Source organism: Acomys russatus, chromosome 9 (assembly GCF_903995435.1).
Source record: "Acomys russatus chromosome 9, mAcoRus1.1, whole genome shotgun sequence".
In the NCBI taxonomy this organism is placed as follows: Eukaryota; Metazoa; Chordata; class Mammalia; order Rodentia; family Muridae; genus Acomys; species Acomys russatus.
Genome location: NC_067145.1, coordinates 35519551 through 35807908, shown reverse-complemented (window position 1 = coordinate 35807908; position 288358 = coordinate 35519551). Strand labels below are relative to the sequence as shown.

The window sequence follows — 288358 nt, the reverse complement described above, 5'->3', positions numbered from 1 at the left end:
CAGTAGAGGGACGTGAGAAACTCGAAAATGAACAACAAATGCAAGGAGAGAAAGGCCAGACCTGCCGCACTGGTGCGTCTCATGACTGTGGAGAGGGGCTCACTCCTGTTCTCAAACCATATGGCATCCTGAATATGAGCTGGGGACAGGCTGGGAGGTTCTTGGCGTCTGACCATGGAAACATAAACGCAAGGCATTTTGTTTCCTTGTGTGTGCTTTTTTCCTTTTAAATATTTACTTTTTGCATTTTGCCAGGACAGAGTTTCCGTCCCATATGCAGAACAGGCTGTTTTTGCAAATGGGGGTGTGGGGGGGGGGAGAGGCGGGGCAGGGGCGGGAAAGAGGCAGCTTGATTCCAAGGGCTTGTCTTGTAATAGGTTTCTACCACAGCCACATTCCAGGGACCTGCTGCATCCCTAGTGTGTGGGCCTGGTGGGTTCTGGGATAAAGGGTGAGTGTCATTGCTCCCCACTTATGTTCTTCCTCCCCTTTGCTCACTCCATACCCAGAGAGCATCCAGGGGAAAAGCTGACAAGATGGTAGAAAATGCATAGGCATCTAGTGGGGAGTCCCCTACCCTCCAAAGTCCTCACAAGGACTGAGGCCATGGACTGTGCAAACTACACCCGAGAGAGGAGAGAGGAGAGAGACAGAGACAGAGACAGAGAGAGAGGAGAGAGAGAGACAGAGAGAAAGGAGAGAGGAGAGAGAGAGACACAGAGAGAGAGGAGACAGAGAGACAGAGAGAGAGGAGAGAGAGAGACAGAGAGAGAGGAGAGAGGAGAGAGAGAGACACAGAGAGAGAGGAGACAGAGAGAGAGACAGAGAGAGAGACAGAGAGACAGAGAGAGAACATGTCTCTGGTTTGGAGGTTGCAAATAGGTCAATGTTCACAAAATCTCCATGCTACTGAACAGGCAGGTATGCGGAGAAGGGTGGCCCGGAGGTTGGGTGGCAGAGGGCTAACAACTAAAAGAGAGAGTAGGGTGCTGGCCAATTCCCAAGTGAAATAGAAATGTACTGTATAAAAATAAATAAGTCGGTCCTGGGCCATGAGCCATGTTTGAACCAAGATAATATAAGCCATCAAGCGCCCACTGTCTCTGGTTCTCCCAGGCTTCTCAGTGCATCACTCAGCAGAAGGTAGAAGTTCTGCCAGGCAGATGGACACTGGGTGCGCAATGCTGAGCACCTGGTTGGCAGGCAGGTTCAGAGCTGGCAAAAACAGATGTCCTGAACTAAAGATATTCAATGCTGGCATTTCCCCTTCTATTGGTTGTGAAGTGTGAGGGCTGGAAAAAGCATCCTAATATTCTCAGGTCATCTGTGAGCCCTTCCTTTTGTTCAATATGCAGCCAAAAGATAAATAAACTCTAGACAGAAAGGTATGTATGAATATCTAGACAGACATGTGGCCTCAACCTGAGGCTGACTCTCCAGATCTGAGTCAAACCAGGGGACATCCCTGACAAGCTTTTAGGAGATGTTGATGCTGCTCTGTGGATCACACCCGAGTCATGTTCTCATGTGCCTATCTGGCATTCTTGTGTGTGTGCATGTGTGGAGGTGTGCACATACATAGCATATATATGCACATGTGCATGTGTGGAGGTGTGTGCATACATAGTTCATGTATGTGTGTACATGTGTGGAAGTATGCACACGCATAGTTCATGTATGTGTGTGCCTATGGAGGTGTGCACATACATAGTAAATGTACATTTGGTGCTTTTTCTTATTACTCCTTACTTTAGTGTTTGGGTCATAGTCTCTCACTGAAGCATTAGGACTAAAAAAAAGCAACTTGGGGTAAAAGGGTTTATATGTCTGTGCCCTTCCCCATGACTCACTAATTAAGTAAGATCAAGCTCGCCTCCAGCCTGATCTAATGGAGATATTTTCTCAATTGGGGCTCCCTCCTCTCTGATGACTCTAGTTTGTGTCAAGTTGAGGAAAAGCCAGCTAGTACTCCCACTTAGCCGTTCCCCAGTTTCTGGCATGGCTGGATTCTGAGGCCAGTTTCCCACCAAATCTCATTGCTTTCCCTGCCAGACATGGTATCACATTGGCTGAGATCTGTCTTGACCTCAGAATCCTTCTTGGCCCCGTGCTCTTGGCAGCCACCATCACCAGCTAGAGCTGGCCCATGATGAACCTTGTCATCTTTGAGTTGTTAGGACCAAAACACTTAGACTTGGTCGCAGATGGGCTGTTAACCTAGGCATGGGGACCTACCTGGCAGTGGATGTTTTCTGAGTTTTTCCCCTGTAATGAGAGGGCTAGATGAGGTTAGTAATTCTTAGTGGAACAAGTGTCAGAAACATCATATTAGTCTGCTTGGCATGCCATAACAAAATGCCATGGGCTGGATGGCTTAAACAAAAAGAATTTCTTTTCCATAGTTCCAGAAGTTGGGAGGTCCAAGGCCAAGGTGCTGCCCAGCGCTCTTCCTGCTCTTAAAGATGTCCGGCTCAGGCCGGGAGGTGGTGGCACACACCTTTGATCCCAGCACTCCAGAGGCAGAGTTAGGTGGATCACTGTGACTTCAAGGCCAGTCTGGTCTACAAAGCGAGTCCAGGACAGCCAAGGCTACATAGAGAAACCCTGTCTCCAAAAACCAAAAAACCAAAACAAAGATGTCAGGCTCCTCACGGTGCTGATCTGAGACTGGAGGGTTAAGTCGACCTGACCATAAGTCTAGCTTCTCAGAGTGCTGGTGACTACTTCCCACCATGTGGTTGCCTGCTATGCCTAGTGTCTTCACATGGAGGGCACTAATCCCATCACAGGGCCTCCTCCTTGGGACCTACTTCTGAGTTTTGTTTTGTTTTGTTTTTTGCTTGTTTGTTTGTTTGTTTTGGCTTTCCAAGACAAGGTTTCTTAGTTTCTTTGTGTAGTCCTGGCTGTCCTGGAACTGGCTAGGTAGACCGAGTTGACCTCAAACGCAGAGATTGACCTGTGTCTGCCTCCTGAGAGCTGAGATTAAAGGTGTGCAAATCATACGCAACTTGGCTTTTGAAGCACAAACTTCTAGGTTCTTCCTTCAGAGATCCTGACTGGATCTTCATAGGATCAAGATGTTCTGTGGTTTTTTGTTGTTTTTGTTTTTTTGTGAGTACTTGATTGATCTTCATTATCACTGGGTGAGAGGACCTAAGTTCACTGATGGCTGGTCAGAGCTCAGTCAAGTGAGGGAGCCGCTTGGGCCTGCAGACTGGGGTCTCTGCCCATCTCTGTGGGACCCCTCAGCCCATCTCTCTTGGTAACAACTTGTTCTGAACAGAGAGCCCAGGGAGGGGCCTGGGGTTTGTTAGCACATCACAGGGAGCCAGGCGCACAGTAGGCACATAATTAATGCTTATTGAGTGTCTTGCCTGGGGCCCCTTCTAATTTTCAAAAGTCTTTAAAACATTTAAGTCATCTTCAGGGAGGTCAGAAAGGAGTTGAGTGACTTGATTTAGGGGAGAGCAGCCCAACTGCTTTGTTTTCACTGTCCAGCAGGCTTCAACAACAGTAGGGACATTTACATCTCCCTCATCTCTCTCAGCAGCAGGAAGCAAAATAACTTGCACTGTGACCAGAGAATGAATATGAATAAGCACAAAAAGCAGAGGTGTCCTTCAAGCCCTCTGGCCAGCAATGGAGCCAGTCAGGGTGCTGATGAGCTCTTTAGGACCTGACAGCCCAGAGGGAGCCAGGAAAGGGAGGGCGGTACATGAGAGTTGGGTTAAGTGTGGGGCTACAAAAGATGACACACACAAAAATTAGGGATGGTGTGGAACAAGGAGGAAAATTCCTAGACAAGTCATGAAATGTTGCCGCTCACCTGTGAAAGCAGCTGAAAACAAAAAACGGAGACAGACTCAAACTCTGGTGAAGATGAGGAGAAGCTTTTCTTCTCACAGCTTTCTGATGGCTATGACATGGCACAAGGGCCCCCAGACTTGGAGACAGCTCAGTTTATGATTCTCTGACTTTATAATTGCACAAGATGGAGCTGTACTTGGTAGAACCATGACTTGAATTTTTCATATTTTTACTTTTAAAAGATAAGGTCTTCTGTAGCCAAGGCTAAGCTTGCTATTTCAAGGATAACATTGAACTTCTGATCCTCTTGTCTTCACCTTCTAAGTTTGGAGTCGTCATATAAACTTTAAGTGGTTCCGTGGGTCAAACGCAGAGCTTCTCCCATGCTAGGGAAGCACTATACCAACATGAGCTACTCTTCCAACCTTGGCTTTATTTATTTAGAGATAGTGTTCGTTTTATAGCCCTGGATGGCCTTTAACTCGCTATGTAGACCGAGCTGGAGTCAAACTCACTGAGATCCTCCAGCCTCTGCCTTCTGAGTGCTGGAATTAAAAGTAAGTGCTACTACACTTGGCTCAAGCCTGGCTTTTGACTTTTCCATGAGCTAATAGCAGGTGAACTAGCAAGTTGCAAGCTTCCAGCCAGCTACTGGAACAAAGAGGGAAATATCCTGTGCTGTACTGTGCTGCTACTCTGATGCTCACTTACATGAGGACTGTTGCATTTTGCATCCCCACAGTGGTGCCTGCTGCCTCTGTGTCCTCAGCAATGCTTGGTATCTGGGAGGAGATGGTTGTTTCTTGTCTTCTCTTTTCTTAGTAGCTAAAAAGGGTGCCAAGTGGTTTCTCAAGAGTCCTGCGGTTTGGACTTGTGTTTCCAGAAGGATCTTGTATTGAGCATCCTCTCTTGTGTTTGTCAGCCATTTGTGCACATTAACCTTGAAGGGCTATCTATTCAAACCCTTTCAGTATAACGTTTCCTCAGAAAGCTGAGCCTAGAACTACCACACGATCCAGGAATGTGAGAACACCTTTACTGAGTCCCTAGAAGCAACCCAAAAAGAATAGGTATGGTGACATTGCGTGTGGAATCTCAGACCTAGGGAGGGAGAGACAGTCAGATCACTCGAGGCACTTGGGCCACCTGCTTGGCCTAAGACCAGTGAGAGACTTTGTCTCAACATAAGTTCCTGAGGAATCACACTCAAGGTTGTTCTCTGGTCTCCATATACACATATATGGATATACTGCACATACCCACATACATACCTATACACACACACACACAAACATGCTAATTATTTAATTGGTAGATAGACTAAAAATGACTTATTGAACAAAGTTTCTGAAAAATGGAGACACTAAAAATTCACATTCTTGACAGCTTGAACTCTGGAGTGGTGTACAACAGGGTGAAATTGGAGATTCATGCTTCATGACTTCATAGAGGTTAGTGAAAATGTCCATCAGTGGGACATAACCAGAAGAAATGTTAGTCCTTATGCACTAAAATTTGCATCTTTCATAGCAGCAAAATCGCACCCAGGAGTCAGACACTGATTTAAGAACATATAGACAACTGGAGACTAGGATGAGAACCTACACCCTCTTCTGTGTTCTCTTAATGCAGCTGTGATGGAATGACTTCATTGTGGGACATAGCACACATAGAAGTGATAGATGCCAGCCATGTCTTTCCACCTGTGGTCAAAGCACATGAATTAATGGTAAAAATAAAACAACTTTGAACCTTCAAATTAGCAGGTCTGCGCATGTAAATATTTTCTCGCCTGCCCAACAGAGACGTTGATGACTGTGGTATGGAATAAACAGAGACCACCCAAGGAGAGCAAGCAAAGGCTGTTTATTCAAAGCTTGCTCCTGTGAGGGAGTAAGCCACCAGGGCTCACATTTGGCAGCTACTCAAAGGCCAGCAGAGGAGTGGAGAAAGTTTACAGTGGAAATGGGGAAGCTTCCAGGTGCTCTATGAGTGCAGGCTGTGGGTGTTGGGTTGGAACCTCCCTGGTTTCTCTAGTTGCCCCTAAGCTGGAAATGGGAACAAAAAAAACAAAAATCAAAAAAATTGTCATGGGCTGGAGAGATGGCTCAGAGGTTAAGAGCTCTTCCAAAGGTTCAATTCCCAGCAACCACATGGTGGCTTACAACCACCTGTAATGAGATCTGGTGCCTTCTTGTGGTGGGCAGGCACACATGTGGGCAGAATACTGTATAAATTATAAATAACTCTTTTTTAAAAACTTGTCGGTTAATAACTCAAATCCAGCTGCTTGGAGGCCGATTGTTACAGAGACTGTTGCTGGAGACTTCTTGCAAGTCTGACTTGAAGAAGGCTGACTGGCTTCCTAGGATAGCTTCTGTAGGCCACGGGCTGGCATCCTGGATCAGCTGTTGCAGACTGGATTCAGACCCTGTGCTCATACCTAAGGAAACTGTGTCTACTTGTCTGTTACAATTGCTCCCTACAAGTCCCAAGGCCCAGACAGGAATGTCCCCATTTTCTGAGACAGACACCTGCCCCAGGCAACATCTCTACAGCCTTCCTTGAGCCCCTCTCTCCCTGCTCCTCCCTTAATTTCCTGTTTTTTTTTTTTTTTTTTTTTTTTTTTAAGTGCTCATGGGAGGCCCTTCCATCATCTAGTGTCTTCCTCAATTTATTTCCTAAAGTGTTTGCTTGTGGAGGTCTTTCATTTTTGTTGATTGGGTTTATTCTCAGGCATTTTATTTGATTTACTTTTGTGGCTATTGTGAATGACATTTCACCCTGGTGTCTTTTTCACTGTGTTTGACATTGGTATATAGAAGGCTATACTGATATGGGTGTTAATTGTGTCCTCCCACTTTGCTGAAAGTGTTTATCGGCTGAAAGTTTGCGATGTAGTCATCACAGCCTTATTACGGGCTCTGCCATCTGCAAACAGGAACATTTGACTTCTTTCTTGTTTGTATGGATTTTGTCTGCTTCTCCAGTTTCGTTGCTCTAGCTAAGGCTTCAATCACTGTGCTGAACAGCAGTGGGGAGAGGACTTACTCCTGTCCTCTTCCCGATCTTAGTGGAAATGCTTTGGGATCTTCTCCATTTAGCATGATGTTGGCGATAGACTTCTTATATAAGCCTTTACTGTGCTGAAGTGTTCTCATTCCAACCCTTGCCTCCCTGTGGCTTTTATAATGAAGAGATGCACCTGGTTTGGGCCTCTTAGGTGCCCTTCAAGCTTTTACGGACCATGCCTGCCATGCTGGTGTCCCCATTTCCCCAGACTTGGCTTGAGTTCCCTGTTCTTCCCAGCATGCCCCATTTTATTCTTTAAGTCCTACTCAGGGTTACATATTTCAGGGCAGAACCTGTCTCATGTAGGATGCTTTCCCTCACAGGTCTGCATGTGAGGCCAGAGGACAATGTTGGATGTTTTTCTCAACTGATCACCTTAATTTTTGAGAAAGGGTCTCTCATTAACCCGGAGCTTGCCAGTTTGGCTAAGACAGTTAGGCTATCTCCAATGAGAGCATAAGAGAGTAACTGGTCAGGGAGTTTTAGGGTAGAAGACCGTGGACATGAACATGGTTTTCTGGGCTGAAAGCCAGAAATGTTTTGGCCCTGTTGGCAGTTCTGTCCTAACCAAAGGTCAGAGTTGCCAGAAGTGTTTAAGCAAAATGCCTTGGGTTCTGCTCTGGCCAGAGGCCAGTGACACCAGAAGGGATCTTGATTTCCTGCTATGGAGCTTTTAAATGAACACCTCTTCTTGGAATACATGAGGACAGGCCTGGAACTGAGTGGAGACACCTGGACACCCTGTGGTTGGGCCAGATGGACCAATCAGGTTACTATTTTCCTCAGGCCTCACCTGAGTTTCTGCCATCAGCCTTTAAAAGGCCCCAGACCAGCAGCTGGATGGCCCCTGCTAGAGAGGAATTTTGCCTTCTTCTTCCAGGCTCTCAGTAATCTTGCTGTCCGTGAGTTTCATTTTTTAATTCATGAAACGAAAACCTGGAGGGCCACACACTCAGTGAAGCTTTGTGCAATACTGAGGGTCTACACCCCAACACATGTATGTTTGAGTGCACAAGCCTCCAGAGGTTAGGGGTCAACCTCAGGTGTTGTTCCTTAGGCACAGTCCATCTTGATTTTTGAGACAGACTCTTCCTTGTCAGTGAGCCCTAGAGATGCTGCACCCTTTACTTTCCCCATGCTCGGATTGCAGGTGCATGCTAATATACGGGGCTATTAAAACTCAGGGCTGCAGGATCAAACTTGGGTTCTCATGATAGTATGACAAGCACTTATGAAATAAACCATCTTCCGGGGCCTGAGATACCCGATTCTTCAAAAGGAAAGAACTTACAAGCTCGGGCTTATTTTTCCAAGCTTGCTTGACTTCCTACCCAATGTACCACACGGCAAAGGGGTCTTGGAAATGGCCCCAAGGGCTAAAACAACAAGCCCCTTTCCTACAGGGCAAAGAATGATTTCCTATGTTTAGAAGGGTTTATAATCATGCTATTTTTTTCTTCCTTCTTCCAGCTTCCTCTTTATGCAATAAAGGAGACCAGCTCAACTGCTTTCCGATGGATGGAAGTCCAGCTCCAGAAAGGGACTCTGCTTCTAGGAACACATAAAACTAAGCAGTAAAAAAGCAGAACAGAATACAACGCATGCCACCCACAGTCACCTCCGGCTGGCAGGACCCCTTTCAGGCTTGGTTCATCTGCACTGTGATAAGAGCAAAGTGATGTCAGCCTAATTAGCCAGGCTAATGTCTGGCTTCCTGGAGAGAGCTTTTGTAAAATAATTGGCTGCCTTGGGGTTAAAATGCAGTAATTACAGGTTATTTTTTTTAAGCTGAATGATATAAACAGCTATTGAATTCTTCAAGCTCACCAGCCAATCATGGGACAGACTTCTCTTTGTGTCCCAGAACTGCACTGGGTATTTTGACAGGTGATTTCAATACCATGGAGCTATTTATTTATTCTGGTTTGGGGACATAAACACAAACTTCTTGGGCTACAATTTTACACATTCTCCAACAGAGTGAGTGCCAGGGAGAAGAGTTGCTTCAAACAGCAAGAAGGTCAGCGGATATTTTGGGGCTAAGACAGAAATTCCATCAAGTTTTAAAACCCACAGAACTGAATGATCCATGTAGGCTGACTTCCTTTTTTTCCCTGACTTGTTTGTTTATCTTCTCGGTAAAAATCAACAACTGACGAGTCTGGAAAGGCCACCGGAAGTGCCTAGCATTTGGAAACATTAGTTTGTTCTTGCCCAGAGGCAGTGTCAAGGCTGCTTGCCACATTAGCAGATTTCTATCCACTCTGGTTGTGGTGGGAGGTAGTTGATCCCACAGAGGACAGAGCAGCTGGTGTAGGAACCGCAGGTAGAAATCAGAGAATATTCTAGAAATGACTAAAAGACGGTTAGAAGATTTTTGTGCCTCCCTTATCACTCCATTCCCTAGCATGCTGACGAGCTTTGGCACCTCCAAGGAGGAGTGCCCCTTCATAGCCCAGCACTACTAGGAGCAGCCTGAGGACTGTCAGGAGCTGTTGCCACCTCTTAGCCATACCCAGTACTTACCTCAACCCCCAGGAGGTTTCTATGCATATCCCAGCGCATTTAAACTACCTGCTGTTGGGCTTGCTCCAGACTGAAGTGGCTCACATTGAGCAAAGACTCCAAGAAGACCTCAGTATAAGGTAAACAAGCCAGGGCAAGACCTGCTGCGTTTTAGCATTTTGTAGTTGGGCTCTGTGGGTAACTACATAAAAACCATTGATAGTCTTGATGTGAAAACACCATTGGACTACCCTGGAAATCTGAACACACTCTTCACCCAGCAGCAGAACAAGGGGCCAGGCTCGTTCTTTCTCTGTCCACACTGCGCAGGTGAACTGCCAAGAAAAGTGGCAACAGCTGTGTGCCGAAGCTCAAGTTTTTCTAGTTGCACAACCCCTGGCCATCACAGTTCTATTTTCTTTCAAGTCCATGACCAGACTCACCCAGGCTCCTTTGTTAGACATGCATATTGCCTGCCAGGCTTCACCCGAGCCGTGCTGGTACAGTAAGATGGGGTCACTTTGGCAAAGACTGACCTATGCTGGCAGGTGGTGGAGAGTGTTACAAGCCAGCGTTGCTACTTTATTGCTGGACCCTAGGACAGCCATTACGTTCAGTACTCCAGCACTTTTAATTTGTCTTCTTTCTTCTGCTTCCCCCCCCCCCCCCCACCGGCCTCTGTTAAGTTTTTATTTATACAACTTATCACCACCTGATATTTTATTGTTTAATTTATTTTATTTTATTTATTACTTATGTGGAGGTGTGTACATACAGAAGTGTGTACAGGTGCCCGTGGAGGCCAGAAGAGGGCTCCAGATCTGGAGTTACAGGTGGTTGTGAGTGAGTCACCACGCAAATGCTAGAAATCAAACTTTTGTCCTTTGTAAGAGAAGCACGTGCTCTTAATGCCTGGGCCATCTCTTCAGTTCCCTGACATGTCATTTCTTTATGATTGATCTGACATCCTCTGGCCCGGCTTAGTTCAGCCCCCATTGGAGGACCACAACCGCATTGCTAAGGGCTCCTGCTGCTGTTCGCCTATCCCTCCTCCAGCCTCCAACTAAACCGGAGAGCTTTTTCCTAAATGAAGATCCTTTCCTCATAGTCTTTCCGGCAAGAATGGCTGGCTGGCCCCGCTGGCACATCCTTCCTGCCTGCCTTTAGCTTCCAGGCACAGATTGTCACATTTGTTAGTCACTCCAAATGTCCAACAGTTCCCAGGACACACTGCCTTGGGGCATCAGTGCTGTTTGCCTGGGGGTGAGGTAGAGGCCACACTCTGGTGACTGCCTCCCTGCCTCCTCCCTTTCCTGAACTTCCCTGGGGTCCTTTGAGATGTATTCGCTTGTTAGCCTAGAGAAAGACGGGTGGTGGGAAGGTCTTTTGTGGTCGCAGTGCCTTGACCTGGGGTAGAAAGCTGAAGAAATTTCCTGGGCAGGAAGGTGGGAGCCTGCTCTGCCTCCTTGGTGGGGAGCAGCTGTGGGCTGGTCAGGGGGAGTGGAGAGGACTGGGGGGTCCCTGCTGGAGGGTTTGGGCTGCTCCCTGGGTGGGCCCAACCAGCAGAGCCTCACTGTATTCTGTGCAGTTGAAAGAAAGCTGCTGGGCGGAGGGAACCTTGTGGCTCAGGGCCTCAACCGCGGGTTATGCCACACATGGCTAAAGTACACAACTATTAGCAATCAAGGCAGGACCTCCCTGCGAGGGAAAATGACACAGGGGTTACTTCTCTGTAAACATGTCCGTTTCTTTTAGGGGTTGTCTTTCCTCCTTTTGAGAAGTTGCAAATGTGCCCATTGAGAGCTTCAGCTCACACGTGGGGGAGGAGGGTCACACATAAACACTGTCCCGAACAGAGGAAAACCCCCAAACACACCATGGGGACTGCCAGCCTCTTGTGTCCCAAAGTTGAATCTGCTGGACACAGAGCACCAGAAGTACTTGAATAAGAAATGGGTTGCTGGGAGAGTAGTGGTGTCCGGCAGCTGCAGTGGATGAAATCTTTTCAGGGGCATTGTCTGGGCACCTTTGTCTCAAGTGTTACTTTCAATAGAATACGGCATTTGCACACTGCTTGCAGGGGAAGAAATTGAAATCGCCAGGGTAGCTTGGCAGCATCTTTGGAGGACAGAGACTGTGGGGGATCTCAGGAGCCTTCATCCTCCCCGTTTTTGTTTTTGTTTTTTGGTTTGTTTGTTTGTTGTTGTTGTTGTTGTTGTTGGTGGTGGTGGTGGTGGTGTGTGTGTGTGTGTGTGTGTGTGTGTGTGTGTATGTAGCCAGAGCATTCCCCAGTCTTCAGAGCTTCCACACTTGCAAGTTGTCCCTCTACCTGGCCCTGTGCTAGCAGCAGCTTTTAGAACCACTGTGCCTGCTGTGCAAATGGTCAGCGAGCTTGTAAGCTTCAGAGCCCCTCCCCCCAGCCTAAGTACTTACTAAGGCAGGTTCTGGGCCTTTCTAAGGAAAGTGTCTGCAGGGACAAGCCAGGACTCCCGCTCACAGGAGCTCACGTCTAACCCTCAAGCCCATGATGTCCCGGGTTCTATTGGGGACATTAGGGCGCCCTTTCGAGGTCTTTTGTCTTGTTAACAAACTATTTTAAAAATGGATTCAGAAGAAAGCTTGAGGATCGCTTTATTAGAGTGTGAACGTGTTGATCTCTTCAGCTGTTAGAAGGAGGGAGACCGAGAGAAGGAAGAGGGAAAACCACACCTTGTTGACTTAGGCTGGCATGGTGAGCAGTGAAGGTAGCAATGCTGCTGCATGGTAGAAGGAGAGAGGGCAGGACTTCAGAAAAAAAAAAGTGAGAAAGCCCACAAGTGTCAGGGAAAGCATGATTAGGCTTTTGGCCAATGTCTGAAAGAAAAAGGTAGAAAGAAGAAAAAGCAGGAAGTTACGCTTTTGTTAAGGATAGGCTCTGAAGTGCTGCCAAGAGGGGGCGTCTGTACACTGGCTCTAGGAGAGAGAGAGGCCTCTGGGAAGCATAACTTCATTATCTCATTAAGGGCACAATTATTCCTCCCACCTCAAAACCAATAGCTGGAAGCCAGAAGTGCCCAGCCCTGAACAGTGCTTGGGCTTTAAGTTTTTGTTGTTGTTGTGTTTTGTTTTGTTTTTCGAGACAGGGTTTCTCTGTGTTAGCCTCGGCTGTCCTGGACTCATTTTGTAGACCAGGCTGGCCTCGAACTCACAGTGATCCGCCTGCCTCTGTCTCCCGAGTGCTGGGATTAAAGGCGTGCGCCACCACACCCAGCATTGGTCTTAACTCTGATACCTTTTGGCGTGTTATTGTTCCCGGGATCAGCCACTGTTCCGAACCTGTGTCTTTCCTCCCTGCAGAAAGGTAGTTGTTAGGAGACAGTTGCCTGAGTCCAGCCATCCCAGGACAGGGCAATGCTTCTTTGTCTTCCATGTTTGACTGTTAGCCAGTAAAGGATGTAAACAGGGAAGTTGCCTTTGTCCCCTTATCTGAACTAAGGCACACAAGTCATAATGTGTTGCCTATCTTGACTTAAAGCTGGCCCACTGTTTTGTTCCCCTGTCACTCAAAATTCCAAATATCTTGAGGTAACTGACTATGTGGGGCTTGTCCACTCCTTTGTTCCTCGATCATTCTAAATTCCAGACCCGAGTCCAACAGAGTTCTCCACTGCAAAAAGCTGAGGAGGGTCCCAAAATCAGGTGACCTGGAAAGGCGCAGTCACCCACACTTACTTCTTTGTACAACCCCTTGTGTCAAAACATGATTGGTCAACACGACAGCCCACCCTGCGCCCCCGCACCTTGTGTTCCCATCCTTTTAAAATGTTGTGCAATCTCTCTTCAGGACGCAGTTCAGATCCCAAACTGACCACGCCCCTGTGCGCCAGAAAATAAAACTTGCGTTTTAAGCTTCTATCTCTGAGGTGAGTTATCTTGGCTTCCACCCTCGACCCAACAGTAGTAGCTAAATACCCCCACTGTGTAGGCTTTTTGCTCAGGGACACAAACCTATTAGTGCTACACAATGGGTAGTAGAGCCAAGCAGGAAGGAAGATATGTGCCAGACGTTATGACAAATGGAGGTTCTATAGACTCTTCAGGGTAGTGATCCACTGCCTTTCCTGGCCCTGCTCTCCCTGCCCCGTGTGTGACTACCCACTATCACAACCAGTGGATCCTGGGAGGGGGCGCAAGGCAGAAATGGCTGGGGGATGGAGACCCCAAGTGGCAGTGAGCACATGAGAAACAGACCTCTCAAGAGACAGCTTCAGTGAGACAGCTCCTTTAATTGGTGGGGGTGGGGGATATTTAAACCTTGGCGGGGGTGGGTAGGGGCCTTTGGGGTGAGTCTACATTACTGGACAAGGCCAGGGTGCTGAGGATGTCTTATTCCAGGTGCTGCTGGACATTACCTTATAAGGGGACAGGGAGTTTAACCTGGCTGCCAGGCTGACCTCCTTAGGAGGGCAAGCAGCAGGGCATTTGGCTTTGTGTGCTGGGCTGTGTAGGCCAGGGGTTGGGGAGGAGAGTGTCCTACTCCTGCCAATGTCAGGATGAGATATCTAGGGTTTGGACATGCCTCAATCCCACGCTCCAAGCTGCCTCCCCACATCCCACGTTCCACGGACATTGTGTCCAGATAGCTGGGCAAAGCATCGTAAGCTGACTGGCTGGGATTTAGTGTAGGGAAACTTTAGGGACATTCCAGTTCTCCTTATGCACAGATACTCATAGCTGGGTGTTGTGACTTAACTCTAACAGAACATACATTTATCTCTAACAGAATATGCATTTATCATCTACTGTTTTATTCTAAGCAGCAAGTATTGAATTATAAGTAAAAGGCCATTCTGTGTCAGGCAGGCAGAGCCTTATGATCAAAATGAAGATTAAAAGTAAAATGGCTTCAGTAATGGTAAAGACGAAAGCAAATGTCAACAGAGGAGCTACAGTTATGCTACAAACTAAGGCAGGTCTCAACAGAGGGCCTATAACAATGCAAAAATAAAGCAGGCTTCAATAGGGTAGCATTTAAGATTGATCTCTGGTCTCCTTACATACGTGCATACATGAACACTCCCATATGGAAAATGTTCTCTGACTATAATGGAGAGATTCTTGATGTTTATGTGAAAGGAAGAACCGAGGATCAGGCTGACAAACCCAGCCTAAGCCTAGGTCCCAACTAGGGAGGCCATACCTGTTTCATCCCAGGCCTAAAATGGCCTCATTCCCACGTTGTTCTCTGAGGCTCCCATGAGTGAAGACAACCATCAAGGAAGGACTCATTCTAGAAGCAGCTACTCCTTTGACTCCTGGGGTGGAGTGTGAGTCTCAGAGCTGGGTGCCTGCCAGACCCCACAAGTGATGTGCTGGAAGATTCTGTGCTAAGTGGCAGCCAGAAGTCTGGAAGGACACTGGGTAGAGTACCAGCTGTGGACTGAGCTCACTCCTGGATCCAGAAAGTTTTATTCAGTGGCAACAGCAGTCTGGGGACACTGAAATAAAAATCAAAACACACCAATGCCTTCAGATTCTGCATAGGGGGATATTTGAATTTTTTTCATCTTCCTCAGACTCTAAATGCAATCAAGGTGTTTGGAACTTGGCCCACACTGATCATCTCGTAGGTGACAATAGAATCCAGGCAACCAGAAATCAATGGATCCCTAACGAGGCACAACTGACTGTTGGGACTTGCCTCTAGAATGTGACATTGCCAGCTGGGTAAATACTGTCTACACACATTCAAACTAAAGTATAAAATGCTGTCTTTCCAGTGAGGAGGCTTCTTTGTGAAGCTGTTCTTTCTGTCACACGCAGAGGATAACAAAGCTGGACCCCATCGGTACTGAGAGTCTCGGTGTGGAGAAAAGATAGAAAGTTTGAGTTTCTTTACCACCTCCCAGCACCAGGATCTGGGGTGCAGGCTAAGGGTAACAGTGGGGTGCTGGGTTGTGTGTGGTAGAGGCGTGATGGAGAGGGGATGGGGGGTTGTAGGGTGGAGAAAACTGACCCCTAACACCATATCTCCAAGTCTTAAAACCATGTAACTGGAAATGTGTTCTTATTTGGAAGTAAGAGTTTTGTAACCAAAGTGAAAGTGTTGAAACAAGAGCATCTTGGACTTAGCATCTGTCTAAGGACAACGCAATGACAAGAGGGCATCCCAGCAAGAGAAGAGAGGGGGATTTGAGCCTCAGGCAGACACACACACACAAAGCCATGTGGAGATGGGGACAGAGACTGGAGAGATGGCAGCCCACTAAATGGGACAAGGAAGGGATCCCCCTAACACACACACACACACACACACACACACACACACACAGAGAGAGAGAGAGAGAGAGAGAGAGAGAGAGAGAGAGAGAGAGAGAGAGAGAGAGATCATTAAAATGGGCAGCTAATCCAAAGGGACTGAAGCCCTTATAAGAAAAAGAGCTAGGATGTGGACATGAAGCCAGGCAAGGGCTCATGGGAAGCATGGACACTACAAACAGAGAGAAGTGAACCTGTCATCTCTGACTTTTAACCCCAGACAGTGAGAGCTGAGCCCATCTGTTGTCTGAGTCACCTATTCTCCTATTAGTAAACAAATTCCTATTAGTAAACAAATACACCTTCTCCAAGACCAACTTCAAACAGAGCCCACACTCTACAGTCTTACACCTCGTGCTCGGCCACTCATATTCCAGGACCCCCAACCCATCAGACTCTAGAGGAGGCCTGTCACCAAGACCCAGGTACACATTGAACCCCCCCTTCATTTCTCTTCCCACTGTGGGGTCTTGAGCAAGGCCTTCAACTTCCTCCACTCTCCATCAACTGTAAAACTGCCAAGAATAAACTGGATCAGAAGTCATACAAACTGAATATGTACAATCCCAACTGAGGAAGCTGAGGCAGGCAGATGCCAAACTGGAGGCCAGCCAGCCTGAGGTACATATGAAAAACCAACCAACCACCAACAAAAACAATTTCTTATAGCGGAGGCCAAGCTAGTGGCCCTACCCTTCCAATCTCACCTGTGGCAGGGGACTCTTTAGAGGGAAGACTAACATCTATGGAATTGGGCATCCTTACTGTGCACAGGCTAATCTTTAAGTACTTTTCTTCTGGAAGTGGGAGTTCACAGTGTACCCAGCTCAGCTGGACTCTCAGTCGGTTCTTAAAGGAGTGACACAGAGAACCTGCTGCTATGACTAAAGAGGCACGAGACGTGGCTGTGGCATGCCCTACTGGTGTGAGCCCACTGGAGAGTGCCCCTAGCTATGTGTCAAATACTGTGTGTGTGTGTGTGTGTGTGTGTGTGTGTGTGTGTGTGTGTGTGTGTGTTAGGGAGGGGGCTTCACTGCCTTTTGGTTGGAATCTCTTCTTGGTTTTTCTTCATTCCCAGAACCTGATCCACAAGGATTTCCACTCACTCCAGCTGGTGTCTTCCAATATTATATCTTATATCTTTCCAGCAAATTCCTCTTATAACTTAGGTTAGCTTTGTTTGCCACTGAGTGCTCGGATGGGTTATTGGGTCCCTGTTTAAGTCACCTTGCTTGTACCCCGCTTTTCCCCCTCAGGGCCTGTTCTCAGCTGGCAACCTGATCAGAAAGTTATATCTAACAAATTATTTCACACTAAGGCAGGAGAGATTTGCATCAGCGGCAACTTCTCCCAGATGTACTTGCATTTTGAAAAGGGAAAGGCGACTGATGAGGCTGAGCACGTGGATGAATGGAGTCTCCAGACTACCGCAGTCCTGCAGCTGCTCAGGGTCATGGCCAAGTCGTACGCATCGGAAGGAGCACTTCCATACGCGCTGTCTCTTCAGCTGGCCCAGGCAGCGGCGAGGCTCTCTCGGGAGGTTATAACTTCTTTGGATTTTACTAGTTTAGTCAGACATCTCTGAATGTGTTTATTTTCAATTACTTATTTATTTATTTTAAAATTACATGCATGCGTGGGTGTGTGCACATGAATGCAAGGTACTCAAGAAGACAAGGGGAGAGGGAGGGCGTCAGATGCCCTGAAGCTAGGATTACTAGTGGCTGTGAGGCACCTGACATTGCATGCTGGGAAAACTGAGGTCCTCTCACAGAGTCATGCACGCTCTTAAGTGCTGAGCCACTGCCCCAGCACTACAGATCTGAATTTCCCATGTGAATGCCCCTCAGATGACTAACATTGGCAAATGAAGATGACATTGTAGCAGAATTGGGGTGAAAAATAAGGAAGGACAAAGGGATAGTTCCCCAAATATCTTAACCTTAAAAAAAAATTATAATGGAAATGGCAGGTCAGATGAAGCAGAGTACAGTGGAGGGGTATGGGATAGGTGACCAAGTGAGCTTCCAGCAGCCACACTCTTGTGGGCACTGAGGAAGTTTACTTTTGAGTAGCTATGACATAATGCCTGACATACAGGATTCACGGGAGGAAAGGGTAGGAAAGTACGTCTTGTGCTTTCAGAAGGTTCCACCATTGTTGCTTAGGCTTCTCATCCTGGTAGTGGGAACATGTGGTGGACAAGCAACAGAAAGAGAGGCAGGAATGTGGGTCTGAATGTAACAACCTTCAGGGGCCCACCTCCAGCTAGGTCCTACTGACTAAAATTGCCACAACTTCCCAAAATAGTGCTGTCAAATTGGGAACCAAACACTCAAACATGAGAGTTGGTGGGGAGCATTTCCTATTCAAACCATAATCTCTCTCTTACTGGGTTTCAGTTAACTGTGGTCAAAATATTAAATGGAAAATTCCAGAAACCCCACAAGCCGTAAGCTTTACATTTCATGCTATTTTGAGCAACATGATGAAACCTTGCACCATCCAACTTTGTCCTGCCCAGGGTGTGAATCACTCTTTGTTCAATGTATCCGTATATGCTGCCTGCCTGTCAGTCCCTTAGTAACCATCTTGCTTAATGGACACCTACCCAACTAACCTTCATTTTACTGAATAACAGCTTCCAAACACACAAAGAGAGACCAGACATAAAACACGCCAGAGGACAGACTGGCTCTGGTACTGTTTCAATGCTGTGGGCACACCGGGAAACAGCAGAATGTCCTGGGATCAGTAAGATCCGTGGTTTGAGGCCTCCACAGGGGTTTGAAAACATGTGCCACGGAGAAGGCGCTGCAGCACCACTGCTATTTAAGGTAGCCTGAAGCTATGTAGGATGGCCGTGCAGTCAGTATGGGCACTCCTAAATTGCACGGTTTGGGGATTAGCCTTATTGTAGAAAGACACAAAGATGTGAGAAAGAAATTGAAAAAAGATTTGAGGCGACAGATTTTACACATAAAACAGTAAATTATTAGGTGTTAGGAAAGTATAAATGCTGCAAACAGTGTGTTTTATATACTCCTGCCAAGAATAAAAATATGCCAAACATGGAGGGGGGAAAGGCACTGGCTAAGCAGATTTCTGGCCTCCTCCTTGAAGCCCTAGTAGCTGCTGTGCTGTTTTATGAGGTAGCAGCCAGGTCTCCACAGAGAGAGAATCCAGTAGAGGCCTGAAGACTTGGCCAGCTTGGGAACTAATTATTGCCTTGTTAAACAGTAAGATGGGGTTGTTGCAGATTGTGGGGGCACGGCAGTTAAACTGTACCACGCAAACAAGCTTTTAGAAACTAATCATTTCTTGAATTCAAGAAATAGCCAAGAGAGTAACTTAGAGAAATGCGGAATCTCCGTGGAACCCAGCAACAAAGCAAAATGAGAAGAAGGAAGAGGAGAAGGGGGTGGGGGTGGGGAGGGAGGGGTGAGAGGGGAAGGGGTGGAGACTGTTAAATGAGCAAGGGAATCAGATAAAACCCCCCAGGCCACCTACCCACAGGACACTGCTACCAATGGCATACATCATAAGGTTGCCACATTGTAGTGCCGCCCGCACCAAGCAGTTTACAAGTCTACTCTCTAGGAGTTGGAGAAATGGCTCAGTGCTTTTAAAGCATGTGCTTCTTTGTAGTGTAACTGAGTTCAGTTTCTAGCATAAAATGGCAGAGGACTCACTGTAACTCTAGTTCCAGAGGATCTGATGCCCTCTTATGGCCTCGTTGGACTCCTGTGCACATATGTTACACATGAACTGACGTAAGTGCACACACCTACCTATAAAAGTTAAAAAAAATTTCAAAAGATATAAAAGCTATCTTGTAAAAAAGAACCAAAATGGTATAAAATTGAAAAATATGATAACAGAACGTACAGGGCCCAACAGAGTATTTGGATTGGGAGAAAAGAGAATAAATAAAGTTGAAGCTAAATATGTAGAAGATATATACACTTAAGAAAGAGCGAGAAATAAAAATGAAGAACATGTCTGGGAAGCAGGGTTGTTGTTAAGTACACCACCACACATGCAAGGGGCAGACCAAAAGGAAAGAAGAGAGAGGAGCATGGAGACTATTGGGAGAAATGGTGGCTGAAAACTCCCCGAGCTTATTGAAAGAGAATGGTGTAGCTTTCTTTTTACTTGCAAAGGCATTGTCTGTTCTTGGTACTAGGATAATGCTCACAGAGTGACTGGAGTGACTGGAGTGATCCCTTCACATGCATTTCTGGAAAAGCCAATAGGGAATTGGTATAATTTATTCCTTAGTAGAATTGGTTTTTAAAAAAGATTTATTTATTTATTTTATGTATATGAGTGCTCTACCTGCATGTACACCTGCAAGCCAGAACAGGGCATCAGATCACATTATAGAAAGTTGTGAGCCACCATGTGGCTGCAAGGAATTGAACTCATGACCTCTCAAAGAGCAGATAGTGCTTTTAACCGCTGAGCCATCTCTCCAGCCTTCCTTAGTAGAATTGAAAAAAACCGAAACCAAAAACGAAAAACCCAAGCAGACATGTCATAGCAAAAACACTGAAGGTTAAAGATGAAAGAAAATCTTGAAAGCACCAAGAGGAAACGGAAACTGTAAGAAGATTGACAGCTGATGTCTTGGAAGAAACAATGGAAGCTGCAAAGCAGTGGGTGATGTTAAAAATGCTCATGAACAAAATAGGCTAAACCAAGAATAGGGTTTTTTCCCCAGGTGAGGGAAGTTTGAGAATTTGGTGGTGGCAAACTATCTTTACAAGAAATACTAAATGGAATTCTTGTGGCTGAGAACAAGTGACCCCAATGATAAGTTAAATTCACAAACAACAAACAACAAAGGCACTTAGGCAGTTATGAAAGGTAGATTAAATGCACATTTTCTGCTTTTTGTCTTGTCTGATTTAAACAACTTTACAAACTAATGTGGATATAATGTATTTTGGGATCTACAACCTACAGAGATGTCAGATTCATGTGATGCATTTGGCAGTAACAGCACAAAGATGGCAGAGAGGACAAAGCTTTATTAGACTATAAAGATGCCTGGTGAGACAATCAGGGTTGTGGTGGTTGAAATGAAAATGCTCCCCATAGGTCCACATATTTGAATCCTTATTCACCAGGGCTAGCACTGATTGATAGGATTAGGAGGTGTGGCCTTGTTGGAGGAAATGTGTCCTTAGGGGAGTCTCTTTCTGCCTGCACATCAGGGTGCGGCTCTCAGCTCCTCCTCCAGCACCACGTCTGCCATGATTGTTCTCATGCCTCCTGCCATGATGACAATGGACTAAACCTCTGAAACTGTAAGCCAGCCCCCAATTAAGTGCTATTTTAAAATTAAGCATTGCTTTGGTCATGGTGGCTCTCCACAGATCTGAAATAATCTAATTCTTAAACCAATAACCTAATTTTAAATCAATAGCCTGGTTTTTTTTTTTTTTTTAACCTCAAGACACCAGAAAAAGAACAACAAAAAGGAAATAATACTGAGTAGAGCAGAAATTATTGGAAGATAATAAAGAAAATCACTGAAACTAAAAGCCAATTCTTTAAGAAAATAAAGAAAAGCTGTTGCTAGATTAACCAAGATAAAAAGAGAAAACCTCTAAATATTAAAATAATAAATGAAAGAGGGCACACAACCCTGCAATTTAAGTTAATAAAATGTATTATAAAGAACAGAACAATAGATGAAACGAGTAACTCTTTTAAAAGACAATAATGTAACTGATTAAAAATAGACAATATGACTAAACCTCTAACAAATGAAGAAATTGAATTAGCAATAACAAAGTTGCTCACAAAGAAAAATCTCAGGCCTAGAGGCTTCACCACTGACTCCCAACAACCATTTAAAGAATAATAAATAACAGTTCTCCATAAAATAGAGGAAAAGTTTCCCAACCATTTCGTAAGCCAGTATTACCTAGATGCTAAGACCAAATAAAGACATCCAAAGAAAGGAAAATAATAGATCAATGTCTTTATGAACACAGACACAAACATCCTTTACAAAGTTAGCACACCAAACCCAGTCACATATGAAGTTATAGTCTGTTAAGCAGGATGCATGCCCAGGATGTGAAGTCGGTCTAACATCAGATAATTAATTAATTTAAATTATCACTGAGCAGATGAAAAATAAGCATCAACAGACTCTGACTCTCCCCATTGTGCTGGAAAGGCCCCTTGAGTAGGGAGTAAAAGGGATGTCCTGCAGCAGCAGGAGACATCCGTGAAGAGCCCACCACTGACACCACACTCGACAGCAAAAGGCGAGATTCTTCCCCCTGAGGCCAGCAACAAGAAGAGAATGGCAGCTCCCAGCAGTTTTACTCGGTGTTTCAACAGACGGTCTGTGCAGACTGGCTAACGCCCGAGATGAAAAGTGTTTCCGTTAGACAAGAAGAACTGCACACAGCGCTTGATTTGCGAATGATGTGTGCGAGGTTGGGGCTGGGATATGGTTCAGTCAGAAATGAGCTTGCCACACAAGCAGGAGATGTCTGTTTTTTCCAGCACCCACACAAAAGTGGGGCGCTGCAACTCTTGTCTGGAACCCCAGCTCAGAGGGCAGGCAGAGGCAGGGGGATCTCTGGAAGCACGTTGGCCAGGTAGCCCATCCAAACCGCCAAGGCCCTGTTTTTTAAAATTAAGGTGTAGAGAAATTGAGATGTCTACTAACGGGTACATACACATGACTGTGCTCCTGTACCTATCTCCAGCAAACAGTGCTAAAAATAAAAGTGGAGATAGCCCGTGCTAAAGTACCAAAACAACAAGCTAAAACTATCTCCTGTTTCCATCTTCCATCTCACAGGGAAAGTTAAGTTTGAAATGTCTGATCTGCATTTTGCCTTTTGTTTCTACTTTCTTCAACTAGGCTCTACAAAGCCAATCCCTACACACACACACACACGTGCACACACACACACGTACATGCACAAAAAGTTTAGTAAAGCTGCATTTGAGATCAATAACACTAACAGATTTCAGTCTGTGCATCTGAAATTAAGACAAGGGAACAGTTCAATTTACAGTATCATTAAAAATATCCGGGAGTAATTTTAACAAAGATGTTTGCATTCCTCTGATGAGTGTAAAACATTTCACTCAAGTTAAGAATGGTTAAATAATTAAAGACACTTGTGTAAGTGCTGAGATGATGGCTCACAAACACCATGGATTCTCTCCACTCCCCATCAGAACCCCAGAGGACCTTTTGTAGAAATTGACAAGCTGACTCTAACACTCACATATAATCATTAAGAATGCATGGTGCTGGCACAGGGGAGACACACAGGACAGTAGAACAGATGATTCCAGAAATAAGCCCCAAAATCTGTGATCAACAGAGTTCTGATAGGGGTACCAAGGCCACTGAGTGGGAGAAGAATGGGATTTTCAGCAAACATTCTGGGAATTGAATAGCCACTTTAAAAAACATGAAGGTAGGCCTTATTAAAGTTAACTTAAAATGAATTTTTACAGGTTAAACTGTAGAAGCCTCAGAAGAAAACAGAAGCATTGTCTTGGATTTTTACAAACGATTCTTAGATATGACAACAAGATCAAGAGCAACAGAAGAAAATATGAATAAATCAGACATCATAAAAAAGTGTATCTGCTACAAAGGACTCCACATAGAAAACGTAAATATGCCAAGCAAGACACATATTTCTGTAATCCTTGCACAGAGGAAGCTGAGGCAGAAGGGCCACAACCAAGTCTAATCCGGGCCACAAAAGTGAGAGCCTGTGTCAATAAAGCTTAAACGAAGAAGAAAAGGGAAAGGAGGGAGGGATGCAAGAGGAAGGGGAGATGGAGGAAGGAAAGGAAAAGGAACAGAGACAAGAAGAGAGATGACAACATCCCACTGTTGTTGTTCTTACCAACATGGTCTAATAGTTGCCCCACATTGAGTGCCAATTGTTGTAGTTAAAATAGCAGTAAGACCTAATATGTTTACCATCAGGCCTATAATTATTATGGCAGTATAATCCACTAGCAACCAATCAAGACACAGACACCTGTTATATCTTAAAATAGCCTTAGTTAACCCGGGGCAGGGCAGATATCAATCCCCTAAACTACTTCCCATAGTGGGGCAGGTATTCCATACCTGCCCCAGTCCCATGTTATCTGCTTCTAATAATTTCTATTAAGATACCTTCCATCCATAATCCCATATACTTGCTAATAGTCTTCATCTGGGCCAAATCTCCATCCACGCCAGCCATGTGCTTCTCCTCCGCTTAACCCATCATAGTGACCTCCTTCTCCTCACCTCTCCGCCAGACCCTCTTCTCTCAAGGTTCTTTCTGTCTCCCCTCATCCTGGAGCCTTAGCCACACCTAGCCCCCTTTGCCCTGCCCAGGGGTGATGGCCTTTTATTAATTAGCATCAAAATACATCAGATCAACCTCCAACATCCCACAGACTGGGAGAGAAAACCTTCAAGCCATGTACTTGATAAGGGAAGGAACAAGTGTTGAGAATAAGTAAGGAACACGCACAACACAACAGCAAGATTCCAAACACTTCAAAAATGTGCTGTGAGCAATAGACATCTCTCCAAGGAAGATGCATAATCACTCAAACACAGGAGAATGTACTTGACAACAGTGTTCATCAGGGAAATGCAAATAAGAAACCACAAACGAAAGAATGGCTGCAGTCATAAAATCTCACGCTCGTAATTGTTGGCAAGGGTCTTAGTTTTCCATGGCTGTAATCAGATGTCTGAGAAAATATTTCACAGGAAGGCTTTATTTGAGCTCATGGTTTCAGGGCACAGGAGTTGAGGGGGACCTGAGAGGTGCTGGAGGGGGAGACTGTGAGGTAAATATGACAGAAATACATTGTGTGTATATGTGAAATTATTAAAGATTAAAAATTTAAAATATATGTACATATCTTTGGCTGGTTGTCTCTGGATGTGGAGCTGTTGATGCAGAGGGCTGGCTGTGTATTTTAACCCGGATGTTTAAAAAAACAACAATGACAGGCCATCCTGAGGGAGAGCACTGGAACTCCAGCAATGTAAAACACCCTCCACCAACAGAGGCTACCAGGTGGCCATCTCCAAAGCCCCTGTACCAAGGGGCTGATGCTTTGAGGTACCCCCTTGCTTTCTGCTTCCTGTTTGCCTCCTAGTCTGTTGTTTTCCTTTGACTTAGCTCCACCACCCTAAAGCAGGGAAGACTGAATTAGAGTCAACATGGGGGTGAAGGATGAGAGGTGAACTGGACCCCCTGCTTGGGTTAGCTGGAGAGGCCTCTGAGTGGAGCTGCTAGTGGTCAGGGTGACTGGCTAGGCTGGGTACCATCTTGGACCCTTTCCCACCAGCCTTGGCCTCTCTCAGAATTTATAAGCTCCCTATTTTATTTGTACTTTAAAGATTCTTTATTCTTTTCTCCCCACTCTTTTCATTTGTTTTATATAATGCACATTTATGTGATAATGGGGCCTGATTTTCTACAATAGGCCTTTTTGTGTGCTTTTGAGTCAAATATACAAAAAAACACCCCAGTGAAACAAATACCAAGCCATTATACTGAACAGTCTGCAAACCTCAGAACCCTTGGGCTCCAGGCACTTCCCGAGCTTTCCACTGAAACTTCCTTCCTCCAGGGACCCCTCCCAACCTCCTTAAAAAGTCCAGAAACAAAGCCCTGGACGGGAGTCTGCAGGGCTCTGCTCTGAGAGAATACAGTTGCCATTGGAGAGTCAGCCTGTCCATCTGAGGCCTGGTGAGGCCACGGAATACAGGCCGTTGGGCTCTGGTCTGGATATGCCACTGGCTGACTCTGCTCAGAGTTCTTTGTGTGCGCTGGGCTGGGCAAACTTCCCTACCCTGCTTGCCTCCCCTCAGATCTTGGGGTGTCTGAGGACAGAGCCTGTCACAAAGCTCCTCTCATCCACCTCCCTGAGGCTGCTTCTGCCCTCACTCCCATAGCATGCACAGAGCTCTCATTTTAATCCCCTTGTCTTTTTTTTTCTTTAAAGATTAATATAATTATATCATGCATTCTGCCCTTTCTCCCTCCAAACCTCCCCACATAACTTCTCCCCTTGCTCTCTTTCAAATTTACAGTCTCTCTCTCTCTCTCTCTCTCTCTCTCTCTCTCTCTCTCTCTGTGTGTGTGTGTGTGTGTCTCTGTCTCTTTGTCTCTCTCTATCTCTCTCTATCTCTCTGTCTCTCTCTCTGTGTCTCTCTGTCTCTCTCTCTCTCTCTGTGTTTTTTAAAGAAGTATTTATTTGTTTACTATGTATACAGTGCTCTGTGTGCATGTACACCTGCAGGCCTGAAGAGGGCATCAGATCACACCATACATGGCTGTTGCTGGGAATTGAACTCAGGACCTCTGGAAGAGCAATCAGTGCTCTTAACCTCTGAACCATCTCTTCAGGCCCTCTGCATGTATTCTTAGATACATAAACACAACCTGCTCATTTCAGATTTTACATATGTGTAAAACTTGTATGTCTATTTTCAGGGCTGGCCATTTTGTACTGAATAGCCCATTGGTGTTTTTCCCTGGGGAAACTGTTTGTTTAGGACGGAGGCCTCATCAGCTTCCTCTCTTCCATGTTGGCATGCTTGTCGGCGCCATCCTTGTTCAGCTCATGTTCAGGCAGCCTAGGAGAGAATGTCACAGCAGACTCCCTGCGCCTCTGTCGGTAACAAGCTTCCCTCCCCCACTTCTGCAATTATCTGTGAGTCTTAGGTGCAGGAGTCATAGTGCAGCTATATGAGCTGGGACTGGGCTCCATAACTACGTTGTTTGTTTGTTTGTTTGTTTTTTAGAGACAGGGTTTCTCTGTGTAGCTTTGACTGTCCTGGACTCACTTTGAAGCCCAGGCTGGCCTTGAACTCACAGTGATCTGCCTGCCTCTGCCTCTCGAGTGCTGGGGTTAAAGGCGTGTGCCATGACACCTGGCCATAACTATGTTTTGTTTTGTTTTGTTTTTTATCAGCCATGGTTTTCTGTAATGGCCTCCCCCCCTCCCCCGCTGCGAAAAGAACTTTCCTAGTGAGGGGTAATGACTACACTTACCTGTGGGTATGAGGACAAATGTTTCGAACGTAGTTAGGGATTATGCTTGCTTAATAAAGTGGAGCCTGTAGATTCTTCTCTGAGATTCGTGACGTCACTAGCCTTGGGTAGTTGGCTGGGTTTCCAGTACTAGGCACGACTTGTTTCTTGTTGAGCAAGTCTTAAGTCCAATTAGAAAACTGTGGGTTACCATGAAGGCGTACATGCCACTGCTGTATGCTTAGGGTTACCTTGCCATGCTGGCTGGCTGTATGGCTCATGAGCAGTGTAGTTGATTCGCTCTTTTTAATCTACCTGTGAAAAACTATCTGATCTGCAAGGTTCCAGAGACTCATCCTCTGCACTGGGGCTATCTGGCTTCCGTTCTCAGACAGCAGCTCCTTCCCTGAAGTTCACTGAAGCTCTGGCTGCCTGAGTGAGCTACTAGAAATTCCCCTACAGGGCTGGATGATTCTAATGAGCACAATTACTCCTGTCTACCTCGCCAGGGATTACCTGACAGACAAACTCTAGATCCCTGGGAAGGAGGCTCTGTTGATGCAGATGACATCAAGAGGAGCAAGATAGTGAATTCTGGAGGCCAATATGAGAGACTGTGGCCTGGGAACATAGCTTCAGGCTTCCCCAAATACCATGTTCCACCAAGGACATGATTATATGAGATTTTTGTTAGTTATAGAACATAGGAAGTCATAAATCAAATTGTTTGCAACTACATGGTGGACCCACAGGTAGTCAGGCTACAGCAAAGTAGGACAAGCTTTGCTACAGGTTTTAGACGCTACCTGACAGCTTTTGGACCACTGAGAGCTAGAAGCCTGCTAAGAATACATTGTAAGGTCACAAAGATTAGATCAGACACAGAGGTGGGTGGTGGGTGGCCTTCTAAGATACTAAAAACTAACCCAAGGTAATTTGGATGGCAACACTTTCAACCTTCACAATCCCAATGCCCACCTATCTGGCCTTCTAGAATCTTCAACACATGTGGCCCCTCTCTTTTCTTCCAGGGACTTCAGCTCACAGGCCCAAATGGTAAAAGGCTCTGTTTAGATGCTAGCCATCTTTCTACCCTGGAGACTGAAGTTTTTGGACTAGTTGTATGAATAAGTGGTCCTGTGTGGACCTGGTCACCATGCATTTCTGGGAGTGCCCATGAAGATGGTTCATCAGTATCACGGGATGTCTTTATCCAAGTCTTCACACAACACTTTCTCTTGGGTACCCCTGAAGTTTCTTCCCTACTCCTTCTCCAGTGTCTAGTTTTTAATCACCATTTTGTGGTGAATCTCTGTTATCTTCCATCACCACTGCCCCAAGGCGTGAGACACAACAGTGGTGGAATGACCAGTTCCATCAGCTAGAGTACAGTAGTTATTCATATACAGATATACTTGACAGCAAGGAACAAGTTTGGGCTGTGTAACAAATAGGCCTCTAAAATCAGATAAGAGGTTTCTTCTCTGTCGTGTGGAAGTAGGAATATTAGTCGTGTGGCAATATTGAGGCACCTTCTACCTGTGCTGTGCCTTAGAGCACCGTTTCCTAAGCAATATGAAGCAGTATTATTTAACTTTGCAATCTTCCTTAGGTCACTGCTTAGTTTCGTCATGTTTTTGTGTGGTGCCTAGCTCACACCCAAGCCTAGCACACAACAGTTCATCTCTCTGTGTGGGCTTCACAGTAATGGGTGCTTAAAACGATGAATAGTACCAAACCCCACAGGTAAGTCAAGCTCTATATATCCACGAGTCACACACACATCCACAAAAGCAAGCAACTGTGGATCAAAAATATTTTGGAAAAAGTTGCATGTACATTGAACTTGTAGAGATCGTTTTCCTGTCATCACTTTTTAAAGGACATGGCATAATGAAGATTTACATAGGATTTATGGTATTCAGAACTATAAGTAATCTAGAGATGAGGGAGGACATACAAACACTATATGCAGAAAACACGCAACTATGATACACAAAAACTACAACATCTTATATAAGACATTTGCACATCTTTGGGTTTGGGCATCTTCTGGACTCCCTTGAGCAATGGAGAACCAATGTTCAGAGGTGGTCCACTGATCATAGCTTGGATGCCAAGGCTTTATTAAGTGTTTAGGCTTATCAGAGCTGGCTTAGTCCTGTCCTGCCTTTCCACAGTGGCAACAGAATATGCAGGTGGCGCCAATTACTATAGACACCTTTTCCACGTGGCTGATATTCCTCACCTTCTACAGGCCCTAAAGCTTTTCACATATTAAAATTGTATTGGTCTAGTAAATCCAGGCTCTGGCCTTCTAGAATCTTCAACACAGGCTCTGGGGTCTGCGTTAAGAGCCATGTTGTTTCATTTCTGGAGGCCTGAACTTAAACTTATAAGAAACAATGGCAGCATACACTAGAGCTTTATGTGGCCCTGGTGGAGAGGGTAGTTGGGGCTGAGTAGCTTCTGGCTTAAGCGCACAGACTTCCAGAACTTCAGCAAGATAACTGCTTTGGAACCTGGCTCAGGCCTCCCCAGGGAGCCTCCTTCTGCCTTGTCCTGCTGCTGGGGATGCAGGATCTTCTGGTATTTTAAGTTAAACTTTCAGATAATAACATTTTTTAAGTGAATTTGTGTATTATGTTTGGGAATGTCATATGTGGATGTGGTGTATACACAGAGGCAAAAGGAAGATGTCAGGTGTCCACCTTATTGCCTTGAGTCAGGTTCTGTTACTGAGCCTGGATCTAGGTTGGCAACCAGCAAGTCCCAGTGATCAGCCTACCTCCATCCCCTGGTGCTGGGGTTACAGGTGCATGCATACCCAAGCTAGCTTCTTATGTGGGATCCAAGCCTGGGATCTCATGCTTATATGGCTAGTGCTCTCACCCACAGAGCCACTATCCAGGCCCAGAAAATAACATTTTAAATAACTGTTGATGTAATTCAAGCCCCACTTTCTTCAATGAGTATAACAACTATTATGAATTCTTGGGAGGGCCCAAGGCTCTAATACCATTCATAGCACTGTTAATATGGAAAAATTCATTCTGAATTCCAGGATGCTAAACTCAAATTGAATCTTTGAAGTAATTCACAGAAGGTAGGAGCTAGGACTGATCCAAAAGACTTCACCGACTCAAATGGCCCAACAGAGGTAGCCTTAGAATGGCTCTGCTTCTGATTTTTCAACCTAGGAAGGATAGCAATATGAACTGTGATATTCTTGTGATGCCCAACTGTAAGCCCAACTGAATACATATTTGAAGTAGCTAAGCTATGTCGTTTCTGGGGGGTGGGTGGGCAGGACTTCACACAGGGTCATGATATGGAACTCACTATGTGGGTTAGGGCTGGTCTCGGACTTGTGGTGATTCTCTCTAGAAAGCATCTCTTGTGTACTGTATGGAAGCATCACCCATCAAGAAAAGCTGATGGCCTATTAGCTGACACAGGAAATAGGGATGGGAGTTCTGGCAGAGAGAGATGAACTTGGGGATTGAGTCAGAGAGAGACTCATCCTGGACTCTGAGGAAGAAAGACACATGAAACTGAGGAGAAGTAACCAGGCATGTGACACACATAGAATAGAATAAACAGGTAAAATAAGTTATGAGCTAGTCAGGGCATGAGCCAAAGCTTATAGCCTAGGCATTTATTTATATATAATAAAGTGTCAGAGCCATTATTTTGGAAGCTGGGGCATGGGTGGACCAGTCCATGGTTACAATCCTCCTGCCTCAGCCTCAGCCTCAGAAGTGTGAAGAAGTATATGTCGCATGCCGGGCCCTCTATGCATGTGGCCCTGTTATGTCTTCATTTCATTATGAGTTTATCAGCAACATCTTAAGTTGAGGGGCGATCACATGGCAGGACACCTACGGTGCAGGTGACTGAGTTCTCTTCCCAGAGAGAGAAGTGACGGAGGATTTTACAGCCACTTTCAATTCACAATGCACACCAAGCAACCTGCCTGTTGTAAGAAAACCAGCCGAACAAGAAAATGGCTTTCAGCGTTGGACCCGGGGAGCTGGAAAAAGTGAGGACCAGACACTCATGTCTAGCTAGAACAGTGGTTCCCAACCTTCCCACTGTGATCCTTTGATACAGTTCCTCATGTTGTGGTGACTCTCCAATTATAAAGTTATTTTATTGCTATTCTATAACTGTAATTTTGCTTCTGTTATGATTTATCATATCCAATATGCAGGATATCTGCTATCCAAGCCCCATGAAAGGGTTGTTTGACCTCCGAAGGGCTTGTTGAGAATCCACAGATTGAGAACTGCTGATCTAGAGGGTTATTTCCTGGGACGCTACAAACCCACCACTTCCAAATAACCTTCCAATAACTGCCAGGACACCAAGATATAAATTTCCATGTGAACATATGCTCTTTTAGAAAACGTGTGCTCAACCTTTAAAGTCATTTGGGGGGATAAATTGACCTGAGAGCTCCCCGTTGTCAACATCTGCCTTCCAGTATTCATGGTACTGCTTGTCTTTTATGCAAAACACTTGCCAGCAAGACAGTCCCTGTCACCGGCAACTTGTCTATCAGAGAACACCATTACTTTGTGGTTAGTGGGAGGGAAGAAAAAAGAACAGTTCCTCAGTCAGTTACCTCAAAGCTGGGTAGTAGCTGGGGGGAAAAGAGGCTTATGTCACTTCTTTACTGGTATTTACTCTCAGGAAGATACATCAAAGCTGGAGCTAGCCAGGAGCAGCTGTCTGCCAACAGCTGTGTCAGGCAAGATGCTCTCCCGTGTGAACGGCACCTGGGGAAGGCTGCTTGCCAGTGGCTTCCCTAGTCTGGTTCCAAGATTCCAGGGAAAACATGAGAAGGGACCAGAAGGGAGAAAGAAGAAAGTATAGTGTATACTTGGAGACAGTCCCTGGTGTCTGGACCGGAAGGGAACTGGAAGGCTGAGGAAAGCCCAGCTGGAAAAGCCCCAGGGCCGCATCAGCAGGAGGACTGCGCCTGCAATGTGGGCAAAGGCTGTCCTGCACCTGCTCAGCCCAGGACAAAACCCAGGGCCTTTTCTCACCATAGGAAAGAATATTCAGTTCAGTGATGCAATAAACAAAATCCAAAACTGTTGTATAGTACAGTATCTCTTACTGGAGAGGAATCTATTTCAAGACCCTCAGCAGGTGCCTGGGACCACCAAATCCTGTAAACTCCATAGTTTTTCTTATACACCCACACCTGTGATAACACAATGAAAGTGTGGGTGAAACAATATTATAATAGATAATTATAACAGTGTACTGTAGCACTGAGATGTAGCTCAGCAGTGCACAATACCCTGGCTTCCATCCTTAGCAGCATATAAACAGCTGTGGTGTTACAAGCCTGTAAATCCAGCACTTGAGAGATAGAGGCTGGAGGATGAGAAGTTCAAAATCATCTTTGGCTGTATTGTGTGTGAGTTTAAAGGCAGCCTGGGCTATAAAAAACCCTGTCTCAAAACAGGAAGAGGAAGAGGAGGAGGAGGAGGAGGAGGAAGAAGAAGAAGAAGAAGAAGAAGAAGAAGAAGAAGAAGAAGAGGAGGAAGAAGAAGAAGAAGAAGAGAAGGAAGAGGAGGAGATCGGAAGAAGAGGAGAATGAGGAGGAAGAGGAGGAGAATATACTTCAAGCAAATTTCCAGTGTCGCCATTATTAACTGAAGGAGTTCCTTGAATAACGCAAACTATGAATCGATAATTCATTTATTAATTGCCATGGTTACTAAGTGATCGCTATGTAGGTAGCATACACAGTGTGGATATACTGTTCAAATGGATGATTCCCATGCCAAGTAGGATGAAGTGGGACATTTTGAGTCTTCACCTTACTACTGAGATTTATTTCTAGAATTTTCCATTTAATATTTTCAGATGATGGTTGACAGAGGGAAGCTGAAGCCACAGAGAGTGAAGCTGAGGCTAAGGGGACTATGTATAAATGAAAAAAAAAAAAACATTCTTATTACAGACACTGCCTGGAGCATTGGTGGAGAGAATATTTTAAAATGTGATTTTTTTTTTTTTTTTTTTTGGCACATCTGTCATGATAAAACAATTTCTATTGTTTGAGGCTGCAAATAACTGCTGTTTCCTTATGTACCCATTCAGGAGGCCAGAGCTGCATCAGGACAATGGCCATGAGGGTCTGTCCTACCTATTTTTGGGGTTGTATCTGTGCCTACCCACACCACCATGTCCCCTCGACACACATCTTACGGATGTGTGATAGCCAGGTGTTGCATTTGTTTACTCATTCAACAAACCTGTCCTGCCCGAATCAGCCGGTGCCTTACCAAGTTGCTATAGCAGCTGACCTAGAGCTGTGCAGGAGGTGTGTCAGCACCGAGGTTTGGAGATGGGAGACACAGCTCTTCCCTCTCTGCTGTGTAGGGAAGGGAAAGATTCCTACCTTTAAACCTCAGTCAAACTGAAAAATCTTGTGGGGTTTTTTTTCCCCCTTCAGCTCCAACTTCAGGTAAAAGAAGTAGTTTGGGAGAAGTGTTTGGAAAAGGGTAATTTTATCACTTCATAAATATTTTTGATGGGTCATGGGGGAATGCTGGTCAGGATATCTAAAATTAGGAGTCAATTTCTTCCTATATGAGGTCAAACATATGTGCAAAGAGCCTTAGAAGCCCAGAAGTGAAAGGGAATACTAGTTTTAATTCTGAGCTGGACTTGGTGGCACAAGCCTGTAATCCCAGCTTCTCAAAAAGACTGAGGCAAGAGGATCATGAGACCAGCCTGAATAACTCAGCAAGACCCTTTCTCAAAGTAAAAATATAAAAAGGGCAAGGGCTGTACCTAAGTGTTAGGCCTTGAGGTCACTATCTAGCACCAAAACAAGACAACCCTCCAAACAAAACAAAACAACAACAACAACAAAAAAGCAACAACAAAAGAAAACAAATTCTGGGACAGGGAGGGTGTGCACACTTACAGCAGCAAAGCCAGAGATCCAAGGCTTGGAACACCAAGGCCAGCGCTGTGTTCTTAGGAGGTTTTGGCAAGTGAGGAAGCAACTGGAAGCAGACTCACAGAGAATTCCCAGCCCAATCTGCAATACAGATTAATATCACCGGCCAAGGATGAGCACAGAGGTCTGGGAGCTACCAGGAAAGGCAAAGATGAATGGGAAAACAGGGAAGGCTAGGGAGATGGTCCGCTAGGTAAGGTGCAAACACGAGCGGCTGAGTTGTGTGCTTAGTACCCGCGTAAAAGCTGACTGTGGAAGGGGACATAAGTGAATCCCCAGAGCTCACTGCCGGACACGCTAAAATAGACAGGCTGTAGGTTCAGTGAGAGACTCTGGCCTCCACATCGGAGGCCCCAACCTGTGTACTGTGAATCTTTGGCAACGTGTCCGTTAGCAACAGAGACTTGTCAGTTCCATTCCAAGTTTACCATTTCCTTTGTGTGGCATTATGTTTCAAAAAAGAAAAGGAGCATTTGTATTTGACAAATACACAGGGTGACTTGGGAAGTGCACCTACCTGTGAAGGTTAGAGATGCTGGCCCGACAACCCAACCTGGGATCACCGAGAAGACAGTCTCAACAGGGGTTCGCTTTGGGTTGACTTCTGGGCGTGTTTGTGGGTAATTGTTTTAATTAATTTAGTTGATGTGACAAGATCACTGTGGGCAACTCCATTCCCTAGGCAGTAAGAAGTCAGCTGAATGGAAGCAGGGAAGCAAGCAACTATGTACACATTTCTGTCGGCTCTTGACTGTGGATGTCATGTGACCAGTTTTTTTATTTTTTTCCCCTTCCAGACAGGATCTCTCTGTGCTAGCTAGCCTTGGTTGTCCTAGACTCAAACTGTAGACCAGGCTGGCCTTGAACTCACAGCAATCTGCCTGCCTCTGCCTCCCGAGTGCTGGGATTAAAGGCTGGCGTGACCAGCTTTTTGAAGTTCCTGCCTTAACTTCCCCACAATGATGAAGTGTAACTTAGAACTGAAAGCTGAAATGAACCCCTTTCCCCCTGAGTTGCTTTTCAGGAGGGAGGTGAGAGTGTTTTTTCATAGCAACAGAAATGAGATGAGGACATTATATATGGAGAGCTAGCTTGCTAAATGTTTTTAAGATGGTCTTTCTATGTAGCCACAGCTGGCTTTGAACCTGGAAAATCCACTTGCTTCCACTTCCCAAGTGTGTGCCGCCACATCTGGCTACAAGAGACAACTTCTTGAGGGCTTTCCAATATCTTGGGTAAAGATGGCACTATATAGAAGGCGGAGGTTCCTAAGTACTTACAACTGAGCAGAACGTCCCTTAGTGATACTGTGATCAGGAGTGAACAGTGCCCATTCTGAGAACCCCACAGCCTCATGGATACAGCTATCATCGATAGCACAGTACAGCCATTTTCCTAAATCCTGGCCAGGCTCCTCCTCCTCATGTCAATTAGTCCACGTCAATACAATTTAATTTAATCTCCAGTCAATTCCATTTTAGCACAATGACCCTCAAGGACTTAATGGCCAGCAACTGAGAGTTCTAGTTGAATGCTTCCTCTGCAGGGAAAAGATGGAGATGAAGGTTTTGATTGCCATGGAGAGCCTTCCAGCCTGCAGACAGTGAGCCTCATGGCCATCCCGTCTGGTCTCCTCTGCAAAGCCATCACATCAGAGCCACGGAAACATCCAAACAGGTCACTTTCATTCCCCATGCATGACTCCAAATTTTGATTTCAGATTATTTTAAAAATGTCTACCCACACGGAAGAACCCTGGGTTAGATAAAGAAGCCATCCTCTCCGGCAAGTGACTTCCTTTGGTGACCAGTTATTCTGAGGTAAACCGCTGCTTCAAAGCTGCTGTGTGTCTTTCATGCCTCTTGCCCTATCATTTATAAGCACTGTGCATGGGAGAGGGGTGAGAGAGAGAGAGAGAGAGAGAGAGAGAGAGAGAGAGAGAGAGAGAGACAGAGACAGAGACAGACAGAGACAGAGACAGAGACAGAGACAGAGAGACAGAGACAGAGACAGAGAGAGAGGCAGTAACTTTTATTGGCTGCTGAAATGCATTAGGGTGCATAGACTTTGAACTGGGTGGGGAAAGATAGCTGGGCATATAACCAGAATAACTCGCATCAGTCCCCCATCTCAGCTCCCTTAATAAACCTCCGCATTGTTTCATGGCCAGGATTTATTGATGACCTGCGGTGGCCCTCTCCGGGGCCTGGCCCACTGGGCTGTTTGTGGGGGAAAGGGCAATGAACAAGGCCCACTCCCTGACCCAAGCTGCCCCATAAATCAGGCCCTGCCTTCGGCTCTGATGGGGAGCCAGATGGTAGCTGTTATTGCAGGAGCTCTAAAGGAGTCAAGGCCTGTGATCTTCCCTGTTGCTAACAGGCCTGATTTTTTATGGCTGTCAGCGTCCTTGCAATGTCTGAGGGAGGCATGCAAGGAGGCAGAGAGTACAGGGGCCTCATTACTATAGAGCTGGCCATCTTGCTCCCAGGAGGACAAGCCGCATGGGTGTTTCCTTCTTCCTTGCTGACCAAGGGCCTTGGCCTCAGTCTATGTCTCTGAAGAGGTTCTTAGAGTGTGCAAGTGGCAAAGCTATACATAAACAAACACCTTCTAGAAAGGAAAATGGTGGCATGCTTCCTTAGTTGATGGCCCTGAGAGAGGAGAGCTGGGCCTTCCCATTGAAGAGACAGCTGAAGTTCAGAGGTGGGGGTTGCTGCTTAGCCTCATCCCAAACACTGTGGATACTGAAATAAAAGCAATTACTAGAAAACTACTCAGAGGGCCCAACCTTTGTGCTCCTGCTTTTTCAGAACAAATAGAAGGAAAGTTCAGGAAGGATAAGGAGGAAGAATGAAAGGTGGCAGGATGAAAAGCAGGACTTGCCAGACGCAGAGAGAAAGCCCAGGCAGCTCAGAGGTATCTGATTAGGGGTATTAGCTGCCGAGATCCGGTCATTAAGGTGGGGTAGACCACAGTGGGTGCAGCGGCCTGCACAGCAGCATGGAGGTAAACAGTTTATTAACAGTCCTTGTGTGGTCCAGAGGCCTGCTTCCAACAGGCACAACCTCCCAGCAAGAACAGAGCTGGCCCAGAGCAGGGCTGTGTGGCCAACACCAAACAGCCTACCAACACCCAGAGCAGATACTAACAGACTTCCAGATGCAGCCAAGTGGCTCTGAGGGCAAGAGAGCAAAGCTATTTTATCTATCTATGTAGGGCTTGGAGCATAGGGAGGCTAAGCTTACAGATAAAGCAAACATCCCCAGGAAATCATATCCAGAAAGTTCCAGGGAGGCATCTGAGTTCTTAGAAACCTTTTTAGGCACACTTAGGACCTCCCCTAAACACACACACACACACACACACACACACACACACACACACACACCTGTGCGCATGCAGGATGAACCTGCAGTCACATGTCCAGTTTCAACATTCTGAGCCAGTTGACAGACAAGAAGTGTGTGACGGTTCTATCCCTGGTGTCTTGAGAGCTACACTTCTCATTGTCCCTAGAGGTTTTGTCCACGTGGAAAAGAAAATTACTAAAGTAGGCTCAAGAACAATCTGCCACCCATAGGACATCCCCTCCCCAAGTTCACAGAGAGGCTGGTCACCGGTGTGTGCCAGGCAACTGAGCACTCAAGCCAGGACCAGGCAGACATCATCTCCAAAGACCCACCACTGCTAACTACTGCCCCCAGCCTGGCTCTACACCCTTCAAAACAGCACCACAAAGGCAGGAACCAAGTGCTCGGTATTAGTCTGTAGGGTGCAGGTGCATGCCAGATTCATAGCCTGGGTCATGTGTGGAGTCTTCCTGACAGTCAGAGGTTACAGTGTAAATACAGACAGAGAAGTTGGAGTCTGAAGGAAATTTCTTCTTCTCTTTGCGTTTTCTGATGCTGAGATGGGTCCAGCAGCAAGAGCAGATGAAGGCCAGGGTCTAAGAGGCATATTAATACCATAAGTCAATAGCCGACATCAAAGTTGTCTGTCTTTTACAGCCCAAGAGACCTCTTTCTAAGGAGACTCAGAAAGACGGTGTACCTGTTTGCCTGACTGCTGAGTTAGCCGGGAAGCTTGCCCGTAGCCTGACCCTGCCAGCACACAAAAAGACTTTGGACATGGTAGGGAAAAAAAAAAAAAGAAAAGAAAAGAAAAGGAAAAAGAAAATCTGTGAGATAACGAGCTGCATAAATTCATCTCCTTTAGTGAGATTAAGCTTGTCACTATGAGACAAAAGCGAGGCAACCACATGTTTATGGGGCAGATACCAGTTCTGCTGGTGTCTTCCCACGATACCTAGAATCTAAGCCCTTAAGGAAGCCAGTGCACCCATCTTTAGGAAGTGGAATCTCTCTGTAGCTCTCTCTTCAGGAATGGTGTTGGGGCTCAGTGGGTAAGATAGCTGGCTCTGCAAGTGTGAAGATCTGAGTGCAAATCTACAGCAGCCAGGTAAAAGATCAGCATGGCTGTGTGCCTGCCTGTAGGCTCAGCATTGATGATGGAGGCAGGTAAATACCAGAGCCCTCTGCCCAGCCAGTGTGACCATGACGGCAAGCTTCTTGCTCAGTGAAGACATGGACTTAGAAGAATAAGTTGGGGCAACAGAGGAGGATAGCCTGTAACTTCTTCTGGCCTTCATGTAGGCACGCATGGGCATAATACCCACGTCCCACAAAGAGTAACTGTAAATAAATTACAGCAACAAGCCTGGCACTGGTGGTGCCCTGAATGCCTCGGTGAAAAAATGAAGACTCAGGGCAGAATTAAAGAACAGGTCTGGGAGGTGCTGTAAGCATTCTATCTAAGAGTCTCACCCAAGAGACACAACCATCAGTGTGAAGTCGAAAGGCAAGAGCCACCTTCATGCTGTTGGCACAGGACAGAGGTGGGGGTTGGGGGTGGGGGGTGTTGACTAAGGTCTCTCAATATCTCTGACTCTCTGACATAGGAGCTAGGGAAAGCGATGGATCTGATTTAAGCAAATAAATAAGTTTGTTCCTTGCTGAGTGTCAGTTCATATTCAACATTCTGAGTGTGGGTATACTCAGCGGTGGCACAGGAAAGCAGAGTCTGGGACAAGGAGACAGAGACTGGGCTCATGCAGGGAGCCCCAGGGTCACACCTGCAACACCAGCAACGGGGGTGGGAGGTGGGGGTGGGAGGGAGTAGAGGCAGGAGGAACACGAGTCCAAGGTCATCCATGGTTATATAGATAGTTTGAGGCACCCCACAGCCTGGGGTACACATGAGACCAGGTCTCTAAAAATCAAAACAAAGGGGTGACAAAAATGAAGTGGCTCCGTGGGTAAAAGCACGACAAGCCATCCCTAGGACCGTCATGGTAGAGGGAGAGCACTGTCCCCTACAAGTTATGTTCTGACCTTCACAGACAGGCACACGCACAGACACACAGACACATACAGACACACACACCACACCACACTGCATACACCACAAAGAAAACAAATTTAATACAAAAGAATGGAAGGGTACCTGAGTGACTCTGGGCTGTTCATTACTCTCTCCGACTCTTGACGTCTTTTGTGTAGAAAGAGAATAATCTGCCCACCTATCTCAGAATATTGTTGACAACATTAATTAACATTGACACCCACAGGGCCCCTGCCACAGTGCTTGGAATGGGGCTTATAGGCCCTAGTCTGTAAAAGTGAGCCTGTTGTTTGAATCACTAATATTTGGTTGTACTAATGTGAAGCTTAATTACTATCCCCCAAACTCAGTTTATAGTACGATCCAAGGGGGCATGGAGGCTGCAGTGATAAACACCAGATTAACCACCTGCTGTGGCCTAAACATGAGTTTCTTTGAGTCCAACCTCTGAGTAAGGGAGGCTCAGGGAGAGTAACTTTCTAGTAACCTTGTAGATCAGCGAGCATGAACTTGGACTTGAGCCCAAGAGGTCTGAGCTCAGAGCCAGACTAAGGGTTTGTCTATGCTACTGGCCAGAGCAGACCCTGTCAGAGTCATGTCTGGTGACCTTTAAGGGCATAGAAAGCCAATAAAGTCACATTTCTTGATTTTTCACAGATACTTATCATCAGGGATGCCCGGGTATTCTCCCTAGGGTGTGAAACAGCACTGACTAATATCTTGGTAGTGCTAGCCAAGAGAGGCCTTGGCGTCTGATGGAATCTGGGAGGAGAAATAGAGAAAAGATGCTTCTTTAGCTGGTGAGCCAGGAGCACCCTTGCCGGGCACTCCTCCAGCATCTCAGTGGAGGTAAATCCCAGCATTACTCAGGACATAGTCACATTGACTCTGCCTTCCAGATTCAGGGCATCTAGCAGGGTGACCTTTACCTGGTAATTATTTCCACAGTTAGAAGCAAAAATACCAATGCTGGAGAGTATGGGTGCTGGGCTCAGAGCAGCTGCCACGGGAGGACAGCTAAAGCAGAGGAAAGAAGGTCCTAAAATGTCAGGAGAAGAGCCAGGGAAGAGGACTAATGCCAAATACCCTGCTGTCAAAGAATAAAAGTATCTAAAAGTATTGGGCTGGAGAGACGACTCAGAGGTTAAGAGCACTGCCTGCTCTCCCAGAAGTCTTGAGTTCAATTCCCAGCAACCGCATGGTCTGATGCCCTCTTCTGGCCCGCAGGTGTACATGCACGCAGAGCACCATATACATAATAAATAAATAAATAAATCTTTAAAAGAATAAAATTATCGCAAATACTCAGGAAAGAACTGGCCCCGGAGGAGATTCTCAATCCAGTTCCCAAAGCCAGACAAGCAGTGAGGAAGTGATGGCAAGTTCCACTCCACTGTGAGAGAGGGTGTTAGGGATGAGGTGCCCCATTAGGCTCAGCGTCTGCCAGGGCTTTTCCAACTCAGATTACGGTGTCCATCAATACTGCAGCCAAATCAGCTACACCCACCCCCCCCCCCCCCCCCCGCCACTTCTCAACACAGAGCTGCCTGGTTGACCCAGAAGTAAAAATATTTCTACCTCTATGACTTCACTCTCCCCTCCCCTCCCTCCCTCCCTCCCTCCCTCCCTCCCTCCCTCCCTCCCCTGTCTTCTTCTCTCCCTTCTTTTCTTTCCTCCTCCATTCACTCAGTCATTCAGGGAATCCTCCTCCCTCTCCCTCCTTTTATCCTTTTCAGTTGATGGCGCCTGAAAGGACAAAGGCAACCACAGCGTGGATGTCGTCACGAGTGAGGGAGTCAGGTGAGAAGGCAATGTGAAGCACGCAGCTAGCAGAAAAGCTGGACAGCAGAGTAGCATTTCCCCAGCTCAACGAACTAACTCCAAGTGCCCTGCTTCAGAGTTCCTAGTTCTCCTTGGTGAACGTGTATGGTTTTTAGTGTATATATTTATCACTCACAGTATGATTTATTTGAATCAAATATACAGGGTGGAAGAGCCTAAGTAATTTTAAATATTTTCTTTAAAATGGGATGGATTGAAGCACCTTGGGTTTTGGGGGGCTTTTTGCAGGGGGCAGGGTTTTCATATAATCCCACTGTGGATGAATAGGTAACAGGATGGGTCTCAGATGAGAACTGCAATGGAGAATGGATCTGAAAATGGGAAACCGAGGAAGATGAAGCCATGGAACATGGGGCGGGAGGGCCCCTCAGCTGGGCTCCCACAGCAGCCCAGGCCAGTGGCTGCAGGTAGGTCCAATCCTCTTCCAAAATGCTACACATAGCCTCTGCCTCCTCATTTGTGACTTTCTGCATTAACTACTTCTCTGACAAGGTCTAAGAGCCACACTAGTTCATGGGTGTGAGAGACACACATTTAGAGGGCAGTTTGAGTCTGTGTTCATGTAGCAGGATAATAGCAGTAGGTTCGTCCCTGGGGCCTATGAATTCCCAAACCATGGGTTCTTGCCCAGATTTATAGCAGCAGGTGTATGTTTCTCCCTGTGTAGCAGGCCTTAAATACAAATAGAAAGCTATTGGTTAACCCCATAACATCCAAGGCCACTATTGCACTTGTACCCATTATTGTAGTCCACAGGGTTCACAGATGGATAGGACAGCAGATGACTGTTCCTACCTCACTCCCAGCAGCCTGCCTAGCACCTCCCATACTATGAAAGCTAGCCAGCCAGGAGGAAGCTTTCTGGTAAGTACCAATTTGATTTCTCTTTGTCCCGTGACCAATGTTTGTGGTATCCTCACCAATAGGTTCTTACCATCAAGTTCTGGTGGGTGAGCAAAAGCATTGGCAATAGTTAGCATTGTCCTACGGAGTCTCCAGGATGTCCTGACCAATGACTCAATGGGGGATGTGTCCCACGCCTGGAATTGGGGTTTGTATTTGGCGACATATGGCTTCTTGGAGGATCAGTGTCCCCTGTATAGGGCAACTCCAATTAAACTCACACATACATACATACATACATACATACATACATACATACATACATACATATACACACACACACACACACACACACATATATGGAACTTATAAAGTAGTAGATTTTTCAGGTGCCTTTTCAAATATCCTTAGTATTATTTGTTTTCTACCTTATTCTCCAAGGCATGATCTCTCAGCACATCCAGACTCATTAGGCAGCTTGGAGCTGCACACTCATCTAGCATTTACCTTGGGCCCCAGAAATCCAGACCCTGGTCCTCATGCTCACAACCGTTAGCACTTTAACCACGGAGCCCAGTCTCCATGAAGAATCAGGGAAGAGGAGCTGAAAAAATCCAGGCACGAAGAAGTAATACAAGCCGAGAAAGCTAGCTACCTGACGGGCTTCAATACACTTTACATCGACACACTGAAACACTGTGCCGGCGGCCGGTAAACACACACGCTCATACAGTGGATTACAATCAAAATACAATCAAAAACAGAAAATCTGTCACTTGCGTTAGTTCCCAATGGTCTTGGAGCCTGTGATATAGAGATCCGGGTGTTTGTCAAACTCCCGAGGAAACAGCATTTTTGGCCTCAGAAGGTTCCAAGGCAGTGACCTTGCTATTGTTCCTCGGGCGAGCTATTTTAATATTTCTCAGTATGTCAGCACTGAGCACTCTCTTCTAATCCCACGTGTAAAATCTGTCTGAAAAGGCTGCCTAGAAACCCAAAGAGCACAGTGACAAAAGAACTCAGCAACAAGGGGACATTTACACAGTCCCTTGAATGGCTGGGTTCCAGGGGGCCACAGCAGTGAATGCAACAATTCGTGTGCAGCCAGTCCTGAAATGCTCATCGCAGGAGGTGAGGCCTGAGTCACATGTTAAAGGCGGTGAGAGCCAGTCACTGAACCCTGGCCAGGAAATCAGAGGGAAAAAGATTTAGTCAAAAACATGAACCTGAAAGCAAGACAGGTCCAACTTTTTCCTTCTGCTCTGAGGAAATAAATTCTCTCTGAGATGGATGAGGTGCAGGGAGGAGGGCGTGAGATCAGGTAGGGAGAAGTGGGTGGGGAATTTTGAAGGGAGCAGCCTCTTTTCTGGGCTATGTTCTGAAGCAGGGTTGGTGGGAGGCTTTAGTCCCTGAGCAGCCATGAGGAGCCAGGGCCACAGTCACTGGAGACTAACAGGCAGCAGAGGAGTCTCTTAGATAAGCAGAGACAATGGTTGGGATGGCTGAGGGAGAGAGAGAGTAGAGCAACTGGCAGAGACAATGAAATATATGTGATACACATCAGGAGCCATGCTAAGGGGTCTTCTAGACTTACTAAGGTGATTACAGGGAAACCAGTGTGATGCCAGCAAGACAGCTCAGGGAGTGAAGAAAATGCCAAGTCTGATGATCCCTGGACCCATGTGTCAGCAGGAGACAAGTTGTCCATTGACCACATGTGTGCCTTGGTGCATGACACACACACACACACACACACACACACACATACACACACACACACACACACACACACACATACACACACACGCTTGTGGTATGCCATTATAACAACAAAAATTAAACTATCCCCATTCCCAGTTCATTGGCCAGAGCAAATCAAATAGCTGTGCTCACCTTGAGATGCGCCAAGGGAGAGGAGACCAGAATCTTAGTGAACATATCAAGGCATATTACAGCCAGGGATGCTGCATGCACAGCCCCATGGGTCTTCTGCAGGGCCCTGGTATTTGCAGGCTGTAGACCCCACAGGATGCTCATGTGTATTCACACACATATTTCTGAGACACTTTCTGACCACCTCTTTTTACTTCAGTTTCTTAAAGACACATTTAAAATTCTTGAGCTTAACATGTGATGCCCAGTCAACGTGGCACAACCTAGAACTTTCTAGGAAGGGAGTCTCAGTGAGGGATTATCTGTGTTGGCCAGAGGGTATATCTATGGGAAATTGTCTTAATAGGCTGGATTGGTGTGGCAAGGCTCTGTCCACTGTGAGTGGCGCCATTCCCTAGGCAGGGGAAACTAAACTGTATAGGAATGAAGAAGTAGAACTTAGTGCAAACAAGGGAATGAGGATGAATGCATTCATTTCTCTCCACTCTTGAACTATGGATGTGATGTGACTAGCTGTTTGAGGTCCCTGCCTTGACTTACCCAGAACCATAGAACTGTAAGTCTAAATAAATCCCTCTCTCCTCTTAATTCACTTTTTGTCTGGCTTTGTTTTGTCGTGCAAGAAAAAAAATGACCCTGGAATGAAGCTGCAGATCTTCTTCACCATAAGGTGAGTCGCCATCTGAATAAATGTGACCAGCTGGGTAAAGAAGCACAAATAACTGAAGAGAGCTTGGGTTGTGCTCTGAGGCGTCACCTGTGTGGAATGAAGAGCCTAGTTGCAACAGATTAATCTCTGGGAGACAGAGATGTCAAATTGAGAGGCTGCCAAGGTTGGCTGGTGAAGACCTGCCAAGGGCATTCCCTGAACGGAGGCACTTTTGCTTTGCATTCTGTGTGGGCAGGCCCATAGCCAAGGGCATGGGAGATGCCAGGGAGGGGATGACTTCATGTGCAGGAGGCTTCTTTGTTGACAAATAGCACCCCTGGGTGAGTGGGCTGTGCAGGGCTCTTCTGGCCTCTCTGTGTTTGGTGGTAGGTCATTTGGGGTATCGAATATATGTTTTCTTTCTGATTATGTGCTCCAACATCATTGAGATAACATGTTCTTTGTAGGTTAAACTATAAGATTGCAACTGTGATATGCAATGTAAGAGCTTGCTCATCTTCCTGTCAAGAACATATTAAGCAGGGGCCGGGGAGATGAGTCAGTCCGTAAGGTGCTTGCTGTACAAGCACAGTGCCTGAGTTCAAATCCCTTGAGCCCACTAGTGAAGATCTGTAATTCCAGGGCTCCTACAGAGAAGTGGGAGGTAGAGCTAAGGGAGTTCCTGGCAGCCTTTAGGCCAGCTAGCCTTGGGAATGTGGTGACAAACGGCAAGTGACCATGGCTCAAAACAAAGTAGAAGGCAGTGATAGACACTCAAGGCATCTAGGGCATGTATATGGTGGCATGTATGTGTCCTCATTTACACACAGAAATACTTACATATACATATAAAGATTTAAAAACAAAAACATACACAAGGTGGATGGCTCTGAAGACAAAAGCCAAGGTTGACCTCTGGCCTTCATACAAAGCCACTCCCATCACATGCATACACCCTGCACGAATTGTAGTAGTCTGAATAAGAATGGCCCTATAAGCTCCTTACTGGGGTGCCTGGTCCCCAGTTAGTGGAATTATTTGGGAAGGATCAGGAGGTGTGAACTTGTGGTAGGAGGTGTGCTGCTGGGGGTAGGCTTTGAGATTTCCAAAGCCCACACAAGTCCCAGTGCCCGTCTTTCTCTTAGCCTACAACTTATAGATCTGACGTGAATTCTCAGCTACTTCTCTTGTACTGTGCCTGGCTGCGTTCTGCCACAAAGCTAGGCTCCAGGCAGATGCTTTCTTCTATAAGTTGTCTTGGTTACGGTGTTTTATCACGGTAATAGAACAGTAACTAAGACAGGCACAGACACACATACATCAAGCACCTCTAGGTATCAGGCACTGTTGCAGGCATTTGAGATAGTGTGTTGGACAAGGCAGATGCTGAGATGTGCTACTTGGGCCCCGTGATTAAAAAAAAGTGCCAGGGATGCTACTGGCCGAAGCTTTTCATCTCTCTCCTCTTTGGGCACCATCTGAATTGCTGTATCCTTCAAGATTATGTCCCATCTAGACAGGATCCCACCTCCGCTTGCATGTGGGTGAGGGACACAAAGACAGCCTGTATTCGTGGGTGTGGAACAATTACAGAGAGATCCCATTTTCAGGTGCCCCTCCCCCCAGAACATGAATGCTTCTGATTGATTGCTTGATTGATTGAGTGGTCCCAGGGCTCAAACTCAGGGCCTTGCACATGTCAGGTACCTTTGATAAGGAGACCAAATAGGGATTTCTGAGGTTTAGAGAAAGGAACTGCTTAATCAGGATTTTATATATAAAGCTTAGTGTACTTGGACAGCCAAAATCCACACACAGCTCCTCTGCTGGGAATATAGACTGAGGAGGCTGACTGCTCAGAAAAAGGGAGTGAGCAGGGCAGTAACCAGCAGTAGGCAGCCTCTGCCCCCAACAGTGACTGTAATTCAAACTGCTCTTAAAAATCAGTGCGCACGCATGCGCGCGCACACACACACACACACACACACACACACACACACACACACACCACACGAACCCTATGAGGGATCAGGCAAAACCACTTGAGTGAAAACCACCCGTTGAATTCTCCTGGCCACCCAAACATGCTCTCTCGTCACCTCACCACATGGGTGCTCATACAGGCAGCAGAATGCACCACAGTCCATCCTGGGCCATGTGCATACGTACACACTGAGTTATCCAGCACAGCTGGACAGCTGGATAAGCCTGTGTGTCCCCAGTCAGCTCTGTGGCTCCAATTTGCTCTATGTCTTGTATCAGAGAGAAACTGTATCCAGCTGCCAGCACAGAGACCCAGTAAAAATTACTCAAACAAGATAAAGATTTGTTTATCTCCTGAATAAGGGAAACCAGATGTAAGAACAGAAAGATAGAAGGAGCTTGGATCCAAACAATTACAAATCCACCATAAAAATCCTGGAGTCTTCACATCTGGCGAGGAGGAGGCACGAGAAAGGAAAAAGGGGGGGGGGTGCCCAGAGTATTTCTAACCTTTTAAGGATCTTTCCCATAAAGCTTAGCAACATCTGAGGCTCTGATTTCACTGGCCCTAACTTGGTTAAGTGTCCCCTCTCTGCTCTGCTCCTATGGGCACATCATGATTTGTAGTTAAGTTAATGGCCAATTTTTGTGTTTTTATGACTAAATAATGTTATGGTTTAGATAGAAAATGTCCCCAAAGGCTTACGTGTTAAAGGCTTGGTCCCCAGTTGGTGGCTCCATTAGCAAGTGATTCCATGATGAGAGTGCTCCTGGCTGAAGGCACTGATGCGCTTGTAGCTGACACTGGCCTATTAGGAACTGGAGTCTAGTAGGAGGAAGCAGGTCACTGAGATAATGCCTTTGAAGGGTGTATGTTGTCCACGGCCTATTTTTTTTTTAAAGATTTGTTTGTCTTATTATTAATTATGTGTGTATGTGTGTGTACATGAATACAGACACCCTTGGAGGCCAGATGCCTGGGATCCCCTGTAGCTGGAAATACAAGATTGTGAGTTGTCTATGCGGGTTCTGGTGCCCTGGTTCTCCTGATGTTTCTGCTTTGCCTCGGACCCCAAACAATAGAACAAGTCAGCCACACCCCTAAATCTCTGAAACCACAAGCCAAAAGAAACCCTTTGTCCTTAGGCGATTCTTTCCAGGTAGATTTTTTCCCCCCTCTTCTTAGAGAGTTGTGTTTCCTTACAGTTCTGATCAGCCTTTGTTCTTGTATTAGCTATAATTACTGTAGACAGTTCCTGCTTTTGCCCCCACCTTTCCTTGAACCAGGCACCCTTCCTCTCTTCTCCATTGAGGCCTTTCTTCTAGGGCCTTTAGTGTGAGCCAGCTACACAGCTCTCAGCTTCAGCCTTGGCCTTGTGAGTTGGCAGTGTGGTTTCCTAGGGTCACTGTGTTTCGCCTTTCCTTATTGGAATTTCATTTTACTGAAATTTTCTTACTTGATCACTTCTGAACCGTCAAACAAGGAGACCTGAATTAATAACACACTAGCCCTTCCTGGGGTGTCTCACAGAGTGGTGGGGCAGCTATGGAGGAAGATTTCTACAGCCCTCAGTGAGCTTCGATTCTGTAGAGCTCTTACTGTGCCCTGGAAACATGCAGTGTTTCACCGCAGCAGTGAAATCAGAGCAAAACAAAAGGCTTCCTAGAATGCTAACACCAACTTGAAATAAGACTGCTCGGGGAAGGAGTGGTGGTGGCGACTTCCAGGCAGACGGTATAAACAGGTTTATTGGGGTGGGGAATTCCTCAACCCTTCAACTACATGGGCAGATTGCTGTGACTGGAATTAGCTCCCCTTAGACGGTGAGTGAGGCAGGGCCGGTGGTAACCACTCCTTTGATTGGAACACTTTCAGGGCCAGCATGAGCTCAAAAGTAACCAATCCCAATAAAGATGTCTTGGCTTCCAACCAATTCCCACCGCAAGATTTGTAAAAGATCACTAGGCAGAGGAACACGGAGGTATTCCTCCCTAAAAACCCCTTCTACTCTCCGCGGGTTTTTGGTTTTTGCACTTTTTCTATGTTCACTATGCTCTTTCCTTGACCTCCTTTCCCTATTCTTTTTTGTTTCTTTTGTTGTTGTTGTTGTTGTTGTTTCAAGACCGGGTTTCCTGTGTAGCTTTGGCTGCCCTGAAACACACACTGTAGACCAGGCTGGCATCGAACTCAGAGATCCTCCTGCCTCTGCCTCCTGAGTGTTGGGATGAAAGGCGTGCGCACGCCACCATTAGCTGGCTCCTTTCCTTATTCTTTTGAAGCAACGAACCCAAAAACCACCACCTGTGGGTGGCCATGGATGATCTTGTGCCTAGCTTCCCAAGAAATGAGAAAGGCTAAACGCTGTCAAAAACCTCACCTTTACTGTCTAAGGATAAACGGCGCTGTCTGAGTTTCAGGTATCCATTATGAACGATGGAGAAGCATGGTTCATTGGCAAGTGTGTGGCCTGAGCTGGTCTGTTTTTGTGGCTCTCATGCTTAACCTCGTCCCTCCCGCAAGTTTTGCGTAGGAAGTAGAGTCTCTTCCATTATGGATGTAAGGTTTCGGTCCCAACCCAGAGAAGAGAATGGAAAGCAGACAGGTGCCCACCCCTTAGCAACACAGGTCTCGAGTTTTCTTTTGAAAGAAAAAAACTTCATGAGAATGTGAGACAAACATAATGCAGATTGCAACCCCCTTGATATTCCTATTAGCTACAAAATGTTAGGATTTAAAGCAGTTTAAGGCACACGTTGCAGCACGCCTATAATGCCAGTACTTGAGAGGAAGGCACAGGAGTTCCAGGTCATCCTTGGCTACCGGGAAAGTTTGCGACTCTGTCTTAAACAAAAAACCAAAAGCATGTAAGAGCAATCTCTCTAGCACTTCAAATCTCCCTTTCCTTAAATGCTAAAGTATTTCTCACTCACACGCAGTTTGTGTCCCTTTAAAGTAGCTAAGGGCAAGGCCGTTCCTTCCTTCCAGCTTCTCGGTTATTAGTTTATTTTATATTTGAAACATTGCTGCATGTGACACAGGGGATTGGGGCAGACATCACCTCACCTCATAGACTCTTTCTGGCTCCACATCACAGGGCTCCTGGGTATTTTTACACTATTATTGGTTGAAACATATTTAAAATATCTTTCCTCCATAAATACATGTGTGAATAGCTTCCTACAATGCCTACTTTATAGGTAGGAAGTAGTCATGGGGCAAATATTCTATGGAGAGGCTCATTACCTCAAAAAGAAAAATGTCTCACCCTTAATACTAGGACCCCGATAAAACCCTCTGTGCTGCTTCTCTTCCCAGGTCCGTCTTGCCCCTGTCAATCAAGGTGCATATCTGATTTTATTATAATTGCTTACTAGGAAGAAAGAGTCAGGGGGGAAGATAACAATTAAATTGGTTAGGCAAACCATGGGAAGGGATGTGTGGTGTGCAGGATGGAGTGACTTGGGATACCAAGTCATGTTTGGAACTAGCCATCTAAATGTAAAACCGAATTCATATGTTTTATTAGGAAAAGTTGAAAGCCTGGGGCTCATCCATTGTTTTCCCAATTAATATTGAGCAGGTATCTGGTTCAATGTTGGGCCCACTGGGACAAGAGGACAGGTGGAGGAAGAGGATCTCCACAGAGTCCCTTCTGAGAACTCCCATGGCTGCGCAGAGTGATCAGCACCCAGCAGCCAGCACTTTAACTTTCATCTCACATTTCAGATGGAATTTCCACCCCACAATTATTTCTTCTTCTTCTTCTTCTTCTTCTTCTTCTTCTTCTTCTTCTTCTTCTTCTTCTTCTTCTTCTTCTTCCTCTTTCTTCTTCTTCTTCTTCTTCTTCTTCTTCTTCTTCTTCTTCCTCTTTTTTTCCTCTAGAGACAGAGTTTCTCTGTTTAGCCTTGGTTGTCCTGGACTCCCTTTGTAGTCCAGGCTGTCCTCGAACTCACATCAATCTCCCTGCCTCTGCTGAAATTAAAGGCATACGCCACCACGCCCAGCTGTATCATCTTCAAGAAAGAAACTTCCACTGTCACAAAAGTTACAGTGCAGAAAGGGAAGGAAGACTGAAATCTCCTCCCACTTTGGCCATTGCTAGGGAAGCTAAGGGAACTAGGTGAGTAGTGATTTTAAAAAAAAAAAAAAAAATTTTTTTTTTAAAAGTTTGGCCCTGGCTACCTGGTTCAATTTACCTTTCTACAGTTTTTCTTCACCTGAAAACCTCAATGTAGTCCCTCTAAAGACTTACTGCTTCCCCTGGGGCTGGGATGAAGGCTCAGCCACTAAGATCACTTTCTGTTCTTCCAGAGCATCTATGTTGGGTTATTAGGCCAAACATGGTGCTTTATAAACACCTGTAACTCTAGTTCCAGGGGATCTGACACCCTCCTCTAGCCTCTGTGGGCACTGCATGGATGTGGTGCATATATACACAGGCAAACACGCCATATACACATAAAATAAAAGCAAATGCATCTTTAAAGGGGAGGGCTGGGCAAATAGTGGCACATGCCTTTAACCAACACCCAGGAGGCAGAGGAAGAGGTAAGTGGATCTCCCTGTGAGTCTGAGGCCAGCCCCATTTACATAAACAAAACCCAAATGAACAACAAAGGAAAAAATATGATGCTTCCGGATAGGAGTGTCAACTTCCCCAGCCTCCCATTGCTAATTTCTGCTCAATCTTGTTATTCTGGAGTCATGTATAGGTGTGTGTATGTGTGTGTGTGTGTTCATAATTCACATGCATGAATCTAACTACACAGAATTTGGGTCTACATATACATTTACATACTTACTCGTATAACATATATGTATTATGTTCATGCATGCATATATACGTATGCATATGTTCACATACCAGGAAAGTGCAATCTTGACTAAGAAGTTAAAACAAAGTGCTGAGGCTCTGAGTGACTGCAAAGTGTTCTGTGAGGCCTGTGGTGGGGTGGGGGAGGGAGCCTCCCCACAGCAGTCATGGCTCCGAGGCAAGGAAGGACCATTCTTTGGAAATAAAGTTACATCCCTCTAGCCTCAGGCTCACAGGGCCTGATCCAAATCTCCATGTGGGAGGAGACACCTACCCCAGAATCAGACTGCCAGGGTGTCCTGCAAGGCACATTAGAACTTCCTCCCATGCTACCTGAGAGCCTCTCCGTGGATGGCATGAACGGAAGGGGGTGGGGGTGGTGAGCTCTGTGCTCATCCCAGGTGCAATAAGGCCACTGAGTCACCTCTTAGTATCTGGGAATGGAAGAAGACAATTTGTCTTCCGTCTCCCCTTTTCCGCAGGTAGAGATCTGTGGAGAAAAGCTGGGCAGGAACACTCACTGCACTTAGACGCCCTGCCTGCAGCCCACAGGCTCTGTGACTGTGTGGGCGATGTCATTGCACATCTGGCCTTGAGCCCTGCCCAGTCATAATCATGTCCAATAAAGCTCTAAGGAATGACAGGAGAGCAGCTGAACTTTCTGGGGTCCCTTGCCACAGACTGGTGGCTAGGATGATCTGTGGGTACAAAGACCCAGGGATAAGAGGGCTCTATTTCAGCGGACTGATGTATAAGAGAGAAATCAGAAGCAAAAGGCACACATGAGAATATTGTTATTGGAAAGGGCATTTGGGGAAAGAATTTTTATAAGTGGAAAGAGAGTCGAGTTCAAGCCGTATTTAAAAACAGCAGCATGGGTGGCAGGAAGGAGGGTAACAGCTGTGTTCAGATATTTCCCTGAAGTGAGGAGTACCCAGTCCCACTTAGCTGTCTTCCAAGGGGCCAAAGGAGTTCTGTGCAGCTCCTATTTACTTTTGGATGCACTAGAACAGTCCTACTGAGGTCTCAGTGAGCCAGCAAGCATGATCAAACATGGTAGTCACTGTCCATCTTCAGAGACACTGCTGCCTGGGGTGAGTCAAGGACTAGCGCTCTTGGAAATGGAGATAAACTATAAATGAACTAGAGATGTTTGCTGGAGCACTAGCTAGCGCTTGAATGCAGATTTAAGTCTATGGCATCAGGCTAAAGGCATAGCTCAGGGGTAAAGCATCTGCTTAGCAAGCCCAAGGCCTTGGGTTTGAGCCCTAGCACTGTGCCCATGTGTGTGCGCGTGCACACACACACACACACACACACACACACGAGTAAATCTAGGGTCCTTGACTCAGGAGTCTCATGGGAGACTTTTCTCTCTCTTTTTTTGACCCACAGCATAATAAAATGGATGAATCTGGGGTGTTTGCAAGATGTTTATTGTGGAAGGGAAAGGATTTAGAAGTTGAAAGAAGGGAAGGATGGGTGGATATGATCTGAACACATGGTATTTATGTGTGAAATGACCAAAGAATAAAAAGTCAGATGGAAATTCATTTTCCACAGTTCTAAAGACGGAAGGATCTAGGCAGATGGCTCAGCAGAGCACAGAACTTTCAAGTCTGACAGAGTTTGATACTCAGGACCCATGCAGAGGTGGAGAAGCAGGAGAATTAGCTGGAAGCTCAATCATCAGTAGCAGAAACAAGAGGCACCTTGCCTCAAACAAAGAGAAAGGAGGAAGCCAACCTCTGCAAAGTTGTCCTCTGACCTCCACACACATAATGGTGCATGTACCCTGTCCCTCACAGTAAGTAAATGGATAAATAAATAAATAAATAAATAAATAGATAGATAGATAAATAAAATAAGTGAATGTTTGGAGGTCAAGGCAGAAGCAGGGTTTGTAGCTACACCCTTGCCAGATGATGGGCATGATGACCGCAAATGATAGAGGAGCAGAAGGAAGGAATGCCCCACCCCAAGCTATTTTATAACAGCATTCATCTGCTCCTGAAACCTAAGCATTCACAAAGGTCCCACCTCCCTACACAGTGCAAGGGGATTTTTTTTTTAATACCAAATGGGATGAGGGGTTGGCAAAACATTCAAACAATAGTATTCTGCCTTTGCACCTCTCAAACTCTTGTCTTTTTAGTATACAAACTGCACACATTGCTTCCTAACAGTCCCCAAGTATCTTAGGTTGTTCCAACATCAATTCAAAAGTACCAAACTCAGAGTCTCGTCTGAATCAGATATTCAAGGTACAACTTCATCCTGGGCAGACTCCCTTCTTTCTGTGAGCTGTCAGCACAGGATACATTGAGCTTTCCAGACAGAAGAAACAGGAAAAAGGGAGGACAACAGATCTCAAGATGAAGGAGGTGAAGCCAAGGTCTTTGAGAGTGACAGAGAGCCTCAGGTGGGCAATAGCTTGGGTGGGTGAGGAGTCCTGGAAAGTAAGGAGCCACTAACACCTCCCCAGGGCAGTGGCTTCTGGATCCTTTGTCTCATAATTCAAAGAAACACTGAATTGCACAGACAATAGAGTCAAAGTCAATCTTTGTAACTTATTAAAGGTTCACAGGTGGCTGTTCAAGACTTAGGAAGCAGCCATGCCCTCTGCCTTCTCCGGAAGGTGGCCACCCACCCTAAGACTCTGGACAATCAAGTTGGAGGCACTGTCCTTTTTTTTTTTTTAACTTTCTCTCTCTCTCCCCTTCCCTGTCCCCCTTCACCCCACCCCACCCCCCACGTGCATGAGTGTGTGTGCACATGTGTGTGTGTGTGTGTGTGTGTGTGTACACATGCAGAGATCATAGGACAATCTCAGGTGTCTACTTTTGCCTTCCACCTTTTTTGGGGGGTAGGCCTGGACTCTTTTCTGATTTATACATCTGTCTTTGTGTCAGGGTTAACACTGCTGATCACTGTTGCTCTGACCTTTAGCTCCCACCTTTAGAGAGGAGAGGATTGGGAAGGGTGATGGACAAGCTTTTGTGAAAGGTCATAATATCCCACCCAAGGGCTCTGAGTTACCTAGGCATCTCTGCTGAGACAAAGCCAATCTCATTTGCCTTGCTTTTTATTTTTATTTATTTATTTTGCGTGTGTGTGAGATTCTCAGACCTCAAGCTCTCTGAAGATGACCTTGAACTTCTGAGGCTCCTGTCTCTGTCTCCCAAGTGCTGAGACAGAGTGTGCTATGTCACCCAGCTTATTCAGTAGTGGGCACTCAAAAATGCCTTATTCATTTTAGGTAAGCACTCTACCAGTTGTGCTATACCCCCAATCCTTCCTTGCCCTTAATCGTACATATTTCTGATAAGCATCTGCAAGTCAGAAAACACAGTGTGATTGAAGCCCCTTCAGCTGTGCCCCACAGGCACGTTGGGGTATTGGTGTGTGTCCAGTGCATTTTGAGAAGGGCTTTTCTTCATGTTTTCAGTCTTTTTTCTTTGTGGTAAGAACATGTGAGATTTACAGTGATAATCACACAGGGGCTCACCATAGCCTGCTGTATAAGATAACCATCTATCCAGGTTAACTGAGTCCTTCACATTAATTTTATGACTGTCTAACATGGTATCTCAGGACACTTGTATTAACTACTTTTCTCTTATCTATCTATGGTAGCTCACAGCTAAAAGGAATATGGCAGGGAAGGCACAATTGCAGGGGCACGAGGCAGCTGGTCACACTGTGTCCACAGTCAGGAAGCAGGCAGAAGACAAAAAGAAAACCATACAACTTGAGGCCCAGTGACCCACTCTCTCCAGTGAGACAACACCTCCTGAAGGTTCTACAACCTCCCAGAATAGTGGCATGAACTGATAACCAAACCAAAGCAGTGCACCACCCCTAACTTCCTAACACCACATCCTATTATGCTTACATCAGCATAGGCAGAGCAGTGTGTTGCTGCCTCTCCTCAGGCACCAGGAGGTGGAGTCTAGTGGAAGGGAGCTACGTCACTGGAGGACCTTTAAAGGGGATATCTGGGCCCCAGCTCTTTCCTCTGGACTGTAGCCCACCAGAGACCCCGAGCTAGGTTATCCAGACTCCAATCCTGAGACCTTGGGGAAAAGGATGGAGGGCTGCTTAAGCTGATAAGAGCTGTAGCAATCTCTAGTCAATAATCAATAACTATGTACTGCTCTCCGTATGACCTTGAGGAAGTCACTAAATCAACCGATGTCCAACTTTCCTCACCCCTAAGAGGGAAACTAAGCTAACAACCATACACGCCTACTTTGCAGGTCTGGGTGGGCATAAGGCAAGTTAACTGGAACATGCAGAAAGCCATCCCAGCCAGCAGTAACTTGTCACACATAAATGTTTCCCAGTACTTTCAGAGCACCAGCAGATTCTGTGCCTTTCAGGGACAGCCTTCTCAGATCTGCAGTTATGGCTGGTCCTTCTCTATCTCCTCTGCTGAAAACCCCAAGCTTTCTCTCATTTCAATGATCGGTGGTGAGTCTTACTTGCAGTTAGCGGTTCTCTCAAAGCAGAAAGCATTTTGCTTGGGAGAGTGGCCCAGGTTGGCTCCCCCTCTCCCCTCCCCCCACCCCCCATGCTCCCCCTGTCACACACTCTGTGGCTCTTCTACACAAGGATTCAACACCACAGAAAGACAGGGCTGGTCTGTGGGAAGCCAGGAGCAGAGCGTGGCTGTGGGTGTCTGCTCCACTTACATTTTTTATAATGCATTCCTGTAGGGGCCAGCAGAGCATCAGAGAACTGTGCCATGAGGCAGCTGAGCATCAGAGAACTGTGCCATGAGGCAGCTGAGAGAATGCTTCCTAGCTCTGAAGACGAGAGAGAGAGAGAGAGAGAGAGAGAGAGAGAGAGAGAAGGGAGAGAGAGAGAGAGGGAGAGAGAGAGAGAGATGGGAGGGAAGGAGGGAGGGAGGGAGACCTTTTACTGTTCTGCAACAAGCTCCCAACCTCTCCTCCTTGCATTTGATCAACTCCCACCCTTCCTGTCAGTCTCCTTGAGGCATTCCTTCTTCTGGATAAGCACCTCATCTTCAGAGCCATCTTTTGCCAGGGGGCAGCAGGGGGCTCCATGCTGGCTCCTTTTCCTTCACAGTACCTGACGTGTGTGGCCACTTCTCTTTCCCACCCAGCAAGCCCTTCGGTTTTATGGCAGGAGAATAAGGCAGGAAGAGAAAGGTATGAAGATTAACAAGAAAGCAAGGATAGAGAAAAAAGATATAACAGCCCACCAGGAGACATGCATAAGGGACAGAGCAGGAGAAAAGTTTGAGACCTGTGAGTGAGCAAGAAGGACCCACAAAGAAGCCACTGGGCTTCTAAACCTCTGGTTTCTGGCCTACATTCTACGGAGTGTTTTTGCCTTCCTTAATAAACTGTCTGTTTCTCCCACTATCCATGCATCCTTCATCCAGCACTTCCTTCCTGGACATAAGAATCTGGAAATTCCAGCATGTGCCTTTTGTGGCTCTGACAGTTTCACATTGAGTTTTATCTCCTCTTCCCACCTTCCCTTGATCTGGTGGATGTTTCCCGTCGCCCCCAAAGCCAGCTCTCTGATGAACTTGCAGTCTCCCTGTGCAAAAGTGTCAAGGAAAGCTTCGTTGCCTGGGTGATTTACATTCTGCTCAAGGATGGGTGGCATTCCAGCTGGGCAACTAGCTCAGGGAGAGCGTGCTTGCCTAGCTAGTGAGCTGTGGGTTCCACACCCAACACACACCCAAAAGGATAGTGACCCTCAAGAAGAAAGCAGATGAGATCAAGTTCTGATGCCAGAACTCCTAGTAGACACCATCTTGTTGGCATCCAATCAGCTTTGCAAGAGTGTGTTCCTTCTCCAGTGGCTCACAGGACCAACCCCTCCTAGGAAGAGGCAAGCCCTCCCTCACATCCACGACCACTTTGGACACAGTGAGCGATGGATTCTAACTATAGCTTCTTTCAAAAGGCAGGCAGGGTTAAGAACACAAGATTTTGGGGAGTAGAACACCACACTTCTGCCCCAGCTGTGCAGCCTTTGTGGAAGATGCTCCTTCCAGGGTGCTCTACCCACTTATTGCTGCATCTCTGGGGAAGGCTTCACGGTGGACAAGTTCTGTTTCAGCACAGGAAAGGAAATTATTTTCACTGACTTTGTAATTGTGGGCAAAAGTCTGCACAGATCGAAAGCTTCCTCCGGAGAATGAGACTCACCACGGAAGGAAGGGAGGGAGGGAGGGAAGGAGGGAGGGAGGAAGAGATTTGCTACAGACCCAGTGTTGTTAGCACCAGGAGCATGGGAGTTTGCTTTTATTCACTGTCTTCCTCTCTCCCCTTACCACTCCCCTCCCATTCTCCCTCTCCATTTCTGTCTTGGAGTTGTGTGAGTGGGTGGTCGGACAAGTGGGTGGATAGACAGACGGAAGAGGGAGTTTCCTTCTTGGGATTCCTGTAATTGGTATGTGGTTTACATTCCATCCATCTGGAAGGCTGTGATGTTAATCGGAAACAGCTTGAGCTCCACTTGCCTGTAGTGTCACAAGGATGCTGAACTCAGGCAAAGGTCTCTGGTTCCTTTCCTACAGGTCAGCTCCCTCTTCAGGTGTCTGTCACCTTAAGTAAGCAGCATATGTGGTTTCATCTGGACCAAAAGCATCATTACACAAATATAAGCAGTGTAAAGAAATGTTTCAGTGGGGCTGGAAGATGGCTCAGAAGTTAGGCCTGTTGTCCGCTCTTCCAGAGGACTTGGCTTTGATTCTCAGCACCTACACGGTGGTCACAACTGTGACTCCAGTTCCAAGAGATCCAGCGCCCTCTTCCAGCTTCCACTGACATCAGGCTGTGTGTGGTGCACAGATAGACATGCAGACAAAACACCCATTACAATTAAATTAAATTTAAAAATAAATGTACAATGAAATTTCTGGTGGTTCTCCCCCACCCCAAATATTAATAGTGTATACTTGCAAAAACAAAAATCCATTCTTCAACAGTGAAGATTATGTACATTGTATTTACACAAAAAGATTTTTCTATACCCACAACTTGAGCCCTTTCTGATTTTACTTACTACATATTTAAACTCTAGTTCTTTCTCCTGCTCTGCGTTGTGTTAAGTTCACATACACTGTCACTTTTTCTACTGATGGCTGTAGTGCAAACTCTGTAACAAATACCACAGACTATGTAACTTAAAAACCAAAGTCCAGTTTTGACAGTTCTGTAGGCTGGGATGTATAAAACCAAGGTCCTGGCTGACTGAGTGTCTAGCAAGGACCCACTTCCTGGTTCTTCTGTCTTCCTAATCCCTGGAATGTGTCCTCCTATAAGGCTCGAATCTCGTCATGGCACAATCATCTTCCCCAAATCTGTTCTCCTAAAACTATCACAATGAAGAATGGATTGAGACATGGATTAGGAAACACTCAGTCAACGCTGTAGTATTTGGGAACATTGTCCTCTCAACATGACATAACAGTTGCCATTTTGAACTCAGACTGACTACCCTCTGGCTGGCTCATAGGTTCCTCATGCCCTTCTGTCCCCCAACTTATAAGTAGCTAACAACTGCTGATGGGGGGAAGGGACTCGTCTTTGTAGCATAGCTGCTTGTAAGTTACCCATAGTCCCATAGGAAACCCCTCGCTTATGCTTTTGTATGTTACCCCAATTAAACTCATTGGCTCACCAAGCTGAACTTGGATGAATTACTTGTTTGGTATATTTTTGCCCTCTCTGTATGGAGTAAATAGACATAGACTCCCCAGGAAAAGTCACATAACACTCAGTACCTGGACGTGAACATAACAGAATCCAAGGTGGCTAGGAAGAGCAATTGCGTGGTCCTTGCTATGTGTAGCGAGACATGCAGCTGAGGCCAAGGAGCTGAGGGTGGCCTAGCTGTGGACTGATGCCGCCATGGATCCCCTTCCTCATCTGGCTATCGTGATGTGGTCACAGTTGTGAGGTGCACCCTACTATTAGGTAGTAAGACATGTGACTAAAGCTGAACTGTCTGAAAGTGGAGCGCCCTAGGGGGAACACCAGATGGTTGTCTTCTCCTATACGGTGTGAGGTGACACTCCTCCCTGATAAATGGGGTCCTCTGTGTAAGAACAGTGAATGAATGGTTCTACATGTAGATCAGAAATCTATCAAGAGTAGAGAAGACATTGCACTCTCTGGGAGTAGAACGTATTGGCTGGGATAGGAAGCAGGCTACAGCAGCAGTTTGTGGCCTCTGCTATGCGCACTGTGACATGCCGCTGCCCGTCCAAAGGGAACCTGCCCAGGGAAGGGGAGGAATTCCAGTGATAAAAAGGCACGTGGATGGCATCCTTTGCATTACTCTCTGATTTGGCAAGAAAGATGTAGAGGGCATGGGACAGCAAGGAGATAACGGGGTACACGTACAGAAGAATACCACTAAAGTCAACACAGAGAAAGAGAGAATTCATGATTCAGCACTCAGACAGGACCTCGGTCACAGTCCAGGAAACCGATAATTAGAGAATACTTTACCACTGAACTGCTTGAATTGGAAACAGCTTTTAAACAAGACTTGAAAGAGGCTCTTAGAACCTGGCCTGGGAGGTGCAGATAAAATCAGCCAAAAACCCACGAAAGCAGAGAAACCCAGTCATCTAACTCCTCATCTGTCCTCGAGACAAGGGTGGCCGGTCCCAAAGCACTGTGAGGAAAATCATCCCCAAATGGGCTGGCTCATACAGGCTGAGGTCCCCAAAATATCAGGGGCTGGGGAGACTCACAGAAGACTTTAGCAGGGCATTTGGGGTGACTGTGTAGTTACAGACTCCTAAGTAAGACACTACCTCTTGCCCACACTAATATACCCAATAGTGCATCTTTGAGGAAATAGTCTATATTCATAGTAAAATCTTTTCATGCTGTATTCAACCTTGATAATGCTCGTGTGCTTGTGTTTATACCCTTAGCTGCAGAATATCAAGACCATATGGCACAGCAGTGACCTTCAGACATCCTGCCCATCCTTTATACAAAGATCTTACCATGTAGGTGGTATGCTACTTCTGAGGTTCTTTTACAGATTCAGAAAGGCATCTGAAAGATGTACACATGCAAGGAGGGGAAGTCAGTCCACTCAGGCTGCATAGGCCAGGCACGTCTGGGAAGCTCTTGGGTGTTTTTTGTTGGATCAAGGGTAGATGGTCCCCAACAAGGTAACTGAGAAAAATCCTACAACATCCTGTGCCTCTACATGTAAGACTGTCCATTAAAGGCTTTAAGTTCAGAAGGCATCCTACATGGGTAGGAAAGGCACATATAGATGCCTTAATGTTATTGAGTATGATCCCAGTGCCAGGAGTAGGTTACCTTCCTATGGGTTGCTGGGCTGGGAGCTGAAGGGTAGATGAGATGTTCACAAGGCAGGCTACCGCTATTGCCATCCGTTACCTGTCAGGATGATTGACGAGAGGCTACATACTTTGTTTTCACAGCATGAAGAAGTTGGGCTGGGTCTGAGCGGAAAAGTCCCTTCCTTCTGGCTAGGTTTCATAGCGTTGGGTGGTTGTGGTGGTGCATACCGGTAGGATTTGCTGAAGGAAGCAGAGGCAGGAGGATCACGAGTTCACTGTGTGGGAAGGGGATGTGAGGACTGCTGGTAGAGGATTGCTGCCAATGGTCCTGCTCATCAATGGACTCTGAATGTTAATACTCTCCTCGTGCTAGACCATATATGTCTACTGGTACAACAATGGCACAACTGATATGGGGTGCAACCAACTTTTTCCCATTGGATTTAAGGATCACTCCACAGAAGGAATCCATGTTTGTGCTCCAAACAAGAGAAAAACCCATGGCTGGAGAAGTCATAGGCCCTAGTGAAGAAGCTACGGCGTGCTTGTCAAAATGCCTTCTAAACACTTGGTGATGGCCAGGGAAGCTCTTCTCTCTACTGCAGAGAGCCTCATAACTAGTTACTCTGTTGAAAACAACTGACTGTTGCTGAGGCGTGGTGTTCCAAGGCTTCCGGCCACAAATGAAGGAAAATAACAAGACACCCATATCATCCCTCCACTCTAACGGTCAGGAAACATCATAGGAAAAGGAGGGGAAACAATACAAAAGTTGGAAGAGGGGTAGAGTGTTGTGGCACTGTCCATCAAGCATGGCATGGCGCTTACCGTCTTGAAATCTGAACAGTTTTGATCACTTGCATGAGTCACTCAGACAAGATTGAGCTGGTCGCCGTTCTCTTGTGGAAAGGAACAGCTCACAACGTCCACAACCATCCCTCGTGGATATAAAAGGAGTTCACAGCTGTATGAGGGAAAGAAGACCCCATGGGGGCGTAGCTGTCGATAAGTTGTCCATACTCCTATGAGTAACCTTTCAGTCATGTGTCTACAGCAACCTAATTAAAGCCATTGACTCATCAGGCTGAATATGGGCAGAGTCATTTCTTTGGGCTGTTATTGCTCTCTCCATTTGAGGTGAATAGACATAGTCTCCCCAGGAAAAGTCATATAATGCATGGACTTTTTGTGGTTTGTAGTTCTTTGCTGAGACAAATTTGTTTGGCAACTTTAGGACCAGGGGATTCTCTCTGTCTGTCTGTCTCTGTCTCTCTGTCTCTCTCTCTCTGTCTCTGTCTCTGTCTCTGTCTCTCTTTGTTTTTCGAGATAGGTTTTCTCTGTGTTAGCCGTGGCTGTCCTAGACTTACTTTGTTGACCAGGCTAGCCTCGAACTCACAACGATCCGCCTGCCTCTGCCTCCCGAGTGCTGGGATTACAGGTGTGCGCCACCATACCTGACTCTAGGAGATTCTCTAAACTGGAATTTGGGGCCCACCAGTGGTTGGAAGGAGAAATTGTCTTTGTGTGTTGGTCGTCAGCCAGTGGCTGAGTCCATGGCCCCTGACAAATGGCCCAGCTAGCTTTGAAGCCTTTGAGGCAACAGGGTCCAAAAGACAAAGACAAATGATGTTACCTTTAAGTGAGGATGACAAGGGTACCACCCAAGAAAGTGGGAATAATGGGCTTCTGGGGCCTGAAGATGTGGGCTCCAGACCCTGCCTCTGCAAAGGACAGGGCTTTGCTGCAGCAGCTGGTACTCCACACAGCCCAAGTCTGTTCTCCACATCACAGTGGCCTATTCCTGCACCATCAGAGCAAACCTGACGTGGGCACTCACTGCAGTCACTTCTCACATTAAATCTGAGCTGGAAACTGCTCCTTCAAGTCTCTTTTGCCTTTTCCTCATCTGCACTTTTCTAACTTTTCCTTACCTTCAGAATAAATAAAATGAGGTTTAAAATTTTTTTTTCCCTGAGCACTCACCTTGTTCAAAAAGAAACAAGCTATCTAAAGGATTCTAAGGTCACATACTGGAGAAGCCCACCGTCTCATAGCTTCCCTGGGAGGCCCACAGTCTACATATAGCCATGCAGTCACGAGACCCACTCTCAGGACATATCAACTTACAAGAGGGTCTTCCTACGTCCTGCAAGTTGGTGAGCGCTGGAATTACGCTGAGCCCAAGCGGGCTCCTGTACACTTCAGCTGAGGGTCACAGCCAAAGGTGCTATAAAGAATGAGACCTTAGAGCTGCCGGTGGGTGGGGCCTGAGAGCAATGGGGTGGGGTGGGGGGAGCAGGTGACATGCTTTCCGTCTATTCCCGGAACTATGCAGCACAGCAAGTATTGTACCCAGCACATACATTGTATTTAGATTACAGTTAGTCCAGAGATGATAAGCAAATAGGTTGTCACGTGTGAGCACTGCACTATTTTACATGCGGAGCTTGAACACCCCCTACCCTGCTGCATATTTGGTCTCCTCAAAGGGGTGGGTCATAGAGAACATCTCTATGCTCACTAGGCAATCGATTCCCACAGGAAGCGGTTTCAATTCCAGGACAAGTTGGGGGTGCTGAACGATAGAATATTGTCAAGTGCCTTCTTTTGCCCCTTCCCATACACCCCAGCATCGCGCCGGTGGGAGCTCCCCCTCCTTCTGCTCTCAGCCAGCCCTAGGGCTGTCCGCAAAACTAGAGACCCTGCAAACCGCTTCCAAGTTTACGTCAGGACAATGACAGCCATATGCAAGCAGTCTGCCGACCAGGGACTGACATGGTCCATCACTAATCCCCAGAGCACCCCTTCAGGTCAGATTCACACTTATACCCTGTACAAACAGGAAACCGGAACTTTGCGCCAGGAAACGTATCTCAGAACCCAGAGCAGCTGGGCGAGTTTGAGCCAGAGGAGGAACTTTGGGTGGCGGCCTGGGGTTGGCAAGAGGTGGCTCACTCTGGCTGGGGAATGGGCAGGCATCGCACTAGAAGGGCCCTTTGGGCCTTGTCCTCTGTGAATGGAGCCATTTACTGGTGTATCCGTAATGGTGGGGCCGACTGAGCTCCTTAGCAAAGCCCTTGGCAGGCCTTCCCCAGTGGAATGTCCAGAGAGAAAGAAACGTCCCCTGTCCTCCCCTGTGGCCTGTGTAGCCTCCGGCCTGCTCTGCGCCAGGCTGTGCCCCAGCGCCCCGCCCAGGGGTCTTGTTTGCTCTGGCAGACAGGGAACCCATTCAGCCCCTCGGGTGGCACCGGGGGTGGGGGTGGGGTGTCTGGCCTGGGAGGCCTGGCTAAGCTCCAGCAGGCTCAGTGGCCCGCGGGGTTCCAGAAGCTTCCTTAGACTCCAATGGGGGCGGGGCGCTGACTTTCTTCTGGCCGCTGAGAATTACTGACTTTACAGGTCCGTCTTGCTCCATAAACCAGAAAGCCGCTTCCAGCTGGTGGGATGGAGTCTGGTGGGCGGGTGCCTGGTGCCATCCTGTCCCGGATGGGAGGGGTCCCCAGCGCCGTGGAGGAGCTGTGGTCTGTCACAGCCCCTGGCCAGGCAGGTTTTTATGGCCTCAGTCCGGGAGAAGGAAGCACAGGCCGCAGGCAGGCATCCACAGGGATCATCGAGCCCACAGCCTCGCTCATGTTCCTGCACTGCCACCCCGGTTTCCTTTTTTTCATTGGGGTCCGCTTAGACTTGTAAGTTTAGAAGAGGGAAGCACTGAGTTAGGCTCAAGCCAAATCGCATCATGTAAAGACTGAGTGACTCCCCGTGCAAGCTGCCACCGCCTGTCGGGAGGCACATAGGTCTGAAACAGAAATCCTGGAGGTCCCAGCTGGCCCCTCAAAGGGACAGCAGACCCACCTGAAGGAACACTTGCAGCTCCAATCCCCTCGGCCAGCTTCCTGGCTGCCTGCCACTGTTCCTGCATAGCTGAAGGTTATGATGTTTAAATATTAAAAAATGCTTAGCTAAATACGTTGGCTTGTTTTCTTTTGCCGATAGTAACAGCCTGCCCACAGAGCCCTTTCAAACCTCTTCAGTGTTTAGAAAATGGATAAGGGACTCATTCAGTGACGCTCAAGTTTACCAGAGCCAGGAATGAAGCCCAGGATTTCATGAAGGGAGGACCAGCCTGGGACCACACACAAAGCAGCTCTGCTTCCTCCTCCCTGTGTGCACGCCTCTCTCTCTCTCTCTCTCTCTCTCTCTCTCTCTCTCTCTCTCTCTCTCTCTCTCTCTCTCTCTCCTTCACTCTTCCCTGTCTCTCCCCCTTACTCTTTCTCTCCACCCCTCCCTCTCTGCCCTCACTCTGACAAACTGGCCATGACTGGCAACCAGAAAAATCCATAATAGAAGTCAGAGGGGGATTTCCAGGGCTTAGGGGGCCCTTTGGTAACCAGGAGATGAATAAAAAATGGATTACCAATGTGTGTGCCCCTATAACTAAAGAGAGCACACACACAGAAAGCTGGGGCCACCCCCAAAACAGCTTTTATGAGACACAGGAGCCAAACAGAATTATTGAAATCACCTTTATGTGGGGTGACAGGAAAAAAAAAATACACTCTGGACTAGAATAGGGTTGGCTTGGGCCCCACCTACCAGCAGCCCCTCCCATACTGCCCTGGGACATTAATTATCTCCCAGGCACAGTTGGAGGAGTTTTCCCTGGCCTGGCTAGGTGCAGTATTTGCCTTTATCAACTAAGGAATTGCTGGGCACAGGAGACTGGGGCCGTGGGCAGAAGTGATTAGGTGTGAACTTCTTTTAGGAAAGGTCTGTGAGACTATTTACTTTCTCCTCACTAGTACCCATCCTTGACCACAGACTTCAAACAGGAGTAAGCTGGATCCAACTGGAGCCCTGTGGGAACTTGGAAAGATGCTGAGCGTCTTTTATTTCAGTGTGAGATCCAGTATGTGCAGGAAGAATGAAGCAGTTAAATTCAAGAAGTATTTATGGAGCTGCTGCTGAGATGGAACGAAGCAGGGCTTGGCATGAGAAGCCAGCTCTGGGCAGCAGCGCCTGGAGCACAGCCATGGCAGAGCAGCCCTCGCCCGCCTCTGAGCTGCGGCAGGGCAGCTTCTGATTAAAGAAGAAGTCGACTCACACATTTTTGTTGTGTGAATAATCAGCTTTTCGCCACTGTAGCTCATACTCAGGATGATCAGCTTATAAATGGCAAAGGTTTCCTTTGAGTCTCAGTTTTGAAGGCTCTAGACAATGATGCCCTTCGCTCCGTTCTTTGGGCCTGTGGGGGGCGAGCGTGCATCTCGGTGGGCAGTGTCTGACAGATTCCACTCACGTCACAGCCCAGAAAGCAAAAGAGAGGAAGGAGAAGAGGCAAGGGACCCATCGCTGCCTTCAATAGGCATTCCCTTGGGGACCTAAAAACCTTCCCCAGGTCTCATTGCCCAGTACTCTGCCGCCTTGTGACCCTGTGGTGGGAGAAGGGGCATGCAAGAGCCAAATGACAACACTCTGAAAATCTGAAACCAGGCAGGTTATCAGCAGCAATATTTAGTGTTGTGGTTTGGAACTTTGCCTTTCCAGACAGGCTTTCTCTGTGTAGCCTCCTCGAACTCACAGAGATCTGCCTGCCTCTGCCTCCTGAGAGTAAAGGTGTGCACTGCCGCCTTCTGGCTGGTTAGCACAGTGGATATAGCACAATGGACTTCCAGTGATGAAAAAGAGGTTTGGCACTTAAGCAGCACCACCACTGCCAGGGAGTAGGCAAGCAGACCCCTCTATCATGTGCTCCCCGTTCGATGCACTGCGCGGCTGCAAAGCCTCAGGGCCCCAGTGAGGACGGATGAAATGCCCCTAATAAGCTCATCTAACTGAGCACTTAGACTTTTCTCAGCAAGTGGTTGTCACAGCAACAGGAAGCGGAGACCACCCTTCTTTCCTTTGTCCATCACCCATCCCTTCCTGTGGAGCCGGGATTGAAGTTACTTTCGTTTTCTTTCTTTCTTTTTAAGATTTATTTATTTATTATGTATACAGTGTTTTGCCTGCATGTACACCTGTAAGCCAGAAGAAGGCATCAGATCACATTACAGATGGTTGTGAACAACCATGCGATTGCTGGGAATTGAACTCAGAACCTTTGGAAGAGCAGGCGGCGCTCTTAACCACTGAGCCATCACTCCAGCCCCTGAAGTTACTTTCTAAGGCTTCTAATTGCCTTAACTCATGCTACTGCTAGGAGATCTACCTAGAGAGAAGACATACTGTGCGCTTGCTTTTTCCATTCATATGGCTTGAAATGAGGAGATAATTTTATTGAGAGCAAACAGGAAGTTCGGAACTCAGACGACCAATGCCCACATGATCCCAAGATGTCTCAACATAAAACAATCTAGACATCAAGCCGGGCAGCGCTGAGAGTCTGTGCTCTCTATCCTGAGCTCGTTTGGGTTCTCTGGGAGCCACTTTTTGCTTATTATGGCCGTGCTGTTGAGACCAGAACCTCAACGCCGCTCAGCATGAAGCCCAGGAGGAGCAAAGGCCAGCTCAGGGGTCCCTGCTGTGTGACCACTGCTTACCAGGAAGCTCTCCTTCCACTCCTGCAACCTCTAATGATGGAGTCACCTCCCACAGTAAACAGCCCATCCCCTAACCCGACACCTGTTCTGGATCCCTGTGCCTCTATCCTTATGATTCCTCTTTCCCTTGCAAAATAGGAGTTTGCCCTCCTGCTTCCCTACTCAGTGAGCACCACTCCATCTCAACCCCAGCTGCTCCTGCTGCAGACACGTCAGGGTACCAGATGAGCTTAGAGCTAGGCCTATCACAGCCTTGTGCCTTTGACGGACGGTATCTTCATCAGTAAATCAGATAGGAGGTTGGATCTTGCAGGACTGTGTGAAGGTCTCTGAAAGTCTGTGATGCCCCCCGGCAAGCAGTGTGGACTTGTGGTTTCTGGAATCTGCAGCACATGTACTTGTCCCTCTGGTAGCAGCAGCAGCAGCTCCTTTGGTGGCTTGTTTGACATGGCAGCTTTGGAAATCATGTGTGAAAGCTCCACCTAGGACTGGTTTTCTCTGCCTGCTCATCAGTTCTAGAAGGTTTTTGTTTAAGCCCATCTTACTGAAATCAGGAGGTTCTCTTTCTGCAGCTTAGTCGGCCTGGTCATAGCCTCTCTATCAGATGATGCTGTATTTTGAACATCTATCGTCATACATTGTACTAAGCAAGACAGAGCCATTAAAGAAGTACAGTATGTCTTGCATGCTGCCACATGCAAGTCAATGGAATCCTCAGCAGACTAACAAGGTAACCCTTAGACATGTGCCACACAAAAACATCTTGTCAGGGGCAGACTGTTGGAGGCAGGGGTGGGGGTGGGGGTGGGGGAGATACATGCAGGAAGCTGTAGGTCAATGTCAGGTGTCTTCCTCAGTCACTCTCCACCTTTTTTGAGATGAGGTCTCACTGAACCTGGCATTTTTCTGACTCAGCCAGGCTAACTTGCTAGTGAGGCCCCCAGCGATCCTCCTGTCTTTGCCTCCCCACTGCTGGAATTGCCAGCCTGCACCACGCTGACTGGATTCTTACAGGAGTGCCAGGGATTTTTATTCTTCCTCACCAACTATGCCATCTCCTCAGTTTTAACAAGGTCACGTGCAATATATTATTCTCATGCTTGTGGTCCTGCATGGCATGAACCACACCAAAGCCTGGCACACACTCGCTAAAGGTGCTGAGTGACTACTTATGCATTTACTGTTGTCTATTTAGCATTATTTAGAGTATGCTTTTCCTACTTACCTACCCTGCACCTTGCACATGCTGGGCAAGTGCTCTATCATCAAGATACATTCCCCTCCTCTTCCTCTCAGTTTTATGACAGGGTCTTTCACGTAGTCCAGATTGACCCTGAATTTGAGACTTCCTGCAGGCATCAGGTTCTTGAGCGTTGAATTATAGGTGTGAGCCACCACAAACTTCGCCCCCACCCCCTCCCCCCCACCCCCGGTTGGTGTGTGTGTCAAGAAGCCAAGTTTAGTGATTTTATTGCACCATTTAGTTTTGTGTAAGTACACTCTAGAAAGTTTACTTGTTAATAAAAACTACCCAGTGGTGTGACTTTCAGAAGGCATCCCATTGTTAAGTGAATCACAAATGTTTAAGAATTATTCCTGCTACAGAATAGAAAACGGGGTCACTTGTGGATTAAATTCTTGCCTGAAGCCACTTAGAGACGTCCAAGCCTGTCCCCACACATCCTGGCCCTAGAGTGTGTGCATTCATCAGGTGGATGCAGCATACAGCTCATGCCCGGGCCAATAATGCATTTAAAGGCTTGATTATTTTACACAAAATTAACTCAAACTATCCTAAACTATGTAGTTATGGCTTAGGTTGGGCTTTTTGTTTGTTTGCTTTGGGCTGTGTCTGTTTGGTTGAGAAACAACTTTTTGTACACCTTTCAGACTTGAAAAAAGTTCATCCTGCTATCAGTTTCAAACAGGGACCAGAACTATTTTCCTCCTGGAACTCTCAGCCATCCTTTCCCACTGTACCCTCCTCCACCACCCCTCACCTGGGTAACATTCTGCCAGCAGCCTGTTTAGGTCTTTTTAAGCTAGGAGTTAAAGGGTTCACCTGTAATCCCAGCACTGGGGAGGGTGGAGTGGTAGGATCAAGGAGTTCAAGGTCATCCTTGGCTACACAGAGTTTGGGCTATTTGAGAGCCTGTGCCAAAACTTCAAAATCAAGGAAACAAGCAAACAAACAAAAAGACATCAGTTTCTGAGCACCATACATTAGAAGCTTGGGTTGTTAACAGACATTTACTACTACAGAAGACATTTCAAAACAGGTAAGGTGATGCAATCTCATCACTCAGGAGACAAAGGCAGGCTCTCAAAGCTAGCCTGGTTACCTGGCCACATGCTGCCATACCAACATTCCAGTCTGTTTGGAGAAGAGGTGTGGGCACGAACTTTCTCTGGCAGCCTAGCTACTTCTTACTTTCTTTGCAAGGAAAACAGGTCAGAAAAGAAAGAAATGAGGCTTTTCTCATTTTTCCTCAGAGGTCATTTAGCACTGTGTGAAGACTAGTTAGTGTCTTGTAGCTCCACTGTTGACACAGAGTTGCGAAGATACCCAGACTTCTGCAAATTTTCATTTGTTCCCCAACTGGAATGCAAGGCAGTGTACTGATTCTTTCCACAGAGCTGAGTCATCGCCTCATTAATAATATAATCCTTGGAGCCCACTTTTACCCAGAGCCTGACCCTTAAAGGCATTCATAGTTCAAGTTCAAGATTTGATTTCCTGTGTCTAATAAGTACCCCAACAACCCTTGCCCCATTTCACCCAGCACAAAAAGAGGTCATGATATTTAAGTGGAATTTTAAAATGCCAAAACCACACAAAAGAATGCGGCCCTGGGTGTAGCACCCATATGGTAAGTGTGAGATCTCCCCCCAAGCCTCCCAGAGCTAGTCCTCTATGAACAAGGTCAGCCGGAAAGCTGACACTACCTTAGCTGGGAAAGGCTGATGGCGCCATTAACAGCTCTTGCCAGCGGTTACCTCAGACAATGTAAATACAAAACTGGTGCTTGTGTTTATTTAAAGTTATTGGCATCAGGCTCATTCCTGGTAGACAAAGATTATCTTGTTTACAGCAGTACCCAGATGATGGACAAGACTCTGTTTAGTATAAATCGAGCTATGCAGAGGGGGGACCCGTTAGCATAAACAATTTCCCTCAAGCAAAACAAATCCTGCCAAGACTCAAGCTGGAATTCATTTATTATCCAGCTTCAAGTTGGCTTGTCTCAACATTAAACAACTGAGGGGCAGAGGGCCGGAGCTGAGGGCCGAGGGCTAGACGAACTCCTATCTCACGTGCTTTGCAAAGGTGCTCGCTTCTGGCTTGGTGTCACAGTGTCCACGTCTCTCTGCAAATGCTGTGGCTGTCACTTAGGTCATTTCTCAGGAGATGTGGCTACAACCTTGCAAATATATGTGTGTGTGTGTGTGTGTGTGTGTATACACACATATATATATACATATATATATGAGAGATGGAAAAGGACAAGGGTGACCAGAGAGATGCTATTGTCCTTTCAAAATCATTTGACCCAATGGAACCCCTCAGTGAGTTTTCTGAAGTAGAGATGATCCAATGGCTTCAGGGTGAGTTCCAGTGCTCCAGCAGGCTTGACAATGGTCCTGAACTCTGTCCCATCCTGCTTCAGGCATGTCTGGAGTTGGATTTCAGGCCCCTATGAGAACTGAGTCCATCCAGAAACAGCATAGCCTCCTGGGCTAGACTCAACTAAAGGACAACTCTCTGCCAGGCCCAGAGAGTAGTGACTCCAGAAAACACACAGTGGTTGAGCCTTCAGTAGAAATGGCATGCCTGGGAAATAGAGCAATATACAGAAGGGGGAGTGTGATAAGAATAGTTTTCCTGGCTGAAGACAAAGCCAGGAGGTGCCTGAGAAATAAAGAAATAGTGTGGGGTTGGGGAAGCAGGACAGGAAGATGTCAGGACCCTGCCTCAGAAGAGAGAGAGAGCAAATGCTACTGAAAGGTCCCCACGCTTCCTTCAGCACAGCACAGGTTGTAACAAGAATTGTAGAAGCTGGCAAGGATCCTTGCATCTGTGAGGTTCTATCTCTAAAGGAACAGAAGTGATGGGATGGATTTTTATGATGTTTTAGACTGCCTTGCCACACGCAGCATGGGTAGTCTCACAATGGCTGTCTCACACTCGGGAAGGCCGAGAACCCAGCAGTTGTCCAGTCTATGAGCCTGGATGTCTCAGCACTCACAGTCTTGTATGGGAGGCCTAGAGGATTCCTGGAGAGCTTCTGGTCTTTAGTCTACCTTGAAATCCCAAAGAAGTAGGTTCCAATACGAGCAAAGGAATGCTTCAGTGGTGTGAGAGAGGGCTTGCCAGCGAGAGTGAGAGCAGGTAGACAAAAGCCAAAGACTCCCTCTCCCACATCCATTCAGATGGGCAGCCACCAGAAAGCTTGCTCGGATTTAGGCTGGGTCTTCCTGCTTCAAAATAATCTGATTAAGGAAATCCCTCACAGGAGTGCTAGCAGCTTAGATTTTATTTGAATCCAGATGTAATTTGACAACCAACAGTAGTCATCATGAGTCCTCCCCTGTCAATTTGACTCACAATCATATCTCCTTATGTCATTCTTAATTTTCAAATAACAACAATAACCATGTCATAATTTTGTCTAATATGATATAAATCTACAACTAAAAACGCATTATATATTTTTGGATAGGTGGCAATGCCTCTTAAGGAGGTCTTTCAGTGCCTCATAGTTTTTTTTGTTTTGTTTTGTTTTGTTTTGTTTGACACAGGGTTTCTCTGTGTAGCCTTGGCTGTCCTGGACTCACTTTGTAGACCAGGCTGGCCTTGAACTCATAGCGATCTGCCTGCCTCTGCCTTCCCAGTGCTGGGATTAAAGGCTTGGTGCCTCATAACTTAAATGGGATACTAACTGCTGACACTGTTTCAATCAGTGTTACATTATATGGTAAAGAGTGAAGAAGAAACAAAATATGACAGAAGCAGTAACATCAATTGTAATCCTCATTTCTGCAACTGGTCCCTTGGCCTTAATATTGATAACCACCTTCCTCTGCTATGCATTCTGTCTGTCCTTCACCCTCAGCAAGCACCTCAGCAGGCTCTTTTCCTGGAGGAGTGACTCACACCTTCATTCCTGGGAAGTCTGTGTTCTTTGTTACCTTCTGTGGGTTGGGTTGTTGTGGTTTCCCATTGACTTTATTCACAGGACACAGTAGCACCAAGGGACGCCCTAAGGGACCTCCTGCAACCCAGACACAACCTTCCTTACCTCAGCCCGCGGAGAAGCAACCCAACATCCCCCTGGTAGTCTCAGTCTGAGCCTCCAATTCAAGAGAATGTTTGCTGTCTCCAGGTAGAGGTGCTCCAGCCTCTGAGATCCAGACTTCTGGGCAAGCAGAATTTAAGGTCATGGGGGCAGCAATGAGTAGAACACTCCATTCCCACCCCTTAACTCTTGGATCTGTGTACGCAGGATAGGAGGAGGACAGGACCATATGTTAGATTCGGATTCAAGGCGCACACCACCTTCTGCAGTACCCTGATCCAGCCCTCCAGGGTACTGCTACTCAGAGGAGCATTAATGGCTAAAAGTAGCTGCATCACCGAAAAGCTCACCTCAGCCTGAGTGACAGTTTATGAAAGCTGAGGTGAGCTTTTGGAGCTCTCAGCATGGCTGTACAGGCAGAGAGAGTGGTCAGAAAGTCTCTCCAGCACTCCTTGCTGCTTATGTAAGCTTGGGGAAGGGTTGCTGTTCAGGGCCATCCTGACACACTGGTTGCTTCCTTTCTGACTCTTAACCAGCTGTCCTCCAGGAATGCTTCATTTCAGAGGTAACTGGTACACAACAAAGAAGTACTATAATTGGAGTTTTTAGCAAAGTTTTTAGGACAAGACTCAGCTGAACTCTGACCTTCTCGCCTGGCTTGACTCTGCAACCAGCACCTGGTTCGTTCATCTATTACCACTGCAATGAGCCCACATTTTAACTAGCCTTCCACATCTGCCTTCACACAGCTGCTCTTAACTGCTTGAGCTCTGCTGTGGCCTCCTTAGGCCCCTGTGGCCTTCTGCAACCTAGCGGTTCATCTAGAGATATAACATGCACTGTGTAATGTGTGGCTCAGAGTCAACATCAGTGATGAAGATCAGGATTGAAGAACTTGCTTTTCTTGCAGGCCCTCAGGGGGACTTGTTTGGAACTGTCTGGCAAATTACAACCAGCAAGACCGATACAGCTTGCGAACTCACTGTTACTCAATACAGCATGGCATTTGGGAGAAACACAAATGTGTCCATCTATGTTTCTGACACAGCATGCTATGATACAGCCTCTAAGCACCTGATTCAGTATCTTCAAACCCACATTCACAGCAGCAATTTTTAAAAAAAACTATACCCAAGGCAGAGGCAACGCAAGTGTCAGTCAACAGCATGATGAATAGACAAAGTCAGGAATAGTATTCAGACTTCAAAAGAAGACATTTTCAACACATGCAACAACACCGAAGAAACTTGGGGGTGTTGTGTAGGTGAAACAAGCCAAGTGATAGAGTAGAAAACACACTCTAATTCCAGTCCTACCAGACACCTAGAATCATGCAATCCTCACAGACAGAAAGCAGAAGGGTGGCTGCCCATGGGCCAGAAAGAAAGAGTGAGAAGCACCTAGCAGCTGCTTTTGCAAAAAAAGTGCCAAGTCCTGACTCCTAACAGTGTGGGTGGAAGCAGCATGGACGCCTAGAGCCTCTGCTGTTGTTTTGTCTCTGCAGATAAGCTAAAGGCACAGAGAAATTTCTCTAGAGTCACTTTGACTCTGAGGAAGTGCAAGCCTTACAGCATAGGGTCCTCCCCTCATGAGGGGGAGGCTACCCCTCAGCAAGTGGGAGAGAGCAACCTGACACTGCATTGACTGGAGCACTCTGCAGGATGTCACCCCGCCCCCCACCCCATGCAGGATTGGAGCTGCAGCAGCAATGGGTTGCTAAGTGGGACTGTGGATGGCAGTGCCCCAGGAGACAGCCTAGAGTTGCGCTAATCACACAGGTTGGCCTGGTGGCACTGAGATCACACTCTAACCCCTCTCACCTCCCTGATCTCCACAGAAGGAATCCAGGTAGGACACATAGTATGGTGTAGGAGACCGATGGCGTTTACTATTGAGCACTTTGGAATACCATTAATGAGAGAGTGTGAACACAGAGGGCAAGGGGACCTAGAGCGTTGACCTAGAGTTTATGTAGACTCGCTATACTATCTCTGAAGTCTCTGGAACTCACAGCTCTTTCTCGGGGGCATTCTGCGGTCCAGGTGATGGGCAGGCCAGTGTGTCCTGAGTCTTACAGTTGGAGACAGTGGTATGCTCTTGTTATTCACCAACAAGCCTCTGGCTAGAATCTTAGGACCTTCTTGGAACCTGAGAAGGTCATGCCTCTACCTACTGCAGATACTGAGGTAAGATAAATACAGGATAATTTGGGAGACATTAAAAAGAGAGGAGCCCCCACCCTAAAATTCAGTTGAAGCCCCTCACCAGCAACGAAGCCAGAGACTCAGAAAGTTAACAGATGCTTAAGATCTCCCTGCCCTCCTTGCAATATACCTAGGGTTTTGTTTTGTTTTGTTTTTTTTTTTAGAAATCCCATTAGAAATGCTCTACACATGGAAAGGCCCCTCTGTGGCCCCAGTGGTCCCTGGTTTCAACTTACGAGACTATAACTGCATCCAAGGCAGCTCTGGAGCTGTCTCACCTATCTCACCCACCAAGAGAAGCAAAAGGAGAAAAAAGTTTCTTATCAGCTATTTGTGATAGAACAAGAGTTACCAAAATGGCATACAGAGCTAATGCTGAGGGAGGCACTGGCCCTGGCCTTTGAGGAGTCACTGCTCACATCTGAATATTTCTCACTTTCATGTCTCTCAGAGAAGCCTGTCTCTGTGTGTCAGACCTTCTTTCTCCTAGCCCATGTAGTTAAATCCTAGATTAAAATGTCTTTAGTGAAACCTCCAAGTCTGGTTCTAACCGGCTAGGTCTGAAATTCTTTTCTGCATTGAAGCTACAGATATGTGTTTGTCCTGAGTCCAGACCTTGAACTTCTGAGTCACCAACTTCAGTGCCTTGCTGAGCCATCGATAGAGGTGGGGACAAATACAGAGAGTGACAGACCTTGGACGTTCAGTCATAAACTGGATGTCTCTACCAAATCCCTCCCCTCAGGGCTCAGAGAACTCTTAGAAAGAGGAGGCACAAAGAGTGTAAGAGCCAGAGAGCATGGGGGACCATAGGGAAACGAGGTCCTACTCTAAATCAACAGGACCAACGCCTAGAGAAGCATGCATAGGGCTTGTGAGGGTCTGAATGGGTCTGCACTAGATGGTGTCCTAGAGCTGAAAGGAGAAGTAGATAGAAACATGCCCCATCCTTAACCTAGAAGCTATGTCCAATTGACACCTGCTTGCCAAGGAAAATTCAGCTTTCTCCAAGGATGTGTCACTGGGGAGACAAACTACTCTTAAGGGTAGGCTGCATGCCACGTGGTAGATGGCCAACAGAGTCCAAACTCAACAGCATCTTTGGAAGTTCCTCGTCTCATAATGTCATGACAGGGCTTTTCCTCCCCTCCCCCCTCTTGTTCCTTCTTTCTTTGAATTTTATGTGATTTTTTAGTTTTTATATCTATCATCTGTCTATCTATCTGTCTATCTACTATCTATCATCTAACTATCTATCAATCAATCTTCCACCTATCCATCTTTTTCTCTTTTAACCCTACAGATCCTTTCTGTATATTTTATGGCTTCCAGCTTAGTTTCTTAAAGGAGTGTGTACACAAGTGAGTTTTTGCATCTATATCTACTTCAACACTATTAAAAGACCTTTTTACCTGAAATATGCCGGCATCTGTCTACATCTAACCTTGAAAAGAATTTGTTAATTTAAGACATCCTGGAGCTCCCAGGCCAGACAGTGAACTGCAGGTTCAGTGAGAGAGCTGTCTCAAAAATACAGTAGGGAACTTAAAGGAAGATGCTTGATACTGATCTCTGGCTTCTACACACATACGCACACACATGCACACAGTCACCTGACTGTACATGTACACACACACACACACACACACACACACACACACCACCATAGGACTCCCTTGAGAACTGAAGTTCTGACCTACATGAAGGAATGGGACTGTTTCCAAGCTGTGAATTGAATGGCAGAGCTGGAGGAAGACAATAGCATGTGAGAGATGAGATGAATTATGTTCTGGCCACACAGAGGCTCCCTCTGGCTCTGCCAGCCACAGGCCCCTGGAGAGATGCCTGCTAGTTTTAAGTTGCTGCAAGGGCCAGTCCTATGTTTGGCTAGCTCTGGTGTATGACATTAGTGACAGACAAAAAGACTCCCAGAGGACAACTATCAAAGCAGATGGGCTGGGTTTGTATAAATACGCAAACAAACCTACCAGGGAGATCAGTGGTGGGAGATAAACTCTTAGGATCCCAGGCAAAGATAAACAAGCTCTGCTACAACCAGGTCTTCCCAGAGTTCACAGGAGATGTCTGAAGAGGGGATGTCACTGGCACAGAAGCTGTAAGGAGAGAGGAGGCTGCAGACATGGCCCAGGGCCAAGGCCCAAGCAGCAGCTTCTGTGAGAGCTGCTCAGTCCTCAGGCCCCGTATGCCCTCAGCTCTCAGGGCCCCAAGTGATCTACAGATCTGGGGGCCCTGGCCTTTCCTTGGCAAAAGAGAGCTAGCTATGTGGAATGCTGGCCACCAGGGCATGTGTGTGTGGAGTGTGTGTGTGTGTGTGTGTGTGTGTGTGTGTGTGTGTGTGTGTGTGTGTGTGCACGTTCCCAGTCACCAACAGGTTGGGAACCTGTGATTTTAACTTTTTCTTCAACTTTTCTACTCATATGTATTCTGCTAATTCCCCAAAATAGTAGCAGGATCTAATTTTATAACAGTCAAGTGGGGGGCATGCTAGGGATGTGGCTCAGGTGGTCATGTGCAGTTGGTAGTGTGCTTGACTAATATGGACCCATTCCTGGTTTTATCCACACACAAACCTGGCATGGTGGCACAGGCCTACAATCCCAGCTCAGCACTCAGGAAGTGGAGGCAGGAGAAGTAGAAGTTCAAAGTCATATCAAAGGTCATAGTGAGTTTCAGGCCAGCCTGGGATACATGAGACCCTTTAGAGAAGGAGAGAAGAAAGGGGGAGAGGAGAAAAAGGGGGAGGGAGGGAGGAAGGTAGAGAGGGAGGGAGGGAGGGAGGGAGGGAGGGAGGGAGGGAGGGAGGGAGGGAGAGAAAGCAAGACTTGACTCAAGGTCATCAGCTTTCCTTTCCTGGTATGAGTTTCACACACGGGCTCCTATGTCAAGCCAGTCTGATGCCCCTGTGAAATGGCAGCAGGCAGTTGTTCTCCAGAGAACATGGAAACACAAGGGTCCAGAGAGAGCTTCACAGTGACTTTTTATTTACAAACAAACTGTGAACACGCTAGCAAGCTGGGCCAGGCCTTGGGGTCTGGCTTGAGGCCTGCCCATTCTTGGATCCTTGAGCTTGGGCTCCTCAGCTTTATAGCACTTGGAAAGCCTCTTGATTGGGGCAGGCTGATGTTGATGCTGGGAGATTATTTTCTTCTAGATTCAAGTCCTCTTTTGCTTATTGGGAAAGAGATAGCATTTATCCTGGCTGAGCATCAACAACCAATAAAACATTTTGCTTCGTCTTGAAGTGGACAGGCCCTCGGTACAGACCTCGGGGTGTCTTGCTGCGTGGACAGCAATCCTGTCTGCCTCTGTCTAGTACACACAGACCACTTAACTCTATCTGGACATGCTGTCTCTGTCCTTTTGCTTGCTGATGGCCTCTGGGGGACCTTGCTTGAGTGTGCATGCACATATGTGAACATACACCATGTGGAATCATATGGGAAAGGACCAGAGCAAGCCAGGAGGCACATTGTGTTGGGGTTGGGGAGATAGCTCAGCGGTAAGAGCTGTCTTACCTAGGCAAGCATGAGGACCTGAGTTCGAATCCTCAGCACCCACGTACAAAGCCAGGTGTAGCCTTGTGCCTGTAACTTCAGAGCCTTTGGAGGGCAGAGGCAGAGGGCCCAGCAGGATCATAGTGACTCGTCAGCCGTCAACCCAGTTCCAGGTTCAGTGAAAGACTCTGTCTCAAGGGAACAGAATGATAGAACAAGGGACACTGGGTGATCTCCTTTGGCCTCTGTTTGAGTGTGCATATACACATGTGAACACATACCACTCACACATACTGCACATGCATGCACACAACACATAGACAAATTAGATTTTTTAAAACATAGCTATGATTTCATGGGAAGAAATGGCTCCCACAGCTCAGCAGGCTTCCAGCTGAGTAGTCTGATGATGTGGAGAGCCCTAGGCTACACTGTGGTCCCTAGTTGTTCAGAACCTGATGGTTAGGGCAGGGGATGTGTGAGCACCACATAGTGTTTAAGCGAGTGCTCTGGAGTGAAGAGTCTGCATAAGACACCCTTAGGCAACTGGTTGGCAGTCAGTAAGAACTAGCCAACCCCGAAGAGGGCAGATCCTACAAGGTCTCCAACTCACAGCATTGTAAAATTGGTAAAGCAAACAAACATGATTGATGGTGAACTCTCTCTCAGGGGCAGAAATGGTGGTGCAAGTGTTTCCAAAGTAGAGTTGAAGTGAGCTAAGACAACTGGAGGGGGGTTGTTGGGGTGGGCTGGGGATGGGGTGGGGTCAGGGTGGGGTGTGGCCCATTCCTCTTGATCCTTAAATCAGACTCTTACTTTGGGTAGCTTTTTGAATGGGCTCTGTAGGGCCTAATTGCTTCTGAGAACCTTTCCGGACTCTTTACTGGAAAAACATATATATAGAAAACCACATGTCTTAGAGCAGAAGGTTCCTAAATGCTCCCAAACTGAACGCTCTCAGGAAACACACCCCTGGAACAAGTGGCTGATGACCTCTGAGAGTCTCCCCACTTTTAAGGGCAGAGGTTGGTTTTTCTTACCTCAGTCTCAGACAGCTGAGGTCTGGGAGCAGAACAGAGCTGCAAGGCAGCACAGCGGACTTCGTCTCCACTGATGCCATCAAGATGTTGCTGTGAGTCTGTGTTCTCTTTAAAGCACTGGCTAGAGTGTCCATGGTTCTAATGTTAGGACTAGAGCTGCCTCATCCACCGTCCATACCAGTAAGTGTCTCTGCCTGCTCAATAAAATTACCACTGCAAACACATTATACATACTCACAACACAGACAGGCAAATAAGCAAACCACCAAAAACTCAAACAAGCTGGCAACTGCTGTCTAAAACTCATCAGGCAACAGCTCGGTTCATGTTCTGTTGTACGCAGGGACACATTCTTCCTGGTTTTACTGAATAAGAGGCATATCTTTTAATTTTTCAGTTTTAGCAGTTTGCTGTTTACCAGCAGAAGCTGCAGTCCAGACTAAAAGTGGGTCTTCTCATCTCAAAGATTCAGATTAAAAGTGAGTCTTCCCACTTCCAATGATCTAATTAATAAAAGAATACCTCACAGGTGTGCCCAGTCACTATTTGGGTTTAAGTTAATTCCAGAAGGAGTCAAGTTAACGTCCAAGAACAGCCATCACAATCAGGCGTGGTGGTGCAGGCCTATAATCCCAGCACTCATGGAGGCAGAGGCAGGCAGATGACTGTGAGTTTGAGGCCAGCCTGGTCTACAAAGTGAAGCCATGACAGCCAAGGCTGCACAGAGAAACCCTGCCAAAAACAAAAACAAAAACAAAGCAAAACAAATGAACAAAACAATAGCCATCACAGGTGGTAGGGAAATGGAAAAAGAACAGACACAGATGACACAGGTACAGAAAAGCCAGGGTCGGTGTGTCTTTGTGCTCTGATGGAGCTGCACCAACTGCCACAATCACCCAGATCCTCGGCAACACCCACAGTCAGACCAGGGGAAGTCTTTGCCTATTCCAGCCTGACCTGTATGGGGAAGGTCTGACACACTGGGTGCTCGAGATAGCTGTGCCATTTCAACAATACACACTCTCCAAGGACTTCCCCTGCTCTTTACACACTCACTCAAGGCTCCCTGGGGTCCCTACACTGGTATAGGGTGTGGGTGGTGGCTGTGGTGTGCATACGGTATGGTTAAGGGCATGGAGTATATATGCACCTAGTGTATAGTACGTGTACTAAGTGTATGTCCTTGGTGTGTGGTGTATGTATCTAATATGTGGTGTGTGTATCTGGTGTATGGTATGTGTACCTGGCATGAGGTTTGTACACTTTGTGTATGGTGTATATACCTGGTGTATGATATATATACTTGGTATATGGTACGTGTACCTGATGTGTCGTATGCTCACCCGATGTTTATACCTGCTGCATGATGTGGTACTTGGTATATGTTGTGGTGTGTGTACCTGGTGTATGGCATATATACTTGGTATAAAGTACATGCATCTGTTGTGTGGTGTGTACAGTAGGTATGGTGAAGGCAAGTAGTATGTGTGCACCTGGTGTATGCTATGTACTAACAGCAAATGAAAGCATGGCTTCAGGATGTCGAGGAATTAGCTGAGGCTGAACAGCAGCTACCGGATGGATTGCGGCTGATGGTGGCTGTCCCTCTGCGCAGAGGACGTCCGGAACAGCTGGCCCTTCAACAACTCATTTTCCAACGGTACTCTCTCTTCTCCTCCATGTCTCCTATGCTAGTTAAGGAGGCTTCGCTCTTCACTGTGCAGCAGGCACCCCACCCAGACCTGCTCCTGGGCAAGGGCTCTGCCAACTGGGCCTTGGGCACTGTTGGCTTAGCAGGTGACAGGAAGGAACTTGATCCACACAGTTGTTGTGGTGTCCCCTGGAGCAACCCCTCACTACAGGTGACTTCTAAGCTCCCAAAGCTGTTCCAAGAAACCAGCACAGACCGCCTGGAGGGCTGTGCTCTGTGCCAGGTTCCAGGACCCGCTGCTTTGAGTGGCTGCTCCTTGGCCATGGTGGCTGTTATCTGAGTCTGTATCTGTATCTGAACCTCTTTTCTGAGCTGGGTTTCCATGTGGTCCCTCTGTTGAAGCCTATTTTCTCCATTAGGCTTTTTTTCTTTTGAGACAGAGTCTCACTATGTAGCTCTGGCTAGCCTGGAACTGGTTATATAGATCCTGCTGGCCTCGAACTCACAGCAATCTGCCTATTCCTGTCTCCCAAGTGCTGGGATTAAAGGCGTTTTACCACATCAGACCTCCCCCTTAGGCTCTTAACCATAGGATTGCCACTTCTCAGACGTACTCCTGAAAGCTATCCTCTGACTTTCAACTGTACTAAGAGTTAAAAAAAAAAAAAAAACCCTATTCTTACTGAATTTTACTGATAGAAATACCAATGCAAACAAAACCACAACATAGATAAATTGTACATTTACTGAAAAATCAAACCATCCCAAATAAAATCTCAACTGGCAAAGTTTGTCCTGAGGCATTTTCTGCAGTGGCAGCAGGGGTCAGGTGGGCCAGGGCTGCACTTGGCTTAAAAAGTCGACTTGAAATTCTACAAATGAATGGGCAAAGGTGATGTTCTGTAGCCAAGGAACATGGGTAATCAGTGTGTGTCTCACTCACGTTAAGTATGCTGCGACAATGTGGGTTAGCCCAGAGGATGCTATGCTAAGTGAGATGAGCTCCCTCTCTGAGGTGCAACCTGACAAGTTGATCTCAAGTCGTGAGAATGGTGGTTATAAGGGGAGCACAGAGGCAACAGGTACGAAGTAAAGTTAGGCAGGAGTAGGGCTGGAGAGACGGCTCAACAGTCTAGTGAACTGGCTGCTCTAATTTCCAGCACCCATATGGCAGTTCACAATCATCTGTAACTCCAGTTCAAGGGGATCTGATGTCTTCCCCTCATCTCTGCAGGGACTAGGCACATATGTGGTACACATGCAGACAAGCAGTCATACACACACACACACACACACACACACACACACACACACACACACACACACACACACACACCTCCTTTAGGGAAGGTTAGACAGAAGGAGTTAAGGCAAGAGAGTAGGTTGGAGAGTGAGGTCGGAAGGCTTAATACACAGTAACTGCAAGGCGGAAAAAGAAAAGTCAAGAGATGAAGGCTGGAAGGCCCTTCATTCCCTCAGCCTCTGCCACCAAGACTGAGGCACACACACAAGCTCGACATTCAAGATGCTAGTCAGACATGCCCTGCATAAAGTCTGTATGTAGAACTACATGCTACAAATAGAGTGTGCACAGAAAAGCCTGTGCTGTGCAAATGAGCCAGAAAACCTGATCTGTGATATAAAAGCCCCAGCTGTGCACAGTGGGGCTCCCGAGCTGCTAAACTCTTGCTCTGGCCTTGGAATGCGTCTTTTCCTCAAGTCTCTCGCTTTGCTTGGTAGTGTCTGTCTCTGTCCATCTCTGCTCCAGGAACAAGAACATGGAACTCACTGGTGCCCCATGAGCTCTGCTCCCTACTGATATCTAAGTTCGTTCTTGTGATCAACTGGACACTAGGGTGACAAGGGCTGGGGATGTAGGTCAGTAGGTGTAGTACTTGCAGCGCTTGCATGAAGCCCTGGGTTCCATGGCCAGCACTGTCTGAATTGGGTGTGGTATCAGTTCAAGGCCATCTTCAGCTTCACAGAGTTAGATGCCAGTGTGTGCTTCACCAGACCCGATCTAAACCATATACCTACAAAAGACGACTAAATGTTTCAGCATAGAGAAATGAAGGCAGCCTTTGGGAGGGGGGCAACACTGCCTGAGAGTGCTGCAGACCTCAAGCCTGGTGGTCTCTACTCTACCAAGCCCCACCTCAAGCCAAGTTACATCAGTGACTACCTTGTGATCCTACAACAAACTAGCTCTTTTAGAAATAATAGATCTCTGTTGGAAGGGGGAATAAGAAGCTCCAGGAAGGGTTGAGGGTGGGGTGGAGGTTGTGATCTAAATACATTGTATTCGTGTGTGAAATTACCAAAGAATAGATTTAAAATTTAAAAGGAAAAAAACTTTTCTTTAGGAAGCCAAACTAAAAGAAGATGTGCACTGGACAGTGACAGTGGTCCGACTTGGACAGGCTGGGGTCAGATTTGGTAGTCTAGCCAACAGTAGATTCTGCTGTCACTAAGGATCAAGGAGAGGAAGGAGTGTTGACTTGATGACGAAGGCATCCGCTCCAGACACTGAGTCTGAGGCATCCTGAGATCAGCCAAGGGCTGAGGTCAAACTACTGGGTGGGTCTGAGATTCAAACCATTTGACACAGGGACATGCTGCTGTAAAACATCAAAGAACAGGAAGATGCTTACACCTGTTCAGCCAGAGACCTTGTGGCAACTCTCTTTTCCAGGCACACAGCCTTGCAGGCTCTCTCCCTGGACAGAGCTGTATAAATAGGCACCCTGCAGCCTTGTAGCTTTCAAAGCTGAGCTCTCTCTTTTCCCATCAACACAACAGGTGTCCCCCACCCCCACTTCTCCCACTATTGCTCAGATTCAAGACAGCCTTGAATTACAGCCAGTTCTTACCAGTGCCTTTCTAGTCCCCATGGGGAACTAGCTGTTAGGTAAGTACAAAAGGGTAACAGGGCCAGGGGTAGGGTGAGGCTCAGTGCTCCCCTCTGAAACAGTACCATATTTATGGGGTATGTATCTGAGGTTTAATACAGAAAGCACTGAAAATACAGTGATAGGAAGCAGGCTTATAATCATGTGGCCCATTCCCAAGAGAGCTCTGCTGATTAGCTGGACGTGGTGGCACGGTCCTATATGACCTCTAATAGCAGGAGGACCAAGAGTTCAAGGTCATTCTCACTCACATTGTTTGTGGACAGCTGGGGATACAAGACATCCTCTCAGTGGTGAGGAATGACAGGATGATAGTACTTGGTGGACCAATACAAGAAAAAGAATAAAAAACTCTATATGCTAGTAGGTACATACGCCAGAAGATACAAGGCCAGGCACTAAGTATTACATGTAATAGGTAGGTGCTCAGAGGTAGAAATGCATCCAGTTAGCAAATCAAGGTCTCCTGCTTCAGGCCACAGGAGAAGGGCAGTCAGGCAAGGCATAGAGTCTTTGTTCACTCCTAGGCAGAAAAATAGGGGCAGGGACCCTCATTTTGGGAGGTGGGAGGTGACCTGAAAAAGGCTCACTGTTGATTTAAGATTTCCCAGTCACAAATTAAAGACAGGAATCCCACTGGGTGCAGTGACATAGGCCTTTAATCCCAGGTAGAGGCAGGTGGATCTTCGTGAGTTTGAGGCCAGCCTGCTCTACAGGTATGTCTATGACATCCAAGGCTACACAGAGAAACCCTGTCTCGGGAGGGGGGGAAAGACAGGAATCCCACCCTCCCCCAGGAACAATGGGACTCAGGACTCTTTTCATAAGCAAAGCACATGGCCAAAGATGGGCAGGCAGGGATGCAGGAGCACAGAGGCTCTGAAGAGCCTTTGCTGGAGTGAGGGGCAAAAGAGTGCCTCAGTCTGTCTTGGGAGATCTCCTGGACACAGCTAATCAAGACCAAGGTAATGGCCTGGAAGGTCGGGACACTCCAGGATTCAGAAGGCAAATGTTGGGGGCTGTGCTAGCCTGTCACCCAGACTTCTAACCCATTAAAGGCAGGTGTAAACAATCCAGCCTGAGTTCACCTGCCTGGTCCACTTGGTGACTACAAGTCCGGCAACCATCTGCTCCCAGGGAACAGCTTACTGCTGCGGGCCCTTCCACTCAGAATGGTGGTGCTTCCGGGAGAACCTCAGGTAGAGGAGCAAGAGTGTCCGAGCAGATGTTGCCAATGCAGGACTGTTTGGCTTCTGTGCCTAGTTTCTTCTCCAATAAAACAGATAACACCTGCTCCTGGCCAGGTTGAACCTGGAAACCACTTGAAAATGTTCAACAAACGACACAGTAAATGCTCAATAAATGTGAACTGATGTAGTTATGCCCAGCCCTCTCACCCTCCCTAACAGAGGAAACGAGAGGTTTACAGCCAAGGTCCCTATGTTTCAACAGGCTTTGGGGATGCTGTGTGGAAAATGGATTAGAGAGGGAGGAGGCTGTGGCCTGGGAACCCAGGGAGAAGTCTGCAGGGATCCAGATGGGAGGTGGAAGGGCGGAAACTAGAGGCTCTTGGCAGTGGGATTCAGGAAATATTTCAGAGACAGTCTCTCCAGGACGTGATAACAGGTTGGGAATGGAAGCTTGGCAGAAGGCGCTGGCTTTGAGGGAAGCGTGAAGGTGGGAGGGCAGGGAAGGCAGCCGCAGGGCTTGTCCTAGGGGGTGTGTGGCCTGGGACTGGAAGCCCAGCCAGCAGAGGTGGGGCGTGCACCGGCTTGGGGAGTGCTTCTGGACCTGGGGAGGCTGCTTCCAGGGGCAGCTGGCCTGGGGATCTTAGTGGAGTTCGCCAAGGTGTTAAGTCCGATTTCCTCCCAGGCCAACCTGCCCTGTGTCTGAGGGGCGGGCCTGGACGAGTCCCCAGGGCGCTCTCTAACAATGTGCCAGGAACCGGCTAGGAGTTCCACCCGGCCAGCTTCCCACTTCCTTCCTCGCTCTGCAGCTCTGTCTAGGGGCTTGCTGGAAGGGGGTTGCCTCCGCCTGGCAGCTTCCCAAGACAGCCGGTTGGGGAACAGTTGAAATGATTTAGACAGCAGAAACCAGCCTCGGGCCTCCAGGGGACGGGATCTCTCGGCCTGAGGTCCATTTGCCCAGCCCACTGGACCAAACTGTGCCTCGCGGGGGTCCGCACGTGCTCCAGCCTAGTGACTGTCTATATCCCCACTTGGACCCTCGACCGACCAACCACCCTCCTGCTAGGATACTATAGGGATGCCATAGGACGCAGGCGTGAAGCATCCTCCGCTTTAGGGCTCGGGTTCTTAAAGCTCCCTGCACCCCCCAAAGATGGACCACCCACGGCTTCACGCTGTGAGGGATGCGGGATGCTGCCCAGTTTGCCGCTGGGGGCAGATAACGCGCCCCCAACTGGCGTGAGCTCTGGAGCTTTCCATCGCTGCCGCCAGAGCGTAATTCCATTAGCCTTTCTTCTCGTTTAGAGTAGATTCTCTTCTGCCCTTCTAGGGGAAGGTAGAGCGGCGCTGGGCCCCAGCCCAGGCTTTGTGGCCCCTTCGTGGAAGTTGCCAGGCACTCGAAGTACACAGTTCTCATTTGGGGCTCACAGGGTCTGCAGTTTGCCCGCAGGGTTGGGCCAAACTGAGTTGGCTGTGGTCCATCCTGCTGCAGGCAGAATGAGAAAAGCCCAGGTATTGCCGCCTAACCTCAGATGGTCAGCCATGTCTGAGCTGCAAGCTTTTCCTGGAAGCTTCTGACTTACCCAGCAACGTAGGTGTGGCCCCAAATACCCACAAGGTTAAATTGTCAACAGCTCTTAGTTTGACTAATCCAAAGCCCTCCATGGTAGTAAAAGGCTTCCTTCCTGATCCCTGAGGAGTGGAGTGGAGACCTGAGAAGCCTTTGGGGCTTTCTTCTTTCTGTCAGTGGGAATGCAGCCACCACTGGGGGTTGGTTTGTGCTCATGTAAGCAAAACCCCCTCGACCCCCAAGCCTCCACAGCTAAGTATGGGTGAGAAGGGCCCTGGAAACAGATTCAGTTACTGTTTGTTACAACACGGTAACAGGTTCATAGGGTTCTTACAGCAACAGAACAAATAAAATAATAGATAACTTTAAAAGATTCCAGTGTGCGAGGAATGTGGGGAGCCTGCTGTGTTCTGGATGGATAGCTCCTGCATCAGCACTGCCAGCTAAGCTGAATGTGGGCAGGCACCAGCCTGTCACCTCAGTGTGACTGTCTCAATGCCAGGGGATATAGACAGGACCTATTTGCCTTTACCTATAGCTGTCACCTATCACTCAAGCACCTATACAGATCACAGCAGCTGCAAAAACGCTACTAAGTAAATAAATCCAACTGGGCGATTTCATAGTATGTATAGCACATATATTAAATTCAGTAAGAGCTTTCAATTAAAACTAAGCATCTAACCATTTCCGTCTACTTAAAAAATACAAAGTTAAAATACAAATCTTTATTAAATCATAGCAATATGAAAAGTTAAGGCATTGGTAGGTATCATGGCCAAACATAAAATCCCATTGCTTTAGCACCTCAGCTCACAAACTTAGGCACGACTATGAGTGGTTATAAAATTACCACTTTAACATAATACCATATATTGAATCCTAATTACAACCTAAAAAAATGTTTGGACTTATCTTTATTATTTCCATATCTCATTTTTGCATAAATCAATTTAATTTTCAGAAATGAAAATTAGAAGGCAGACATATCCAAAATGGCTACATGGGGAAATTGTTTCTTGGATGACATGACAAACATCTAAAAAGAGCACAAGGCTCATAATAGTGAAGGAAACACAGATGAGGCCATCATTTTAGACAAATGTGAAAGTGTTAGAAGACAGGAGCAGGGATGGTCAAGAAAGCTTGGTCCTAATTACAACTTTTATCTAAAATAATTTAATAGTATTAGAACATTATTCCAAGGAAGAAGGAAAACAGTTAACTTAACAACGCCAGTGAGCCAGTGCAGTGGCTGCCACTTGATTTGGGGTGTTCTGGAGAAAGTAGAAGGCTATGGGCTGATCTGGCTCACTTCTGTGATCTCTCATATGGACACACACAGGCCACAGAATCACACAGGAGGGATGATGGTCAGGGCTTCATTTAACAATAGGGTTCATGATACAGTTCTATTTGTTCCAAAGATCAAATCAGGGGCAGGAGGATCAAATCAGTAGGCCAGAGTGACTGCTGGTCACATGGAGCCCTGGGTCTGACTCCAGCACTTTGTAGACTGGGTGTCAGTGATTAACACAGAGAGTAAGGGAGACAACCCACACTAACACTTTAGGCTGTAAATATAACACTGAAGTGTCGGCCAACAGCAGCTTGCCATGCTTATGTATAGCACCATATAGCACCATAACCAGGGCCAGCAGCTCACCAACACACTAATGCAACCACACGCCCATGTACTACTCTGTTTCTGTATTGGTTATGCTTTCATCACCAACATTTGAGCTAAATGTCTTCCATAGAAATTTCTCGTTTGCTTTCCAAAGGGAAGCTTGCAGCTCATCTTTGCTCCTGGAGGCTGCGGTGCGGGGTGCTTTTGTACACAGCGTCTCAATCACTGCCAAGTCGGTAAGTTTACTGAGACTGTCATCATTCTGCTCATTCAAGATGTCCCAGAAATCTTTTGGTCTCTGCTTTGCTTTTGCCACAGGTCCTGAAAGAACATTCTTTGGCAGCTGTGTGGGACCTTCCCCGTGGCTTTTAAAGAGGTCATTAAGAATAGACGTGTCACCAAGTAAGCCTTCCACAGCAGTGTCTCCTGACACTGGGTTTTCCACCCTGCTTCTTGAACTGCATGCCCCTGTGCGGTCCTGCCTGTGTTCTGGGGAGTTTCCTAGCTCTGCCTCCAGGGCTTTAGACATGCTGTTTGCACAGAAGAGTGTCACAGTGTTCTTGGGAGTGTCAACCTCCTGAGTAAAACTGACAGAGGACTTCTTAATTTTTACATCACTGGAAAATGTCTCTTCTTTAAGGGAACCATGATTGTGAAATCTGCTTGATTTTCCTTCACATATTTTTGGGTTGTAAACTTGAGAAATTTTGTTGGTGGGATCATTGTCACAGGATAAAGTTTTATCATTTGAGGGACATTCTTTTAAAAGAGATTCTTTTTGTTTAGGCTTGTTCCTGACCCTCTCTTCTTCCTTACGGACAGATCTGATCAACTCTGAAGCAGAATCCATAAAGAAGTCCTTTACCTCTGGGTGTTGAAGACAGTAGAAATTCCTGAGCATTCTCTGTCGCTCTTCAGACGTGGTACCAGCTACTTGTTTAGCAAACTTCTTTACAGACAGCTTGTAGTAAGAGGCCATTTCTTCAAACTGCTTTCTAAAGATTGGACAGATAAAGCCAGTGGTTACTCTCTTTATTACTTTTACATTGTATTTTAAAGAGCTCACCAGGAAGCTGTTGAGATGGCTCAGCAAGTGCCAGTGACGACCTGTGTTCAATCCCTGTAACCTGTTTAAGGGAGAAAAGACGGCCAACTCCAGAAAGCTGTCTTCTGTCCTCTACACATGTTCTGTGGCACGTGTGCTGCACTCACATACTGCAATGGAGTAAAGAACTTGTAACGTGCTCATCAGCAGTGACAGGAAATGTAAAGACAGGCAAAGCAATGTGCCCCGTCTGTTTGGTAGAGCCGGCTTAACGACATCCTAGGAGAATGTGCCTCTTCCCTAAAAGACCTAGAAATGGCCTTTTAGCTCATTAAATCATCAGCTGTTTGGGTAACTCTGACTTGTACTACTGCATATTTCCTGGGAATTACAGAAGCAGACTTATGACTGACATGAGAATCGTCATTTATATGATCTATATTAAATTCAAGTCCTATAGAATAATATTGTTAAAGAATGGCTCTCCCTCTTCCTTTTTTTTTTTTTTTTAAGTTTTTTGAGATAAGGTTTCTCCGTGTTATCTTGGCTGTCTTGGACTTGCTTTGTAGACTAGGCTGGCCTCAAATTCACAGTGATTTGATTGCCTCTACCTCCCCAGTGCTGGGATTAAAGGTGTGCACCACCATACCTGGCAAGAATGGCTCTGATAAATAGAAAAAAAAAAAATTTTTTTAAATTAAAGAACAATTTCCCCTTATTTCACAGTAGAGACTTTCACATGACTTTTTGTTGAGCTTAAAAAAAAAGCTCTTTAAGTGTAGTTCTTTCCCAATGATTAAACTGTAGTGCAGACAACTAATCTTGGAAACCAGATGCTGCCCTCTGAGCATGCCTCAAGAGGCAAGAGGATGGAAAGTTTGAGGTAGGGCTATGGAGGGTAACCCTGTTTCAAAACCAAAGAAAACCAATAAGCAAAGAAAGTAAGATGTCATTGAAAGAAGTGAGTTGTCATCTTAAAATAAGATACTAACAAACACTTCTATATATACACACACAAAATGGAACTCTGGTAAAGTGGAGGTAGAAAAGTTATTTAGGTTCCTTGAGCTACAGACTGATCCTTTCCACAGAGAAGGATGTGAAGTCTCTTTAAACCACACTGATGTGCCAGTATCATCAAAAGGACCTGCAGAACTACCATGTGGCCATGGGTAAAGCATGAGTCCCACAGGGTTAATGCTTCATAAGGGCAGAATAGGGAACTAGCACAATGGTATTTTTAAAAGGTCCCAGTTTTGAGCTGGCTTAGGAGAACATACTTGTGATCCCAATACTCTGGATATGAAGGCAGGAAGATTGAGCTCTTGCTCATCCTCAGCTATATGGGATGTTTGAGGCCAGTCTGGGCATCACCAGACTCTGTCTTATCCCTCTCCCCACTTAAAAAAAAAAAAACAAAACAAAAAACCAAGATATAGTGCTGTTTCTTTGCTGAAGCTGTGTTTGGGCTTTAGCTCAATACTAGTACATTTGTCTTCAGATAAAACCAGGGCTAGTTCTGCAGTACACATTAAAGGCCCCACAGGTTTACAACTACATTTCCCTTGACCCAACAGAGTCCTGTTATGTCCTAGGGCCACGGTACAAACTACACAATAGCAAAAAAGAACCAGTCCCCCACCTCACCAAGTTCATTCTAGTAAGGGAAGCAGAGCAGAGCTCTCCAGGTGGAGTTCCATGATGGAGAAGTAGCCTCAGCTACTTATGCACTTATGCACTTGCTGGTAGGCAAGGAGGGCAGAAAGAGGTTCTGTGCTGTGATCTTTAACTGGCAGGTAAGGATGGGCTAAGGACAGCTTGAGGCCAGTTCTGAGGAGACCTAGAACACAGCAGAACACATGGAAATGCACTATAGCGAGCAATCATGGGTCTGTACTGGCAGGCTTTAAGGATGAATTTTTTCCTACATACAACATTCTTAGGGAAAACAATGCTTTTAACTATGTTTGTAGGAGCACTAACACCCTGCTTTTTATGCTTTTCTGTTCTTTGTTTCTGCCTTCCAGGCCAAGTAACAGTCTTTTGTGACTGTAGCCTAAGAGAGTGCCCACTAAGATGAGCTCTTTTGTGGCTGAGGTGGGTGCCATGGCTCCTGGAGCTCACTAATGTCTTGTCACATGTTCACACCCCACTAACAGGCACATCTACCAACAGCAGTGTATTCCAGTTTACATGGAAACACTTGCCAATTTCTGACTGAGAAACTGCCCATGTTCTTAAGTAGTGTTATTATTAGTGTTTGTACTTACCTATAAAGATTTATTGACCAATAGGATTTTAGGTGATGCCTTAGTGATGTCTCAGCAGATGCCAAAGTAACTTTATCTCTGATGTGCTAAAACAATGGATGACCTCACTTGTTGCCCCACCTGGGAGGAAAGATGCTGTAACACTATTTAACAAAGGAGCCTTTGAGTGAACTACACCCATGGCTGCCCCTTACAGGATGATTATTTTTTGCCTTCCAACTCATTTTCCTAATTCTGGGACTTCAATAGAATTTTCTCTAACAATTCAAGAATGTGCAAGGTATTATTAGAAATATAAGCTATCCACTTTCGTGGGGAAAAAAATTAGTAAAGTAGCTTTAGGAAAAGGGAAAATAAAAACCAAGTTAGGAATCCATTAGCACATCTATCAGAAGCTATGATGACTAAAATTCCAAAGCACTTTTTCTCTTGGGAAGGAGTTGGACCACATCTGACACCATCATGTCACTGCTTTTGCTTTCTCAGGGCTAGAGATGGTGAAAGCCCCAGGAAGTTCATCACTTGACTGCTACAAGGTATAGCCTTGGCTCTGACTGACTATGATGGTGGCATGAAGAGGTGGGTGGCCAGGCAGATCTGGAATTCTAATATTAGTCTTTGCCTTTTTACCTAGCATGAGAAATTTCCTCTCTGGGCTGGGTAGAGAAAACAATGAAAGGAAGCAAGAAGAAATCACTGCTATACTTCTTTCTTTTGAACATACACTGCTACAGGGATCAAGACCTGGGAAATACACTCAGTCTTCGAGAAGAGTAACTGCCCACAATGGAAAAGCATACCCTGTAGAAATTACTGTGGCAAGCCTGTCAGGCAGGATAGGGTGCTGCCCTATGCCGTCTCTATGGGTTACTGCTCCTTTCTTAGGGAGATCAGGAACCAACTCTGAGTGAGAACATGTCTCATTTCCACTGTCTCCAGAAGCCATGAGGACCAGGCTGGCTATGCCACCTTACCATCTCTTGGTGTCATTCCTGGTAATATTAATAGCAGTGTGTGGCGATCCCACTGAACTCCTGGCCTACTCATTTCTTCACCTGACCCTGGAAACCCCTTATTCCCATGTTTGTCCCATGTACCCACATCTCTGCAATTTCAGAACTCAGGAGTTAAGGCAGGAGACTTATAATGCCAGCCTGAGCCACTTAGTGAGAGCCTGTCTCAAAAGCATTTGTTTTTACTTTTTAAATATAAAAATCCAGATTTTCTGAAATTTGGGTGTGAGGTATAGTTATACATTCATATTCTGTCATGAAGCTTTATTTCTGAGAATTGGCCTCAAGTCTAGTGCTGCCACAGACAACATACCTGCGGATTTCTTTTGGTGTTTCTCCAATGATGAAGGTAGTATGATTAATACGGAAGACACCTTTCTTTTTCTGGCTTACAGGGTGAGATACATACAGAGGAGAGGAAATGCATCCATCACTTGGTGGCTCATCTTTCTCTATAGGTGTCACTGTGTCTCCATTCACCTTACTTTTGTATGTCTGAAAAGAAGGAAGTAAAAACCAAGCCTGAAAACAGTGTTGCAGTGATATGACAAAGAATGTCACATTTATTTCCGGATACTCTTTACGTAAAGCAGATCACATTATCCAACTGAAGCAACCGATGGGAAGATGTTAGTCTAGGCCTTTAAGAGGGCAGGATATAAAACATGTTGATTGTCTACTGTCAAGGCTGTGGATGTACCAACACAAAGGCTGATAGCTACTATCCTAAGGATAATAACTGATGATTAAATGAATGAGGCTCAGAACTGGTCTGTCTAGAACAGGTGTGGTTGCCCACACTGGTAATCTCAGCAATTTGGAGGTAGAGGTAGGTGAATCAGGTATTTAAGGTTATTCTGAAGAATGTAGGGGCTACCAGGCTAACCTGAGCTACACAAGACCCAATCACAACAAATAAAACATGACTAAAGAGAGAGCTCAGTAGGAAGACATGCTTGCTCAGGCCTGGTAACTAGATCCTACAAGGAGGCAGGAAAGAATCTACACCTGAGGGCTTTCCACTGACCTACCCATGCATGTTATAGTACATACATGTACCCCATATTTAAAAATACAACCAAAAAGTTCTCCTAATTTTTAAAAGTTGTGTTTTTCTAAAAATTATGAAGCAATTTATGTTTAATTTTACACAAGTATATAAACTACAAAAATGAGCTGTTATGTAACAAAAAGGAAAACCAGTTTTTAAAAAAAAGATTTATTTATTATTTATACAGTATTCTGTATGCATATGCGCCTGCCCCCCACAAGAAGGCACTGGATCTTATTACAGATGGTCATGAGCCACCATGTGGTTGCTGGGAATTAAACGTAGGCTCTTTGGAAGAGCAGACAGATGGTGCTCTTAACCTCTGAGCCATCTCTCCACCTCAAAAACCATTTTCCTAAATCCTACTTTTCAACTACTGTTTTTTTAAATTAATTTATTTATTGTATATGAGTGCTTTATCAGCAGAAGAGGGCATCAGATCACATGGTAGATGGTTATGAGCCACCATGTGTTTGCTGGTAATTGAACTCAGGACCCCTGGAAGAGCAGGCAGTGCTCTTAACCACTATTAAGCTAAAGAATATTCAGTTTTTAAAAAATATTGTCTACAGTTTTTAAGTTAAAATAAAACCAAACTTACTTTACAATAATTTTTGGGCCGTTTGTGAATTGTGGGTCAGGAGAAAACGCTATATGCTTCTAATCTCAGTGAGAAGTGTGGCCAGGTGGAAAATTCTATTCTATTCCAAAAAGAAAAATAATAAAAATTTACAACAACAAGAAAAGATATTTAGGTTTAAAAGTAAGAAAGTCAAACTTTCTTGGTCCAAAAACCAAAGAAATGACATAGCAATGTGTGTGAGCCCAGCAGGCCACAGGTCAGCATTCTAGAACAGAGCCTGCGGATCTGTATGGAGTTGGGGGATGGGAATTACTTAATTCCCTGAAATAAAACAAACAAACAAACAAACAAACAAACACAGCTTCATTGGTAAAATGCTTACTGACAAGAATGGAGACCTGTATTTGGGGCTGGCTAGATAGCTTGGTGAGAAGAGGTGCTTGACCTAAATTTGATACCCAGAAACTACATGTGGATAAGAGAACTAATTTCTAAAAATAATCCTCGTATTACTGTGGCACTAGTACATATGTACATATGTACACTAACTAAACAAAAAGTATTAATATTTATACTACTAATAAAAGATCAAAGTGTGATCTTCAAAACTCACCAAAGCTTGATAAAATGGTACATACTTGTGATCCTGCTGCTGGGAAGGAGGCAGGAAGATCCTAGGGCTTATTGTCCCAATAACAACAAAACACATAGTGTACATACACATACCCCCCATATGAGAAATAATATATGAAACAGCAGCAGCAGCAATGCTGGAGATGTAGCACAGTAGTAAAATGCTTGCCCCAAAGATGCAAAGCCTTAAGTTCCATACTCAGCAATCCTCTTCCCACAAGGATAGGTGATTTAAAAATTAAAACTAGGCAAGCCTAAACTGGTATACAGAACAGAAGCAGGGACAACCATCTTACTCAAGACAGAAGGAACCACTATAGGCAAAACAGAATGGCCAGCTGGTGACAATTGAAAAATTTGATTTTGTACATCCTGAGTGGTAATAAAAGCTATACTGAAAAATCACATTTAAAAAAATCTGGTCAAGAACCATTGAAAGCCAGAGTCCAATGAGGTATAAAGACCAAAACAGAATAGGAAGGCTTCTATAACCCAAAGAAGGCTTGTGAGTCAGGAAGAAATAATTTAGAAAGTCATTACACTCAAAACTGGACACTGTTGAGCTACAGGTACAGGCAATATGAGAACTCCACTGCAGGATGACAGGGGACTAGACTATCTAAGGGGCACGTTCAATGATCTTATCTGTACCAAGACAACCAACAAAAACAAAAAAACCAGCACGGCATTGGTTGTATAAGCACACTTATAAAAGGGCCAACTACAAACCTTAAGAAATAATTTTAAAAGGAAATAGAAACAATATGTGGGTTAGGCAGCAGGCAAACAGATCTGCAATGATAGTTATAAACTAGGAGAATAAAGTAACACTGAATATAGCGTAGGGACTGAAGGGAGAAGAGATAGAAAACATACTTTGAAATACAAGGAAAAAATAAAGAAAATGGGAGATAATGAAACCATAGGGCAAAAAGATTACATAGGGAAAATACCGATCTTTAAAATAAACCCAAAAGATATTATGTATCTCTCTCCATCAAAAACAAGATGAGGGCTGCACATTACCGACAGCTTCTGAGATTATTTTAATAGATAGGAATGTTAACACTGTAAAAAGACTAAGCAGAAAGAATAACTTTGCCAACCAAGAACTTTCCGAAGCTGTGGAGAGATGGTGCCGGGCAATGGCTCTTTTCAATTATTTATGCGATTGCTCTTTCTAATATCACAAGGCTCACATTTTATACAAATCTAAAGAATCGGTTTTATAAATCCTTCAGGAGTCAGCCTTTGCAGTCACAGATGCTGGACGTATGGGTCATTAGGTTTTTCTGACATTTTATTCCACTATTTAAAACAAGATTCTTAAAAGGAGAAAAATCATTTTTCTCCTCACATGAACTCTATATCCTATCTTTTATTATTATTTTTTAAAAAGACACGATTTTAGATATTAATAGATAATTTTACCATTCTATTGAAATTAAGTTGTAAGATATAAATGTGCACTTAGCTCAACTGTATTAAAGTAAGATTTCGGGAATCCATGTGCCATCACATTTATACTGAATTGTAAGTATGGAATGGAGGCAGTGGATTAGGTTCTGATTGCTGTCTAACATGTTATTGTGGTATCACTGGCTTGAAACAACATAAACTTTTGACCTTACATTTCTGTAGGTGTGTCTGACACGGGTCTCACTGGGCTAAAATCAAAGTGCTGGTAGAGTTACGTTATTTTTCTGAGGCTCTAGGGGGCAATTTATTTCCATATTTTCCTAACTCCCAAATGCAGACACAGTGCTTGTCTTCCTCTAACACTTCTCAGGGTCACACCACCCTGTGAGTACAGACTGGGGAGGTTTTGCTTGTGAGAATGAACGTGATTATGCTGAGGCCAGCCAGATGCTCACAGCAAAGGAGTCTTAGTGGTAGCCGTCCAGTTAATCCATTCAACCTCAAGTGCACCTATAATCTTAATTCTCTGTGTTGCTGGGTAAGGCAACATTAACAAGCTCCAGAAATTAGCCATGGCAGGAGCCTTAGGGGCCAGGGGACTTTTTCTTACTCAGGGTTCTTTGCCAGAATCCACTGACCCTAATAAGGTTCTGGCACCAGAGAAAGGTACTTGTGAACTTTCTGAAGCTGCATTTGCGTGGTGTGTGTGAGAGCATCCACATACCTCTCAGACACAAGAACCTAGGACTCTTTTTTTTTTTTTTTTTTAAATCATTGTCTTAAAGTGTATCTGGGCAGAAAGAATTACAAACTGCTGGTTTACATGGCAGCTCCATTTATGTAGTGTTTAAAAATCCATATTGTTTGAAACATGTCCATATTAATATATAAGCATCTTGGTGCTCTTGTTACACAGGCGGTTTCACTGTTTCATCCTAACTAGTATAGGCAACTCTTCAAAGTAGCCGAAATGGACAGTTGATCATGTACAGCCAGGACAGAGCAACTCCAGGTCATGTGAGCTGGAACTATGGAGTCCTGATAATAAGATAAGACTACGTCCCCAGGAAAGTAGATCAGGAATTAAAAAGTAACTTTCACATCAGGACAGAGGGAGAAAGCTGCTTGATCAGCTCAAGAAAGCAAGCTAAAAACACTTTCTTCCTCTGGGAGAAATGAATCGGCAAACAGCCAGACCACTGTGTTAGAGCTAGGTGGGAAACTTGGCAATTATAAGGTGAGGGAAGAAAGCAAACCCTGTTATCCTTCTTTCTTCTGTCAGTGAATTGGCTGAGACACTGTTTCAGGGTTGGGCCCAGGCTGGCCTTGAACTCACTATGTAAGCCCCACACTGGTCATAAGCTCACAACTCTCTAGCCTCTATCTCCTGTGCACTAGAATTACAGATATGGCATCATTAATATTTTCTCTAAAAATTTGTTAGTTTATATATAAAATGCTCCTTCAGGCACATGTGTCTGAACAGGCTGTGGAACCTTTGGAATGCTGGCAGACACAGACCATTAGGGTTAGCCTTAGGGGTTACTGCCTGGCTCTGTTTTTTGACACACTCCCCTCGCCTTCCTGACTTGCCAAGACATTTGGAGCCTTTGCCACATGCTCCTGCTGCCATGAACTCTAACATACCTTCCCTAGCATGACAAACTGAGGCTCTGAGCCCAAACAAGTCTTTTATTAAGTTGCTTCAATCATGTATTTTGTTAAAAATATCAAGATTAGGTGACTAGACAGATGGCTCAGTAGTTAAGAGCACTTGTTGCTCTTGTGGAGAACCTAGGTTTGGTTTCCAGTACCCACAAAGTGGCCTACAACCATCCATTACTTCAGTTCTAGGAAATCTAATACCATCTTCTGATCTCTATGTACTCTAGGCCTGCAGGTAAAACATTCATATACATAAAATAAGTAAATAATAATAATAATAATAATAATAATAATAATAATAAAAATAATAATAATAATAATAATAAAAGATTAGTCTTAAGCTAGGCATGGTGGTGGACATCTGTAGCCCCAGCACTCAGGAGTAGAGGCAAGAGGATTGTGAATTTGAGGCCGGCCTGAGCTATAACAACAAAACCTTGTCTCAAAAGAAAAAGAAAATTAAATCATCCCAAAGGAAAAACTAATAAAAATATTTTCATTATTAAAGTACTGTGTTGAAGTACTGACATACTAATGGTTCAGAAGCTACCATTACACATAAATTCCAAGTTCTAAGTATGGTTGTAGTAAAAATAAGAAAAGATTTATGAAAGTAAGAACCTTGTGTATTGTTCATTGAGTAAGAGTATATCTGCTAAACTCTTACTTTAGAAAACATCCAGGCGTGGTACTGCACACCTTTAATCTCAGCACTCAACACTGGAGGCAGAGGCAGCCAGATCACTGTAAGTTCAAAGCCAGCCTGGTCTACAAAGCAAGTCAAGGACAGCCAAGGCTACACACAGAAACCCAGTCTCGGGAAAAAGAAAGAAAGAAAGAAAGAAAGAAAGAAAGAAAGAAAGAAAGAAAGAAAGAAAGAAAGAAAGAAAGAGAGAGAGAGAGAGAGAAAGAAAAGAAAAGATAAAGATAAGATCAGACTTCCAACAGTCTGTCACTGAGTAATTGCTACATTGAGGACCAGCCCCTTAAGTTATGCATAAAAAAAATCTAACTTTTAAAATCTTTGTTAAAAAAAATAAAACAGTGTACAAGTGTAAGAAATGCAGCAATCATTCCTTAATAATATAAACACAAAGTTAAATAAACCTATCTGATGATAAGATGTACTAAATAAAAACCAGGAGGTTACTCATAAAGGCAAACTTATCAGAGGACTCTAAAGGAATACTTATAATTAATAAGCACTAAACAACATCTCTTCCTTCTTTGGACATGTGGAGCTTACATGGAACAGTCAGTTGAAAATAAAGGAACACTTTGTCCTTTTATGCTTTTAGATTAACACAAAATGTAAACAGTATGCTAAGCTAATGATGTGGAATCTAGTCACACATCACTGAAGCTTTTAAGTAGAGTGTATTGTCTTTACAAAAAATATGCTATTAAAATTAAATTTGAGCATATAAAAGTTAATCTATATAAAACACTTCTACAAAGTACAATTGTTCTGACATAGGTTGGCCAAAACAGTTTTGCCATCTACCAATGATTAAACACTAAATTTGGGAATTGCTTCAAAAACTCCATAAATAATTGCTTTGCATTAGCTTTGATAAAACTATTAAATCACTGTTGATTTTTTTGATTTACCTATAAAATGTGCTCCAAAATATAAAACTGGTATTTAAAGCTGGACAATGCATACATTGATTATGATTATAAAAGACACATGTGAAGATAATAACTAAGAGGGCACTTGTGTAGGAGGATTGCTAGGGACGTGTTCACTGTGTACCCTCCTTTCTCTCACGTTACATGAGAGCATATCCAGCTGGTTCTTACGCACTATGTATACTCTGCAAATCTGAAACTCAAGGTAATACAAATCAACCCTTTTATACTTAGAAAGACAAAAGAGGATTTTAAAAAAAGGTATACAAATAAGATCTTCAAAGCAAAACTTGAGAAAATAACTGAATCCATACTGGGTCATATCACCCACAATTCTGAACAACTCACTTCTTACCACAGGTTTAGGAATACACTGGTTAGAGCATAAAAGTTGCTCACTATCCTGTAACAACATTATATAATTAAACAGCCTTAGCTAATGCTGGGTCTTATCTTCTTAATGTTATTTTTTACTTTATTTACTTTATTTACTTTAACTTATTGTACCCATATGCCAAAGTATGTGTGAAGATGTCAAAGGACAACTTTAAACATTAGTTCTTTTCTTCTATCACAGGGTCCTGGGGCTGCTGGCCCTTACCTGCTCAGCCATCTGACTAGCCTCCATTCATTCCTTTAGTGAAGTACATTTAAGTCAAGACAATAAACCTAAGCCACAGTGCCTTACTATCACTCAGCCAACGGCTTTTTATTCCAGACTCAACTCAAAAAAAAAAAAAAAAAAAAAAAAAAAAAAGCTACAGATTTTTCAATATGAAAAGGTTAAGAAAAGGAAACTGTAGATAACAATTCTTAATGTCAGTATTCTTTCAAAAGGAAGGTTCCTTCTAGCTCATAGTTGTGTGACTACATTTGCATTTTTCTGTTTATTTGGCAACATATGGAATATATATGCTAGGAAACAGCACTGTATAGTTCATAGACTGTTTCTTTAAAAAGCCAAAAACCTCATTTTATTAACATTAATTGAAGTGAAAAATAAATTTAGAAGTAAACTGCAAAGAACCACAGAGGGTACTTACATAGGACTAATAGGGAATGAGAATATAATGGAGAAATGCTCTCATAACCACATCCTGTAACAAATGGGTTAAGAGATTAATATCCAGGAGAGTAAGAAACTTTTTTTAAACACAGGGTCTTTCAGTGTAGTTACAGGGAGCCTTAGAACTAATGATGTAGTCCAAGTTGGCCTTAAACTTCGGTACTTCTGCTTGAGCCTTTAGAATACTGTGGTTATACAAGCTTGCCATAATGCCCACCATGAGATCAACTTTTAAAGACAATCATAAAGAGCCTTGTTGTGGTTTCAAGGAAAATGGCCCCCATAGGCCCATAGGGAGTGGCACTATTAGGAGGTGTGGCCTTATTGAAGGAAGTCTCAGAAGCCCAAGCCTGCCCAGTGTCCCTCTTTCTTCCTGCTGCCTGCTGATTTAGATGTAGAACTCTCAGCTACCTCTCAAGCACCATGTCTGCCTGTGCAATGCCATGTTACCCACTATGACATAATGGATTAAACCTCTGAACTGTAAGCCAACCCCAATTAAATGTCTTCCTTTATAAGAGTTGCTGTGATCATGGTATTTCTTCATAGCAATAAAACCCTAACCAAGACAAGCCTCTAGCTCTTATTTTACAGAAAAGGTATTACAGATAATCTCTCTTGGGGCTAATTCTGGAGCCTCATCCATAACCAGTACACAGTACCTCCCCAGCTCATCTCATCCTGCACATTACAAAGGAAGGCTGATAAGTGCATAGGCAGCATAGCCTGTCTGTGGCAGTCTACTGCAAACTAATGAAATCTTTGACTGGGCAGATATGGAATGGATCTGGCTAAGGAGCTGGTTCCTTTCAGCACACACAGGAAAAGCAGATGTATCAGCCATACTGACATCCCCAAATCCATGTGGTTAGGTTTGATCCATAATGGAAAGTGGAACTAAAGGGAGATTTTCAAAGGCAGTGAAAAGTCATGATGATGCTCAACTCAGAATACTGGTTCTAACATGAACAGAGGACCTGCCTATCCCAGGAAAGTCTGGGACCAACAGCTCGGTCCCAAGGCTAGCAGAGAGGTCTAAACACACTCTGAGGTCACCATCATGTGTGGCCATACCCTTCCATCATCCTGATCACATGCCATGAAAGCTACTAATCAAGTGTTTTTTTCAGTCTCTGTCTTTATCAAGCCTTAAACAGTGAAGTCTGAGGCAGCAATGTTTGTTTACACATCTGTTCAAACAAAAGACTTAAAAAGAGATCTCTTTGGTTAAGGGCCAAACTGTAAGCACATACAAAGCCATAAATTTGCTTATCTTTGCAATGCAAGAAAGGAGGAGTGCTGTCAAAACAGACAGCACAGTGTAAGAAAATCCATTCAAATGCCAGCTGGGTCTAAAGCGACAAAATTGTTTAAGAAAAATTGAACTATATACAATGGTGTTTAACTCTTTGTACACCAAGTTATCATAGTGTGGATCTCTGTATTTAACAAAAACCCAAGGCTACGGCTACTCCTAAAACTTAAGCCATCGTTTGGGAGAAAACCCAACTGCTTAGAGGATCCACCCCAAATATTTATTGAAGTCACACTTTCTGCATATGCTTAAAAATGACAGTCAGGCCTGAAAATACAAGCAGATTAAAAACACAAGTAGGTTGTGGGAAGAAGAGGAGAATAGTGTCGGCAACTCTAGGCCCTTTCCTCCCATAAGGGACAATAGCCGCAGTCTAAAGCAACTATATTTTGTGGTGATTTTGTTGGTTTATGACAGCATCTCTTACTTTGTGTTCTAGGCTGGCCGAAAATTTAACATGCAGCATAGGATGGTATTGAGCTTATGATTCTGCTTCAGACTCTGGAGTGCTGACACTATATAAATGTGTACTTTTATGCCCAGTCTACAGTAAGAAACTTTACAGAACTTGGCTGGTGGGTGGCTTAGCAGGTAGAGGTGCTTGCTACCAATGACATAGGTTCAATCCCCAGACCCCACATAGTGGAAGCAGAACACTGATCCCTACAAGCTCCATACACATATAACTAACATGAGGAAAACACACTCACAAACTAAGCAAATGTAATTAAAAAAAAAAAACTGAAAAACTTTAACAGAACTGTGGAACACAGAGGATGAAGTCACATGCACAGAACAGGGTCATCTTTCTCCACATGCTCCTTTATTAGGTAGACTTCCTTTGTCAGCACTGTGACCAACAAGATCAACACCCAGCATGCACATTGCTCAAACCTGACTAATCCTCCTGTATCACCTGAGCAGCTGAGTTGAGGGAGTTTTATTGTGAAAGTGGTGGCAGGATCTGCTTTATGCTGTATTTTAATGTGGGATTATCAGCAACAACCATTGCAGAATGCCCACTCTCATGCTGTCCTGGTGGCAGTCATGTTTAGAAGCATATGTTATGGTTCTTTCTGTTCTTGTTTTTCTTTTTTGAGACAGGGTTACTCTGTGTAGCCCTGGCTGTCCTGGACTAACTTTGTAGACCAGGCTGGCCTCTAACTCACAGCGATCCGCCACCACGCCTGGTTATGGTTCTTATCCTTAAGTCTTGTAACATACATAAAGAGCACATACATATGAGGTTAAGTTACAATAGGTTCTCATCAATTAGCAATGATGACTGGCACTGAGAAATGTGAGTCAGAAGGTCAGCCAACAGATTAGGTATATTTGAAGGTAGGGATGGGGTTCCACGCAAACCTGGGAGCGTTCCTATATTTGAGGAAAACAAAGTATTTCCCCTCTGCTTTCCCAATTAAATGTCTTCCTTTATAAGAGTTGCTGTGATCATGGTGTCTCTTCATAGCAATAAAACCCTAACCAAGACAAGCCTCTGTTTTCAACAGGTAGAGATTTTCTGCACTAGCAAGGAGTAGTGGTCATGTACTTGGTATCCTCTAATTTAGATCTGGCACCATCTCTCCAAGACTAGCATTTCTGTGGCTCCAGATGCCAATTGCAAACCTTAGCTCAGCACAGCTGTGCCTGTGAGAAAAGCTCACAGGACTTAAGAGAACACTTGCCTTGGCTCGCGAGTTCATTACCCAGGATACTCACACATTAAAGCACTCTGCAGAGGCAAAGTTATGGGGGCGTGGCATGGAATTTCCATGCGCACTCTGGGTGTGCCACACTATCATAACCTCCACATGCTCAGCTCTTCAGAAGAGCAAAACCCATCCTCTTTGGAATGAGGGTCTTAAGTCAGGATATTTCTATAAGGTTGGCCACAAGACAAAAAAGTATTGGTGGAAAAAGATATCTAGGACACACTTTGGAGAGGGCGTTATGATCGAAACAGTGGCCAAAGCCAAATTGTGTGTTAGAATATCACAATTTCTCATCCATATAGAAGACTCTGGTCTAGATACATTCAGAGGTATCTTTGAGTAAGGTGATTTCCAGGAAAATTATGTAGAGTTTTGTTTGTTTTTGTTTTTCAAGACAAGGTTTCTCTGAGCAGCCTTGGATGTCCTGGGCTCATTTTGTAGACCAGGCTGGCCTTGAACTCACAGTGATCCACCTGCCTCTGCCTCCTTGAGTGTTGGGATTAAAAGCATGCACCACCATGCTTGGCTAAAAAAATATAAAGCTATTCATAAAATGATGAATCAAAGCACCTAAAGTGTTCAGAACACAGGCTGAGGTAAAGCCTGTGTGGTAGTATACCTGCTTAGCAAGTACAAAGGCCCTGAGTTCATCCCTATCACTGAAAATCAAATCAAGGGCTGGAGAGATGGCTCAGTGGTTAAGAGTGCCACCTGCTCTTCAAAAGGTCCTGAGTCAATTCCCAGTAACCATATAGTGGCTTACAGCCATCTGTAATGTGAGCTGATGCCCTCTTCTGGTCTGCAGGTGTACATGCAAGCAGAACATTGTGTACATAATAAATAAATAGATAAATATTTTAAAAAGAAAAAAAGAAAACAACAACAATACTATTTTATTTAAAAAAAAAAAAAGGAAAAAAATTCACATCAAGCCAATCCAATCATACCCAACAACAAAGCAAACACTCCAAGACCAAACCAGTATCTGAAGCCATTGGGCCTTGACAAAACTAAACATTTAGATTTTCTGAAAAAGCATTTATTCAGTTACGAATTTTATGTAAGATATGAATTTAGGTTATCAAAAGTGAGTCAAGAGAAACATCCTACTTAGGAAAGTCTAACCTTGGGGGCTTTTTTTTTTTTTTTTCTTACACGCACCTAAAGAATGCTGAGAGCAGGAAAAACTGTGCTCCCCAGGGAGTGAGCCCCCACATGGGCTATATAAAACCAGTAGTAAGCCCTGAAACCATATACTATGATTAACATTAATACTATGAGCAGGTTGTATTTACATCTGTAGGTGTGTGTGTGTGTGTGTGTGTGTGTGTGTGTGTGTGTGTGTAAAACAGTAACAACTAAAGAAAAGGAGGCCATGATTTTAGGAGGGAGCAAGGAAGGAAGAGTATATGGAAGAGACTGGAGGGAGGAAAAAGAAGAGGAAATAATATAATCATAGTTTAATTTTTAAAAAGAAAAGAGAAGTCTTAACACAACTATACTATCATTCTCAAATTATTATTTAGCAAGAACTGGCCACACAACATTCTTCTGGTGAAGAATAAAAAGTCTATGAGGAAGTGTGATTTATTTCCAACTGAGAAACTAGGAGACTAGGGAAGAGATAACACATTTTGATGGTACATATTGGAAGGCAGGGAGATTTGGGAGATATAAATACAAAGTTGAATGTTAATCTAGGTAAGGAAAAGTACAAGTTTAAATCAGGTTCTCTAAAGGAAAAGAAGCCCCCCCCCAAACACACACAGGGATTTGTTACACTGGCAAATTGAACAGAGGTTGAATAATCCTACAATGGCCATCGATAGGTGAGGACACTAGGTGAGAACCCAGTAGCTGCTCAGTCTAATAAGCTAGAAACCTTAGAACAAGAGGGACCAACGAAGCAGCTCCAATTAGGGGCTGAAGGTCTGTAAACCTGTTGGAGTTGATAATAAGAGCTGGCATTCAAAGGTTAAGGAATTGCCTATGTCTGCTGGTCACTGGCAACAGCCGCAGCAATGCACCCCAGGAGTGACCAAGTCAGGACAGGCGGGAACTGGCCAGAGTTTGGATCACATTGAGAGCTGATCTTCCCCCTCAGATTAATCAATCCTTATATTAACTATCTGGAAATGCTATCAAAGACACACACACACACACCCACCCAGAGGCAGACTACCAATTTTCTTGGTATCTCTCAATCCAATTATGTTGATAGCTAAGATCAACCGTCACAATATTTAGAATGCATAAAAAGTATGCCTTTGCCAGCATATCTCTGGTAAATCTGTCATTCCTCATAGCCTTGCATGTGTGTGTTTAGAAGTCAGGATCACTTTGCATGCGGATTATTGCTGTTCACCTTTAAGAACAGTTTCTTTGTTGTCAGCTAATGTGTGTGCTCACGGCTATGTCTATGCCCAGGGTAATTGTCCATGAGCATCCAGAGGCTCTCCTTTCTCCACCTCCCCTCTCTCTATGGGAGCATTGGGAACACAGACAGCTGCTACTTCAGTGGGCTTTCTATGAGTTCTGGGGAATCAAACTCAGGTCTCCTGCTTACACACCAATCAGTACTTTCTCCACTGAACTGATTCTCCAACCATTGCTGTACTTCTTGAGTCCAGACAGAGTTTAACTCCTTGAAATACATATTTTACAAAGGAAGCATGAAGTCAATCTGTTGTTGGCTTTTTTGTAGGTCTAATTGGAATAAAAATTTTCAAAAATTAGGTATATTAGAAAATTAAAAGATTAATATGTCACATATTAGAAAATCAAATCTGAAATCTTCAAGAGATTAAAGGAAGTGAAAGGAAAACATAAGACAAAACTGAGAAAGGCCACAAGGATGGAAGCTGAGAGTCATTCCTGAGGCCAGAAAGGAGGCCTATAGTTTCTCATTTTAAAAGTCAGTAAAATGAAATGTATGGATATACTTCTCCAAAGTTCTTAAAACTGAAATACAATGATTATTTACAAATTTTATGTTTATATGATAACTTAGAATTCCATGTGCAGAGGTAGTGTTCTCAGATGACAAGACAATAGATGTTTCTATTAAGTGGCGGTGTCCGATTGATAACGTGGCTTTCTTAGAGGGACAAAATAAAATTTGACAAGCACTGTGATTGCTTACCATTCCTTTGCTCACTGTTTTGAGTCAATAAGAGTTCAATGAGGCTTTTACTTCTGAACTTCTATCCTGTTACCAGAGGCATTCTCTGAAGAAATGGCATTTTGTAAATTATTAAAATCTTACAACTGTCTAAATCAAGAAGTTGTTCAAAGCCCAATTTCTCTGTACAATCAGAAGGAATACCAGCTAGAAAGACAGCTACAATTATATCACTTCCTAAGAAGAAAATTTGCTTTTGTTAATCCACTGTTAGTTAAGTTTCTTTCTTCTTCTTCTTCTCCTTCTCCTTCTCCTTCTCCTTCTCCTTCTCCTTCTCCTTCTCCTTCTCCTTCTTCTTCTTCTTCTTGGTTTTTTGAGACAAGTTTCTCTGTGTAGCCTTGGTTGTCCTAGACTTGCTTTGTAAACCAGGCTGGCCTCAAGCTCACAGTGATCTGCCTGAGTTTCTAGCCTCTTAAAAAACAACTGGATGCATGCATGTATGTATGTACACATATATGTTTTCTCTATTCCTTTTCATTGGAAACCAGCCATATTTCAGAGCAGGTTCTTAATAAAATTAGAGGACTCACCAAATAGTTTATAAATATTCTAAAAGCCTTATTGGTACAATGAGACAATTAAAGAGTTTACTCCTCACTCAACTTTTAAGCAATTATCACAGTTACAATAATAAAATGTTCTGTTTTAAGTAATTTCAATACCTTTTTTTTTCAAGGAGGTGAATGTGCTTTGGATTCTCTGAGGAAGGATGCCACCCTCAGCTTTTCCTGGACCCTGGCTATAAGAGGGAACTGGCCCATGTGTGCAAGTTTAATACATGTGTTCTTCACTCAGTTGATACACTGCTTTCGTGCAACAGAATGTTACCTACAATCAATCTTCTTCCTAGGGATAAAATACAAAAGCCTCTTTCGTGCCAGCAGTACCATAACCTCATGCATATATCTTAGAAATCTTAATCCCACTTGTGACTTGAAGAAAAACTCAAACTGTCTGGTAAAACTACATAAAGTCAATAATGATTTAGAGAAGAAATATTAACAGACCTAAGAAAAATCCTACTAACAGTTAATTCTGTTAACATGCTAAACCATAAACTTCACATACCAGGCTACCTTATAAATTAGTCAATTATTTTATACCATTGACAATTCACTATCCTGAAAAACAGAATGATAGGATGCTCTCTTTCCCTAACGTCTATTCATTCTAAACAGTCCATCTCTCCTTGCTGACTGTATAAACACACTGCAACCAAATCCACCAAAGCTCATAGAAATCCCTGCTTTAAGTAATCTACAAAATGTCAATCTAACACATACACAAGAGATATTCCTGCTAACACAACATTTTCAGTTTACAGTATTCTCAACAATGCTTAAATCTGCATTGGTTATAAAAAAGACACTCCCACCCCAGTCTGACAACTAGCTTAGTTCTCTCATTTACAGCACACTGCAATAATATAAAGAAGGGTTTACTATTAATCCAGGTTTTACTACAAAGCGACCCATTATTTTTCTGTCAAACACTGGCATGAGTGCCAAGTGTCTGTCATCTAATTCAGAGGATTAAGTCTTCTTTTATAGTCTGATACTTGTACCAATTTATAAAAATACAGATATAGTTTCACAGTCTATATTTTGGCTTAGATTCAGGCAGCAGAGGTTGACTAGGACAGCTGGCAGGAAACTGAGGGAGAGAATCCATCCTCCCCCTTCAGTCGCCATATCTCAGTTGCCATAGTGATTAATCCTTAATTGAATGCTGTCTTTGTACATTCTTTTCAGAAAACTTTAAGTAAACTTAAGTTGAAGACATGCAGTTGATTGAGAAAGGAGGCCCTGTATCACCACAGGTGCAGTTAAATTGTGTGACACACTCACCACTGGCACAAAGAAGTCTGTGACACACAACACCACAGGTACAGTGAAGTCTGTGACACACTTCATCACAGCTGCAGCAGAGTCTGTGACACACTTCATCACAGCTGCAGTAAGTCTGTGATACACTTCATTACAGGTACAATGAGTCTGTGACACACATCACCACAGATGCAGTTAAGTTTGTGACACATTCCCCACAGGTGCAGTGAAGTCTGTGACACATTCACCACAGGTGCAGTGAAGTCTGTGACACATTCCCCACAGGTGCAGTGAAGTCTGTGACACATTCACCACAGGTGCAGTGAAGTCTGTGACATACTCTCACAGGTGCAGTGAAGTCTGTGACACATTCACCACAGGTGCAGGTTAAGTCTGTGACATACATCACCACAGATGCAGTTAAGTCTGTAACACACTCACCACAGGTGCAGTGAAGTCTGTGGCACACTCATCACAGGTACAGTGAAGTCTGTGGCACACTCATCACAGGTGCAGTGGAGTCTGTGGCACACTCACCATAGGTGTGGCAGAGTGTAACACATAGCACCATAGGTATAGTGACATTTGTGACACATTCTACATAATAAAAGAACACATTGGAGCTAATAAAGGTATTATCACTCCTTTAGACATTTAAAACCTTTCTTTCTGGTCTGAACTGAAATACAAGATACATGGGTTTTCTTTCCAGATATCCAATCTTTTAAAAGGAGCTCTTTACAAATATGGTTTTAAAATATCGAAGTGTAAATTTCAGTTTTTGTTATGATTTAATAGTATTCCATAGTGAATATGTACCACATTTGCAGTATCTACTTAGGTCGTTTCCATTTTAGAACAGCAATAAATACCGCTGAGAAGTACTATGGGGTAGGATGTCAAGTCCTTTGGGCATATGCCCAGGAGTGATATAGATGGGTCATGTGACAGATTTTTTTGTTTTTTGTTTTTGAGACAGAGTTTCTCTGTGTACCCTTGGCTGTCCTAGACTCAATTTGTAGACCAGGCTGGCCTTGAACTCACAGAGACCCCCTTCCTCTACTTCCCGAGTGCTGGATTAAAGGCATGCACCACCATGCGCGGCTACTGTTTTTAGTTTTTTGATGATTCTCCATACCGAGTTCCATGTCAGGGAAGCTACGCCCACGATACTTCAACAATATGGCTGCCTAAGCAAGCCCCCAAATAATGACACCATCAATATGAATATTTCCTTCTATTGAAAGGAAATTTCATGGGATCCCCTAGACAAAGAACTATAGGCAACCAATGACTGCTGAGAGAGGGAGAATTCTCTCCCAGGGATGTGGTCCCTGAATTGGTTATCAAATACAAAGTGGTCAGCTCTGGAATCATACATACACAAATAGCAAAAACAAAATCAGCAGGTTGTATTTGTAATTTTTATGCATATATACACACTTAACCAAATATATATGCATCAATAATCAAAGAAAATGAGGTCATCAATTTGACAGGGAGTGGGGTGAGCATGGTAGATGGGGAAAAGTTATACAATTATATTTTAATTTAAAAATAATTTTAAAAAATAAGTATAATTAAAGATAAAACATGTTTGCTGGGTGTGGTGGTGGCACACATCTTTAATCTCAACACTCAGGAGGCAGAGGCAGGCTAATCTCTGTGAATCTGAGGCCAGTCTGCTGTACAGATGGCATTCCAGGACTGCCAGGGCTATACGGAGAAACCCTGTCTGGGATGTGGGGTGTGTGTGGAGGGGTGATAAGTAAAAGATGCTATTTAATATAATTTGTATTATGAAATATCAAAGTTATAATTACAAATTTATTTAGTTTAGGACATCTATAAGATGTTCTATAAATAAAAATGAGTAATTATAAAAAGAAACATGAAAAGGTTAGTGTATTTTAGGTCTTTCCTAATTACATAGGTAGATTTTTAAAGTAGATTTAGTTTTTGTTACTTTGGTTACCAATTATTAATTTAAAAAATACTAAGGAACTCAGAGACCACAGCAGTTATCTACCACTATGGTGTGTCCATTACTTCTCATACAATCCATTTGGTATACATATTTCTTTGTAAGTTAGATAAAGGCTGTAAGTGAGCATCAATTACAATATTCCCCACACAACAAAACACTGGACTATTGTAAGCACCATTGTTCACCTATTAATTTCTTAAAAATATGTTTGTTTGTTTCTGCATCTGGCTGCAGATACAATCACACACAATCATGTGAAATATGTAAAGTTATTTAATAGGACGTTAATGACAGAAGCAAGAAGTTTCCTGGTCTGTCTGTCTTTCTTTTCTCTTTTCTTTCTTTTTTTTAAACAGGGTCTTTTTACATAGCCCTGTCTGCCCTGGAACTCACTACATAGACCAGGCTGGCCTCAAACTCACCCTAAACCTAACCCTAACACTAACCCTAATCTAACCCTAAACCTAACCGTAACCCTAACCCTAGCCCTAGCCCTAGCCCTAACTGTAACCCGAGACCTAACCCTAACCATAACCCTAAACCTAGCCTTAGCCCTAAACCTAACCCTAACCCTATTCCTAACCCTAACCTTAACCCTAACACTAAACCTAACTCTAACCCAAACCATAACCCCAATCCTAACCCTAACCCTAGCCCTAGCACTACCCCTAAACCTAACTATAGACCTAACCCTAACCCTAGCCCTAACGCTAACCTACCCCAGCCCAAATGCTAACCTTAACCCTAACCCTAAACCTAGCCCTAACCTTAAACCTAACCCAACCCTAACACTACCACTAACCCAAGCCCTCGCCCTAGCCTTAACCCTAAACCTAACCCCAACCCTAGCCCTAACCCTACCCCTAACACTAACCCTAGCCCTAGCCCTAGCCCTAGCCCTAACCCTAACCCTAACCCTAGCCCTAACCCTAACCCCAACCCTAACCTTAGCCCTAACCCTAACCCTAACCCTAGCCCTAATCCTTCCTCTAACACTAACCCTAGCCCTAACCCTAACCCTAGCCCTAATCCTTCCCCTAACACTAACCCTAGCCCTAGCCCTAACCCTAACCCTAGCCTTAAACCTAACCCTAGCCTTAAACCTTAACCTAACCCTAACCATAACCCTAACCTAACCTTTACCGTAACCCTAACCATAACCTGAGCCCTAAACCTAACCCTAACTCTAACCCTAAACCTAACCCTAGCCTTAGTCCTAATCCTAACCCGAACCCTAAACCTAACCCTATCCCTAACCCTAACCCTAACCCTAGCCCTAACCCTAACCCTAACCCTAACACTAACACTAACCCTAACCCTAACACTAAACGTAACCCTAACCCAAACCCTAACCCTAACTCTAACACTAACCCTAGCCCTAGCACTAACCCTAACCCTAACCCTAGCCCTAACCCTAACCCTAACCCTAACCCTAACCCTAACCCTAACCCTAACCCTAACCCTAGCCCTAACCCTAACCCTAACCCTAACCCTAGCCCAAACCCTAACCCTAACCCTAGCCCTAACCCTAACCTTAACCTTAATCCTAAACCTATGCCGAGCCCTAACCCTAACCATAACCCTAACCCTGACCCTAACCCTAGCCCTAACCCTAACACTAACCCTAACCCTAACCCTAACCTAACCCTAATCCTAGCCCTAAATCTAACCCTAACCTAAACCCTAACCCAAAACTTAAACCTAAAAATCGGGGGTTCCAAAGATGGCGTTTACCAGTATGCACCGTATCTGATCTACTGCGAGGAGACCTGAGACTTGAACGGAGCCACAGACTGCTGGATCTTGAGAACTGTAGGTGAGTGGGGTCCCAAACTCCACAGACCACCGGTGGGCCTAACCCCGGGACAAGCAACAGGCCGGAGGTGCTAAACACACTCCCCAGACTCTGGAACGGAATCCACATGCGAGCTGCAGCTGGCATATAAAGTACAAACTCACTGTCTCAGGGAGTCTCAGAGAATAGGGTGAAACTGCCCTTGGATCCCTCCACCCACCCCATGCCAAACTGCGGAGGTCACCCGCCCAGGCTGAGTGGAAACACAGGTGGCAGGGCCCACCAAAAACAGCTGGAGAGGGCGTGCAGCTCGTGGGCCGTCCTGGGCCCAATCTAAAGCCAGACACAATGGTCTGAGCCTACAAACAGGGGCAGTTAGAAACCAGCTTGGACTGCTCCCACAGGCCCAGCAGGATCTCCCACGCTATCAGGAGATGTGGGTCATGCCTGCAGTGTCTAATTGCTGATCTAGAGGGATCTCTGAGCATCCCGGCTTACAAGGGCGCGGATAGTGCTGCCACTTTGGATCCTGCCAGAGAGGCCTGAATCCGTTTTGCCTCTGGCCCATGGAGCACTGATCCTGCACTCTACCACAGGCAGAACCTAGCTGGGTCAGCTCTCGCAGGCCCGGCAGGATCTCCCACACTATTGGGAGATATGGGTCGTACCTGCAGTGTCTGATTGCTGACCTAGAGGGATCTCCGAGCGTCCAGGCTTACAAGGGCGCAGAAAGTGCTGCCACTTTGGATCCCACCAGCGGCCTGAATCCATATTGCCTCTGGCCCTGCACTCTATCACAGGCAGAACCTAGCTGGTTCAGCTCCCACAGGCCTGGCAAGATCTCCAATGTCCCTGGGAGAGGCTGGACACTTCTACAGGGTATAGAGGCAGAGCTAAAAAGACAGCTACAGCCCAGAAGATCTGATCCAGCTGGGGTCTTGGCTACAAAGCAACAGGAAGGCAGGCAGCTGGGACCATCCTACCCAACCAGAGTGCTTGTGTGCTGCCCTTGTTCTAGGTCCCAAAACTGCTGATCTGAATTACAGCAGTAAGGGGAAAGGGTCCAAACAGAAGCCTACTTTGGCTGACTTAGTCTGGAGCCTAAGGTGTAGAGAAAAATCTCCAGGAGTAGAAACCAGATCACCTGCCTGTTCCAGGGAAATACTCCCTGATCCCCACAGGCAAGGGCACCCGACCTATAATCAGTCATCACCTTTCTACTCTCAACCAGTGAAGGTCACTAGAAGCTACCTCCCAACATCAGAGACACCAAAATGACTAGAGGACAGTGAAAGAACGCTAACAAAAACCAAAACAATCTAGCATCTCCAGATCCCAGCAATCCCAATGAAAACAACCTGGAGAACCCAAAAAACAATTGAGATACAAGAAGATGACCTCAAGTCTTTAGTAAGGAAGATGATAATGGAAGAAACGAATAAAATCTGTAAACAACTGCAGGAGGAGGCAAACAAGGGGGCTGAAGATTTAAAAGAGTCATATAAAGAGGCACTTGAAGAATTTCAGAAAAATACAAATAACCAGATGAAGGAAATCATTAAAATAGTTCAAGACCTGAAGATAAAAACGGAAGCTATGATAAAGGAACACACAGAAGAAAAATGTGATTAAGAGGCATCAGAGAAGAAAGCAAGCATCTCAGAGGTGGCCTTATCTAACAGATTGCAAGAAATGGAGGAATGAATATCCGGACTTGAAGATACAATCATAGAACTTGAAACAACCATCAAAGAAAATGCTAAATCTGAAAAGTTCCTGACACAGAACATGCAAGAAATCAAGGATACCATGAAAAGATGAAACTTGAGAATAATAGTCATTGAGGAAAGAGAGGACAACTGACTCCACAGCCCAGAAAATATCTTTAACAGAATCATAGAAGAAGATTTCCCAAATTTGAAGAAGGAGATGCATATGAGCATACAAGAGGCCTACAGAACACCAAATAGGATGGACCAGAAAAGAAAATCTCCCACCACATAATAATAAAAACACAAAATATACAGAAGAAGGAAAAAAATCTTAAAAGCGCCAAGAGAAAAAGGCCGAGTAACATACGATGGCAAACCTATCAGAATTACTCCCGACTTCTCAGCCATGAAAGCCAGAAGGGCCTGGACAGAGGTCTTGCAAACCCTAAGAGAACACAAATGTCAGCCAAGATTACTATATCCAGCGAAACGATCAATAACCGTTGACGGAGAAAACAAGATATTCCATGACAAAAACAAATTCAAACAGTACCTAGCCACAAATCTGGCTTTACAGAAGTTACTAGAAGGAAAACTCTACCCCAAAGGGTCACATTACAACCAAAACTACATAGGAAATAGATAACTACACCACCGCAAAATCACAACCTCACAAAACCTCAACTATAACAAATAGCAAAAATGAAGGGCCTTAACTGTCACTGGTCATTAATATCTCTCAACATTAATGGCCTCAATTCTCCAATAAGAAGACACAGACTAACTGAGTGGATGCATAAACATGACCCAACATTCTTCTGCATTCAAGAAACACATCTCAACCACAAGGACAGACATTGCCTCAGAGTAAAAGGCTGGGGAAAAATATTCCAAGCAAATGGTCACAAGAAGCAAGCTGGGGCAGCCATTCTAATATGTAATAAAATAGACTTTCAACCAAAATTAATCAAAAGGGATGAGGAAGGACACGTCATACTCATCAAAGGTAAAGTCAACCAAGAAGACATCACGATTTTGAACATTTATGCTCCTAATACAAGGGGCACCCACATTTGTAAAAGCCCTATTAACAAAGCTTAAACCACTCATCGATCCCCACGCGTTAATAGTGGGAGACTTTAATACCCCACTTTCACTGAAGGGTAAGTCTTTGAATCAAAACCTAAGCCAGGAAATAACTTCATTAACCAATGTCATGAATCAAATGGATCTAACAGATATCTACAGAACTTTTCACCCAAACACTAAGGATTATACCTTCTTCTCAGCACCCCATAGAGCATTCTCTAAAATTGATCACATAGTAGGTCATGAAGCAAGCCTCAACAGACACAAGAAGATTGAAATAATACCTTCTATATTATCAGATCACCATGGTCTAAGGCTGGACTTCAACAACAACAGAAATAACAAAAAGCCTATTCGCACGTGGAAACTAAACAACTTTCTACTTAATGACACATGGGTCATAGAAGAAATAACGTTCAGAGGTACTTTTCCCCCTGCCCCATTTTAAAAGCAACACTACATTTTATCACTGGTATGTGCATCACGTACTTTTAGTTCCCACCCATAAAACAACGAACATTAAGCTTTTAAACGAACACACCAATGAATAAATTTTTTTAAATCTTTGATGAAAATGACCATGTATATACAAGAAAATTCTATCTATGTAAGGCTTTATTTCTGTGCAACAGCAATCTTAAACAGGAAAGATCCATAGGATTTATTACTTCGACATTATGAAAATCCTTCCTAAAAAACCTACATGAGGCTAGATTGTTGTGCTTGTGTCTTCTAGATAAAACAAAACAAAACAAGCAAACCAAAAACAAACAAAAAAAAAAAACCTGAAGAAACCTAATCATATACTTTTCTTCTCCCATAGAAGCAGTAGTTTGGGGTTATGATTTAATCTGTACAATTCTTTCAGACTGTTTTGAATTTGGAGACATAGGTATATTTTTTAAGAAGTAAAACTATTAATCAACTCAGTTTTGTTGTGCATTTACATTTGTCATTTAATTTGTCTTAGTTACATTCTGTTGCTGTGAATAAAATATCATGATGAAGGCAACTTATAAAAGACAAAGAGTTTATTTGGGGCTTAGAGTTTCAGAGGGTCTGTGTCCATGCGCCTCATGGCAGGGACCCTAGAAGGCAAGCGTGTGCTAGAGCTGAGAATGCACACCCTGATCCAAAAACAGGAGGCAAAGAGAGCACTCTGGGGATGGTTAGCATTTTTGAAACCTCACAACCTGCCCACAGTGACACACTTTCTCCAACAGGGCTTCTAATCACACCTCCTAATCCTTCCTCAATAGTTCCACCAACTGGGGACCAGGCATTTAAACATGAGTCTATGGGGGCCATTTTCATCCAAATCCTAAACATCTTCTGTGATTTCAACTATTATAATGCTATATGGCTTTTCGACATTTAGTGTGTGTCTCTTAACAGATTTAACAGCCACTTTTGAGGGCTTAGAGAGGGTCCTATTGAGAAACTTTTTTGAGAAGTGAGATTAAAAACTAAATTTTCTTACCTTAGAACTGCAAACAGCTAAATTAGCAGGGAGCTGGGAAAACTGCTTCAACTCAAATACATCACGTGTTGCCCATCGGCTCATGTGGTTTTCGGCTCTGCTTGATCCAATCACATTCTGATTTGAATGGATATACGCCACTTCCTGAACACCATCTAGGAGGCAAAATGTTTATCACCTGATTCATCACCATGAAGCAATACAGTCCTAATTATCAACAGCACATTAAGAATAGAATATATGTACTTTGCTATTTCCTACTTTTTTGATACAGTCTTGCTATGTAGCCCAGGCTAGTTTCAAACCTGTGATTCTTCCGCCTTGGCCACCTATCTATGTTTGCCTACCTGCCTGGCTGTCTGCCTTTGTTTGCTCCCACCACCCCCTGAGACAGTGCCTTATTTTGTAGCCCTGGCTGGGCTGGCCTCAAACTCACGGAGATCCACCTGCTCTTGACTCCTCAGTGCTGGGATTAAAGGTATGCACCACCACATCTGGCTATGCTTGCTTTGTTTTTAATCTTTGTTACTATCACACTGTTTTCAAAAGTAAACTGGAAAGAAGTTCAAATGTGTTGGTCTAAGCTAACTTGGAAATGAGTTTCTATTTTCATCAATATGAGAGCTGCTAAGATTAGGTAACTATTTTTAAATTTAAATCTGCCATAGAGATTCTGTCTGTGAGAATCATGGTTAATGGTCCTCTATAGATTTTTTTTTTTTCCTCTGTTAATTTAAAAATGTTGTTTGCACATTTAAGTAGGTGCCCTAGGCTTATCTGAACCTTTAAGAAAGTACTTGATGGTATTGACGGAAGGGAGCAGGGGTTTGTGACCAGGGAGTTGTGTTTGGTTGGCAGTGCTGTTTTATTGTTTGTATTTTGTCTTTTTTGTACACAAAAGAATGTCAAGATGAGAGCTTTTTAGGAAATGAAAAAAAAATTAACTCATAGCTTTTATCTGAAATACGTTTTTAAAGCAGCTGTATTTCTTTTTTACTGCTTTGCTTCTAGACTTAATAATTTATTTTGAAATTGTGGTCATAAAAAAGGAGGCTAGTATTGAGGCCTGTAAAATTTCCCTCAAATAGCCCTGGCAATGAACCTCAAGTATGACCTCAACACCCTGAGCTCCCCAGTAATCACCAAGCACAAAACACAGGACTGCTACATCATTAATTAAAAGTAGCAGGAAAATATCTACATGCTACATAAAATATCACTAATTCCAACTGCCAACATCTGCAGTTAAAAAAAAAATCAAATAATTATTTTTAAAAGCATTGTAACCATTCCTTAGGCCTCTAAGTTTACTCTAGTAAACAAACCAATTGATAATCCTGTATTGAGCTAATACTGGTACCAAAATATACATGTATATCATGGGAAATTTTAAAATGAGTTTTAACCATAAAAGAAATCCTAATGTGTAAGTAAATAAAATTTAACAACTAAGGTACCTATAGCACCCTACTTCATCTGTCTTGATGTGACTTATGGGGAGCAAGTAAGAGACTTGTAAAGCAATGCTAATTTAATTACTAAGCAGAGTCTGAGCAAAGTTGGTCCATTTACTTGGGATCGTCAGGTGAAATCAAATAGTGACCAGAGAACAAGAGTAGATACCTACAGACCATGTGAAAACAAAATTAGATGACGAGATACCCCATGAGCCCTAAATTGCAGTCAAGTGGAGGCAGTCTGCCAATAGAAACTATAAAGCAACATTTCTCAACCTATGGCGGGGTGTCAATTACCCTTTCACAGGGGTAGCCTAAGACCATCAAAAATAGATATTTACATTATGATTCATAACAGTATCAAAATTACAATTATGAAGCAGCAATGAAAATAACTTTATGTTGGGGTCACCACACACGAGGCACAGTGCTAAAGAGCCCAGAACTGGGGCGGCTGAGAGCTACTGCTATGTAGTATCAGCATCTGTGTGGTGGAGGAGGAAGAAGAGTGTGGCATATGACAGACCTAAGGACAGGACACCCCAAGATAGCCAACAGGCACTTACTGGAGGGCACAAAGAGCCACCCAGAGGTCAGGAGGTTCTGGGAAGGTGTTGTGCTCACCAGGGTTGAGGGGATCAGGAGGTGAAGGCCTCAGAAGACTGCAGCAAGCTACTGTATAAATACCCACACGGCCCCACTTACTGGTGCTCCTGCCCCACCAGAGCCCAGCACAGAGAAGCAACACGGTGGGTGATCAGAGTAAGCAGAAGAGTAGGATTCAACAGTAAGCAGGGGAATAATTCTCCATAAAAAATATCAAGAGATAATTATCTGGGTCAAATCCCAAAAAATTGTGAGGAAAAAAGGAACAAGCAGCAGGGTGATATCCCTGCCAGAAATGAAGGGCTCAAAAAACAGATGAAAACCACAAGCAATGCCAGAACAAGGAATGATACTTTAAAAACATCAAAAAGGATACAAATTAGCGATACAAATCTGGTGAAGCCACTGGACAACAACGGAAAGGAAGTGATTTTCTTGTAAATTGGAAGGAGGGAATAAAAATGAGGCTACATATTGAAAATATTCAACATAGTGTGAGTCAAAGACTTTATACCCAGTATTACTGGCTTTCAGGATACAAAATGTTATCACAAGAGACTCGGAAGAATAACTGGTTATATGGCACAGAAGGCTGTAATGAGGCTGGGCCACATGTAGGGGCATTACAGGGGAGACAACAAAACTCTCTACTCCCTTGGAGGTGGCCTTCCCTTTATCCTGCCATTTCATTATTTCTTCATTATCCTTTATTAAGTCTGCTTCAGTGCAGCATCCTGATTTTATAGCTATTTTACAACTAACTGAATAACTCTCACAGAATATGTGACTGAAAAAGTTGTTTAGAGAAATGTTTTCAGAATGTCTATACTTACCTAATATTTTGTCCACTGAGTTGCTCATCTGTTCTTGACTGACAACTCTTTCATTTAAAAAGCTTGCTGGTTTTCTTGGTGTAAAAGTGCTATTTTTCTTATCCTGGCAGGGCAGCTCAGGGAACAGACTGGTTTTATCTTTCACAGTTTCTTCTCTGTGACTTAGTTTAGAGAAACTCAAGTGGCTGACAGATAAATTGTCATCTGAGGATGAGAATTCATCAATAACCTGAGAGCAACATTCTCCATCTGTAGCACACACTCGTTTTGCTTCCTTTGCTGTTACAGAATTATAACGTTCCCTTTTGTTTTTCTTTTTTCTCTTAAATTTCAAGGAAGTAGTAGCTCTTTGCTCTTTTATTCTTGACTTGGGGAACATATCAATGTCATCAGATTCATCACTAATATCATCCGTATCTTTTCTTTTCCTAACAGATTTCAAAGTCATATTCTCAAGACTCAAGGGTTTTGAACTTGGTCCATCACTACAACTTATTTTCACAGGGTTATCTGTTTCAGAATCTTCAGATCCACCTAATAGCAGCTTAAAGCGTAAACGGTTATTAGGGACTCTCTGAGCTGGATACTGTGTGGGGAAGATGACATCACTGTCTTCTGACTCTGTGTCACCCTGTCCTGTGCAATGGTGTCCAGCTGTACTGTGACACTTTCTCTCATCATCAGACTGAGAAGAAGCGTTCTGTTTTAAAGTCTTCTTGCTTTTATCAAAAACACATTTTTCAATTGGGTTTTGGATGTTATCTGATTTCTGGTGTTCTGAAGTACAAATGGAGTCCCGAGTCTTCTGACAAGCAGGCTGTCTGACTTCTGCTGAAAGGCATGTGGGCTGCTCATCAGAACTTTCATCACTGGAGGTAGTGCTTCCATCGCCATCCTGGACTGACTTACAATTTGCCTCAAACAATTTAGAGAACCCACACTGTAGCAAAGTGAGCTGTGCTGAGGAGCCTGGAGTTTTATTGGAGTCCAAGGCTTTGATTTTGGCAGTCTTCCCCATGGAACGGCCCACTGACTCATCATCACTGAAGTCACTGTAGGGCTCACAAACGTCTGTGGGTTCTTGATACTCAGGGTCTCTGGCCTACATGAAAAGCAGACAGAAATATTAGAAAACATGCGGAGAGGGCTGTGTGCAGTGGTGCGTGTCTGCAGTGAGGAAAGAAAAGGACTTGGAAAATAGACAAGAGGGTCGGGGATTCAAGACCATTCATTCTCTACTTCTGGAATTCAAGGCCAGTCTTGACTCTATGAGACCCTATCTCAAGAAGAATATTTGCTACAAATTTAAATTCAATTCCCCTTTTCACAATAATCAAGTTAAGAATAACCTTCAGTTTCCTAAAATTTGAGGCTTAATTTGTTAAGGTTTTGGAAAAGTAATCTGATAATTCTGCCAATATTGGACATTTGTGTTTATCTAAATTTAAAAAAATGTTCAACCTGGGCCAGCAAGATAGTTCAGAGGGAGAGGAACTTTTTATCAAACCTAACAAGCTAAGCCTGATTCCCAAGAACCAACTTTGTATGCACACAAAAAGGTAAATAAAAATAAGCTCCCATGTTCAAGGTTACTCAGTTCACAAAAAGTTAAATCTCAAAAACAAACAAACAACCCAGCAAGAATGGATGGTGATGGTGAGGTGGTGGTAATGATGACGATGGCGGCGTGGTCACTTATACAGGGTGTTCAATTTGGAGTTGACTGTTCCTGAATTTGTTTTTATGAATAGCTATCGCCTTAAATGATTACTTTTATTCACTGTCCCAAGACTTTGTGTCCCTGAGTTTTTAGAAAAGTTTCTATTTTTACATACTGAAAAATGAAAGAAAAAAGTAAAAGAAAAGATTGTCACAGTCCATGTCTCCTGGTTACTCACTGTTTCTACCTCCTGCGCTGAAGGTTCCCTTTTCAACCATGTTGTGGCTGTCATGATGCCAGCTTCCACTTGACCTTCTCTCTATCAGGTCCACAAGGAAGAATATAAACAGCTATAAGTAAGGTGAAACAACCAGAAAAATAATAGCAAAGGCAGGGTAAGTGAAGGTGGCTTTTCATTCTTTTCTTTTTTAATTTTTAAAAAAATTATTATTTTTTTCATATACATTTATATTATTACACATAAATAAAATAAACTACATACAGCAGGAATAACCACAAACCGATCAGAAATTATATAAATATTACATTCATAGTGATTTGGTTATTTGTATTTGGCAACCTTGAAGAAAACATATTTCCTAACTTAGTGAATCTTAAATTCTGAATGTAAATCAGTATCTATCATATCTCATCTCTATTAACTTAAAACATCTAACTAGACCTAAAACATTTTAACCCTAAACAACTAAGCTTAATTGTAAATCTAAACTATCTGGTCTTCAATCCCATCAGAGACTTGAGAAGAAATAAAACTTAACTACCTGAGTGAAACTGGAAGTGCAGGTTAGCAGCTTCCAAAATTCTTAATAACACGTTCTCATTTGTTAAGTAAGAAATTCATACAGTTTAACACAGTAGAAAACTAGTGCCTGTGTTCAATTTCACAAAAGCGCTGTTAGGAGGCACAAACGTCATATGTTTGCCCAAGAATTCTGCTTACACCAGCTGTTCTTACATAATTAAAGAGCACACTGCAATAGTGTAGCATCCAAGCATCATGATGCTGAGTGTTAAAGCTGTGCATTTGCTGTCCACATCCACAACAGAACGTTATTGCGCAACACAACTAGAACATTGCAGAGCAGGACAAACAAAATGCAGGCCTCTTTCCCGTTGACCAGTGCCCATCCTTACTGATCACTGGGAAGCTGGCATTATATATAATCACTGCCAGCAGTCATGTCCACTGTGTGAATGTCCTCCACTTCCAACAGGACTGGAATTACTCAAAGATAGGAAGTAATTGTAATTTTTTTTTTGGAACTTTATTTATGATGCTTACTAAATGAAGTACAATTAAGAGTTTTACTACAAAGTCCCAGAAGCCAAATGCAATTAGCTAGAGTTCTACTTGGCTGTTTCCTCATCCATGTAGTAAGGAGATGAAAAAGGATGATATTCTCGGGCTTTATGATCTCCACACTAGTATCAGCTGGGAAACAGGTCAATATTCTCAGTGTTCTGGTTAATTAATAAACAAGGAATTTTTAAAGTCATGTAAGTGTCTCATTTGAAGAATAGGAAACATCTGTACACTGAGCATGAACATAGCTGAGAGTCTGAAATATTGGTGTGGAATTTTTATTGGGAACAGAAAACAAAAGTCTCTCAGAGACATGAGAATACATCTCTGGGAGTATTTTGTAACTTCTAATAAAAACATATTTTACAGTTTTGTTTATTTAAGAAAAATCATTTTTTAGTTCTCAATTTCAACAGCTGTTTTCAAACTAATGAACTTCTCTCAACTCTTTTAGTATGGAAATGGCAATGGAGGCAATCCTATCTCATACACAGACTCACAGTGCATGTGTATTATCTGTAAGCACCCATGAGAAAGTCTTGGCTTTGAGATACAGTTCATTTCCCGTTTCTTTAAAAGTAGAAATTCTAAGCAGTTATTTTTGATAAGGAATACCAAATTTTTTCTGGACAAAAAAACTAATTGTATTTTGAAATTCCTGATTGATAAAACTGTACTTAAAATACTACTGAAGAGGTCACAGAACAACTTCACACCTCCAGGATGTCTCTCGTAAGACATGACCCTTGGGACCTTAGTTTGAAGAGGTTGTGGACCCCAAAGAGCTCTCCTCGGTGTCCCTTCGATCCTTGTACTGCTTCAAAGTAGCGCTTGGCATTTTCACTTCCAACCACCACACAGTGAAGTTGCTATAACAGAAAAATACCAGATATTTTTGAAGTGTTTGCTCCAACAGTATGTCAGAATTTCCTGGCACTCCCTGTATACACACTACTTTAGCTAGGGCTGGCTGAGTAGCCTTAGGGAGAAGATTTTGTTTTAATTTCACTGCAGATGTTGCCATTATAGTGAAATAATACTGACCTGGCTACCTCACTGCAGCACGCATCTTACATCTCCTATTTTACCTGTTTTTAAACTACTGAGTCAAGATTACACTACTATAAATGTTTAATAACCTAAAGTAACTATACAATAAACATATTGATGCCAAGTTAAGTGTAGATTTTTATGATGAAAACCCTAGAAACTCCATTTTCATTTTAAGAACATCAACAATGGAACCATCAAGGAAATATACCATTTTAGCATCACCATAAGAATGCACTCTCTATTTGCTGACTATTTCATAACTGAATGTAAATGTGTAAAATTTAAACATGATCTTTGGGGAAATCCTGTGATAAGTCTGTGAGTTTCAAATGGCCCATAAAAAAAAAAAAAAAGAAGAGTAATAGCTACAGGAAGGAGAAGGCAAACACATGGAGAATGTTACCAAACGGAATTTGGCCAAGTTTGCTGTTCTTACAATTCTTCTGTAAATTTTTCTAAGTAACTTATAAGTACGTGTATACCTATGCACATCCATAGATATGAGACAAATTTTAAAATGCTAAACTTGATTGCATATGATGCTCCAAATATGAAAGAGCACAGGTGCCATATAAATGTTATTTCAAACCACACAGTATCTGAATCAGTGCATGTCAGCTCCGCACACTCAACTCCAAGTACTTTTTACCTAACATGGCTTATTATGTACTTCCGGGCGATGAGAATGACTTACAGTTTGAGCTATCTTACTTGTTTTCTTTCAGTATTTTTATTTGTTGCTCTCAGTTGGGAAAAGACAACTACTGGCTGAACTGTGCACAGCTGAGAAGAATATATGCTAAGGTGCCTTACTACACTCAATACTCCAAAGAGTCCCCAGGAGTCCGTTTTTGCGGTAGTGATTGACACTGTGAAGCTGTGTCTGGTTTTCTGGTGGTCTCTCTCTGGCTGAGTTTCATTGGGTTTCTTTCTTTTCTGTCTTTACGGATTTCTTAAACAATGTCCAGGCCCGTGAGAAACTTTCTGTGTTCTAACATATTTACAGTTGTATTTTGGTCTTAGTTGTTTTATTCTTTTCTCCAAAGAATGTGAGGCTCAATATATATATATATATGCTTGATATGTATCCTTGTTTCAAATTCCAGACTATCTTTAAACCATGTGTCATTCCTTTTTCTTATATGATCATTTATCTTTGTATGTGTCATACAAAGTTCTAACACTTAAAATTACACTGTCTCCTGAAAACTTTCTGTTATATATTATACAGTACATAACAAGCCATTTTAAGTAAAAAAAAAAAAAAAATAGACTGAAAAAACCCACATGATTAAGGAAACAATACTGATGACCAGTCTAAGACAGTACAAAAAACCAACAGGTCTAAGAAATAGCCTGATTTTTTCACAAGTGGTTAAGGTAGAAAAGAAATTCTACCAAGTAGTTGTGATATATCAAAGAGCAGAAACCAAACTGTTTCCCTTAGAGCTAAATGATTTAAGAAAATAAACTTGTGCCCACAATTCTATTTTTAGAATGAAGAAGTTAGCCTGAGTTTTAAGATTGGATCATTTTTAGGTTAACTACCACCACATGTGACAGATGTTTGTTCTTAAATAGATGCCAGCCAAATACACAGAGAGCAATTCAAATTTAATACTTGTAATTAAACTTGAACCTCAGTACAGAGCTTCTCAAATGTGCAGTTCTAAATGCATTCATGTTTATTTATAGGTATAAAAAGAACATAAATTAATATCCTACACATTATTAAAGCCAATGAGATTTCAGGTGAACACTCAGAGCACCAAGGAGCAGCAGCTGAAGCTCAAGCCTCACAATCTCATTTATGAGGCACCTCTGTCGTCAGCTTCCCTATGGTGCTCCTCGTGTCTCCAAGACAATGCTCTGCAGTCAGCCTCCCTATGGTGTATCTCACAACGCTAAGGCAGTGCTCCTCAATCTTCTTCATGTCTAGGCACATACAGAAGATGGTAGCACATGAACAATAGCCTGCAGACAAGAGGAAGAAGTTCCTGAAGGCTGTAAGGTGGCTCAGACATTCTTGTTGCCATGAGTTGTGAGATCAATGCCTCACACCTGAAACTCACCTGTAGAACACACATCACACCTTGGCTCACCATTTAGGGAGGTATGCCTCATTATTTAAATTGTGATCCATGAACTAGCCAAGTACTGGCATTCGTGGGAGCTAATTAAGGTTTAAGAAATATTGCTTCAAGAAGCTTTCAGGAATAAAATCCAATGAACTCAATGTCATAGAAGTATATTTAAGAGTATATTTTATAATCTTAGTAAATTCCATAGTACAATAATATTTAAAACTTCTTTATACAAATTTGTTCCTAATTTCTAGAAATGTACAAATGTTAACTTCTTACATAGAACGAGGCATATCCTTACCTGCTTGTAGACCTGTCGTAAGTACATGATCTCCTCCACAGTCCCCAAGGATATCAGCCTAAGTACTTTCACATCTCTGCATTGCCCAATCCTATATGCTCTGCAAATTAAAAACAGTAAGTCAACTCAAACAACTTGGGGTTTAAGAGACAGCCTCTGAATGTAAAAGTGTAACATCACATTTTAAAAACATTTTTAAAATGTTTAGGTAAATCATGTTATTTAGAAATAATGCAAATATATCTAGTCACATAAAAGGCTAGTTTAGAAATACTGTACAAATATCCCCTTCCATTGCCCAAAACTTTTTCCCCCCAAATTTAGATTTTTTTCCTTTTAGGGGACTCCTTATGAATCATTCCCAAATGATTTAACTTCCTTAAGATTCTTCCCATGGCCAACTAATCCAGAGTGGCAGAATGCAAGATTAGTAACTGCTTGGGGACAAAGGGATGAGGGCAGACAGGAGGGACAAACTACAAAAGGTGCAAGAAACCTGTGGGAGAAGGGTTACATTATCTTGAGTGTGGTAATGGTTTCACAGGTGTACACAATCATCAAAACTTACCATCTATATACATCATGTCAAGTTTACTGTATATATGACTATGATACCTTAATAAAATGGACTAAAAACAAAAACAGTAAAAAAATGTCCTCCAAAAACCCAAAATAAAAATGAATCTTGTTAAAAATAATTAATTGAAAAGTCTCTGCATGCAGGTTTAAGAGCTGGGTCTAAATAACTCACTCAGTGGCCTTCTAAATGTATCTGCACAAAGTTTTATGTAAAAGGTTCAATATTGAAATAAAATATTATTATTGGATAGTAAGCTTTTCTGCCTTTAAAAAAAAAAGGGGGACATGGTCTTCCTATGCAGCTCTGGCTGGCCTGGATCTTGCTATGTAGACCAGGGTGGCCTCTACCGCCAAGAGTGCTAAGACTAAAGTTTATGTATATCACACCAGGTACCTTTCTGGCTCTGCTGAAAATTGGCCTTTTTCAAAAATTGTATTATATATATATTTTCAATTAATGATCTAAATTTTATGTTAATAATAGTAATTTCTTCTATAACTTGTTCTTGCTTTTTTGTTTGCTTGCTTGTTTTCTTAGTTATGCCATCCTTTTAATTCACTTTCAGTCTTTTCTAAGAAAACTGATTTAAAAACTCAGGCTGGAGAGATGGTTTAGTGTTTAAAAGCACTTGGTTCCTAGTACTCACTGAACCGGCTTACAACCATCTGTAACTACAGTTCTAGGGGACCCAGAGTCCCCTTCCAGCCTCAGTGGACACTGCATGCACACACTACACATACATACATACATGCATACATACATACAGGCAAATAATACACATAAAATACAAATATACAACCTCAAAAAAAAGAAATTAAAAATATAAATTAATGTGAGAACAGTAATCCACAGTGATTTTAAAAACTATGTCTTCTGTTTTGATTTTTTTCATAATGATAAAATACATTTAACACTGTCATTTTGAGCGTAGAGTTGAAATGCAGAAAGTAGATTCAGTGCTTTGGAACCAGTATGATAATGCAGACCTTCTTCATTTCAAACTGAACTATCTCACTGACCAAACAGCAACTCCTGAGTCTCTGTCCCCCAGCACCTAGTAGCCTTTGTTCCACCTGGTACGTATGCATGCAGAATACATGTGAGTGAGAACATCTGTTCCTGAGACACCATGTCCTTTTGGAGACAGTCTATCACTGGCCTAGAGTTTGCCAATTTGGCTGGGCTGGCTAGCCAGCAAGCCCCAGGGATCTCTCAGTGGCCGAAACGAGGACATTTTGCCCAGCCACTTGCTTGCCATATTTGAAGGTATCTCCATAAGGAGGTTCTCTGATGTTCATCATCTTCTTTAAGGTAGGCTGGACCACAAATGCCATTCCTAGCTTGTTTAACCATTTTCCCCAACTTAATTTGGGCTCCTACAAAGGTATCATTCATCCTAAATCAGCTGGAAGAAACTTTAAGAGAATGACACCCCAGTTCCCTTAAGGGTGGGTGGCTGGGTAGGTTTTTGGTTGCCTTCTTGGGCTATAGATGTTTGTTTTCATTGAGAGTTGGTTATAAGTTATTATTGTTCTTATTCAGAGAGAAAATGAGGTTGGACTCAGGGATGTCCCTCTTTTCCTTTATCTTTCTTTCTTAGGTTTGGAGATAGGGGTTGAAAAAAAAAAAGAAGGGGGAATATAGAAATATATAGGGATGATAGGACAAAAAGTAGGTTATTGAGACTACTCCTCAACTTAAGACCTTTATTGTTGCTTACAAGGTTGTTTTTAATTGACTGATTTGGAATTTTGTACATTGATGCAAAATAAGTTTAATTTTGACACATTGGTATAGAATTCAAATTTAAGATTATTCTTCATATTTCTCTGTAATATGAGGTATTGTACCCATACAACTCAAGTAGAATACAAGGTTTACCTCCAATACGTTGGAAGTGCTACTGCAGGCTGTTTAGGATAGTAAATTACATAAGGTAAATGTTAGTTGATCAAATCATTGTCATGTCAATTACTACTCTATTTTTATCACAAGAATATATATCATAGGTATAACAGATAGATATGATTCTATAGGCAGATAAAGTAAAGTAGATAAGATCTTAAGAAACAGAATATGGCATTTAAAGATGTTTTTATTGTTTTAAGGATCCTTTGACAATAAGACAGGTTTCTCTCCTAGCAACACCCAGGCTATTTTGTGTTTCTTTTTTTAAAAAAGTGCTTTACTATTTTTTATTTCTTTTTAAAACTATGTCATTTTCTCCCTTTTTGCTAACTTTGGGACTAATTAATTAATTAATTTTTTTGCCTTGGAAGTATGCTTGTAAATCTAAAACTTTCTCAGTGAGGATTTATATTTATAAATCTCCCTCTTACACTTTCACTGTATCCCAGAAGTTTTGGAAAGATGGTTTCCTTTGTTTCAAAATATTTCAAATTTCCTCTGCTATTTCTTCTATGACTAGCTGGGAGCTTTGAGTGTGTTGTTTTGTCTTCAGCTGCTGATTTTAGTGTCAGTTTGCTCCAAGTAAAAATAAAGTACTAAACAATTTAATTTTAAATGTATTAAGGCATTTTGCAGATTAATATGTGGGTGCTATTCTAGGGTATGTTTAATGTGTACCTGAGAAGCATACTGTACTGAGGTTCCACTGGGAAAAGCACTGTCATGTCTAACTTGTCTGAGATATTGCTTACACCCTCCCTTACACATCTGCTGTGACATGACTGAGGCTGAGGTACAACAGTCTCCACTGTTGCTGTAAAGTGATCTGCTTTCGTTTTAATTCTCAGTTTGCTTCAGAGTGTCTGGAGCTTCGGTGCTAGGTATACTTTTGTTTGTAACCATTATAACTTGTTGGCAAGCTGACTTCTAAAGATCACTCCACAATGTCCCTCTTTTATTCTTATAACAGGTCTTGACTTAAAAATGTACTTTGTAGGCTGGAGAAATGGCTAAGAGGTTAAGAGCACCACCTGCTCTTCCAGAGGTCCTGAGTTCGATTCCCAGCAACCACCATCTATGGTGTGATCTGATGTTCTCTTCTGGCCTGCAGTCAGAACACTATATAATAAATAAACAAACAAACAAACTTTTAAAAAATGCACGTTGTTTTCTATTAACATAATACCTCTGCTCTTCTTTGGTTGTATCTTCATGGACTATCTTTTTCATCCTTTCACTTTCAACTTGCACATATCTTAAATCCACATTGAGACTTTTATAGAAAGTATGTAGTCAGATACTCCCTTTGTGTGTGTGGGGGTGAGTACTCCTTTTTAATCTGTTCTGAGATCTATGTCTTTTGATCTGGGAGTTTAATCCATATATGTTCAAATAAAAAAACAAAGAAGGTCTTGCTTTTGCTGGTTTGTTTATTTGTTTGTTGACATAGGATCTCTCCCTAGCTCTTATGGAATTCACTACATAGAACAGGCTGGCCTCAACTCACAGAAATTTGCCTGCTGGGATTAAAGGCCTGCACCACCATGTCCATCTGTCTCTGCTGTTTTTAACTGTTTTGTCACACTTCCTCCATTACTGATTCTCCTTTTTGTTTTTAGTGGATTTTAAAAAAGTGACACATCGTAATTGTCTCCCTCTTTGTTGTCTGTATATATGTTAAGTATACATTTATATATCTGTTGTGAATTACATCTTTATAGTTTACAAACGCACAGATAGATTGGTTTTTTTTGTTTGGTTGGTTGTTTTTTGTTTTGTTTTGTTTTTGAGACAGGGTTTCTGTGTGTAGCCTCAGCTGTCCTGGACTCTCTTTGTAGACCAGGCTGGCCTCAAATTCACAGTATGCCTCCCTGAGTGCTGGGATTACAGGTGTGCACCACCGTGCCCAGAGCATTTTCCTTTTGATTTCTGTTGAAAACAAAAAGTTACAATTCAATTGATATTTGTGTTGGTGATTCTGTACTGGTGGACTCTACTTTGATAGACTTTGAGTTATTGTCTGCTGTCCTTTTATTTTAATTTAGTTTTCCTTTAAGAATTTTTGTATGGAGCACTAGTAGTAAAAGACTTGTTCAGCTTTTGTTTGTGTGAGAATGACCTAAGTACTCCTTTATGTGTGAGTGATTATCTTGTTCAATAGAAATCTAAATTTATGCATTTGTCGTTTTCATTGTTTTTCAGCTGACAAGTTGCTATATAAACGCATATGTACTATTTATAATGTAATCATATATATTATATATTATAATCATAGTATATATATAATTGTGTGTGTGTGTGAGAGAGAGACTACTTGAGAGAGAGAGAGAGAGAGAGAGAGAGAGAGAGAGAGAGAGAGAGAGAGACACAGACAGACTACTTTAAATATACCAGCCCACTGCTTTCTGATCCTCCAGGTTTCTGTTGAGACCTGTTCCACGTGATGTGCAGTTTAATCCTGCTACTTTAAGGACTTTTGCTTTTTTTTAATCTGACAGCATTAAAAGGTCTTGCTCTGGATCTCTTTGAAATTACCTCAACATGGAATTTTTTTCTTTTTTGTTATTTCCCTTCAAATTTAGGAAGGTTTTCAGTAATTATTTCTTCTTTTTTCTCTCTCTGCTGAAAAGTCCACACTATACAAAGTCATATATTTGGTGAAAAGAAAGGAAAAAGAGAACAATAAAGGAAAATATGTCTCTTTGATGAAACTGTTGATATTCTTATTTTGTCTGCCAGTATTATTCTAGATTCTTTAGTTCCTTCTCTGTGTACTCCTTCAGTTTTTAGATAATTTAAGATGGTCATTTTAAAGTCTGTGTTGTATATTCACTGTCTCTCTTTAGGGACAGTTTCTGGAAACTGGCTAGCTATTACTCTGAATAAACCATATTTTCCCATTATAACTTCAGAACAACATAAAATACTCCCCATACCTGCAAGCACTTGTACAGTATTTAAAGATGACCATAGAGGCTGGGATGAAACTTAGTGGTGGAGTACTTAATGAGCATGTGGAAAGTCCTACAATGCCAAGAACTGGGAAAATAAAATAAAATGATGACACATTTTAGTAGAAATCACACTGCATGTCTCTAGATGAAAGAAAAAAAAAAAAAAGGCCTATTGTTGAAAATTTGTCATTTGAAAACAACAGCTGTTTTTCCCTATCTTTGCAGACTAATGTCGAATATGAGTCCATGTGTGACCGTGTGCCCAAGTATGTGTTTAAAATGTCCCCTGTATATATGACTACTTTTAAATGTCTTGGTTTTGAACCATTTTAGAGCAGCTTCTTCTTCTTAAGGGTCTAAATAAGCCATTTTCCATCCCTTATTTCACACGAGATATCCAATGCTGCTCAGTCCCACAGTAGCTTCCACACACTACAGGACCCAGCCCTGTCGTTCACAGCTTCTGCCAGCCTTCTGCCAATCCTTCAGGAAGTCCAGAAGATTGGAAAGTAACAAAGGAGTTGTGCGTTGTCCTCTACAGCCTCATGGGTGGGGCTAAGATCTTGCCTTTCTTTGTTGCACAGCACTATGTGTGTGAGGAGGGAAGAGGTGGGAAATTAGCAAGGATGAGGGAAAACATAAAATTTCCAACGTAATCTTTGTTGGGGAGTCTGAGATCTTTGGCATCTATAGAACTATTCTGAGCAGTCTCTAGGGGTTTCACTAATACAACAAAGGGGAGCAAGCACTTGTATCATCTGTGTTCACCAACTCCTAGCGTCATTCTTTTCAGTGTGAGTTATTTTAAAATATACCTCAACATCTTGATATAGAAAAACTACATTGGCTGCATGTTTCTTGTTATTTTCTACGGCTTTTAGATGCATAGAACATACCTCTGTGACTTCAATTAAAATGCATGGTCATTTTTAAAATGGGCTATGTTTGAAATAATTGAGTATTTTGCTACTAAGTTATAACATTAAGTTGTAACATTTTGAGAGAGGATCACAAGTTCCCAACAGGACTGTGACTGCCCCGTGCTGTCTCTTCCTTACCTTCCCTTTGCTTCTTTTCTTCTCTCCTCTGTTCTCTTCCCTCTTCTACATCTCTTATCTTCCTTTCTCTGGACTGATCTCTGTCCTCCTTCCTCTTCTACAGTCTCTTTTCTTCTCTGGATTCTTTTCTTCCTTGCTCTCTCTGAATTGCCCTTTACTGTGCTTTCCTTCTGTTTTCTCCTTTCTTCTCTGCTCTCTCTCCTTCTCCTCACTTCTTATCATAAGTTTCTTGGCTTGAAATATGAAGTGACTGTAGCACCATTCTGGTGCATCACACCTTCTTTGCTTTGGTCAATGTTTTTGTTAAATTCTATTAAGAATTTGCTTAGTACGCTGAGTGGCGGTGGAGGAGGTGGCACATGCCTTTAATCCCAGCACTTGGGAGGCAGAGGCAGATGGACCTCTTGAGTTTGAGACCAGCCTGGTCTACAGAGTGAGTTCCAAGATAGCCAGGGCTTCATAGAGAAACCCTGTCTTGAAAAAAAATAAAAAGAAAAGAATTTGCTTCATACTAATATTGCCATTCATCATCAAGTTTAATTACCATCTTTCTGGTGGTATCTTATATTATTTTAAAATCATGTGTATATGTATATGTTTCTGTGTAGAATCTGTGTACAGAATTGTCATGCCCTCACAGGCCAGACACATTGGAGCAGTTTTGAGCTGCCCAACATGGGTGCTGGGGCAAGAAGCTGGGTTTCCTGCACTAAGCCATTTCTCTGGACCCTCGTACTTCATTACTTAAAAACTTCATAACTTTTATTTTTAACCTTCTACATCTTTCTTATTTTACACATAAGTTTCACAATAAACATATGTCTGAATCTAACTTTTTAATTTTCACCATCCCAATTTTTTTTTATTTTTAGAAATTTCTAACCTATTCAAATGTACACACACTCACATGTACATATACTCACAGATATACACACACATAGAAAATAAAATAATGAAACCACAGAGCAGTGGTTCTTAACCTTCCTAATGTGGCAACTCTTTAATATAGTTCCTCATACTGTGGTAACCCCCAACCAAAAATTATTTTTTGTTGATACTGCATAACAATAACTTTGCTCCTATTATGAATCATAATGTAAATATGTGTTTTTCTGATGGTCTTAGGCAAACTCTGTGACAGACCCATGGGTCGAAAGCCACTGCTGCAGAGTCTCACTCCATCTGCAGAAGCAGACTGTATGGAGAGAGAGGACTAGTCACTTGTGTTTTCACAGGGTACCAAGGGATCACTATGCCTCATTTTTACATTTTTGTTCCTTGTTTTTTTCTAGCATTTATCACTATCATTGTTACAAATTTTGAGAACTGACCAGGATATTGTTTCCTGAAAGGAAAGAAAAATTCTAGTAGTTCCTTCCTCCTGCACAATCCTGACGTGTCACTAGAATTGCATGGCGTTCCACTTGTTTTCTAGCTCTTTACTATTAATATTTTTAAACCATCCTTCATGAGTTGGGAGAATTTTCCCTTTGTGGTTAATTGCATGAAACCCCTTACCACACTGTCAATATTTTTTAGCCCTGACTATACACATTAGCACCTTCTTTGGCCATCACTGATTCATTTTCTGGCTTCAGCACTGCGCTCAGGCTACAGCAGTTCACTCCGAGTTCTCAGGCATCAGGTTGCTTTTATTCTTGCCTTACACAACTAATGTGTCAGGTACTGATCACAATCACAAGTCACAGTAGTTTTCTTTCTCATAACATCATAACTGTAGCCACAGATGAAAAGTCTGACCCACAAAAATGAATCTGACTCTCATTTTCGCTAACTTGATTGCAGGGAGGAGGGGGCACTTTAATAAATCCTCTTATTTCTCACTCTGGGGCATTTTAGTCTTCTTTATCTTCAGAATTAGAAGTATAATAATGATACACATTACCTTCCCATTGGTCATGATTTGTACAGAGTGTTTGGCGGCTCTTCAAAATTAATAATGCTCTTAAGATATGTTGTTAATTCCCCCCATCCTTCGGTCTTCTATTTTAATTTCTGGAACAAGCACGTAATGTTTTGAAGCGGGGAGGGGGTCTTTCTTTCCTTCCTCTTTACTCATATACTACATCTATTTGATTTCACTTTGTTTTAAAATACTCATCCTTTTTATCATATCACACTCTATTCAGACCGGCTAATGACCTTTATTTCAGCAAAAGCTTTAGTTTCTGAAAACATTTTTGCACACTATATGTATTTTTACTATACTATCTTCTCTTTTGTCCTTATCTTAGACACTTCAAAGGCTGCTTTTCCTGATGGCTTGCTCCTTTTATGCTTATGTCTCATAAATCTTACTTTCTCTTTTATAATTAAAATCAAACAGCATGTGGTTGCACTGAAAACATGGTCTGAATTGCTATATAGACAAAAGGTTTATTAATTACGGTATTTCTCTTATCATGTCCTATGGAGATCTGGAATTCTTGACTGGCTCTACTTTGTGATCTGATTCTAACCAGGAACTTTTCTAATCTAAGTTTCCTTCTTAACCTATAAAGTGGTTCTTTAAGGAGCTCATTTTAGACAAACCTTGTGTAAGTATGAGGTGTAGAGGAATCTGCAAAATCTCACATGATTAGTTTCCCAGGAGTAACAACTACCCCACACCCGATGAGTTGTCAAGACATGCTGGTAGTTTCTGTTCTGCTCTGCAGACCCTGACTGTGGCTTTTCTCTAGTGACTCTCTTTTATGAGTTTATCAAAATTTTGAACTACTAGTAATAAACTGACCTACTTTTACTCAGTACATTAGTAGGATTTGCAATTGAAAACAAATGACTGCTATGAGCCTTTGATGTTTAGGGTCATTCTAATACAAACTTTCACCAGGTACCAGCTTTTTTAACTGTCCCTATCTATAAAGTTCAATAGTGGTTTTAGATTAAAAGAATTCACAGGCCATTTACATTTTGTCAGTATCATACCTGTCAATGGCTTGAAGGTCATTGGCTGGATTCCAAGTTGGATCAAATAATATAACAACATTGGCACCAACAAAATTGAGGCCTAGTCCACCAGCCCTGGGGGAGGAAAAAGGAAATAACATATGAAAACAGCATAAACTGTTGAGCAGGATGGTAGGACGCACTGTAATTTCAGCATTCAGGAGGCAAAAAAAGAAGTCAAAGTTCCAGGCCAGCTTAGGCTGTATGCTAAGAACTTGTCTCAAACAAACCACCCACCACCCAGAATAGAACAGCCACTTGCTATACCTCAACCAACGTCCAATTTCTGCAGTCAATATAATATTAAATTACCATCTTTTATATAAAAGTAGGTGATTTGAACTGAAATATGCTTACATATCTAGGACATATTCTTTTTCTACCATTCAAGGAAATCCTTAAACAAACTGACTATTTGAATCTGTACAGAAAGGTTGATATGCTAGTTTTTATATATTTAAATACCATTACTATAAGATTTTCAAATACAATTAAAAACAATTTTAGTATCTTCTATAACAAGTAGAAGTGTAGAAATATTGGTCCAATAAATCTAATCCATTGGTCCCACGAGGATCTTGGCTCATAAATTTGGAACTCAATCCAGGACTGATGCGTATGCATTATAGTCACATGAGTGGATCTTATGTAGCAGTGGTTATGGCCTTTCCATGTTGTGAATTTTTTTGTTTTCTTTTGTGTTCTCTTTTTAATAGTCAATTTACAATAGTGATAAAATTACATACATTTTAAAAGGAACATTATTTTATATGTGTGTGTATGTATATACATACATAAAGGGAATACTATTCAACTCCAAAGAAAAATGAAGTTTAGAAACTGACATGAAAATGGACTTACACTATTAAGAAAGATCGCACAATCGCAGAAAGAAAAAAACCCACATATTCTTTCATACATGGAATCTAGCCAATATGTAAACAAATATACATGTGGGTAACATGAAGAAAAGAGAACAAGAAAGGCTAAAGATGATGGGATGTGGAAGAACTAAGGATAACATAAAAAGCATTATTTCCTCGTTCTAATCCTGTTATGGATGTTTGGGCTTTGATGGTGGGTAAGTACATAACATGTTCAATAATGACGTGTGGCATTTAGTGTAAAGCCCACCACTTCTGCTCTGTGGGCCTATTCTAACTGGACAGCAGTTCACTACATTTTACAAACTTTGAGTGTGGTTAATTTTGATGTGTGATATTAAATAAAAGGAAGAGCAAAACTGAGGTCTAAGGAAAAAAGTTTTCTTTTGTTTTTCTCCACTGTTTCTAACTTGTCTCTTAAGCCTTTTGCTCACCAGTTCACCACTGTGTCAGGAACATCCTCCTACACTCAGACCACTCACACACTGATGCTCATCATCCAAAGACAAAGGTTGGTAATAATCCTCTTCCTTAAAACATGCATCAGATGGAAAGAAATTTTTACTGACTGTGCATCCTCTATGCAGAAGGAACCATGTTTGTTTATTTTTCCCTGATATGGATTTCACTGTACAGCTCTGGCTGTCCTGGACTTGCTTTGCAGACTAGGCTGGCCTCAAACTCATAGTGATCTTCCTGCCTCTGCCTCCTGAGTGCTGGGATTAAAGGTGTGAATCACCAGGCCTGGCTTTCCTCAAGATAAGTTTAAGATCCAAACTTTCAGGTAGGGACAAAAGGTGTCCTTAAATAGGCTGAGCCTGTATTCAAACTGAAGCATCCTGTTAAATTTCAGTGCTCTTTTAAAATAGTAAAAACATCTTTAAATGTCATATTCTGTAGATCTTTGAGGTTTTTAAAGACCTATCTGACTATTTTACCTTATCTATCTGTAGAATCATATCTATCTGTTAAACCTAGGATGTATAATCCTATAATATAAATAGACTAGCAATTGACATTACCATGATTTGATCAACTAACAATTAACTTGTATAACTTGCTTATCCTAAACAGCCTGCAACATCACTTTCACAGTATTGTAGGTAAACTTTGTATTCTACTTGAGTTGTATCTCCCATTAGAGTAGAAATATATATAATGTGTGTGAAGAATAATCTTAAATTTGAATTCTATACCAATGTATGAAAATTAAACTTATTTGGCATCAATATACAAAATTCTATACCAGTGAATTAAAAATAACTTTGTGAATAACAATTAAGGCCTTAAGTTGAGAAGTAGACTCAATAATCTACTTTTTGTCCTGGCATCCCTATCTATTTCTATATTGACAATAAGACAGGTTAACTCCTGGCAACACCCAGCCTACCTCAAAGAAGATGATGAACATCAAAGAACCTCTTTATGGAAATGCCTTCAAATGTGGCAAACTAGCCACTGGGCAAAATGTCCTCATTTTGGCCACTGACAGAATTCTGCCTAAAAAAAGGCAAGCTTGGATGAAGGCAGAGTCCATAGCCAAACTCTGCCAAGACAGGGTACGGAAGTCCTCAGTAGTTCCTGCCTCACAAATATGTCTGTCAGATATACTGGACTAGAAGGCTGAAGATAATGCTCCAACGTTACACAGAATTTTCGGTTATTGTTCAGGCAGTGAATTATCTCTGCCATTTTTTTTTTCCACTTTGGAAGCTGCTAACCTGCACTTCCTGTTTACTCGGGTAATTAATTTTATTCCTTCTCAAGTCTTTGATGGGCTTGAAGACCAGATAGTTTAGTTTTACAATTAGGCTTATCAGTTTAGGGTTAAGATGTTTTTAGGTCTAGATAGATGTTTTAAGTTGATAGAGATGACATATAATAGATGTTTTCTTCAACATTGCCAAATACAAATAGCCAAAACACTATGAATGAAACATTAATATAATTCCTGATTTTTTTTTTTTTAGGCCGGACATGGTGGCACACACCTTTAATCCAGCACTCAGGAGGCAGAGGCAAGTGGATCTCTGAGTTCGAGGCCAGCCTGGTCTACAAAGCGAGTCCAGGACAGCCAGGACTACAAGAGAAATCCTGTCTCGAAAAACAAAACAAAAACCAAAATAAACCAACCAAACAAAAAAGGTCACACAATGAGACCCTGTTTTAATTCCTGATTTTTTTGTGGTTATTCTTGCTGTATATAGTTTATTTTATATATGTGTAATAATATAAATGTATATATTAAAATTTTTTAAAAGATAAGAGGGGATGCAATTGTGATGTAATATAAATAAATTATAATAAAAATATGTATATTAAAAAAATTTGGTGCTCAAGAGAAACTGATTTCTCTCTCTTTAGAATTACTTTCCAGAGGTGACAGAAAAAAAAAAATCTAGAGAGACTTAAAGCTAAGGAATAAAGGTAGGATAGGGAAAGAATTTTGGAAAATAGTACAGTAACAATAAACTCCCTCTATAGAAAAGTTAGGGTAAACATGGGAGAGAGTCAGATGCCCAGCAAGTAGAATTTACAGGAGCATCTGTCTAATAAGCCTTTCCAACTGCTCCAGGTAGGCTCTCAATGGAGAAACCAGATACAGATTCATCTCAGATACTACAATAAGCTCACACAAGGCCCTTGCTAGTTCAGGGAGCAATCTTCTAAGAGACTGAAAGTACAAATTACACCTGGCTGGTTAAATCAAACAAAAGAAAAGAGAGAAAAGAAAAGAAAAGAAAAAAGAAAAAACCTTGTTTCAAGACAGGTTTCTCTGTGTGACAGCCCTGGCTCTCCTAGAACTCATTCTGTAGACCAGGCTGGCCTTAAACTCACAGAGATCTACCTGCCTCTGCCACCCAAGTGCTGGGATTAAAGGAGTGTGCCACCAGCACCCAGCCAGAAAAAAAGAAAATCTTTAACCTAGCTCTCTGATGATGAGATGAATCTCTGATATAAGACAATTTGAAGTCTACTTGTAAGCCTATCACTTTGCTATTACATGACTAACAACAAGGATTTATTGTTTAAGCAATGTAATATGGTTGTTTATTTCAGGCCAAGAACTAGCATTTGAGACAGAAATCTCATGACCATGCAGGCTGTTCACATCTAAGAATGTCTTCCACTCTTCTTCTCTTATAACAAGTGAACACATTAAGTTTAACTATACTTAATGTTAGACAAAAACAACTTTAACAAATTGCATGATACTATTATGTATTAAGTATTATAAAAGGTCAAATTAATTAAGTATCCACTTAATAGTACTTCCACAAAAACTAATGGGTATAAAGGGCAATATCATAAGGATGCCAACTTCCCTCAAAGGCACTTAGAAACTCAGTAATTTTAATTTAAAAAACAAAAAACCTAATCCCAGATGGGAGGGATGACGTAAATACAGTACTCTTCTATGAAAGTCTTAAAAAATTAATCCAAGAAAAATAGTAGATAAGTCTTCTTTAAACTTTCAAGAGCACTTATGGAAATCTAAGAGTGCTAATATTTTAGGGGAAAAAAAGACAGGTCAGAGAAAAATGAGGTTAGAAGCACAAAAATTTTAGATTAAACTGCGGTTGCTTCAAATAAGATAATATACAAGATAGGAAAATGACACTCTCGCAGACCACAAAACAAGGAGTACAAAATGTAAAATATCTGATTTAAAGAAAGAATACATATGATGGGCAGATCTGGGCCCAGGGGACCTGCTCAAACTATGGCACCAGCCAAGGACAATACGAGCAGTAAACTTTGAACCCCGACCCAGATCTAGCCAATGGACAGGACATTCTCCACAGTTGAGTGGAGAGTGGGGTCTGACATTCACACGAACTCTGGTGTCCCATATTTGACTACGTCCCCTCGAAGGGGAGGCCTGGTGGCACTCAGAGGAAAGATAGCAGGCTACCAAGAAGAGACTTGATACCCTATGAGCATATACAGGGGGAAAAGGTCCCCCTCAGTCACAGTCATAGGGGAGGGGACTAAGGGGAAAATGGGAGGGAGGGAGGAATGGGAGGATACAAGGGATGGGATAACAATTGAGATGTAATATGAATAAATTAGTAAAATATATTTTAAAAAAAGAAAACAGTGAGAACAAATCTATAAAACTCACACAATGCCAAAAATATTTATTATGCCCTAAATATCTTCCTTAGGTGTTTCTACGGACAGAAATCTTTCTCGAAAGAGTGCATTTTCTTTTCTTTTCTTTCTTTTTTTTTTTTTTTTTTTTTGACATTTTTAAAATTAATTTATTCATATTACATCTTGATTGTTAGCCCTTCCCCTGTTTCCTCCCATTCCTCCCTCCCTCCCACTTCTCCCCTTCTCCCCTCCCCTATGTCTGTGATTGAGGGAGACCTCCTCCCCCTATATACACTCTTAGACTATCAAGTCTCTTCTTGGTAACTTGCTTTCCTTCCTCTGAGTGCCGCCAGGCCTCCCCATCCAGGGGATGTGGTCAGAAAAGGGGCACCAGGGTTCGTGTGAGAGTCAGATCTCACTCTCCACTCAACAGTGGAGAACGTCCTGTTCGTCGGCTACGTCTTGGTAGGGGTTCAAAGTTTACTGCCTATATTCTCCTTGGCTGATGCCTTAGTTTGAGGAGGACCCCAGGACCCAAATCTGCCCGTCATAAAGTTCTTGTAGGTTTTCAGGACCCTGTGGATCCTACTATTTCCCCATTCTTCCATGCTACTCTCACCTAAAGTCTCAATAGGATGTCCTCTCCTCTGACCCACTTTCTTGGTAAGTAAAGTTTTTCATGGGACATATCCCTTGGACTAGTGTTTTGATATAAGTGAGTATATACCATTTATCTCTTTTTGCTTCTGGGTGAACTCACTCATTATGATAATTTCTAGATCAATCCATTTGTCCACAAATTTCGGGGATTCCTTGTTTTTAATAGCTGAATAGTATTCCATAGTATAAATGTAGCACAGTTTCTTAGTCCATTCTTCTACTGAGGGACACTTAGGCTGTTTCCATGTTCTGGCTATTATGTATAAAGCAGCTATAAACATGGTTGAGCATATGTCCCTGCTGTGTGGTAGGGCATTTTCTGGGTATATTCCAAGGAGTGGGATAGCTGGGTCTTGAGGAAGCCCTATTCCCATTTTTCTGAGAAAGCACCAGATAGCTTTCCAAAGTGGTTGTACCAGTTTGCATTCCCACCAGCAATGAAGGAGTGTTCCTCTCTCTCCCCATCCTCGCCAACATGTAGTGTCATTTGAGTTTTTGATCTTAGCCATTCTGATAGGTGTAAGATGGAATCTCAGTGTCGTTTTGATTTGCATTTCTCTGATGACTAACGAGGACGAGCATTTCTTTAAGTGTTTCTCGGCCATTTGATATTCCTCTGTTGAGAATTCTCTGTTACGTTCCAAGCCCCATTTCGCAATTGGGTTGTTTGGTTTTGTGGTGTTTAATTTCTTGAGTTCTTTATATATTTTGGATGTTAAACCTTTGTCAGATGAAGGGTTGGTGAAGATCTTTTCCCAGTCTGTAGGCTGTCGCTTTGTTCTACTGACAGTGTCTCCTGCCTTACAGAAGCTTCTCAGCCTCATGAGGTCCCATTTATTAATTGTTGACATTAAGGCCTGGGCTGTTGGTGTACTGCTCAGGAAGTTGTTTCCTGTGCCTATGTGTCCCAGGCTCTTCCCCACTTTTTCCTCTGACTGAATTAATGTCTCTGGTTTTAAGTTGAGGTCTTTAATCCACTTGGATTTGAGTTTTGTGCATGGTGACAAATAAGGGTCTAATTGCATTTTTCTACATGTAGACATCGAGTTAGACCAGCACCATTTGTTAAAGATGAAAATCAAGTGAGCAAATGTGTGTGGATTCATCTCTGGGTCTTCAATTCGATTCCATTGATCCACCAGCCTATTGCTTTGCCAGTACCATGCTGTTTTAATTACTGTTGCTCTATAGTACAGCTTGAGATCAGGTATGATCTTTTATTGTATAGGATTGTTTTTGCTATTCTGGGTTTTTTATTTCTCCATATGAATTTGAGAATTGATCTTTCAATATCTTCAAAATATTTTGTAGGTATTTTGATAGGGATTGCGTTGAATCTGTAAATTGCTTTTGGTAAGATGGCCATTTTTACTATGTTGATTCTCCCGATCCACGAACAAGGTAAATCCTTCCATCTTCTCATGTCATCTTCAATCTCTTTCTTCAGAGGTTTAAAGTTTCTTTAAGTCCTTCACTTGCTTGGTTAGAGTTACTCCTAGGTATTTTATATTGTTTGTGGCTATCGTGAACGGAGTAGTTTTCCTAATTTCTTCCTCTGCCTGTTTCTCATTTGTATACAGGAAAGCTACTGACTTTTTTCAGTTTATTTTGTATCCTGCCAATTTGCTAAGGTGTTTATCAGCTGTAGGAGCTCTCTGGTGGAATTTTGGGGGTCATTTATATACACTATCATATCATCTGCAAATAGGGATAGTTTGACTTCTTCCTTTCCCATTTGGATCCCCTTGATCTCCTTTTGATGTCTTATTGCTCTGGCTAGAACTTCAAGAACTATATTGAAGAGATATGGGGACAGAGGGCAGCCTTGTCTGGTTCCTGATTTTAGAGGGATTTCCTTGAATATCTCTCCATTTACTTTAATGTTGGCTGTTGGTTTGCTGTATATAGCCTTTATTATGTTTAGATAAGTGCCTTGTATTCCTGATCTCTCCAGAACTTTAAACATAAATAGGTGTTGGATTTTGTCAAATGCTTTTTCTGCATCTAAAGAGATGATCATGTGGTTTTTCTCTTTCAGTTTGTTTATATGATGGATTACATTGATGGATTTCCATATGTTAAACCATCCCTGCATGCCTGGAATGAATCCTACCTGGTCATGGTGAATGATGTCTTTGATATGCTGTTGTATTCGCTTTGCGAGTATTTTGTTGAGTATTTTTGTATCAATGTTCATAAGACAAATTGGTCTGAAACTCTCTTTTTTTGTTGGGTCTTTGTGGGGATTAGTTTTCAGTGTGACTGTGGCCTCATAGAAGGAATCTGGTAATATTCTGTCCATTTCTATCTTTTGGAATAGCTTGAATAGTATCGGTATTAGCTCCTCTTTGAAGGACTGGTAGAATTCTGCGCTGAAACCATCTGGCCCTGGGCTTTTTTTGGTTGGGAGACTATCAATGGTTGCTTCTATTTCTATAAGCGAAATAGGGCTATTTAATTTGTTTATCTGGTCTTGGTTCAATCTTGGCAAATGGAATCGGTTGAGGAAATTGTCCATTTCCCTTAGATTTTCCAATTTTGTGGCATAAAGGCCTTTAAAGTAGGTTCTTCTGATTCTTTGTATTTCTTCGGTGTCTGTTGTTATGTCTCCCTTTTCATTTCTGATTTTGTTTATTTGGATAGTGTTTCTCTGTCTTTTAGTTAGATTGGCTAACGGTTTGTCTATCTTGTTAATTTTCTCAAAGAACCAGCTCTTGGTTTTGTTGATTCTTTGGATTGTTCTCTTTGTTTCTTATTTATTGATTTCAGCCCTGAGTTTGATTATTTCTAGGCGTCTACTCCTCTTGGGTGTTTCTGCTTCTTTTTTTTCTAGAGCTTCCAGATGTGTTGTTAAGTTGTTTATGTGGGATGATTCCATTTTCTTTTTAAAGGCACTTAGTGCTATGAATTTTCTTCTTAGCGCTGCTTTCAATGTGTCCCACAAATTTGAGTATGTTGTTCCATCATTTTCATTGAATTTCAGGAAGTCTTTTATTTCTTTCCTTATTTCTTCCGTGACCCATGTGTCATTAAGTAGAAAGTTGTTTAGTTTCCACGTGTTAGTATGCTTTTTGTTACTTCTGTTGTTGTTGAAGTCTATCCTTAAACCATGGTGATCTGATAAGATACAAGGTATTATTTCAATCTTCTTGTTTCTGTTGAGGTTTGCTTCGTGACCAACTATGTGATCAATTTTAGAGAACATTCCATGGGTGCTGAGAAAAAGGTATAACCCTTTGCATTTGGGTGGAAAGTTCTGTAGATATCTGTTAGATCCATTTGATTCATGACATTGGTTAATGAGGTTATTTCCCGGCCTGGTATTTGAATCAAAGACCTATCCTTGAGTGAAAGTGGGGTGTTGAAGTCTCCCACTATTAATGTGTGGGTATCAATGAGTGGGGCAAGCTTTGTTAATAACTCTTTTACAAATGTGGGAGCCCTTGTATTCGGAGCACAGATGTTTAAAATTGTGATGTCTTCTTGGTTGACTTTACCTTTGATGAGTACGAAGTGTCCATCCTCATCTCTTTTGATTAATTTTGGTTGAAAGTCTATTTTATTAGATATTAGAATGGCTACCCCAGCTTGTTTCTTGTGACCATTTGCTTGGAATATTTTTCCCCAACCTTTTACTCTGAGGCAATGTCTGTCCTTGTGGTTGAGATGTGTTTCTTGAATGCAGAAGAATGTTGGGTCATGTTTATGTATCCACTCAGTTAGTCTGTGTCTTTTTATTAGAGAATTGAGACCACTGACGTTGAGAGATATTAATGGCCAGTGATTGGTAAGTCCCTTCACTTTTGGTATTTGTAATAGTCGAGATTTTGTGAGGTTGTGATTTTGCAATGGTATTGTTACCTATTTCCTATGTACTTTTGGTTGTAGTTTGACCAGTTGGGGTGGAGTTCTCCTTCTAGTAACTTCTGTAAAGCCGGATTTGTGGCTAGGTACTGTTTGAATTTGTTTTTGTCATGGAATATCTTGTCTTCTCTGTCAATGGTTATTGATAATTTTGCTCGATATAGTAGTCTTGCCTGGTACCTGTGTTCTCTTAGGGTTTGCAGCACCTCTGTCCAGGCCCTTCTGGCTTTCATGGTCTCTGCTGAGAAGTCAGGAGTAATTCTGATAGGTTTGCCTTCATATGTTACTGGCCTTCTTCTCTTGGCGCTTTTAATATTTTTTCCTTGTTCTGTATATTTTGTGTTGTTATTATTATGTGGCGGGAAGATTTTCTTTTCAGGTCTATTCTATTTGGTGTTCTGTAGGCCTCTTGTATGCTTGTATGCATCTTCTTCTTCAAATTGGGGAAATTTTCTTCTATTATTCTATTAAAGCTATTTTCTGGGCTGTGGAGTTGGTTGCCTTCTTCAATCCCTATTATTCTCAAGTTTCGTCTTTTCATGTTGTCTTTTTATTTCTTGAATGCTCTGTGTCAGGAACTTTTCAGATTTAGCATTTTCTTTGATGGTTGTTTCAAGTTCTATGATTGTATCTTCAAGTCCCAATATTCGTTCTTCTATTTCTTGCAATCTGTTAGATAAGGCCACCTCTGAGATGCTTGCTTTCTTCTCTGATGCCTCTTGATCACATTTTTCTTCTGTGTGTTCCTGTACCATAGCTTCCATTTTTATCTTCATGTGTTGGACTGTTTTAATGATTTCCTTCATCTGGTTATTTATATTTTTCTGAAATTCTTCAAGTGCCTCTTTATATGACTCTTTTACATCTTCAGCCCTCTTGTTTGCCTCCTCCTGCATTTGTTTACAGATTTTATTTGTTTCTTCCATTATCATCTTCTTTACTAAGGACTTGAGGTCATTTTCTTGACTATCTATTGCTCTTAGGTTCTCCAGGTTGTTTTCATTGGGAATGCTGGGATCTGGAGAAGCCAAACTGTTTTGGTTTTTGTTAACGTTCTTTCGCTGTCCTCTTGTCATTTTGATGACTCTGATGTTGGAAGGTATTTTGTAGTGACCTTCGGTAGTTGAGAGTGGTTAATTGATGACTGATTATAGGTCAGGTGCTCTTGCCTGTGGGGATCAGGGAGTATTTCCGTGGAACAGGCAGGTGATCCGGTTTCACTCCTGGTGATTTTCCTCTGCACCGTGGGCTCCAGGCTGAGTCAGCCAAAGTAGATTTCTGTTTGGACTTTACTGCTGTAGTTCAGATCGGCTGTTTTGGGACCTAGAATAAGGTCAGCACACAAACGTTCTGGTTGTGTAGGTTGATCCCAGCTGCCTGTCCTTCCTGTGGCTTTGTAGTCAAGACCCCAGGTAGATCAGAGCTTCTGGGGGTGTAGCTGTCTTTTAGCTCTGTCTCTATATCCTGTAAAGGTGTCCAACTTCTCCCAGAACTATATGCCTGGAGGGACCAAGGTCGCTCTAGGTCAACAATTAGATACTGCAAACACGACCCACCCACGTCTCGTCTCCCGATAATGTGAGAGTGCCTGCCTTGCTCGGGCCAGGAGCCCTAGCTAGGCTCTCTCGTTTGGGGAGTGCAGGGCCAGTGCCTTGCGGCTGGGCAGATAGGAACAATAGGGTTGCAGAGCTATGGCGGTCACCCGCGGAACCAGGTCTTCCCGCCAGGCTATGATGCTCCACTAAGGCTCTAAGACAGCAATTAGACACTGCAAACACGACCCACCCACGTCTCGTCTCCTGATAATGTGAGAGTGCTTGCTTTGCTTGAGCCAGGAGCCCTAGCTAGGCTCTCGAAAGAGTGCATTTTCATTAAACTATTCTAATTAGATTCATTAAGTAGGCGCTAGAACAAATTTATTCCTTAAAAATCTCATGAGCAGCTCCAGTTGGACAAGGAAAAGAAGACAGCAGTGGCAGCTGTGAGTAAGAAGTTCTTCTGCTCTGAAGGTAAGACACTGACACTATCCAGGAATTCCTGGAAGTCAACAGTAGAGGTTTCATTATCTTCTAAGCCTGTCGTTACCATGGGAATTCCAGAATGATAAGGAAAAAAAGATTAGGTAAAATTCAAGATACTGCTATTCCAGCTACAGCTAACAATGTTATTCTGCTTCTTAAAAAAAAAAAAAATCAAACAAAACAAAGCAGCAAAAGTATATTCATTGAAAATCGATACCAAAATAGTTTTTAAAACAACCAGATAGAAATCAAGCTATTAAGTTTTATTTTCTTACATTGTGGAGACAAGACAAATGTTCACATCTTGTGTAGTGTTGAACTCTTTCACAATCTTGAGTCTTTCCTCTGATTTTGTGCTTCCATCAAGTCTCCGGTAGTCAAGGCCAGAAGCCATACAGTACTGCTGCAGCACATCCAGTAGCTACAGGAAAGGCAGGGAGGCACACTAGTGAGCACTCATCACTGGGTTCTTAAATTTCTTCTAATTAATGAGCAATAGATATGGGGTCCTTGGTGTAACTCTGTGGAAAAGTGATTCATACACACACACACACACACCAGCCCAAGGTCTATATCCAGTACCAAAAAATAAATACTTTCCTCACTTTTAGCCCATGCATTTCTTCTCATTATTCTGAAACAAGAAATCTTTTTAGCAACTCTTTCTTTAAAAAAAAAAAAAGAAAGAAAAAAAAGAAAAAGCTGGACATAGTGGACCTCACCTGTAACCCCAGCACTTGGGAGGCAGAGGCAGGTGATCTCTGTGAGTTCCAGGCCAGTCTGGTCTACAAAGTGAGTCCAGGACAGCCAGGGATACACAGAGAAACCATGTCTTAAAACAAAACAAACCAAACAAATACCCTGGAACCAAATAAAATCATTGGTCAAATAATTTATATAAACATTTCCTTATGTCATTTTCTAAATAGGGAGGGGAGTTTTCTATACCAAGTTTATTGAACTATGAAAGAAACAACGCTATTTGATGACATTTTAGGTATTTATTTATGATATTTTCTAAAATGTCCTAAATATCTCAAAGAGAACATCATCAGAAAATACAACTTTACCTTTGCGCTTCATACAATGGTGGCACCCATATCTGATTTCCACACTTAACTGAATGTGCTGGGAAGTTCAGCCTTGCTTCTCTCACCATGATATGTTATGTGGATGAGGAGAATGAGACAGTAACCTGCTACTTCCTTCAACTGCCCAGGCTGACCAATCAAGAACATTTTGGATGAAACTCACCTTGGTGGAAAAGGAGAAGAGAAGAACCTTATCTCTGTGTTTCCTAAAATGATTCAAAAGCTGCTGGAGGACCTGGGAAAGAACACAGGGCGTCAGTGGGCCAGTGCCAACTACAAGCACACTTACACCTATAGACAGAGGCGAAGAGTTCCTGACAAAGTGTTCTACACAACACCTCAGTCATCCCTGCTATCTCCCTTTATATATTCCAAATTAACAGTATTTATCACATCAAATGTTAATCATCATCCTCTTGTCAGTACGAAGGTAAAGATCCCAAAGCTAATATCATCTCATCTAGTTTTACTAAAAAGAAGCATTTTAGATGATGCAGAAAACAATTTTATACATACAGTATCTTAAGACTAAATTAGCAAAAACATAACTTTTAGCAAGTAAGTGGCTTCCTAGACAGACAAGATGCAATGTCCCCAGTTGCTTCTCAGTAGGTTCTCAAAGAGCTGATGTTTATCCCTCTCACTTTCTCCCCTTTGTTTATTTACAGTAATCCCTGACTTCCAGATTTGACATTGACTTCAAAGGGGTAATAATCTGCCCTCACACTCAGTTCTTTAGAGGAAGCAACAGTCCAAGGACTGTACACAGCAGAACCTGTTGTTTTTAGGCAGATATTCCCATACCTAGGAAGACAGAACACCATGATAAGGCAATCCACCAAGGGGAGAGGAATTTTCTGTACCAAGTTTTACTGAACTACAACAGAAGCAATGTTATTTATTTCATGATAAACATCTAAATAAAAAATTATATTCAATATAACAATCTCTTAGTAGTTTATCTAGTGGCTGGGCATGGTGGCGCACACCTTTAATCCCAGAACTTGGGAGGCAGAGGCAGGTGGATCACTGAGTTCAAAGCCAGCCTGGTCTACAAAGGGAGTCCAGGACAGCCAGGGCTGTTACATAGAGAAGCCCTGTCTTGAAAAATCAAAAACAAAAACAAAAACAAAACCCACAAAAGTTTATCTAGTAAGGACTTCCTTCAAAATTTGAGTCTTATCCTCAATCCTTGAAAACAGGGCATGGAGGTTGCCTTTCTAACTCTACTCAGATGGTGAGTAAAAATGTTATAGCCTGGGAAAATATTTTAATATCTGGATAATATATAGACTTTAATTTGCATTTAGTTTTATTTTTTAAATGAAATAAATGATTTTATGGAGGACAAGCATTTTAGTTTTATATACAGTAATACTTTTAGTGGACAGGTATCACTTTTTTAGGTTTTCAGAACTAAGTATGAGTGTAGGAAGCTCCCACATGCCGCCCTTCATCTCTCTTTTTGCAATACTGGGCATTAATCCATAGCCTTGTGCATGCCAGGCAAGCACGTACCTCTGAGATACAGATCCCCACATTACCTCCTATTAGCATGTATATAAAGCTAATGTTATTAAACTATAATTCCCATTAGTATTCCTGAGGTATCTGCACGTGACTACAAATACTGACCCATTACTGTTAAGTGAAGCCCCTCCTGCATTAGAGTTCACTCATTTTGCTTACAGTTCTGAACTCTAACGATGTATCATCACATGTTTCCACATTGCAACATCATATAAAATACTGTTACTGATTAAAAGTCCCTGGTGTTTTACCTACATACTTTTCTTTCCCCAAAACCCCTGATCTTTTTTGCTGTCTCTAGTGTTTCCTTTTCCAGAGGGTCACACAGATGGAGTCACACAGCATATATATAGTCTTTTCCAGGTTGGCTTCCTTAATTTAGCAATGTACATTTAAGAGTTCTACAAGTGTTTGATTCTTTATTTTATTTTATTTTATTTTTTGAGAGAAGGTCTCATTGTGTGTAACCCTGGCTGGCCTACTGAGATGCCTCTGCCTCTCTCTCTGCCTCTGCCTCTCTGCCTCGCCCTCTCTCTGCCTCTCTCTCTCTCTGCCTCCCTCTCTCTCTCTCTGCCTCCCTCTCTCTCTGCCTCTCTGCCTATCTCTCTGCCTCTCTCTGTGCCTCCCCTCTCTCTGCCTCTCTGCCTGTCTCTTTGCCTCTGCCTCTGCACTCAGGCTTCATGCATACCAGGAGAAGGAAGCAGATATCATTATAGATGGCTGTGCTACCATTTGGTTGCTGGAAATTGAACTCAGGACCTTTGGATGAACAGTCAAATGCTCTTAACCACTGAGCCATCTCTCTAGACCTTTACAAATGATTTTTAATGCAATCCTCTTTACTATTTCCACCTATTTTTTTTCACTGAATTTCTAGGTTTCAAGCAACTAAACCACATTTAACTTAGCTGTATTAACTGCATTGTATAAAAGCATTTCTAAATAAAACACTGACTACTTTGAATTACTTCCTTTTTATTCGCATTGCCAAAAGGAATAAGCATCTTACCTTTTCTTTAATTACAGTATAAGGCTGGGAATTATCCTATAAACATCTGTAAATCCATAACTGAGGATTCTAGATAGCTATGGAAGGTTAAGCAAACCTGTCGTCTTGTAGGAGACCAGAAACTATTGGCAGTTCCCACTCCATGACAGGCAGGTCAGGGCTACAGAACCTGGGCTTGCTTTCTACACCCCTTTAGTAATGCAGTATCACAAACAAGTTGGCCACAGGTCAGTTTCCCTGTGTAGAACAAGTGTTCCTTTGCAATTTTACTATTCAGGTCAGCAAACAAAACTTATAGGCAGAAGATTCAGCCTAGATAGAAGGCCATGCGCTGTATATATGTGATAACAACATACATTTTAAGTGTTCTTAAGCCCAACAGATTAGTAAGGTCAAGTTTGAAGTATATTTGACGCAATTGCCACTGAGTGCCCACTGTGTGCACTGATCTATATGCAGACCTCATAATCTCCATCTTTTCTCAGTGTTTAGATTACTCTTGTGACTAGTTGCTGTGCTTGCAGTACCACCGCATAAATCAAATCTTTTGTAAGACATCCCTGTTTGTATGCTAACTGAAAGAAGAGCACATACCTTCATTTTTCCACTATATTTAGGGTCAGAAAGTGTTTCAAAGGCTGCATCTTTGCTTTTCTTCACAAAATCTGGGAATCTGGAAAATACCTGATCACATATCCTCTTAATAAGTGTTTCCTTGAGAGAAGAAAGAAGAAATTTCATTACATATTTAAACCTACAATAAATAAAACTTTATAAAAAATTCATTTTTGAGGAAGAGAGATGTAATATGCCTTCTTTAAGTGAGATTAACAATTCAGAAAAATCTTAAAGTGGTATGTTGAACATATATGGTTTTGATGAATTCTTGACAGTATGGATATGGACATTATATATTTCTAAAACAAAAAAACAAACATTCCCCAGAGAATAAATAACACTATCAAAGACTACTGTACCAAATTCCTAATAGAAGTCAGATGAGTTACACACACCAGCTACAGCACAAGGAAATACCCTTAGCTGAAGGCAGGGCCCTCTTCCTGATGTTGTGCTCTAGAATGAGATACACCTGCAGTTACCAAACAAATGCTTCTATTTAAGACTCAGCTTGGAAAGAACTGATTGTTGACAGTTTGGGAAACAGATCAGACAAATATAATTAAATGTAATATTTGTAGAACAGAGTTGATTTATCAGCTCTCTAAGTAATTACACCAAAAAACATGTAAGAACAATACACAAACACTATTAAGACACATAAAACAGCTATTACTTTAAGCACAAGCTTTTTCAGCCTGATTAAAATTTTAAGCACACAGGTTTCTTGATATGTAATATTTACTTTTAAAAAGTGTTAGTATTGATGCTGAAAACTGAACTTGGTACCTTGCACAGACACAAGGTTCTGTCATTCAGCTACTAAATTTTAAAATAAGCAAATCAGTTTCCTCTTCAGGGTCACCTAGAATACAGTTAAGAATAGTTAGCTAAGATAAGGAGAGGAGAACTTCTAAAAAGAAGCTGTATCTGCACAGACTGATTGGCTGATTAGAGGTGAAATACTAGGAAGAGACTGGAATGTTAAAGGTTCGAAGTCTATCTTATCTTGGGTGGACTTTTAGCCCCACGCCCCAAGAGCCATTCCTTGCCCACCTCTGTGTCAGAACTAACATCCTGTGACTATAAAATACTAGTTTCTACAACCTAAAAGCTAAGAATGTCATCAGACAGCATCCTGGACCTATAGAAAATCCCCCATCTCTCTGATGTACCCAGAAATGTTCTAAAACTTGCCTTGGTTTCTGACTTTCTTCAGTAAAACTATAAAACTTCATAAAACCACTTCCATATTAAAATGTGGAATCTGGGGTTCTTTTACTCCTTTAAGATAAGAGCTACAATTTTTTGTGTCAACAATACTGCACAGTATCAGTTTTACATCAATAGTATCACAGAAAAATGTAAAGTCAATGCCAACCTGTTTGGAGGTACTAGCAGCCTGCAGCAGTGCAACATGGTTAGCTACTTTCTGAAGCACAGTCAAGTAACTAAAACACAAGGTTCTCACTGTGTCACCCTGCAGATTGGTCTGTAACAGAAAGAACAGAAAAGATTAATAACGTGGTTATATAACTAACATAAAATGCACCACTTAGTACTTATGTCTAATTATCTAAGATGGTAAAGGCCAAGTATTTAAAAGAATATCCATGAATCACTGACTACAATCATTCTTGGTGATGCAGCAATCATAATTTAGTGATATTTATTTAATAAAAGGGGAATCTCCATTCTGGAATGGAACAGTGACAAAAAGTCTACCATTAAGAAAGAGGGTACCGGTGGCAATACAACGATGTAGTCACAGTGTTCAGAAGAACATTTTTCTCTCTACTTAAGACATTACTAGCCTTGCAGAAGTGAAGATATTCTAAAGAGACACTTGTTTCTCAATCTTTCTGTCAGACTACTGAAACAATGAGGTATAAGAAAAGGAGAATTTCCCCAAGGAATCTCACTCTGGGAGGAGGAAACAGTCAGTCAAGAGGGAACTTGACTCCAGAACGGGATTTCACACAGTTCTCACCACTTGTCAAACCACCACACAGGCTGAAGCCCAGACACTGATAAGGATGGAGGGCAGGGCTGCACCCTGACGGGGACTGCTCAGCCGCACCGTCCTCGGCCCGCTATTAAGCTTTGATCTCACCTCTGGACCTGGAAGATGGACTTGAGGAATTTGCAGGATTTTTGTCCCTCTTCCCAATGTAGCTGTACTAAACATATCTCCTTTTCCTGCTTTCTACTTTTAATTTGAGGTTTTTAATTAGATTATTGATGAGTGGCCAAATCTGACTTGGGGAACAGGTTGTAGCCCCTAAATCTGATAACAAAGCTATAAAGTTTTCTAAAAATACTGGGGTACTAAAAATGGCAATGACTGAAAACAGCAAAGCCAATTAGATGGCATAAAAATCAATTTATATAAATACGTAGGGTCCCTGTAGTCATGACAAGTAACATGAAATAAAGAGCCAAGAAACATGAAGAGCAGATAGTAAAACAAGTGACATTTTGTCTCTAAAAAAGCATCTTGTTCAGCTAACCCAAGTCTCTATTGAATGTGCACGATGCCTAGGAGTCAAGTCTTACCAGCAGTGATCCATTCTCATGAGCAATGGTTGAGAAATTTGTAAAAAAAAAAAAAAGGAATTTTAGGATGAAAGTAGGCTAGCTACCTCCTACTAAAAAGTGAGACGATATCAAGCTGAAGCTAAGTTTCTAAAATAGGTTTTATAGCTATTTGAATATTTTATTGTATTGCATTTATTTTATTTTCTATATTATATGTATGTATTTATTGTACTTTATATTATATGTATATTATATTTTATATTCTGCCACTGGAGAAGCAGTAGCCAGATCAAAGGCATCAGCGGCCATGACCAGATTGAGGCTGCTGCCACTGCCGCAGCAGTCACAGCCAGATCGAGGCCACCATCGCTGCCATGGCCATCACCACCATTGCCATGGGGGATGCCAAGGCACACACACACATACATTCACACACACTCACTTATGGATTTCTCCATGCCTAATGCTACCATCACCACCCCCAACAGGATACCTTCCGAAGTTGCAGGGAGCCCACTGCGCCCACCCCCAACTCCTTCAGCCCACAATATCACTACCCACCCCCCCCAAGAGCTATGTCTAACCCTTGAACAGCAGGCCACTAAAATTTAAAGTGGCTCTATGCTAGTCCTCCTTCTTGCCCTGGGGCTGTTGGGAGACAAGAGACAAAATGGCTCCTGTAGATGCCTCAGTGGGAGCTGTCCATGGTAACTATTCCAGCCTCAGCAGACTCATTCCTGCTGCTCCATGGGAGCTGTCTACAGTGACTATTCCTGCCTCAGCCTACTGCTCTATGAAAACCAGACACCTTTCCTGCCTCAGAAAGCCTGCTGCTACCACCATGGGAGCTGTCCATGATGACAACAACTTTCCCTGCTTCAGCCTACTGCCTTCACAATGGACTCTTTGAAACACTGTAAACTGTATTACCCCTCAAGGCAGAAAATTGGCTCAACCTCTGCCTGAGAAAGCTCCAGCAGCCCAGACCTCTGTAACCGCCATCTCCAGCTCCTCTGGAGGACTCATGCCAGATTATGCTAATTTGGGATAAGAAGTCTGGACAAAAACTCACCAATCCACATTCTGGAAATCCCTGTTCCAGAAAGCTCTGCCCCCTAAGAAACCCTATATAAAGGCTTATTCTGCTGTCTCCTGCTGGGAGCAGAGGCAGCCGCTCCTGGATTCAGGCTTCTAATAAATCTCTTTTAAGATTTATTGCGTGTTGTGACTCTTTCATTGGAAGAAGAAGAGGAGTAGGAGGAAAAGAAAAGAAGAAGAGGGGCTCAGGCTCCAAAGCTCCTCAGTTCCTCAGGGTTTAGGGGCAACCCTTCCCTGGGAGCTGTACTGTCTCTATTAAGGAGGGTTCCTCTCAGAGCTGTGAGGTTCCTGGCCTCCTGTGCCTCAGGGTATCCTTGGGACACTGTTCCATCCCAGAACCGTGAGATTCTTCAGTTCCTGTGCCTCAGGGTACCCCTGGGACACTGTCTTACCCCAGAGCTGTGAAGTTCCCAGGCTCCCATGCCTCAGAATACCATTGGGACACTGTCCCACCAGTTGTGGACACCCTTCCACCAGAGTACCATAGCACCCACACAATGCACACAACAACAATATGTAGTTATTTAATATTGTAAAGCATCTCTGATAACCTGTATGTGTGTGTGTGTGTGTGTGTGTGTGAGAGAGAGAGAGAGAGAGAGAGAGAGAGAGAGAGAGAGAGAGAGCGAGATTCAGGCATGCACACATGATGGCATGCATGTGGAGCCCAGAGGATAACTTTTAATAACCAGTTCCTGCTTTCCACCCTGTTCTAAAGCAAGTTCCCTTGCTGGCTCACAAGCTTCCAGGATTCTCCCTGCCTGCACCCCCATCTTGCCTAGGAGTGCTGGGACCACAGACATGCACACAGCCAGCCTGGGTTCTGGGGATCAGAACTCAGCTGCCAGACTTGTGTCACGAGTACTACTAATCACAAAGTGCCTTCACTAACACAAGAGCAACACAATAAAGAGAAATGGAAATGTTTGCCTTGTAACAGCAGTTTCTCCTTTTGCGGCCACTGCCACAGGTACAAGGCTGAGAGGATGTAAGGATCAAAGCCACATCTTCTGCTTCTAACACTGTTTGATAAACAGCTTTCTGGAAGTCAGTCAAAGAGCAATACACCATCTGTAGACAAAGGAGAGGCCATTATTAGGACTTCTATAGTGGTGAGGAGAATTGTCACAATGGCCACTAGACCTGATGAGAATAACAGCGCAGTCACCTACACTAACCACCTGTCTGACGATTCCTCCTCACTCTCTTTCATTATCCCTCCTCACTTCATACTGTATAGACTCTCATCTCACTTGTAAGTAAACTTCATAACATGTTTTTGTTTTCACTTAAATAACACAGAAAAAAATGCTGTAACTTCCTTATACAGTCTCAGTATATCGTGGGTCTCCTTAGACGCCTGTGTCAGTCCATCATGCGAACAAGTCACAATAAAACAAAACAAAAGATTTTAGAACATTAGTGTAAATAACAAATGTTACTGAAAAACTGACAAAACCACAAAAAACTTCATCTTACTTTAGTTGTTTGAGTATCTTGCTATAAACTCCTAAACTAGTAAAGACAAGAATTAAATAAATATATGCAAAAGCAAACACAATTTGCTATTGTATGTCCAAATTCAAGCACAAAAAATATTATAACAAAACAATGCCACCAAGTTATAAGGAACACAATTTCCCTCCTACTTTTGGCAGCACTAGAAATTAATAAAATTCTTCTAGATGTGTATCTAGCCAGTATCAAGTTCAAATGTATCCATAACAAGCTATAGAGAATGCGAATAATAAGGAACAGTCATCAACTTTTAAGTATCTATACAACTACAGTGGGACAGTATTACAAAAAAAATGCACTCAAGCAAATATTGTAATGTCTTAATGTTAGAATTTTAAAAACATGTCTATAGGATATAATTACTCCTTGATGCTTAGTCTTGAATTAAAAGTACGTAAGAAGCTGGGCATGATGGCGCACACCTTTAATCCCAGCACTCGGGAGGCAGAGGCAGGTGGATCTCTGAGTTCAAGGCCAACCTGGTCTACAAAGCAAGTCCAGGACAGCCAAGGTTATACAAAGAGACTCTGTCTTGAAAAAAAAAAAAACAAAAACAAAAACAAAAAAAACCATAAGACTAACAGAAGAGCACAGAAGATGGCAGTCAGTAACTACAAGAGAGAAGACATTTATATTAGTATGCAATACTAACAGTTACTAAGTATTTCTTATGTGTGATGCATTTCAGAGCAACCATGTAAAGCCTGCCTATCATCACTGGTTCCACTTAACAAACAACACTGGTCTCAGTAAACTGCCCAACTGGAAAAATAACCTTTAACTGGGAGAGCCAAAGCCCAAGTTCTAAATCTTTAGGCACAGTTCTCTCTTGATGTATTTTGTTTATATTATTCCTACTAAACAGACTGCATGCACACATACACACACACTCCTGCATAAAACAGTTTAAAAAGCAGAGGTTCACAAAGTACCAACATAATGATATTTGCTTTAGATAAATACCAAAAGTCACATATTATTAATTTTCTCAACTTCCATACCAGTGCTAGCCTTTACTTTCAAATCTTTACAAGGTATCCTAGGATTAGAGTGCATTGGAGATCATCACCTCTAGTTAAGACAGCATGAGTTAGATTTAACTCGTAACAATTTACAGAATCTTTACTGCTAGAACTAAGAATCACAAAGTCAAACAATCAGTTGAATGTTAAAAAATCCTAGACAACTCCAACTTCCTTAAATAATAACAATGTTATTTTCTTGCAAGTTAAAGAGCACACTGAGCAGAACTGTGTGTGTGAAAGAAAAACTCATTACAAAGGGAAGCTCTCCCTGCTTCCTTAAGGAAGAAATGAATCAAAGGCCTTGACAAGACATGAGGATTTGGTCCAATTGTTTGTTTGTTTGTTGAGAAAGGGTTTCACTGTCTAGACCTCACTGACCTATAATTTACTACACAGACTAGGCTGGCCTGAACTTGGAGATCTGCTTGCCTCACCTTTTGGTGCTGAGATTAAAAGTGTAAGTGACTACCCCTAGCTTAGATGTGCATTAGACACTCGCTGTCATGGCTTGGTTCCCGAAGGACTCTCACCAGCCCACAAGCCAAAAAACCCAGCTCACTGGCCTTTGCCACCTTTGGGAGGTGGTGGAGCCTTTCTACAAGCAATTTAAGTCACAAGGCTGTGTCTCTGAAGGGAACATTGGGTACCTGGTCCTTTCCTGTCTCTTTTTTCTTCCTAACACTGTGAGGTAAAGAGTTTGCTCCACTATGTTCTTCAGGCCACAGATCTAAAGGACCACAGACTGAAACTTATAAAACCAAAGTAAACCTTTCCTCTTTGTCCAGTGCTTAATCTCTAGAATATGTCATGGAAATAGAAAGTTAACTAACACATGTACTAGGTTACAGGCCTATTAGCTAGCAGATCAGTAAAATTAGGAAAGAAATAAAACAGCTCAATTCATGTTTTCTGAAATCCCACATGTAACAAACTAATTCCACAAAAGGAATGCTTTCAGGAAGAAAACAGTGATGAGGAGTTAATAATGCACATAAGTGCAGTTCTCACCCGGTCTTCTTTCTTAGGCAGCTGGCCCTTGATAAGAGTCTTGGTACGCCTGAGAAACCAGCCAGACATCTTTTTTGCAAGCCTGTGCATGGCTTTACGTCCAGTAGCAAGCTCTCTTTTTGTTGCTGTGTGTCTCTGGCCATGTTCCACTGGGTCAGAAAACTGTTTCTTGAAGTAGATCCTGCTACCTAAAAGTCCTGGCACAGCCCTTCATAAAGGCAGTAAGAAAGAAAAATTAACAAAGTTACTAAATTATCTAAAAAGAAAAGCATTTAAATCTTTTGCTTCTAAGGGATACATTCAGTGACTCACTTAGTAATAACAACAAAAACAAGACCCAAGAAAACAGCATTCCTTCTTCATGACTGTTTATAACTGGTAATTCAGCATGTATTTACTCTGGGGACTAACAGTAACATGCTAAGACTTTTCAGAGGACTTCCTACATTGAAACATGCTTGGGATGGAGACTTCTATAAACAGTTAAGTGATGACTTTTCGGGGGGGGGGGCTGTGACTTAAAGAACAAGCAACCAGAAAACAAGGCAGCATTCTGCTAAACACCTACCCTTCTCACTCACCAGTCCATAACGCACCACAGCTCCTTCATGTTGTTCTGAAGGATGGTACCAGTGAGGCCAATGCGGACCTTACACCTTATAGCCTTCATGACTTCGGTAACTCGTGCTTTTGGATTCTTGATCCTATGTGCTTCATCGACAATAACAGCTGACCACTCCAAACTATAGGAAAAAAGGGAACGGGTGAGAGAAAGAGACAAAAATTTTCCTTACTTTAGTTTTTAAAAATTTAGACAGCATTTTTTTTTTCCCTTTCTAAAATATAACTTCATTCTTTGACGATTCTACTGAATTCTTGTCTGGCTAAATGCCCTTAGGTCAGAGAACACTACTGATAAATATAGAAGAAATGAAAAATAAGAAAAGATGATTTTGTAAGCCCCTATCATTAAATGACAATTCCTGTTTTAAGTAACAAACTAGAAACAGACACATAAAAGAAACAACTTTATGTTAAACTGAATGAAAAGTATCAATATAAACATCAGTATCTTTTTGAATTGTGATGAAAACAATGTTTACTAAAAAGGTTAGAGCTGTGACCCCAGTAGCAAGGAGTATCTGCAACCAAACCAAGCTACCAAAAACAATAGATGCTGTGTAGCAGTGGGAGACGGCTGCTTTCAGGAACATGGCAGAAACACTTAAGAGCCAAAGCCAGGATAAATATCCAGAAGAACAAGAGCTGGTCTAATTAGAATATAGAAGCTTCAAGAATAGCAATTACAATTGGGTGTAAACTATTGAATAAGCAAACATCTAGGACTTAATGGGAAAAATCAGATACATAAAAATGAACTTAAGATATATCACAAATCTAAACATGAAAAAAAATAACATTTATAGAACAGACCAATCTTTCTGATTCTAGATCAGACACAGAATTTTCAAAAGTTTTTGTGATACATTGGATACTGTCAATGTTACAAACCTTTGCTCTTCTGAAGACACCATAACAAAAACGAAAGACAAACAGAAAGGAAAATTTGCAAATTATAATCAGATGACACCTGTATATGGACTATATGCTACTACAACTCAACAGCCTAGTCAAAACATGGGCAAATAACTTGAACTATCTGAAAACACAGAAATTGCAAATAAGTCCAGAAAACAATAAAGGAGGATAAACTGCAATCATTGTGAACTTACTCATTAGTTTAACTTCTTACTCCAATACAATCAGGCATTCATTTACCTTGCTTTTAGTTAAAACTGTATCTAATTCCCAACCAATGAGACTCTTCTTTATAGAATAACACTAATAAGATAAAATAAATGATAAACTAGAAAAACACAGTATGCTATAAGACCCAATAAGATAAATGGATACTTTTTACATGCCACCACATGTATATAAATGGACATAAGAATCAAAATACTTAAATGGTAGTAAAATGTCACTTTATAGATTTGTTATTATAAAAGGAAAAACTTATTTTAAATTTTTTGTTGTATGGATGGTTTTCTTCTTATCCTATAGGTAATTTCAGTGTCATTAACACTGAACAATATGGCACACCCCAAAGTGACAAATATGAAGTTCACAGCAATATTCATAAAGCTTTCAGGCTAGGCTCAGTTTACTGAGATACAAATGTTAAAGGGGGTCATTTTATATCAGGTAACTATAAGGGACTTAACCAAAGTCACCACCCAAGCCTTTACTGGATCCTGTTGTCTAGATATTAGTTATTAATGATATCTTATGGATCATTAAGGAAATTTAATTACTTTCTGTTTGTATTCTCCTTATGTTTTAATTTTTATTACTTTCCTTTGTGAATGTATGAATGTATATACCTATATGGGTACACATGTGTGCATATACATGTGAAAAACAGAGGTATTAACCTCAGGTATTATTCCTTAGATGCTGTCCACCTTGTGTTTTTGAGAGAGGCTCTCTCCCTGGTCTGGAGTTGGCCAATCAGGTGAGGTTAGCTAGCCCGGGAGCCCCAATAATACATCTGTCTCCACGCCAGGAAGTGTGTGCCATCAGGCTCAGTGAGTTCTAAACAATCAAACTCAAGTCCTCACGCTTCACAGCAAGCACCTTACCAAGTAGCCTGGTAGTGAATGTAAATATGTTTTTGCTTTGAACCCAAACGTGGATGGGAAACAGACTTGTGAAAGAACAGGAGCAACTGCCTCCTTTAGGGGCTTGGTCTTTGCCAGCTGAAAGACGTCCTAGTATGGACTCTGAGAGGAGATACATATGTGAGCCCAAAACAAGAGGCTGAGCCTTTTGGTCTTGGCATCAGTTCCTATTGTTTAGCTGTTCATCACTGCACTTCAAGACATTCCAGCAAATGCTTCAAGGTTCTGGGTTCCAGCTACTGCTCTGGTTCCAGCTACTGCAGTTGCAGCCACCTTTGCTGAGTTGCTGGTTTGCTGTTTAATGGGTCTGCTGGGATCCTGCCAACCTCGTCAGTGGACTTGCTCCCAGGAACTGAGTCTAAGAAGGTCTACTTTTCTGGTTTCCATCAACCTCTTTTCTCTCCTATCTAGGATAGGTAGGTTGAAAGGGAGGTATAATCACTAAAGAACCCCAAATAAATGGATTTGAAAAAAAGTTCAAGTTACGTAACCTACCCATATGACAAGGATGATGAGGTATAAAGCACACTAACTTAGACAGAACAACATTAAAATATTTAGGGCTCAAGCTGTCATGCTATGTGAAACTTACTGAAGTGATTCACTATTGTATTTAGACAAAGTGCATTACATATGTGTATGTGAACACACACATGCGCGTGTGCGCACACACGTGCACACACACACACACGCATACATAGATATGCACCAAAAGATCTGTTGGCTCTAACTGTTGAATAGGTAGACATACACATCTGTCCAACATTTTTACAGATTTCTTAAAGGTAGAAGAAGATAGAGCTCTCATGACACAGGAAATGGAAAGAAGATGGAAAGATGACTTAGAAAGTAGAGAAAAACCATCTGTAGGCCAGCAGTAGAGCCAGCCAAGGAGTACTCTAATGTGTGTGTGTAGCTCTTAAAAGAACTAGGAGCTGAGGATACTCAGGAAACTGGAGTCACATAAACACCCAAGAGTTGGTTCAAGACATGCTTGGACCTCATTAATAACAATTCCCACTCTACAATACAGACTTAAAAGTTATTCTCATACAGGAAATAAAAGGCAAAGAATAGCAAAAATCTTAATTCTCCTTAAGAAACTGACAAGATTATACTGAAAATCATTAAAGATTATAAGATAAATATGTTGTTAGAAATGTGGATATAAAAGTCACACATGGTGATGCATACCATACTCCAGCACTCAGGGAGCGGAGGCGGGAGAATCAAGAATTCCAAACCAGCCTGAGGTACAGAGAAAAGTCTGGCCCCTTGGGTTAGATGAAACTAACTCAAAACCAAACCAAACTGAACAAAGGAGGGAGCAGGAGAGGAAGAAAGGGTGAAGGAGAGACAGACAGACAGACAGACAGACAGACAGACTGACTAACTAACTGACTGACTAGTATCAGTAAGAGCTGATGGCACAGGTCAGGAAGGAGTGCACAAAGAGATGCAGTTTTCCCTACAAGCCTTATTTGGCTTTTAACTGTGTATAAATTTATCAACATTTCATAAAATAAAATATATAATAGTAATTAAATATTGTTCAGCCGTAATATGCCATGCATTTGTCTACTCTGTGGATTGTTTATTATGAAAGTACAGAGAACCACACTTCACAAAATAGTACTCACTCAGATTAAACATAAACCATTTAAAATATATCAAAATGAAGACATTTGAACTGATACAAGTAACAAAAAAAAAAAAAAAAAAAAAAGGAATGTCCTCATGTCTCTACTTTTATAAATATGTGAGTTACAATTACATAATTCTTGGAATTCTTAATACTTATGTCACAGAAAATAACCACTTACACATTTCTTTAGCAGTTATATATTAAGATGCAATAAGCACTGAAGTATACAAGTTAAATATAACATCTTTCTCAAGAAGCACACTCTAAAGAGATGAGTAAATTAACGAAAATATGGCTTGTTATGGTAAATGAATTTATTACATTTATTTAACTGTATAACATCTTTTGAGGTAACATGATGGTTTAAACCGTAAGTTCTGGAGTTAAAATGGTGATCAATGGCAAAGCCTCATGCCCACTACTGACTTAACTGTGTAAACTTGAACAAATTACTTAATAGCTTCTCCATAACCAAGATTAATGTCTTCTGCCAGAAACCATAAAACAGTAAAATATAAACATACAAACTTAGCACGAGGTTAAAAAAAAAAAAAAAAAACATCCAAAGGCTTGCAAAATCCAACTTTACCAACACTGCATTAAATATGGTCTAAGTACCCCACAAAGGCAAAGATTGTCAGAATGAACATTAAAAAAAAAACAAAACGAATAAAAACTTCAACTATATTCTACTTGTAAAGAAAGCCACTGAAAATATAAGAAAAATGTTAGCCAGGTATGGTGGTGCACGCCTTTAATCTCAGCACTTAGGAGGCGGAGGCAGGTGGATCCCTGTGAGTTCAAGGCCTGGACTCACAAAGTCCAGGCTACATAGAGAAACCCTATCTCAAAAAAACAAAGAAACAAAAACAAAAACAAAAACAAAAAACAAAACAAAACACACACACACAGAGAAAACGTTGTAATAAAAGAATGAAAAACTGTAATATGCAGTAGGCATAAGAAGATTGTTGGCAGTTATATTAGTATTAGATAAACCAAGACAAAAAAATAAGAAGAACTTTTAAAAAAATTAATCCATCAGGAAAAAATAAAAATTTGAAAATGCATGTAACTCTAAAAACAGAACTTAAAAATATATGACTTAGCTGGGCACGGAGGTGCATGCTTGTAATCTCAGCACTCAGAGAAGCAGAGGCAGGCAGATCTCTGTGAATTTGAGGTCAGCCTGGTCTACAAAGTGAGTCCACCAAATTAGCAAAGACAGGGAATTCTTAAAACTATATAAATCAGGTACTGGAGAGATGGTTCAGCCATTAAAAGCACTGGCTGCTCTTCCAGAGGATCAGGGTTCAATTCATAGTACCCACAAGGCAGCTCACAACTGGAGCAGCATGGTCTGATGCTTTGTATTTAATTGTTAATTGCTTGCCCTTGAAAGATCTTTACTCTTCTATGAATAAGCCCTCATGTAAAACAAGTGATGCTGTGTAACTGTGCCTCTGAATTATCCCGGATTGGCCAATAAATGTCTACACCTGGGGAGGGCAGAAGAAAGGTAGGCAGAGTTCAGGTCTGAGGGCGTGGGAGAGCAGAGGATCACATGAGAGGAAGAGGAGAGTACAGAGGGAGGAGAGCAAGAAGAGGGGAATAGTCACCACGGGTTACACAGGAACTAGAAGCACACAGCTGGGAGGAGCTTGCCCTGAGGATCAGCAAATGGAGAACAGCAGTCCAGATGAAAGGCAGGATAGGAATGATAGCGTAAATGGCCTGGGATGTGGGGCTGAGAGATAGCAGGATAACTCAGGGGGTTAGCTTCTGCCCAGTGCCATTGAATAGGCATAATAAAAATTTAAATCTAACAGGTGTCTGTGTTTCTTTTATTTCTATCAATAGCAAGTTAAATACTAACTGTTATAATAATTATATAAATTAATACTAGATATTAATAACTTTCTACAACACACAGCTGTCTGTAACTCCAGTTCCAGGGGATCTGACAACCTCACACAGACATACATGCAGGCAAAATATCAATCAGTGCACACACAAACACACATAAAAATCATTTTAAAAAACTACACAAATCAACCTGGTATTCTTGACATTTATAGAACACTATACCTACCAACCATAGAATAAACTTTTCAGGTGTACATGCATTAGAAAAATATAATTCCTGTCAGAATGTCACGCACTATATGCTCACTAAAATGAATAAAAGCAAGAAGACAGACAATGCAATACTGGTGAGACTATGAAACTACTGAACCCTTACATAAATCCAGTAAAGTGGCACAATCACTATGCGAAACAGTTCTGCAGTTTCTTCCATGTAAACCTGCACTTACTCAAAACCCACAAACTCCACTCTCATTTATTTACTCAAAAAATACTTATGTCAAAAAAGAACTTCCATAATATGTTTCTTGAAATTTTACTTACAATAATAGCTAGGAAACAAAATCAAATAACTACTTTCAAATGAATGGGTAACAAAAAGAGTAAGGTACTCATAAGATGGAACACCAATTCAACATTTAAAAAATAATTACTGATTTACTAAATAGTTCAGATGAATCTCAAAAACATGTTGGGCAAATATGTCAGGCATGAATGAGGGAACTTTTAGCCTACTTGCATTAACAGAATTCTCTGGAACAGTTTCAAACAGTCTGTTGTGACAGACATCAAGATGTTTTCTCCCTTACTTGGATGAGGGCTGAGCTCAAGCAGTCTCTTTTCAAAAACAGGTGTCAGCAAACTGTGGCTGTTGGGCCAAACTAGATTGTGGATAATTTTGCATGGTCAACAGATTAAGTTGCTTTGTTTTGTTTTTCGAGACAGGGTTTCTCTGTGTAGCCTTGGCTGTTCTGGAACTCACTTTGTAGACGAGCTAGCCTGGAACTCAGAGATCCACATGCCTCTGCCTCCCAAGTGCTGGGATTTAAGGCATGCACCACCATGCCTGGCTGCTGGTTTTATATTTTTAATGAGTTGCAAAATAAAAAGGAATATTCCACAGAAACTATGTATGGCCTCAAAATATTTACTAAGTGGACCTTTACAAAAAAATCTAACAATGCCAGGTCAATATTCACTGAACTATCTAAGATGCCCCTTACTATCTGTGGATTGTTCAGGGACCAAAGTACGGACAAGTTCAAGTCTCATATGTACAATGACACAGTGTTTTCATATAACCTACATATATCGTCCCATGTTCTTCAAAATAATCTCTAGATAATGTGTAATACCATCCATAATGTAAAAGTTGTATAAAAATACACTGAGTTCTTTAGGGAAATCATTAGCTTATTAGAGACCCATTTTTTTCCTAGCCAATGTTTTAATCTATTGTTGGCTGAGAGCCCCTGGATGTAGAACCTGAGGGAATGGAAGGTAACTACATTTAAAAATCAGTATTGATTACTGTATATAAATTGAACCTCATGTTAATTCTAACAGAACTTTCCACCTGTATTTGACTAGTCCATGTTGGCAAAAGGCAGATCTAACTCATCCTTTTGTTTTCCAGATGACCGCATAGCTAAGTAGTAATTGGTTTTATTCTTTTGGTGTTGGTATTTTTTAAGCACAGGGCCCACTATACCTGTTCACAGTGGTCTTAAATTCATGATCCTCCCGCAGCTCTAGCGTAGGTAAGATCTACTTAGGTGTGCACCACCTCCTCTAGCTGTATTTTACTGTTGTCTTCAAAACCTCTGAAATAACTGTTGTTCTTCATTATTATCTCAGACTAGGGCATTTTAGCTAATTTGAAAGCAGCATCTTTGAGGCAAATTTCCTCCCTTCTCTCTTTCACTGACTATAATTCAAACAGATTAGGACCACACTATCTTAGCACTTAAAAGATCTATTAGAGAACTCACATATTCTTCCTTCCCTCTGCTTACATGCTCCTGGTACTTGCTTGTTATCTGTAAGGACGCCTTATTTTGACTTACAGTGCTACACAAACAGCCTTATTTTTTTCTTAATCACATCTTTAAACATGATTACATTTTAAGGTTGGGACCTACACACATGAATTGGGAATTTGGGCACAGCTAGGTCAGAACAAACTGAATTGGTTTTTGTCCATCAACATGGCTCAACATACCAACAAGGATATAATTTGCTGGAAATATGTCAGAGGTACAGTTCGAAATGTTCTAGATGGCATTAGCTACACAAAGTGCACATGGGACTTGGCAAATCTTATCTTTCTTTAAAATGCAGTGTTTAAAGTGCACTCCTATTCTGAGTTTAATAGAATATAAGTGGTAGGAAGCCTTTCAGATAGAGTCGGCTATTACAAGCTTGACATGAAATCAAGCAGAGGAGCTTGAGTTTTGAATCATGATATACAGGATGCACATGGCTGATGGCAGACGCTCACTGACAGCATCATCTCACGAGTTTACCTGTTAAGCTCCTCCAGACACAAGCGCAGTGTTTCATAGGTTGTTAGAGCAATTTCACATTTCCCCTGCTTTAAACGAATCAGTTCGTTGTCTTTTTTGCTACCATGCAAAACAGTGACTCTGAAATATCCCCAGGTATCCAGTTCATCCTTCCAGTTGTAGAGGACAGAAAGAGGAGCAACTATTAAGAACATCTAAAAATAGGAAGAAAAGCATCTATGTTTTTAGTAAGAACTCCAATGGGAAACGGATGGTATCAATAGGTCCACTCTTTGATTTTGATGCTATAAGTAATTAACACAATTAACTGGTTTGCTAAATGTGGACAAAAAAGGAACATCAAAAATATTCTTTGCTTAAATAGCTTTTTGTTAGACCAAAAGAGACAACCCACTAAAAGGCACAGGTACTTTTCATTTCTATTTTTTTTTTTTTTTTTTTTGGTTTTTCAGGCAGGGTCTCTCTGTGTTAGCCTTGGCTGTCCTGGACTCACTTTGTAGACCAGGCTGGCCTTGAACTCACAGAGATCCACCATCCTCTGCCTCCTGAGTGCTGGGATTAAAGGCATGCACCACCATGCCCGGCTCTTCATTTCTATGCTTAAAGGTGTTAAAGAAGAGAAAAGTAACTCTCTAAGAGAGAACAGTGAAATTAGGATTGCAACAATAAGTTAAAAAGCTAATATGCAAAGCAAAAGGACAGCAATCTTCTCTGAACACAATCTTCTGGGGCTCTTTTCTCTTTGCTTCTTCACTTTTCTCAGATTCTCTCAGTTGAAGGCAAGGAAAGCTGAGGCAAGTGGAGACCCTCCACCTAGGTCTCTATCAGTCACTTTACCTGTATTTATCTCTACACACCCTGCCTTCCCATCTGTGACTAGAGATTGACTGTTTATGTTCTTCAAAAATAACAACATTTGCTTCTAGTTAGTGGCTCCCATCTATCTCTCTTGCCAATCTAGGATCAACATGGTAAACTGTCCCCAGCCTTCCCTTCATGCCAGCTTTATTTTAATAATGGGCCACTTTTATCCACAGGCATATCTCACAGAGTTAAAAAGACAAAGTAAGAATCAAATGGAATCAAAACAGAACATATTTTCTCCATTGTACATCTTTGGCTACCATTCTCTTATTTAAAAAAAAAAAAAAGATTTAAACAAATAATTTATTTAATTTTATTTCATGTGCATTGGTGTGAGGGCATCAAATCCCTTGGAACTGGAGTTATAGAACATTGTAAGCTGCTATGTGGGAAGTAGGGATTGAACCCAGGTCTTCTGGAAAAGCAACCAGTGCTCTTAACCACTTAGTCTCTCACTTTACAACAGTGTTCTCAGGACTTATCACCTCTCTTCTGTCCTCTACTAAACGCATATGAACAGAATTTGTTCTCTATTTCGAAATGAGCTATAGTCTGGGTATGAAATGTTCCCCCAAAGGCATGTGGCAAAACCCTGGTTCCCAGGGAGATGCTGGGACTTTAAAGAGACAGAGCCTTGTGAAAGGAAGTTGAACTAATGGGACATGCCCTTGGAGAACAGCTCTTCTATCTTGCTCACTTTGTCCTCCATGAAAGGAGCAGCTTTGCCTGTGTATATTCCTATTGTGATATATTGCCTTACCATAGGCTGTAAAGCAAGAAGGCAACTGATCATGAACCAAAACCTCTAAAATTAAAGAGCCAAAATAAACTTCTTCTTTTAAGTTACTCATCTCAGGTAATTTGTCACAAGTGACAGAAAGCTGATAAATTCAGCTTTCAACTAAAGCAGTCTTTGTTAAGATTACTAACATATGTATTTTTCACAGTAGTGCTTTGAGGTTCCACTTTTTTAGTACTGAATATCACTCTCATCAACTACTAAAATTTTTTGTTTTTCTTTTTTTAATTTTTTTTAAGTTTTTCACTATGACCAATACTTCTACATTGTCACATATAAGAAAAGTATTGGTGAACTTTTCAAAGGCTTATACTTGCCCCAGTCCCAAGAGATGAACCAGTAAAACATACTCTAAAATATAAGGTTCTATGCAATGTTTCATCTGGGCCACGTATGTCTTATAGGAAACAAAATATATGACTGTGTTTGTAAATGGAAAGAAGAAACCAGAAGTCCAGCTGAAGCCACCTCCTCACCCCAGCTCACCAAGCACAGGAACACTTTCTCATTCCCACGTCACTTCAAATACCTTTTGCTACTGTATTTATCTTACAATTTAATTTTTATCCTACTTTCAAGTACAAAGTCAAAGCTCAAAATACTGTCAAATTGTGACGTCTTTGAATTTTGCATATCACAAGACGAAAATGCTTGGGTACAAATTCCATCGGGATACTCAATAGATTTCTACAATTCCAGTAGTTCCTACCCTTACAACTGCAGTGCTAAGAATTTAACCTCCACTTATAACTATAAAAGTTGATGAAATTTAGACATAAAGATTTTCACAGTAGCATTATTTGTGATGCAAACGCCTGTGACTGGCCCTTCTTAAACCTGCTTGCCTCCTTATTTTTCCTTCCTAGTGTTTGTTTTGTTTAGCCATAATTGTCATTTGCCATAGCCTAGAGTCATCTGAGAAGCCTCAATAGAGGAATTTTCTAGATCAAATCGGTCTGTAGGGAGCTAAGCTCTTCTATATGGCTGTACCAAATACTAAATTCATCTGAAAATTTTAAGACTTCTCTTTAAAACAGCATTTAGGTAAAGAGAACAAAATTGGAGCTGAAGACAATTTAGAAAAGAATAATGAAACTACTACGACTTATCAAAATTGGAATGGAGCTAAAGTGTGTTCAAAGGAACATTTACACGTTAATGAAATTTATTGAATACACAACAACACAAATCAATGAATTTCAGCTAAAGGAGATCTAATAAAAGTAATGTATACTGTGGCAAAGTATTTAAATATATATATGCACATATACATAAAAATGGGAGGAAGAATAAATGAAGTCACCAGTGTCAGCTGACTTAGCAACCATATCATACTACATGGTGAATACATTTCTCTTTTTCCATTCTTGCTGAAACATTTTGAAAATATTTAACTATATTTACACTTTAAGACACACTACTTCCTCCCCTATTTCTCTTCCTAGTCTAGTTGTCATAGGTGACATATAATGGGACATGTAAGTCCTGTAGAGCCATTTTAGCACGACAGAACTGAACCCAGAGCTAAAAGTAAGGCTTAAATCTCTGCAATACTTAAATACACTAAGGAGCATCACTCTAGGATCCAACTGGATCTGACACACAGTATGCACGAATCCTGTTAAAATAGTAAGATAATTTAAAGTAGTAACAAAATTACCATAAATCAGTACTTCTCAAATTTTTATACAAGAATGAACCCTCTGAGATCTTTGGAGTAAACTTGTACTTTTCAGCAATCGTGTAATAATAAGACTTTTATAAACTCTATCTTAGAACTTGAATATAGTTCATTACATTGATGAAATAATAATTGTTTTTTTTTTTTTTTTTTTTAATCAAATCACTCCACTTTATTCCTATCCAATTTCCTAAGTACTGAAGACAACATAAAAGCACATAGGAGACCAGGGAGCCGACGCAGTTAGTAAAGTACTTGCTGTGCAAGCACAAGGGCCTGAGTTCAATCCTTGGCATCCATGCTTTTAAAAAGCTGGATGGCAGTGAACATCTGTAACGCCAGCACTGTGTACACAAAAAGACATAAGCGTAGCACCCTATAATAATTTTATTTTCTTATTGCAAATCTCTTATTTTAACTACAACCAGTCCATTCTAAACATGTCAATCTTGTCTGATTTCAGCAGAGTCAGGCCTGGTTCATTACTTGGATAGGAAGTATCTTGATTTTTATATGAAACTGTATATATTATAAAAAAACATTTATGAGTACCATTCATTGCCAAAGGACTGAAGCAGAGATCAGCATAAACCTGCTCTTTTCAACTTTCTTGTGTGAACATCCTAAATATCAATGACACGTCTTTGTTACCAATGTCTCTACTATCTTCTCTTGTTCTTACACACATTAAAAACAAATTAATGAAGAACTGAATTAACATTGCATATACATCCGTATAAATTTAACAAATAAACCTCCAAACACATACATATACATCCATGTAATTTAACAAATAAACCTCCAAACACATTAAGATGAAATGCATCTTGCCATTCTTGAGAAACATTACTTAAGGAGCAGATGAAATTGGCAACCTTTCATAAGTTCTTATAAGTATTTCTATGTCTGAATTATTGTGTAAAATGTAAAATGTACCTGGCGTGATGGCACACATTTTTAATCCCTGAACTCGGGAGGCAGAGGCAGGCAGATCTCTGTGAGTTCAAGGCCAGCCTGGTCTACAAAGTGAGTACAGGACAGCCAAGGCTACCCAGAGAAACCCTGTCTCAAAAAAAAAAAAAAAGTGAAATGCATTGTATGGTGTTTAAATGCTTCTATATTTGCACTTTGACCTTTTAAGCTGAATACTTGTGGACAGCTCACCTTTTTGGCTGCAGAAGAGGGTTCCTTTCTCATACTTTTTAATAAAAATGCTGGCATGTTATTTTCAATATCCTCACGAGTTCCCTTTTTATGCAAAACTGCAGCCAGAAACGAAATAATCTGAAAGAAAAAAAGAAACTTTTCTATCGTTATATATAACTTTACTGTACACCTGTAGCACACTACAGACAAAAACATTGGTAGTTTCTTTGAATTAACAAGCACCACATAAAACTCCACACTGCCATCTCATTTCTGTTCAACCCTACCCATTTGATGAATTCTTTTCTTGTTCCATCAACTGAGATATTACCTTAGTATCCATGGAAACTATTTTCTCTAAGCCTCTAGAATAAAGTATACATTTTTTCTTTTCTTGTAGAAAATAATCTCCTTCAAGGAGGAAGTATCTGCCTCATAACTCAGTGCCTTTCTTTATCTAACAAATTACAGAATGCAAATTTAAGATGGGCTAATACAACTCTTCAAAATATACCATTTTACATAGCAGCTACTCTCCAAAGATTAAATGATGATTAAAAATAAGAAAAGGATGCATAACCTCACACAATCCACAGCAAGGAGCAGTCAACCAGATACCTTGATTCAAATGTTAACTCTGGCTGTCTGGCACCTATGTGAACTTCAGCAAGGTGATTAAACTCCCTAAATAGTTATCTGTAAAAATAACAAAAATATCAGCAGGGTTACTTTAAAGATATGGGGTGAAAGTGTATGAGATGGAAATAACTCATTACATTAAAACATAAATTATAGAAATATTGAAACCTAAAGAAGTATTACAGGAGAATTAGAACTACAAAGGAAAGTTTGCATTTGAAGGCAAAGAAGGGGGCTGACAAAAGGTCTCACTCTAGCTCAGTGCAGCTGAGAACTCGCTTGGCAGCCCAGTCAAGGCCGCCTCAGGCTTCTAGCATCCTGCTTCAGCTTTCCCAAGTGCTGCAATTACAGGTGTGACTATAATTTGCTTATCACACACACCTGATGAGAAAAGTATTTTTTAATATGTAGATACCTATGATCTATAAGTCCCAAATGATAAAAGAAAAGGAAAAGGAATGGTAATGAGATTTATTTGAAGAAATAAAGGTTGATTTTTTTTTTTTTTAAATCTTAAACCAGCCGGGCGTGGCGGCACACACCTTTAATCCCAGCGCTTGGGAGGCAGAGGCAGGCGGATGCCTGTGAGCTCAAGGCCAGCCTGGTCTACAAAGCGAGTCCAGGGCAGTCAAGGCTACACAGAGAAACCTGTCTCAAAAAAAAAAAAAAAAAAAAAAATTTAAGTCATAGGCCCAGTAGTTATGAATATTCATTACTCACCACCACAAAAATTTTAAAAAATAACAAAAATTTACAAGTAGGTTTATCATAAGATAAAACTGAAACACAAAAAATGATTAAGAGGTTGGAGAAAACAAGATCGGATTACTACAAATCAGCAGTGGTTAAATACAAATAATAAACAATAAAGACACTATACAATAGAATACTTTCTAAGGAAAGTACTAGGGAGTATAAGGTAATCTAGATTTTTATATCCAGGGAACAATATTCAAAAATGTAAAGTGATGGTATTTTCAGACAACTGAAACCAGCCAATTCATCATAAAAAGAGCCATACTCTTTTAATGTGTAAAATATAAAAATATTAACCCGAAACATAAAAAAGTAAGAACAAGAAAAATGGCAAAAAGGCAGGCAAAACAAAAGTATACTGACATTATTAAAAACAACAACAACAACAACAAAAAAAAAAACTCAACTTTTTGTTGGCATAAAATGACAAGATTTTAAGCTACAAGTATTTTATCTTAGTCAGAGTTAGGGCATTACAGTTCCTAAGGCCTTATGCTGTCCACAACCAAAGAATAACATTTATGCATGCTATATTTTATAAGTAAAAAATACATGTCATGAGCTCTTGGTTAATCTTGAGGACTATATAACTATTTACTTAATGAGCAAGATTCAAGGCAATACAACAAAATCTAGACAAAAGATATTTTAAAAAACAGAAGACATACAAATAAAAAATAAATAGTAAAATAACAGCCCTATAGCTTTAGAAAGCACACTATATATAAACAGACTGAATACTCTAAATAAAAAGCAAATATTGGGCCAGCAAGATGGCTCAACAGGTGAAGAGGCTTGCTACCAAGACAGACTTTCTAAGTTAGATCTGATGACCATATGGTAGAAGATAACTCCAGAAAGTTGTTTGACCTTCATGTGCTTGTATATGTGCACACACAGATACAGCATGCCCACATACAAATATACACACACAAAATAATAATAATTTTTAATATCATAAAATTTTTTTCAAAGACAAGCATTGTCAGCTACAACATAGGTATGCCTTGCGAGAGAAAAGCAGAGGAAGTTGTGATTAAAAATAGAAAAAAATTGGGGCTGGAAAGATGGCTCAGTGGTTAAGAGCACTTGTTCCTCTTCTAGAGGTCCTGAGTTCAATTCCCAACAATCACACGGTGACTCACAATCATCTGTAATACCATCTGGTGCCCTCTTCTGGCATGCACAAAGACAGTGTACTCAAAAAATATAAAATTAATAGATCTTTAAAAATAAATAATAAAAATTTTAAAAATAGAAAAATATTTAAAATAGAAACAGAAACAAATGACAGTTGATGCTTCCAGAGAACAACACCCACCACTCAGGACAAAACAGGCACTGTGCTGGGTGCTAGGATGATCAGGGACTCTGGGTAGATGCTGTTTTGGTTACTTAGCAACATGAAACCCAGCTGACTAGGAGTGAAGAGAAGTGACTAGGAAACACACTGTAAATCCACTTAAAGAAAAGACAAATAGGAAAGAAATAGTTATTAAAGAATCCAGGGAAGGCTGGAGAGATGGTTCAGTAGACAAAGGCACTTGCCACCATGACTGATGACCTGAGCTCAAATCCCTGGGACCGACATGGTAAGAAACTGACTGCCACAAGTCATCCTCTGACCTCCATATGCATACTGTAGCACATGTGCACAAGCACGCATACACAGTCACAAATAATAAATAAATATGTGTATGTATATATATGTATACATATTCACATATGTATATATGTACATACATATTCATATATATATATGACTCTAGCCAGAGATTAATGGTATTAGTAGAAGCAAAGGAGGCATATAACAACTTGAATGTACAGCAACTTAAATATTTTTAATTTTACCTAATTAAAGGTCTCCAGTGCATGCCCAGAATTTATACTGTATACGTATTTAAGTCAGTTAGACTTAAACTTATTTATGTTTGTGCTTAAAAATACATAACCAAGTTTAAATATAACTGTTTGAGTTCTGACTACTTCTTAGAATATAATACTAATCATAGAAAATTTATAATTAAGAGTACAAGTAGCAATATATTAATTGGTAAGGGACATGAGCAAACTTTCCCAGGTCAAAAAACCCTCACAGGGCTGGAGAGCTGGCTCAAGGGTTAAGAGTGCTGACTGCTCTTCCAGGACCTCAGTTCAATTCCCAGAACCCACAGCATGGTTTACAACTGTCTGTAACTCCAACTCTAGAGGTCCTGACACCCTCAGACAGCCATACATGCAGGCAAAATGCCAATGCACATAAAATAAAAATAATTTTAAAAATGCTATAGAGCCACAGCATTAAAAAAAAAAAAACAGCTCTTTATTTTAATTATCATATTAGTTACACAGAGAAATATACTTGTCAAAACCCACTTAGCTCATACTCAAGAACTATGAAAATGTTACTGTATAAAACTGCTTCATAAGGATAAACCCACCCACACACTCATGCACACTAACATTTATAAACTATATATGTGTGTAGTATATACATTCTTTCAAATTTTAGGCAACTAGCCCTCAAAGCTTTCAGCAAAAAATAAGGCAGCTAACAGATACTACTATATGACAATTAGGGCAAGACTACTCCCGAGCACGGTGGCGCACACCTTTAACCCCAGCACTCGGGAAGCAGAGACAGGAAGACCTCTGTGAGTTTGAGGCCAGCCTGGTCTACAAAGTTAGTCTAGGACAGCCAGGGCTACAGACAATCTTGTGTTGAAACAAACAAACAAACAAACGAAAAAGGTAAGCCCATAAAGAATGCCCCACTGCTTTGCTCTTTATCTAATGGCTGTTTTATTATATGAAAACAGTAGTCACAACCATGATTACTAAATTCAATCTGTTCATCTACCCAAGACAATATACAATCTTAAATCTAGATCAGAAATCTTAAGTCTAGATTCATCAAATTCCCTAAAACAAAAGCATGAAATACTTCATTTGCTTAAGAATCTCAGGTCTGCGGCTGAAAGGATGGTGCAGAGTTAAGAAGTGTGCTCTCTCGCGGAGGGCCAGGGTTGGCTCTCAGTAATTCCATTAGGTGGCTGACAACTGCCTACAACTCCAGCTCCAGGAGATCCCACACTTTCTTCTGGATACCTCAGGCACCTGCACCCACATGCACCCATACACACACATCAAGAAACACACACACACACACACATAATTAGAACAAATCTTTTTTAAAAAAGAATCTCAGACCTTTGGGGAAATGTCATAACTAAAATTTTAAGGTCTAATTAGAAATTATCTTTACCTAGTTCATTAAATACACTGCTGCTGATGATGATGATGGTGACAACAATGATGATATATACACTAACTTTTAACTTCATTTCGTCATTTATCCCACCCAAGAAGGATGTTAAAATAAAAATAAATTTGACTTTAGTTGAGAATATACCGTAAGTGGACAGGGAAATTAAAACCATGGAAATCTCTCAGCTTAATATGTTAATTAAAGTAACACTAGCTATAATGTGCTAATAGTATCCAAAAGGGCAAAGGTGGATGTGAGAATCACACAGGTGCCGTAGGGCACTCATGAAATCTATGCTATTTTTACCTGCCTAAACCCGTCAACAGCTTCACTGACATACATGTTTAGAGAAACATGTTAGTCAGGCCACTACTCCAGAGCAAAGAGAACATGCATATTTGGAAAAGGTCTGGCCTACTCTACCACAATCCACTGACACAGTACAGGTCTATAAAAATCTGAATTTACAGATCTATGACAAATTTAGAATGAAGATTTACAAAACTAATCTCAAAGAAATTAATCAGAAGGTGCTTTACTGTGGAATATTTACAAAGTCGCTTACAGAAAAAAAAAATAAAATAAGAAATTAAGTCTGTCACATCTAGAACAATAGAGGCCATAGCCTACATTTCAAAGATAAAATGCCATCTGAGAAAGCTTCATTTTCACTGGCACTCCTTCCTAAACTCTGCAAGGAAACATTTTTATAGGCCGTCTTTCTTCATATGGTCACCTCATGATATAGAATAAATATGAGGCTGTGAGACAGCATACCAAACATTCAAACCAAAGGCCTAACCTCTCCCTGACCCCCAAAAGCATTTCTCACTTTAAAAAAGAGAGATACACACACACAACCACATTCCTTTTTTTTTTTTCAATCTCATAGGACATAAAAAGAAATAGAGTGTTTCAGAATCATACTTTAAATTATTTTTGCTTGCTTCAAAAAAGTACTAGTGCAAAATCAGACTTTGGAGCATAGCATGAAATGAGGCATCATCACACCCCAGCCCTCAAGGCTCACAGACTGATGCAGAAGAGGAAACAGAAAGATTGTAAGGGTCAGAGGTTATGGACAACTCCAAGCAAAAGCATTTTCTAGATATAACAGGGCTGATGTACACATGAACTCAGAAACTGTGCCAGCAGGAATAAGATCTGCACAAGTTCAAACCAGGCAACATCCCAGAACTGCGAGTAGGAAGTGGGCACAAAGTTCCACTCCTAACCAAGAAGCTATTTACAACTGATAGCTGATCAAAGAGAGAATCCGTTTCCTTCAGTGGGGCATCAATGGGTATATCAACCACACTCCAGAGCAGGCCTTATGCTTAGGGGTTACTGACCAACACAGAATGGATTCCATAGCGTTTCTTTGTTGTTCTTTTTTGTGTGTGCTATTGTTGGTTGATTCCTTGGTTTCTCTCTCTGTCTCTCTCCCACTCCTTCTCTCCTTCTTTTTTTTAAGAGAGAAAGTACATTACATTGGGAAAGGGGGAAGATTTAAGAGGAGTTGGGAGAGAGGAAAAATATTATCAAAATATATCACACATTTAAAAAAATGTGATTCACAAAGCTCTAGTCCCACACTGTGAATCACATACCAACCCAAACCACAAGTTGTCTCTCAAATGCACGAGCTATTCTGTTTCTGTTTTAAAGGGCTTGGGGCTCTGGAAGTTAATTAACTTCTTACATTATATATAGTATTTTCTCTAAGAATTATAAATTAAGAAAAATGTTATTCCCCAAATACTAATGAAGCACTGAGGATAAAATAATGAGACACGGAGTCATTGTCCTCAATTCTGAAATTTTACCATGTATCTAGAGACAAACACAAACAAAAACGTATAGTACCAAGTGGCATTACAAATAGATTTGCATAGTGTACTCACTCATACATATGGGCTTATTTTTAAATATAAGATAATTAATATAAATACCTGTATTGTTTTTCCAAGCCCCATGTCATCACCAAGAATACACCCTCTTCCCTGGATGTAGTGTCTGTAGAGGAACTGAGCTCCCTCCCTTTGGTAATCTCGCAGGTACCTATTAATAGTGTACGGAATGGAGTCTCCATCTTCAGATAATTTAAAAGCATTAGCCAATGATGGAATTTTTTGATCTGGGAAATAAGGTTTTTCTAAATCTTCATCATCAAATATAAAACTTCTGGAGCAATCTTTAGTTGATTTTACTTCTTGAAGTCTTTGAAGAGGTATCTTCTTTTCTTGAAAATCTGAATAGAGGACAACTGCAAATGGCTTTCCATTTTCATCCACAGTAATAGACTTTATGCTTGCTTCACAAAGGTTTTTATTATCCAAAGAAGGAGCAAGACATCTTTCTCCTGGACACCACCTGTCTATAATAAGAAAGAAAATTAAAGTTTCAAAATGTTTTTTGGAGTCATACTTCATTTATCTACTGAGAAAAGGAATTTTAACATTTTCCAAATAACTGAAACAAATAAATTAAATTTATTTACATAAACATTTTTCTAAAATATATTATCAGATGTTTTCCTATAATCACCAGTATAATCTATTTTCTGTAGCTCTTATTCTAGCTGTGTGTCATTAAAAATATAATTGCCAGGATACTTCCTTTGGTGACTCCAATTAATGGATGAGAGCCACAATCATTTGTTTTATTTTCTTGGTTGTTATTGTTGGATCTGACATACCAGAGCTGAGATCCACTGAATCAAATATTCTTGGTGATTCATGAACACTACAAATTCTCCTTATCTGATACAGGAAAAGAAATAGATACAGCAAAGAGTAAGCTAAAATCTTTAGGACAGCAGCTCTTTTGTGGCATGTACGTTTTGTATTTACTCCATCCTTCTCTGGGCACAGGTACAATTAGCCAAGGGAACCTCTTATTTAACTACAATGAGGTCACAACCATCATAGCTTAGCCCTTTTGGGTTTTGCATACTTCAAGTAATAAGAGATGAGTTCTAGGGGCTAGAGACATGGCTCTGATGTTAAGAGTATTTAAAGCTCTTGCAGAAGACTAGGGTTCAATTCCCAGTATTCACAGTGATTCTCAACCATCCATATTCAAATATTCAAGTTCTAGGTTATTCAACACCCTCTTCCGACCTCCCTAGGTACCAGGCATGCATGCAGTACACATATATATGAAGGCAGAACACTCTAAAATAAAATAAGGCTTTAAAAAAAAGGGGGAGAGGTGAATTCTGACATCCTTTGGTAAGAGCCTGTCATTTACTGAAGACTGATCTCTATATATGAACATATTCTATGTTAACTGTTTAGCGTTCTCTTTTATTGTCTAGCCTGAAGACAGCAATATGAATGGGGGAAAGGTCTTCAAAAATATGCTATTAAGTACTTTAAAGGTACTATGTAGAGGACACTAAGTAAAAATAATTTCAAATGGAATTCCTCACTGGAGGGATCAGAGAAATATATGGCTCTATCTGTAAGGATATTGCAAATTATTTTTCTTAACACCCTAACAGGTCCCATAAGACCACTAATGGTTTCCTGGGAAACCTCCCGAGAAGTTCCAGTTAGAGCTTTGTAACATTTATGGTTATGACAGGTATATGCTGTCTTGAGCAAGAATAGCTCACTGTAATAATCTTTATCGATTGTTCCCCAAAAGCATTAGTCTCACTAACTTTGCTAAGGTGGTTTTACATTAGAATTCCTATGTGTACATGGGAAAACATGCTCTCCTACTCTATTCTTGTAGATCCAAACTGAGAACTATTATACTATTATGAAATTAACTCTACAGGTAAAAAGATGTGCAGGTCAACATGTCTTCTTTCTGGACAGTGCTAGCTGAGCCTAAGCTAATTATAGCACTACAGTAATTCTTAACACATTATTTCTGGTTTGTTTGGTGTGTGTGTGTGTGTGTGTGTGTGTGTGTTTTGGGGGGGTTGTTTTGGTTTGGTTTGGTTTGGTTTTTTGAGACAGGGTTTCTCTGTGTTGCCTTGGCTGTCCTAGACTCACTTTGTAGACCAGGCTGGCCTCGAACTCACAGCGATTCACCAGCCTCTGCCTTCCAAGTGCTGGGATTAAAGGCATGTGCCACCATGCTTATTATTTCTATTTTAAATGATGCATCTCCCTACCTAAGAAACAGCCTCTCATCTTAAAGACCTAATTCTTTAATTTGACACTCAACATACATGTTTAAACATCAATTATTCATCAGACACTGACCATATAATGGGTATAAAATGAAGAACAATGTCAAAAATGTAGTAGTTTCCCTGCATCATATTAACTGGGATTATTTACAGACAACTTTTCAAGGCAAGAAGCCACTAGCCCGTATACATTTTTTTTTTTTTTTATTACTCCTACATTCAATCCACCACAATCTCATTTCTGGTTTTACTTCAAAAACATATCACAGATGGATGTGGTGGTACAAATCTTTAATCCAAGCATTCAGGAGACAGAGACAGGTGGAACTCTAAGTTAGAGACTAGTCTACAGAGCTAGACCAAGAAGAACCAGGACTATGCAGAGAAACTCTGTCTCAAAAAACATACAAACAAAACAAAATGAATAAAAAATATCACTTTTCTCTATGCCAACATCTCTGGAAAGCAGAGCTGGTAAACGTTTTCTATAGTCGGCTACTAGCTATTTGTTAAATTATAAAGGCCATACATCCTCTTACCTTTAAAGCGAAAGGAGCCACAGACAATAACTAAATGGGCATAGCTGTATTCTAATAAAACCTTATTTGGCGACTTTTCCCTACATGCTACCATCACTTCATCATGAATTACTCACTACCAAACTCTCTACCTCTGCATCTTACTTAGTAGATGTGCCACTATGCTGTCTCAGTATTTTATGGCCGCAATAGCATTTACACTGTGTTTAAATGTGTCTACCTGGTTTTGTCTGGTTTTTCCACTAGAGATAATTTCCTAGATTGTGAGTGAATAAATAACTAAATAAATGTAGAAATGAAGGCTGCCGAAAACATCAGTGAACAAACTGCATTGCTCCAAATTCCTTTTCTCTATTCCTTTCTCCTGCACACACCCCACTTACACCATCAACTCACAAGTATTTAGTTCTGCTTTTTAACGCCATGTCCTATCGTTTGACGTATTATTGAAGAAATTCTGTGTAACAATAGTTTACGTATATTTTTATGGTAACTATTCTAAGTATCTGAGTCTACCTACATAGATTGGAATAAAAAAAAACCTCTAGTTAAAAAAAAAAATCTAGGACTAACACACAAAAGATAACAGAAACATAACAAATATATACTGAATTTATAAGTGAAAACAAATTATTGATCTAGTGAAACAGATAGCCACTAAAATAAAAATACATAAACATGAACATAACGGCAAAAGGTTCTTTGGAAGAAGAGAACAGAGTGTTATGGGGGAAAAGTATTGGAAAATGTATTTCAGAGATAGAAATCTAGAAAGTTTCTCAGGTAGAACTCTATGAGGAAACACCAGAATGGTATCTTTTATGGGCACTTTTGTATCCAAGTTTGATTATTTCTTTTTTTTTTGGGGGGGGGGGGTCGGTTCAAGACAGGGTTTCTCTGTGTTAGCCTTGGCTGTCCTGGACTTCTTTTTAGACCAGGCTGGCCTAGAACTCACAGAGATCCACCTGCCTCTGCCTCCTGAGTGCTGGGATTAAACAACAACACCTGGCAAGTTTGATGATTTCTAAAACGAAATAAATGACGTTTCAGTCACGGATGACAGGGTTACAACAGGGACTGGAAATGCTAAAACCAACGGGACTTCTCTCTGACTCATGTGGCAGACAGGCGACAATGCTCCTAATGCTTGGGGTACCTCCCTCAATTCCAAAGTGCCTTCCTTGCTTGCTTCCAACATGGAAAACACGCTTCCTCCTCAGAGCCTGAGTGGTCTGTTCTTTCCATCAGCACTTTGCCCCCTAAATTATCAAAGTGACTGAGCACGATGTCCAGCTGAGGAGCAAGCATACCAGTCCCGCAATCTCCACTTAGAAGATGGCTGCCTTTGCCTTTATCAGGCAGACTCAGTGGCATTTCTATCTGTTGGCCCTTAATCATGACATGAATTCAATGCTTAAGGCTGAGAGTCCCTGCTTTCACGAGACACCTCCCTCAAAGGAAAAGCTAGATTCATCAGAAGGTTCCTGGGCTCAACACACTCAACTGTAAATCCGTTCTGTAAGGGTCTGCAGGATGGCTCCACCTGTAAGGCAACTTACTGCCAGCCCTGATGACGTGGGTCTCCATCCACACAATCCACACGCTGGCATCCACATGCCTGGTGCACACACATGCACACACCCCCACACACCAACTGTTTAATCTGTTACAGCAATCACTTCTATTAATAAAAGCTAGAGGGTAAGTCTGAATCCCTGATGACTTGTGAAATAATCACACCTTTAAAAAAAATAACTTTCGGTTACCTACTAGGGGCAAAATTCTACTTCGATCCACCGTGTGTAAGGCTTTGCTCATGTCCTTAACAAATTCGTTCTACGGAGTAATAACTGGCATTTACAAAGACGAAATAAAAATGTGACATTTACTGAACGCTTACTGTAAGTCGCTTGCATGTCTCATCTAACAGTCACAAAACCCAAAGACGCCCATTTTACAGATGAGGAATCTGTTCCCACGGCTCGGCATGTGACTGTGAGCGTCAGCACTAAATCCTCAATGAGTTCGGCCTCCTAACGCTGAATCAAAAAGCCAAGAAATTGCCCCGGCCAGAGCGTTCTAAACCGCCCGCTGTCAATCAAAGGGAGCACGCGGAAGCCGCTTCCGGAAGTACCCTGAGGACTTGTGTCCGCGCAGAGGCGCGAGCTCGGAGCTCATACCTTTGCGGGGTTCCGCGGGGGGCTGCGGGGCAGAGGCGTCCATCGGGCCCGGGGGGGAGGCGCCCGGCAGCCCCGCTGCTCTCCGCACCCAGCGACCGGCGGCGCGGAGAGCACGGCACGTAGGCCGCCCGCCCGCCCGCCCGCCCGGCGTGTGTGCGGCCTCACGGCCTCACGGGCCGCGTCACCTCAGCGGCCAGCCGGCTGGCCGCCGCTACGGCCTGCAAATCCCGCGAGAACGGGCGCCCAGGCGCTCCTTTCCCTCGGCTCCCTCCAGACATCGCGAGAAGATGGGTTAGCCTTTCCGCGGACTGGAGCGAGTTCCCCTCCGAAATACGTAGGCCTGGGACAGTGCACGGATGTCCCAGATATCGCGAGATTTGGCAGTGGTCGCTGATCTCGGACCTTTTCGCTGGGGGACTCCGCGCCTTGCGGCTGGTGACCTCCACCGAGGATGGGGATAGAAAGGACAGTGTGATCGCTGCAAACTCTGCTGAGCTTGAGCTGGCTTTGTCACCTAGGCGCTTCAAGAGGCGAGCGCCTCCTGTGTTTTCTTGCACAAACAAGGTCAACCCTCCCCGGATCGTGTTTTCTTCACCCTCAGAAAAAATGAATAGTAACGGTTCCTCAACCTAAGGAAGAAGCGCACCCCTCGCAGCCTGCTACCGTCTCCAGCGCTGCGTTCTGAGCAGGAGCTGACCCGATGCTGCTTGTCTGACACCTCCCAGACTAGCCGATGGAGCCAAGTGTATTCTTGCACGTGTTGCAGTGTTGATGTACTACGCAGTAGGTCGACTTAGCTGGAGTAAGCCCCTTGCCTATTGCGGTTGTAACCAGTTGGCACAAACCTTTGTTTCTTTCCTTACCACGGTATTAAATGTTGAGGCAACACTAATCTCTCTTGTGGTTTTGTAGGCCACACTTCATGTACAGGTCTCTTAAAGCTAAAGTCCAAGTGTTGGAGAAGCTGCGCTCCTTCCTAGAAGGTGGAAGAAATCGCCACTCCTTGCTTGACTTGACCTCTTCAAAGTCAGGGATGGTGCCTTTTTGGAGCCTTCCACAGTGGTTTTTTTCGAGACAGGGTTTCTCTGTGTAGCCGTGGCTGTCCTGGAACTCAGAGATCTGACTGCCTTCTGCCTCCCTGAGTCCTTGGATTACAGATGCGCCCTACCTCAACCAGCTTCATCTGAATTTCTTTCTTTTCTTTTTTTTGTTTCCTTTTAACAGCTCACCTGAATAATTTCATTTGGTCTGCACTCTTAACTGCATCACAAAGACTCTTTGACACGTCAAATACCATGTGTTCCTAGGTTTAGCAACTCCAATTTCTTAGTTGAAGGATCATTATCCTGCCTACTGTAGGACTTTTTTTTTTAATACACTATGACTATTCAGCAAAGAGATCTCCATTATTTGCTGATACTAAAAATTAGTAGAATATTTTCATAGGGGTGCTATATCAAGAGAGTCACTTCTTTGCATAACAGGAAAAAACTTAAGAGAAACATTAGGAATGTAGATTAAACTAATTGCTACTTAGTAAATTGCAAAAAAAAAAATAAGTTAAATAAAACTCTTAAGGGTGTGGTTTGAGACAGGGCTTCTCTTTAGCCCTGGCTGGCCTGGAACTCGATCTGTAGACCAGGATGGCCTCGAACTCACAGAGATCTGCCTGTCTTGGGCTCCTGAGTGCTGGGATCAAAAGCACAGTTTGGCAATAAAACTCTGAACACAGTACCTACCTGGTCACAATAAGGATGCTTGTTGCTGTAAATATAAAACGGATCCACTTAAAATTTACACGTTACATAGGTTAATATGTTGATGGTAGTTGGATGCCATATATTATAGGACATTTCAGATACAGTCGTTAAAAGCATAACTGAATGTTAATTACAACCCTTGATTCTAAGATACTCCCTTAGACTGAACATCTTAAAAATATTCTTTGGATTGATGAAGTATACCTGTTTTAAACTATCGCAGTCTCTGAAATCAAGACAATAAATAGAAAATTTAATCAAGCTTGTTTTGTTCCCTTGGCAAAGCTACTCCAGGTGTACAGCTACCTCTCAAAAATACACTACACACTCACAGGATATCTAAGTAGCATATTGAGATAGAACTTGCCTCACGTGACCCTGAAGGCATTAGCCATCTCAGTTACATAAACATGAATTTTCACAGTCACGACTGCAGAATGTAGCCTTCATCCACGCCGAGCTTTGGAAGAAAAGAACTATTTAGAGTAAGAATGTGCCTGCTTGAACCTCTTGATTCCAAGCATGCCGTTGGTTTTCTGTGATTCTTTCCTGTATCTACAGGCAGATTTAATATTTGCATTTGCACAATTCCCATGATCCAGGAAATCCCAAAACAATGACTACCAAATTAGTTGCATCCACATGGCTGAAACCTTTCAAGAGAGAATGATGTTATGATGTTAAAGATTCCTCAGACCTCAGAGATAAAGCCCTGTCAAGCAGCTTACAATCCCAAAATTGAAATAAATATATTTTTAAAAAAGCTGTCATGAACAAGATCCAGTACAGAAAATGTGCAACAGAAATAGAACCCTTGTGGTTCCATAACTGTAGCTAAAGTATGTATTGATGTTTTTAAGTACTAGACAGCATGAGAGTAAATAAAAGACTCTGTCAAGAAGTACCAGATAACCAGGCATGGTGGCATGTACTGCGCCTCACCCCCACAGGGTTTCTCTGTGTAGCCTTGGCCGTCCTGGACTCACCTTGTAGACCAGGCTGGCCCCAAACTCACATCGATCCTCATGCATCCGCCTCCCAAGTGCTGGGATTCAAGGTGTGTGCCACCATGCCTGGTTCATATTTTTAATTTCTTCACTCAGAAGGCAGAGGCAAATGGATCTCTGAGTTTGAGGCCAGCTTAGTCTATATAGGATGTTCCAGGCCAGCCAGAGCTACACAGTGAGGCCTTGTCTAAAATAAAAATACCAGATAGATTTTAAAAGAGATTCTAGAAACAAAAATTTTAGTTAATGAAATCTAAAACTTGGGTGAGATAAAGAGCATATGAAACATATCTTAATGGAAAGGTATGAACTGAGATGTCTGAAGGAAAGACACCAAATACAAAGCAAAAGATCAGGAAATTAGAAAACAGAAAAGAAAGGAAAAGAAATTCAGATGAACTGTGAAAGTATAATTGAAGACCTAGAAATAAAGAGTAGAGAAGAGACAAAATGTCCTTAGATGAGAGGAATATGAAGAATGGTGTATATAAATAAAAACATCACTAGACACACAAGTAAAGTTACAGAATAAAGTAGCAGAGACTCTTGATAAAGTAGCAGAGATTCTTGAGAGTCCTTAAAAAGGCCAGATTACCTCTCAATGGAGTGACACCAAGAGGAGCAGACATCTCCATAGTAACACTGAAGCCCGGAGACTATGGGAGAGCGACTTCAAAGTGCCCAGGGAAGATAACTGCCAATCAAACTTTAACTAAGGCAAATAATATTGTCAGACAAGACCAATGGGCTTTCACTAGAGAATCTTTTAAATGATTTTGAACTCAATGGGTTAAACTGTAAGAAGGAATTATTAGCTTTAAAAAAATTGGTAAACAATCACATTGCTCCACCAGGTGATGAGAAAGCTGGCTAGCACAGCAGGGGAGGGAAAAGATAAGTAAAATGAGGATTAATGGAAAACACCAAATAGTACAAATCAATGCGCATGCTTCAAAGAGCAGCCATGCTGGATTAAATTTGCCTAAGGAAGACTCAATATAAATTAAATGGAGCTGCACCTCACAAAACAGGCATAAATAAAAAAATAAAGATAAAAGCAAGACTGAGAGTAAAATCTAGGTGAAGAAAGAAATGCTGAGTGCCTCATAATGATAGTAGACCTGACAAGTGAACATTAGTACAAGAAACCTTAGAGATAAGTAAACAATACAAACGAGAAACAGTATTATTGTGAAGTTCGGTAAAAAGATTCATACATTTGAGGCAGGCTTACTCCCAGAGCTTATTGTGACGAGATGCACGTTTCCACTGGAAGAGATGTGACTGATAGGTTAAGAGAAAGCCAGAGGAGATTTTAAGATGACCCCAGTGGGAACAGCTGGCTTTGGGGGGAGGAAGTAGTGAATCTGAATAATACGGGTTAGAGGTTGGACTGATGGTATATATTTTGATGCTTATTACTGGTTCACAAGATCTACTTGCTGCCCTGAACCTTGCCTCCCCAATTGGCTGACTAAAAGGCCTACACCTGGGCAAGGCAGAAGGACGGGAAGGAGTGAACGTTCAAGGACTTTGAGCAGAGAGGATCTTGGGAAGGAGAAGAGACTAGACAGAGGAGGAAGGAGGAGGAGAATCGCCTCAGGGATAGGAAAAGGCCATGTGGGCCCAGAGGAGGAACTCTTAAGTCCCACGTGAAAGAAATGTCCCAAATGAACAACCTTAGTATTTTGGGGTTATGGATGGGAGGTAAATCAAATAGAAATTATTAGAAGTGGATGGCACAGGATGGAGGCTGGGAGACAAAGGAAAATAATGTAGGGGGTAATATCTGCCCTGCCCCAGGTGGAAATAGGCTACTCTAAAATACATCATCTGTTTATGTTTTTACTGCTTGTAAAAGTGGGTTAGACAATACTACAGTAATAATAAATAAATAATAAGCTTTTATTAGGCCATACTTGTAAACTAGCAGCAACAATACAGAAAGGTGTCCAAGAGGAAGGATGTCTACAGATAAGCCATGCAACCTCACAGAGACAACTGCCACTCCTCATTCATCTCCAGAACTGAGCCTGGGGCAGTTAGAAGCAGCGTGGGACATAAGAGCAAAAGCAAAGCCTAAGTCATAGAAAGAAGCAATCACCCCGACATGTTCACTGTAAACAACTCACAGCAAGTCTGGACTCCGAAAGACTATGACCTTAAAGGCGAATGAATGTTGAGGTCTTTACTCCTTGTACTTAGTAATTACCAAACTAAACTTTTGGTCATTTGTCTCTTCTTAGTGGTTAGAAGTGACTACAATGGGTTTTTTGTTTATTTACTTGCTTTTGTTTCTGTTTTAGACAAACCAAAAGAATCAAGAATTTTCCTACTTTCCTTTCAAAGGAATGGAGAAAAATTGGCTGTCAATGTGTGGTTTGATTGAGCATCGAGTGAGTAAATGAACTCATGCAGGCGGAATAATAATAGAAATACTGCTTGGCCTTAGCGCCATCTTCTTCGAAACTCCTGAGCCATGAGAGCGAAGTGGCGGAAGAAGCGAATGAGCACGCTGAAGCGCAAGAGAAAACGAGGCAGAGGTCCAAGTAAACCGCCTCGTGCACGACGGAGGCGACAGGAGCAGAAGCAAAGGGTGCTGAAGGCCGGGGACGCTGGTACAAACTGTGGGACTGTGCTGCCCTTGGCAATGAGCCGCAGGGCACCTGCAACACCGTCTCCACCGAGACCGCCCGACAAGCTGCCTGCCTACCTTAACAGCAAAGCAGTCCCGCTGGACCTTCGGCATTCTGGACTGGTTCTGTTCACTTGCGGCCAAGTGGAGCTCGTGTACAATAAATCACCTTTCTCACTGTCTCAAAAAAAAAAAAATAATAGAAATACTACATATTATAGTCTGTATGTAATAATTCTTAGAAGATAAGGAATTCTTACATTGAAAAAGAAGAAACTAAGTGTACAAAATAATCCCAAAGAAAATAGAATCAAAGCAAAAATAACAAAATTAATGAAAGAATATTTTTGAAATTAATAACAGATGATCAACAAAGCCTAAAGTTAATTCTTTTAAAAGATTAATAAAATAACTACTGATTAGATGTATTAAAAAAAGAAACATTAGAAATGAAATTAAAAATAGGATAAATAAGGGAGAATATTCAGAGATATTACAGATAAGTGCAAATACCAGAAATAATTTTATGCCAGAGTTTGTTGAATGTCTATATCCTTAAAAGGCACATTAAAAAGAGAAATAAGTTGGGTGTAGTGTCACATGCCTTTAATCATAGCGGGGGGGGGGGGGGGGGGACAGGGAAGAGCAAGAGAGTGGGAGGGAGGGAAGGAGAAATCTAATTCAATAGCAATAAAAAAAAAACGAGGAATTGACTGTTTGCCTCAATGGGTAAGCTTGAGAGCCTAAGCTTAGAAATCTAGCACACAAACAGCTCCATGTGGTGTTTCTTTGCAGGTGGAAACAGATCCTAAGATATCAATGAACAGGCAGTCTGGCTATAAACACTGTGCCCCAGATCCAGAGAGAGACCATATTTCAAAACTTAAGGGCATGAATGGGAGAAGATAAAGGCCAACATCAGCTTATGTCCATCCCCTACACACGCACAGAGATATCTATGTGTACACATGCTTATATACACAAAAAAGTTCAGTCAGCTGAAAATGTCTAAGAAAAAACAACATAGGAGCTGGAGAGATGGCTTAGCTATTTAAAACACTTGCTGCTCTTTCAGAGGACCTGGATTCAATTCCCAGAAACCGTGTGGTGGTTCACAACCCATCTGTAACTCTATTTCCAGGGGATCTGACAATAATGCATATAAGAAAATAAGATAACCTCCAGGTGAACACACATGTGAAGACAGGCAACATTTCTCAACATTTTGTATCGCCTTGAAAGTCTGATAAAGACCCAGTAGCGAATGAAATTATATGCAAATGTCATCATTATATGCAAATATAATGAATAATAATATTATTATTAATGCATGGATAACAATAATAATTATAATAATGATGATACATGGATACTCAAATAAAACCTACCTAAAGAATTGAATATATTTTAAAATAGGACAAGTTAGCAGATAAAGCACTATGAACATGTCTCAATGGGCAGAAAAATTTTATGATTCAATTCAACATTAGCAAAATGTGTTATAACTAAGATCCCTATACTAACTAATAGTGGAATGGTACGTGGTCTACATTTAAAACCAGGAGTCTGATGTCTGTTGTTACTTCTAGTCAACACTGTACTAATCAGTCTAGAAAAACAATGTTGACTGTAAGTTCTAAGATACCAGAAACAAATTATAAAAGCCATTGTTAGCAAACAAGATGATCAATCATGTATAAAATTTTAAAATGTAGATAAACTTTTAGAATAAGAGGCTTATTGGGGAACACAGGTCAACTATATTCATGCTCAGCAAAACAATTTTAATAATATAATTTAAATAATTTTTTACACTCATTAACAAAACCTATAGTTAATAGTCTAAAATATATGGAAGATATTTGTAAGGTAATAATAAGACCTGAAAATCTCCAATAAAGAGACACCTATCATGGGAAGAAAACTCAGTATGACAAAAATGTTGCGCACCCCCACCCCACCCCCACCTCCCTAATTTCCCACCCCCTACCCCGCCCTACCTCCCCACACCCCCTGGCCCAATAAATCTGTAGAGCAGTTCTTTGTCAAATTACTGACTAGGGTTTCCTTCGGACTCTAACAGTGAGATTGAAAGAACTCATATGAAAGTGTAAGTGAGGGACAGTGAGGGCGATGCTGACAAGACATCAAGGACGTTTAACAAATAGCACTGGAACTAACACCATAAAGCTAGGTCTCAAATACAAAAGGTTTTAGTGCTTCAAATTTAGCAAGAGAGAAGAGAAGGTTTCATGTGTACCAATTTTCTAGTCAGCTGAAATACCAGTGGCAATGTACTGGAACAATGAAGGAAGCCCCAGCTGAGGAGACATGGGAAGACTGTCTACAAAGCAGTGTCCTTGTGCGGGTCACACCTGTTCTAGAGCCCTGAGTAAGGCTGTGTTTTATTGTTTACCTGCAAAATGTGTATGCTGAAGGTTGTGCTGGTATATTCAGAGCATTCCTTCTGCCATACTTTCATTTAATGTAACATTGTTATTAACAGCAAGAAAATAAGAATGTGTAAATGGGATACATTTACAAAAAACTTTCTCTCATATAATTAACTAACAAGAACAATCAGAACAAAACATAAGAAAATTCATATAAGAACAAGCTGCCCAACTTTGCTGGTAGATTGTTTAAAATGGAAATATAAATATGTTAATATTTAAATAAGCATAATAAATGCCGGCTGGTGACATAGCTTAGACTGTAAAGTGGTGCCTTGCAAACATGAGCTAGGTCTACAGAACCCATGTTTTTGAAAATGCCAATAGAGACCAGGCACCTTCCAGGTGGTCATTTGAAAAGGAACAAGGCGGCATATATAGGAGGGCATGGAGGGATCCAGGTATGATGCTGTGCAGTTACTATCCAGCACTGGTGAGGTGGAAACAAATAGATCCCAGCCACCCAGCCTAGCTTACTTGGTGAATTCCAGGACAATGAGAGACTGTGAAAGCCCCTCAAGGCACGTGAGTGACCAGACAACACACCTAGGGCCTCCAACCACCATGTTCCACTGACAAAACATTCTTGGTTTTTCAATACACAGGGTTTCTCTGTAGCCTTAGCTGTCCTAAACTCACTTTGTAGCCTCGAACTCACAGAGATCTGCCTGCCTCTGCCTCCCAAGTGTTAGGATTAAAGGCGTGCGCCCCCACACAGGGCAACACAGAACACTCTACCTGCCCTAATGGCCAACCCCAGCCCCAGCACTACAGAGTAGAAAGTCCAAGCTCTGCACTTGTAATCCCACCAATCCCTACGTGCAGATCTCCACCTTGGAAAACTCTCCCTCGCCCCTAAGAACACTGCTCAGTCCTTAGCTGCTTCTCACTTGAGCAGAGGCAAGCACCCTCTTGGGTTTTTTTTCTCTCCCAACAATCTCTTGTGTAAGGTTTCACTTACACTCTGTCTTAAATTTTCAAACAGTGAATGCCCTCTGAAGAGTGATCCCCAAGGTGTTCTCTGGCCCCTGCATGCACTTGTATACATGGACAATCACACATATGCATATGCACAAAATATGTAAGTAAGCATAGGCTTAATTATAATGAAATTTGTTTTGGTTTTTTGAGAGAGGGTTTCTCTGTGTATCCTTGGCTATCCTGGACTCGTTTTGTAGACCAGGCTGGCTTCGAACTCACAGCAATCTGCCTGCCTCTGCCTTCCCGAGTGCTGAGATTAAAGGTGTGTGCCACCATGCCTGGCTTACAATGACATTTTTAAATGGCAAGAGTAATGTTTGGAAGCTAACTTTAAAAATGAATAAAATTTCAGGTAACAGCTTGATAAATAATACTTAAACTTTTTTTTTTTTCACTTTCCTTACCTCATAGATATACCAAAAGCATTATAGCACAGAAAGTTAGCTAATACAAGCTCCATGGAAAGACCTCCTGATGTAGGAAAAAACTAAGATGTGGTTTTGGTCTATACTAAACATATACAGATTGTTTTACTGTTAATTTTTTAAATTATTATTATTATTATTGTGTGTGTGATGTGTGTGGCTATGTGTGCAACAGTACACAGATGGAGGCCAGAGGACACCTTTCTGGAGTGGGTTCTCTCCACCTTTGTGTGCTTTCTGAAAACTAAATTCAGGTTGCCAAACTTGCACAACAAATGCCTTTACTCACTGATCCATCCATTCGGCCTGAAAATGTGTTTTTTTTTTTTTTTTTTTTTTTTAAGAAATTAAACTCCAATAATCCACTACATGCTTACAGTAGAATTTTTCCTTAAAATTTTCAATTAAAGTAATTTGAATTACATTTGAATAACAAGATAAGAGGAAAAATAGATAAATTACACTATTTTAAGGGTTTTCAGTAAGCATGCTTTAAAAAAAACAAAGCAAAACCCAACTGCCAGGCATGGTGGCATATGCCTTTACTCCCAGCATTCAGGAGGCAGAGGCTATGGGATTGCTGTTAGTTCAAGGCCAGCCTGGTGAGTCCAGGACAGCCAAAGCTACACAGAGAAACCCTGTCTTGGGGAAGCCAACTATCTGGATCATATTTTTAAAATATGGATGAAAAATGCTGTCAGGCCTTACAATGGACTTTCCCAGTTCTCTTAACATTACATAACCGATGAGCTCTTCGTGCCCAGTGTTCCATGTGATGTCTGTTCATGGCAGCAGGGAGGGTTGTGTAGTTCTACATTTTCAATCCAAAATTTAAAATGTGCTTAAATACTTTATAAGATGCTGTTGCTGAAGTTTTACTTTTCAAAAATGTTCCCCAGTGAGCAACACTGTGGGTGTCATGAGACCAGGGTAAAGGGGAGTGTTGTGGTGGTTCTAAGGTTTGCAAGCTTCAGTGGTTTGTTCTGAGTGCAAACACAAAGACCAATTTGATCACGTTGTCCTAAACTCACTATATATTTGAATAAGACGTGGGCTTTAACTGTATTCGGTTGGAAGTAGGTTAAGGAATTAATTAAGATAGGAGAAATATGTAAAAGGCAAGTGAGTTTATTTTTAAACTGGATACTGTTTTTTCAACATAAAGCAACTCTTTCAGGAGAACTGCTGCCTCTCTCCAACTTACGCATAGATTATTTGACAGAATGACTGAAACAGCCCACACTACTTATACACAGTGGAAATGCAAAACCCAAAGAATTCATATTTTCAGGACTGTTAACACCTTCTTAAATTTCGATAATTCATTCAATTTCTGTAGAAAAACATGGGCTTTATTTTTCTTTCTTCTAATTATTTATATAGCTCAGTTTTACAAATAAGTTCTCAGTATCTGAAGACTTGCAAGAATGCTGCCACCCAAAGCACATTTCCCTACTCTCTCCTCATTTTTTAGTATATTTGCAGCTGTAAGAAAAATGCTCATTTCTTCCTCTTATCAACCTTTACGTTGTTTGTCCTCAAGAAAGCTGCTCAGTCACTAAGTCTATAGCACTGTGAAGATTTGCATGTCTGTTGAGTGTAGATAGTTCTGAAATAGTAGATGATAGTTTAGCGTGGTGCAAGCGATCACACTCGACTGTGACTAGAGAAAAGGACTAAGCAAGCAACTAAAACCATAACATATAAACAATCATCACACAGATGGTTCAGGCAAAATCTTCCGCTTTGTTCTCTTAGCATTCATTAATATGTGTGGCTATTCTTGATAGAAGTAAAAAGAAAATCACTTTAGTGCCAAAAATTTTAGTGATATTTGTAGTGGTATCAGCCCAAGTCAAGTGGAGTACAGTACACCTACAATTTTTCTAGAAAAACATATGACCTCACTAAGCTGATCACACTTTAATGGGGGAGAGGAGTCTGTGGCCAAGTACAGTGCAATATTTACACAGCGGCATACACAAAAGATGGCTGCATTTTCCAACTAGGACTAGGATATTGTTCAGACTCCAGGTATGAATGTATAAGCCAGGCATAATTTACATGGCTTCTTTTCTGTGTATTTTCTTATTCCATATCATCTACAGCCCATTTAATGGAAATTATTTTAATACTGTAGTCAACTAAATGATTATTTCTTCTTTAATGCCATAAAAATTTAAAGCAAATGAGAAAGTTACAATAGGAATTAATAAAATTAAAGAATTGCCTGAAAAGTTCACAATTCCCTAAGTGTTTACTTAAACATTTATTCATTCAAAAAATGTTTATTTATCAAACCTACCATGTGCTGTAAATTCTGCTAAGCACTGAAGATAAAACCATGAACAGAAAGTTGGTGGTTCTGCCTTCATAAAACTTAAAGTCTCTAACAAATCCAAGACATTAGCTAGAACAGAGATGGTGCAGACTGTTAAACAATGGAGGTTGCATTTTGTGAACAGTTTTCACACACAGACCCATTAGTATAAAGAAATGCAATACAGAAAAGAAAGAAAAATGAAGATTAGAGCAGAGGTAGAGAATAGAATTTTAAATAAATTAATCGGAATGAGTTGGTTCTTCAAAATTTCAACAAAATTAACAAACTGCGCTATAATGAACACATGAAAGAAGAGAAAATGAAAATAAAATCAGAAGTAAAACAAGGAACTGTTCCTGATTTTACAGAAATAAAATTTTAGGAGTACTATAAACAATTACTAGAAATTAGATAACATGGATGAAATGGACAAATTCTCAGAAAATACATAATGTATCAAGACTAAATAATAAAGAAATAGAAAGCCTGAATAGACCCATAAATTGATAAGGACATTGAGCAAGTAATTAAAACCTTCCAACAATTAAAAGCCAGAGTCATTGATAAATTTTACCAAATACTCAAAGAATAATTAATACTGATCATTCCAAAACTCTTTTAAAAATTAAAAAAGCCTTCATAGTTGGGCAGCAGTGCTGGACGCCTTTAATCCTAGCACTAGGGAGGCAGCGGCAGGTGGATCTCAGAGTTCAAGCCTGGTCTACAGAGCGCGTTCCATGACAGCCAGAGCTACATGAAAAACCCTGTCTTGAGAAACAAACAAATAAAAAGCCTTCATTACTCAGTTTCTGCATCACCCTATTGCCAGAAAGAGAGAGAGTCTACAAGAAAAGAAAAGATCCGTTTATATTCCTCAACAGAATACTTGACAACAAACTTAGCAGCATATTAAAAGGACTATATACCAGGACCTAGTGGGTATTATTCCTAGAATTCTGGAATGGTTCAACATCCAAAAATCAATACCCTACACCACACTAACAAACAAAAGGAAGACACAGTCTTGATAAGCTGTGATCATATGGTAGGGGAGGAGGTCCCCTTCTGTTACAGGCCTAGGGGAGGGGAATAGGGTGAAAGAGGGAGGGACGGGAAGAATGGGAAGGTACAAGTAAGGGGATAACAATCGGGTTGTAATCTGAATAAATTATTTAAATAAAAAATATTCAAAAAGAAAAAAAGAATTTAATGAGAATTAGAGCTGGGAAAAAGAAAAAAAAAAAAAAGAAGAAGAAGAAGAAGAAGAAGAAGAAGAGATTCCAGCTGTCCCCACACTCCAAAGCCTAGGACCAACCCATCCTCCTCCTGCTGCTCCTCCTCCTTCTCCTGCTCCTCCTCCTCCTGCTGCTCCTCCTCCTCCTTTTCTTCTTCTTCCTCCTCCTCCTCCTCCTCTTCCTCCTAACAGTCGAGGGAGGCTATTACAGAGAGGCACAAACTGGTCAAAACATAGAAACTAAGTGACCATGGGGTGCCTAGCCCCAGTTAGTACTTCTACAATTCAGTCTTACCGCTAGACCTAAGGCTTGAGGAGCATCACAGAAGACAGGGAGGAAAGACTGCAAGGGAGGCCAGAGCACCGGCTGCTGGATAATGTCCTCTAGAGGGCAAGAATTTGTGGGGGAAGGACACAGAAGGAGTTGGAGGGACAAGGGGTTGATATGCTCAAAATGCATTGTACTCACGTATAAAATTCTCTGGGAAAAAAATAGACAAAGAATATATAGAGGCAGATTTAAATAAATGTAAACCTAAGTGGCCAAAGAATATTTTAGCAGATGCTCAGATTCATGAAAAATCATTAATTAGCCATCCACAAGATAAGCCAACACTTGAAAAATCATGTGAGACCATATGGTAAAACAGTGCCCTGTACACACTGCTTAAGGGAAGCAGAATGTAACTACCAGTCAAATTCAGCACTCATCAACTTAAATGCCTCACATGATACAAACCTAGACACATCTAGGAAGCAGGAATCTTAATTGAGAAAAAAAAAAGCCTCCATAAGATTGACCTGTAGGACAATCTACGGGAACATTTTCTTGATTGATGATTGATGTGAGGGTGCCCAGCTCACTGGGGGGCAGCCCCACCCTTGGCGAGGTAGTCCTGAGGTGCATAAGAAGGCCAGCTAAGCAAGCAAAGAGGAGCAGGACACTCAGCAGCATTCCTCCATGGTTTTTTGCTTCAGTTCCTGCTTCCAGGTTTTTGCCCTGACTTTCCTTGGCCATCGACTGTGACCTGAGAATCGTAAGCAGAACTAAACTCTTTCCTCCCCAAGTTGCTTTTGGTCATGATGTTCATCACAGCAGTAATAGTCTAAGACAACCAGACAGCTCTTGTGTAATGTGTTGACGCAAGAAACCATGCCTCTGGTAGTCAAGTGGCACACCGCAGTAGCCCAGCATTAAAGGAACTCTTGCTGTAAGCTGCAGGAGCACGTGAGGAGAATGTGATGCCTGTGATGGAGCATCCTCGGGCAATTGGAACTAAGCGATGCCCTAGAGCAATATTAACAGATCTTAAAAACATGCTGCCAAATAAGTAAGTCTTGGGTCTATTAAAATACAGTACAACCCAACATTTTGGGGGGAAAATGCAGACAAGCATTGCTTTAACAGAGGGCATGGTCTAAGGAACGCACTGCTAGGCAATTTTGTCATAATGTGAACATCATAAGACTACATTTACAGGAACAGAGAAAGCATGATGATGCAGTCTAATGAGACCAGCATCACGTGTGCAGTCTGCTGGCCAGAATGTCATGCACGCACGGCTATGCATCTGTGATATATATATATCAAACTTGTAGAACAGATACACATGGGAAGATAAAGGACAGTGGTAGTGAGGGATGTCATGATAAAGGAATAAATACCTGACATAGTTACTTCTGGAACCATAGTAACTGTAGTAGGAGCCAAGGGATACTATTAGTCCTATTTTCTGCCCCATGATCAGTTGGAAAGATTGATAAGATGTGATCTCTGCACTTATAAATGTATGATGTGATAGAGGAAGATGACACAAGATATACTTAATCACATAGTAAAAAAATACTCTGAATGCTAGCACCCATAAATAAATAAAATCAGCCGGGCGTGGTGGCGCACGCCTTTAATCCCAGCACTCGGGAGGCAGAGGCAGGCGGATCGCTGTGAGTTCGAGGCCAGCCTGGTCTACAAAGTGAGTCCAGGATGGCCAAGGCTACACAGAGAAACTCTGTCTCGAAAAACCAATAAATAAATAAATAAATAAAATCAGACAAGTGCCATCAGGTATCCTGGAAGAAAAGTGCCATTCTGGATGAGGTGGAGTTTTTAAATGGCAAGGAAGAATGGTTATATTTGACATAGTAAGGACAAATGTTATTCATTAAAAAATAAGCAGTGAAATCAGAAAGTAGAAAAGGTTTGTAGGAACTGTAAGAAAACAAACAAACAAAATCTAAGTTTCCTTGAAGGAGATTAGCCTCAGGATCTTAAAAGGGAAGCTGAGAGTCCAGTGACCCCCAAGAGCAGTAAAGTGACACTGTGGATTTACCATCAAGTTGGTGACATCCTAAGGACAGAGCCATGTGATGCTCCCAGTATACCTAAGCTGAGCTGCCAAGGCCATTTGATTGTTGGCAATGGCTCTGGGGTCAAACATGGCTCCTTGCCCTCCCCTTGAACTTTCATTTGACAGACTAATGAAGGACTTAGCAGATTGAAGCTGCCTCCAAGAAACAGTGAAAACAAGTCTTGGGAAATCCCCGGAGCCTAAAATTAACCTCTGGGTATTCTCAGTTTTTCTTCTGGCAGCTTCATTAAGTTTCTGTTCCTATTTCCACACTAAACATTTTAGCCTTCGTACTGGGCTTCAGATTTTCAAGTTCAGCGTGTATCCATACAGTGGGTATGAAGACCAAGCTTTGAACTAAGTCAACAACTAAGAGAGACATAGGTTATTAAGTAGATGAACATGAGCCTTAGGTTTCCTGGACCAGGATGAAGTCTGTCCATTAGCCCCAAGTCACAGACACTTGAGAGCAGATGAGTGCCACCACTCAAGATGGCAAAGGTCTGATCTGAAGAAGCTGGTCTGCCCTGTAAATTTTTCTTTAAGTTTGACAAGTCACGACTCTGACAAACTATGGTGGCCCCTATTTGACCACTCCCCCTTGGTGAGGAGGCCTGGTGGCACTCAAAGGAAGGGTAAGCAGGCTACCAGGATGAGACCTGATAGGCTGCGATCATATGGTGGGGGAGGAGGTCCCTTCTGTCACAGACATAGGGGAGGGGAATAGGGTGAAAGAAGGAGGGAGCGGGAAATGGGAAGATACAAGTGAGGGGATAACAATTGGGATGTAATCTGAATAAATTATTTAAATAATTTTTTTTTAAAGTAAAATTTGACAAGTCACAGAATGCTAAGAATTCATCTCAGTTGTTCCACCTTCTCTGGATCCTCAGGTGTAAACATCTATGTAACAATGTTTTTTTTTTTCTGTGCAAAGCTTTTTATCATTAACAGCTCTAAAATCCCTAATCCCAACCAACTCTCTAGAAACTGAACTCTAATATTTAAATATGCCCTCCCTGCCACCTTTTTCTGCCCCCCGAAGATTTTCTGCAGTTTGGTTCTCTTTGCCATTAAAACTCTGAAATTTTACTGCCAGTAGTAGGCTCTGCCTCACCCCAATTAGAAGCAGTGTGGCTATAGAAACAGAGCCTGGCATGGCGGTTCATAATAACCCAAAGTTAAGTAGGTTCTAGTAGGTTACAGTGCTCATAAATGGAATCTAGTCTTTGACATTTTGTTTCACATGTTATCATTTTCCTAACTGTGATTCTGTCAATAAACACTTACTAAATGTCTCCTCTGTAGCTGGGACAGTTGTGAGTCAAGTGGCCAAAAAATCAGTTGGGTTTTGTTTGTTTGTTTGTTTGTTTGGGGCGTTTTTGTTGTTGTTTTTGTTTGTTTGTTTTGTTTTGTTTTGAGACAGGGTTTCTTTGTGTAACAGAGCCCTGGCTGTCTGGACTCTCCTTGTAGACCAGGCTGGCCTCAAACTTACAGAGACCCACCTGCCTCTGTCTCCCAAGTACTGGGATTAAAGGCATGCACCACCACCGCCTGGCTTGGTTTTAAGTCAATAACAAAGAATGAATCTAATAGCTCATTTGCTAAATTCACCATATTTACCAAAGTATATTTTAAGAAAAAAATAACATCTTCAATATAGTAAATGCATGTGCTCATGGGGAGATTTTAAGGAATATGTACTTTGCAGCAAGTGAGGTTGTAAGGGTTTAGTGCCCCATTTCAGTTTTTAAAGGATTTGTTTGTATTATTTCTTGTGTGTGTGTGTGTGTGTGTGTGTGTGTGTGTGTGTGTGTGTGTGTGTGTACATGCATATACACATGCACATGCGTGTAGGATCATCTCTCCAGCCCCACTGCCCAGTTTCTTGATATGGTTTCACAGCCCCATATGAAGTCATATAACTGAACTCTAGGGTTGTGAGCAATTTAGCATCACTAAGAGGTTTCTGAACACAGAATGACCAAAACTCAACTCAGAATCAGTGGTGTAAGAGTCCAGAAAGCTTCAGCCAGCACTTGCCTACGTGTCTTTGCAGAAATTGACAGCAGCTTTGGTTCTGAACACACAGCTCTGCTGTTTGCACAATGAGTCTTGCTACCTAGTCCCAAAAAATGGTGACTGAGATAACTCAGCTCAGAGCTGAGACTCACGAATATCAGTGTTTTTACTGTTTATACAAAGTTTTCTAATTTTATAGAAACATAGTAGCTTAATTATAAAAAATAAAGTGTATTTCTCTACTGTCATTCCACAGCAGGTAAGTATTAAATTAGTATGTTATTTGAGTGGATTGTGCTTAGAATGCTTGATTTTAAAAATTGCTTGTGTCCTGACTTGACCTTCCTAGGAAATATTCAGTGGGTTTGGCTTGCGACTCAGACAGGATTTCTGAATTTGTGAAATGGCCCTAAACATTCTTCTGTGATTTTGTACAGTGTGTTTATATAAACTGAACATCTTCAGCACTGACAATTTTAAAATCAAAATATTGATTAATCTTGGGGAGGCTCCACATCCAACAGTATCAAATAATTGGCTAACAGTCACTTCTCTATGTTAAAATAAGTAAGCACACCCGTCTTGTTAGTGGGCACACTTGTTCCTGGTAGGAGTTATGCCAGGGAACTGCTTAAATTGATTACATATAAGACAGATGCTAGGACTAGATAACACTCAAGAAGCCAAAATGACTTTCATATGGTTGTTCATGGTTAACTGTTAAAAGAAAAACTCACAGACGACTGATCTCTACCGAGCAGCGCTCTGCAAGGGCTGACCGGTTTCTTCAGAATTCTGTACATGAATGATTATGTGGATGACACCTTTTCTTTCTGGCTTTCTCTGTACAGTAAACATGACAATCCTCAGTCACAGGTGATACAGAGTAACTTCGACTGTGCATTCTATTGATTCTTGTGCCACTGAATTTACGTCCTGGTCCAGAAATGTATGCAAAGTCTCAGGTCAGTACACCTATACCTCCGACTCTCATCCAGTTAAGAGCTGAATGTTGAAAAAACTAAACTGTTGTCCTAAAATAAATATTATCCATAAATAATCAAATCAGTCAGAAGCATGCACCTCTCATTCCAGGAGCAGTTCAGAGAACTCAGTTGTCACTGTAATAAACTTGCTTGACTTGAAGTGACACTGAAAGCTTAAGATGTTGCTTTTGCCTATGCTCATGGATTGATTAAGATGTCCACATTTGTTTAGAGACTATTTTACTTCATGGTTCTCACTGTTCATAGCATGTATTTTCCTCACAATGAAAAAAAAATGCTGAAGAATTTTGTCATCTTTAACAAATCAAATTCCTCATTTTTAGGTATCACTACAGTCTTTTCTCCATATATTCAGGCTTTACCCACCTATATTATAGACTAGTATGCCTAAGTATAAGTCACACAACAGAGAAACATAACAGGCTAAAAAATATGGCCTATTAATAGGAAAAGAATCATTCATTTTTGTGGGCTAATAAGATGATCCATTGAGTAAGATCACTTGGCACCAGTGCTGCCAACCTGAGTCGGAGCCCTAGAACCCACAAGGAGGCAGGAGAGAACCAACACCCACAAATTATCCTCTGCCCTCTAACTACATGCTGTGATACACACACCACATACAAAACATAAATAAGTTTTTAAAACGTAATCATTTTAATGTAGAATACCAAATTCTAAATTAAAAGAAAAAAAAAAAGGATGGTTTATAAGAATGCAAAGGGTTTGCATATAAGCAGTGGGACTCACCTGGTGACAATGTGCTACACATTTTGCTAAGAAACCATAAGGCATGGGAGAAGCCATAGATAAGGTTGCACTTGTATACTGAGACCCTAGAAAGAGTTTGCTGGATAAGGGCTTTATTATATGCAGTGATTTAAAAAAAAAAAGCCAATACAAGTGGCTGCCAGCACAAGCAAATATTTAAGATTAATATGAGCACTCAGCTTAGAGTTCATACAAAATATACTCAAGAGGTGAACTAATTCAATGACGTGATGAAGAAATAATCAAATCATTGGAATGTGAATCGTTGTACAAAATAAAGCCATGATTTACAAATTGAGCGTCAAAAAGAAAATGTGTGTAAGAGAGCATACGTGTGCTTGGGTGCTAGATAGAACATTGCTGAAATTAGAGGAGACTGAGACACAATGGTAAAAGCCAGTATCTAAAGCTTGACTATTTTAAAAGAATATTTATAAAATGAATATTTATAAAATGCATTAGGCACACGCGAGGAAAGTTGGATGTAACTGGGGAATAGATAACATTACAAAAGTCTTTATTTTGAGAGGCTGTGTTGATATTGTAATTACAAAGCAAAACACACTGCTTTTATTTAGAAGCTGCTCCTGAAATTGAGGGTAGAGTATCAGGAAGTCTGCAATTCATTTTAATGTAGCATCATTAAGCCTATGTACACACACATGCACACATGAAAAACTATTGATGTTTTAACACTTAATGTTAATGAATTTAGATGACAGAGATATGGGAATATGAGCCTTTGGTTGTGGTTTGTTTGTTGTTTTGTTTTTCAAATTTACAACATAGTAAAAATGTTTACAATAAAAACTGGGGGAAATATAAAACCTTTTTTGGGGGGAGGGGTTTGAGACAGGGTCTCTCTGTGTTAGCCTTGTCTGTCCTGGACTCGCTTTGTAGACTAGGCTGGCCTCGAACTTACAGAGATTCACCTGCCTGCTTCTGCCTCCTGAGTGCCTCACCACGCCTGGCTATAAAATCATTTCTTATAGGATAGTTCTAGAATTTCTAGACAAGCTCTGAAGAAAGTCTCTTTATGAAGGATACAGAACTGATTGCTCTCAGATCTCCCCCTGAGATGAACAGCCAACCATCAGGAGATGAGAGGATAAAGAGAGGAGTGTGGATGCCCTGAGTGAAGGGCATGCTAGGAGGAAGCCCACCATTCTGCACAATTACTACAGAATAACAAAAATAATGAATTGGGCGTGGTGGTGCATGCCAGGCAGGCAGGTGGATCGCTGTGAGTTCGAGGCCAGCCTGGTCTACAAAGCAAGTCCAGGACAGATAAGGCTAATACACAGAGACCCTGTCTCTCAAAACCAAAAAACCAAAGAAACAAAAACAAGAACAAAACCAAAAAAAACAAAACAAAACCAAAAAATAATGAGCTGGTACTCTGTACAAGCAAGTTAGTTATCTAACTAAAAGTCCAAAAAGGTAAGTAATTATCCATAAAACATAGGCAGCTAGCCTTACAAAACCAGCTATATGCATTTCTAAATATCTTGTATTCTCAGGATGGACACAATGCTAATAGCCTAGAAGACCATGCACTTTTAAGTTCCTGGAGGTTGTGTGCTAAAGGCTTTCAACCTTTACATAAAACTTAGGAGAAGATCCAAGTGAAGTTCTGAGCTAGGGACATCCATCAGGTTTCCTAAGCGGCACGTCTCAGTAACCACTGTACTGTTTCAGTAATGTAGCAAAGAAGTAGATGAACGTACCTGAGTCGGTGACGGTGTCACCGAACTTGTGTCTGGGCATCTCTGTACAGAATGCTTCTCAGTGCCGCTGCTTTATAGCCCAGGCTGAGATAGACGTCCAGGCAGAGAGCTCTACCTGTCCAACGTAAGGGTGAAATAGTGGGCTGAAGAATCAGTGTCACAGAGCTCCTCTCTCTACAGCTGCAGTTGGCATTTGTTGACCTAGCAGTTAACAGCGATTGAGGAGAAGCTGCTTATTTGGAGGATTTGGCAGAAAGCAATGACAGTCACATGCCTTTATAATAAAGTTTATGCATCCATCACCTGTGTCATCTGCTGTGGCATAAATTAGCACAAAGATTAAAAATTAAGTAACTGGTGTTAAATGATTTTAATTATCCTTATTACTATTAACTTCACAACCAGCACTTGACTATTTTGGTTTTGGTTATGGTCCCGTTCTTTTGTGTTTCCTTTTCTTCTACCCCTTGTATATTTCCTTTTACTCTGCCCCTTTACTTTCAATCTTTGGTTTTCAGACAAGATCTCACTATGTGATCAGGCTTGCCCTAACCTTGTAATCCTGCCTCAGCCTCTTAAGTGCTGGGATTGCAGCTGTGCACCACCATGTCCATCTTTCAAGATGTGCTTTGAAAGTCTCTCACAATATACTGTGATTTCCTGGAGTCATCTGCAAATACTTAGTCCTAGTCCCCCCACAGCTTCATATTATACTTGGGCTCTCTGGCACTCAGATGGGTTGTCTGCTTCCAAACCCATCAGAATTAACATACAAGATTCCCAGGCAGCTGGGAAGATAAGACCTGGGTTTTTAATTTCTCTTCTGTTGCTAATAACAGAATACATAGATCAAGTTAGTGATAAAGGAAGTTGAAAACTAGGTAGAGATGCACCCCAGTTATTTGGGAGACTGAGCGAAGGGGATCACAAGGCCAGCCTGGACTATACAGTCAGACCCAGTCTAAACAGAGAAGTAGGAAAAGAGGATGGGCAGGAGAAGAGAAGAGTGGAAGGAAAAAGAAAAGGAGAGGCTAACTTTGGCTCACAGTTCTGGTCCAAGGTCAAGGGGCTGTATCTGGTGAAGGATTTCTTGCTGGCAGCATCTAGGTGGTGTAGGGCAGCGTGCACGTTGCCACTTGTCTCTCCCGCTTTCTATAAAGCTGCCAGCACTGGGTCAGACAGTCTCCACCCTAACAGCCTCATCTAGCCCTAACCACCTCACCAAGGCTCCACCTCCAACAACATAATCAGATTGTTTCTACTCTCTTACTACCTCACAATGGGATTGACTCTCAACATAGGGTTTTGCATGGGATAAACAACATATGGCAACCTCATGTAACTACTGGCTTTCAAGTTCCCTTCAGCAGAAGGTGCTTTCCACCTCACACATCAAAACCTGTCTTTCATTCAGCCACACTCAGACACCCCAGGCAGATGGTAGCTTTTCAGTTTCTTCCTCCTCCTCTTCCTCTTTTAAAATCTGAAACACACCTAAATTCTGGGTCACGAGGTAAGGGCATCTTTTTAAAAAACCTTGTAACAATAGAAAATCATAGTCATCTGTATCTTCTGCTCTTTTGAGGGATAGAGACTGGCAGAAACAAGCACTTGGCATCAACATATAGACATCCTGGTCTTTTTGAAGCAAAGTTCTCTATTGTAGACTTGGCTAATTATAATCAGAGAGAAATCACCAGAGGAAACATCTGCCCAGCAACTCATTTCTTCTACTAAAAGTTGTAAAAGTTGGGCACAGGGGAGTCATAATGAGACTATTTACCAGCAGTGAGCCTCTTACTGAGTCATACAGGGAGCACTCAAGATGGAGTCCAGAAGTTCAAAAGCTTGATCAGTGTCCAAGGAGAAAGCTGTCCCTCAGTGGTCAACACACTTCCAGAGGCTGAAGAACTAGTAGGTCAGACAGGGAAAGCAGAGCACATACCCAAGAGAGAAGGATATATTTTCCTCTTGTTTCCAAGAAGAATGTCACTGTGTGTGCAGATCCTCAGTGGACATGTGCACAGAGAACTGAGTCCCTTTGGCTTCTAGTACCTCCTTTCCCTCCTCTCTCTCTTATGTACCTACAATGCATACACCACACATTTGTGAATCATCCACAGTTCCTAGATAGTCATTTCATCTTTTTCTTTCAATCTTTCTATATCTTTTGAATTTTTGAGCTTTCTGTTGTCATGTTCTTAAGCTCAGTTTTGCCTAGTGATGAGCCTATGAAATGCATTCATTTAAAAATATATTTCATTTTATTCTATGTGCATTGGTATGAAGGTGTCAGAATCCTGGCAACTCCAGTACAATTAACAGACAGTTGTGAGCTGCTGTGTGGGTGCTGGGAATTGAACTCAGGTCCTCTGGAAGAGCAGACAGTGCTCTTAACCACTGAGCCATCATCTCTCTAGCCTCCATGCATTCATTTTTTTTCAATTTTTTTTGTTGTTGTTTTTTTCATCTCTGGCACTTGTGCTAAATTCATTCTTGGGACTTCCCTTTCTGCTTACATCAGCAATTTTTTCTTACATGGTAATTGATGTTTCCCATCAGAGGCTTAAGAATATTTATTTATCATGGTTGCTTTAAGTTTTCAAGCTGCCGATCCCAATATTTCAACCATCATGTTTGTTAAGCATCCAAGTTTAGAGGTTTTGTTGTTTTGGTTTAGGACTTTATGTATGTATGCATGCATGCATGCCTGCACATATTTATATATTTCTCCTTTTAATGTGGCTTGTTCCTTTGTTGTTGTTGAAAGCCTGTTATGATATAGTAGAAAAATAAAACAAAACAAAAAGTCCTTTAGTGTAATGAAGGTGTTGGAAAAGCTATCTGTGGTCCACTATGCTGTGCTGTCTTCTGGTGAGCCAGTGAGCCCTCAGGCTGTGATCATGCACTGCTTTTCAGCAATGTCCTCTGCTCAGTTGGTCAGAATGTCCACGGAGGTATAATGCTGGGTCTGTTCCTTCTCCTAGGATAGTTAGGCTCTGCCAAGCCTGCATCTAAGCTCTCGCAAACTAGCTGTCCTGAGGTAGGCCTTATGACTGCTCTGACTTATTTTAGGCTTTCTGTTGAAGCACACAGGAACTTCCTTCCCTCTGCCTTACTGTGAGAACCAAGGTTCTCTGGCAAAGACTCAAGGACATAAAACTCACATAAGCGTGGTTGGCCCGTGGAGTATACATAGTTCCTAGACTCGTCTACACTGGTGGACTTGTCATGTCTATGTGTCTGGTTTCCTACTCCAGGCCTGGTGTTTGCAATTTTGCTTCTATCTAGTAGGCTGTGTCTCTATATGTAGGTCTTCTTCTTTGAAGGTGTCTTGCTTTGCTTTCTGTTGCTATGGTAAACACCATTACCAAAAGCAATGTTGGGAGCTCTAAGTCAAGATATGTGCTTACATATCCCAGTCACAGTGCGTGACTGAGGGAAGCCGGGGCTGAAACAGAGATCATGGAGCACTACTTACTGGCCTATTCAGCCTTCCTTCTTATACGACACAGGGCTACCCACTGTGTGCCAGACCCTAGCACATCAATCATTAAACAAGAAAAAGCCTCCTAGACTTGACCACATGCAAGGGGGCAAGTTTCCTGTGACACACATAAAATGAGTTACTCAGTTGTCAGTTTGTTTATCCTTTTTTACTGTAAAGAATGATGACTTCTAAACTCCTTACACAATGGACAAGAAATACTTACTTATTTGTTTTTAGGAAAGGGACTTTAGGTATTGAGGCACATTATATATCAAAACTACTAAATTTTTTTCCAAGCTGTATATTGTGAGGATGTAAGATTAGAATCTAACTGTTGCTCAGGACACAGTCCATATACAGCCACCCTTTCTCTCTCCCAGATAAGACAGGGCCCCTACTGAGGAATAAAACACTGTCTGTGACTCTCTAGCTAACAGACTTCTGGGTGCTGGAGGTCTCGCACCTGGAAGAGTGAGTTTACATCAAAGGGGGTACTGGTGCCGATGCATGCTTTTTCCACTCCCTTCCTAGTTCCTGCTGGGAATTAAGAGAGCCTGGCTGAAGACTTGAACTGCGAAACCACCTCAGCCTCAGAAAGAGATCTCATTTCTGCCACAGGGGGCCTGATTTCCTCTCTCCAGAGCCCCGCCACCATCTGTCTGTCTTTCTGTGGCATTAATGACCTCTGCTAATAAACCCATTACTCCCAACAGTGCTTCTCAGTATCCCCTTGAGCCCGTATCTGAGACCTTTCAAATATACCAGTTAGTACTGCCTCAGTAGTTTCAAGAACTACTATTTTTATAGGCTTTCTGGGGTGTGTGCAGTGATCACCTATTGTGCCAGGGACCAGTGGTGCTCAGCACCTTTTCACCCCATGCTCTATTTCAAAGTTGAGTTCCTTCACATTGAATGTATTTGCCTGAGAGTCTTCTTTCTGAAATTATTTCTATAGTATTTGTCTTACATTCTTCTTTATTACCTGCCTGACATTGTTGGCCTACTTTGCCCAGTGAGTCCCAGTTCTGGGCAACTCAAGACTTGTCTATTTGCTCCAGCTGCCTTGGAAAGCAGCTAAAAAAACAACCAAACACCAACATTCTCACCCCCAAGTTTCTTGACCTTAAATAGAGATAGGCCTTAAGGCACAGACTAGAGCCTTGACACATCTAGTTATGCCCAAGTCACATGGTAAGTGTATCACATTTCAATCAGGATCTCTGGTTCCCTCAAGGAGATCATAGCCACAAAGAAAGAAATTTGGATCTGGCCCTGTGGATGTTTATTAAGTAGGAAATATGAAGAATGGAATTGACTCTTCTTATGTCATGTTATGATACAAGTTAGTTATGATAAAAGCCAAACACAATACCAAGACCACGTAGTGTACATCAATATAAGCTAAAAGTGATGGAGGATGCCGTGAGTTATGAACTTAAGCTCACAAAATCTTTTTAAAAGGTTGACTCTTGGTTTGAAGACTTTGGAGTAATTGCTCAAATCACTTCCATGTAGCATTGAACTAATCCTTAGATAAAAATTAAAGAATTGGTTTCAGACTCATAATGGTTGGTTTTTACTAAGTCTGGAACAAAATCCTCTCACACACAAATCATACATTATGAAAATTATTTTATGAAAGACAGTTAAGTTGTAATGGCCTTCTTGTATGTAAATTCCATCCTTGTTTTCTTTAAGTAGGTTTAAAACAGAGGTTAGTAGCAAGTACTTGGGGCTCTTGTCAGAATACAGAGTCTTGGACGGGGCACAGTGGTGGATGCCTGTAATCCCAGCACTCCAGCACTTCGAAAGTAGAAGCAGGAAGGTCAGGAGTTCAAGGCCAGCCTGGCCTACATGGCAATTTTTAAATCTTTATGTTTATTTCATGTTATGGGTGTGGGTGTTTGGCCTACAGATATGTCTTTGTACCATGTGTGTGCCTGGTACCCATGGAGGCCAGAAGAGGGTGTTGGATCCCCTGAAAATGGAGTTACAGATGGTTGTCAGTTGCCATGTGGGTGTTGGGAACTGAACTTGGGTCCTCTGTAGGAGCAGCTCTTAACTGCTGAGCCATCTTGTGGCAATTTTGAGGGTAGCCCAGGGTATATGAGACTCTATCTTGAAGAAGAAGGAGGAGGAGGAAGAGGAAGAAGAGATCCTGATTCCTTATGTCAGAGTGGGGCCCAAGGTTCTGAATTTCAATAAGCAGCCAACCTAGAGATCACACAACTTAAACCAAGGACTGCTAATTGTTTGTTAGCCTCATTTTTAAAAATGAAAACACAGGTAAAAATGGCAAGGAAGGCCATGCTTAGAACTAAAAGAACAATACCCTCACAGTGAAAGATAGGTGTTTACATCTGGCCACAAGCCTTGAGCTCAGACTCAGCTATTGATGTGTGTGCCCTGCCTTTTCTAGCTCAAGATACAGTGGGATTTAGTCTAAGTTGAAGGTTTGAGTTGGTACAGGGGTAAGGTGAACATGTATACTCTGGTAAACTCATATGCATAAGCTTGAAAGTGCCTTTGACTGTCCCACTAGGGATGTGGTCTCAGGAAGTCCAGCATGAATAGGTAAGGGTTTTCACACTCAGCTGGCATCCTGGTTTTTTGGCACACCATTTAGTTCCAGGAAGGCTCAAGTTCTCTTCCATCACCAAGAACAAGTGGACAGGCCAGTAATCTTTGACATCACTCAAGAATTTGCCTCTTGGTCTTCAAAACCACTGGAGTGATTTCAAATCAACTCTCAAATATATTTGCATAAATGTGTGTCCTTGTTCAGAAAGAACAGTCTGTAGCATGTACTTAGAAACAGGGACTTAAATCGTAGCAGACGTTTCTCTTTTTGAATAGGTTCTAGAATTCATCGGCAGACCCTTGGCAAAGTGATGAATTAATTTGTTCAGGCCAGGCTTTATAAGCCTCTAATAATTCTTCCTTTTAAACATATTGACTTGATTGTTGAGAGCTACAGCATATGGTTTAAACGTTTTAACCTTTCCTACTTTAATCAGCTAACATTTACTTCAGAGTTGGATGATGACCAGCCATTGAAAGATACAGTTAACTAAGAAACCACGTCCAATTTGTTGGTTAAATAAGTCTGGCTCTCTAAAGAGCAGGGAGAGATCTGTCTGCTGCATGGAATTTTGCAGTACTTGAGAGCTGCACGGTACCTCTTTGTCTTCTAGGCCTGGGTTGAATATGCATTTCTGGGAGCTGCTGAACCTTGGTGATTCCTTTAGTTGCCATGCTTAGATGTGGCTTAGAGTTAGTCCTGCTGTGACAACTGTGATTCCTAAGGTGCTCAAACTCCTGTAAGCAACTCCTCCCCCATGGGTCTGTAAGCAGCCCCTCCCCCACAGCAACCCTTCACCTGGGCTTTTTTTAAAGTAACCTCAGTAAATTTCTTGGTTCACCAAGTTGGACTCCAGTGGTATCCTTACTTTGCTCTGTTATCAGGTGAATAGACATTACTTCACATCTCTTCCTGGAAGTAGTGTCAAACAACACCTAGACGCCAGACTGATGCCGAAGCCATTTGTGGCTAAAATCCCTTCCCAGAGGGAGACAAAAGCAATGATTACCCTTCTCGTAAGGTTCCAAAAGCAAAACCAAGGCACGGTTCTACCAAAGTTCTCTCTAGGGAACTAATGAGTGTATTGAGCGTAGGTGAGGGGTCACTTACAGGGATATGTTCCTACCACAACAATCTGTACCTGGAAAGTCCTTCCCCAGCAGGGGTGAGGGATTCCCTGTAGTTGCATAGATGAAGACCCTTTCTTCTTGATCTCTCCCACCTCTATATTCTAGCTCTTCCCCAAGGCCACAGCAGTTAAGGAGCCACCGGATACTCCGTCGGGCATCCCATGACCCTCCCCAGCCCTCTATGAGAGGCTTCGAACAGTCAGCTAGCCCAGCTGGAATGGTTCTTTTGCAAGGGGCACAGCTATACTCTACAATATGGTGGTTGCTTAACTTGGAGGACAGTCACAACACTGTTCAATGGAGAAAGGACAAGTTCTTCAACAAATATAGAAAAACCAAAAATCTATATGCAAAAGAATGAAGCTGGCAGGTGGGTATAAGTGAGTTCGAGGCCAGACTGGTCTACAAAGTGAGTCCAGGACAGCCAAGGCCACACAGAGAAACCTTGTCTCAGAAAAAAAAATGAGCCTGACCCTCTACTTAGTAACGCATATACAAGCCTGACTCACAATGGATCAATGACCCACATGGAAACTCTTAGATGAAACTACAGGAGGAAAATATCATGATGTTGCATTTGGCAATGATTTCTTGGATATAATACCCCAAAAACTCAGATTTTGATAAAAGGAAAAGCACTTCTTCAAGATTTAGAATTTCTATACATAAAAGATCAGAAATAGAAGAGTAACAAGATCACACAAAATAGCAGAAAATATTTATAGATCATGTGTTTAATAAGCGTTTGGTACCTAGGTATATAAAGAGCATCTACAACTCAGCAATGAAAAGAAAAAAATGTAAAGAGAGGCAAAAGACTTTATGAGTAGTGCTTCAAAAAACACATATAAGCATGCTGTAGCAAATGAAAATCACTTAAAAGATGTCACTAACAACTAGGAAAACACAAATCAAAACCGTACTAAAACATTACTTTCCTTATAGAGTAGCAACTTTCAAAAGATGACAAACTGGGCTGGTGAGATGCCTCAGTGGGTAAAAGCACTCACCACCAAGTCTAGTAACTTGTGTGCCATCTGAATAATAGAAGGAAAAATCCTATCCCTCAAGTTGTCCTCTGATGTTCACATGCATGTGTATGCACGCGCGCGCGCGCACACACACACACACACACACACACACACACACATACACACACCACAAACTAAAATGACTAAAAAGCAATGAATGTTGACAGAGCTGTAGAGAGACAGGAACACTGTGTCTTGGTGATGAAACGTGAATGGTACTATCACCATGGAAACAGATCAGAAGCTTCCCCATACATGCAATTGAGCAATTCCAAAGAATTGAAGGCAAGAACTCAAATCACACAGCACAATAGTGCTCACAGTCCAAATGCCCATCAATAGATACACAAAATGCACTATACACACACAGAGGCATATTTCAGAATCTGCCGGGGCGGGGGGGGAGGGGGCTGAGGCAGTTCAGGTCCATGCTTCAGTAAAATCAGCCTGAGTAGCACAGCATGGCACACAACAGGGCACACGTCTTAGAACCCCATGGATAGGAGGTGCCATTCCACAGTCATGTGCATGAAGACAGGAAGCAGGCTGCCTAGGTCTCACGAAGGGAGTATGAGAAGCTATTGCTTTCTCCCTCCCCCCCTCCCTCCCTCCCTCCCTCCTTCCCTCCCTTTCTCTCTCTCTCTCTTTCTCTCTCTCTCTCTTTTGAGACAGGGTTTCTCTGTGTAACCTGGCTGTCCTAGACTCTCTTTTTAGACCAGGCTGGCCTCGAACACAGAGTGAACCGCCTGCCTCTGCCTCTGCCTCCCCAGTGCTGAGACTAAAGGCATGTGCCACCACATCCATCGAGAAGCTGTTGCTTAATGGATATTGGCTTTCTATTTGAGACAATCTTGATAGTCCTAGAAATGGATAGTGATGGTGTCTTAATTAATTTTCTACAGTTATGAAGAGACACCAGGACCTCAGCCACTTTGTAAAGCAAAACATTCACGTGGGACTGGCTTACAGTTCAGAGGTTTAGTCCATTATCATCCTAGCATGAATCATGGCAACATGCAGGCAGACATGGTGTTGGAGAAGCAGCCGAGAGTGCTACACCCAGATGAGCAGGCACCAGGAAGACACACTAGACCTGGCTCGAGCATTTGAAACCCCTTCTTCCCCCAGTGACACACTTCTTCCAATGAGCCACCCCTCCTAATCTATGATCCTATAGAGTCATTCTTATTCAAACCACCCTAGATGGTGTCTGGCATTGTGAGCAAATATAATAGGTATAACCACACCTACAAATGGTTCAGAGTAGATTGTATACTGGGTATCCTTTGCCCCAACTTTAAACACACACACACACACACATACACACACACACACACACACACATACACACACATACACACACATACATACACACACACACACACACAACACAACACACACACAACACACAACACAAACACACACACAACACCACCACACACAACATAAACCACACAAACCAGACACACACACACACAGGCAACACACACTACACACACCACACAGAACACACACACACACATACACACACACAACAGACACTACCACACACACACATACACAAACCACACACCACAAACCACACACCACACAAAACACACACACACATACACACACACACCACAGACACACACACACACATACACACACACCACACATACACACAACATCCACACACAACATACACACACACACCACACAGACACCACACACCACATACACAACACCACACACATACACACACACACACCACATACACACACCCACACATAAACAACACACACATAACACAACACAACATACCACACACACTACACACATACACACATACACACACACACACATACACACACACACATACACACACACACACACATACACACACACACACACACACACACACACACACACACACACGTTGCTTGGTCAAAGAATTCATTTTTTTGACAACTGACCAGGCACTGCTCACGCTGCTGGCTTGGAGACAACATGAAGAGCCCTGTCCTTTAGAGGCAGAATCTCTTCCCACAAGAGAAGGCAAAAGAGGCATTTGAAGTCCAGACAGCAACTAGCTACAAGGGAGGTGGGAGGTCTCTGACGCCATGTAGAGAGGGGTTCTGTAGTGTCCAGGCCGAATGGAAAGGAGCTCCAGGACAGGAGCCTGAGCTGCTGAGGAACAGCCAGTCAAGGTGGAGTGTGGGGTTTGCTGAGGCAGTAAGTAGATGGAGTACACAGAAGGAGAGAAGAGGGAAACCCAGAATAAAGTGAGGAGGCACAGGGAGAAATCTGGCTGCTCTAATCAGGTTGGAATACAGAGTGGGCGATGGGAAAGTGTGTGCAAAGTTGCCCTGTGTTGAGCTCAGTGCTCAATTGAAAGCAGATCCACACAGCCACCAGGAGTGCCAAAGAAGGCAGTGCGTTCCCAAGGCCCAGCCCGGCTCTGTCTCAGAACCTCCCAGGGATGGCTTTTCTCAGGCCAACTGTCCTGGAAGCCTAAGTGGCATCTGGGATTCCAGGATCCTCCATGTTTCCAGTACAGCCTGGAGGACACATGTGGTTCACAGGCTGCACTTTCCACCACCCACAACTCTGGGCCATACTTAGAGGAGACAGTGACAGATTCAATCTGCTGAGGCAGAGTAAAGTTCAACACTTGGAAAGTGTCATCCAAAGAGACATTCGTATGTGTCGCCATTTTAAACCCACAAGCTGTCCCCTTAATAAAAAACCATTTAGACACAAAAGGCTCATATGCCCCAAATTATGCCTTAAGTTATAAACAGTGGATAAAAGAGACAGAAATGTGGGGTAGTGAGTCCAGAGGTCTGAAAAGAGACATTCACTTTTCAGTTTGTATCAGTTTAAATATATTTCTCATTCATAGGGCCAAGCATGATGGGGTGTACCTGTAAGGAGTTCAAGACCAGAAAAAAAAAAAAAAAAAAAAAAAAAAAATATATATATATATATATATATATATATATTTCTCATGTGCAAGGAGGCACTAGATGAAATATATATGTGTATATATATGTGCGTATATATATATATATGCCTTGAAAGTGCTCAACATCAAATGGAGAGTAATATAAATCCATCCATAAATGCAGCTTGAGTTGTTCAAGATGTGATGAGAGCAAACCCAGCAAAACAAGGACCTGTGTTAAACAAGACAAAACAAAACAAAACAGGAGACCTGACCTGTTCATTTCTCCATATGCCAGTATTCTAGAACATTCCTGGCATATCCACTTTCCCATACACAGTGTACACCTAATTGCCTTGTAAGAGAACTAATTGACTAGACCTAACAGTCTGCCAATGGCCCGCTATAGGATGTTTTTGCTCTTATTTTGCATACTTAGGCCAAATATCTGATTCTATGCCATAAAAATCATATCTAAAGTACTGTGCCCATAGTTACAGAATGCTATCTAGCTAGGGCTCCTCAGGTAGATGATGACAATTCTTGGTACACTCTGTTAAGTTGAAAAAGAAACTCGAGGAACTGGAGAGTTCTTACCTATAACATGCAAGAGGCCCTGGATTCAACCAGACTGGGAAAGAGTCTTAAAGAGAGTACTTACATAGATGAGGATATTAATAGAGACATAAATACAAAGTATAAGACAAAAATGAGTAGATATGGAGGACATGATTTATCTCTGAAACTCATGTTTACTTCTACCAGAGAAGTGGGGGCAAACTCTTGTAAGATGGCTACTAGAAGTCTGGAGAACTGTGTGAGGCAGCAAGCCAAGCTACTCTTAGCATTCAGCCCACATCACATGCATTTGGCACACTAGCCCAGCTTTTGCAGGAGTCTAAGATGGAATGCTCCTGAGAATTGAAATCCTTTCAATTGCACACTGGAGGGTAATTCCTGCTGCTCGAGCTGCATGCACTTGGCAAGACAAAGGTACAGAGTCTGTGTTACAAAAGACAACAACAACAACAAAGGAAGAAGATGAACTGTCTTGAGTTTTTTTGGCAGTAGGAAAAATAGTTTTAGAAAGAAGCAACTTCCAGGCAGTGTTCTCAAAAGTTATGAGGTTCTAAATGTATTAAAACAACCCTTTCCAAAAGGACAAACCCCAAGACTGATTAGTTCATTTCTGTTCTACTGAAGAATGCAATAAATGTGGTTCTCATCTGAAGATGCAAAGTCAGTCTTGCTAATTTCATAAGCAAACATGAGAACAGGTCTAGTGAAACTGTCATGGCAAAGAATAATGGCTGGAGTAAAATCAGGCCCTTTGGCAGGACACTATGATACAATGTTGCAATATAGGATTTTATGATCTGTTTGGGCTTTTATTATACAACCACAATTCCTTTCACTATGCTGGATAAAACATCAGCATCTAATGCATTACCATAGACAGTCTAAGTAACTCACAGGCAAGCTGTATCTGACATGATGTCACAGCTTCCCGCGTTACTTATGAGGTAATAATAAGCCATCCTTTCAGCTCCTGGACAAGTGTCCGCATCTAAGAAAACAGCACAGCTTCTCTGGACTTTGGTTCCCATATTTCTTTGTATTGTCCCCAAAGTGGGCTCTAAAATAAAGATCTGAGGGCTGTGGAGAGAGTGCGTACGGGAGTTAGCAGCTTCTCATTTGGTCTGCTTTTGCTTTCTTTCTCTTTGCCTGTTCAGCAGCACAGTTTCCATATAGAAGACATAACAGGTGTGGAAGAGAAAGATGGTGTGTTGGTTTCAATGAGAAATGTCCCCCGGAGGCTCCTGTATTTGAACACTAGGTCTGCAGTTGGTGCTCTTTGGGAAGGTCAAGGAATCTGTGGAAGTGCAGCCTTACTAGAGTAACAACATCCGGTAATTACAGTGACAATGGCTCCCATAGGCTCCTGTGTGTGAACGCTTGGTTCCCAATTGGTGAAACTGTTAGGTAGGGAGTAGGTGTGGTCTTAGTGGAAGAGGCCATTCCAGTTAGCTCTCTCATGCGGTGGACCAGACGTAAGTTCGCACCTACCGCTCCTGCGCTATGCCTGCCTGCTGCCGTGCTGCCGCCATGATGGTCATGGACTAGCCTTCTAAAACTGTAAGCAAGCCCCCAAACTAAATCTTCCTTTTTTTATAAGTTGCCTTGGTCATGGTGCCTCTTCACAGCAACAGAAAAGAATGAAGCTTTGCTCCACTTCCAGTTCAATCCCTGTTTCAGTGTTTGAAGTTGACGCTGTGAACCCTCAGCTTCCTGCTCCGGCTGTCTGCTGCCAGGCTTCCGCAGACACCACCCTAAGGGATGTTATTAAGCTCAGAGCCCCTAAGATTAAACTGGAGATGACTGTTGGGAAGAAATTCAGAAGCTGTTAGAGGGCTCATCGCAAAGTTAGCAGCCCAAGAGTATAGGCCGACAAACTTAGCCAGTTACCTTAAAGGATGCTGGGTTAGGTGGGAGGAGTGATCCTCCTGGCACTTCTGCCTGAAGGGAGCGCAGAAAAGGAGTGGCCCTGCCTGTTCCTAGATGCAAGTCCGGATACCTATCAAGTGTCAAGCCAGTGCCAGAGTGATGAGGACCCAGGAGTTCCTAGCAGCATCTCCTGCCATTTCCTTGCATATGCGTGTGTTTGCAATTTAATCTCGGAGTATCTTTTATTTATTCTTTGACAGTCTCATAATGTAGACAATGTCTTGGTCATATGGACTTTCTCCACCTTAAAGTCCTTTTTTGTTCTTTTTGTTTTTGTTTGTTTGCTAATGAATCACTGGGTCCAATTCGTGCTGCCTGTTACAATGCTGGTTGATCTTTGGGCTTGCGCCTGTGTAGGAACCACAGCTGTCCACCTTTGTGGGCACCTGCACTCATAGGTGCAGACACACACACACACACACACACACACACACACACACACACACACACACACACTTAAAAGCAAACATGAGTTTTGGGCTGGAGAGAAGGCTGAGCAGTGACAAGCACTGACTGTTCAGTGCCTCACAGCCGTCTGTAACTCCACTTCTAAGGGACTTCCCATCTTCTTCTGGGCTCTGCAGGCACCAGGCAAAAGAATGGCACATGCAGGCAAAACACCCATTCACATAAAATAAATTGAAAATATCTTATCTTAAAAGAAAACTCTTCATAATCCAGTAATTGTTTTAAACTCAGGTTAACAAAATGCCTCTTTAATAACTGACTTTGCTAAGAATTGCTAATACAAAAAAAAAGCAGACCAACTAAGGCTGTATGATGACTGCTTTTAATTTTCTGTGGCCAATGCATGGCCCTTTTTGCCCACTTAAGGGCTGACCACTCTCATCTGTCTGCCTTTGGAAGGTCAGTGCTTGTAAGAAGGGTCAGAAGCGGGGTAGGAGCCCCGGAGGTTGCCATTAGGAGGCTATACTGAATACTTCAGCTCTTGTTTTCTTTTCATTTTAGGTGCAATGGAAAGTCAGTAGAAGGCAGGAACCAGGGGAGTAATATAATCTGAATTTTTCAATAAAATCATTCTGGCAGATGTGGAAACAGGAAGTCTAGAGTCTAACGCAAGAGTCCAGGTGAGCCACGGTGGAGTCTGCGTCCATGGCAGAGGCATGAGCAGAGCACAGCCTGAGCATAATCGAGACGATTCATCTTCTGGATAAGATTGGGGAAAGGAAGCACAAATCTGGGGGTCAGTGTAGAGGTGGGGGTTCGCTCTGGAGCCATTGGCACAGAAGTTGTGGTAAATGGGTTCCGGGTTCCAGGGTTTAAAACATTCAGATTCTATTACAGCACCCTATTTAGAAGCCCAGAAGAGGGTGGGGAGCAGTAAAGAGAAAGAGGCCGTAGTAACTGGCAGGGGAGGGGTGAAGCAAGCCTATATTTGCGAAGGATGCAAGAGGTACCAGGAAGGCCCCTGAGAGGCTGAGAACAAGGATGCACAGGAGACCTGCTTAGCATTCTGGTAGTCATACAGTTGCCGATGAGCATGGAGAGGTACTGCCTGCGGTATGACAAAACAGAAGCCCACCTGGGAAATGAGAAAAGCAGAGTGTGCCAGTAGAAAATTCCTTTGAGAGACTGGAGAGGTCGCTTAGTGGTTAAGAGCACTTGCTGTTTGGTTGCCAGCATCCACATCAGGTGGCTCACAACCACTTGGAGCTCCAGCTTTAGGGGATCTGACACTTGCTGCTGGCCTCGTAAATGTACTTAATACACACATACACATACGTAAATAATAAAATAAATCTCCTTTAAAAAAGAAAATTCCTTTGAGACGCTTTTCAGTGGAGGGGCAAGCAAAGAAAAGGGACAAATGGAGGAAGCCGTAGCTTTTTCCCTTTCCTCTAGTAATACCCTGAACTGGTTCCAGAAACTTCTCCTCCCCAATGCTTAGTGCTTAAGTACCAGAAGGGCCATACCTCTAACTCCATGGAGGCAGCAAGTGACAGCCGACTGGAAAATTATGGGTCATTGCCATGTGCCTGGCTAGGTGATAAAAAGAAAGACGTGAGTGTGTATCAATAACTAACATGTGTGAGGAGCTATGTTTTATTCCCAGCACACACAGAGGGGGAGGAGGTACGGAGGCGGAGGAGAGGAAGAGGAAGAGAGAGAACTATAAAGCTACAGTGAACCTCTTTCTTTCTATTTGCATTGGAAGCTCCACCTTGTTTGAGATAGGGTTTGTGTGATTTGCTTTTATGTGCACACACCCGGCTAGGTGGCCAGCAAGCTTCTGTCTCCACCTCCCATGTCAATGTAGGAGCACGGGAGACGTGGGTGAATGCTCCCTCTCTTGGTTTTGTATGGGTTCCAGGCATCCAAACTCAAGTCAGTATGCTTGCATGGCAAGTGTTTTACTCACGGAGCCATCTCCTTGGTCCCAGGTCTGCACTCTTCTAGGATGTTGCCTATTTAAAAAAAAAAAAAAAAGTGATCTCAGTGTGTGCCAGGTACCACACTGAACCCCAAGCACACCTCAGAATGAGGTTAGTTATTGGTTTTAAGATACTCTGCCAGTAATAAAAACGTGCACACAGGCTGAAGACTTGGCTCAGTGGTTAAAGAGCATTAACTGTCCTTGCAGTTGACCCAGGTTCAGATTCCAGAACCCACATGGCAGCTCACAACTATCTGAAATCCCAGGTCCAGGGTACCCAGTGCCCTCTTTGGGCCTGCACACACATGGTACACAGACATATATGCAGGCAAAATACTCATACACATAAGGTAAAATAAATATTTTTTTAAAAAATCACCCTTAGGGGCCAGGTGTGGTGGTGTACGCCTTTAATCCCAGCACTCGGGAGGCAGAGGCAGGGGGATTGCTGTGAGTTCGAAGTCAGCCTGGTCTACAAAGCAAGTCTAGGACAGCCAAGGCTACACAGAGAAACCCTGTCTCAAAAAACAAACAAAACAACAACAACAACAAAACAATACCCTTGCACACAATAAATACATTTAGAAGCATAAAAGGTGCTTTGTTGAAAATGAAGTACAACACTTTTTTTTTAAATTTTTTTTTTATTTATTCTTGTTACATCTCAATGTTTATCCCATCCCTTGTATCCTCCCATTCCTCCCCCCCCCCTGTTTTCCCATTATTCCCCTCCCCTATGACTGTTCCTGAGAGGGATTACCTCCCCCTGTATATTCTCATAGGGTATCAAGTCTCTTCTTGGCTACCTGTTGTCCTTCCTCTGAGTGCCACCAGGTCTCCCCCTCTAGGGGACATGGTCAAATGTGAGGCACCATAGTACGTGAGAAAGTCATATCACACTCTCCACTCAACTGTGGAAAATATTCTGACCATTGGCTAGATCTGGGAAGGGGTTTAAAGTTTACCTCCTGTATTGTCCTTGGCTGGTGCCTTAGTTTGAGCGGGACCCCTGGACCCAAATCTGCCTATCATATTGTTCTACTTGTAGATTTCTAGGACCCTCTGTATCCTTTTATTTTGCTATTCTCCCATGCGTCTCTCATTTAGAGTCCCAATAGGATGCCCTCCCCTCTGTCCCAGTTTCCTGGTAAGTGAAGGCATTCGTGGGACATGCCCCTTGGGCTAGTATGCAGATATAAGTGAGTATATACCATTTGATTCTTTCTGCTTCTGGGTTAACTCACTCATTATGATCATTTCTAGCTCAATCCATTTATCCACAAATTTTGGGAATTCCTTGTTTTTAATAGCTGAGTAGTATTCCATAGTGTATATGTACCACAGTTTCTTTATCCACTCTTCTATTGAGGGACACTTAGGCTGTTTCCATGTTCTGGCTATTATGAATAAGGCTGCTATGAACATGGTTGAGCAAATTTTCTTGTTGTGTGCTGGAGCATCTTCTGGGTATATTCCAAGGAGTGAAATAGCTGGGTCTTGAGGAAGCCCTATTCCCATTTTTCTGAGATAGCACCAGATAGATTTCCAAAGTGGCTGTACTAGTTTGCATTCCCACCAGCAATGAAGGAGTGTTCCTCTCTCTCCACATCCTCGCCAGCATGTGGTGTTGCTTGAGTTTTTGATCTTAGCCATTCTTATGGGTGTAAGATGGAATCTCAGAGTTGTTTTGATTGAAGCACAACACTTAACCCTTCTTGTTTGATGCGTCAGTTCACAGAAGCTAAAAGAGTTTAGGAAAAGGCCAAGGAAAGTAGATAACAGACCTAAAAGAGCACAGTGACCTTCATCCTGTGCAGTCCACGCTCTCAAGGACTGGTTTGCAGGAAAAATTTGACTTGGAGCTCCTGGGCGAGGCGCCTGACTGCTTGCTTCATCATCTCTGAGTACCATAGAATGGAGTTGGTAGGGGGTAAAGATGGGGGGAGTTAGGCTGCTGGTAATATTTCAAGAGACATATTGCTCTGGGTGAGAGATTGATGGGCAATCTTCCAGAAGCTTCCTGGCGTGGCTCCTGCTTACCTTCCTTCTCTCTCTCTAATCTTCCACTGTGTCTGAGGATGTGAGAACATCCACCGACCACGTTGCTACCCTGTGTCTCCAAGCCTGAGCACAGTGTTCAGAACACAAAATCACACAGTAGACGTCAATCACAGAAATAGCTGGATTCAGGAACACTCAAACACTCAATACAAACTGAATCCAAGTTGTTTTCTCTTATTTGTACCATAAAGGGGAGCACTACAGTGACAGAGAGGAATTATAAAAGCTAAAAGTGTAACATGATTTCCTTGGGTAACTAAGGCACACCCAGCTTTCTCAATCTTCTTATACTGAACATTCAACTTGGAGGCTGAGGAGAGAGGACCATGGAAGGGCTTGGCATCTAGAACCATTTGTTCCCAGTGGAGGCTGGAAAGTTGCCCTACGCTGTAGTATTTGAACAGATGCCTCATGGATGGCAAAACATAAGCTCACAAATCCTTTGCCAAGTCTAGAATGACCCCCCGGATTATATTTGCAGTGGCGCTCATAAAGGCATTATTCACAGGTTAAACGACAGCCCCAGCCTTCACAGCACGTGGCCCCAATACAGCATGCTAGCTTGGTGTCTTAGCGAGCTTTGTCATGTGACAAAAGACCCGAGGTAATCACACTTAAAATGAGAAAGGGTTTTCTTCTGTGGTCCATGGTCTCTTGGCCCTGCTGCTCTGGGCCTGTGGCAGCACAGTCCATCATGATACACATGTGTAAGTGAGGAGGTTCCTTGTCATGCAATGTCCTGGAAACAAAAGGAGAGACCAGGAGGGACCAGGGTCCCGATGTTCTCTTAAAGGACATGCCCGCAGTGACCTCACTTCCTTCCAGTAGACTCTATGTTTTTAAAGGTGCCACTACCTTCAACAAGAACTGGAGACTGATAACCAAGCCTTTAAAGCATGGGCCTTTGCAGGACAGTTCCAAACCATCTTCAACCAGGTTTACCAGTGCCCCTCTTTCATGCCTAGCTGGGCTCCCATAGAACAGTGTCTTTAATCAATCAGACACCCAATGTCTTTATCTCTAAACTCTGTTCCTTGGGAACCCAATTTTGCACAAATTGTGACTGATAAAATTTGCACGAAATTCAATAACAAGTCTCAAAGACCTTTTTAAAAAATTATCATTTATTCTTTGAGAATTTTATGCATGTTTACAATATATTTTGGTCACATCTACCTCTACTTCCCCCTCCAATGCTTCCTAATACTCCCTTCATGTTTTCCTTCTCTTCCTCCTCCTGGTTTTTGTTTGTTTGTTTTTCAAGACAAGGTTTCTCTGTGTAGCTTCGGCTGTCCTGGCCTCACTTTGTAGACCAGGTTGACCTCGAACTCACAGTGATCTACCTGTCTCTGTCTCCCAAGTGCTGGGATTAAAGGCATGTGCTACCACCACCCAGCCTCCTCCTCCTCTTTAAAAACTAATTGAGTCCTGCATGTGCATGCGTGTGGGGCCATCCATCCACAGGAGCAAGGGGAACTTACCAGGGTCCATATTCCTATCAAGGAGCTCTTAATCAAATTGACCTTGACTTGAATTGACACTCCCACTCCTCATTGGAAGCTTGGCCCTTTTCAGTAGAGAAACTTCATTATTTCACAGGTGTTCTTGGGTTTCTGAGGGGAATGCCACTGGTTTTTTGTTTTTTTGTTTTTTTTATAAGAAGCCGCCCAGCTCTGGCATGGCAGTAAGCTTGACTGGTTGATCTAACATTACCCACTAAATGAAGCCAAAACAAGCATTATCGAATGTTTAGATTTACTGGAGCCCCTGGCTTCAAGCAGCCTGATGATTCATTCCCAAACAGCTCACAAAGCAAGCCTCTGGGTACTGCCGGCTGTGAGCAGGGAGAAGGGTTTCCCTGTTTTATTTTTAAGCTAATGACACAAGCAACACTAGCCACAACCAATTAAATTGAGTAAAGAGTTAACATTCAAAATGGCTACAGTCCAGATGGCAACATGGAAGCCATCAGGGCCATGTCATGTTCCAGAAGATTTATCATCACTAACCCGAGCCTTTCATGTGGGTTTCTGCCACAGTCCTTAGTGCACACTCACAGAAGGGATCTGGAGTTTGTGGGAATGACATAGCACCATGAACATGGATTTGTGCAATCCAAAGGGTGGTTGAGGCAAAAGGGTTGGCAGGAGCATCTTGCTGTGCCATAGAGGTCTGAGAAGACAGCCAGAGTTGGTGACAGGGACACTCTGTGCAGTCACTTCTGCCATGCACTCAGTATTCTCCTTCTTCCACCTGAAGTCTTGGCTCTTACTTCTTCCTTAACCATTTCATCTTCTACTTCCTCCTGGAGTTTGCCCCTCCCCCCATATTTCCCCAAGCTCTGTCTAGGTTCCTCAAGAACCATTGTCGGCCTTGAACACTCAAGCTGTATTGGTATCTTACCTTAATGTGCTGAAAGTCTGGGGCACAGCCCTGCACAAGCAGCCTAGCCTTGCCAGCGGATAGCAACCCCACCATCTCATGCTTTCATCTCTTTTGTAGGTTCCCTGATCAGCAAGCATAGGAACACATTCTCCATGCTCATGAATTTTGTATGTGTGTGGTGTGGTGTGTGTGGTGTGTAGGGGGCCAGAGGTCACCTCTGGGTGTCTTTCTTTATCACTCTTCACCTTACTTCTTGACAGAGTCTCTTACTTCAGCTAGATCTCACCATTTCAGCTACACTGGCCAACCAAAGAGGCTCTGGCATCCATTTCTCATCCATCTTCCTAATTCCCCAGTGCTGGGGATCACAGGTATGCACCACCACAACAGCATTATTATGCTTTTAAAACACTACAGAGAGCCTAATCTAGTTGATGCAAGCACTTAATTTTCAGTGCAATATATTTTAGTTGAAGGAGGCTTCAGAAGAAAGACATATCTTTATTTAGGTTTACAGGAAGTCATGCTTGTCCAAAGCAATTGAATACTACACAGTGCCCTCAAAGAAACATTCAAGAGCAATCTGGACATGGTTTGGGTTCCTGAATAAATACCAATTTGACCAATACTTTTTCTATAATAAATACATCCCAAAGCATATTACTTTTGAAAAAATGAAGTTATTCAATGTTCTGACTTAAAATTACTTCCACCAGCTATACATTTAGAAATGTCATTAGCCATGTAATTCCAAATGTCTTTATAGGCTATATAGCATGGAATTATTGTATCAAAAACAGCTTTTAATGATCTACACAAGCCAGGAAGACTGGCTTAGCTTTATAACTTTATATAAGGCTATACATTAGTTGTTTGACCCAAGAAGTTTATTGAACTGATGGGATTTAAGAGACTACATGACATTTCTATAAAATAGGACCAGAGCTAATAACACATGAGGGATTAATCTGTCATTCTTGCAGTTAATCCATTCCATGGTATACATTGCTTGTTCCCATTGGACATGCAGGCTTAGATCTGTTTGTATACCAAGGCAGATTGCGGTCCTTACTGTCTGGTGCTGTCTAGCCATGCCAAATGCAGTGGCATGATTCAATGGGTCAAGGACTTGGTTGAGCTCCGCTCTGTAACATCTGGGGCCTTGTCTGGGAAAATTACATCAAGATGGCTTCTTCAGCAAAAAGAGACAAACGGTATATACTCACTTATATCAAAACACTAGTCCAAGGGATACGTACCATGAAAATCTTTACTTACCAAAAAAGTGGGTCAGAGGAGAGGATATCCGATTGAGACTTTAGGCAAGAGTAGCATGGAAGAAAGGGGAAATAGTAGGACCCACAGGGTCCTGGAAACCTACAAGAAGAACTTTATGACAGGCAGATCTGGATCCTGGGGTCCTCCTCAAACTAATGCACCAGCCAAGGAGAATATAGGCAGTAAGCTTCGAACCCCTACCAAGACCTTGCCGACGAACATGACACTCTCCACCGTTGAGTGGAGAGTGAGATCTGACTCTCACACGAACTCTGGTGCCCCTTTTCTGACCATGTCCCCCAGATGGGGAGACCTGGTGGCACTCAGAGGAAGGATAGCTAGTTACCAAGAAGAGACTTGATATTCTGAGAGCATATATAGGGGGAGGAGGTCTCCCTCGGTCACAGACATAGGGGAGGGGAGAAGGGGAGAAATGGGAGGGAGGGAAGAATGGGAGGAAACAGGGGAAGGGCTAACAATTGAGATGTAATATGAATAAATTAATAAAAAAAAGATGAAAATAAAAAAAGATGGCTTCTTCACCCATATGGCTGGTGCTTGGGCTGGGATTGACAAGTCATATGGCCTTCTCAGGCTTCTCAGGACTGACAGGTTCCTAGAGGAACCATCTTCAAAGGAAACATTCCAACCTTGAGCCCAGGAGAACCTGATGGAAGCTGTGCGGCTTGTTCTTACACCTCAAAAACAATATAGAACCCCTACCATGAGACTGATGGGTCCAGTCAGTCATCAGCCCATGGGGATTGAAGGGCAGAGCCACTGTCACACTTCGAAACTACCTCTATTGTGGTTGGTTTCTGTTTTTCAAGACAGAAAAAAACATATGAACTTGATTTTGAATCCTGATTCCTCCATTCCTAACTGGCTGACCTCAAGCAAGTTAGCAACCTCTCCTGTTGCTAGACTAATGCAAGTGTTTGAACACATGGGGTTCATAAGCAGTTGGTTAATTCTAATCTCTTTTCTCCTTTTCTTTTAAAAAATATGGCTTCAGAAAATATAAGTGGTATAATAAGATACATGTGTGTAGGGCTGGAGGGATGGCTTCCCAGTCAAGAGCACTTACCGCTCTTGCATAGGATCCAGGCTCAGTTTCCCGGTAGCTCCTAACTGCCTATAACTCTACTTCCAGAGGATCTGATCCCTCTTCTGGCCTCCATGGGCTCCTTGTGCACATAGCATACACATACATAGATGTGCGTATGCACACTCACACAGATGTGTAAATCACATAACTAAAAATAAAATAAATCTAAAAGGTGTGTGTGTGTGTGTGCGCGCGCGCGCACGCGTGTGGGTCATGAGTACAAAACACGGAGCTTTGTGCACACTAGACAAGCATTCTACTACGTATATTATATCACCAGTCTAAAGCATGTATGTGTTTAAATAGTTCAGCTTGGTAAAGATGACATAAGCATAGGCCATGAAGATGATGCAAGCATCCCTCAATTGCCCTCAAGTTCCACTGTGTCCCTCCCTACTCCCTCCTCTTCATGTGTCCAAACTTTCCTTCTTCCCGGAAAACCAGTAAATAATCTCCTTCCTCTCACTAAAAATTAGTTTGCATCTTCTAAGGTGGGTACAGAGATGCAATCACCTGTCAGGTGCGCCCTCTGCCTGCCCTTCTTCTCTCTGTGTAACTATGGGAAGGCGTCCATGTTGTTTCTTTAGCCTGTTGCTTACTTTTGCTGAGTGCTATTCTGTGGTACCCATATACCAAATCGTTTCTGTTTGCCCACTGTTTTTTCAGTCTTCCTTTTGGGTCCTTATCACCTTTACCTCTTTCTTAAGGCTGATGCCTCACACCTACTCCTGTAACTTCATGAAGCTCTGTTCTCAAAGCTGTTGTTCAGACCTGCAGTCTTCTGGGGCCACCTACTTTATCAGGCCTCTGAGCTAGCCCTCCCTTCTGGCTCAGCTAGGATTCTGAATCTTCCCTTTGGGACACCTGCAGATGATATATAGACATGAGTCGCTTACTATTTAAAGAACATGTAGTGGAATTCTAGGTCATGGAAACCCACATATGGCGAGAGGTTTTTTTTCTTGCTATTGATTGTCTTCACATGGTATCAAATTAATTAAGGGCAGGAAGAGTAGGACTGTGAGAAGGGAAAGGACACTGTCAACCCTGTCTGGCCCCCCCCCTATTTTTTTTCTTGCCATCTCAGTACACCATCCATATCTACATCAGCCCAACAGCAGTTCATTCATCCCCCAAGCCGAAGAACACATTGAAGACTCCCAATGTGGGAGATGGTGAGGACCCAGTTGGACCTGAGTGTTAGCATACAGGCAGCTGGCTCTAGGTTGTTTAACAACCTATGATGTCATCACCTGCCACCTCGTCTTTCTCTTATTTTGTGTCTTACATTCTCTCTCTCTCTCTCTCTCTCTCTCTCTCTCTCTCTCTCTCTCTCTCTCTCTCTCTCTCTCTCTGCCTGTCTCTGTTTCTGTCCCCTTGAGGTGTCCCTTCCCCCTACCTTCTCTCCCTATGCTTCTACAATAAATCTTATATCATACATGTTGTGTGGCACATATTTAACACTGAGCATGACCAATTGTGTCATATACAACTTTTTTTGTGAATGTTGCTATTTTTCATCTGCCTATATTGGCTTCCCCACTGGCCTTTTTACTGTCCCTATACAAGAGCCAGAGAACCTGCTAGAAGCACATTGTGTTCTATTGTTTCTCTCTTCAGAACCTGCCAATGGCCTCTCTTGCACACAGGGTGAAATTTAACATTTCCATGGTAGCTTAGATGGTGCGGTCAGCCTTCTGCTTCTTAGATCTCTTCACTGTCTTTGCTTCTCCTTAGAACAAACCAAGCCTGTGATGGCTCCTGCAATAGCCTGGAGACCCTGAGCTTGAAAAAGTCCTACATGTGCGTCTACAGCCTGCTGTTATTTCAAGTGTTTGATAATTTGGCGGGCAAGAGGCCTCTCCTCCTCTTGCATCGTGCCTTTCAAATGTCGTGATGAGTTTTAGCCACCCAGTCTCCTGGTCTGCAAACGGCTGGGCACACAGCCATTTCTGCTTTAGGATCAAAATGATCCCTGATTCTTCCCCTCAGCCCCACCCCACACCAAGCAACTGTTAGATGGTTGCATGGCTGCTTCCTTCCTTTATTTGGAACATGGGTCAAGGTCAAGTATCTCTCTAGCAGTGAACTCTTGTTTGACCCACCATGTGGATGGAATCAATGGTCTGCACGTCCCACAGTCATCGGCTGCAATAGGTGAAGCATTCCTATGTCGAAACACCTGTCGCTGCCTGGCTTTATGTTCTGCACATGTTCCTTAACCTCAGACGAGGCTATGTCCCCAAACACCTATTGTAAGTTGAGAAATTTGTGCCAAAAATGCAGCTAGTACATCTAACCCACAACCATCACAACCTCACCTCCTGAAATGTACTCAGAACACATATATGCACCTACAGTTGGACAAAATCACCCCACACGACTCAGAAACTAGGTGCCGTCAACACCGTGCTTCCATCCCCATCATCCTTACACCCTATAGCATGGCCTCCCAAAACCCAAGCCTGAGGGAGCCACCACTTTGGATATTTTGTGGTTTCTCCTCTGTGTTTTAAAACAAATCTATATTTATACATGCACATACATAAACATGTATCTTAATAATATATTCATATATAACATTTGTTTAATACTCTAAAGGATATATTTAATATTTATTATATATGTTTAATGTTTTAAATAAACACAATTTGTTTTAATTCCATGTTTCTTTAAATGAATGGTCTTCCTTTATGTGTTTTCAGGGTCTGGGCTACTTTCAGTCAGATACGAAAGTTCATGATACTGGGGGTGAGTTTTCTATATTTGTTGAGAAGTGGGAATTGATCTTGTACCAGAAACTGAAACCTCCTGAATCAGCTGGTGCAGAGATTTACTGAATCTGGCCCTGACATGACCCAGCAACATGGAAAGAGGTCGCCTTCCTCCCCTCCTTGGAACAGGGAGCAGAGAGACACAGCCTCTTCCTGGACTGCTGTTTCCTCACACACCCCACCTGTGCTCCCAGCAGAACTTCTAGCCACCCACCTCGCAAGGCTGCTTGCTCCCCCACCTGTACAAACACAGGGCTTCCTGTCACCACGTGGCCAACAGTGCAAGGCTGCGGATGGGGAGCTTCGGGTTTTTAATTTCCTAATGAGGATTGTAGACCTGGAAAACAGCTGTTATCCCAGGGGCCACGACACAACGTAATTCAATTGCACTTTTATGATTTCTGTCTTGTCCTCTGCAATTTCCCACAAACCTGAAACATGTTGTGACTCTGCACAACTTAGCACCACAAGACTCAGCACACAGAGAGATGTAGCATGGCAGGTGTTTGCTCCAAATCCCAGTGGAAGATACTAGAATTACACAATGGTAGTATGGTATAATCAGGACCTAGGAAAGCAAGGGTAACCCAGCCCAGGTAGAGTCTCCTTCCACATTCTCTGTGTCTGCAGTTAGCTAAAAATAAATAAATTAATTAATTAATATAATTCCAAAGTGTCACAGCATGGATCTTAATGCAGGGGGTAAAAGTAAGTTCAAATCTTGTCATCCACCCATTGTATGATGACTTTGGACAGTCAGGCAGCTACTTCATTTAAAAAAAAAAAATGTGAGAATTTACTGAGGTAAAATGGAGTGTCAAGTCCCCAGTCTAACTGGAGTCAGGCTGTGATAACTGATAGCCTTCAGCTTGCTCTCACATCCTCAGCCCAGCCTAGGGCAGTCCTTAGATTCTCCCCACCTCTCTCTCTCTCTCCACTCTGACCACTCCGCCAGAGTTGAATCATTGTGCAGCAGAATCCGTATACATCACATCTCCTTCTCTCTCTAACCATACTCACATCCCCTAAGCACAACAGAAACGAACCATCTGTGGTTTCCGAATGCCATCAAGATATCCAAATCCTCAAAGTTGGCATTGAAGCTTGGCTACAATTTCGAACTATGTTACCCCCTCACAGTGGCCGTTTCTCACTCCCACCCAGACACTGTATTACAGAGCACCTTGTGACTTGAGTGTCCCCACTTCATGCTAGGTCCTCTCCTCTGTGCCCATGCTTATATTGCTCGCTTTTGGACCCTGCTGATTCCCTCCTCTGTATTGGTATACATCCCGTCTTTTACTTGAGAGGTCCACACTTCCACTCTCTGCTCTCCCCATTCCCTTCTGTGGGCTGTTGCACAGATCCCACCTTGTTTTGTCACCAGTTGTTGTGTATATGGCAGCTAGTCTAGTGCCTAGCAGAGATCCTGGAGGATATGGTCAGAAATATGTGGCAATTACTATAAAAAGGATACATTTCAGAAACAGTATCCTCTAGGAAAGCTTTTTTTAATAAACAATTCCAATTCAATTCCTTCCACACAATTTTGAAATGTCAATGTGTGGGGCAGGGGAGTGTTTCAGGAAGCCGAATTTGCTAGTTTGATTTTCTTTGGCCTCAAGTGGGCCAGTTGTCTTAACTTGCTTTTCCTTGGCTCCCCTCAGCTGATAAGTCCTCATCAAACCACATTGTTTGCTCAAGCAAACAAAACAACAGCAGAGTTTGGGGAAGGGCAACTCCCATTTCTCCCTGACTCTGTGCACAGTTTAATCTTGTAACAGGATATACAAAGGGAAGTGTCTTCCCAGAATTCCCTTGGAGTAGGAGGAGGGTGCTCTGGCCGTCGAAGGTGTTACCAATCCAGGATGCTGTGGTAGGGACTCTGTTTAAGCTCTAAGCATGTCTGTTTAGACTCCAGGCATCCCCGTTAAGAGTTATACCTAACCCTGTTGGACAAAGACCAAAAGATTCTGCGTTAGAACCACACACAAAAATATTTGGGGATTCTGTCTAGATGAAAGCTGGCCAGTATCCACGTGGAATGATAACACCTGAGCAGTACTGAATTTGAAACAATTAAATAGTAAGACCTTGAGCCTATGAGCTTGAGGACAGCATTAATTGATATTCATTGTTCCACCTAGTAGGAAGAGCTTTTAAAGTCTGAACTCAGAAGAACAAAAACAGAAACAGCCAGCTTGAAAGTTTTCAGTCTCTCGGTTGCTAATGTTCTCGGAAGAAAGTCTCTACCAGCATAAACACTTACATATGGAACCTCTCAGATGACACTAAAGGAAGTATGCAATGCCACATAGCCAGAGGAGCTCCTCCAGCCACGGGCGCAAACAAGCCTTGTATAGGTGCGATGTCCAGTGAAAGATGGATTAGCAAGCATCCAATCCTACTGGCTGTGGTCAGAGAGATCGTGGAAGAGTTCTTTGCACAGATAATGTGGACTGCCTCCCAAGTGGGCCTGAACGCGTGGAGAGGGTTTAAGACTGAAGTAACATGTTAAGGGGTTGCTAAGCAACCAGACATGAATCCAGAACTCAGCATCATCAAGAGAGGGAGCATACCCTGGGACCCTGGGCAGGTCTGCTTCCTATGCCATTGAGTTGTCTTTGTTATATAGATGCCACTGTCTACCCCAAACTGCGATATAACTATTTGGGAGACTGAGTAGCACGTATGTGAGAGAGAACCCACCTGAGCTGGGAAGTCATCTTTATGGCTTTCAAGGTGCATACCCATTTCTGTGATAAGGTCACCCAGCTAGTTTTTGTCATTTCAGGGCAAGGGAAGGGCACGGAGTCAGAGGAGCTTGCATGTATTCCAGACAGAATATGCCCAGAGGTGGAAGAGCTATTGGCCAGAATTCTAACAGCCTTCAAGCTACGAAGGAAGCTAGAAAGTGTTCATCTGGGTGTTGGCCATCTGCCACTAAGATGCTGGAGTCCCACTAATAAAAATGAAAATTTGTGACTATATTTAACCAGCAGTCTAAAAAAAAAAAAAAAGAAAGAAAGAAAGTTTACAGAGTTATTTGATTCTTTCAACACAATGAACATATAATATAAATAAATAAATAAAAACTAAATATATGCTACAACGCCCTAAAAGATCATGTTTTGAAAATTTTGAATATGCAACCAAAACCTAGATACAAGGGTCCTGAAGCAGAATGTAACCATCATCATGAAAGATGCTGCAAATGGAATGCAGCATTGTGGGCCGGTACCTGTAGGTTCCACAACGTGTCTGATGATTTCGGGGCCCTTAATGTGGTTTTGCAGGTATGGATGTGTGACATGTTCTGCAAGGATGTGTGGGCATTCCTGCAAGCTCATAATTGTAAAGTATGTGATTCCAGAAAGGTGTGTGAAACAGACTGTGACCTAGGGATGAGAATGTGAGAGGTCTATGGGGGACCATTCTTGGGCATTGAGGAAGAAAGCAAGATGAACAACAGCAAAGGAGAGAGCCTTCCAAGGTGCCGTGGCAGAGAGGACAGGGCATTCTACTCCAGAATCAACCAGTCTTAAGATGCAAACTGCCCCCAAGGCGCTGCATCCTGCGGTACAGCCTCTGACTCAAGCAGTATCTTCAGCTGGGGGTGTTCCAGGAAGGAGCTGACTGGTGGTGCAAGCTCCAGCAAACTCCTGTTAGCTTTGAGGAGGCCCTTTAGCCTTGAAGCCATGTGTCACTGTACCTATTGTTCATGGTTGCAGTTAGCTCTTCCTGGATCTCTGGGATTGTAGCAGAGCTAGGTTTCCATGGTTCTCCTCAGGAGAGATCTCACTGGGTGGTAGAAGAGGTGGGAGGAGCTAGGGGTTATGTGGAAACTGCATGTAGGCATCCTGCATGCTACTTAAAAAGGTTCTTTTTTCTTTTTACTTTTTTCATTTTAAAAGAGACCTCAAAGTAGCTGCTGGAGACCTAGAAGCTAGGCAAAATGAATGAGAACCATATTACACTTGGCTTTCACTGACGCCGTGTTGTACTGCAATGGTTCTCAACCTGTGGGTCACAACCCCTTTAGCAGGGGTCACCTAAGACCATCTGAAAACACAGATATTTACACTACAATTCACAACAGTAGCGACATTACAGTTATGAAGTAGCAATGAGAATAGTTTTATGGCTGGGGGGGGGGCGGTCTCCACAACATGAGAAACTACTGTATTAAAGGGAGGTTGCGGGCCACCATTATACTGAGCCACTATTTGTTGAAGACCATGTAAAGGATCTGTTCTAGCTAGTTGTGACAATAGCATAGCCAAAAGTGACTTGAGGAGGAAAGGGTTTATTTAAACTTCACATCTTAGACCGTCGTCAAGCCAAGCCAAGGCAGGAACCACAGAGGGACACTCCTCTCCGGCTTGCCACAGCATTCAGCTACCCACCTTATACAGATCAGGCCCACCTACCTAGGGATGGTACCACCCACAGTGGGCGGGGCCCTGCTCTATCCTTTAGCAATCAAGACAGTGCCCTTCACAGCACATAGGCCCTTCTAAGAAAGGCAACTACTTAACTGATGGCCCCTCTTCCTAGGTGTGTTGATAACAGAGATTAGTCATTACAGGGTTTTAACAAGAAATCTGGGCTTCAGCAGGGACCAAGGGAGCATTTCCAGTGGCTCCATGGCTACCACCCCAGCTTCCTTGGATCCCATATGTAGGGCAGTTAGTAATTTTTCACCTGAGAAATAGATGATGCTAATGTGCATTCTTGGCTAAAGGGATCTTGTTACAGGAATTTTGGTTTCTTTGTAAACTCAGTTGTGTTATGTAAATACGTTTTTGTTCTAATCCCAAGTGTGGGATTTCAGTTTGAGTTTTAGCTTGTTCACACATGTTAATGGGCTCTTGAGGGGCGTGGCTTTTGCCAGCAGGTAACAGCCTTCCTTGGTGCAGCAGGGAGAGGGGTGTGGTCTAGGGCTTTGAGGACATAATTAAGAGCACAGAGAGAGCGTGGGGGAGTGTGCGGTGTTGACCTGTGGCTTGGAGCAGTTTGAAGAGACCGGAGATGAGATGGACAGTGTCATCGTTTGGAGCAGTCAGCCAGAGAGAAATGCTTTAGGGCACAATGGCTTGGAGGAGACTGCTACCTGGTGCTGTTGGTGAAGACGGGTATAGCCCCCCAAAAACCAATTGACCCTAAACAGCCAGGAGAAGTAAAGAGACCTCCTCTCCCCACTAACCTTTTCTCTCCTATATAGGGAGGTTGAGGCATAAACACCCCAAATAAAGTAGAGCTTTAAAAAAAGAGCGCTAAAAGATCTCCACTTTTATTGCCTCCCTTAATCTGACAAGCCCAGCTGAGCACCTCCAGAGTGATGCTCAGTGCAAAGGAGGCATCCCTCCCGGATTCCCCATCTAAAGAAGAGCAAGTTTATTTCATATCTCTAAACTTCCACGTTAAAATTTAGTTATGGCAAAAAAAAAAAAAAAATGAGTACTTCCTGCAAAGCGTCACAGCACCCGGGAAGACGGAAGCGTGGGGAGGAAGGTCACCTATCTGCGTGCTTGCCTGTGAGAATGTGGAAGAGTTTGTGCTGAGAAGTTTTTCATTTAAACATAGGTCCTGGTAGCAAGGTTATATGGGGAAAAAAGAACACAGACAACCACCTGCTCCTAACTGCCGGGAGCTGCCAATATTTTTCTAAATACCCTAGAAAAGGTTCAGAAAGTAAATGAAGCCCCAACTGACTGCTACTTAAGATTGCCAACAATTAATGAAACATAACATTGCGTTAAAAAGCAATTATCAACCCATAAATTTAGTGCAGTAATTAATAATCAAAATAAACCACCCTGAACTCAAAATCTAGCATGAGATGCGATACTGATAGAACACTAAGCCTCTCTTGATTACTCTGGACGCCTTTCACTTTCACAGTGTCTGTCACTGGAGCTAGCTTCTGACAGTCACAGTCTGTGGCTTAGACTGATAGTCTTGTAGAAGACCTCCCCAAGCTTAACACCTAGGTGTGAACATCTAGAGGATTCTAGTTTGAGAATAGGCAGAAAAGCAAATACAGTGTCTTGCTATGGTGGATGGGATCAAGGGAGCAGCAGCTCCGGGCAGCATAGCTAAACAAAGTCATGTCATCTAAATATGAAAAGGCTGTGGGAGACAAAGCAAAACCCTGGGAACAGAGCAAGACCCAGGGCCCCTTCCTTGGGAAAACAACCTTGTGGCTGGAACAGCAAAGAGGCACCATTGGCTCCGTTCTGGATTTGCTCCCTCAGCCCAGGTTGGCTTCTGAGACAAACCACAGTTGGCTTGTCCTGTGGATGCCCAGGCTCTCCTCCTTCGGCAGCCCTTGCCAAGGCCCTTGCTCAGATGCAGTCTGCCTCACAGCTTTGGGGCTAGAGAGCGAAGGATAGAAACGGGGTAGTAAGGGTGGGGGTGGGGGGGTGGAGGGACTCACAGCTTTCCAAAGGAGTCAAGATGGGGATGGATATCAGGGTTCTAGGAAAGGAAATAGAATCTAGATCAAAGTTAAATAAAAAAGAAAAAAATCATTCTGAAAGATTTCTGTTCTAAACATGGTGACAAGCTCCTTAAAAGATGGAATCAAATTATCTTTTCCTTTGCTGGTGTATGTGTGTAGACCAGAGGTCCATCTTGGCAATCTTCCTTTATCAAAGTCTGACTTAACGAGTTTTTTGTTTTGTTTTAGTATTTATTTTATTTTTTTTATTGTGTATATATGTGTGTGCATGTGAGTGCAGGTACCTTACATGGGAGGAAGGGACTGAGCTTGGGTCCTTTGTAGGAGTAGCAAGTGATCTGAACCACTTAGCCACCTCTCCAGTCTCTCCACACTACTTTGTTTTTACACAAAGATTGTTTTTGAGGAATCTCCTTTGCTTGCACACAGAGCTCATCCTCAGTTTTTTTTTCTTTCTTTCTTTTTTCTTTTCTTTCTTTCTTTCTTTTTTTTGTTTTTGTTTTTTGTCTTGTTTTGTTTTGTTTTGTTTTGTTTGTTTGTTTCTTTGTTTTTCGAGACTGAGTCTTTTTGTGTTAGCCTTGGCTGTCCTGGACTCGCTTTGTAGACCAGGCTGGCCCTAAACTCATAGCAATCCACCTGCCCCACCTCCTGAGTGCTGGGATTAAGGGCATGCACCACCTCGCCTGACTTCCTCATTTTTCTTAATGGCTGTATAACATTGGCTTCCTTTGCATGTATGCATCTGTTTCCACACATGTGGACAGCACATATGCAACACTATACTGCATTGTCCTTTATTCATTTTCATGCAGGTGCTTTCCAAATTTCCATGCCACAACTAAAAAAGCAGCATTGACTAAAAACCCTGCTACAGCTTGCCTCTTTTTTTCTTTAAAATATATCAGTCAAGAAATCCTAAAAAGTAGCACTTCTATTAAAAACTAAAATATTTTTTCCAGTTTAATCTTTTATGTAGACAGTGTAAAAGGCTTCCAGTTTGGCTAAAGAAGAAACAACTCAGAAAAGATCAGTGACACCCAGTGTTCTGGCCCAGCTCATTTTTATGGCCATTTCTTTCTGATGGCCCTGTGTGATGGCCAAGTGTATGAAGTTCACTGAGCAATTGTCACTGTGTGTGCTTCCATTCAGATTCAAGATAGAAACTGTCACCTTTAGGAGCTTCACGGCAATGTCCTTCTCAGGCCAGGATGGGGTGGTGCTGGCCACACAATGGGCCAGGAAGGCTTCATTGAGAAATAGCACTGGGACTGGGGATGGGGCTCAGTGGGGAAAGTGAACCCGAGTCCAATCCCAAGCACTCACAAACAGCCAACCATAATCCTGAGTGTCTGTAAAAGTGCAACTGTAGGGGTGGGGGAAACAGGCTAGGGGTTTGCAGGAAACAGACAGCCTAACTAACACTGTTAAGAGCTTCAGATTCAGTGAGAGACGAGGTCTCAAAAGCTAAGTTGGAGATCAATAGGAGAATACAACTGGAGTCCTCCTCTGACCTCCATGTGCACATGCATGGGTGGGCACAACATCACATACACTACACACACACACACACACACACACACACACAGAGAGAGAGAGAGAGAGAGAGAGAGAGAGAGAGAGAGAGGAACAGCATTTAGAGATTGATGCCTGCTCAGATCTTTGTGGCAAGTTCAATCGAAAAGAACCTATAGGGGGCTGGATACTTGGCTCAGAGGTTAAGAACACTGGCTGCTCTCCCAAAGGTCCTGAGTTCAATTCCCAGTGACCACATGGTGCCTCACAACCATCTATAATGAGGGCTGGTGTTTTCTTCTGGCATGCAGGTGTACATGCAGGCAGAACACTGTATACATAATAAATAAATAAATAAATCTTTTAAAAGGGGGGGGGGGGAGAAGAACCTATAGATATCTGAGTAGGTACCAAGCTTCACTGAATGCACAAATGACAACGGAAGCAAATTTCTGGATCTTCTCTTTCTCAAGGAAGATTTATATTGACACTGTCAAACCTGGACCTCAAGTAAAATCACTAAAGATTTCGGTGGACAAAATAACTTACCCCTGAATATCATCAAAGTGGTTTCTAAGCCATGTGTAATCTTACCTAACCTCTGTGCTGCAGACCAGAAGCCAAGTTTTTACAATCTTGCTTTCATGCAAAGTGTTCATCTTATTGGGGAAAATTCAACTTCTTTTGTTATAATTTACAGCCAGACTGGACCACTTGCCCATCTGTACCACACGACAGATTTAATGATGCCATAAGTCACGAGGAAAAGGGAGAGGTGGAGGAGGCCTCACAGAGAAGAAAATGACTAATGTGAGTTTGAATAGACATTAATGATTTTAGGGAAACCAACTCCTGGGCATTTTCTTGGCAGTTGCCCTGAATGCCAGCTGCACCACGAATTGTAGTAGCACACACCTATAATCCCAGAACTCAAGAGACTAAAACAGGAGGATTGCTGTGAGTTTGATGTAGGTCCGGGCCATAGTATGGGGTGAACCGGACAAGGCTTGGACACGCCTGGATATTTAGTGTCTTCAATGGGAAAACTTAAGCTGTCTTGCGGGAAAAGCTTGCCAAGCACGCTTGTGGATCACTTACTGCCAGCCAGGCATGGGGATGCATGCCTCTAGTGAGAATTTTCATTTCTTTAAAAAAAAACAGCAATATTATAAGAATTTGTTTTCTTTATATTCTCAGATGTGGAACTGCTTTGTAACAGCTGACTATGACTTGCCTCGTGCTCTAGCAGAGGTGCAGTTTTGCCAGCTGTAGATACTGTCCGCGATTGTGTGACATTTGAAATTCTGGGGACTTTTCAGAAGGTATATAAACATTAGAGGCCTGATAGGGTGGGTTGTTGGATGCTGTTGGTTGCAGTTTGTTAAGTAGTTAAGTAGTTGTGTGCAAAGGAAAAAGAAGAATGAAGAAGAAAGAAGAGGAGGAGGAGGAGGAGGAGGAATTACATACATACCCCGATGGTGAAGATCAAACTTGCCCCAAGGCCAGGTGGTGGCGGCGCACACTTTTAATCCCAACACTCAGAAGGCAGAGGCAGGATCTCTGTGAGTTCGAGGCCAGCCTGATCTACAAAGAGAGTCTAGAACATCCAGGGCTACACAGAGAAAGCCTGTCTCAAAAAAAGCAAAAACCAAAAATATCTCGCCCCAGGGAGTTCAATGCCCCTAACCAGCAGAAAGTAATCTATGTTGCCCCCTTTCCCCTCTATCATTTTTTTTTCTCTCCTATCTAATGACAGGGACTGAAATGGTGAAAGAAAAGGGGTGGAGAAGGGTAGAAGAAAGAAGAACCTACAAAGTAGCAAACGCTGGTTACACATGCCTGCCACCCAGTACTCAGGAGGCTGAAGTAGGAAGAATACAAGTTCAAGGCCAGCCTGGGCCCATAGTGAGACTCCAGGTTGAAAGAGCCAAAGGTCAGTGATGTAGTTCAGAGTTATGGTACATGCTTGTCATGCATTTCTAAGTCATTTGTGGCAGTTTTCACTCAACACCACTCAAGATGATATCCCCAGCTTCTCTATGCTATGCATGCATCGCTATTTCATTTACATTCTTTAAAGATTTATTTATTCAGTATTATGTACACAGTGCTCTGCCAGCATGTACACCTTCAGGCCAGAAGAGGGCATCAGATCACATACTAGATGGTTGTGAGCCACCATGTGGTTGCTGGGAATTGAACTCAGGACTTGGGGAGAGCAGTCAATGCCCTTAGCCTCTGAGCCATCTCTCCAGCCCTATTTTATTTATTTTTATTGGCAAATAATTTCTCACTGTGCAGATGTCCTACATCACATTTATGTGCCATATGATGGGCATTGGGGCTATTCTTACATTTTGGCTATTTTAAGATTTTTGAAAATTATATGTCTTTGAGTGTGTCTGCTTGAGTTTGTGTGCACAATGTATATACAGGCACTCATAGAGTTCCGAAGAGGGCATCAGATTCCCTGGAGCTGGAGTTACAGGTGCTTGTGAGCCCCCCTGTGTGAGTGCTTGGAACTGAATGTGAGTCCTCTGCAAGAACAGTAAGTGTCCTTAACTTCTAAGTCATCCCTTCAACTCTTTGTCTATTTTAGATAATGAGGCTATGAAAATTTGAGAGAAAGGTTTTATACAGAGGGCTGGAGAGATGGCTCAGTGGCTAAGAGCACCGCCTGCTCTTCCAGAGGACCTGAGTTCAATTCCCAGCAACCACATGGTGGCTCACAACCATCTATAATGTGATCTGATGCCCTCTTCTGCAGACAAGGCACTCATACGCAATAAATAAAATAAATCTTTAAAAAAAAAAAAAAAAAGTTTTATACAGAAGTGTGTTCTCAATTTCTTTAGATATACAACAGAGGGATGTGCTAAGTGAAATTAAAATTTTATAGTTGGAGGCTCTTATATTTAGATTTTTTAGTTTTGGGATACAGCCCAAGACTTCATACATAATAGGTAAGTATTCCACCAGTGAGCTACAGCCATCTATTCTGAATTAACCTTTGATCTAGCATAATATGAACTATGATGCTTTTGCTCTATGTGTTAAGTCATCCCAGGGATACCCAGAAAAAGGCATCTTTCCTCACTGAGTGGTCCTGACCCCTCTGGTCGAAAGGAGTTGCTGTAGACATACGGATTCACTTCTAGACTCTCAATTCTGGTCTATTCGTCTACATGCTTGCCCTTGTGCTGTTTCTACACCCCCATGGTTACTCTAGTCTGTGCTTTCTGAAGTCGGTTGTAGGGGAGGAGGCGTGCTACAGCTCTCTTCTTTCCAGGATTGCTGCAGCTGTTCTGAGTCTCTCCTGTGTCTATATGAACTTTAGGACCAGTTTGTTCTACACAGGAGCTTACCACAACATCAATAGATACCTCCAAATCAGGTTGGGAAGTAATTACCACCTTACCACAGTGTGATATTCTCTCATCTATGGGTATGCGCTACCATTCAGTGATTTAAATATTTAAAAAATTTCAAGTATTATATTGAGTGTTTGGTGTGTGTATGTTCATCGCATGCATGCAGTTCCCAAGGAGACCAGAAGAGGGGGGTCAGGTTCCCTGGAACTAGAGTTACAGACAAACGTGACCCAACCTGTGGCTGGGAACAAATCTGGGTCCTGTGTAAGAGCAGCCAGTGCTCTTTTGTTCTGTTCTGTCTTATTTTTTGTTTGTTTGATTGGTTGGTTAGTTTTTTGAGACAGGGTTTTTCTGTGTGTAGCCCTGGCTGTTCTGGACTCACTTTGTAGACCAGGCTGGCCTTGAACTCACAGAGATCCTCCTGCCTCTGTCTCCTGAATGCTAAGATTAAAGGCATGTGCCACCAGGCTGTAGCACAGCCAGTACTTTTAATCTGTGAACCATCTCTCTAGCCCCTAAAGTCACTTTTAGTTTAATTTTTCTGTAAGCATATTTTATAGTTTTCAGAATATACATTTTATAGTTTGTTAAATTCATCTCTTAAGTATTTTACTCATTCAGATGAGAAAATGAACTCACTGAGTGGAACCACCCTCCTCACTTTTTTTTCCTCCTGATTTAGTGTTAGAGGAAGATACCTCTGGCTTCTATCTCGCCAGCACACATTTGTACATGTACCTGTCCACACATGTCCACACACATCCAATCATGCTTACACACATGCAGAAAACAAAACACTATGGTAAATGAGATAAGCTAAGCACAAATACTGTGTGATTCTGTTTACTGAACCTTCTAGAGTCAGTAAGGTTATATAGAGAGCATTAGGGCCTAGCAAGGTCTGTGGTAAGATGGAATGGGCAATTGCTGCTTAATGTGTGGACAGTGTACTTTGTGGTGAAAAAGGTTTGACAAAGGAAGTGGTAATGATTGAGTTATAGCTTAAATATAATCACTGCCAATTATGCATATAGAACGGCTAAAGAGAAAATTGACGTTATATGCATTTTGTTACAACAAAGCTTAAAGAGCACCAGAAAAAGACAACAGCGGATGTAACAGGGGTAGGTCAGACAAGTTGCCATGCTATGAAAAGATCCCTGACGTAATCAGCTTGATTTGGGTTTTGGCTGGGAGGAACCACTTTGTGGCATCTTGGCTTCATTGTGTTTAGGCTGTAGGTACATTGTGGTGGGAGACAGTACATCTTGGAAATGAGCATACAGTGGAGCAAAGCTGCTTACTTCCTGAAAGATCGGGAAACAAAGAGGAAGAGCAGCTGAACGCAGATTGTCAGGCTAGGCAGCAAGCATCTTTACTTGCTGGGCCATCTCATGGGACCCAAGACATACATATTTAAATAAGTGACAAAAGAACGTATTTTTTTTAAACTGTACATGTCGTGGCCATGTGTGTGTGTTTTAGTTTTTATCTTCTTGCAACTCTCTACTCACTGGGATCTCTCTGCTTGGAGGTGTTTGTTTTCATTGGCCCCCGAGCAGCAAATCCTTGCAGTCTTAGACGCATGTGGAATTGTTGTCATTGAGTTAGCAAGCACTGTTCCATCTGTAAGGAGACCTACGGTATTCTCTCATGAGTCACTGCAATACGGGTTGCCAAAACCAATCAAACCGGTGCCAAATGCAAGAAGTCACCAGAAGACCTTCAGCAATTTACAGTGTTTTTACAGGGAAGGGAAAAATGGGGTGGGGGGTACATTTGCATATTTTTAATTTTTTCTCATCTGCTAGTGACCTTCAGAAATTATAATCATCACGGAGCTGAAGTCATGGCTCAGCAGGTAAGAATGTATATTGTTCCTGCAGAAGGCCTAGTTCAGTCCCCAGCATCCATGTCAGGTGGCTCATAATGAGCAGTGTTTCCAGCTCCAAAGGACCCCATGCCCACTTCCGCTTCCCCCATCCTTTCCATGCTGCTCACAACCCCCTTAGCTTCTCTTTTTCTTATAGCTTTTGATACTGTTTATTTTCTTTAATACTGTCTGATACTACTTCTTTTGTTTCTCCTATGATTCCTTTCTGAGAGTTTCTCTAGTTGTGTCTACTTGAAAAGCTCAGTTCATCTTGTGTTTGGGTGTCCACTTTATCTAAATTTGAGGACTTCTCTGTTATAATTTAAGAGATTCTCTATCGCGTTATCTCAGTTCCTTCTCTTACTCTGTAGTTTCTTGAGCATCTCCCAGAAGTCTTGGACATTCTGGTAAGGTTCATTATTTTTTCTTTATTGTTCTATAGAATGCAGTCTGGTTTTTGGCCATGTCTTCCACCTGATATTATTTCTATTGTTGGACTATATTGGACTCTATTAGTTGGAGTCTATTAGCAATGCTTTCCACTGTAGTTTTTTTTACCTGAATTGTTGAGCTTTTGAATCCATTTCTTTGTTGTTGTTGTTGTTGTTGTTGTTGTTGGTTTTGTCTTTCGTTTGTTTTGCTTTGTTCTGTTTTGATTCTTTGGTTGGCTTTTGAGACAAGGTCTCTCTATGTATATGTCCCTAGCTGGCCTGGCACTTGCTGTGTCATAGTTAGGAACTCTATTGCTGCAGCAAAACACCATGACCAAAAAGCAATCCGGGGAGGAAAAAGTTTATTCGGCTCACACTTCCATAACGCAGTTCATCATAGAAGGAAGTCAGGACAGGAACTCAAACAGGGCAGGAACCTGGAGGCAGGAGCTGATGCAGAGGCCATGGAGGGTGCGGCTTACTGGCTTGTTCCATATGGCTTGCTCAGCCTGCTTTTTTTTTTTTTTTTTTTTTTTTTAATAGAACTCAGGACTACCAGCCCAGGGGGGGGGGGCCCACCCAAAATGGGCTGAGCTCTCCTACATCAATCACTGATTCTGATCTTACAGAAGCATTTTCTCAACTCAGAGTCCTCCCTCTCAGACGACTCTATCTTGTGTCAAGTTGACACACAGTGATCCTCCTGTCTCTGCCTCTGCGGCACAGGGATGAAAGGCACTCACCCACCATCATTAGCCATTTTTAAACCTCAAGTCTCTTGCTAAGTTTCTCTTCCACATTGCTGATTTCCCTCTGTATTCTGACTTTCTTCTTTGGGTCCCGCATTGATTTTCTTCTATCTTTAACTTGTTCGAATCTTCTGTGCTAAGTGAAGTAAACCAGATGCAGAAAGGAAACCCTGCTGTGATTTCTCTTGCACGTGAAATCAGTGTCTACCTCTAAAGGTCTCTATAGCGAGCTATTCTTTCACCTCACGGACAACTGGAAGGGAAACATCAGGAAGTAACGTGACTGAGTGTTCAGGGAAGAGGTAAAAGCATTTCGTAGAGTTCTGCTGAGTCTGACCACAAAGCACTCCTTAGTAAAACTCACAGAGGCAGGAGGTGAAAAGCAGGCTACCCAGAGCCAAGGCAGTGGGGCAGTGAGAGCCTTGGTCAAAGTTGCAAAGTTTCAGCTATGAAAGGCGGGTAACTTCCGGACCAGGTGACTACACTTACTACAGTGCTAAATACTTGAATCTAAGAAGCTAACCCTTTCTTCTCACCTGCTCCCACACACACAAAAAAAATGACAATGTGACATGAGGAATATGTATGCTGTTTAGTTTGACTGGAATGATTATTTAAAAATATGTTGCAGATCTAATCACTAAATTATAAATTTATATAGAATATATGATAAATATATAATAATGTATAAAGCATATATAAATAAGGTTTTAATAGACAAGATAGGGGTTTTAAAACTTCTTATTTAAAAAGAACTTATATGTATTTGCGTTTGTTCTGTAAAATCCTTCCAAAGAATGAGAGGGGAAGAGAGACAAGGACACCAAAAGAAAGATGGAGATCTATTGGTCCAGACTGCACATGGGAATTTCACAACCCTCAGAGCTGAGAGGCCAATTCAGTACGTGTGGGTAACGGTGGAGGCCAGGCATCATCACTTGTGCCAAGGGCATCAGGGTGCTTCTTCCCACTAGCAGGGAGATATACAGATAGCCACTAGCCAAAAAGGGGTGGGAAGCATCTTTCTCCTCAAATGAGAGCATCTCACATGCTGACCCGAATTGGCTCTGCCCTTTGTTCTGCAGAGGACAGGAGCCGTTGAAATTCGTTCCTGGCTGAACTGCGGCTCATTATGTAGTGACCTTGCATAGGGACCTTTTGTTCGGCAGCAGAGGCAACGTGAGCACACTGGCCAGAGCACTAACTGTCCACCTATCTCTCTGTAAAGTCTTTTGAGCAGTTTTTTGGCTCCAGCTAATCCCTGGCAGCCATTCAAGCCTGGCAGAACCATATCCACTCACAAGGGTCTGGCTCCAGGGTCTTGTCCCAGACATCCCACGCTGCATTTATTTCATACACAGCGAGCCCCCCCCCCCGCCCCAGATGACCTCAGTGCTCATTATCAACCCCTTTTTGTTTTGTTTTGTTTGAACCAGTTCTTCAAGAATAATATAATCAATTCTCAAGAGCATTCTATGATCTAAGGAGATTCTCTGGTGTAACTAACTCCATGAAGATTTTCGACCTGTCTTCAACATATGTCTTTAAGGCTCTTCATAGCAAAGGGAAACAGCAGGAAATAAAGCAATTGAACATTTGGGAAAGGCTGGGGCCTTTGGGGAGAGTTCTGTTGAGTGTGAACACCCAAGACAATCCATATGCGATGATGCTCCTGTGGGATTCTGGTTTCACTTGAATCATTCTCCAGCTCAAGAAGGAGTTCCACAGGAAGTCAAGCCCCAGCCACATGCCTGCTGTATTTCTATGTGCCAGCAATGAATGGAGCAGTCTCCCAAGAGAACTGTGAAATGTGAATTACTGATAATCTGCTGGCCAATAACCATTTTAGAAGGATAAATTGATTCCAATCTAAGAAAACATCATTTTCCCCCTGAGGATAATTTCAGTGTTAATGTCTATTTTTATCAAAAGAAAATATTCTGCATGAGAACTACAAAAAAAAAAAAAAAAAAAAAAAAAAAAAAAGAAGCTATCCTTTATTGATCATGTTTCAGAACTTAAACTAAATAACATTTCATAATGAATCTTACTTTAGCCTTTTAATGGTAAGACAGATTAGACACCTTGCTGAACAGTAAGTAATAATATTGAGGTTAGCAATGAATTTGTACCTCCCATGAACAGTGTATTTAAAGCACAATATAGGAGAAAAAGCGGGTGGAACTCAAAGCTCTCCTTAAAGAGAACCTCGATTTTCATGCCGGCTTCTTTTATCCAAACAACAAGCAACCCTTTTATTCCTCCCACATGCCGCCTTGTTTCCAGGTATAATAAACTGCGCAGACTCTCTTTTCAAGGTGCCTCAGCATCCCAGGACTGTCAGTCACACGGCTCTTTTTGAGAACTCACAGCTTCCAAAAGTGAAGCGTTCTGATGCAGGCTTTCCTCTGCTGCCCGGTGGCTGAGCCTCTGACAGGCAATCCGTGGTATGAATGAAGGGGTTAGAGGTGGTAACACTCAGTTAGGCCTGCCAAAGCTGGTGGCTCTCACGTGAAAGTTCCAAGTACTCTTTCCCTAACACCCATTTCCCTTCTTGGGGGTCACAAACAGGTATTGCCAACACGATTCCTAAAATGGGTCTCGGTGTTATCTCTTTCTTATTCCCCTTTGAAATTGTTCTAATGTTTTTGAGAAAACCAGAGAGATGGTTTCAGTCAACAATGTTATAACTGCTAAGGATGTCCACATCTCTGGTCCATGGCCTGAAAAGACATGCTTGCCTGAGGGAGCATCCCAAGATGGAGGGCCAATCCCACCATGCTTGAGTGAGGTTCTGATCTGACTTCATAGTGGACGTCCACACAACAAACAAGAAACTCTGCTTCACACAAGGTGGAGGTTTGTTGAGACCAGCAAACACTCAAAGTTCTCCTCTGACCTCCAGATGCGTGCTGTGGCACACACACTCTCATACGTAGATATCCACAACCATATGCACACACATTAAAGTTTTGAAATCTATATATTTTTTTTAAATAATGAGTTAACCGTGGAGAGAAAGGTTTGCTTTGGCTCATTGTCTGGAGGGTTCAGTCTCTGGCCCTGTCTCTTTGGGTTGGAGAAAGGTAATGCATAGAACATTTGGCAGAGGAGACCTGCTTACCTCACAGCTAGGGAACAAAAGAGAAACACGGAGTGTGTGGGGCTCTCACTACGCCCTCGGACCGTGTAGAGGAATTTTAATTTTAATGGCTGCTCTGGCGAGAGATCCCATCCAAGACGTTCTAGATCTGCATGACCCAGCTGAAATACAGACAGGCCTTTAAGCCCAGGAGACAGAGGCATGCAGATCTCTGAGTTCAAGACCAGCCTGGTATAGAAAAGCTTAGGTCCAGGCTTGGTCATCCGTGCCTTTAGTCCCAGCACTCAGGAGATAGAGGCATGCAGATGTCTGAGTTCTAGTCAGTGGTGTCCAGGCAGTTCGGTTGAGTCAGTGAGTTGAGAGGCGGTGCAGTGGAGCTGAGTTTGTGGAATTCAGAGGCCGTTTTTATCAGGAGAGCCTTACAGAGACAGGTTGAAGAGAGAACAAGCTGGACACAGGTGAAGGCAGAACGAGCCAGAGGATGAGAAGGAGCCAGAAGATTAGAACAGATTGCTAAACTGGGTGGTGATGGTGCACACCTGTAATCCTAACACTCAGGGAGTCAGAGGTAGCCTGAGCTCTGTGGGTTCGAGACCTGCCTGATCTACAGAGTAAGTACCAGGACAGCCAGGGCTAAAACAGAGAAGCCCTGTCTCAAAATAAATAAATAAATAAAAATGAAAATAGAAAACAACAGATTGCTAGAGTTAGTTCGAGGCCAGGTGGAACAATTCAGTCAGTGGCTAAGGGACTCAGCTTGGAGAGGAGCAAAGCCAGATCAAGTGAGCCCAGAGCTCAGAAAGAGCTAGAAAGGGTGAGTTTATTAATCAGTAAGTATCAGAAGCTCAAGTAAAAGCTTCCCGGGCTAGGCCAAGGTTAGCAGACAGAGGCCGTACGCCTCCAAGATGACAATTACACTAGGTGAATAAAAGTTACTTTTACAGGAGGGCACACTCTGAAATAACCCAAGAAGCTCACACCGGTCTGTGTTTCCTAGAGTCCCACTGTGTCCCAGAGCACAGAGCACAGAATCCTGATCATAAGGGCTGCAAGGGCCCAGCCTAGACCCAGCTCTCACTTCCAGGAGTGAGTTCCTCGGGCTGAACATTACCTGGCAAGGGTCTTAGATGCAGGGATTCTGTTTTCAAGTCTGGAGCGCGAGGGCCGTTCCTTTGTGTGGTAGTCTGTCTCCAGTGACCCAGGGCTCCAGCTGTGAGGACTTTTAGTTATCAGCAGCATTTGCTGACATTATAAAGGAGGGCAGAGGCTGAGGTGAGTAAGCAGCTTAGTGGCTCCCGTGTCTGGGTATTAGATGGGCATCTCCTATCTCCATTCCCACTGCCCTTTCCTCATGGTCACAGGGTGACAGCCACAGTTCCAGGCAGGCACAGTCTTTCATACAGCCTCATGCTAGTGCAGAAGGCAAATACATTTTCCTTGCATACGTCTTTTCATTCCCGGAAGTCACAGAACAGCCAACCCCCTTATGGGCCATTGACCCCAAATCACACTTTCCTTCTGCATCATTCCTGAACTGTGAAGACCCATCCCACTCTCTCTCAAGCAAAAGTCACATTTCTCATAACAAAGATGGAGACTAAGGACTAATTATAGGGTGGGTGTTGTTTATAAACTATACATTTCATGTAAGAGGGGCTGGAGAGATAGCTCAGCTGGTAAGAGCTTGTGCTGTTCTTGCTGAGGACCTGAGTTCAGTTCCCATCACCAACAGCAAGCAGCCCACAACTGCTTGTAACTCCAGCTCCAGGGGACCAGCTGCCCTCTTCTTGCCTAAAAGGGCACTGTACCCACACACAGACAAATGCACAAACATGTCCTTTTAAAAACGAAAATAAGCCTTTAAAAGAGGAAAAAGAGATCAAAAGTTTCCAACACAAATAATTGATCACTATTTAGTGACGTGAAAATGCTAATTACTTTAGCTTGATCGTTATATGTTATATACTTGACTATGCTATATACCTTGAATTGTCATAATGTGACCTTGAAGTGTCAAAATGTCATAAAAAGAGAGAGGGGGATGAAAGGAGGAGCCACTGTTTGGGAAATACTGAGTCTAGCATAAAAGATTTGCTTCAAGGTTCCTGAAAGCCCATCTCAAGGACTGTGAGGTTCCCAAAGTTACCTCTGTCAATAGGCATCTCTTGAGACTTGGGTGCTATGGAGCACACGTTGGGGAACACCAACTCAGGACACTCAGTATTTCCCCCTCCTCATATGACATCACTTTCAGGCTAGACAGAAACCTTCCCCTCAGCCCTAAGTAAATACGATTTTCAAAATTTCTGTCTTCCTGATGTTTTTGTAAGACTCTCCTTGTCCAAGTCAAACCTGGATTCAGAGTGACATTCTTTTTCCCTACTCTGCCAAAAATCTCACACTCATACATTTATCCTCAAATATTTCCAGCCTTCAAAGGCTTAAAAAGAAAATAAAATGTAAGATAAAAAACAACAACAACAACAAAAAACCAAAATTCCATCAGCTGTTCTGAAAAGCTTATCCACTCCATCCACCCCTGAGTTCCAGGCCCCTTTCATTGGTGCCCCATGTGTTTCTGGCTTCTCTCTAATTAGATATTGAATCTTCCTTTTTCCCAGGAGCCTGAACATGGTGTGTACACTCAACATGGTGCTGTGGCTTCTGGAGCTTGGGCTTAGGGAAAGCTGTGGGCAGCACCAGGTCTACAAACTGCTCCCAAGCCAGACACAGCCCTGCACAGACACACCTGCCCAGCCTGGATCAGCTTGAGCCTTCGTGCCCACAGGTCGATATGGCAGGTGTGCCCACAGGATGATGTGGCAGGTGACCCCATGAGTGAGAACACAGGATGTAGGAGCTTGAGGCCAGGACTGCCTATGTCACGGCTTTCCTGACACAGTCTCGCTGTATAATCATTGCTGAGGAAGACGGGGGAGGGTTCCCAGCTCCTTCAGGATTTTCTCACCACATAACTGCTGATGTTTAAACAATATGTTACAAACTGCTATTTTGTTTTAACGTTTGGTCTTGATACAGATTGCAAAAATGTAAATCAAGCTCTTCCTTGGACATTGTAGCTCTCTCTCTCTGTGCACACGTGTGTGTGTGTGTGTGTGTGTGTGTGTGTGTGTGTTTGTGTGTGTGTAAAACTATGGAATTTTTATGAGTTAAAGGGAACAGATTATAAACCACAATTGCCCCTTTTAGTTAAAAATCAGCTTAAAATTCACATTTAGGATATTCTTAAAAGGAGAAAGCATTTCCTTCCTGCTTTCTGTTTTTCTTTTTTTGAGAAAGCATTTCCAAAAGTGGTAGTTTGGTTTATGTTGACTGAACTGGAGAAGCCAGGCATGGTGGCACACACCGTTAATCCCAGCATTCGATAGTCAGAAACAAGTAGACCGATGGGAGTTTGAGGCCAGCCTTATAAACATAATGATTTCCAGACCTATATACAGAAAGACCCTGTCTCACAAACAAAACAAAAATCAGGAGGATGGCACCCCACTTATTAATAAAATAAGAATATGTAAACCCAAAAGCTTTGAATATCTATTCAAGAGACATTGTTCTGTGGTGTGTATGTGTGTGTGTGTGTGTGTGTGTGTGAGAGAGAGAGAGAGAGAGAGAGAGAGAGAGAGAGAGAGAGAGAGAGAGAGAGAATGATTTCAAGTTCTTGCAACCAGCACGAGAAGTGAGTGATACCAAAGTTTCAAGAGTTTTGATTAGGGAGGTGAAGCCTTCAAGGAAGATTCCATGGCAAATGCAAAGCCAAGAAGCACCATGATTGCAGGCAGGCAGAGGAGTCCTGACCAGGATCTGACCTAGTCACACCTCATCGGGACTGGTGGCTTCATCGAAGCACAGAACATCCTCAATCCCTGATCCTCTATTTTTGCATGGCTAGGCTGAGATGTAGAAAGCTCAGCAACCTTTGGGTCTTTGTGTGCCCATCTTCAAAGACTTGCTCTGCCAGCCATGAGAAGCCTACCTGGTAAGTAAAAGATGCTAAGTTCTTTTCATTCAAGCTGAGTGACTTTGAAAGACTGTGGTCAATGGATCCTTTAACATGTTTTGGTCTAGAGGAGTCAGCAGTCTGAGCCACAAAGTATCTCTTACACACACACACACACACACACACACACACACACACACACACACACACAAATAAAGGCAACTTGGGGGAGATCACATGAGCGAGAATGTAGTGTGACTGTGCTTAGGCTGGGCTGCTCCTAGGCAGGCCTAGGGATTTTTCTTTCCCTTTTTCTTTTTCTGCCTCCCAAACTACTTCTTTGTCTGTGGACCTTCTTTGCCCTTCTTGTCTTCTAAGGTGTCACTCAGTGCTTTTCCCGAGACTTAAATGAATCTGAGGACACAAAGGGACAATGAGATTTGTTACTTGAGGCAAGAAGCCACCTGCATCCTTTGAGACATGCTGTTCTCATGTGTCCTGCCAGGTTGTACTAAGGGCAGTAACCACAACGGCTACCGCCAGCTCCCTTACTCTGGGAGCCCCTCTGTGTTCTCAGACCAGGGGGTTCTGAGGAAGACAGTGGAAAAGGCACCTGTGTCCTTGTTGCATCCACCGTAACTCAGTCCTTTCGTTACAAACAGAACAGGAGAAACTGAGCCATCCCAAGTCCAGCAGCTGCATCTGACCATGACATGTTTTAAAGTACATTATGGAACCAAGAGAGTCCCTTAGGCCATTAAGGAACCCGGGTGAGCACCCTTATAAGTCAGTGGTTACTAACCTAATTACTCTCTATAACCTAACCATCAGAACAGCGTGCCCCACGCAAAGCATTTGTTCTGCATAGGCAATGTGATCTGAGAGTTAGCAAAAACCCTTCTCCCCCTGACAAACAAGTGACTTTGTTTTCTTCTCTTTCTGTGGCTGGCTCACTACAGCTGAATATTAGACCGAAATCTCTGCACAAAGACCATGTATTAAGTATATTCGAGCATCACGTGTTCGGATGACATGAATTCATGCTTCAAAGGTGAGATGTGGAGGAAGGGCAGTGTGCAGGTTGCCAGCTGGGCACTGGTCAGGACAAATGCTTCAAAGTCTTCACAGAATTTGAAGAAGGCACAGTTGCTAGGGTGGAGTAAATGAACTGTGTGCTCTGCCTACAAGGCACCAGCAGCATCTGAAAGATGTGGAGAGAGCGAATCTGTACACAGAATAGATCCGTACACTTTGCTCACTTCAGAGCTTGCTGAGCGAGAAGCACACCTGTGACAGACTTATGCCAGGAGGGGCAGGTGGTCTGAGCTGAGTGATGGCATGCCGAGGTCAGCTCAAGTTGCTGTAGAAAAAGATGGGATCTCATTCAGACTTTCTGGCCCCTGGCCAAGATGCCCAGTAACTAGATTAGAAGCAGGACTCTCAGTTAGACAAGGTCAGAGGACAGCTCCTCCAAAGATGATACCAGCAAGGCCCTGTGACAGCGATCAGTTGGAAGTTAATCCGGATTAGACCAGTGTCCAGGACCATTATGGCACCTGACTCATAGTGGGACTAGTTGAGGAGCTGAGGAGCTGCCTTGGTGGGTGAGAGAGATCGCTATGCGAGCATGAGGGCCCTAGTCTGAATACCAGGACCTGTGTGAAAATCTCTGTATATCTCTGGATGCCTGTAACCCTAGCCATAGGGGAAGTGGGGACACAAGTGGATCCAAGAGCTCTGCGCCCTAGGTGCAATGGCAATCTTCTGGATCAGTGAGAGACCCTGGCTCAAGGGAGTAAGGTGGGAACTGAGAGGAGGACACTCAGCACACACAATCGTGTGTATCAACCATACACAAGTACCTATATACATATATAGACATACACACATACCACCAACACACACACACACACACACACACACACACACACCAAAAAAGGAAAAAAATTAGCAAAATGAATAAATGACAACCTTTACCTTACATAGAATTTAATTATGCTGATTGTTTCTCTCTCTCTCTCTGTGTGTGTGTGTGTGTGTGTGTGTGTGTGTGTGTGTGTGTGTGTCTAAAAGGTTGCAGTCTTCCTTTATCATTTTATTTTATTTTTATTTTTTGGTTTTTCGAGACAGGGTTTCTCTGTGTAGCCCTGGCTGTCCTGGACTTACTTTGTAGATCAGGCTGGCCTCGAACTCACAGCGATCCGCCTGCCTCTTCCCAAGTGCTGGGATTAAAGGCGTGCGCCACCACTACCCGGCTCCTTTATCATCTTATAAACTATAATACAGCTGCTATATTCTCAGTGGCAGGAAGGAAGAAAGAAAGAAAGAAAGAAAGAAAGAAAGAAAGAAAGAAAGAAAGAAAAGAAAAAAAGGAAAAAAGAGGAGACAAAAGCTTGCCCTGGCAGTCAACCCACAGGCCAGGAAGGTTATCCTCCCTCCCTACTCATGAAAGATATTGTGTCTTTGTGTGTGTGTGTGTGTGTGTGTGCGCGCGCGTGTGTGTGTGTTCTTGTGTGCTCCTGCATGAAGGACAAAGCTTAGAGCAGGAGGACACCTGGCTTGTTATGTGGGTGCTGGGATCTGAACTCCAGCCCTCATGATTGTTGACTGTGGTGCTCTCATGGAGAAGGTTGAAGTTTGACTTCTCTGGACAGTCGTTTTGAGCTCCGTCTGCCCTTTCCTTAGCGAGGTTCTCACTCCACATGATCTGGTAACCCCAGATTTTCTAAGGATCGTCACATAATCCTCAGGGAAGACCACGGGTTGGACCCTTTCCTGATAAAGAACTTCTTTAACAAGCACAGGGAATTCCTGGAAGTATCCACCATATGCTGAGATCTTGGGGGAGGGGGATTGGGCGGAGGACCACTGCTGGGTGCCCAGGCTTGCCTCACTGCAAGCTCAGTGCTGATTCCACACACAGACACCCCCATGAGACTGGGAACCTGATGTAGCACTATATTACCTTGCTCCAAGTAATGACAGAAGTTACGAGAACTAATGTATTGAGCAGACTACATTTCCCAGACCCCATTGCAGCTACTATAGTCCTGGGACTAAGTTCTAATGAATAAACTGCCAGAGCAGGTATCATGTAACGTTTCCCTAAGCAGTAGCGAGCTTGTGCTATTTGCTCTCTCTGCCACCCCTGTCTCTGCTCTGCTTTCTAGAACACAGGTGCCATTGTCTTGGGCCATAAGACCAAGGCCCACAAACCGGGCAAGGGCACCGTGGAGCTAAGAATAGGAGGGAGTCAGTCAAGAGCTCTGCAGACTCTGTGGAGCAGAAGGCCTCCCTCTCAGAGTTGATGCCTTTGGATCCTTTGAACCACTCCTTCTTTTTGCCAATGAATGTACATCCCAGCTTTGCTTCTTGATGCTTCTTTGTCTACCCTTACTACTTCACTGCACCAACTCAACATTCATTCTGGGCTCCCTGCCTCTGGGGTGACCTCCATCATCAGCACCAGCAGTCCACCCCACTGCAGTTCTCCACTCCCCCCGCCCCCCATTCACCTTGTAAGCATGGGTTCCACTGTGCCAGAACTGGGGCCCTTTGCTCTGCGGCACCAGATGCCACCTTGGATGCCCTACCTGGTTTGTGACCTTATCTCACTCACTGAGTGTCTTAACCATCCCCTTTAGGCCTTTTAGCCTTAGCCACACACAGGTGCCTGTCACATGATGGTATAATGACCCACAGAAGCCTTTTGAATGATACAACTGAACCAGAACCAAGGACCTTCCTCATATCCACTGACTCTGGAATTTTCTTTTTGGTTGCATCTTGTTTGTTTGTTTTAGGGTACAGCCTCGCTATGTATCCCAGGCTGGCCCCAGAGTCACAATCTTCTAGCCTTAGTCCCCCAAGTGTTGTCATCACAGTGTATACCACCACATTCTGAGTGTCCAAAGGCTGAGAACCAATGGGCTTACATGCTCCTGTGATGCAATGAAAGAGACTGCATCTTGGCCAATCAAAATTGAGTTTGTATAGATGTAGCTGGCATTGTTTCCCTTTCTCTGGGTGGTGGGGACTTGAACAATTTGGGGAAGTACCCCAGAAGTACCCACCATACCTAAACAGAACAGCATGTCCCTGTACCGTTCAGTCCTAGTTAGGAGTCCAGAACACCCACTGTGACTGTCTGTTTGGTGGGTCTCAGAGGGAAGCTGGTGAAATCCCCCACAGTTCTAATATGCTATTGGCTCAATACACATTGAGAAACAAACACAGTTGAAGGACCTCGTGTTGGGATGCATTTGGCTAGGAAGAATGGCAGCCTGCTCTGTGTGTCCTTGGCACAAAACCCCCAAACCATAACAAACACAAAAAGCAGGATTTTTTTAAGGGTTATTTTTAGCTTTGAGCCATCAGTTGGCAAAAAAAAAAAAAAAAAAAAAAAGAGTATGGAGATGGAAATATTTATGGTTTTAAAAAATAGATGGACACACTTTGCCCACTGGTTCAGAGCTGCCTGGTTCCTCAGCAACTGCTTTAAAAGCAATCTCAGGATTACAAATCTGGAGATTTTGTTCATTTTTTATTTATTTATTTTACCAAGATAGGATTTTGTGTATTCCAGACTGGCCTTGCACTTACTCTGTAGCTAAGAATGGCCTTGAACTGGTCCATCTGTCTCTACATCATCCCTAGAGCTGGGATTGCAGTCTCTTGAACCTTGCTGAACCTGTAGACCCTGAAAGATAATTACAGCCATCACCTCTACAAAGGCAAGAGAACATTTAATCATTTTTTAAAACTACCAGTTTGGGGCTAGAGATATAGTTCAGTTGGCATAGTATTTGCCTAATGTGCCTAGGAAGGTGCGCATGCACGCGACCCCCCCCCCCACACACCCTTTATATCCAGATCACAACTGTAAGAGATTAGTGGATTGAGTTCATGTAAGCAAACAAACAGGAGCACAAAGTAAAAGAGATCCCAAAATGAGTGAACAAGAGACAAATCTCAGCTAGAACCAGGTCATCCAGAAAAGCTTTGCAGCAGTCATGTGCCAGTTCTGTCTCTTCCCTAACGCTACCAGGTCAGCAGTTCACTGTAGCCCCCATGGGAGCCCTTGTCCTGGTCTTTGTTGGCTTCCTACCCCACTGCCTCCCACAGGACCCTGAGTCAGCAGTGGCTCCGCCTCTCAGAATACTAACCACCATTTCTGTTCTCTTGACATATACTTGCCTTTATTTACTCAAAACTAAGTTGCCCTATGACCTGGATCATTTTTATCAGTGTCCTCTTGACCATCCCCCAAAGACTGTGCTGTCCCCAAGATTCCTTCCTTTAATAATAAATTTCCCATTTTTTAACTGGTTGCATAGCAACTTACCACTAAGACTTCATTCATTTCCCAGTCCTCCTTGCTAGCTCTGCTCGGGTGACTAAGTTATGGAAGGAATGTGTGTCATTGCCAGGTCATGTTCTTTATGTGGATGTATGTGTTTACTATATGTGTGTGCATGCAGATATCTGTGCACATGTGTGTGCATGCATACAAACAGGGGTGGAACGTGGATGTTCTCTTTGGTTGTCTCTTTTGAGACAAAGTCTCCCGGTCAGACCTAGCACTCAACAGTTGACTAGACTAACCAGCCAGGTAGCTCCACTATCCCTGCACTGGGGTTTGAACTCTAAATATGGGTGCTGGAGATTGGGACTCAGCTTGTACAACAGACTTAATGACGTTACCTTCTGAAAGTGGGCAGCTGTGCCTACCTCACCCTTACCTCTTTCTTTCTGGCTAGAAGAAACGCCAAGGTGAAGAGCCAGGCTCCCTGACACAATCAGAATGTCACCCTAGACCAGGTCAGCTGCCCAGTCCTGAAGGACCCTCTGTTGTGTCTCAGCTCCCATATCTGAAGAATCTTTGCTTACTTTGGTGTGTCTGGCCTCTGAACACCACTCCACTCCACACCAGCTTTGACTATGTTTCTTACCTATTTCACATGCCCGGTCCCCAGCTCCCACTGAACTCCGTACTCTTCTGTTACCTCAACCCTGTGCTCTTTTCCTCTACGCCCGAGGTTCTCAGCATAGAGCGGCAGATGGGAATCCAGTCAGGCTGCAGGCCAAAAGTTATTTAGAGGCTTTTGGGGAAAAGGAACCCCATTATGTTATTAAAAGGGACCTTGGTTAAAAAAAAAAAAAAAGATTAACAAAGGAAAAACAAAGAATTTACCAGCATGAGAGACACTCAGGGAATGAAGTGAACAGAGGTGGCATGGAATGTCAGCATCAACAAAGCAGGTGTGAGGTCCTCGGTAGAACACCCCCACTGAGGCCCACACCCCCACCCACACACACCCACCCACACCCCCACCCCCCGGGGCCACTGCCTGAGAAAAAGAGAAGAAAAGAAAAGAACAAAAGACAGGATAGATGGACCAGGCTTTGACTCTCTTTGGGTGGCAACTTGGGGGAAGACAAACAGAGGCTAGGAAGTGAAGTTGTTTGCACAGGTTTCCCTTACCTCCTGTAAGGCCACTCAGAGCTACTGAGGCTTCACAGGGTGACCTTTGTTCTTCTGGAGGGGAGGGGAGGGGGAGCTACCTTTGTAAATTTCTGTCCAGCTGTGAGGCCCAGAACTCCCCTGTGCCCAGTCCTTAATTTGTCTTTGGATTGAGAATCCTTCAAATTTAGGAGTGGCTCAAGCTGTTTTCCCCTCAGACTCATAGCAGATATCTGACGAATGCAATCAAATGCCACGTGACCAGTAGGAAGTTCTACTGCTCTCAGTGCAAAGGGGTTTGCTTTAAATCACGCAAGAATCTTGAGGTGGGCAGTCTCACTATGACCACTTCTCAGACGAGGACATGGGGCTCCCAGAAGCCTAGCAATTTACCCGAAGCAAATTACAAGGCAGGCCTGGGGTTCAAAGGGCTATCAGTCAGGTTATATTGCTACTCGGCTCCTTAATCCTTGTGCTTAGTTACGACACTGTGGTTACACAAGAAGCAGGTTGGTGTAGCATTTGCTGGCTATATTTGCTGCCCTGGAAAGTATCCCCAAATGACAGCTCCTGAGGGCTAATCGTTCAATGACCTTTGTTTGCCATCTGAGAACAAACCTTCGGGTTTCCAGGAACACTTGAAACTTCTTAAAAATTACTTTTTCAAGGGCAGGAACTCATACCTGCACAACACTTTATGGCAAATAAAATGACCTTACAAACATTAGTCCATTTGATTTACAAATTATCTTGTAAGTAGCAGGGTCTGGAATTCTGTCCTCTCCAGACTCCCGAGGAGTGTGCTGAGAAGTGGCTGGCTAGAGTCCTGAACACAGGAGTCTTGTATCCTGCACGTCTCATAGCTTTAAAATTATTATTTTAAATTCTCTGTGTGTGTATGTACACATGCGTGCAGGAGCCTGAGGATAGAGAGGGTTGTATCCCCCGGAGCTAGGATTACAAGCTTCCCAAAATGGATGCTTGGAACTGCTGAGCCATCTCTTTCTCCACCACATCTCATGCCTTTTTAGCCAGATTGCCTTTCCCAGAGCCATCCATACAGTTGTGCACCATTAGACTTTTCAGAGGAGAAAAAAATCCTAGATTGTAAACTACTATTTTAAAATTTAAAAATATTACATTTTAATTATTTAGTGTAGTGTGTGTGTGTGTGTGTGTGTGTGTGTGTGCACGTATGTGCACGCAGACACACACACACTCATGTGGTAGTCAGAGGACGACTTATAGGAATCACTTCTCTCCTTTGTACTGTGCAGATTCTGGCATTGAACTCAGCTTATCAGAGTTTGCAAAAAGTGCCCTAATCCACTCAGCCTCTCCATCGGCCTGCATTTTGAAGTTTTGGGTTTGTTGTTGTTGTTGTTGTTGTTGTTGTTGTTGTTGTTGTTGTTGTTGTTTTTGAGCATCTAGTCCTGCTGGCCAAGAAACCTGGGGTCGGAGGATGTACCACCCTGCTCCAGGTGATTTGAATACAGCTGAGACATGGAAATGACCAAGCTTCCTACATTTTTCTGGTATCTTTGGGGGATTGGTCAATATTCATATCTGAAAAAAAAAAACACGAGAGCCTGAGAAAACTTGCCCTGTCTATCTTATCATCAGAGAAAAAGACGGTGAGGGGACCAAGGTGACAGTGTCTGGCATCAGTGTTGTGATACCAGTGGGGGCAGTCATCACACATCCACGGGGCTGTGTGTACATAAAACACCCTTTCTGCTAATACTCTACAGTGGAAGAGTTTGGACCCAGAGCCATTGACCTGGACAGCAGGCTTTTAGACTGAAAGTGAACAGCTGGTGATAGCGAGACGGTGTCCTGGAATTCTCCACATGCAGCCGAGGACGTTGAAGAAGGAGAGACTACACAGCATCAGAAAGATTCTATGGCCATCCATCAGGCAGAGCATCCACCAGCTGGGACATCCACCAGCCTGGGTGCCCACCAGCCGGGGCACTCACCAGGCAGGACATTCAAGGCAAGGCACTTACTAAGAATTACGGAGGTGTTTGGGGAGCTCTCATAATGGGAAGTCACAGGCAGAGTTCCCAGTGAACCCACCAGAGAGAAAAGCAAGCAGGCTGGCCAGCTGAGACAGGCAGAGTGGTGGCAAGAGCAGACAGAACAGTTTCCACGGAGGATTGGGTCACAAGCATAGAGACCCAGGTCTGGCCTAACCCTGGCTAGCCACACTTCTTCAGAAAGCCAGATTCCTCTAAAGAGTAATGAAAGGACACATGACCAGAATGGGAAGTTGTGAGCGAGCATGGGGCGGTGAGGTGAGCGGCCTTGGAGAAGAAGGGCCTCAGCTCCACCCTTCTCAAGCTCAGTGTGGTCTGGTCTTTACTCCCTGACCTTAGGCTCCTGCCAAGTGCCACCTCCACCCTAGCCATCCTTTCCCGGAGTCCTTTTGGCCCCAAACATCCAGGGCCTGCTGAACCATGGATTTCCTAGGCCCCTGCAGCAGCCACCTTCTAGTTTGGTTCCCAGAGGTGCAGAAGGCTGGGGCCCTCCAGACAGTCTTTGGGGAGGAGGAATAGGTAAGGTGACGGGGGGGGGGGGGCTATGAGAGAGACCTCTTGCATCCTACACTCCCCGGCTATCTTCAATGTAGAAGCCTCCAAGCCTAGGCAGCAGCTCCTTTGTGCCCCTTCCCTTGCTGCTGGCTGGTGAAGAGGGAGGGATCGCCGGGCCTGCCTGGCTGTTGGCATGGGAGGAGGCTTGGAAACCATTCAGGGCAGGCAGTGGTGGGAACGTTGCCTTTACCAGGAGGAGGCCACACACAGAGGCTGGAACACACACACACACACACACACACACACACACACACACACACACACACAGAGCAAGGCAGAGACAGAATGAGAAAGAGAGACAGAGAGACAGACAGAGAGCATGCAGGGAAGGACTGGGTTGAAAACACTGTACTGAATATCGCCATCATTTATAACATGAAACATTCTTACACATAAAGCACCGGTTTCCAAGAAAGAAAGTCTCCAATTGTCAGCAATCACGGCTGGGAGAGAAGCGAATTCTAATCCCATAGATCAGGTGCCCAGGTGACAATGACAGCCAGCTGCTGGGATGTAGGTGAAACAGTTTGGGATTTTATTGTCTTCTAGAAGGAACTCCTTGCTCCTTTGGGAAAGCAGGGGCACTACTTCTTTTATATATTTGTGAGTTATCTGGAGCCTGGTGTGACCCGGTCTGGGGGGAAGGGCGTGACACCAGGCAACTCAGAGCTTTGATTCTCAGCCTTGAGGGGGGTCTCTGGGGATCCCCTGGACGCTTGACAAAAAAAAAAAAACCGCTCCCCACTCCAGGACCTGGAGGAGGGGCTGTGTAATTGGAGCTCAGAGACCACACACCAAGCCAGTTGCTAGGGCCGCAAGCTTCTACTGCGGCCCTCACTCAGGCAGATCCAGTCCTGCTCTGTGGCTAAGGTAAGAAAAGCATTGGGGATTTTTGTTCACAAGTAAGAAATGTAGATGTTTTGTATGCTTCTCTGTATGGTCCACGAGAGCAGAGGTTCTCAACCTGTAGGTCCTGACCCTCTTGGGGGTCAACTATCCCTTCACAGAGGTCACCTAAGACCATCAGAAAACACAGATATTTACATTACGAATCACGACAGTAGCAAAATAGCCACAAAAATAGTTTATGGTTGGAGGTCACTGCTCTGAGTTAAGAAGAGCCCTTTGGTGCTGAAGGGACCACCTCACCACTCAACCCATGTACCAGGTGTTGAGGAGTCCAGAGGGAGTAAGCAGTGTAGGAGACACGGACGATGTAGAAGCAAGAAAACCCACAGTGCTTTGCAAAGGAGCTCCATGGCACCAAGTATCGAACCGCCGGTTAGGTGGCTCAGTGGAAAAAACATGAGGCCTGACCCAGAGCACGGCAGTACGTGTCTGTCATCCTAGCACTGTGGCCTAGAGACTGGTGGCTTGCTGGGGCTCGGTGGCCAGTCAGTCTAGCCCAAAGAGTAGATCAATCTAGTGAGAGGCTCTATTTGAAAAAATAAATTAATAAATAAGGCAGAGAGCCATAGAAGAAAATGTCTGGACATCAGTCTTTGGTTGCCCCCAAACAGCCCCACAGGCCAGCACAGCTGTGTGCTCACGTGGGCCCCCGCAAACCCCCTAGCTGCCGACAACAGCAGATAAGCTGGGATCTGTCTGGTGACTCAACAGTGTGACGGGTAGAGAAGCCCCTGACCGAATAGTCTTCCATGGCATCGCTTCCTTCAAAATGGCTCCACAGACTGAGGCTTAACGTAATCATCAAAAATGGAAATTTGCATCTTTTTGTCGCCTTGTACCGAGGACGGGGTCAAAGAAGGGTTGTTTTGTAAGCTGCATGCTTCGTGTGTGTTTGGGTTAGGGCGCTTTCAAAATTCAAGTTTGCTCAAGAAAGGAGAATGGAACTTGATTGTCACTAGTAACTGGGACTCCTACCTTCAGGCTTAGTTGGATCCAGGCACCCAAATGCCATCAGAACTACCCACGTGCGTCTCCGTCTGACTTCCTTCACTGCTCTTTTATTAGGCTCACGACTGGGAGATGCTGGGAGGATCATCCTCACTTCCTCCCTTTCAGGAGTCCCGGCAAAGAAGAGAGTTCGTGTGACAACAATTCAAGCAAACAACCTTGAATCAAATCTTGTTGGCTGGATACGGGTCAGCTACAGGGATTGGGACCATTATCTATCACAGACAGTAGGGGTCCTTTCCTGAGAGGCCACTGAGAAGCAGGGGTTTAGGACACAACCCTGGCTCCAGCAGCCTCAGCAGGCCAGGCTCCACTACCACTCAGAATGTTACAGGTGAGGACTGGAGACCCAGGGCACTCAACCTTTCCAAGCTCCTGTATCCTCAGACAAAGAATCGGACCAGAGGCACGTGAGTGCTGGCAAAACCAGAGACAGATTATTAGGAAAGAGATAAACACTGTGAGAATGAGAGAGATACAGCGCTGAGACAAGCTAGCTCCATCCCTTATTCGTAATCCTGGTGGAGTGGGCTTTCCAGTCTTTGTGCCAACAGTTCTTTCTACGTCCATCCTTTTGTGCACGTATTTATTCAGGATGCACACGCACACATGCATTTCTCAATGCTAATGTCACGGTCTGAAGACGCCTTTCAGGAGCTGGCTCTCGGCTCCAGAAATCAAACTCAGGATGTGCCCCTTGCAGGCAAGCACCTCAGTGGCCCTGCCACCTAATCCTGATGCCCTCCTCTCTGCTTTTCCACTCACCATATCAAAATGCAAATTAAAGAGTGAAGCAATGGCAAAAATCTGAAAAGGAGTTCAATCGGTGTGCCTTGGAAAGGGGACCTGGCAGAGGGGTCCGGTGGCCATAAGTTTCTCTTTAGAGTACAAGAATAAGCTATAGGCTTAAATGGGAATTCGCTGCAAAATGAAGCAGTTCTGCTCAAGGTGTCCATCTGATTTTCAGCTGCCCTGCCAGGTGGCCCCATAAGTCGTTATTCACCATCATTATAATATGATCAATATGGGATAATATGGTTCCTAAGACAGATATGCTGGAGTCGAAGTGGGGGTAAATGTTCTCATCTTGGGGGTCACGTGCAAGGCTTCACTGTCCCTTGGATCCAAGGAGACCATATATAGGACAATGGCTTCATCTCTCCGAGCCTTCCACTCAAAAGGAAGATGAGGTAGGTTAGCAGGCAGATGCTATTGTGTGATTGATTGACGTGCATATCGAGGAAGGGATGGGAGTCTGACCCAAAGAAAAGGGGACACGAAGGCAGAAATAACAGGCCTGCATGCTGCTTGGAGGCACCTTGTAAGCCCAGGAGAGGCGTAGGCAGACTGTAGCAAAAGCAGCTTCTGAGAGCCTGTCCTTCAGGCTCTGATTGGCTGGGTGTGGGTCAGATGTTTACGTCACTCACTGAGAATGTGGAGGCCCAAGTTCGGATCGGGCAGAAAACAGTTGGGGCTCAGCCTGCACGCGCGCGCGCACACACACACACACACACACACACACACACACACACACACACAAATGGAATAAGAGATTTAAGGTCAGAAGGCCCTCTTCTGAGAAACTACGGAATCTCTAGGTGGAAGAACAACAAGAAAAACGGGTTTCTAGCAGGATCTAATTATTAGCACGCTAATGTTCACAAGTGGCCTTTGCGAGCCTCTCAATTAAGGTTGGTTAACTAGGCAGGTATTTTCCCGACACCTTGGATTCCAGTACCACTGAGGTCTGGCAGGCAGGACTGACCACCTGCAAATGAGAACACTGCTGCATCCAGGAGCAACATCGTCTCTTATAGAAACAGAAAAGTATACTGTGCACTGACACCCTGGGATAAATGGGACTTGAGAACTAGTAGAACTATCTTGGACCCTTGAGCTTGCTACAGCACAAGGTCCTAAACTGCCTGGAAAGAAGACTGAAGTCCGGGGCAAGGAAGCCAGAGATGTTTGGCTAGTCCTCTACAAACAAACAAACAAACAAAACCAGGCATGCAGCACTGTACGCCCGTTACTGGCCTCATTCATAAGGGCACAACTTCAGTTCTTGGGGGGTTCAATCCTCATTACTTAGTCATTTCCTAGATCCTAGGGGTTTGATGCTTCCATCTAGCCTCCTCAGGCACTTGCTCGCCCATGCACAGACACACTCAGAAGAAGTGACCAGGGAAGAAGCCCTCAGGCTGGCATGTGATAAAAGCTTGGGACCCAAATGCTGTGTGGAGAGCCATGCGGAGCACAGAGAAATCACCCCAGTGTCTCTCCGTGTCATCTCTAGACTCCAGCTTTCCTCACATGACATTGCAGCGCTATGATTCTGAGTAACTCTCTGATTTGAGGAACCCTGGAGGGGTGTGTGTGTGTGTGTGTGTGTGTGTGTGTGTGTGTGTGTGTGTGTGTGTGTGTATGTGTGTGCATGTGTGTATGTGTGTGTGTATGTGTGTGTATGTGTATATGTATATGTATGTGTGTGCATGTGGGTGTGTATGTGTGTGTGTGTGTGTGTATGTGTGTGTATGTGTGTGTGTGTGTGTGTGTGTGTCAGACTGGTTCTCTAGAGGACCTGAAAGGAAAGGATGGAGTGGAAAGGATGATTACGTTTCACCGAGGGAGATGACGTATTAGGTTGACTTACAGAACATGGTCTGGTAGCCCAGCAACAATGATCATCACACTGGAGGGACTGAGAACCAGTGACTGTCTAGTCTACCAGACTGGAAACCTCAGCACTTAGGTCTGGAGGAAACCGGAGAGCCACCTGACTTCAGCCCATGTCGGAAGCCTGTAGCATCAGATCCCTTGGACCTGGAGTTCCACCCAGTGTGACTGATGGAATCCACACTCTGTGCTCATTCTTAACTGCTGAGCCATATCCCCGGCACCTGTAATTTTTAAATAATTAGAAAAAAAAATCTGTCCTAGTTTGCTTTCTGTTGCTGTGATAAAACACCGTGACCAAGAACACTTGAGGGAGAAAGGCTTTATTTCATCTTCTTGTCCGTCACCGAGGGCGGCCAAGGCGGAAACTCAGAGCAGGATCCTGAGGTGGAATCAACAAAGGAACGCTGACTACTGGTTTGCTCATTACTTTTCTTTTGCAGCCCACATTCAGCTCAGCTGCCTAAGAATGGCAGCGCCCACGGTGGCTGGGTCCTCTCTTACATCAATTAGCAATCAAGAAAATCCTGACAGGTGTGTCCACAGGCCAATCCTGAGTTGAGGGTCCCTCTTACCAAATGTGTCAAGTTGACAGCTGACACTATGGGAAATTGCAATAAAAACTTAGCAGTTTTCTTGGAAGATTTCTTGCAGACTTCAACAATAGCTTACTGCTCTTGACTCAGTTTCCCCTCAGTCCTTTCTAGCACTGCCTCTGATCCTCAGCTATCTTCCATTGTCACCTTCAGATCAGTCACAGCCTAGGAGGTTGTGACTCTCTCCTTGGGCCATCAGACCCTGTTGTAGCTGGCCACCAGGGAACAGTGGTGATGTTGGCCAGTGCTGCCTCAGTTCCCACTACCATCATGGGACTAGGGAGTGGACTTTTAAGCAACAAAGCCCATTCTCAATTTTTCTTCATCTAACAAATAATTGCACACCACACATCTGCAAATAGCCACCTGAGTTTCATATGTGAGCTGAGATAACCTCACTGAGCATCACACCGTGTTATCCTAACCAGCATCTTGACTTGTCCATCCTTGACCTGCCCACCACTGTGTCCCTTCTTGATTCTCCATGTCCTTCTATGACAGCCACGTAAGGAGAATTTTACCATTTTGATTTGACTTTAAAACAAAATGAAGCAAAGCGTAAGAGTAATGTTTTGGGTCTGGGACCACTGTACAGCAGGTGAAGTGCTTCCCATACAATCGTGAGGATCTAGACTCAAATATCCAGAAACGCGTAACGCTGGGTACAGAAACATATCTCAGGCCAGCGAGCCCAGTGCATGCAGGTGGACAGTAAAGAGACCCTGCTCCAAACAAGGTTGGGGACAAGGACCAACGTGACAACTAACTAACCTACACACACACACACACACACACACACACACACACACACACACACACACACTGAAGACAAAAATATTCTTTAAATTCTTTCTATTTCTTGGCAGCTTGGCTTAATTTGCTTTGGGAAAACTCTGGATATGCTGTTTGTCACTACTGGGCTCCTGGAATACAAGGGACCTGGATACAGAAACAACGGCTTCCAAGCCACAGATGGCTGACTGCTTGGTTGCTTTCTGGTGAGGACTGAGTAGCAGTACTCCCCACTTGGCTACCTGAGAAGGAAGGCTAGCCAGTGAGCTGCAAACACCCCTCGTCTATGTGTCATGCACTGTTCTTTTCCAATCTGAGACTGTTCCCCCATAATTCCGATGAAAGAGGCAAGCAGGAAGAGTTAGAGTAAACCGTTTACCCAAAAGAGGGTCCTAGCTAAGGGCTCCAGGTGAAAGTTAGAGGGGGGGAAAAAGAAAGAAAAGGAAAAGAAAAGCAAGACCTATGCCAAAACACACTGTGGTGAAATTCCTTTCCAAACCCAAATTGGCAAAAACTTCAACCCTATGAGAACCATCGTAGCTGGGTTTCTGATTTCATTTTCCACTGGAACTGAGCGTCTGGAGGCAGCTCTGTCCAGCTGTGGATTGCAGATCAAAGGTGGTGGACACTAACCTGGAAGTCTAAGTTACTTACAAACGTGTGCCTTCTGCCCTGGATGTAACTGTAAATGACACTTTAACCAGAAAGAGGCAAGAGCAGACTTGGCAGCTCCCTGGGGGAGAGGCTTATAAGCTTGAATCAGTGAAGTGTTCTTCATAAATATCTTCTCACACAATTTCCCGATAAACACTTTGCAATAAAGATACAGAGTTGTTTTATATAGTCTCTTTCGGCTTTCAGAAAAAAAATCTCTTTACTTGGCTAAGTTGAAAAAAAAATAGTGGTAGGTTTTTCTGTGCCTGTGGGAATGCCTCATGGCAGGGGACCCTCAGGGATGGAAAGAGAGGAAGAGGTAGGTAGCGTTGGCCCCTTCACCAGCACACTACAGTGGCCTGATCTACTCCCACGTCACTCTCCCACAGGTGGGGCCAAGCCTTTAACACATGGGCCTTTGGAGACCACAGCAAAGCTGATTCATTTGCAGCCATGTTGCTTTCCTGGAAGGCACCCTATAGGATCTGCTGTTGCCTCTGCCATCAGTTTAGATGCTGTAGTGCTGTCCTTACCATCTCTCACACAGGAAAATCCAAAACCTACCCTAACAACTGGAGTTTCTACAGAGCTTACTTCTGATTAGCTCAGTGCTGAGTGCAGTCAACCCCCTTTAATCGCAAACTGAGATCTGCGATGGCACCAAGTCCTTTAGAATGTGTTAGCTCTCACTGCCCCTAACTCCCTGATGCTGGGAAGGCTGGAACTCTCAAGCAGCCCACACACTCCACAGTCAGCTGGAGGACACAGTCCCAGCCCTTAAAGACGAGGCTGGCCACAGGCAGCCATCTGGACATCCTGTAACCCGAAACGCATACTTTCAAGAGGGGTGCAAATGACAGCCGAGGCAACACAAATAATTTGCCCCCAAATGTTTATCAGCTCCCTGCCACGGTCACTTCCATTTATAGCTTATAAATGGTTATTAACTGGCTCCTTCACATCTGATAAGCAGCCCCCCCCCCCCCCCCCCCCCCCCCCCCCCGCCACAAACAGGTGGCCAGAAGGATGGGTGATTAGCGGCCTCCTGGGAGGTGCTGTGCGCTTGCCTGTGGGTGGTCTTCCTGCCTGAGGCCAATGCCCACATGAGAAGCCATCGAAGAAAGCCTCCAATTTGCGAGATAGCAGCCTGTTGTCTGCTTGTGTATAGCTGTCCAAGTTACAGCTGGCTTTGCTTTCTGACCAGCAAATACTGCCAAGAAGGGTTGAAAGTTCAGCATTCAGTCCTCCCCCCGCACCCCACCCCCCCAGCGCATTCCCTTCTCCTTTTAGTCACAGGCAAACAGTCCTCCCAGCTCTTGCTTTCAAGGGTTCTTCAGAGAGCTTGAGTACATCTCTACACAAACTCAAGCCAGGACACGGGGAGCCACAGGGGGCACCCAGGCGGAAGCAGGGACCTTGGCCAGGGACTTAGTTCTTTGCTCAGATAAGCCTTGCAGATCCCCCACAAACCTGCCTTTCTCAGAGACATCAGCCTCCAGGAAGGACAGACCTCAGGCAGGCCAGGGGTTCTGAGCATTGGAGCTGTGGACATTGCAGGGGCCATGCTGTGCATCTGAGGAAGTGTAACACAACTCTGCTCTTTATCCTAGCTAGACACCAGTGGCAGCCAGTCTGTATTAAGCGTGAGAGATGCCTCATGATCCAGTTAAAGGCGAACTAAAAAGCTTCATGCATCCTGAGTTCCCTAGCAGGCTGTAGAGAGTTCTTGACACTTGTGGCGCTGTGCAAAAACAGTGCAGAGCAGGCCTCAGGGAATGTCTATTAATTACCAGTAGTGTTCTGGCAAAGGCTTGCTCATGAAAACAGGAAGGTAGCCAGTGTGGTGGGGCATGTCTGTGATTCCAGCACTGGGCGGGGGGGGGGGGGCCAGGGCTAAGGCAGGAAAAATAACATCCAATGGAGGCCAGATAGCAGCTATATAGAAAGTTCCAGAAAGCTATATAAAATGCTACAGAGAGACGGAGAGGGAGAGAGGGAGAAGGAGTACAAAAACCTAGTTGATTATGATAAAGTTTAAGGGGAGATCAGGAGGTCAGCTCAGTAGGTTAAAAGTGTTTGCCACCAGCCAGGCATGATATTACATGCCCCACCACCACCACCACCACCACCACCCCCTTAAGCGCTCCCACACCCACACACCCCCGAGACAGGATTTCTCTGTGTAGCCTTGGCTGTCCTGGACTTGCTTTGTAGACCAGGCTGTCCTTGAACTCACATAGATCTGCTTGTCTCTGCTTCCCTGAGTGCTGGGATTACAGACCTGTGCCACCATACCTGGTAGTAAGTACACTCTTTTAATCCCAGTACTTGGAAGGCAGAGACAGATGGACCTCTGTAGAATTCCAGGCCAGCCTGGTCTACATAGCTAGTTCTAGGCCAGCCAGGGCCACACAGTGAGACCCTGGCTCAAAAAATGAAACAAACAAAAATAAATGGGTGAGGGTGGTGGTGGGTGTGGGGGGGCGAGGGGGTGGGGGATTGGGTGGGGTGGGGGTGGGGGTTGCCCCCAAGCAGGAAAACCTGGATTTAACCCCAAGGAACTACATGGTAGAAGAAAAGAGCAAATTCTCACAAGTTGTCTTCTGATTTTGACACGCCATGCTCTTGTGTGCACAGGAATACACACAAATAAATGCAATAAAATAAACATTGTTTAAAATTGTCCCTTGGAAAGGGCCAGGGATGGTCTCAGTCAACTCGCTGCACACTCAGGGCTGGGTGCTTACTAAAACACCTCAACAACTCACGGATTAGTTCTGTTTCTCTTTTCTCCCTTTCCACCCTCTCCCCTTCCCTCCCCCTCTCCTTTTCTTCCTCTACCCCCACCCCTGACCCCTCTGCTCTCACTATGTAGCCCACACTGTCTTTGGACTTGTAATGCTCCCACCTCAGCGCCCTGAGTCCTGGGGTTTCAAGTGTGAGCTGCCACCCTCCCTGAGTCCTGGGGTTTCAAGTGTGAGCTGCCACCCTCGGCTCCAGAGTAATAGCTTTAAAAACTTGGGAAGTACGGCCAGCGGCCTTGAATTGAATATAAGTGCTCATTTATTTGCACTGTGTATATGGGAGGAAGGGGCAAATGTGAGGAGTCAGCTTTCTACTTCCACCATGTAGGTACCAGAGATGCGACTCAGGTCATCAGGGTCGGCAGCAAGCACCTTTACCTGCTGGGCTGTCTCGCTGGTCCCTCTCATTTAAATTTCCATATTTATTTCTTCATTGGAGTATTGGAGATTGCCCCCAGGGCCTCCTGCATTTTCTGCAAGTGCCATACTACAAAGTCATATCCTAGACCTAAATTTTTATTTTTGTTTTATTTAAGTATTTTGCTTGTTTGTTTGTTTGAGACAGGGTTTCTCTGTGTCCCCTTGTTAAAGGCATGTGCCACCACCCTGGCCCTACATTTTTATTTTTAATTTACAAGAAATAATTGTTTGCGTTTGGGAGGTACAACGTGATGCTTTAGTGCACGAATACGTCTCAGAATGATCAAATCAAGTTAATTAACATGTCTGCCCTCTCACACAGTTTTCGTACCTTTATAGTGAGTGCCTTTAACACCCACTCTTACAGCAATTTTGGGCACGTCCTTTAACTTCTTGGAGTCTCACAAGTCTTTCTTCCAAGTGGGTGATAACACACAGTCCACCCACTTGAAAGACTTGGTTGAGAACCAAGTAAAATAATGTGAGTGAAAGAATTTGTAGTTTAAAAAAAATCACATAAATAATTTTTTTTTCTGTAAAAATAAAAGCTTTCTTCTTTTGTAGCCCTCCCTGAGGTTCCCTGGGCTCTAGTTACCACTGACGGCAGGATGGGTGGGCTGTGGGTTGAGGCTGCGAGTGGCAACACGCTCCAAGCTTGGCACTCCCGGGGATCGTGGGGTTCCCCCAGACAAGTTGATATGATGCAGGTGGGCCTGGGATATGGTCTGTCCCAGGCAGAATGCAGTGGGTTGCTTGAGAGGTGCCTTAGAACCTGCTGCAGAAGCTCTGCTCTGCACATCGGCGTTTTGGTGGTGTTAGTGATGCCGGCAATCAAGGCTCCTGATGGAGAAAACTTGCTGGCTCAGGGCTAAACATTTCTGTGATTGCTGTGGGCCTTGGTAGCGTATGGAAGATTCAATCCAGCACAATTTTAGCATTAAAAAAAATTCTTTACTGAGCTGGAAAGATGACTCAGAAGTTAAGAGCACCGACTGCTCTTCCAGACCTCTTGAGATCAATCCCCGTCACTCACATAGTGCCTCACAATCTTCTATAATGGGGTCTGATTCCCTCTTCTGGTGTGCATGAAAACAGAGCGCTTATATACATAAAATAAGTAAATAAACCTTTAATTTTTTTCTTTATTGTTTGAGAATTTTGTATATGTGTATAATACGTTTGGATCAAGTTCACCCTCACCTCTCCTTTCCAATTCCTCCCCAACTCCACTCCCACTACCCCTGCCCCCCATCTCGTTCCCTCTCATTTAAAAAAGAAAAAAAATGTTTAAGCCTACCGAGTTCACTTAGTGCTGCCAATAATGTCGTCTACTGGAACTGGAGGTCACCTTGTCAGGGGCCTCATCCTTAAAGAAAACTGACTTAGTCTCTCACCAGATCAACTGCTGTCGCTCCTTGGCCAGGGTGGGACCCGTGCTTGCCGCCCCTACCCTCTGTGCTGTGATCCTTTGTCTGGCTTAAGCTTGCGCCAGGTCTTTTGCATGAAATCACAAAGTCTGTCAGTCCCTGTGTGAAACTGTCCTAGCTGCATCCAGACAAGAGTTTCCCTATAGTCACCCGCTACTGCCTCCTGCTCCTACAGTCTTTCCACCTGCCTCTTAAAAGAGGCCTTGGAAGGTGGTGTTTTCGATGTAGATGGTGGGTTTCAGACTGAGCATCCCAGAGTCTCTTAGTCTCCGCTTCTAGACCCATTAATTGTTTTCCCCTGATGTTCTCTACCTTACTGCCTTAAAACAGTGTCTCCCAAACTGCCACTTCAGCTTGGCTGGCCAATGGACACTTGGGACCCATCTGCCTCCACTCTCCAATGCTGGGTTACAGATATGCGTGGTCTCTCTAGGGATTTGAACTCAGACCCTCACGCTTGCAGGAGAGTGTGCTTACCACTGAGCCATTTCCCTAGGCCGTACCCCCCACCCCACCCCCATCTGAACTTTATGCAGAACTGAAGCTAGCAAGGGCTTTGTGCTTTCTAGGCAAGCTCTCCAGCGACTATGTTAAATCCCCAGTGTAAAGGGGTCATTTTGAAAACACTTACATTTTAGTATTTGTTTATTTTATTTATTTGTTTGTTTGTTTGTTTATGTGTGCTAGAGATTGGTGCCAGGGCCTCCTGGATGCTGGGTGAGCCCTATGTCACTGAGCTAGCTCACTACTTTTTTTTTTTAATGACACGTGATGATTGTAGGTATATAGAGAGGGCAGTGTGGTGACTCTATGCATCCATTGATTGATTAGCCCATTTCCTTCTCTTTATTGTTCCTTGGTGTTTAGAGCCTTCAAACGCCTTGCGTACAGTTACTCACCAAATGCGCACTAGCTACACTCCAGTCAGCCTGTGGTGCTGTGGGACTCACCAAATGCACACTAGCTGCACTCCAGTCAGCCTGTGGTGCTGTGGGACTCACCAAATGCGCACTAGCTACACTCCAGTCAGCCTGTGGTGCTGTGGGATTTCTTGTCTAATGCATATGGACTCTGCTATCCCACCTCCCTGTATCTTGGCTGGAGGTCTTTGGAGTATTTGAGATTCAGCCGTTATCTACTCATTCAGTGTGGGAAGGGAATGGCTCCGCTCCTGCTGCCCCTCAGCCAGTCACGTCCCTGCAGTGTATTTAGGTTCCTTCCCTTTAGCAAAAAACAGTTCCTTCAGGGCAGATTGCCATTTACCTAGCCAGAGTCAGACAGCTACTGGCCATGAGGACACTGGGAAACAGTGGCTCAGTAGAGAGTCGGTTACAGTAGTCTTTCCTCAGCAGAAGGTGCAGGAGACAAAACAGGAGGAGAGGCAACTCCTGGCCCGCAAAGTCAGGAAACCTTGGGGGAAGCTGGGCACTTCCTGGAGCCCCTCCCATGGCTGCTGGGAGCTAGCGCCAGGTCTCTCAGCAGTGGTGCTGAGCAGAATGACTGTTTTGCAGCCTCACCTTCAGAGCCTCACTCTCCCACCTACCCAATGCCCTCCAAAAAAACAAAACCAAACAAACACACAAAAACCAGCCTGCAATGACCAACTTCTAGGAAACCGTTCTCTGGCCAGGCGTGGTGGCGCACGCCTTTAGTCCCAGCACTCGGGATGCAGAGGCAGGCAGATCTCTGTGAGTTTGGGGCCAGCCTGGTCTACAAAGCGAGTCTAGGACAGTCAGGACGGAGAAACCCTGTCTCAAAAAACAAACAAACAAACAAAAAAGAAAGAAAGAAAACCACCCTCTGCTTTCCTGGAGCCAACCCAACAGCAAGTATGAGCCACTGCTTTCCTGTCTTCTACCACAAGAGCCCTTCAGAGGGTTCTCATCTTTACAAAGGCAGAAGGTGTCTGTGTAGCCCAGGCTCGTCTCAAACTTGCCATCTAAATTCTGTTACAATATGCCCACCTTTCTGGTGAAAACTGTCTCTTTCACACTAATATTTAAAGAAGGTTTTTTTTTTTTGTGCTTTAGTGAAAATAAATATCCTTCGTAACCATTGCAACTATTGCTTCAATTTTTTTTGTTTCTAGAAACTTCTGTGGCACTTTATGATATGCAGAACTGTATATTTTTATGAAGTGATAGCCAAGGTCTTTACTTTTATGTGACTAGATGGGTACCCACCTATGTTTTTCTAATTCCTCTAAGTTTTTATTTTACACCCTTAAAACCATCTGGAATAGATTTGGGTGTAAGGTAGGAAGTGTAATATTTTCCCCCCAAACAGTTAACCAGCAGCATTAGCCATCAATTGCTAATAACCCTTCCTCACTGATTTGTTAACAAGGCGGAGGGCTTGGTGTGTACCTCTCCATGGCTTCTGCTTTGGTTGACTAAGAAGGTGTCTCTCTAGGGTAGGCAGATAGCTCAGTCTCGGTAGGTACAGTGTTCACTGCATGAACGTGACGGCCTGAGTTCCCATCCCAAAACTGAAGTAAAAGCTGGGCTTGCTGCACACATCTGCAGTGGAAGCTGAGGGTGAGACAGAGACCAGCAAATCCTTGATTCCCAAGAGCTCCGCTGGCAAGCTCTGGCTTCAGTTGTCCTGGATTTCACTCTGTAGATCAGGCTGGCCTGGAACTCAGAGATCCACCTACTTCTGCCTCCTGAGTGCTGGGGTTAAAGGTGTACACCAGCCATTGTCAGCCTCTTGCTTCCATATTTGTGTGGGTCAGTGCACCCACTACACATATGTTAACTTATTCATATAACATGCACATGCGCACACACACACACACACACACACACACACACACACACACAGAGAGAGAGAGAGAGAGAGAGAGAGAGAGAGAGAGAGAGAGAGAGAGAGAGAGAGAGAGAGAGAGAGAGAGAGAGAGAGAGAGAGAGAGAGAGAGAGAGAGAGGAGAGCTCTGCCCAGGGCCTCTGATGCTTGTGTCTGTAGTATCTAGGGGTGAACTCTGGCATCTCTGAGAGGGCAAGTGGAAACAGGGTTACCTAGGAGATATGACTCAGAGAAAGGTGCAGAGCCTTTGAAGAATATGGCTGGAGAAACCATAATCAAGCTGTGTGGGTAGGAAAACGAGACAGACATTTGGTTGCTGCTTAAAGGCCTGAATTTCAAAATGAAGGAATGTTTCTAAATATATATATATATATATATGTATATATATATGTATATATATATATTTGTGGAGCTAGTTTTCTTTTTGAAAAAGTTTTAAGAGTCATTTATTTTTATATTATGTATGTGAATGTATTTGCATGTATGTGCATCACATGCAGGCAGTGCCCAGGAGGGCCAGAAGAGGGCGTCAGATGCCTAGAACTAGAGTTAGAGATGGTTGTGAGCCACTATGTGGGTGCTGGGAACCAAACCTGAGTCTTCTGCAAAAGCATTAAGTGCTCTCTACGGCTGAGCCATCTCATTAGCCCCTATCTGGAGAATTTTCCAAAGATGAACTTCTTTAAGGAAATCCATGGTAAACTTTCATTCTCTGAAGCCACTGAAGTGGATAGTCACACATCGTGAGCCATAGCTTGCTTCTGTGTTGCTGTGATAAAATACACACTGGGAGACAACAATTAAATCAGGCAAAGTCCCTTTAACATTAGTCTTTTACTTTTTCAAAGGCCCTCCATTAGCTAACCTTTAAATACAGTCAAAGACATCATTTTGAATCTGCGTTTAAAAGAAAGCACTACAGTATTAAAAGGAGAAATATAGAAAAAGACAGTCAGGGCTGGAGAGATGGTTCAACCCTTAAGAATGTTTGCTGCTGTTCCACAGGATCCCAGGTCAGTTCCTAGCACCTACACTGGGTGGCCCAGAGCTGCCTGTAAATGCAGCTCCAGGGGCTCTGACAGCTCTGGCCTCTACAGGCACTTGTACCTGTGCACTGAGACACACTGACACACACACACACACACACACACACACACACACACACTTTAGAAACAAAATATTTTTAAAAGATATTTCAATAAAGCTCTCATAACCACCCTTTCGTGCCCACAGGCATTATCTTCCCTGGCTGCGATGACTGTTCTTGGTCGTCAGCCTGACTACATCTTGAGTTAACTAGAACCCAGGCATCTGGGCACTTGCCTGTGAGGGATTTTTCTTTGTTGAATTATTTAAGGTGGAAAGATCCACCTTAAGTCTGAGCCACAGATTTTCTGGTGGCAGCACAAGATGCCCTTGCTTTTGCCTGTTTGCCCCTCCCCTCACTGGCTGGCTCATTTTTTTCCAGGTTATTAGAGCTTGCTTCCTTGGGATCCAGGCACAAAGGACCAGCTGAGACGTGCAGCTTCATGGACTGAGTGACTACTGGATTCTTGTTCATTCTGTTGGTCGACAGCCATTGTTGGACTAGCTGGACCACAGTCTGTAAGCCACTGTAACAAATCCCCTCCACAGAGGCACACGCGTGCGCACATGCACACAAGCACACACTTGAGATTGATATGCGATTCTAGTGTATAGATCCTGAACGTGGTCTCTGGTCACGGATGGTTGGTTTTCTCTGCGGTTTTCATATTGCAAGCCAAACTAGATTGAACATTTTTGTTAGCAAATTGATTGATGTTAATCACCTACTTTAAAACATGCCATTTCCCTGTTGCCCTCAGAGGAGGCCCTCATCCTCTTGTGTCTGGCCCACTCACTATAACCCTACGCTGCTTAATGCAGAGGTTTCTTTGTGGCAAGTTGCATGCACATTAACCCATCAAGACTTGCCGCAAATGTCTCCTCTGTAAGATTGTTACACTATAAGATTGTTACACTATCAAATGTCCCCCCCCCCCCCCGACTTCTATGAAAACAAGCATCTATCAGAATTAGTTGAGAATATGGTTGACTTTTCAACTGGCGTTAGGGTTTTGGCCTAAGCAACTGCATTTCATTTCCTGTCATATACACAGCTTTGTACTTAGCACCTTGTACAGTGTCTGACCCAGAAAAATAGTTGTTCAAGAAATGCCTTTTGAGAGCTTATATCATTAAATGATGACATTAAATAATGAGTGTAATGGCGTTAGGCATTGATCTTTTAACTTAAATTTAAATTCTCCCTTGGGCTTACAATAGTGGGATTTCCCAACCGCCTTTGATAACTCAGTAGATTATTACCCCAGAATGAACAGAGTGGGCAGGGTCATGGCCATCCTTGGGGGAGTTCCCTGGCCCACTGCTATCCAACTAGTCTACGGCTGCTTCCAGGGCATTGCAGGATCATTTTCAACATGTCCAGCCTTGATTTATACAGTGTGGGGCTGGAGACATGGGAGAACATGCCAGAACACACGGCAAGAGCTGTCCCAGGCCCCCTTGTCAAGAGTTTCCAGGCCAGCAAAGACTCGTGCTTGCTGGAAAGCTCCCCTTCATGGCGTGGGCCAGCAGTTACCCAGGTGCACCAGTCACTATTCCCGCCACTGTGTTCAAATCCCCAACAAGAGAGAACCTAAGGTAGGGATGGTTTACTTTGGCTCGTAGTTCAGAAGGCAGCCCATAATGTCAGGCCTGACAGAGCGACAGGAGCAGCTTAGAGTGTGGTGGCAGGGTTTAAGGCTGTCTGGTCACATCTGGCGAACTCAGGAGGCAGATGTATGGCAGGGCTGCAAACTTCAAAGGTTCCACAACCTCCCCCAACACTGCTGCCAGCTGAAGGCCAAGCGTTCGAACACATGAGCCCGTGAGACAGTCGGCATTCAGCTCTTGACAACAGAAGGCCGATGTCTTTCCTGAAGCCAGAATCTCGGGAGCTGTGAGCTGCATTGTGGAAGGCAGTGATTCGGAGAAACTGGGAAGCTGGAGACAGAAGGACCTGAGGCCCAGCAGGAACCCTGGGAACGACTCTACAAAGGCCAAGCCAGTCTGCAGAGGAAGACTTCCCCTCTCTGTAGCCCCAGCTTCGGTGGTTTCCACATTCTCACTGGGACCCACTTGAAGAAACCCAGTGGATTTCCAGAGCCAAGAGTAAATCAGCACAAACGAAGCAGAGTTCTTGCGCAACATGGTCCTGACGCTTCGAGTCTATTCTCTCTTTCTAAATGCCAGTCTCGACCCTGAGCTGAGTTGCCGAGCTGGCGGTGTGAAGAACTACCAGAGTCTTGGGAAGATAAGAAGTCCTTAGCTGTTGGTGTGAAGTTAGTCCCCACTATTATCTTAATCCTGTGAAGGCTTCGGATTCTTGGTTATTAGGAAAGCAATGACCAAAACCTGCTAAGTCCTGCTTGTGTCTGGGGCAGGAGAGCTAGTGAGTGAGGGGCTGGGCAGATGAACCAATGAATAAGAATGACGATTGTGCAGGTGTGAAGGCCTGAGTTCAAATCTCTAGCTCTTGTAAAATGCTGGTCATTGACATATACACCTTTAGCTCTAGTGCTGGGGGGTCAGAGGACAGGGACAGGATTGCTGGCTTCCAGCAAAGCTCCAGGCTCAGCGAGAGACACTGTCTTATGTGAATAAGACAGACAGTGATAGAACACCCAGTGCCCTCCTCTGGGTTCCTTATAAACACAGGGCACATGGACCCACATACATGTAGACACACACACTGTACACATACACAAAAGAGAGAACAAGCGAGGTGTGTGTGGGGGGAGAGAGGAGACACACACACACAGAGAAAGACAGGCACACACAGACAGAGAGAGAAGAGAAGAGGAGAGAGGAGGGAGGAGAGAGAGAGACAGAGACAGAAACAGAGACAGAGAGAGAAAGGAGAGGAGAGGAGAGGAGGGAGGAGAGAGAGAGAAGAAGAAGAGGAGGAGGAGGAGAGGAGAGAGGAGGGAGGAGAGAGGAGAGAGAGGAGAAAAGAGAGAGGAGAGCGAGGAGAGAGAGAGGTGTGCATGTGATCTCAGAAGAAGAAAGACTCTTTGAAAAGTGTGCCTTTGCCCTAGGGCTCTCCTCAGCGAAGCAGCTGAGGGACCAGAAGGGAAACATGAAGGATGCAGTGAGAACCAAGAGAATCCCTCCCATGCAGCCTTCTGGAAGCCATGCAACGTCAGAACTGTTGGCCTCACTGAGTCCGTCTAGAGACTCTTGGTTGATCCGGAGAACTGGTGGGGTGATAGGTAAGCGCTAAGTGGACAGCATGAACGTTTCAATAACACAAGTTCACAAATATTTTTTCTCCCACTCTTGGGAAAGTAGAAGGAAATAAATTAGAGGCTCATGCCGGGACCTTCAACCTTCCTGCCTCCCACCAACTTCTAGAACAACTAAACATCAAGCGTCCCTTAGCGGTTTCCTCTTTGTGCGAACATGCATGAGCGATGGGAAAGAGATATACTTGAGGCCAGTACATTTTTAACTCCTTGGGAGGTATTTTTTATCTAAACATGCCTTCATTTGGGCCTTCAAAGATGAAATAATGAAGCAGCTATACTTGAGTGCCAAATCTCATTCTATCATCAACTTTTTATAGCCTTGAGTACTATGTCAATTAACACCTTTCAGCTCGGGACAAGAATCCTCCTTTGGGACTATTTCTATCCTGAAGGAAACACAGATATGAAAAGAGCCAAAGCTGTGAATTCAAGCGCTATCGCCTACACAAAATAACAGCGGTCATTTAACACAGCCATGGAATGGGCTACTCCCAAAAGTGTGCAGAGAAACAGCAGACACACACACACACATGCACACGTACACTCACACACATACACACATACACACCCACACACCCCTAATTTTTTTAAGCATAAAACTTCATTTCTGTTTAAAGCACCTTCCCCTCCAGACGTTAGAAACATCCCTTTAAAGAAAGAGAAGTCGACGTCAGTGTTTCCCCCTCCCCAGCTCATTTCTCCCCTGACTGCATCTTCACTCTGAAGGCCTTCTGCCTCCCTCTTAATGGACAGTGGCTGTCACCTGCCATCCTCTGAAGTGCAGACACTGTCCTGACTCTGGCTGGGTGGTCCACACTCCCTGCCCTGTGATGTTTCTCTCAGCAGAATGAGTCCTTGGTGATCCTTTCCCCCAACTTCTCTGCCTTTCTGATATTATTAGAAACTCCCAGAATTCTGCTTCTGAGTATGAGTTCTCACAGGTTCCAGGGACACTTATCGGAGCCGCTGGACGCTGTAGTCTAACAGCTTAGCCGCCTATTACTTTAAAATGCATTAAATTGGAGGGTGGGGAGATGGCTCAATAGTGAGAATACTTGCTACTCAAGCACAAAGCCTGTGCTCAAATCTCCAGCATTCACCCAAAAAGCCAGGTGTGGCTGCAGGTGCCTGTACCCCCAGAGCTGCGGAGGGCAGAGGCAGGAGGATCACTATGTTTGCTAGTTACCAGTCCACCTCCAGGCTCAATGAAAGACCCCATATCACATGCATGAAACTTTTTAAAAATATTTTTTAATTTATTCATATTACATCTCAATTGTTAGCCTGTCCCTTGTATTCTCCTATTCCTCCCTCTCTCCCATTTTTCCCTTTCTCCCCTCCCCTATGACTGTGACTGAGGGGGACCTCCTCCCCCTGTATATGCTCATAGGGTATCAAGTCTCTTCTTGGCAGACTGCTATCTTTCCTCTGAGTGCCATCAGGCCTCCCTATGCAGGGGACATAGTCAAATATGGGGTACCAGAGTTCATGTGAAAGTCAGTCCCCACTCTCCACTCAACTGTGGAGAATGTCCTGTCCATTGGCTAGATCTGGGTAGGGGTTCAACGTTTACTGTATGTATTGTCCTTGGCTGGTCATATGCATAAAACTTACAAAAACATTTTTAAAAAATACTGAACTCTGATTTGGCCGCTATGCTGTATATGTTTATTGAAATGTCCTACCGTGATGTACAAATGTGAATATTATTTCCGGCAGTTAATTCTGAACAACCTAGCTCTTGGGCAGAAATGGCTCATGGGAGAGGTGGGTTGGGTGCGGGTGCGGGAACCTCAGCTGCCTCTTCCAAGTCCCTGTTAAAATCCCCCACAGTTAGGAGCCAAGCCTCTTAAAGGGTTCCCTCAGGTACCTGGCCTCTGGCTCCAGTTCCTGAGACAGCAGGGCACTGGCAGGAGATCAGAGGGCAGGGTGAGGGGGTTGGAGATGCAGATCTTCTTGGCTCCTTCCTTCTGAGTCACAGGTGGGCAGAGGCTATGATGCTTTATATGAAGCTGCACGCTCTTGGAGAACTGTCTCCTACACACATGGCTCAGTGATGGCTACAATCCTCTCTGGGCTTAAGGGAGCATCCCACACCCTAGGCTCAGGCATGGTCAAGTCACCAGTGCAGCTGCCCCAAGGTATGTCACCAGTCCTAGTGGCTTCGCTTTATCCTAACTAGGCTCTGAAAATGGTTTCTTTGCTTAGCCCTCTCCGATCCTCTGCTTGTGCTTGCTGCCCGCTGTCTACTGGGACCTGACAGAATCAGCCATGGCAGACACCAGCAGCTGGGAGGTCCTCCCAAAGCACCGCCCAATGTCCTTCTTGGTTCTAGAGTAGGTCAGGTTGTGAGGTGGATGAATCACATGGTTCCTGGCCACTGCTCTGTTTGTTCAAAAGGGGACAGTCTCACCCCTAGCCCCTGCTGAAGAAGCAGCCTGGGTATCCATTTCTTTCCCATATGCCTCAACGCACCCACCCCACCCTCCATCCTAAATTGTCTTCCCAGTGCAACAGGGGCAGTGCAGGGAGCTCACAGGCTGACAGCCACACACACCATCTCCACTGAAGATGAAACAGGCCACACACACCTTCCCTCAAGAACATACTCAGAGCCGGGCGTGGTGGCGCACGCCTTTAATCCCAGCACTCGGGAGGCAGAGGCAGGCAGATCACTGAGTTCGAGGCCAGCCTGGTCTACAAAGCAAGTCTAGGACAGCCAAGGCTACACAGAGAAACCCTGTTTTGAAAAAAAAAAAAAAAACAAAAACAAAAACAAAAAAAAAAGGAACATACTCAGAAAGAGAGCAAAGAATAAAGTCAGGAAACTGAAGTGGGGAGTGCCAGAACAGAAGAGGCAGGAAGGATCAAGTCTACATGTTAGAAAGTAGGAGCCAGGATCAGTAGAAGCTAGGAGGCAGAAGATGAGAACAGCCACAAGCAATGGGGTGACTTAAAACAGAGAGAGAAACCGAGGACAGTGCACGCAGTGAACCTAGACCCCCTGTTCAGATGTAGCCAATGGACAGCTTATTCTCCAAGGCTGTGGGGAGAGCCGGGACTGTCTCTAACATGAACACTAGTGGCCCCATTTGATCACTTCCCCTTGGTGAGGTGGCCTTACCTACACACAAAGGAAGCAGGCTATCCAGGTGAGACCTGATAGGCTGTGGTCAGATGGTGGGAGAGGAGGTCCCCTTCTGTCAGAGGTCTAGGGGAGGGGAATAAGACGGAAGAGGGAGGGAGGGTGGGAATGGGAGGTGAGGAGATAACAATTGGGATGTGATGTGAATAAATTATAATAAGTTATTTTTTTTAAAGTTAACAACAACAACAACAGAACCGGAGAATACAAATGTTTGCCGGAAACTAGAGGTGGGACACTCTTTACTGACTGTCCTTAAGCTTATGCCTGCATACCAAGACTATTGTCATTAGTTAAATGCTGTCCTTGCTTAAACTGTCCTGGGAGACACAGATGGACACTGTGGTTGGCCCTGGGTGTGGTCCCTGAGAACCCCACATTCTTCCTGCTCCCAAAGCCCTGGGCCCTGTCTGAACAGCGATCCCCATTCCTGGATGCCTGGGAGATTGCCAAACAGGGTCCTTAGGAGCCAGACTGTCTGCATTTCCCTTCCTGGGTTTCCTGCTATTTAGCTATGTGGCCTCTGGGCAGACTCCTAACCCTGAAGCCTCAGTCTTTCTCATCTATAAAATGGGGTGATCACCGGATCATCTTCACAGAGTCACGGTGGGAATTAAATGAGCTGATACACAGCAGCGGCTGACATGTTGCACTTCCTAAAAATTAATGCACCTAATATTCATAACTGGCCCTTAATGTTTCAGAAGCAGTCAAGGAGGGGAGGAACTTGAGACGGTAGCGTCAGTGTGCAGCCACCGAGAATCAACCATTAGCTTTTCACAAAGGGTATGCCTTTGGGGCCAGCCTCATTTTCATTTCCCCACCTACAAAATGGATACAGCAGACCCAATCTTTCAAAGTCTTCAAGAGTCTTCTGAGTAAAAAGAACCATGGAAAGAGGAATAAGTCAGGTGTTTGTGGAGGAGGGGAGACCAGGAGAGACCTTTTTTTTTTTTTTAATGCTCTATTACCAAGCGGTGACAAAACAGCTCGAGTTCAAAGACACCTACAGCAACAGCACTAAGAACAGATGCTTGTGGGTCACCTGTCCCAGGCTCAGCCTCTGAAGCACTGGCTGGATACTCTCCAACGTTCCCTAAAGGCATTCATTCTCCAGGGTTGGGCCAGCTGAGGTCTGGGCAGCTCTGGGAAGAGGAAAGGAAAGCCTTTGACAGTGGGGATGCCATCAGAAGGAAGTCAGCAGGACCCAACAGAAGCATCAAGGGAACAGAAACCAGCCCAGGCAAACCACAGCAGCCTTCCAGAAACTGCCATGGATGAATGACAGAATATCCAGAAAGAAAGGGAAAAATCTCAGAGGACTGCCTGGGTACAGATCAAAACTGCATCTCTGTACCAGATGCTTGCTAGTGGGATCTGACCTACCTTCTGTCCTTCCTGTGTGAGTGTGTGTCTATGTACGGCTGTGAGTGTGTGATGTAAGTGACCGTGTATATGTGTGTATGTATGTGCATGCATGTGAGTGCATGGTGTATGTTTGTGAGTGCGTGTATATTGTAAGGGTCTATGTATGTGTGTATGAGCGTGAGTGTGTATATATGTGTGTGTGTTTTGTGTGTGTCTCTAAGTATGCATGTATGTTAGTGTGTGTGCATGTATGTGTGTATATGTGTGTGCATGTATGTTAGTGTGTGTGTGTGTATGTGCTGGTATATGTACACTTGTGTGCATGTGTATGTGGAGGCCAGAGGACAACCTCAAGTGTCAGTACTCAGGCTCCGTCCACCTCCTGATTTTTTTTTTCTCGAGACAGGGTTTCTCTGTGTAGCCTCGGCTGTCCTAGACTTGCTTTGTAGACCAGGCTGGCCTCGAAATCACAAAGATCCTCCTGCCTCTGCCTCCTTGAGTAGTGGGATTACAGATATGTGCCACCACACCTGGCTCCACGTCCTAATTTTTTAGCAGAGTCTTTCACTGTCCTAGGACTGACCAAGGAGGTGAGGGTGACAGAGCCCTAGGAATCTGCCTATTTCTGCCTCACAAGAGCTGAGATTACAACCCTGTGGCTCCGGGGGTCAAACTCGGGTCTCTCCTTGCTTACAGCTGAGCTATTTACCCATCTCTCTCTCTCCCTCCCTCCCTCCCTCCCTCTTCCCCCCCCTCTCTTATTCCTTGACTACATCACAGGAAACATCATGTGAAATCACACACCATAATTCACTGGTAAAAAGATGACGGCGTTGTGATGTGTGTTTATAAAGTCAGACACAGGATGCCGTGTTTGCCATGGCAACCTCACTCCAAAACCTCAGAGGCCCCCCCAGGCCTCGCCTGCATGTGCATCTACTTACCAGCTTTGAGTCTGAGACCCACTATTTCAGCCCTCAAGTCCCAAGCTACAACCAGCAAAACAGGACTCCTGACTTAACTCCACGTCTTTCACCAGAGGCTGCACATGGGCACCACACACACATCTGTGTCCCCATATCACAGCTGCATCAACAGAAAAGCACAGTTGAGGGACAGCCCTGGATCGCCCAGCGAGCCCTGTCTCGGCCAAGAATAAGATCTGGGCCTCAGACTCTTGCTCTGCCCCCTTAATGCTCTGCCCTTATAAGGTGATTAAATGGCTCTTTTTCTCCTTAAAAAGGGGGTGGGGGTGGGAAGTGGGGAGGAGGAGAGTGGAAAGGGCAAAATTAGTTTGAATGCAACTGTTTTGCCCCGGACTTGGAGCACTGTAGTTCTTTTATTCCTTTGGAATGAGTGGGTATACAGAACAGCTTTGTTTTTCAATTCATTAACTTCCTCAGAAAAAGACCATCTTTTCTGTTTATACTAAGGAGCTGGATGTGGAGCCATTGCCATGTGTGTGGTGTAAATAAGAAAGGCCACCAATGGAGACCCGTCTCTTTCATGATGAGAAAAAGAAGAGTCACTTCCTTGGGTTGCAGGGGACATTTCTTACCAGATGTCAGCTCTTATTTTTCATTATGAAGAGGTAGGTAAATAGCTGTGGTTTTAAGCTAGTGCCCTTTAATTTGCAGAGCCCAGGCGGGTCCTAAAAGCACTCCTCAGGATGTGAATGCTTTTGTGGGGAAACAGCATCCAGAAAACTCAACGAGATGAGAGCCATTCCCAGAACAAAGCAGGCCGGGTTATCGTGGCATCAGCACACCCAAGAAGCCCTGAGCTCAGAGCTGGGTGTCAGCAGTTTGCTGACCACAATAACCACAGCCCAGAGGGCACCATTACTGACACTGTAATATTTCAACAGCAAAGGAATGTGGTATTTGGATATGTCTATTGCACACTGGCTGGTGGTGATGGGGCCGTGAGTGGCAGCCCTGGCTTTTCAGATGTCCCCTCTATATGTTAGGCCATTCCATGCCCTTCTTCGCCTAACTGCAATTTTTGGCAAGGTTTGCAATAAGACAAATGCTCACCTAGAACATTCTAAACACAACTCTTAACCACGATACATTTGTTATTCATATCCAGTTACACTTACATAATTAGAATATATAGCTGGAAAAGCATTTCTACAATGTCAGTGGTGACCTTTGAACTTATACTTTGCCCCATCAGCATTGTTTGATTTACAAGGAAGTGACAGTTTGTTTCTATCTCAAGCCTGTAGTGTTCACCCAGATCCATCAATGCCCCTAAAGGTACAGGACAAGTTCTGAGGACGAGAAATGGGTAAGCAGATCAGAGAAGCAGAATCCATGCCCAAAGGGGGACTCAGGAAGCTTCCAAGAATTTAGTTTTCTTCTTTTAAAAAAGATTTATTTTAACATTCTTGTGTGTGTGTGCTTGTGCATGTGTGTGTGTGTGTGCATTTTTGTGCATGTGTGTGTGTGCCTCTGTGTGTGTATGTACCCATGCATGTGGGTATAGGTGCCTGCAAAGGCCAGAAGGGGGCACTGAACCTCCTGGGTTGGAAGTATAGAGAGTTGTGAGCCACCTGAAGGGGTGCTGGGACCTGAACTCTGGTAGTCTGGAAAAAAAGTACTTAGCTGTCTCTCCAGCTGACATTTAAAATTCTTTCTGAAATTTTAAAGGATCCAAGCTGAGCTGTGGCCCTTCCTCAGGCTCTGAAACTTTGAAGCCTCACCCATGTGGGCTCTCCTGCCCTTGGCTTCCTGGCTTGCAGAAAGAACAAAGTAAGGGCCTTTCCAGTCCAGCCTGGTACCCCCACAACTGGCCTCCATGTGAGGTGCTGCTGCAGCCAGCAGGCAGAAATGTTCTGTACCTCACCCCTTCCCTTGGTTCAGTCCACTCTGGGGGCCTGCCAGTGTGGAAGCAGTTCTTGATGGAAAGGCAAACTGAATGGAGACAGTGGCCCTCTCTGGTCTCTCAGCCTGGTCTATAGTGCTGAGGACCCAGTGCTAGTACTAGTACTGACCCTGGGAATGCTCTCTCTCACTTGTCCTTCCATCTTCCCCATGCTAGTGTGTGGTCCTTGGGAGCCCTGATACTCCCAAGAACATCAACATTTGTCCCATGTGTTCTGAGTCGTTGCCACTAGGTCTGTGAGAAGGGCACTTAGGTCAGTGTCTATGGCTGGGCAGAGGCAGGAAGAGTTCCCTCCCAGCCTCCCTCTCCCCCTAACTCTTCTCCTTGGTCCTAATCACCATTAGATCGATTGTCCTCCCAAATACATTGTTATGGCTATTCTTGACCGATAACTTGACCATATGTGGAGTTAGCTAAAACCTAAAAATGGTGCACAGAGTGAGGGATTTCTGCTTCATTTGAAATGGGAAGATCCACTTCTGATCTGGATCTTTGAGGTGGGAGCACCTTTAAGCCAGATCTTTTGACATCGGGGAGGGCCTGCCTCTAATCTGGGCCACACCTTCTGCTGGAAGCCTATCTAAGGACACGGAAGAAGGGAGCTTTTGTTCTCTGCCTGCTTGCTCTCACCTTGTTAGAAAGTCCCTTCTTTCATGGCATTAGAGTCTGCTTCTTCAGGATTTCAGCAGAGACCGAAGAGCAGCCTAGACATCCAGCCTCGAGCACTAAACACTAAATTCATAGGCAGCCATTGTTGGATTAGCTGGACCACAACCTGTAAGTCATTCTAATAACCAGACAAGTCTGTTGCTCTAGAGAACCCTGACTAAGACACATGTCTATCCACCATCCACCACACAGTACAAATGAACAAGGACATGGAATTTTCCTTTCCATTCACATCTGGGATAAAAGCCCTGTCATCCTGAGGAAGAACTCAGCACTGCTTCCCCCATCCTCACTCACAATACCTACAATCCTTTGGGGACTGAAAATAAGAGGCAGTGTTCCTCACCCTGACTCCCCAGTTTCCCCAGTTCCTTCCTAGAGAGCTCTAGGATGTGCTGTTGGCATTCCACTACCAGCTTTGTCCCCTGTGACTTTCACCAAAGACGCTGTATGGAGCCGTTAGTCCTGGCCTTGCTGGTAGCTTCTTCTGGACCATTTCTTGTGCTTTCACATCTGAGATGAGGTTAGCAAAGCCTCTCCCTTCCTCCTCTCTTTAGCCCCCCATCCCAGCCACTGCCCACCCATTGTGACACCCTGACATTAGCAGGGGGCCTGAGAAAAACACAAATGTTAGGGCTATGGGTCATTGGTATTTAAGGATACTGGGTTTATTGCTGAACACATGTGAGAACAATAATAAAAATGATCATAGTGTTTATTAAATACTGACTATGTTTACAATGTATTCTTTCCCAGGAGAATAATTTCACAGCATAGGAGACTGATATTTACTAACAGTTTTCCTGGGTCACATTCTGATGGCCAAACTATCACCAGAGATGCTAGTGCCACCCTATTGCAGTCCCATGTGCCATTTGTCTGTTGGCAGATTCTGATGTAGATTTCACTCACAATTCTCTATTGGAAGTTTTCAAAACCTTTAGCCTAGCAATCTTATCCCTTGGAGCTTTCCCAAGCCAAATAGAGAAAAGTGCGGTGAATATGTGCATGCATCGTTCTCACATGGCTTGTCTCCATGCGGATGTTGAATGCAAAAGACTCAGGATGACCAGAACACCCAACAACAGGGGATTAATTTAGTATCTGATATGGACAATCTTAGTTACTATTGCTGTGATGAAACATCATGACCCAAGAAACTTGGAAGGAAAGAGCTTGTTCAGTTTACACTTCCACAACACAGTTCATCATCAAAGGAAGTCAGGACAGGAACTTAAACAGGCCAAGAACCCGGAGGCAGGAGCTAATGCAGAGTCTCTGGAGGGGCGCTGTTTACTGGCTTGCTCAGCCTGTTTTCCTATAAAACTCAAGACAACAGCCCAGGGATGGCTCCACCCACAATGGGCTGGGCCCTCCCCCATCTCTCACTAATTAAGAAAATGCCCTACAGGCTTGCCTACCGCCTGATCTTATGGAGGCAATTTCTTAATTGCGGTTTCTTCTTCTCAGATGAGTTTAACTTGTGCCAACTTGACATAAAACTATCTAGCAGAGGACTATTACACAGCCATTAACACCCATGGTATAGGAAACGCTAAATGAAATACTATTTAGGGTGTGTTGCTAGATAAATGCTTCCAATTCCAAGGCATAATTTCAGAATCTCATGGGGTCCCACCCCTGGATAAAAAGCTGTTGAGAAGGGAGACTCTGTCTTCTCCAGGGCTGGGCTCCCTCATAGGAGGTTATTCAATTCCGAGGGGTCAGTCCCAAACACATGTACACCATACGACTCCAAATGGACTCAGCAGGCTCTATAAATAAACATGGAGTAATAATAATAATAGAAAAGAAGGCACCACACATTTGAATGGGAATAGGGGCACAGGGAGAGTTGTAAGGCAGAGGAAGGGAAGGAAACAATGTAAATATAGTATTTATGTATGAAAATCTGATGAAAATTAAATTTAAACTTAAAAAATGTAAAGTCCAACTGGTAGAAAAGGGATAGAGATGAGCAGAATTGAGTGAAGGGAGCAAAGAGTTAGTGATGGGAGACGGGAAGATG

At 43.2% G+C, this 288358-nt stretch overlaps 1 protein-coding gene across 1 annotated transcript; it reads right to left on the bottom strand.

Moving 5' to 3' along the window:
* Positions 1 to 87604: 87604 nt before the first annotated feature.
* On the bottom strand, positions 87605 to 183016 carry Ercc6l2 (ERCC excision repair 6 like 2). Its single transcript, XM_051151146.1, has 19 exons — positions 182963 to 183016; positions 178049 to 178473; positions 171452 to 171571; positions 166944 to 167137; positions 158808 to 158969; positions 158227 to 158434; positions 155606 to 155746; positions 152421 to 152531; positions 151016 to 151135; positions 148046 to 148117; positions 147067 to 147212; positions 135244 to 135339; positions 125795 to 125894; positions 123073 to 123225; positions 121271 to 121351; positions 119373 to 120474; positions 116477 to 116631; positions 92641 to 92822; positions 87605 to 88994 (listed from the first exon to the last, which is right to left on the bottom strand). Exons 1-19 carry the CDS (start codon positions 183003 to 183005, stop codon positions 88067 to 88069), a joined length of 4539 nt encoding a protein of 1512 aa, XP_051007103.1. The 5' UTR covers positions 183006 to 183016; the 3' UTR covers positions 87605 to 88066.
* Positions 183017 to 288358: the final 105342 nt, after the last annotated feature.

Coding starts and splice junctions, on each gene's coding strand:
- Ercc6l2 (XM_051151146.1), bottom strand. CDS start 183,005: ATGGACGCCTCTGCCCCGCAGCCCCCCGCGGAACCCCGCAAAG. Junction 125,895..135,243: donor GACCTTCAAGCCATTGACAG/GTATGATACTGA, acceptor TTTAATTTGCAG/AGCATATAGGATTGGGCAAT. Junction 88,995..92,640: donor ACACCAAAAGAAATCCGCAG/GTATGTTGTCTG, acceptor TCCAATCTTTAG/AAAGCAGTTTGAAGAAATGG.